Source organism: Podarcis gaigeae (assembly GCF_964106915.1).
Source record: "Podarcis gaigeae genome assembly, chromosome: 8".
Classification (NCBI taxonomy): Eukaryota; Metazoa; Chordata; class Lepidosauria; order Squamata; family Lacertidae; genus Podarcis; species Podarcis gaigeae.
Window position 1 is genome coordinate 70,242,173 of NC_139684.1, and position 285,885 is coordinate 70,528,057.

The 285,885-nt window shown below is 43.3% G+C and overlaps 11 protein-coding genes and 5 long non-coding RNA genes across 39 annotated transcripts; 8 read left to right on the forward strand and 8 right to left on the reverse strand.

Moving 5' to 3' along the window:
* The first annotated feature begins 1,391 nt into the window (after positions 1–1,391).
* Positions 1,392–11,497, forward strand: LOC310849990. Its single transcript, XR_014567172.1, has 3 exons — positions 1,392–1,893; positions 6,196–6,340; positions 11,395–11,497. It is a non-coding gene; the product is annotated as an uncharacterized lncRNA (long non-coding RNA).
* Positions 9,342–19,712, reverse strand: LOC310849997. The gene is made up of 3 exons (XR_014567182.1): positions 19,293–19,712; positions 10,730–10,816; positions 9,342–9,537 (listed from the first exon to the last, which is right to left on the reverse strand). It is a non-coding gene; the product is annotated as an uncharacterized lncRNA (long non-coding RNA).
* Positions 19,713–19,793: 81 nt separating this feature from the next.
* On the forward strand, positions 19,794–34,989 carry STX12 (syntaxin 12). The gene is made up of 9 exons (XM_083750972.1): positions 19,794–20,158; positions 24,561–24,630; positions 25,344–25,443; positions 27,196–27,333; positions 28,500–28,543; positions 29,541–29,646; positions 30,877–30,949; positions 31,968–32,050; positions 33,521–34,989. The coding sequence occupies exons 1-9, from the start codon at positions 20,050–20,052 to the stop codon at positions 33,611–33,613; spliced, it is 816 nt and encodes a 271-aa protein (XP_083607098.1). The 5' UTR covers positions 19,794–20,049; the 3' UTR covers positions 33,614–34,989.
* On the reverse strand, positions 24,646–33,558 carry LOC310850010. The gene is made up of 3 exons (XR_014567196.1): positions 33,472–33,558; positions 28,464–28,608; positions 24,646–24,756 (listed from the first exon to the last, which is right to left on the reverse strand). It is a non-coding gene; the product is annotated as an uncharacterized lncRNA (long non-coding RNA).
* An 891-nt stretch (positions 34,990–35,880) lies between the features above and the next one.
* PPP1R8 (protein phosphatase 1 regulatory subunit 8) lies at positions 35,881–49,000 on the forward strand. 3 transcript variants are annotated; one of them, XR_014567137.1, is made up of 8 exons: positions 35,881–36,019; positions 40,680–40,740; positions 41,929–42,082; positions 43,799–44,019; positions 44,513–44,657; positions 44,856–44,920; positions 46,518–47,148; positions 47,209–49,000. XR_014567137.1 is itself a non-coding variant. In XM_083750930.1 (7 exons), exons 1-7 carry the CDS (start codon positions 35,931–35,933, stop codon positions 46,869–46,871), a joined length of 1,089 nt encoding a protein of 362 aa, XP_083607056.1. In that variant the 5' UTR covers positions 35,881–35,930; the 3' UTR covers positions 46,872–49,000. The 3 variants fall into 3 exon arrangements, 2 of the variants coding, with proteins under 2 accessions (XP_083607056.1, XP_083607057.1); XM_083750930.1 differs by having other exon boundaries at positions 46,518–49,000; XM_083750931.1 differs by lacking the exon at positions 35,881–36,019 and adding an exon at positions 37,209–38,185 and having other exon boundaries at positions 40,685–40,740; positions 46,518–49,000.
* A 5,481-nt stretch (positions 49,001–54,481) lies between these two features.
* THEMIS2 (thymocyte selection associated family member 2) lies at positions 54,482–73,130 on the forward strand. The gene is made up of 6 exons (XM_083750801.1): positions 54,482–54,643; positions 61,076–61,216; positions 64,021–64,251; positions 66,811–67,841; positions 70,871–71,042; positions 72,745–73,130. Exons 1-6 carry the CDS (start codon positions 54,550–54,552, stop codon positions 72,840–72,842), a joined length of 1,767 nt encoding a protein of 588 aa, XP_083606927.1. The 5' UTR covers positions 54,482–54,549; the 3' UTR covers positions 72,843–73,130.
* Positions 73,131–75,246: 2,116 nt separating this feature from the next.
* RPA2 (replication protein A2) lies at positions 75,247–84,837 on the reverse strand. The gene is made up of 9 exons (XM_083750973.1): positions 84,587–84,837; positions 82,148–82,239; positions 81,191–81,292; positions 80,753–80,866; positions 79,717–79,791; positions 78,174–78,287; positions 77,267–77,380; positions 75,995–76,089; positions 75,247–75,894 (listed from the first exon to the last, which is right to left on the reverse strand). The coding sequence occupies exons 1-9, from the start codon at positions 84,603–84,605 to the stop codon at positions 75,810–75,812; spliced, it is 810 nt and encodes a 269-aa protein (XP_083607099.1). The 5' UTR covers positions 84,606–84,837; the 3' UTR covers positions 75,247–75,809.
* On the forward strand, positions 84,829–98,234 carry SMPDL3B (sphingomyelin phosphodiesterase acid like 3B). 5 transcript variants are annotated; one of them, XM_083750873.1, is made up of 9 exons: positions 84,829–85,198; positions 87,016–87,222; positions 88,892–89,105; positions 90,100–90,197; positions 91,709–91,852; positions 93,114–93,286; positions 94,252–94,432; positions 95,786–95,919; positions 97,278–98,234. In XM_083750873.1, exons 2-9 carry the CDS (start codon positions 87,162–87,164, stop codon positions 97,647–97,649), a joined length of 1,377 nt encoding a protein of 458 aa, XP_083606999.1. In that variant the 5' UTR covers positions 84,829–85,198; positions 87,016–87,161; the 3' UTR covers positions 97,650–98,234. The 5 variants fall into 5 exon arrangements, with proteins under 5 accessions (XP_083606999.1, XP_083606998.1, XP_083606996.1 ...); XM_083750872.1 differs by having other exon boundaries at positions 84,870–85,198; positions 86,323–87,222; XM_083750870.1 differs by having other exon boundaries at positions 84,959–85,198; positions 88,889–89,105.
* Positions 98,235–98,279: 45 nt separating this feature from the next.
* On the forward strand, positions 98,280–112,734 carry XKR8 (XK related 8). The gene is made up of 4 exons (XM_083750882.1): positions 98,280–98,394; positions 105,179–106,325; positions 107,904–108,094; positions 109,738–112,734. Exons 2-4 carry the CDS (start codon positions 106,003–106,005, stop codon positions 110,508–110,510), a joined length of 1,287 nt encoding a protein of 428 aa, XP_083607008.1. The 5' UTR covers positions 98,280–98,394; positions 105,179–106,002; the 3' UTR covers positions 110,511–112,734.
* Positions 112,735–116,496: 3,762 nt separating this feature from the next.
* On the reverse strand, positions 116,497–171,724 carry EYA3 (EYA transcriptional coactivator and phosphatase 3). Of its 10 annotated transcripts, XM_083750813.1 has the most exons (19): positions 170,215–171,724; positions 166,844–166,983; positions 150,464–150,558; positions 145,815–145,858; positions 143,835–143,914; positions 140,827–140,893; positions 139,076–139,218; positions 135,163–135,300; positions 130,918–131,003; positions 130,539–130,722; positions 128,560–128,699; positions 126,827–126,910; positions 125,649–125,738; positions 125,283–125,341; positions 124,211–124,368; positions 122,884–122,998; positions 121,062–121,183; positions 120,147–120,247; positions 116,497–119,244 (listed from the first exon to the last, which is right to left on the reverse strand). In XM_083750813.1, the coding sequence occupies exons 3-19, from the start codon at positions 150,494–150,496 to the stop codon at positions 119,164–119,166; spliced, it is 1,725 nt and encodes a 574-aa protein (XP_083606939.1). In that variant the 5' UTR covers positions 150,497–150,558; positions 166,844–166,983; positions 170,215–171,724; the 3' UTR covers positions 116,497–119,163. The 10 variants fall into 10 exon arrangements, 9 of the variants coding, with proteins under 9 accessions (XP_083606939.1, XP_083606937.1, XP_083606942.1 ...); XM_083750811.1 differs by lacking the exon at positions 166,844–166,983; XM_083750816.1 differs by lacking the exon at positions 135,163–135,300.
* Positions 171,725–174,191: 2,467 nt separating this feature from the next.
* PTAFR (platelet activating factor receptor) lies at positions 174,192–189,259 on the reverse strand. Of its 2 annotated transcripts, none has more exons than XM_083750933.1 (3): positions 188,935–189,259; positions 183,806–183,971; positions 174,192–177,340 (listed from the first exon to the last, which is right to left on the reverse strand). In XM_083750933.1, exon 3 carries the CDS (start codon positions 177,289–177,291, stop codon positions 176,230–176,232), a length of 1,062 nt encoding a protein of 353 aa, XP_083607059.1. In that variant the 5' UTR covers positions 177,292–177,340; positions 183,806–183,971; positions 188,935–189,259; the 3' UTR covers positions 174,192–176,229. The 2 variants fall into 2 exon arrangements, with proteins under 2 accessions (XP_083607059.1, XP_083607060.1); XM_083750934.1 differs by lacking the exon at positions 188,935–189,259 and adding an exon at positions 184,104–184,553.
* Positions 189,260–196,005: 6,746 nt separating this feature from the next.
* Positions 196,006–209,093, reverse strand: DNAJC8 (DnaJ heat shock protein family (Hsp40) member C8). Its single transcript, XM_083750978.1, has 9 exons — positions 208,946–209,093; positions 206,066–206,167; positions 204,796–204,852; positions 203,209–203,275; positions 202,887–202,981; positions 201,245–201,316; positions 200,120–200,211; positions 197,552–197,627; positions 196,006–196,785 (listed from the first exon to the last, which is right to left on the reverse strand). Exons 1-9 carry the CDS (start codon positions 209,012–209,014, stop codon positions 196,663–196,665), a joined length of 753 nt encoding a protein of 250 aa, XP_083607104.1. The 5' UTR covers positions 209,015–209,093; the 3' UTR covers positions 196,006–196,662.
* Positions 209,094–211,863: 2,770 nt separating this feature from the next.
* ATP5IF1 (ATP synthase inhibitory factor subunit 1) lies at positions 211,864–215,122 on the forward strand. The gene is made up of 3 exons (XM_083751011.1): positions 211,864–212,024; positions 212,162–212,274; positions 214,869–215,122. Exons 1-3 carry the CDS (start codon positions 211,932–211,934, stop codon positions 215,008–215,010), a joined length of 348 nt encoding a protein of 115 aa, XP_083607137.1. The 5' UTR covers positions 211,864–211,931; the 3' UTR covers positions 215,011–215,122.
* On the reverse strand, positions 213,377–214,862 carry LOC310850005. Its single transcript, XR_014567191.1, has 2 exons — positions 214,131–214,862; positions 213,377–213,562 (listed from the first exon to the last, which is right to left on the reverse strand). It is a non-coding gene; the product is annotated as an uncharacterized lncRNA (long non-coding RNA).
* Positions 215,123–218,729: 3,607 nt separating the features above from the next.
* Positions 218,730–241,694, forward strand: HNRNPR (heterogeneous nuclear ribonucleoprotein R). Of its 8 annotated transcripts, none has more exons than XM_083750799.1 (12): positions 218,823–218,892; positions 225,714–225,863; positions 226,447–226,612; positions 228,594–228,712; positions 229,198–229,305; positions 230,825–230,938; positions 232,157–232,333; positions 234,088–234,223; positions 235,652–235,857; positions 238,185–238,334; positions 240,133–240,254; positions 240,413–241,694. In XM_083750799.1, exons 3-12 carry the CDS (start codon positions 226,456–226,458, stop codon positions 241,020–241,022), a joined length of 1,899 nt encoding a protein of 632 aa, XP_083606925.1. In that variant the 5' UTR covers positions 218,823–218,892; positions 225,714–225,863; positions 226,447–226,455; the 3' UTR covers positions 241,023–241,694. The 8 variants fall into 8 exon arrangements, with proteins under 8 accessions (XP_083606926.1, XP_083606920.1, XP_083606919.1 ...); XM_083750795.1 differs by having other exon boundaries at positions 218,845–218,892; positions 226,444–226,612; XM_083750796.1 differs by lacking the exon at positions 218,823–218,892 and adding an exon at positions 218,900–218,931.
* A 4,007-nt stretch (positions 241,695–245,701) lies between these two features.
* On the reverse strand, positions 245,702–259,626 carry LOC310850000. The gene is made up of 2 exons (XR_014567185.1): positions 247,004–259,626; positions 245,702–246,362 (listed from the first exon to the last, which is right to left on the reverse strand). It is a non-coding gene; the product is annotated as an uncharacterized lncRNA (long non-coding RNA).
* Between the last annotated feature and the right edge of the window lie 26,259 nt (positions 259,627–285,885).

Here is a 285,885-nt window from a genome sequence, read left to right on the forward strand (position 1 = left end):
GCGGTTTTCACAGTACATTTGAGCAATGGAAGTTGTTCCGTAGGGCCAAGGGGCCATTGTCCCAAAAGCCATGGCCTGCCTTCAGTCAGCCTTTACCCACCTGCCTGCCTGAAATATACTCAGAGTCGCAAAGTGATTTCATGCTCTTTATTCAGCTCATAGTGGTGAGGAGGAATGAATGAATGTCCCCTCAAAGTATCTGCTTTATATACATTATTTACACAATGGGCTGCACATGATTGGCTAATTCTGGAATTCTACTGTAAGCCAATCAGGTTGTGGATTCACTTATATCTGAAGCATGATTGGGTGGTTCCTGCCAACCAATCATATTGCTGCATTGTTCTAGGACCAATCAGACTGCTGCATTCTGAATCCTATTGTTCTAGGACCAATCAGACTGCTGCAATTTGGATCCTATTGTTCTAGGACCAATCAGACTGCTGCAGTTTGGATCCTATTCAACTCAGTACATAACACTGCCTAAGAACCAGTCCATGGGGTTTGTCCTGGCTGCCACCTTCCCCCTCCGTAGACTCAGCCTTGCCTTTGTAGAACACAGCAGGGAGGAGGATGGGGTCGAAGTTAAAAATTGTTGCCTCTGCCTGCAATTGGCTCTGGCTCCCCCTGCGATTGGACTCTGAAATATACTCAAAGTTGAGAGTGGATTCCATGCTCTTTATTCAGCTCATAGTGGTGAGGAAGAATGAAAGTCCCCTCAAAGTATCTGCTTTATATACATTATATTTACACAATGGGCTGCACATATTTGGCTAATTCCGGAATTCTCCTGTAGGCCAATCAGGTTGTGGATTCACTTCTATCTGGAGCCGGATTGGGTGGCTCCAGCAGACCAATCATACTGCTGCATTGTTCTAGGACCAATCAGACTTCTGCATTTTGGATCCTATTGTTCTAGGACCAATCGGACTGCTGCATTTTGGATCCTATTCAACTCAGTACATAACAGACTCCTTGCTTTCTGCCCTTCCAGTTCCAATGGGCACCATCTACCACTGCAGTCGAGTAATGTGCCAGGGTAAGAATGGGGCAGCAGAGTGCAAGCAGTGTTTTTCAGAGGCAATTGGTTCAGGTGCCATATTAAAGCTCAGCTATGCTATGTTGTTGTTCAGGATGACATGAAAGGGGAGGGAAATGTCTCGAGTTAAAGGTACGCACTGCTAGGCTCCATGCCCTCAGATGCTTGTCGGTCAAACCACATCCTCTGCTGCCACTGCCAAGTGAAGAGAGACAGGGGCCTCCCAAGGAGAGAGCCTTTTTGGTAGTGGCACCCCAGCTGCAGAAAAGACTCCTCAGAGAGGTTCATCTGATGACTTTGCAGTGGTTTCAATTTGAGGCAAAGACCCAGGCTTTTAAACTTTGTAGGAAACTCTGTTGTTTGTAGGAAACTTTGTTGTTGCCCTAACCCAAGTTGTAAACTGTGTATAGCACTGTCCTTGCTGCAGCAAAGGTTTACACACTCTCATACAGTTGTATTTTATTGTTTATTGTTAATTTTAATTATTGTATCTTATATTGTCAATATTTTCTTTCCCCTCCTTCCCTTCCTTTTTATGGAAGACATCCAGGGAATATTTACTGATGGGTGACTATTTAATTAATGTATAACAAAATAAACGAACATATGTCGATACAGCTGCGTGCTGAGCGGCTTACAGAATGGAAGTGGTATGGTCGCCTACTTGAATGTCCTGCAATCTCTGTAAGGGGAACAGGCAGCATTCTTGGGTGGTTGCTTTAAAAAGTGCTGGGAGCCACCGTATTTATTCCCCACAATGCCTTAGGGCAGGGGCGGGGACCTATTTCATTCCCTTTTCATCAGATATTAAGGTTCTTCTGGAGAACCTTCTGAGAGCAGCATCCCGGTGGTGGGTGGGGCTGCAGGCAAAAATAGGAGGAACAATGCATGACTGTTATACAGTGGTACCTCGGGTTAAGTACTTAATTCGTTCCAGTGGTCCGTTCTTAACCTGAAACTGTCCTTAACCTGAAGCACCATTTTAGCTAATGGGGCCACCTGCTGCTGCCATGCCGCCGGAGCAAGATTTCTGTTCTTATCCTGAAGCAAAGTTCTTAACCTGAAGCATTATTTCTGGAGTCTGTAACCTGAAGCGTATGTAACCTGAAGCGTATGTAACCCGAGGTACCACTGTACCTTTGTTATGGTAGGCTACTTTCTCTGCCATGGGTGTAGCCAGGATTTATGTTGTGGGGGGCAGCGCACCCACCTGTCATCATCCTCTGTCTGGATCTGTCCAGCAGATTTGGAATGAAATATCTCAAAAACAGTTGTTTTAAATCACTTTCTTTTGACCCCAAATGCTGGAGGCTACAACAGGTCAGGAAAGGCTACACATAGGACATTTCCCCCATAAAGTACCTATAGAAGAGGATGGAATAGCTGTGCATAATTGGACTACTCAAACCCCACATGCTGCCTTCTTCATCCCACAAAGTTGGCTTGGTTTTGTTTTGTGGCCACTACTGCAAAACGGAGGAAGATGCGTTTCAAAACACAGAAATGTTGTGAATGGTTCTCCGTTGGGTTGCCTCACAGGCAAACCAGCAAGAAAAAACAGACAGCTCTTCATATCCTGTCTCTGTTGCAAAATCCAAGCGGAGTTGCAAGCCGTTAAATCGAGCCCAAAACAGCTTGTCGGTATCCATAAGAGCATAGGGAGAGCTTGCTGGATCAGTGTCCTGCTTTCATGGTGGCCCAGCAGATCACTATGGGAAACTTGTGATCAGGTTTCGTGCAGAAGAGCACTCTCCCCTCTTGCAGTTTCCAGCAAGTGATATTCAAAAGCACTGCTGCCTCCAACTGTGGAGGGCAGAGCGTAGCCACTGCGGCTAGCAGCCTTCGAGAGACCTCACTTCCATCTTTTTTAAAATGGCCACATTCTCTTCTGGGCAATGTTCTGAGAGCCACATGTGATTGGTGGCAGGGAAAGAGGCAATGGTGGACAGGACAATACATGTGCATTCAGGGCCGTCTTAACTGTTGACGCTAGGGGTGCATGGGACCCGGGCGCCAGGCTCTCAAGGGCACCAGGCTGAGAGTCCGGGGCCGAACTGTGGGGTGAGGCAGCGGGCAGCTGTGCCCCCCCCAGCATGGAACCCACACCCACATTCATAAGCCCCTGTGTGTGGGGAGCTGGCACCCCCATTGGCTGGCACTGTGAGTCCCTAAAGGTAAAATAACTATTCTACAGGTAAATAACTATTTACTTTTAAAAAGGTCAACAACTTTGGGCGGATCTTTGCACCCCAGCGCCGCATATGCTTAAGACGGCCCTGTGTGCATTTTACCCTTGTACAGCAGGTTAGTTTCTTCACACACTGACACACACATCTCGGTCCTCCACCCAGGCAAGGACACATTTCTAGCCAGGCAAAAGCACTAAGGAGGGTGCAAAGTAGAGTCTGGAAGTGACCCAGGAAGGAGAGGATTAGTGTAAGCAGCTTAAATCAGTAGCGCTTTTGCACTTCACTCAAGGTGCAGTAAAAAAATTAAATTTGACCTTGGCTCTGGTCCTCCCCTCAAAGGGCCAGGATGGGCTTCTTCACAGAGTTGCGCTTTGGTACTCCAGTGTTTCTTACTGTATGAATGCGGCAACTCAACTCTGAATTGAGTACCCTTTGTGTAAAAGGCATTGCTCTGTTTTCTGTTCCGAAAGATGAATGCAGCTTTGTGGATCTGCTGCATGGGTGGGTGTGTTTGTTTGACTTGACTGTTTGGCTTGGATGACAAAATCCAAAGGTCTTTTGTCATCTTCCCTGTGGTAGCACATTGCGCAGCCAGGATTTGCAATATAGTCAAGAATATCTGTTCGTTCAAGCCAGGGACCCATCTAGTCTTGCATTCTCTTTCAGGCTAACCAGGGCATGAGCAAAACAGCACTCCTGTTACTGAGCCCCAGCTTCTTGCATCTGCCTCTGTCATACTGCCCTCTGATACTAGACTCCAATAGATAACTCTCATGAGTAGTAGCCACTGATAGGCTCATCCTCCAGGAAATGCAAAGCATTCCTGCACTGCAGGGTTTTGGACTAGATGACTCTCAGGGTCCCTTCCAACTCTATGAGTCTATGAATTTCTCTAATCTTCTTTAAAAGCTGTTCAACATAGGAACATAGGGAAAATAGGAATCTGCTCTTATACTAAGCCAGACCATTGCCACATCTAATTTAGTACCAGGCAACTCCCCATTTCTGCAGGGATTGCGTTCTGGGTTAAAGCACACACTAGCAGAACATGCTTAAGCCTGCCCTGCCCCATTCCGCCCCCATTCCTCCCTCTTCCAGGTCCAAAACAACCCGTGCAATTGGAATGAGTTTATACAGAATATAGTATGTTATTGATAATCATATATGTACATTGGCTCCCAGTATGTTTCCAAGCACAATTCAAAGTGTTGGTGCTGACCTTTAAAGCCCTAAACAGCCTCGGTCCAGTATACCTGAAGGAGCGTCTCCACCCCCATCATTCTGCCCGGACACTGAGGTCCAAAGCCAAGGGCCTTCTGGTGGTTCCCTCCCTGCCCTGCGAGAAGCCAAGTTACAGGGAACCAGGCAGAGGGCCTTCTCGGTAGTGGCGCCTGCCCTTTGGAACGCCCACCAGATGTCAAAGAGAACAACAACTACCAGACTTTTAGAAGACATCTGAAGGCAGCTCTGTTTAAGGAAGCTTTTAATGTTTGATGCATTACTGTATTTAAATATTTTGTTGGAAACCACCCAGAGTAGCTAGGGAAGCCCAGCCAGATGGACGGGGTATTAATAATAATAATAATAATAATTATTATTATTATTATTATTATTATTATTATTATTATTATTATTATGTTACGGCTTGGTCTCTCCCACAAACGTGAGATGACTCTGGCTGTTAATTATTTCAGATTTATCGCTAAAACAACAAACTAAGACGGAGCTCCTCTACTCATCATCCTCCTCAGAAGATGGAGTTGCCTGGACTGAGCTCCTCCCCCTTCCACAGCACAGAAGCCCCCACCTTCTCTTCCGGTATTTTTCACGCATCTCTGCCACTTTTGAAATCGTACGAGATTTGGCAGAGCGTATTTCCTGCAGTCCAACATCTTGCCCACTATCGTAGTTCTCACACATCTGTCTGTCCCTTTGGTCAGAGCTCAGATCACAGCTGCTCTCCCCCTCCTCTCTGCTTTCTGCTGCTAACTGTTCTCTCCCTATACCTACTCCTTCTTCTCCTGTCAGCATCTGAGCTTCGCTGACAATGTATTAAGACAATAATAGTACTTTAAAAGTTCTCTTTCCTTAGTTTCCCAATTCCCGAAGCACAGAAAAAAATCACACATTTGGTAAGTTGAAATTGGTTCACTTACAAACTCTTCAAAGGTCTGGTTCATGTGTTTTTCCATACATCAGTAAAAAAAAGTTGTGTTAGCAGTAAAACTTAGATGTTACAAAGTGATCAAAGTTCCTAAATTATTGGTGGCTGGTGATAGCCATGCAGTCTGAGCAGGAGCAAACAACTCAAACCTGTTGACACAGGGAGCTTCTCAGGTAGACTGGAGGAGAACAAATGCTTGACTATCTAGTTCCTCCCAAGGTGCAGGGGGACATAGCTAAGCTTGGTAGGACAGCTTACTCTATGGTATTAACCCCTTCATGCATTACTTCATGCATTACTTCATGAATTTGCTGCCAAGGAGTGTGGTGGAGTCTCCTTCTTTGGAGGTCTTTAAGCAGAGGCTTGACAACCATATGTCAGGAGTGCTCTGATGGTGTTTCCTGCTTGGCAGGGGGTTGGACTCGATGGCCCTTATGGTCTCTTCCAACTCTATGATTCTATGATTCTATACTTAGACTTAAGCACATTAGTTATATGAAGCTGGTTATCGCACAGGGACCACAGTATGAACTGGAAACAGCTAATACAAGTGGGGAGCAGCAGTGCCTTTTCCCACCCAGATTCATGGGTGCCAATTTCAAATACTGGTTCCTGAGCCTTGGCATAGTAGCAATCATACATGCTTCTCTTTCGTTCTTCATCAAAGGAGACCACTAATGCTGAACTGGTGCAACTGTGAAAAGACCAGGACAATGAATTACATCATCATCAGACATTTCTTGTACCAGACAAGATGGATAAAGGAAGAAAAACTGACATTTATTTATTTATTATCTTTATAGGTTACTCCTGGCGATAAACTTCTAGGCGATGCGCAGTATGCAAAACAATTAAAACACTTCAAAGTACAGCAAACTACAGAAGATCTTGATTCACAAGATCCTTGTCACCTTGGTTTTTGCAGTCTGGCAAGGTGACCTCTTCAAGGTAGCAGTTTTCAAAACAGCCACACATCACTGTATTGCAGGCATGCCAGCTCCCCGGTATCTTCTCAGAGCAGACAACAGAGATAAGATGCAAATCAGATGCGCATTACAAATGCATCAAATCCACACTGGTGGTAGCTGCAGACATTCGCTCCATCAAAATGTGGAGGATAGGCAGAGAATATCCATCTGGTGTGTGTGTTGAGGGAAGAGCCCTATAATCTTGGAAAAAGAGTCAGGCAGTGAATTTTAATTAGAATTAATTTACAACCTTAGCATCTCCATTCCGGAGTTTGCAATCAATTTTGCAAAGGTGTTTGAAGAAGCCCGCAGGCACTCATCTATAAGCTCAGATGGAACACCAGACCATTTCAAGGCACGATATATTGCTGTGTATGCACTTTGCAGCCCTCCAGTGATACAGATCTTGCACCCAAGACTGTGCCAACCTTTGTAGACTTGTGGGCCAAACTAAATTGGATTTTTGAGCCGATGCCGTGGGGGCACCACACCCTCAGGTTGTGCCCAAGAGTGCTACCTTGGTGCTCACCTGTTCTGCTATATTCCTATAGTGCTAACAACTTGCTAGGCACTGTGCAGGAGAATGTGACAAAGTGCCAAAACACCTTCCCAGAAGGCCTGCAGTCAACAATGGGCATAACAGACAGGGAAAGTGGGAGAGAGATCACAGATCTGCAACGGGGGAGTGAGGTGGAAGTAAAAGCTCACTGTTGTGCCACAGTCAATAGCCTCTCTCCACCACCACCCTGACCCCCCCCCCCACCTTATTGCACATATTAGTTGCAACATCAAATGCAGCTGAAGACTAACGCCGCAGACCGTTAAACAGACGGCTTCAAATATCACAATGCAATAACAGATGGTAACCACCAACCCCTGCCTCTTCCAACCAAATTGTTGGATTCCAAGGAATGAGCTTCATTTTGAGCCTGGGCAAAACAGGGTTCAACCATAGACCCTGTTTTCAGTGCTGGGTTTAGCCTGAAAACGCAGGCATAAAGAGAGAACGCCTCCAAGTGCAGAGAACTTTCCCCTTCTCACCAAACAACTACATCACTTCCAACATTTCACAGCTAAAGATAGAAAGAAGCTTTTAACACCCTCAACACCCACACCAAGGGCTACCTGCCCAAGCCTCTCCAAGGCCATTTACACATCTGCTTTCATGACGTGATCATTTACTCTGCAACAGCAGGTCCTGTGCTATTTTAAAAGTCAATAAAGTGTGCAGTCCTTTGGTTAAATATGTGTTGGAGAGGGGAGAGGTTTGTCCAGGGGTAGGCAAACTGAGGCCCGGGGGGGGGGGGCAGATCCAGTCCAATCGCCTTCTAAATCCTGCCCGCAGATGGTCCGGGAATCAGCATGTTTTTACATGAGTAGAATGTGTCCTTGTATTTAAAATGCATCTCTGTGTTATTTGTAGGGCATAGGAATTTGTTTTTTCCCCTTAAAAATATAGTCCAGCCCCCCACAAGGTCTGAGGAACATTGGACCGGACCCCTGCTGAAAAAAATTGCTGACTCCTGGGTTTGTCCTACAGCAAGGATAGGGAACTCTGACCATTGGCAATGCTGGCTAGATCTGATGGGATTTGGAGTGCAAGAACATCTGGAGTGCAACAGGTTACACAAGCCCTGTCTGACAATCTGCTATCAACAGTTCAAAAGGCTGTCTTGGAATCGGGCAGAATGGCAAGCTGTGTGCAAGTGTGTGTAAGTCTTCACCTATGTGCATTTACATGCATGTCAGGGAGAGAGAAGATAAAGTGAAAGGGAGGGGGGAGATTAAACTGACTGAGATGCCAGGGTGAGAGCCAGACCCAGGAGAATACCATCTCTAGGAACTCACACCAACAACATTTTTACCAGCCTGCTGTCACTGGAGGTAGGCTGTCCTTCCCTGGCAGCATTTACTAAGCAGAGACTGGATAGACATCTGTCAGTGCACTAGGTTGGAGGCTAGATTAGATGACCATTGCAAAAACAGGGGCAGTAATGTCCGCAAAATAGGGACCAGCCCTACTAAATAGGGCCGAATGGAACATATGTAATTGCCAGCACTCAGGATGTGAGTCCCTTGGGAGATAGTGACTTATCGGAACTGTTCCTTGCAAAGTGCCATGTGCATAGATTATGAACAATCAAAGTAATCACAAATAGTGTAAATGGTTAAATATGAAGACAGGGGAGATACAGGTATAACTCCTCACCCAGCCAAGAAGCTGGGTGACCTTGGGCCAGTCTCTACATCTCGGTCACACGTACCTCACAGGATTGTCGTGAGGATAAAAGTACAGTGGTACCTCGGGTTACAGACGCTTCAGGTTACAGACTCTGCTAACCCAGAAATAGTACCTTGGGTTAAGAACTTTGCTTCAGGATGAGAACAGAAATCGTGCGGCCACAGCAGGAGGCCCTATTAGCTAAAGAGGTACCTCAGGTTAAGAACAGTTTCAGGTTAAGAACGGACCTCCGGAATGAATTAAGTTCTTAACCAGAGGTACCACTGTAGTGAATCTCCACAGCTGCCAACTTGAGCTCTGTGGAGGAAAGGTGGGATATAAATGTGATGAAAAAGCAAATGATCAAAGTACTCACATAGCTGGGGGTCAGAGGGTGTGGCTGCTGTGGACTCCCTGCAAGAAGAGGGATAGGGAAGCAGTGACATAATAACATAAGAAGAGCCTACTGGATCAGGCCAGTGGCTCACCTAGTCCAGCACCCTGTTCTCACAGTGGCCAGCCCATTGCAGGAAACCTGCAAGCACAACCTGAGCGAAGGTCCTCCAGATGTTGGATTTCAGCTCCCATCAGCACCAGGCAGCCAGTGCAGCCAACAGGCAGGGAACACAACATCCAATTGGTCCCAGCTTCCCCATCTCCATTTTTTTGAAATTCAGCGTTGATACGTTTCAGTACCATTTTAAGGGGGAGAATAGCTAAGAGGCAATCAGTCATCACAGCAGAGAGGAAAACACATGCACACACACAAGCCCTGCCCAAATGTTTGTGTTTTTGGAAACCATGCTGACTGCGAGGCAGAGATATTTGAAACTTAATTAGATATTCATTGGACTTTATTAAACTCCCAAACAAGGACATGAATGCCTTTGTTCTGTTGAATGCCTGCAGTAGATCATAATCAAGCTCCATTTTCTTCCACCCAGATCTGAAACATCCTTGAGTGAATAGAAAGCGGGGAGAGAAAATAACTTTGCAAGCAAGCATGCTGGCCCCTAGCATGAGCACCAGCAAGTTCTTGTATATAAATAACCAGGTTCAGGAAAAGGCACTTTCCGCTTGGCTGTCAGAAGAACACAGTGTGAATCAACAGCTTTTTGAGCTGAAAAAGGGCCGCCTTATCCTTTCGGTTTGAAAGCCTTGCATCTGGTGCACTTTGACAATGGCTGGACTTCATTCATACCCACCTGGCTTCACCCATTTCAGATGCCAGTCTGTCCTTCACACACACACACACACACACACACACACACACACACACACTGCTGAAGGGGATGCCTGGTTTCTTTCAGGGAAGCAGCAGTGCTCAAATTATGGAAGGAAAGGTAGAGGAGCCCTTACTGAATTTCACAACTTCTGACTCTCCCAATTTCTTAAGAGCATTTCTAATCCCCTTCTCAGGACAAATGGCTCCCTGAACAGCTTACACCGATCAGTTAAAGCAGAGGTGGGAAACATCTGACCCATGGGTCAAATTTGGCCCACCAGCCATCTGCATTTGTCACACCAGGCTGTTCCCTCCCAAACCACACCCTCCAGCCCCATACCTGATGTCATATATGAGATGTCAGGTAGAAATGCTAATGCAGCTGGTCTGGGCAAAAAGCTGTGTTGAATTCCCCACCTATCAGCTGATGGATGGGGAGTTCAATCCTGCTTTTTTCACTATCTTTTTCACCCTGCCTTGCAGACCAACTTTGACAGATGCGGAAGGCCAGCCACCTCTCAATCACCTGATGGCATGTGATTTGCAGGTGGGTTAAGGTTGGTCTCTGGGGACGCGGGTGGCGCTGTAGTCTAAACCACAGAGCCTAGGGCTTGCTGATCAGAAGGTCGGAGTTCGAATCCCTGCAATGGAGTGAGCTCCCATTGCTCAGTCCCAGCTCCTGCCAACCTAGCAGTTCGAAAGCATGTGCAAGTAGATAAATAGGTACCGCTGTGGCGAGAAGGTAAACGGCGTTTCCGTGCGCTGCTCAGGTTCACCAGAAGCGGCTTAGTCATGCTGGCCACATGACCCGGAAGCTGTCTGTGGACAAACGCTGGCTCCCTCGGCCTATAGAGCGAGATGAGCGTGCAACCCCAGAGTCGTCCACGACTGGACCTAATGGTCACGGGTACGTTTACCTTTACCTAAGTTTGGTCTCAGGGTGGAGAGGAGATGAAGCTCTGGTCACAGAAGTCTTTCCCACCCCCAGCCTCTGCTCAGGGGCTGACAATCTAAAAAGACAGGACACAAAAGGAAAAAGGATTGGAGATGGAAGCCGAGGGAGGCAACTTGGACACCAATTGTTAAAGATAAAGAGTAGTTCTAATAATGACCAATTGTTATAGAAATTGTTCAAAGATAGGTAGAGCTTTCTGAGAGATGGATGGGGTATAAATAATAAATTATTATTATTATTATTATTATTATTATTATTATTATTATAGTCACACCATGCCTTCCTCCCTCAAAAGCCTTCTGAAGACAGCAGCTACAGGGGCCATCACAGAAACAGACCCCCTCCCACTTTAATTCAAGTATTGAAGAGAAGCAATGATTCTTAGTTCAACCCAGAGATGCTTGAGGAATTTTACCTCTGCAAATCGTGGTGCTGACTGATCTGATCTGCACCTTCTTGATGAGTGTGCCTAAGGGAATTTTCTACTACCTTCCATGCTTCCCAAATGTTGCAAACCTGTTCTTGCTTCAAAAAGGTATCAACGTTTGTTTAGACATTTGAGAATCTAAGCTTTACTCAGAGTGGTACAGTTGGAATTAACGGACCTAACTTACTCATGTTCATTTATTTCAGTGGGTCTGATGCTGTGAGGAGGACTAGCACTGGACACAATCCTTGGAAAATACAACTATGATGCAGTCCTAAGTGTGATTATCCACCACTTTCAATGTTCAGCAGAACATTCCCTACTCCCCTGTTTGCATTTTTCTTCCATTGGTTCTGATCCCATTCTGGACTGGTTTTATAAGCTACCCTTGCAGGTAAGGCCATGAAAGTCCCAATGCTACTCCATCCTCTCCCAAGGGAAAAAAAGTATTGGCTTGTCTGATGCATGTACACCTGTCTTAGCCATTTGCAACCTAAAAGATGGAAAATAGCTTTCTTTGGGTAGCTGGTTATAAACCCAACACTGTGTCTGCAATTCTGTGATCACTTATGTGGGAGAAAACACCACTGAACTCGACAGGGCTTACATCTGAGTAGAGGCACAGGGGACTGAGATGTGCAAATCAGATGCAATCTTCCCCAGAGGTTAAATACTCACACATGTCGTGCTCTCAGCAGTTCTTCAAACATTTGTTTTGGCACTAGCACTTGTCAAAGTTCATAGTCACAGATGTGTGGATCACAACAGTTGAATATAAACCAGGTATGAGGAACAAGTGGTGCCATTTATTCAGCAATAGCAACAAATCCTGGCTTACAAATGCCAGGATGTTATCATTAGCACAGCTTCTGAATGGTCACTGATTTTTTTATTTTTCACATGTAAGCTTCAATGCAATTATCACAATCTGCATATTCTGCATTTGGTTTCTTTCTGACCTTACTGCCACCCTACGGCCAGCTGATAATAACATTCCATGCATAGGATGAAGTGGACTCTGGTGCCCAGAAACTCATATTAAGAGCCCCTCCAGCCTGGTTTTGTTGTTTTGTTTTTACAGATGCATTATCTGAAGGTCGGCGGTTCGAATCCCCGCGACAGGGTGAGCTCCCGTTTCTCAGTCCCTGCTCCTGCCAACCTAGCAGTTCGAAAGCACGTCAAAGTGCAAGTAGATAAATAGGTACCACTCCAGCGGGAAGGTAAACGGCATTTCCATGCCCTGCTCTGGTTTGCCAGAAGCAGCTTAGTCATGCTGGCCACATGACCCGGAAGCTGTATGCTGGCTCCCTCGGCCAATAAAGCGAGATGAGCGCCACAACCCCAGAGTCAGCCGTGACTGGACCTAATGGTCAGGGGTCACCTTTACCTTTATACTATACTGGACCATCATACATCATTCTTCTTTATTAGTCGTTCTGCAATGCTTCCCATTATTTATTATTATTATTATTATTATTATTATTATTATTATTATTATTACCAATGTTATGGCATCACTGTAGTCTAGAGTGGCACTCCAGACCTATAATGCAACAAAAGTGGAACAAAAACCAAACAAACCCCAGAATATTTGCAGTATGTAAAGTTACGGGGTTTCATCAGGAAACCAAAGGACAAGCACTGTTTGAAAACAAAGCAGGATTCCTGCCCCCAAAAAATGTTGCAGCCACAAGCAGCTTTGAAAGCATGTATTACCACCCCAACGCCATCAAAAGCACAAATTTGTATGAATGAAATAAAGAAACATCTGGAGGGGGCCTAAATGTGTCTTTAAGGTATCACATGATTCTTTGCTCTTGCAGCAACAGAGTAACACAGCTACTCCTCTGGAAATAATTTTTAAAATTTATTATATTTATGTCCCACTTTTCCTCAATGGTTGTCGTGTGTGCCCGCCCCGCCCCCCACCATTTACCCTGTGTTTTAGTCTCACAGCAGCCCTGTGAGGTAGGTTAGGCTGAGAGATAGTGACTGGCCCAAGGCCATCCTGTGAGCTTCAAAGCTGAGTGGGAATTTGAACACGGGTCTCCCAGGTCCTGGTCATTGTAATGACTAGGCTCCCAGAAAAGAGCAACGGGGGAGAGGGGAAGAAAGGAAGAAGTCTCAGAAGTGGGTGAGTGCTACTTCTCAATATGAAGTGTCCAATTTGTTGATCTTAAGGTATGCTTAGTTTCTGGGCTTAACACAAAATACAGGTTTTGAGCTATAAATCTTCTGCAGCTCAGGACCCCCTGTATTTTGAGGACTGCCTCTCCCACATGAACTAATCTGGACACTACATTTGTCATCTGAGGCCCTTCTTCATGTGCCCTCTCTGTGGGAAGAGTGGAAGGTGGCGCCACAAGAATGGACCTTTTTAATGACTGCCGCTTCTGGAATGCTCTCCACAAGGAAGCATGCCTGGCACTATTGTTGTTTGTCTTTAGGTGCCAGAAAAAAATGTACCTATTTACCTACTCTTTGGGTTTTTAATTGGGAGGGTAGTTAGATAGGTCAGTGGTCTTAGTTCTGCTCATCTTTGAAGTGGGGTAGATAGGACTTGCTCCTTTTAAGTATATTTTCAGATGAGTATTCTAGCTTTCGTTTACAGTTGTTTTTATATCTGATTTTAATGTCTTTGCTAATTCTATTTTTAATGTGTCACTGTGAGACACCTGAGTGTCAAAATAATGCCAACAAATAAATAGAAATATGCTACTTCTCTAACATTGCTGGTGTTACATACTAATTTTAGCACAGCAACTTTTAAAGCAAGCAATCAGAGATCTTTTTTTTTTAAGGCTTCAAAGGTATCCCTAATTTGGTGGCAATTTTTTTTAAAAAAAACATGCCTATCATTTTTAATACTCATAAAAAATGCAGGTGGCAGGCACCCTCTTGCCACACGCTGGAGATGATAACTGCTACAACACACATGTGTAGCACTTAAAAGACGAATGAAGTATTGCAGAATTTTTTTAATTTGCAAATTTAATTAGCTGAGGGTGCAATCCTATGCTCAAGTCATGCCAGCCGTAGGATATGGCAGCATATCCCCTCACACAGATGTAACTAGACTATAGGATTTCTTGATCCAGCTGATAGGATGAATTGACTAAGATGTCTTTATTCAGGTGGCAGCCCTGATCTCGTTACCTTTCTAACCACCCTGAGAGCCCAGATAAATAAGACATGGTTAAAATACTAGTGCACAACTTAAGACAGCTTGATGTTCAACCTCATCTTTCCAAAGCCAGCCCACTGAGAGAGCTCAATAGCAATTGCAGACTTTAGTAAGCATCTAGCTAGGAGAAGCAAGTTCTACAGGTGAGACAGCGCAAATCCACGGGTTAGGGGGCGCAAATTACTTGCCTTGCCCCGGGTGCTGACAACCCACGCTACGCCACTGGGCTGAAATCAACAGGTGAAGCTTTTTTCAGTCCCTTCTGGGGAAAGCTTCATGTAGCAAGTTATAACTGTATAACTGTTAAAGGCCCAGAAGATACCTTGTCTATTTATATATATATATATATATATATATATATATATATATATATATATATATTTATTTATTTTCCCACCCCCACCCCCCTTCTATTTATATATTTAGAAAGTGTCTTCCCTATATGAACTCTGCACACAGACAAGATGGATCCTAAGCAAAAGATATTTCAGGCTGAGACTGAATACCCCAATGGGGCATAAAGGAGGCAGTGGTCTCTGGCATCTGAGTTATTAAAAGCTTTGCAGGATAACAACAAGCCCTGCTTACTTTGAAGGTCTCTCTTGTGGTGGGGAGGGTAGTGGCTTTCAAGAGCAAATGTGTCACTGACACATGCCCTGAGAACCAGCTCCTGCTATTCTGAAACTTAGCCAGCAAAAGCAAATAAACAAAGAAAGGAAGCTTGCCGTTTCATCATAACCCTTAGCAGTTCTGAGCTCCGCTTATCAAGTCGTATGTGCGCCACTGAAAAGCTTTCACGGGATGCTGCTGCCCCCTGCTGCCTGTTTTCTTCCAAAATGCAATTCTCTGGCAGCATTTCCAGATCATGGGTCACCAGCATGCTCCTACAGGGAGGAGTCTTCCCTGGCACTCGCAGAATGTGCCCATCCCCCTGCTGAAATAAGGCTTGTAAGAAGCATTCCTCTGTAGCCAATAAAACAGGTTGCGGTATGTGCGTAGTCATCACTGCAGTTTCTCTGGCTTGCAAATGTGTCCACAGGCACCGAAAGAGCAGAGACCCCTTTTCCAGAGGGTTTGTGCCAACTAGACTTCCTGCGTATGATCTGAGAACAGCTCTCCCAAAACTTACTTTCTAGGTACCCATATTTTACTTATCATAAAAGCCAAGTCAGCCAAAGAATATTTCAAAGGTTTTTCCGTACACCCCACCCCAACTTTTAGTGCATTGACTATATTGTGTCCAAAGGTTAATACTTATCCTGTGTGACCTGTTTCTATTGTTGTCCTCTCTGTTATCAAGGCTAACAATTATTTTCCTTCTGGGATCTGACAGAGAGTTGAAGGGAATTGCCCTAAAGCCATTGTGCTTTGTTAACCCATGGTGATCCTCAGCAAATGCACCCATGGACCCAAACAAACACAACTGGAACCTCCCACCTTCCCAAGTTTATTTGTTAAAAAATTAAATTTAAAGCAGCTGCAGCATGCACAGGAGTGTCACCTGGTGCTCAGAGCACTCAGGCCTGCCACAAAATTTGCACAAATATTTGGGGTCAATAAAAATAAGCTGTGCACACATCATATGTTTTAAGTACATGACAAAGAATCCTTGCAACTGTACTTGCTAAGTGAGGTATAAACTACAGTTCCCAGGATTCTCTGAAGGAAGTCATGTGCTTTAATTATATGGTGTGTATAGGTAGGAGTCTGGGGTCTCAGCACTGCATTTTGCAGTGTGCTCAGTGTTTCAAAAGGGAAGGAAGGGGGCAGGATAGCTAAGCCCATAGGACCTGGGCGACCACCTAACAATACCCCTATCCAGGCAGCCTTACTGATGCATAGCAAATTGCTCAAAACAGAGTTCCTTCTGTTCAGAATTTGTTGTAGGTTGCTGCTAACCTGGGAGTCCACCTTGTTAAACTTAACAGGGACTGAATTCTGAGTAGAAACATATAGGTGCATCTGTCTCACTCATTATTAGGTATATAGGAAGCTGCCTTATACTGAGCCAGACCATTGGTTCATCTAGCTAAATATTGTCTACAGTGAACTGGCAGCAGATCTCTTCTAGCATTTCAGATTGGGGTCTCTCCCAGCCCTAAATGGAGATGCTGAGGATTGAACCTGAGAATTTTAAAATGCAAAGCACGTGCTCCCCTACCCCAAGGAAATTTCAGGATAAATTTTAAAATGTTCTAAAATGTCTACTGAGGCATTTGATGGCTAAAAGATACCTTAACATTAGTAACAGTGGGGCACGTGATCACTTTCAAATGTTTGTAATGTTCTTTAAATTGCATTATTTTAACATTTTGATGTTTGCCACCCTGGACTCCTTTGGAAGGAAGGGTAGAATAGAAATTTTAATAATAATAATAATAGGGTTGCACTTTTAGTCCTGGTTAAAAGGGATGTTACTACGGAAAGACTTATTGGCTTGAATATAATTGAAGATTATATGCAATCTGACAAGTGTGGCCCATTAATTAGAACAGCTAACAATAGCAGATAATGCTATTTTGAATTATCATATGCAGAACGTATGTGAGTTATGTTTCTGAGTGTCAAACTAGATGTTCCATGATGAGAGGAAAGAGATCTAATACTTTCTCCCATGCCGTGACCCAGATCCAAAGCACACACACATACATCAAAGCTGCTGTTATCTGTGAAGAGAAAATATATATACAGGCACCTGTACTGCACCTGTCCGCCTGGCTGGGAAGGATATGAATTCAATTCCCTCTCTCCCCTATGCTGTGGCCCTGATCTAAACTGAGCCCCTTGTATCTACTTTTAGAAGATGAAAATTGCCTCAGGAGATCCAGTCACAGCACAGCATCCCTCACTGTGAACTCACAAGGACTACAGAGGCATCCAGAGACAAGGCTCCTTCCAAGTCAGACAACAATGCAAAAAAATTATCAAGGCTGGAAAATTTGCACAATAAAGCAGGCTAGTCTCACAGGGGGCTTTCTGATTGTCACCTCTTCAAATCCCTCAGTATGCAAAGCAGAAGGCAACAAAAAGATCCTTTTTTTGTCAAGTCATTAAGCTTCAGGAAAAGGAAAGGAAGTTGAATTTCATCAATAATATACAATGCTGAAATGAAGCCCTTTCAGAAGACTGGATGTGTCCTTCAATCAAACAACTTCAATGTCATTTTCATATCTTGCTGTGATTTCTAGTAATGTGTGCAAACCCATGCTGCCTGGCCCTCAAAAACATTCAGGCTTTTAAAGCTGGACCCAGTTTATTAATTTAAGCTGTTTATATACTGCTTAGTCACCAATGTTTATAAGTGGTGCACATAAAGATTACAAAAAAAGCATAGAGTGGATAAAATCAATTAAAAGGAATCATACAAACAGTTCAAAATAAGGCTTGCACAGTTGGGATGCAATCCTACCCAACCCATTCCACACGCTGGAGAGTGACACAGCTGTGGCTGCTTCTTCACAGGGGGTGGTGGTGGTAGCAGAATGGCTAAGCCCAATTTGTACCAAATTGGTATACAGCTCAAAATGGGTGCTGATGCCACCACATGACAGCACTGAGACCAGCTCAGAATCAAGCAGATCCTCTTGGCTAATTACGCTGAGATGTGATTGTTTGAACACAACTTCATTGTGTGTTTATAAATCAGGTCTGCCAGTGCTTGAGAATCCCAGTCTGATGAAAGAAAAGTACTCAATTGAATTATTACTTTACTATGTATTAAATTTCTATACCACCCTTCATCCAAGGATCACAGAGCAGTTATAACATAAAAAACACAAAAATACATAACATAGTAACAAACATACACCCATTTAAAAGCCCAGATTGCTTAATTGGCCAAAGGCCTGGGAGAAAAAGTGTTTTTGCTTGATGCTGAAAAATATATAACGAAGGTGCCAGGTGAGTCTCCACAAAGGGGCACCCACTGCAGAAAAGGCCTGTTCTCATGTTGCCACCCTCTGGACCTCTCATGGAGGAGGCACAGATGAGGGTTGGTTCATATGCGGAGAGGCGGTCCTTGAGGTATTAGAGTCCTGAGTTATGGCTTTATAGGTCAAAACCAGCACTTTAAATTGGGCCCAGAAACTAATTGGCAGCCAGTGCTGTCGGGCCAGTGCAGTTACTGTGGCAATCCAGATGTTGCTGGAGTACAATTCTCATTTTCCCTGATGGTTGACCACGCTGGCTGTGGCTGATGGGATTTGGAATCCAGCAGGTTTCCCATCTCTATACTCTCATTTTTTTATTATATCACTTATCATAGACGTGATCCCTAAGAAGAGATTCTAGGGCTAAGTGCTGCTATAAATTAAGCCTTGCAATACAACCAGTTAACAAGGAATTTGGGGGCATTTTAAAGACTCAACAGATTTATTGTGGCATAAGCTTTCATGGACCAGAGTCCACCACATCAGATGCATTCAGTTGGCAGATATATACATAAATGATGAACAGGTGGAGCCAAATGGAAAGGAGGACTTCTACGCCTTCCAATTTGCATGAGTAATGACTGCACCTCTCACATTTTATGACATTTTTGGCTCTGTTTTACAACTCCCCATGCAAGCATATATCTGTCACTTCATGAAGATGATTTGACACTAGCTCACAAAAACTTCTGATGCCACAGTAAGTCTATTAAAGGTACTATGGACTATTGCTTCTGCAGCAACAACTAATAGTGCAATATTACACCCAAGGCAGCAATCCAATGCACACCATCCTGAATACAGTGGGATTTCCAATTAATTAAACTTATAATGAAATGTGCTGAATGGGCTGCTATCCTGCCTAAGCCTACTTCCGAGGGAGTCTTGCTGAACTCGCTGCTAACGCATGTCAGTTCTTGGAATAAACAATCTTGTTTCTCAGTAAATTTGCAGAGGATTCTTGCGCCGATGCAATCCTATGTACATTTACCTGGGAGCAAATTCCTCTGAGCACAGTGAAACTTGCCTCTCAAGGAGCATGCACAGAATTTCGTGGCAGAGATGCAATCCTGTGCACGTTGATCTGGAAGCAGGGCTCACTGCATACACCGACAGTTACCCCCAGGAAAATATACCATACGGATAATCGTGCTTTTGACCGGGAGAGGAACCTTATCACAAGATGCCTGGCAAGGCGCAGCTGTAGCCAAGGGCCGCCCGCATAATCTGTAGGAGTACCAGAAAAAATAGTGAACGACGGGGCGCAGAAGGGGCAATGTGTATTTCTGCATATTAACGGGTGCGGGACGAGCTACATCCACCCTTGGACGTACAGTACATTCACTACAAAGGCGTCGCCCGCGGTTGCGGCCTACCCCAAAGCAGCGACATCTCCGAGCCGCATCCCGTTGCCATGACACCCAGCCTCCATTTTTTCAGGCCGCGCGCGTCTCGGTGGGCGGGGCGAGGAGGGGAACGCGACGCACGCGCAGAACCCGCCTAGGAAAGGGGAAGCCGAGGGCAGGTCACGTCGCAGGCTGTCACTTGCGGGGCGGGTGCGCGCATTTCTTCCCCGCGCCTGCGCGGAGCAGGGGAAAAGAAGGCAGGGCCTTGTCCTTTGCGCGTGCGTCTTCGTGAAGGCGGCGGAAGCGGCGCTAGTCAGATTGGGCTGACCGTGACACAGATCCTGTGTTGTTTATCGTGTGTTTTCCCTTCTTTCGTTTTCTGTCCGGGTTTCAGGCTCGGCCATGTCGTACGGCCCGTTAGAGACGTACCGGCCCGGGGGGCTTCCGCCCCGGGACTTCAGCGCCATTATCCAGACCTGCAGCACCAATGTACAGCGCCTGGCACAATGCAGTGAGTGAAAACCGCTTCCTCCCCTTCCCCACACGACCCGCTGTGGCTTAAGTCTTGTCCCCTCAGGCCTCCTGAATTCTGTCCCCCGACCGCCTAAACAATCTCTGTTACCGCCCCCCTGTCATGTGTTCCACCTCCCAACGCCGCCTTATCCTCCTTAGATTCGTCTTTTTTTCTTTTAAGATCCCGCCTTTCCGTTTACAATACGTTCAGGGCGGCTCACAGCTCCCTAAGGCAATTTTTCGACCTTCTGTACACTTGATTCCTTTAGCTGCAGTGGCAGGCAGTTCCAAGGGCCCCCATTTAGCGAACTTTAATCCGCAGGGACTGCCCGCTCTCTACCCCGATGGTCTATTAAAGACAATATTTTAAACCGATAGAAAGCCATTATAATCCCTCACCCCCATGGCTTTCTCTCTTTTTTTTAAAGGCCCACTTTTCCCCCAATAGGTCCGTCCCCCCTTATCTACACCCCACACCCCACCTTTCCTCCGTGTTTCTGTCCTAAGGATTATTTTATTCATTTGGTTTGGTCTGCATCATAAAGTATTGCTTTCAAAAAATACAGTAAAATAGATCAACAAACAAGAGGAAGCAAGATCTGTATTTATAAAAAAAGAAGAAGTTAAAGCCACAGGCCGTCTCATTATTCATATTCATTATGAGTGGGAGAATTATTGCAAAGGGATGAGTCAATCTCTGCTCATTGCTACCTTGCCCATGCTTCACCTAATAGCTTCCTAACAATTATAAGTATTACTGAGGCCACTTCACGTGTTCTTTGTTGACTAAAAGGCAATCACTTAATTGTAGTCAAGAGGTGTGACCTGCATATAGAATATAATGGCCCTGTGGTTATGTATTTCATTGTGTGTCTTAATTCTGCCAAACCATTGACATCTCTTCTGGTTTCCCTATGTGTACATGTAGCAAAATACACTTGCATGTGATCACTGCGTAACAGTCTCTATATATTGTTTCCAGCTACACAAAAGTGCTTTTGAGGAAGGCAAGAACAGTCTCTGAAATTGTCTTGAGTCTAGTTAGTAAGGGCCCAATCCAACCTCATCTTAATATGGAATATGTACCCTTTAATTCCCCCTCATCTATACAATCATCACCAGAGAGAGCTGCTGTCCCAAACTTTCTCCTTCCTAAATCTGAAGTTTCCCTCTCCTTCAAAAATCCAAAAAGGACATATGCTTCCTTTTAAAAGTGTCCCTGTCAGCTTGGGGCATCTTTGGTTCTCTCTCTCTCTCTCTCTCTCTCTCTCTTTTTTTTTTTTTTTTTAAGTGTGAAGCAACTTCTTCAGAGGTGGGGTTGCTTGAAACAGCATATAGTGGAAAACAGGGAGAATGGATGCCAAAACTCTGGGTTTAAAATCACATCAGAATATAAACTGCTCAAGTATAGATTGCAAGAGGACAAAGCCCTTATGTAAAATGAGGATTTTGAGGGCAAATCGGGATGGGCCTTAAGAGACCTATTTGCCATGTCGTCTCTTTGACTTTTATTTACGCCTAGAACTCACCCAGTCTTAAGTCTGACAACAGTGCCTAGAAAATATACATAGTTACCTGTCTGATCCCGTTCTTCTGCTCCCATTTACAAATGCTACAGAAGGAAGAAAGGACAGACTTCTTGAGCTTTGACAGACTTTCCAATTTTTATGTTTAAATTAACATCTGGAGTGCAAATGTAGAGAGGAACACAGCTACAGTCATACCTCGGGTTACAGCCACTTCAGATTGCGTTTTTTTGGGTTGCGGACTGCCAAAACCTGGAAGTACCGGAACGGATTACTTCCGGGTTTCGGCAGTCGCGCATGCGCAGAAGCACTAAATCGTGCTATGCGCAGAAGCGCCGAATCGCAACATGCGCAGATGCAGGTTGCAAATGCTGCGGGTTGCAAACGTGCATCTCGCATGGATCACATTCAAAACCCGAGCGTCCACTGTACTACTTTTGTGGCTGGGGAAAAAAATCTTGCAGCTCCCACTCTACTTTCCACTAGTCCTAATCTCAGGCGCTGTGGAGCTAAATAAAAGCTGGGGGGAGTAGACAATTTGCATAAGCAGTTAGTTTCAAGAATTAGCTACCTTTAGTAACATTTGTGTCTGCTTTGATATTGGTAGGTATATATATAAAACAACCTTCAGAGGTTACGTTTTGCCTCTGTAGTTCGTGACTGGGAGCATGAGAAGCATGCTAGAAAAAAGGCAAGCGCCCTTTCCCCAGATGCATCCCATGTTTTATTTTTTAATATTGTAAACCACTCTGTGTTTTTAATCTAAATAATGGAGTATAAATATTTTAGTAAATAAATTATTTGTTACATATGTTTCTCATCTTTCTATCAAAAAATGCCCGAAGCAGCTATTACCAAGGCACACAAAAACCAAGCAATATATCACAACAAAACTATATAAGATCAGGTTAAGGTGTTCAGCGTTAGGCAGAAAAAGGTCCTCCTTTCCTTCCACTCTGCATTTTTAATCTGAAATCTTAGGCGCAGTATTGCGCCCAGAGCTCAGAAACTACCCAGGCTAATGAAATTCCCTGGTGCAAAATGTGCCTAGAACAATGGGAGTTTCGAACACTGGGTGGCTCCATTTGGCGTCAAACAGCAAGGGGGACAAACCTGAACCCTGTAGGAAACCACAGGTCAACTTCTATGGCATTGAGCAACAATTGCCTGATGCTGTTCCCAGGAAACAGTCCCGGTACTAGGAGCAGACCCACTGTAACATGGTATCGTCTACTTGGTATCAAAAGCTGCTGAGAGTAAGAGAACCAGTGGGGTTGTCGTCCTCCTGCCCTTCTGCCACCTAGGTGTCCAGTGCACTTTAGGTGTTATAGCTGGACTCGATGCTGGAATGAAATGGGCCTAGATAATCCACATCTTCTGAGCAGACTTGTAGCTGAACTGCAGCCACACTCTGAAGCTAATTGATTGATTAGGAAGCTGTGCCCCAGTTTGCACATAATGCTAAACTATGGTTTGATGAGCCTCTGTGAGCACAAAGTGTTAGGTTTGCATGCTTCTCATCCCATGTAGCCACAAGATGGGGAGCAGCAGCATGCGAGCATGACACTTTCTTGGGTTCATAGAGATTTGTCCACCTAACACTAAACCAGGATTTAGTGTTATGCTGAAACACAGTCAAATGTGCATGCTCTGCCAGACTAATATTCAAGACAATTGTTCTGTGATTCTGCACAAGTAATTCACAATTGCAAGATTTTTGATATTTTCGGGCTTTATTTAAGCATTGTTACAGACTAACTTGATCTCATCATGTTCACAACCTAGCACAAGCAAGCCGTGAGTGTTAGGACTATATATACTGTATTTGCTTATAACTCTCAGAAGGTGTTTATTATGTCTGATTTAATTATCTGTTCTGTGGTTTACTGTTCTGTGGTTTACCGACATAAGGTTTACTGACATAAGGCCATCAACCTGGGACTGAACAGTTTTGAAATGTGAATGCAGAATAGTTCTCTTCCTGTCTCTGTCTTTGGACCTGTCTCTACCTCATCTCAATTCGTCTTTCAAAAAGTTGCTAATTTGTACAAGAAAAAAGGAAGGAAGTCACTGAAATATATATTAATATTAAGTTCCAAAGAAAGACTTCCTGCCATTCCTACGGAAATTTACGAGAAGTCAGTCCCATTGAATTCAATGGGATATCATTTATTAATCTGATGCTCTCCAGTTATTTGGGTCTACAACCCCCATTGGCCATGTTGGCTGAACACGGTTGTTGGCTGTGCTGGTTGGGGCTGATATGAGTTGTACCCCAAGGTACCTAGAGAGCACTAGGTCAGTGAAGGCTACAATGGGGCCTCCCAAGTAAGTGCGTCTGTCTTCTTCTCCCCAACCTAATAATAATAATAATAATAATAATAATAATAATAATAATAATAATATCTTTATTGTCATTGCCCCCCTCTCGGGGACAACGAAATTACTCCCTCCCTTTGTATTTTAGATTTAACCTTTGCACTGTCACTTACTTGCTTTATTGCTGCTTTGCACTTTGTCACTTATTGCTGACATGTAGTAATTTCAGAAGTAGTTTTTTAATCGATTGAAGTTTTCTTCCAGTACACTCTACAGTCATAACAAGAGTCTGTTAGATTTTTTTTAATTCATTCATTGAAAGACAACTTTGTGTTGCCCCAAAGAATGTCTCCTTCTGAAAATAGTGAAATCCCCTTTAAATTCCTTTTGAAGCTTTAGGCTAAACACACCACTGAAATGGATGTAACCTATCCTCAAGTAATTATAGTTAGGATCAGGCTATGATTTCAGCAATTTTTTTTCCCCCTGGCAATACCTCCTTAGAGGAGAACTTTTATGCTCAATGATAACGCACAATCAACTTTGCTTCCACAGCTTCTCAGATAAAGAACTTGATGAGTCAGCTGGGAACTAAGCAGGACTCCAGCAAACTGCAGGAAAACCTGTACGTATGACCTGAGCAGTTCTTAAAGTGCACATTACAATGGCAAACCCAAATACCTGGATAAATTTTGAATATCCTGCATGGGCAGTAGAATGTGGTTGGTTGAAGAGATGATGCCACTTAAGTCTGCAAGGGGAGGCATAGCATTTTTTAATACTCTCTCCTGCTCATGTATCCCACAAAATAAAATAGCTATAGTATTTTAAGGAGAGGGGTTCTAGCCCAGACTGCTGCCTGTTGTGCTAGTACACTACTTTGGGTAAGTTCATATAGGGCAGGGATGGGGAATCTACAGATGCTGTTGAACTGTTAGTCCCATCAGCTTCTGCCAGCATGGCTAATGTAGCAGAACATTCATGAATGTGATTCTCCTCCTGCAGTCTAAAAAACTGCCCATTCTACATCAAGACTTCCCCATCTCATGTGGCTGCATCTGTAGGCCATTGGACACAGTAACAAACTGCTGTACAACTTGTTAATACCAAAGAGACTAGAAATGCTTATGTGGAAGGAATGTCTATTCACTTCTGGGGGAAATGAAATTTTAATATTGGGAGGCACCCAACAAGAATCATGTGGCTGTCCTAAATTGCTGCATAACCGAGTGAATGAAAAATTAGATTTGTGGGTATCATAGTTCCTGTTTATGTGCTCAAGCTTCCGTTTTGAAGAGTCTAGAAATCAAAGCTGAAGAATGCATTCTTTTTTCATAGACAGCAGTTGCAGAACACAGCAAACCGGCTTGCCAAAGAGACCAATGAATACCTGAAGGAGCTGGGCTCCCTCCCACTCCCCTTATCTGCATCGGAACAGGTATCTGAGTCTTCTGTGCTGTGATAGATTGGAAGGAAAGCTTATTTCTTGATAATGGCGATATTAGTGATGTTTTTAATGGAATACCAACATCATTGTTTTGATGGGATGTGTAGGATACTGTGAAAAGGTGAGTGAGGTCCATTTAGAGCAGGGATGGTGAACCTGTCGACCTCAGCCACCAGCATAGGCAACGGTCAGGAATGATGGAGATTGTAATGCACCAACATGGGGAGGCCCACAGGTTTCCCATCCCTAATTTAAAGGCTGAACTCTTTATATCTGCAATTTACTGGCACATGGTGGTTTTTCCATTGGAATTTAATTAGTATTCTGGGGAAGAGGGTTAATCCCTCATTTCCATCTGCTGTAGTGAGTGAGGAAACAACAGATGGTTGGAGGCAAGGGAATCTTTCAGTTTCTGCTAGTGCATGAAATAGATGTAAACACTCAATTTTAGGACTCTAAATGCTAGTCTAAAGCTGGATGTTATCTAGGCCAGTTCTTTTCCCTTCCCTGGCTGCTAATGCTCATATATCGAGCCATAAATGCAGACTGATATTTGCCTACAGCAGATATGAGATGCTCTGGGTATCTAATAACAAGCAAGATCTGCCGCTCTCCTCAACACCTGACAAGCAGATGAGGTGACTAGCTGTGGGCAAGACACAGTGCAGAGAAGTGTTTGAAATGATAATAGGAAGATTCAGCACATGGGCTAATACTAAAGTTAAGAGGCCAGCTTTTAAGACTGCCTGTGCATTGCCTGTGTACCTCTGCTTGTGTGTAACAAGGCTTTATCCACTTCTCTATTATTTTGCTTTGCAAACCACAGAGGAAGGGAGAAAGAGGTTAAATGGGGGGGGGGGAATCACTTCTCCTTAACTATGACCTATTGATGAACTTCCCCATGTCATATCAAATGGTAGCACAGCTGAAAGTGAGGGGCTTCTATTTCAGTGTGTAATGCCAATAAACAATAAGAGAGATTCTTGCCCAAGTAGCATTGCGATGATGGTCAGCTGAAACTCCTCTTTCACTTCCCTGCCCCATTCCTGCCTACAGCTTCTGTAGAACCTTCTTAAGTAGTTTGCCTTTTTGCTCACTGCTGCACCAGCAAACAAAAGACAAGTTGTCTATGGAGCGGCAAAAAAAGTTAAATAAATATGTTTCCCATTAACTTCAAAGGAAGATGGAATGGAGGCTGGGCAAAGGAATCCAAGCCCTTGATGTGCTGTGCTGGAGGGGGTTTGGATGGAGCGGAGGTCTCCTTCCGCCCAGCCCTGCTGGGCTTCACCAGCTTTGTCTAGGGGAGAAGCTCCAACATCATCAGCAAGGGAGTTCTATTGGTGAGGAGCACCTCAATGCACACATCTGCCCAAACGTTAGTCCAGAGCTATTGAGCTGGTCTGAGCAATCGGGCTGATTAAGCATAGCCAGAGGTTAGGATTGTAGCCTTAATCCACTTTGCTCAGTTGCACTTCTGTTGTCAGATACCTATAAACTACAGTATAGACCCAGAAACATGTACTGGAAACGCTGTGGTTTGTGTGTCTCCTCCCTCACAGTTTGTGAAGCTGTACTTTGATCTGTGGAACAAGGTGTTATTTCCACCTTGGGAATCCTGTTGGATTACTGTTACAAACAGAATCCATAAAAGGTAGAAATAAGGCATATACATTCTCTTTGTTATTGGATGCTCCTTTTTGCTGTTCTACACAATAAGCCATTGACATAATTTGTGTTTTCTAGCGCCAGCAGAAACTTCAGAAGGAACGTTTAATGAATGACTTTTCCGCAGCCTTAAATAACTTTCAAGCAGTGCAAAGAAGAGTGTCTGAAAAAGAAAAGGAGACTGTTGCCCGGGCAAGAGCTGGTTCTCGTCTTTCTGTAAGTTTGTCAGCCAAGCCTCTCCTAAAGAAAAAGGCTGTTACAGGCTCCGTTCAAATGTTTCTTTTTAAGCATTTAAATGTTTTGCATTGTATCCTGTAAACATGACAGTTCTTGACCCTGGTTTTAGCTAGGGTTCATAACAGATCCTATACTCTGCCTATTCTGTGAGGTTGAGATTACTCTTTCTGCAAACACAGTACCAAAATATAGTTGAAGTGTGTTCAGAATACACCATGATTCCCACTTGGAGGCAATACATATAACAACAACAACAACACCCCCTGCCACAAACAAATTTTAAAGGTCAGAGATTGTTTAATCAGCCAAGGGCATCATACATTGGTAGGTCATCCTACCAAGAACAGACTTCTGATGCATTGTATTGATCTGGGAAGCCTACCAGGGTAAGTGCTTTGCTGAGAGACAGTTACTTCCTGGGACTATGAGTCAAAGCCACCCCTTAGACCACAGTAATTAGGCGAATTCTCCTATCTGTATTTTTTTAATGTTGAGTAAGGTTCCTGCTCCTACTAAAACTCTTCCAAAACGTTGCATTAAAATGGTTTCTCCCCTGCATTGGGGAGTTTCTCCCTCCTTCATCATTGAGGTCAGCATTGGCCAAGTTGGGTGAGTAGATAGGAGTCTGACTAATTCCCATATTTAAGGACAGGAAGCAATACTCCTAGTCATGTGAGTAGTGACCCTGGATTGCATATGTTTCCCTTGCACACACTTGTGGCACACACAGGATTAAGAGGATTAATTATAGGAGTTGGGTGAGTGAGTGATCATGCCATGCAACAGAGGGCTTGACTGATGAGATCATTATCCCTTCTTACTTAGTTTTGCTCTGTTCAAGTTATTGGTGTTTTTTAGAAACAAAAAAACACCCAACTTCCTGTACTGGTTTATTAGCCACCTTGGAAGCTTAGTTTGAAAGGCAACCTTAAAATCTTTTAGTTAAAAATAAGTTATCTTCTCTTGACTATCACAAAGCCTTTTAATCTATCGTTCTTTGTCCTGCCCATTGAAATCAGCAGGACATGAAGACAATACTGATAGTGATCAGGCATTATAATGCTTCAGTGTTTCATCACATCTTCCAGCCTACTTAGTACAAACCTTACCCTGTTGACTGATGAGAACTAAATTCTTTTTTCCAGGGAGATGACAGGTCCAGGGAAGAACAGCTGGTCTCATTTGACAGGTAATGTTTCCTTCTTTAAAGTGACAAATCATTTTTATCTCTTCAAATGCAATCATATCTCTTGACTTGGGGAAAAATGGGTGGGGAACAGGAAGAAAACGCAGGCATTGGTGAATTAACAAGGTGTTCCAATACTACATAAGCTTCTTACTCTTGAATCAGAACAAAAATGGCCCATTTCAGATGTCAGGCCGGTGTGCTCCCTTGATATGCTCTCTGATTCCCTCAGTTACTTCCCAGTTTGCATCAATGACGGCCAAGACCTGAACCATGGTTTGTATCCAGACTTTGGAAATTGAGTTTGAACCATGGCTTGAATTCTGGCTTAGAAGCAAACTGGTTTGTGAGCACTTGTTCGTGGCATCTGGTTTGAGCAAGTAATTGTTAACGCAAACCAGGAGGAGAGAGAGGTAATTTGGGAGGGTTAGGAGGGAGTATGCCAGTCTTGGACACAGCTCTGATTGTCAAACTATGACTGAGCTGTAACATCTCAGTCAGACCTGTTGCACTTAAGTATAAATACTGATCCTTACTTTTACCAACATTATTTTTACATTTGACTGTTGGGGGCAGAGTTGCAAGAAAACTCTGACTCTCTATGTCATAGGACATTTCAAATTATTTACTTGGTACTTTCAGTCCCAATGAACTATTAGCATGCATACGGTTGCCAGTATATGTATTTTAATTCACTTTTGGATGATGTCTGCAAGCTTTTGAAACCTAGGTGGCAAAAATACATCAATAAAATACCTATAAAAACAGCTTCAGATTTTTCTGGAGTAGTAGACTCATGATCTGAGCATAGGAATTTTCATTGGAGAAACGAATAAAAACAGACAAATATTTTTGCAATAAATTGTGAAATAGGTAAGTGATTCATTATTTGGAGAGCACTCTCCCTCCTTTAATACAAATCAGGTATTTAGGTGAAAATCCAAGTGAGTGTTCGGTAATAATTGGAATAGCACACTGTAATGTAGCATTCTCCCTGCAGCAATGAAGAGTGGAATCAGATGCAGTCTCAAGAGGAAGACGTAGCAATAACAGAACAAGATCTTGAACTAATTAAGGAGAGAGAAACTGCCATTAGGCAGTTGGAGGTGAGTGGATTAGGACTTGAACCAGATGCAAAGTTTTAAAAATCGCTTTGTTGTATTTAAATAGGTCTGAGCGAGGACTTCAAGGTTCTTCTGAACCACACTGGTCCCATCTGTATTTTCTTTAATTGCATACTGGGATATGCTGTAACTCAGCAGTGGGGAACCTCTGACCCACAGGAATCTTGACCTGCCAGGGGGTAAAATTTGGCTCATGGGGCCATTTTTTTGGAAACCATGCCCACATGCCAATCATCGGATATGCGGCGTGGTGTTTGATTCTGCATTAACTGTATGCTCCAGTACCCCGTTGGGAATGGGTGAATACAACCAAAGCAGAAGAGTTCCATGCTGCTTTTTGAACCTCTGAAAGCTACAGGTTTAAAGATCAATTGGGTGGGGTGAGCTTTGAAAGCCCCTTTGCAAGCAGTCCCACACTGCTTTTCAAACAACCCTGTACTGCACTTTGAAGTCCTGACAGTTGGGGCAAAGTATCTGTAAAGTATCGGTTCAGCTGAGCTACCCCCTGGGAAGCTGTCAAGTCTCAAACTTTTCTTCACCGGTATACAGTATTGCCTTGTAGAAATACTTACCACAAATTTATCACACGCCCCTAGTATATGCACAATCAAAGATTGGGGCAAGTGTTCAGAAAACATAGACTGTGACTCTCTTGAAGTTGCTGAAAGGGAGGAGTGAAGGATGTGGCTATCCCAAGCTGGAAACAAATGTAGGAGCTACTAGGAAAATGAAGGAGATCTGCTTGAAGGAGGTATAAGCAGGTCAGGTGGACAAGAAGCCACACTTTGGAATATAGGAACCAGACAGATGGAGCCAATGATGTTTCTTTGGTGTTGAACGGGGGATAAGTTGTAGAAACTCATCCAAGTTTTGAAGACAGAGACCTCTTCATAAATTCTGGAAAATGTGGTTGTAAATGTTTCATTTCAAAGGGATGTGAGGACTCTGATCCAAAAATAAAAATGTAATTTTAATTTTTGGCATTTTTATACACCCTATAAACTATGTCATCTCAAAGGTTTGTAAATAATACTAAGTCAGTTTCCCAGGGTTCACTTTTCAGGGGATCAAACTACTATAGCAGAAAAGTGGGCAGGAAAGCTTCATCATGTGGGTGTTGCTATTTAGATCTAAACCATAGTAGAGTGGATGTCCATTTGTGTTACTTTTTCAAATGGGTTCTGTAAACATGCATGACCTTCTTCCCTTCAGGCAGATATCCTGGATGTGAACCAGATATTTAAAGATTTGGCTATGATGATCCATGATCAGGGAGACATGATTGGTAAGATGATACCTGTTTTTGCTATGACAGTTTCCCTCCAAATTGCTGATTGTGCAACTTTTTATGGATGCTTATGGTTATATGTTCAGGCTATGGTGTGTTACTAGCTGAGAATTCATATTGGAGATCTTTGAAACAAATTGAGTGTTCTTTGTGCCAGGCAGTGTGCTCTAAATATATCATTTTTTTATCAAATATATCTTTTTTGATATATTTTTTTGATATAAAAAACTGGGCAAAATAGAGGCATTTTTTACCACTTCAGAAGGTGGGGCCATAAGTACTTGTTCATGCTATACCTTTTGAAAATGAGCTGGTAGTAATTTGTCAATGGATTATGAGACACAGTATATCAGGGCTCACAGCACCTGTGATTTTTATGATAAAACCATTTTATATACTGACTAAGCAGGCTTTATTTCAAAAAGTGAAAACCTGGACACAAAAGTTGTGGGGTTGCCATACATCCGTATTTTCCCAAAATTTCCCCAATTTCCACGTGGACACTGCTTCTGACTGCGGTATGTCCGGGAAATTCTGGACGTATGGAAACCCTAATTATAGCAATGTTAAGGGGTGGGAAAGCTGTGTTCCTTGGTCTTATTTCATGTGGGTGGAGAGAGAATAGAAAGGTGGGGAAGATCAAAATGGTGCAAAAAAAATTGAAAACAGATGGAGCAAATGGAAGGGTCGGGTGAGGAGTTCTTTGCCAGCATTGCCTGACCTCTGGCAAAAGTGATCATTCCCTGCCCCCCCCCCCAGCCCACCAAGCAGGCAGGAAGGGTGATGGGAAGAGAAGCAAGTGGCCCCATGCAAGTTAGTTAGTTACTTAATTTTATTTCATAAGATTCAGAGTTTAGCTCTGGCCCCACCCACCACCACTCCATAGGTTACTCCTGCAGGAATGGAGCCATCGACAGAACAAGATTCCCAATCATTGATATACAGGCTGTTGTTGTTATATATACAGGCTGTTGTAAGAAAATTGTACATCTGTGTGTGCTCTTCTTCCCTATAGATAGTATAGAAGCAAATGTAGAAAATGCAGAAGTCCACGTGGAAAGTGCCAATGACCAGTTACAAAGAGCCGCTTATTATCAGGTAACAATGTGTGCACAACCACTTTAAAAGGAAGGGAGGTGGGAGCAGAATCAGTCTTGCTAAGTTTCTTCAGAAAAGAGAAAGCAAAGCCTCTTGAAGCCAACGGATTGGATTCCAGCCAAGTTCTGTTCAGAGCAGACCCTTTGAAATTAATGGATCTAAGTTAGTCTTGCCCATTAATTTCAGTGAGCTGGCTTTAATATTGGATACCACCCATGGTTCTTCTAAAACGAAAGGAAAATGGTATCTACATACTTCTCTTTTTCAATTCCTTGTGACACCTTGAAATTCAAACTGATGAAAAAATGCATAGCTTTTAATGGAGAGATTCTTCCCAGTGAATTTACCCTTTGCACAATCTAGAGGCAGTAAGCACAACTGAAGTCTATATATGATGACCTGTAACAGAGTGGTGGAAAGCTAGAATTGCCCATTGTTGAACCCAGTACCTTGTGTACATCAACATCCTACCCAATTGGCTGTGTCCTTTCTTCTCTTGAATTTCTAACACATTCTATTTCTATCTCCCGGACTGTGTGGCACCATCTTAAAATATTAATGTTAAAGCTACATGAAAAGTGCAAATGATACATGGGCCAATGACATATTTATTACAGGTAGTTATGTACCGCTTTAATAAAATTTTGCATGTGGTTTAGCATAATATTCAGTAATAAAAATGACAGAAATAACTATAAAAACAACTAAACTATAAATCTCAAGTATAATAAAACAAGGGGGGAAGCCCGCCATGGTACACTGAGTTTAAAAGACTTAAGAAAATGATATCTTTGCTTGGCACTGGAGTTATGAAAGAGTGATGTCTAGCAAGCATTTCATAACTGAAGCACCAAGACTGAAAAGGCTCTGGTAGCCATTTACATCATTTCAGAAAATTTCCCTATGTTAAAAATACAGAAGCAAAATAAGCCAATATCCCCACACCTATCAATAAAGCATTTTTTAATCTGACAGTCGTGATTATGATATTGCTAGCGATTCAGAAATGTGCACAGAGCAACCTATGCATGAACAGGCATTTTCATTGTTTTTCTGAACAGCAGGATTTTATTTATCATATGCTGAAACCTGCTGGTGTATTTAAACTGGGGAATTGGAAAGGAGCTTTCAAAGCAGTATGGAGCCTTAATGAAAAGAAGGGGGAAAGCCCCACTTCGTGCACAAATCTACCTGGTTGTTTCTCTCAGTCAACACCACTAGCAATAAATTTGTACCTTCTATTGCTGCCTTTTAAATATATGTTAAATATTCAGCCTTGATTGTTTAAGCACTCTTTTGACAATTTATGTTGTTTCCCTCTTCTTGTTGATATCTTATTCCTCTTTGGTTAAGTATTGCGTCCAAACACATCCCACCTTCCTGTTGTACAAATATTAATGAGCTGAATGTTGTTTTCTTACCATCTTCCCGGGGTAAATGGATTTTTCCCTATTTGTTTTCTTTTAACAGAAGAAATCTCGTAAGAAGATCTGTATCCTGATTCTTGGTCTGTCTGTGGCTGTTCTAATCCTGGGACTTATTATCTGGCAGGCATCAAAATGAAGCCCTTAAGTGGAACTGAATTAATTGCAGAGTTGTTGTTTTCCTCCCCAAAGGGAAAACAAGTAGACAAACCCTGTGGAATGAATTGATTGAGAGGAGATGAAACACAAACTGGTTTTCCTCTAGTAATTATAATATATAGAAACTAACATGAAGATAACTAGTTATTGGATTTAGTGAACCATGAAGACAGTATTTATCAGTTAATGTAAAATTATTTTATGTAATAAAACTTGTGGGGTTCTTTTTGTTTACTATACTATTGCTGTCCTGAATATAAAGTGTTGGAGAGTGTGATTGGTAACCTGTTAATTGACAACATACACTACAAATTTAACTTTTTAAAAATACATACTGCTTTTATAAGCAACTTGCATAGGAATAACTTCTGAGAACGCCAGAATTTCACTAACTAAGCAACTCTCCAATGAATTTGTTGCTGTGATCCAGAGATTTGCTTTAAGAGTGTGCGGTGAGCTGCAATTCTTTTTCAGTTCCTCTGCTGCCTTGTATACCACTTCTGAAACTTCCAGAAGTTGCTCATCATTGCAGCATGGTAGTCTTGTGATTAAAAGTCCAAGCTACACAGTAGCCTTTGTTTTAAACTTCTCAAGAGAACTTTAAACATCTCCCATCTTTTTTAATGGTATACCATGAAAAATGTTTTGGTCATTTGCATTTGGAACCGAGAATGTACTCCGTGATTACTTTTCTGAGCTAGAGATATCTAGTATTCAGTAAGAAGTTTTCTCCTTGATCCATTTTTGTGGTGACAGTGAATCATTTAGCAGTGTGTCCAAATGTATTGTTGCCTAATGAAGCTGTATTTGATGGTGGGCTGCTTTACTCTTGTCTTCCCAACTTGTACCTCTAAGCCCATATATTATACATTTGCAGCACGTAAAAAATACAGCACAGAGCCTGTTATGGGTAAACAATGGAGGGGGCATAGAAAAATAGTTATACATTTTGTGAGCAACTATGGCAAATCTGTCTTTCCAAGAGAAGATTTTCACCTTTGCAGGCTAGGAATGTTACTTATCTCCTTTGGCTGAGAGATCTGACCTAGACCTTTTTTCTGCTCTGAATTGCTGGGTAGAGCTCTTAGGTCTATTCCACTCCTGCAGGATAACTGATGTAAAAAAAGGCTGAAAAGTTGACTTGTTTATAGACTTGTAGCAATTTCTTGGGTAGAATTGTAAATCTTTTTACTGACACACTCACTATTTATTCTTTTTCACATTTTACTTATTGAAATTACTAAACTGTGAAAGTTGGCGCTGGAGAAGATTGATGCCCTCAGTTGCACATCTTTCTTTGCACTATTGCTCTATCATTCCATCCATTTAACTGTCAATAAACATTTTTTTAAAGTGTTTTGACATTGTGTATTTTCTTCAGCTCAGACCTAAATGCAAGGTTCAAATCACTTTCAATGCCTGGAGAAAACAACTGTCTTTGGGTAAAGTCTTTGACATTCCGATAATTTATTATGCTGCTAGTTTTTGCTATACTGGACTCCTTTGGGAGGAAGCGCATAATATAATTTAATAAATTTTATAGTTAATGCTTCTGATGTGAATTTGTGTCTGGAAGTTTGCATCACAATAAATTAGTTTTTAAAACAAATGACAGGAACTTCTGAAACGCTGTTCCTGATAAATATAGTGTATGCCTCATTCTGTGAGGGTTTTTTTTTTAAAAAAGAAAAGTGAAAGTGGATAATATGCACAGAGTCATCAGCAATTGGGAACCAATGGATTAGAGCTAATAGTTTTATCAAAATCTTGCTCAGGAGGTGCCAGTGTTACAAAAAGTTAGATAATTTAATGCAATGACTGATAACGTGCATCACGACGCTTCTTCCCCTTTTATGTGTAATGTGCTTATACCATTTGTAATACAGTAAGAAATGAATTACACATCAAAAATAGGTGAAGGGGAGGAAAATGAGAGTGAAGCCTAAAGATTGCGGTTAAGGAGCGGGCCGAGTGGGGAAATGAGACGAAGCCCAGCGCTCCGCATTGGGCCGTTTGGACTTCTGCCGTCAACATGGCCGCTGCCGCCGCGGCATCTCACGCGACTGACAGACATCGGAGCTGAAGCCTAAGCGCGCAGCCAGGTTCCCGCGCTTTTCGTACCGCCGCCTTGACGTCGCTACGCAACGCCGCGCTCGAGCCAGACCAGATGGGACCAGCGCTTCTCCCTCCTACACACCCCCGCCTCGCCGCGGTGCATCCCGGGATCGCCTCCCGCCCGCCGGGTCTTCCAGCTTCCCGGCGTGCCCCGCGCCCAGCTGAATGGGGGCAGTCACAAGATGGCGGCGAACGCGAACTCTGCCGGTGGTGGCGGCGGCGGCGGCAGTGGCGGTGGCGGGATCATCCCACTTTTTGACTGCCCGACCTGGTGAGGGCGGGTGTCTGTGGCGCTGGAGAGCGGGAAAGGGTCCCGCCGTGCAGAAGGGCCTATATTTCCCGCGGGGAGACGGGAGCGGCATCATGAAGCGGGGAGTGGGCCTGGGTGCAGCAGCCCCTGCAAGCGGGGGAAGGACCCCGAAAGTGCTACGAGCCTGGAATGTTATGCACCTATATATATTTAATATATATTAAAAAATCATTTTTTTAAAAGCCACGGAGGGTGCTTCTGAGCATGGACAGAGAACGTATTTCTTACACTGCTGTGTGGAGTTAAAAGGGCGTCTCTGAACATGAGCAGAGTGCCTGTCTCTCAGTGAAGGGAGGGTATTTCTGCGCCTGGAAGGCAAGGGGAAAACGACCCGTTTTATCACTGAGCGTGCCTGTCTACTAAAACAATTCCATTCAGTACTGCTAAACTCGGAAATAGGGGAGTGAGTGCTTCTAGTCATGTTTGATCTGCACGTTAAGCATTTGTGGCTGTGTGCCCCTGCGCAGAGGCACATTTTAATCCCGTAGCTGCGATGCTTTGGAGGAGAGACAACCTTATTGCAAAGAGGAATGACTGTTTGTTAAGGTCTGAGTAGCAGGTCATGTTTATGGCTGGGGCAATTAAGCAAAACTTGAAACCTGGGGCTCTCTGGAGTTGTGTTGAAAGATGTACACAGTGACCTGCATCTAAGGGATATATTCTCAGTATTGCCTATGTGTGCTTTTCGCTGTCAGCTACTGGCCAGCACTGTGAATTCTGTCTTTGTTGAGGTGTTTACATGCTAATTGCACCTAGGTGTCTAGGAAAATTCTTTGTTTTATTTGAGAACTAGGTCATGCAAGTATGTCTAAAATTCAGAAAACTTTTTTTTAAAAAGTGTTAGTATTGTGGGATGGAGAAGCAAAAGAAAATGTGTCTTTGGGGGATTACTCCCTGCTGGAAATGGATCATTCATTTTGCTTGTTCGGTATTCTGCTTCAATGGGTGTTGAGCCTACTAAGCGTGTGTGTCCTGCAGTTTCGTCTTCATACAAAAACAATTTTCTTCTGTGCCAATTCTAGGAGTTACGTAGGTAACTGCACTTGTGTTTTCTGGGAATTTGTTTTTGAGTAAGAATTTTTATGACAAAAGCAGTGGTCACTCTGGCCAAACTGATGACCCTTCACTTGGAGCAGTTGCTATAGATTGCCCCCAAGTCTACCCATGTGCTTGCCCCAGCTGTCTGAAACCATGCTGAAGGACTGAAGGGAAAGGATGAGTTTTTGTAGTATAACACATTGGAATGCATTTGAGTTATAGAATATGCCCTTTTCATCCTAATATATACATACATACAAAAGTGACTTAGAGGTTAAGTTTCTTCCTCCCTCCAAAACAGAAGGTGTAGTGTAATGCGGTCTGCAACCCACTTTGCCAAAACTGGTCTTGGAAGGACAGGTTTTGATGACAGGACTGGAAGTATATCATATATGTTCACAGTGAAAGGATTTTGGTAACTGCCCACAAAGGTTTATCTTTTGGTACAGATGTAATGTTTCAGTTTTTGGTTAAACAATGAATTATATAATTAATATCCTTTGAGAGTCTAATGAACACATCTTCCTTTATGATGACGGGGCTGCTAAATCATCAGAAGAGCTCTCTGGGTTGTGACTTAGCAAAGTTTTACCTTCTGTGCTAATTATAGCTGGAGCTATCCACTGTGTCACTCTTTTTTTAATGACAGAAGGAATAATTATAGTGAGTGGAAGATAGATGACATATTTTTCATATAATCAAGTTCCAATTTATCTTTTTCTGTGGAAGGATATTGTAATATTTCCCCACCCTTGTTGTTAGATGCTTTTTCTTCTGTCTTTAAAAACTATTTTTCCAAAGCAGCTCACAAAACAAGAAATATAAATAAATAAAAATTACAGTTTCACACAGCAAAAACAGCAGTATAAAAATCAGCAAAAAACCAACCAGTCCTAAAAAGCCTGACAATAAAAACAAATTCTAAAAGACCATCTAAAAATGGGAAGGGAGTGGGCTTGTAGGATTTCCCTAGGAAGAGAGCTGCACAATCATGTCACCACCACCAAGAAGGACCTTTCTCTACCCACCAACCTGAATTTTAACTAATGACAGGAGGGCCTCTGATGCTAACCTTGGGGCTCACGGTAAGTTCATATGGTTGCTTCTCTCGGCCACACAGAGGAACAGTGCCCCTGGGTATTGTTCTCCAGCAGTTAACTATTTAGCAGTGAGTTCTTGTACATATTTGGCACAGATTGGGCAAGAAATGCTTTGAATGCAGAATGTCCCAGGTGCAATCCCTGGAATCTCCAAATACACTGGGAGAACCCCCTGCCTGAAGCTGGAGAACCACTGCCAGCCAGTGTTAACAGTATTGAGCTAAATGGACCAATAGTTTGACTATAAGACAACCCCTGGTGTTCCTAAGGCATTGTGACATGCACTGGGTGAGCTTCATCTTTCTAATGGAGAAAACCTAAGTAATGGACTCTGAAAAAATTAAATTAATAAGACCTTGTATTGTTTTGAGTGTTCAAAGCACTTCATATACATTATCTTGTTATCCTTACAAATACCCTATAAAGCAAGGGGCGAAGAACCTCCAGCTCATGGAACTAATTACCGTATTTTTCGCTCTATAACACGCACCCGGCCATAACACGCGCATAGTTTTTAGAGGAGGAAAATCCGTAGGCATGCCACCCGTAGGCATTCCCTCCATAACACGTACAGACATTTCCCCTTACTTTTTAGGAGGAAAAAAGTGAGTGTTATGGTGCAAAAAATACGGTAGGCCTAACAAAGCCGTTTCCCCCAAACTACATCCACCTGCCCCACACCTGTCAATGTGTGTGATGTCACGTGTTAGACAGGTAAAGATGTGGCTATAAAGGAACAGTTGAGAACCTGATGTGAGCTCCCAGTTGTTGCTTTGCAAATGGGGCTCCTTGATCCGCAAGCCCCACTTTGTCCAAGTACAGGTGCCATTTGAATTCATACAATGCCCACAAATGGACTTCAAAAGGGCTCCACTGTAATGGTGGTCAAAGTGAGCCCCTTTGAACTTTGGCAGGTGGGCAGCTGCACCCACCTGCCAAAGTTTGCTGGCAATGTTTGGAAGAAATAAGAATTCGGCCCACTGGCCAGACCCAATTCCTCACTCCTGTTTTAAAGTGAATATTATCCCTATGTTGTAAATGGTGTGAGACACTAGGCGGAAGCACCTAGTGACTTCATAGCATATTTGAATGGGGAACTCACAATTTGTAGCTCACCCTCTTAGGCCACTACAGTGGTACCTCGGGTTGCATTTGCTTCAGGTTACAGACTCCGCTAACCCAGAAATACTATCTTAGAAATACTAAGAACTTTGCTTCAGGATAAGAACAGAAATCGTGCGGCGGCAGCAGGAGGCCCCATTAGCTAAAGTGGTTATTCAGGTTAAGAACAGACCTCCAGAACAAATTAAGTTCTTAACCTGAGGTACCACTATATTACAAACAAGCCCCTCTAAATGAAGTATAATGACTTCTGAATAACACAAAAAACCTTAAGCGTTTGCAAACACAGTTTTTGTTTTCCTCCATACTAAATTGCTTAAATGAGATACCCATTACTGTAGAGGAGTTCTTATCAAAAGGTGTGCCAGTAGGTCTTACTTCACTGAAGGTCTGTGCAAAGCCCAACTGGATCAGGCAAAAGGCCAGCTAGCATGCAATATCAAAGCAAGCTGCCTTACACTGAGACCAGTGCTCCACCCACCTCAGGGATAGAGAACCACCAGATACGGTTGGATACCCATCAGCCCCACTTACCATGGCCAGTGATCCAGAATGATGAGAATTTAGGTTCAACAATGCCTAGAGTGCACTGGTTCCCCATCCCTGGTTTACTTTCACCGGCAGTAGCTCTCCATGCTTTCAGACAGGAGTTTTTCCAGCCCTACCTGGAGATGCTGGGAATTGAGCCTGGGCCCTTTTGCATGCAATGTGTGTGCTCTGCCACTGAGCTATGGCTCTTCTCTTAATGCAGATTCTGGTCACTATTGTTGCCAATAGTCATGAGTAGGCCTGGCCCAATCTATTCCACTTTAGAGCCATGTAAGCTAGTGACCAGCATCTCATCTTATGGTGGTGCCATAGTATACATTGTCTGAAGACCCATGTACATGGCAGTGTCCTAAAGGTGCTGACTATTAATTTCACTTCAGCTCATACTTTTTGCACCAATTTCCTGTGTTAAAGTCCAGGTTTTCCATCTATCTAATTTCAATGTGTTGCAGCATTTATGGTTAACATACAGTGGTACCTAGGGTTACATACGCTTCAGGTTACATGCACTTCAGGTTACAGACTCCGCTAACCCAAAAATAGTACCTCGGGTTAAGAACTTTGCTTCAGGATGAGAACAGAAATCGTGCTCCAGCGGCACGGCGGCAGCAGGAGGCCTCATTAGCTAAAGTGATGCTTCAGGTTAAGAACAGTTTCAGGTTAAGAATGGACCTCTGGAATGAATTAAATACTTAACCCGAGGTACCACTGTATTGCTTAAGAAAGAAAGTATGAGAGTTGGATTTTGTTTGTAGGGGTTCTAAATGTGACTTTATTCCAAAACAAAACATATTTCTGTTTTTGTTTCCTAGGGCAGGAAAGCCTCCACCCGGGTTGCACCTGGATGTAGTAAAAGGAGACAAACTTATTGAGGTATGAAAATAGATGCAGAACAAATTATCCTGGACCAGGAATACACTTCTAGTACTGGGTAGCTATAGAAATAATTACAAGCATCAAACACAGCAATAAAATCTCCTGCATCCTTTTCCCTTTCACTCCCGCAATGTCTGATGAGCACTTTCAGTATCCCAAAGTAGAAGCAGGCGTTGGTACCCAGTGCTTCCTTCTGGCATCACCTTTTAACAGGTGACAGTTCAGAACTAGAAGGGCAAACCTCTATTTTTTTGCTGTACTGAGGAGGTTGTGTTAGTTTTCACAGTAACTGAATCCCAGGTATTTCCATTTTACAGACAAGTATGACAAAGTGATGTGTTGAAGGGCTCCCTGGTCCAAGTTCAATTGTAGTATGCCAAGGAGGGAATGGATTGTGTTGACACAAGAATTGCCCATATCTCTGCTTATTAACAGGAGATACTTACCTCCAAACTAAGCGCCTGTCTGTTTGAGCTGTAAGCATCCCCTAGGATGGAATACCTTTCGAGCCCCACAAAGCTGAAAGCAGCACACTGTAAATTGTCAGTTGCAACGTACACATGTTGTTCAATTCACACAGGTTTCTTAAGCACTTGATACTAACCAAGCCATCTTTACCTTTGTTCTCGTTTTGAGTTCAAAGGTATAACTAGTGATCGGCTAGGTCTAAAAAGTGCAACATCAAAACAAGCCATGAAGTAATCAAGCTCAGTGTGTGGAGGATCACACAGGGTTATAACTCAGAGGCACAAATGAGTTCTTACCCGTCTTGTGGCTTCAACAGCAGTGAAGCTGATCCTTTGTTCCCATTTCAACTTGTAAAAGCTGTACCAATAGCAATACCAAGAAACATAATTGCTGCATGGAACATCATTTTTAATTTGTAACTGAATATGGCCACTCCCCTGGCACAGACATCCCCAAACCCGGCCCCCAACTGTTTTGGGACTACAACTCCCATCATCCCTCGCTAACAGGACCAGTGGTCAGGGATTATGGGAATTGTAGTCCCAAAACAGCTGGAGGAGCGAGTTTGGGGGTGCCTGGTCTAGCAGCACTGATAAAAAATGGATAAGCCCTTCCCTCTGTTGCTGATAACTCAGTCTTCTGTAGCAACAGCAGTTATGATGGAAATGTCTTCTTCTAGTGACCTTATGTTGCTGTCTGTCTGCTGTCTTATCATAGAAACTGATCATTGATGAAAAGAAATACTATCTCTTTGGGAGAAACCCTGACCTGTGCGACTTCACCATTGATCACCAGTCATGCTCTCGGGTCCATGCTGCCTTAGTCTACCACAAACATCTGAAGAGGGTTTTTCTTATAGACCTCAACAGCAGTAAGTTGATTGATATTTAACCAAGTAATATACAGGAGTGGGCAGCGCAGAAGGAATGCTTGGGGTGTATTTTCAAGGGATTTATTTATTATTTTGAAAAGGATGAACTAATACGCAATTCACATAAGTGACACATTGTTAATATCACATTTTTATTAGAAATTGTTAATACATGTTTAATTTGGTGTTTACAATAAAAATATTGGTACCATACTTCAGTTTTCAAAACACTCTACTCTTTATTGTTAAACTCCTTAACATATTGTCTGTCCTTAATAAATACTTTGAGGCTTCAAAGCACTTACATTTCAGTAATCCTTGAGTATCAGCCAGGTGCGAAAAATGGCACCTGGGCTTTTGGAGGTGCTCGCAAATAGAGAATATTTAGGTGCAAAATGCACCTGGTGCCCTGCTAATTTCAAACCCTGATGGTGTCATTTCCAAAAAGGATGCCCTGGTGGTTTCCACTATAGTTTTAAGATTCCCATGGCAGTGGGTGGTGGAAATTGGAGAAGGTGCTGTTGAAACAGTACTTTTCTGAGCAACATTCTCAAGTCATCTTTCTTCCCCATATTATTATTACTATCATTACAGGGCCTTCACTGCAATTGCTCCAAGGCTTTAGAATGGCCTCCCTAGTGAGGTTTATCCCTGGTCTGTTCTTGTGGCTTTTTCAGATAAGTTGCTGCACTCAGCTCACACTCAGAAAGGGACGCCGTGGTCTTGTGTTGCCACTGTCAATTTGTATTGTAATTTATTGACCTGTGTTCATTGCTGTTTTAAGGGTTCACAGATTTTAGCTGGCCTTCGTCCCAAAGCCAAAATTTGAGGGTGCCAGAATTCTCCCCCAATTACAAGCTTACATGTTTGTCAAGGACATTCACTTCCCCTCCTCCCCAGCTCTTACGTTTGGAGCTGGAGCAGTTGGGGCCAACCCCATAGTTGTGGAAACCAAGAGCAACTTCAGGAACAATCTCTAGCCCCTTCCCTAACTCTGAATTTGGAGTTGGGAGGAGGAGGAGAGTATTTTGGTAACGCGATGCTGAGGCCCTTTTGAATGTCTTCAGCACCAAAACAGCCAGCCTCAACCTTTGCTTTGGGAGCACTGGGCAGGCAGGAAAGTGCTGCTGCTGCCACGACATGTGCCAACACAGCCAGCCCTAGAACTGCAGTTCCTCCTGGAAGCATAGCTCAGCTGTGGTCTGAAGGCACATGAGCCTGCCACTTTACTGAACTAAGCAGATTTAGTCTGATCAGTGTCTGGATGGGAACACCTATGTACTTTATTTCATATGTATATACCGCTTGATTGTAAGGAAAAAAACGCAAAGCCAATACACCACATTGAGTTCTGTAACAGAAGAAAGGTAGAACAGAAATGTATGAAAACAAACAAACAAAACTATCGTCTTCAAGCTGAAGAATTACTCTAACCACCCAAGTTCCTTCTGACTCATACCAGAGGCCAATCGATCGTTTGCCATAGCGAGCAAAATTGCAGAACACTGGCTGTTTAGTGCTGCTTGTCTCTTGGAAGCTGTTTCAAAAGCCTTGGAGAATTGGGTTGCAAATGTTTCATTTAATCAACTAATTCAGATTTTCCTGGAAGAACACAGTGAAATAATTTCATATACTTTCAGTGGGGCCCCACATCTAGCTTTGAATAAACTGACAGCTAATGGACAGTTTCTTCTTTTTTTATTCCAATATTCCCAGCACATGGCACGTTTTTGGGTCATATTCGTTTGGAGCCTCATAAGCCACAGCAGATTCCCATTGACTCTACGGTTTCCTTTGGTGCCTCCACAAGGGCCTATACTCTGAGGGAAAAACCTCAGACGTTGCCCTCTGCAGTAAAAGGAGACGAGAAGATGACCAGTGAGGACGATGAGCTCAAGGGTTTGCTTGGACTTCCAGAAGAGGAGACAGAATTAGATGTGAGTTCACCCACAGCATGACACCCATTTTCCCTTGTGGAGGGAGCACGGGGTTCCTTGGCTGGAAGCATGGCATAAGCAACAGCACCAGAACAAAAGTCTTCTGACCTTGCAAGTGTTAGTCTGTGCTTGTGTGTGACATACCTACTTTTGCAGCCCCCCATGGTCTGGCAAGTATGGCCAGACCTTTTCATAGAATTGTAGAGTTGGAGGGTCTGTGAATGTCATCTAGTCCAGCCCCTTGCAAGGCAGAAACATTTTGCACAAAGTGGGGCTCCAACCCACAACCGTGAGTCTTGTGCTATTTCAGACCACTAGACCAAATTCCCATTCTCCCCCGGCTAAAACAGGTGACTGTTCAGGCAGGCTACCAGCTGACTTGCAGTTAGCTTGCTTCTATAATATTGTGGGCACCTTGAAGCCTGTCCAATCCTAAATGCTCATGGGGGCAGGAGATGGGGAGTTTAATATTTATTCTTTGTTGGTTTTTTAGAACCTGACAGAATTTAACACAGCCCATAACAAGAGGATCTCCACGTTAACTATAGAAGAAGGAAATTTGGATATCCAGAGACCAAAAAGAAAACGAAAGAATTCCAGAGTAACATTCAGTGATGATGACGAAATCATCAATCCAGGTGAGCACTGTGGATGTGTTCTATGTAGGCCTCGCTGCATATTGCTGTCTGTTCCGTGAGCATAATGTATAGAGGTTTTGCTGTTAATAACCTTTCACTTTGAAAAAGCTGGCATTAAACCCCCTTCGGTGCTGAATACACTCTTCAAAATTCATTTTAAAACTAACCACGGTATTTCAATCTGATTCACCCATACAGAGGATGTGGACCCTTCTGTTGGACGCTTCAGAAACATGGTACAGACTGCAGTTGTCCCAGTGAAGGTATGCTTCTAAATCAGAAAACAGCCTGTTAACATAGCCTGTGAAAACTGCTGTCTTAGATAGGGATAGTTATAGCCAGGATGATATTAGATCCAGATGTTCGGTTCTTTTTATTGCTAGACCAGTAGAAATATGTTTATAGGTAAGACGTGTAAATAAGACTTGCAGCCGTGTCCTAATGACATTTTACACTTAAGTTAAGTACCTTTGCATTGTACTGTGGATTGCCGTTTAACCTTTTTTATTTAATTTTTATTTGGAAAGACATGATTAAGTTATAAGTAGTCATTTTTTTTAATGCAACAAAAAGGCTTATGGCAAGCTCGTACTGTGCTCCTTCCTCGATCAATGAGTTGTTTCCATTACAGTGGTACCTCGGGTTAAGTACTTAATTCGTTCCAGAGGTCCGTTCTTAACCTGAAACTGTTCTTAACCTGAAGCACCACTTTAGCTAATGGGGCCTCCTGCTGCTTCGCCACCGCTGCACAATTTCTGTTCTCATCCTGAAGCAAAGTTTTTAACCTGAGGTACTATTTCTGGGTTAGTAGAGTCTGTAACCTGACCCGTATATAACCCAAGGGACCACTGTATTTAAAAAGAAAACACAAAAGGCAGCCACCTCAAGCCAGTCACAGTTGCAAGTGACAGCCTTACTTTATTATTATTATTATTATTATTATTATTATTATTTATTATTTGTACCCCACCCATCTGGTTGGATTTCCCCAGCCACTCTGGGCGGCTTCCACAGAGACCAAAAATACACTAAAATGTCACAGATTAAAAACTTCCCTGAACAGGGCTGACTTAAGATGTCTTCTGAATGTCAGGTAGTTGTTTCTCACTTTGACATCTGATGGGAGGGTGTTCCACAGGGTGGGCTCCACTACCAAGAAGGCCCTCTGCCTGGTTCCCTGTAGCTTTGCTTCTCGCAATGAGGGAACCACCAGAAGGCCCTCGGCACTGGACCTCAGCGTCCGTGCAGAATGATGGGGTGAAGACGCTCCTTCAGGTATACCTAGGCCTGTGCCTTGGAATTCATGAACTCAGGAAAGATTTGGATTGTCAAAAAAGTAATATGTTGTTAATACCACATCCTGCTGCTCTATAATGCAGTTGTATTCTGTGCAGCTTCCTAGGTGGCTATAATATGTTTCCCACTGTTCTCTGCTTTTTGTCCATGCCAAGTGACATTATGTTTTGGTAGGAAGGAGATGTGTTAGGTTAAACCAGATAAAACAGATAACATCCTTGGAACCTCTTACTGTGTTGTGACTAAGCAACCAATTCCCTGAGGGTATTACTCCTTGCCAGTTTCATTCCAGCAAGTGCTTAATGAAAGTGATGATGGAACTGACAGGAATGGGCTTGATGCTACAAAGTAGTTGCATTAAGCAACTCATTGCATCTACCTGAGGGCCACATCGAACATGAAAACCAAGCTGGTTCAAACACTTAATTCTTCATACACCATATAAATTATGAAGATTTAATATATACCGATGAATATTTGGAAAGAGGGAAGCACAGATTCCTCTTCAGTGGTTTGTATTGGGAGGTTGTTTCAAAAAGTAAATAGTTGTCCTTTCTACTGCAGAAAAAGCGGATGGACAACTCCGGTTCCCTGAGCGCGGATGAGTCAGCCACGCGGCGCATGCAGAACTTTCCCTATAGCGGAGGATTGTACGGCGGCTTGCCTCCCACTCACAACGAGACAGGCGCCCAGGCCCATAGCATTCATGGCACTGCGCTCATTGGAGGCCTGCCAATGCCCTATCCTAATCTTGCCCCGGATGTGGACTTGACTCCGGTTGCACCCTCAACGGTCACCATGAACCCAGCTCCAAACCCTGCTGTCTTTAATCCCGAAGTTGTGAATGAGCCCAAGAAGAAGAAGTATGCAAAAGAAGCTTGGCCGGGCAAGAAGCCTACCCCTTCTCTCTTGATCTGAGGAGCAGAGCTTGATCTGTCCTGGGAGACAGGAGCACAACCAGCCAGAGTGGACAAAAAACTCTTCCAAGTGCAGCACCCACAGCTTTCAGAATCGGGTCCTAACTGTGTGTCATAGCCAGGTTACAGGGGTAAGCTCCCCTACAAAACCAACCTCTGGAAGAACTCTACAGGCATTTAGAAAAGAGAGGTGTTCTCCCCCCCCCCCCCATCTGCGGAACCACACTGCCTAACAGCCTTTTCTTCTTTTACTCAACCCTGGTTATTTTTATCCTAAGGTTATTCATGAATTTAAGGGGCACGAATTTAAGGGGCACAATGGTTATTTTTATCCTAAGGTTATTCATGAATTTAAGGGGCACTGTCAGGTAACACAGAGTCAAAATTAACAACTCTGTCTTGCAGAGTTCAGCTTAACCAGCTGGTCTCAGGTGAATATTCATCCTCAGAAGTGGACCTGATCAGTTTTCTAAAGAAGCACCTGGTTTGGGTATAAGTAGTACTCATGTAACCCATAGCTTGCTTTTAAACATGCGGATCATGAAGTGCTTTAGTCTAGGTACACCTCGTTGTGCTTGCCTTGTAAGTGAGTATCATCTTGAAGGCTGGAAGCACAGGGAAATGGTAAGAAATAAAAATCAAGCAGATTATTTGCTGCTTAGCATTCTAGATTGAATGCACCAAGAAGGAAAGGAATATCAAATGAGAGCTCTTAAGGTACTTTTAACAGTGGCCCTTCCAGAGAAAACGCAGTGTAGTTGCATAACACTCCGTGTGGGTTGGTTTCCTATACACAAGCAGAATTTGTCACACAGTTCTTTTTTTTTTTTTAACTAATCCCAAAGCCCATGAAAGGTTATCCAGTTTCTTAAGTGCATAATGACTGCAGTTCTGTCAAATGGGGATATTGCGTGAGCTAAAATAGTTTCCGGATCTCAGCTCCACCATTGTGCGGTTTGACCTATTGACTTCAGTTTTTCGTTGAACCAAAAGGAGCTCTAAGGCTCTAGTTCCAGATGTTTGGAATCAAAAGACATGATTGAGATGTGTATATTGTACACACTAAAGTAACTATGGAAGCAGAGTTGTATTGTCTTTGTTTGAGAGTCTTATTATCCAGGCTCTTGGCACTGGGCAGGCTCTTAATCACACTGCTTGATGGGTCTCTTCTTGGTTCTGTGTACTTAGATGGTTAGCATCTCCAGTGGTTTACTGTTCCCTGTAGTACAACATGGCAGAACAGTGGTCAAAGCTCAGCCAGAGTCAGGCACATCCTGTTTGGTTTGGTTTTTCCCCAGGGGGGTGGGGAGTTAACCACATTCTTAAGTCCTCCAAATGAACCAAGTGGGATTTTAAAAAGCTAGATTGTGTCTGTTATTGCAGAAACATTACAACTATCCAAGGTTCCATTTACCACCTAAAGTATTGAGCAGGACAGAGATTTGGGGCCAAATAATTCAGGATATCTGCTGCTGCTTTAAAAAATGAGACACATATTCTATCATGGGGGGAGTCTGAATGGAATGTCTTGAAGTCACTTCACTTCTACACAATCTGCTTATCTCTGTTTCATCTGACGGTGTACATAGGACCCTTTTGTGAAGATGAAGTTGTGTCTATATTGTGTAGTTATATAACATCATAATCTAGGTTGTGATGAAATGGCTTGTGAGCTGTAGGATTCCATACTCCAAACCTTCTGTAGCCTCACTTGCAACCTCTCATCTTTGGGATATTTTTAGTTAACTTTTACCCGGCTATTAAGCAGTCTTCTGGTATGGAAGGCAGCTCTTCAGGATATGTGGCCAGTTTAAAGCAGTTAAGGTTTCCCTTGCTGGATTTTAAATGATTTTTTTTAAGTTACTTGTTTTGCAAGATGTGTCCCTTGGGATTTTACTGATTGCTGGTCTTGGCCCCTCACCTCCATGGGATGGTGCAGACTTTTAATTTCAAAATTTAAATTTCTTGGAAGCCAGTTCTGGCCAACATTGAGCATGGGGGAGGATGAGTGAAAGGTGTGGGGCTCTGTACAGAAGTTTGTACATTTGTGTAATAGGCCTTTTCACACTCTGTTGAGCTTTTTACCTGTAACCTTTACTACACTGTAAATTAAATGACTGTTTTGCCAAATTGAGAGTTCAATGTGTGTCCCAAATCTTAACAGCGCAGTCGGCCAGGAAATGATCCTTTGCCATTTCTGGTCTATTTGTTTTAAATATTTCTTTTCCCAACCAGCATATAGTATTTTCTGAAGCAGCTTATCGTGTTTTTAGAAAATCAGGAACAACATCAATCCATGAACAAGCCAACAGAAAATAATAAAAACAGCAATAAGCAAGAGTCCAATAAAGAAATTTTTAAAAATATAGGAATATAAAATGGCACCTAAATGACAGAAGCTTTGGCACAAAGCATGGTGTTCTGAACATGTGCTTGCAGAAGAAGTCCTTTCTCATGTTGTCATCCATCTGACCTTGGAAGGGGAGGGGTACCCAGATCAGGTCCACCAGCCACGATCAAAATTGGAAGCAAGCAACCTGGGGCTACCCAGATGTCGGGCTCCCATCAGGTCCAGCCAGCATAACCAGTGGTCAGGGATGATGAAAGTTGGGAGTCCAGACGCATCTGGAGGACAACAGTTTCCCTTCCCCTGATCTAAGTAAGCAGGCAGGTTCATAGAATACAATATATGAATACAGTGGACCCAGGCTGTTTCAACACTTCATGGATCAAACCCAGCACTTTGAAGTGCATCCAGAAACATACTGAAAACCTGTATAGCTCTTTCCGCACAAGCAGAGCATGTTCATTCTGACAAATTCCAGTTAGAATGGTGAACTGCCATATTGCTGGGCTTGCATGACTGATGTATCAGATGGTCCGGGTTCCTGCTGGGGGTGTGTAGCTTCAATGGAAAGGAGAACCAGGAAACCCTGTTTTTTCTTTTATGAGAGTGGGCCTCTAGAAGCAGGCTGCTTTAATTCCCACTCATTCCTTAAAGAAACCTGACTCTTGGTTTGCTGCGTTTTTGGCCACCATGGTTGCATCAAGGCCACTCTACATGCCTTGGAAGACTATACTCTATGACCACCAAAGTGCAGGAAACTGCAGGATGTTGGTGCGTTAAAAACTGGGTGGCAGGGTGAAATTAAACAAGTGTGTGCAGCCTTTCCCACTATGGAGGTGCAATGGTAGGAACTCTTCATCTGTAGAATTTCAGCCTGTTACAAGACTGTTGATGATGCAGGGGGCAAATCTAGTACATTTTGTTTCCCAAGTAAAGAAGGGGTGCTCAGGTTTTGTGGCTCCATCACACCCTGCTGAAGGAGAGAGCCAGAGCTTCAGCCCCTATGGTTAAAGGTCTGGAAACCACCTATCTTTTGAATTTTTCCAGCCCCTGGTCCTCCTTGCTTGCTTCCCCTCAGAAGCGTTACTCAAATGTAGAGTTTTCCGTCTCTGAAAATAAAGGCGCATAGTCAGGTTGCATATTTCATTATAAAGCCAAATGGGGTTGCAATCTCCTTTTTACCTGGGAGTAAGCACCACTGAACTCGATGCATAGGGTGATGCTGAAAACAAATTGGGGTGGGGGTTTTTGGGAGGGGGGTTGTGATTGTGGCATAACCTGATTTAAAGGGTGGCTGGGGGCTATTTATTTTTGTACTATATTTTGTTGTGCAAGTTTTTAATAGATTTCTACTCCCTACCCCTGCAAAAGAAATGATTCCTGATCTTTTATCAGGAACTGAAAAGGTACTACCTCCTGATTGGTAAATTGAGAATCTTACAGGAAATTAAAGGAAAAAACCAACACACACTTTGTATACAAACTGTAGCATTTCAGAAAGAAACCTTAATTTTACATCCTGCACTGTATATGTATGCTCCTGTATTAATTGGGACTTCCAAGTTGTTTATTATTATTATTATTATTATTATTATTATTATTATTATTATACATTTTATACCACATCTTCTCCAAAGAGCTCAAGATGGTGAACATGGTTCTCCTCCCCATTTTATCCTCACAATAACCTTGTGAAATAGGTTAGGCTGAGAGATAGTGAGTGGCCCAAGGTCACCCAGCGAGCTTCGTGGTCGAGTTGGGGGGGGGGGTGTCCAGCACTCTAGCCACTATAGTACACTGGCTCTTGATACATAGTGAAAGAAAACTGCTAAAACATTTGTAAAGCCAAGTATGTTAAGAATTCCCTGAATTGCGGGGGATTGAACTAAGACTATCCTTGGGGTCCCTTCCAACTGCACAATTCTATTACAGTGGTACCTCGGGTTAATAATTTTATTTGTTCTGGAGGTCCATTCTTAACCTGAAACTGTTCTTAACCTGAAGCACCACTTTAGCTAATGGGGCCTCCCGCTGCCGCTGTGCCGCCAGAGCACGATTTCTGTTCTCATCCTGAGGTAAAGTTCTTAACCCGAGGTACTATTTCTGGCTTAGCAGAGTCTGTAACCTGAAACATCTGTAGCCTGAGATACCACTGTATTCTACGTTTTGCAGGGTCTTTAGAACTCTGGCCGTTGCATAAAGCACATTGGGCTGGTGTTGTGAATAAGTGCATTAAGCTGCCTAATTAACCCCTTTTGTGGTTGCAAATAAACATGTTAGGCCACTACTCTGTTCACCCTCCATGGGGGGGGCAATACTAGCCCCCACCCTGTGGACGCCAGCAACCTACCCTAAAGGGACCCCTGACCGTTAGGTCCAGTCGTGGACGACTCGGAGGTTGCGCGCTCATCTCGCTCTATAGGCCAAGGGAGCCGGTGTTTGTCTGCAGACAGCTTCCAGGTCATGTGGCCAGCATGACTAAGCCACTTCTGGCAAACCAGAGCAGCGCACAGAAATGCCGTTTACCTTCCCGCCGGAGTGGTACCTATTTATCTACTTGCACTTTGATGTGCTTTCGAACTGCTAGGTTCGCAGGAGCAGGGACCGAGCAACGGGAGCTCACCCCTTTGCGGGGATTCGAACCGCCGACCTTCTGATCGGCAAGTCCTAGGCTCTGTGGTTTAGACCACAGCAAAATGATAGCCCCAAGTACCATGGATAACCAGTCATACCACTGAACCTCTATCTTGTAACTATGGTGACCAAAACAGACTAACTTTGTTTGTTTGTTTTAAAGCCATTATTGAGTTTACAAAGGTTGGTCATGAATGTGTGTGATTCTGCCTGGTGATGCATGAAAATAGGTGTGTTGGGAGGGGAGGGGAAAACGAGTTTCAAAAAGAAGATCTGAAAGGTGTACATGTGTAAAGTGAGACTTCCAGGAAATAGATGTCAATAGTCATCAGTGACTGGACTCTGGAGAAGAACTGGCTTCCCGTATGTAATGTATTCATCTAGTTACTTAGAAATTTAGAAACTGACTCGCAGCCAGAAGCCATCAAAACTGTGTCCAGCAAGATAAAAACGAGATAAAATACCCCCGGAAAAGTTCTAGAAACAATTGAAACCATTCATACAAACTCTAAAAGCAATAAAACCATTTCTATAGATGTACAATTAATAAATTAATAAATGACTAGGCCGCACTTCAGGGAATGCCTTCTTAAACAAACATTTCCTCAGTAGGTTCCCCAAATGTTGTGTTGCTAGGATCCTGCTGAATTTTCAGCAGATAATTGATGTTGGGGGCCAAGGCATTGTCGGAATAGCATTTTCCACAAAGTTCTCTTTAAAAAATAAATGAATAAAAGAATGGAAGCAAAAGCTTCATCACTTCATAAGAGGTTCATAGAGAAATTCTAACAAACTATGCATTTGCATCAAATTTAGCTTTCATTTTCAACCAGGCTATTCTTTGAAAGAGAAACTGAAGCTGAAACTTTAAAAATTGCACATCAGTGGGGGTTTTTTAAATCCACTCATCATTTTTTTCCCATTAAAAAACCACCTCCGTTTATTGTTTCTCTATCCAACTTCAGTGGGAGAGTATCTATGAGATGCTACTTGCTTGACTGCATATTGTATCAGTATTGCTGTATAAGTGTGCATACGTTTTGATTTTAAAGTTAAATATTCCAACTGATTAATATTTCCTTCAGGTTAAGTATCTATTGTTCTGAACCTGCATATAACTTCATCCTCTAGGGAGTATTTGTTGTTTGAAAAAGTGCCTTGAGTGCATTTCTAAACATGACTTAGGCTGCATATGCACCATACATATAAAGCACATCTCCCCCCCACCCCAGTGCAAGGGGGAGAAGCATTGTGGAGGGGGGAGAAGGCTTGGGGTGAGGGGGAATGACCTGTAGAGGGGAGGGGGTTGGTCATGTGTAGAGGGAAGCAGCCCCTAGTAACTGTATATCAGCATAAAACCCTTGCTAGATGTGCAAAAGTTGGTTTGCAGCCAAAGTGAACATAGGAAACTGCTTTATATCAGGTCAAGGCATTGGGCCACCCAGATGAAGACTGTCTCCTCTATAGGGGTGAAATGATCTGTCAATTTCAGTTCTCTTAATTTCTCATTTTTATGAATGTTCTCCACATTTCTGCAGCAATTTTTTAAAAAATCATTTAAAAATTCTCCAGCACGTTAATGCAGATTTGTCCTGATCAACACATTTTTGCATTCTGCTTTGATTAATGTACACAGTTTTGTCAGCAATTTCTCCTCCTGATAGATTGCATTCTTGTGTGTTACTCTCCACCACAGTATATTCATTTGTATACATACTGTCCCCTAATAATATGCCTGTTTGTAAGCATTGGTTGGTTGGAAGAACTGCGTTGCAAAATTTGGATGGGTGTGGATTCTGAAAGGTGGCTGCCTGTGTTTCAGTTCTCTGGTTGTTTTTTGTAAGGCATGAGTTTCATAGACCTGCCTTTAAAAGTGAACTGAATCAAATTTCTCCCCTATCCCTGCTCCTCTGTGGTTTTCCAAGGTCAGGCAGAAAAAGTCTTCCCCATCAGCTGCTACCTGATTCTTTTAACTGGAGATACCAGGGACTGAATATTGAACTTTCTGCATCCAAAGCAGGCATGTGCTCTACCACTAAATCATGATCCCTCCCTGAACCTGAGAACTTCCTTGTGCGAAACTGCACGTTTCCTGCAGGCCTGCTTCAAAAAGTTGCAAAAGCACTCTTCTGCCACTTCCAACGGGGCGGTGTTGGTGGGTGACACCGCTCGCATCCATGGCATACATTTAAAGCACTCTTCTACAGTCATGGTTCTCCCCCCCCAAAAAAAATAATAATCCTGGGAACTTTGCAAAAGGTGCTAACCTCACATATCTACCATTTCCAGCATGCTTAACAAACAGTTCCCAGGATTCCTCATGACTGCTAACATGATATAAGAGTGCTTTAACTGTAGGCTGTGAACACAAAGTCACCCAGGGTCTGCATTATGATTTCCTGCCAATCTTGACTACGGTACTTTAAATGGCATTTTGGTCACCAGTAGGATAAGCTCAGGTGACACAGCCCATTTATGTGGTGCACTGTCACCACAATAAGCCACTACCTCTTGTCTGCGTTGCACTTCTTGTTAAGTGCCAAGCATTAAACCCAATCTTGGGAAGCCTACCCCTTTAAGACAACCCTTAAAAGAGGAAGTGAAAATCACGGCTGAACATCCACAGACGCAGCACAGCTGTCCTGCAGAGCAGCAGAGACTCCCACACACTTCAGCAGCACTGCCTGCAACAGGAGTTATGGATTCTGTTTCCTTCCACCAGTACATCTGCGATCTGGATCTTTGCTCCTTGCCTAGAGTGGTGAAGATCTGCTCTGGAGTCTACTTCCAAGGTGAGCATCACTGACTGCTTCTCTCTGCCGCCAGCAGATTCATCCTAAAGTTGGGAGGCGGGAGGTGAAGACAAGTAATGGAGCTTTTTGAGCATGCTGGTTGTAATTAAGACAAAGCTTCAGCTGCAATCTTAAACCAAAGCCAAGATTGGCCTGGGATGTGAGTCTTGTTCTTGGCAGGACGGCATAAGGTCAGCAAGCCCCTTCTAAACTTAGCCCTCCGAGGTCCAGTGCAAGTGTCCCTGGCTGCTTCCCCTCTGCCCAGATCTGTCCAAAGCTGTTAAGATATGCCAGGATCGATTTGCGTAGCCATTGCGGGTGAGATGGCCAGTGTTCAGGGTTTGGGGAAGCAATGACTGTATTGCTCACTGTGAAAGAGTCGTGCGTGAGGACTCCTTCCACAACTGTGTCTAAGTGGGGAAGTGGGAACAGGAGACGTCACTGATCTCCCACCCAGCTTTTGGACTTGCTTGTCCACTATGGGAAATGCAAACCTCAGTTCTGATTGACCCGAGCTCCTTGAAGAAGACATTGGCATGTTTTTCCCCCTGTTCTTATCAACAAATTGACGGTAGATGTCAATCAGTGACTGCTAGTCACTGCTAGTTCAGGGAAAGTATACCTTGAAATGTTTGTTGCTGGCAAGCGAAAATGGGAGAGGGCTGTTGCTTTCATGTAGGCCTGTTTGTAGGCTTGCCAGAGGCATTTGGTTGGCCATTGTGAAGAACAGAATGGTGGACTAGGTCAACCTTTTTTTCTGTCTTCTGAGGGCTCTTCTTACCTTCCTAAGTGACTTGAGCAAGGCTGTTCCTGGATGTGATCAGGAGCCATGGTGCAGCATTTATGCAACAAATTTACTTGGGAGGATGGAAGGTCAAGGTTAATTAATAGAGCTCCATTGCTAGCACTATAGAACAGTGGTCCCCAAGCCTTTTCCTTCCATGGACCACTTGTCATGGGGTGGCTGGATGCAGAGGAGGTGGTGGGAGGCAGCAGCTGTGGGGAACCCCCAAGGGAAGAAGGCTCAGAGCCCAGGGATTGGCGGTGGGATGACCTTGAGTGGCCAGAGGGAGAAGAGATAGCAGACTGGGAGGAGGGGTGTCGGAAGCTGAAGAGGTAACAGGGTTTAGTGAACAGGAAGAGTCTGTGACAGAGAGCAGTTCAGAATCGGTGGCGGAAGTGGAGGCTGGAGAGGAGGGTGGCCTTGGGGCAGCAATGAGTCAGGCGGGTTAAGAAGCTGGATCTTGAAGTGGCATGACTTGACTTGATTCAATTTATTTTGTTTTATTTCTATGCCGCTTTTCATTCACATAAATTGCAAAGTGGCTTACAAACAATGAATAACATAATAGAGCATCACAAATACAACACAAATCATATAAAACAATTAACAAATCATCAGTAAAACAATTACCATCTATAAAACACTATTAACAAAACAACTAAAAAAATAAGCTAAACAACACAATTACAGCATTCACAATGCACTACAGCATTCATAATACATTGGTACCTCAGGTTACATACGCTTCAGGTGACATACGCTTCAGGTTGACAGACACTTCAGGTTACATACACTTCAGGTTACAGAAATAGTACCTTGGGTTAAGAACTTTGCTTCAGGATGAGAACAGAAATCGTGCAGTGGCAGCAGGAGGCTCCATTAGCTAAAGTGGTGCTTCAGGTTAAGAACAGTTCCAGGTTAAGAACAGACCTCCGGAACGAATTAAGTACAGTGGTATCTCAGGTTACATACACTTCAGGTTACATACGCTTCAGGTTACAGACTCCGCTAACCCAGAAATAGTGCTTCAGGTTAAGAACTTTGCTTCAGGATGAGAACAGAAACCGTGCGGCGGCAGCAGGAGGCCCCATTAGCTAAAGTGGTGCTTCAGGTTAAGAACAGTTTCAGGTTAAGTACGGACCTCCGGAATGAATTAAGTACTTAACCTGAGGTACCACTGTACTTAACCTGAGGTACTACTGTATATAAAACAATATTAACATTAACAAAATAGCAAATAAAAAATAAGCTTAAGTTTTGTTGAATTCACACCCCCACACTCCCCACCCCCATGACTAATAATCTTCCACTCTATTCAGTTTGTGAAAAGACATCTGCAGATAATGCTCCTAGGGTTGGTTGATGGGGCAAGGCAGGTGGAAAAACCCATTGCCCCAATGGCCAGCACAAAGTCTTTCTCCTCCACATTTCAGGCTATATATGTATACTAGGTAGAAAAATGGTGTTAAGACACCAAAAGCACCCAATGAGCTTCTGCCTGAACATTGCATTCTGATGCCACAATTTGGGAAGAGGAGAATGAGCAACCTTTTTAAAAGACATATGTAATGATAATCATCTTAGCCTCAAAGTTTTATTAGAGTAAATTTGGAAAGTGAAATAAAACATTAAGAGATGGCTAAGATGGTGTTAAGATACTGTTTTGATGGAATACTATTTTGCTATTATGACCAATGTTGTTAAGACACCTTTATAATTGACACAATTTTGAAAAATGGAAGTTTCTGTGTCACAACAATCACGTGTGCAATTACATCAGTGTTTTGGAGAAAGTAAGAAAAATAAAAGTTTGAAGAAAGAAACCTGTTTTCAGCAAATATGTGTGAGTCCAGAGTGCGTGGGGATTCTAAGTGTATCTTAGATTTTATTTTATTTTTAAATGGTGTGCGTTTGTGGCATGCATGCTATTTGAAACTGCTGCTCAGGGTTCCTCTTTATTGTTTCCTGCTGACTTGTTTACTTTGCCCGCTTTTTTATCTGTTCCTCCAGACCTTTGCGCTGAATGTGGATAGGGCTAAAGCAGAGATTGCCCATGAGATTGCCCATGATTGCCCTCCTGATGTTGCTGGACTACAACTCCCATCATCCCAGATCACTGGCCATGCTGGTTGTGGATGATGGGAACTGCAGTCCAACAATCTCTCTGGAGGGCACTTCTTTGACTATCCCTGGTCTAAAGTGGTATTCATGTGTGGAGACATTGAGAGCAGGGCTTTGCTTTCTCACTTCATTCTCTCACACATTGATCCAGCCAGGGCTCCTGTGTTGTCTCCTGTACTGAATTCTGTTTTATTTGTATGGGTGGGTAAATCTGTCAATTTTGGTTTCCCTCAGTTCTCTCTCTCTCTCTCTCTCTCTCTCTCTCTCTCTCTCTCTCTCTTTTTAAGTTCAGTCCTTCAAAGATCCAAATTGGTTTGAGATTTCACTTATTTAAGTCCTTATGAAAATTCATCAGCATTTTAGTCTGAATTTATCCTATTATACACAATAGTATGTCACTTTGTCCAATACAGTGGTACCTCGGGTTTCACTTCAGGTTACATACACTTCAGGTTACAGACTCTGCTAACCCAGAAATAGTGCTTCAGGTTAAGAACTTTGCTTCAGGATGAGAACAGAAATTGTGCAGCAGTGGCACAGCGGCAGCGGGAGGCCCCATTAGCTAAAGTGGTACCTCAGGTTAAGAACAGTTTCAGGTTAAGAACGGATCTCCAGAAGGAGTTAAGTTCTTAACCTGAGGTACCACTGTATGCACATTTTTGCAAAGCAATTTCTCCTTAAATAATGCATTTTTGGGTGTAATCATCACTAATATGCACACTTCACCCATATGCTGCCTTGTGGGACCTCTTCTGGAAAAGAAAAGCCTAAGGAGTAAAACTACTCAAATCCAAAATGGTGTCTCTAAGATGGCTGGATGGCGTCTGTCCGCCTCCTTCCAGCAACTCCTGCAGCCAAGTTGGTGCCACATCAGCAAGGCTGAGGGGGGTGGATCATGTTGTCAAGGCAGCCCAGGACCTCCATACAGTGGTACCTCGGGTTACATACGCTTCAGGTTACACACGCTTCAGGTTACAGACTCCGCTAACCCAGAAATAGTGCTTCAGGTTAAGAACTTTGCTTCAGGATGAGAACAGAAATCATGTTCTGGCGGCACGGTGGCCCCATTAGCTAAAGTGCTTCAGGTTAAGAACAGTTTCATGTTAAGTATGGACCTGTGGAACGAATTAAGTACTTAACCTGAGGTACCACTGTATACACTGCCTATATGTGTGCCTTGCAGAGTTCACTTTGGTTCTGCTAAGGCAACAAAAACAAAGTGAGAGGCAGACATTACTGGTCTCTGCAGCTACAGCAAGCGCTGCGATTCTCCACTGATTTGACTTCGCCCCTGGAGGCAACACTCCATTGTATTTGGAGACAGATTCTGACAACAACCCATATGCATTTTTGCAAACATTACATGGCTGAAGAACTGTATTGCAATATTCTGTGAAGTATGAATTTTGAAAAAGGGCTGTTTCAGTTTGTGTATTGTTTTGGACACTGAAAATTGGTAGTATGCATTTCAGATTATTTCTCCCCCATCCCTAATTACATTGGGCTTTTTCTTTCTTTGGGCTGAGCATGGAAGATATTGAGGGAAGCTATAAAGCAGAAGGGCGAAACTACACATATTGCGTCAGAGGAGTTGAAAAGTGGGAACTGGCGATGTTACCGGGAAGACAAAATAGATTGGGTATGTGAAATCAGGAAGTTCTTGTGACAGATTGCAGAGCCTTGGGTTAAAGGAGAGCAAAGCTAAGCAAAGCTAAGCTACCCTTCCGAGTAGCTTGTATGGGCGTGGGAACAGCAGCGGGCTGGTTTATTTCAGGCCCGGTGGGCTTTCCCCTTTCTCTCCCCTACTAAACAGACAGCAGAAAGTGGCATAGAGTTGTGTGCATTGACGAATGCTCAGAACAGAGAATACCAACTTGAGGATGGCATGTATACAAATTAGGAACATGCAAATTGGAAAGGCTAAAAGCATCATGAAGAACTTGGCGGGTTGTTTTTTTAAAAAAACAAGCAGCGTACAAATTTTATGAAAGAGAGAGAGAGAAGAAGAAGATGTGAATCAAGGTTTAATATCTGCAAAGGACTCAGATTTCATTGGTCTCATGCAGGGGTCAGCAAACTTTTTCAGCAGGGGGCCGGTCCACTGTCCCTCAGACCTTGTGGGGGGCAGGACTATATGGGGGGGGGGTTGAACCAATTCCTATGCCCCACAAATAACCCAGAGATACATTTTAAATAAAAGGTCACATTCTACTTATGTAAAAATAACGCTGATTCCCGGACCGTCTGCGGGCCGGATTGAGAAGGTGACTGGGCCAGATCCGGCCCCCAGGCCTTGGTTTGCCTACCCATGGTCTCATGCTTTCAGGGATCATTTCCATAGTACTGAGCTAGGGAAGTCTGCTTCAAGATGATGGGGCCCGTGATTGGTGGCTGGGAAAAAGGATATTAAGCAAAACGGGGTGAGATGGGGCGGGCAAGGAAGAATGGGGAAAAAGAGATCTGAGAAAGAGTGGGAAGGTGTTGTGCTGGTTTTAGTCACTTGATTCTGGTCTGTTAGGGCAAGGGAGCACTGGCCTGAGTCATTGCTCATCTGTGTGGCTTTTTACTTCTATCCAGTCCTGAATCTTGAGGCTGGCTCTGAGTCAGACACACACCTGTGCCTTCCCTTCCCTCATTTGGATTCTGCATGCACTTGATGAAGCAGATGTAGGCTACCTCTTTTCCAAGGGTCATTAAAAAGAGGAACAAATAATGCTATTTGAACAGATTTGTGTCCCCCCCCCCACTCCCAAACCTGTAAGGAAAAGTTGCATTACTTTTCCCACCTAGAGTGGCTGTGTGCCCTACTTCTATCTAGGTTAATAATAATAATAATAATCTGATCTTATAATAATAATACTTAGCATTTGTAGAATGCTTTTCATTACTTTTTAAAATCTTTACATCATTCCTGAAAGGTAGGACAATACTGCTATTCCCAACATTAGAGAGAAGAGAGGGGGCTCCTAAAACTGAGAGACAGCAGCTCTTCAAAGTACCTCCCTGGATTTGAACTAGGAGCACCACAGCTCTGGTCCTACACTCTACCCACTAGACCATATTGTATTTTATAATTAATTAATTAATTAATTAATTAATTAATTAATTAATTAATAATGTTTTAAAAGTAATTTTTAAAAAATATTATTATTATTATTATTATTATTATTATTATTATAAATTACTTTAATAATGGCTGAATTTTTGTGTGCTGTCCATGTAGAAAGACTAGGCCATTTTAAAGAGATTTAGTGGTTCTTAATTGATCAGTGATGTAGTAGTGTTGTACTGTATTATTTATGCAAATTGATTTCCTCTGGAGTTACAGATCTGACTGGGACAAACCTTGTTATGCTGAGCTCGTATTTTGCACAATTTGTATACGGTGTCTGTTTGATAATGTGTGGTTTGCTATGCCTAAAAAAGGATATTTGATGATGACTAACGTTTTTACAGTATTGTCTTTTTAACCACCCCGCTAGCAGTTTGGCTTCCTGAATACTAACTAAGACCTCCACTTTCTCCAGGATCTGTTTATGAAGTCTCTGGCAATGAATGCTGCTTATCAACAGGAGATCTGATGAAAATTATTGATGTTCAGCTGCAGAACATCTCCTGCAAGAATGTGGAGAATGGGCACATATATGAGCTGCCGCTGGATTTTAAAGGTATGTGCATTGTTTGCTTGTTTGATTAAATTTGTACTCTGTCCTTCAGCTGCTCTCAAGGCAGTTTACAATACAAAAAAGTGTTCTCTGCCCTTTTTAGTAGTGCCCACAGTGGAATTTTCACAGATCATGGGTCTAGCATGTGAACCTTCCTGCATGACTGTGTGTGGATTTTTTATGTTTACTTTTACAGTGGACTTCCGCTGGAACACACGACTCGTGAGCCACTTCTGCTTCCAGTCTCTCCTTATATAACTTAACATACATGATGTCATATATAATGTCAGGTGCTTTGGGCAGGTAGGCATGGTTTGGCTGAAATTGCATTTTGTTTAGTTAGTTATAACAGCATTTATAAACCCACCCTCTTGTAGAATATTAAGGCTGTGTACAGCAATACAAAAACACCTTTCAAAAGCAGTATGAAACAATTCATGAAAATGACTGGCTACTCAAGAAAATATTAAACAAGGGCATAGTCCTGTCAGCAGGAAAAAGGAGTTTTCAAGAGACGCCTCGAAGAGTAAGGCAAGGATAGAAATTTAGTGACTCAGAAGGAAGGTACACACAGTAGTACCTCGGGTTAAGTACTAAATTCGTCCCAGAGGTCCGTTCTTAACCTGAAACTGTTCTTAACCTGAGGTGCCACTTTAGCTAAAGGGGCATCCCGCTGCCGCTGTGCCGCTGCTGCACAATTTCTGTTCTCATCCTGAAGCAAAGTTCTTAACCTGAAGCACTATTTCTGGGTTAGCAGAGTCTGTAACCTGAAGCGTATGTAACCTGAAGTGTATGTAACCCGAGGTACCACTGTATTAAGAGAACAGACATCTGGAAGTGGCTTAGCAGAAACAGTATCGAGACAGAGAAGAGAGCCATGGGCCTAGTGACACCAAATACCCGACTTCTGCTTAAGACAAGCTGCGGCTCTATAATGTGGGCAACAGCTGCCATCGCTACTCTGGATGACCTCAGTGGATTTATATCCCAGCCAGATGGGCGGGATATAAATGTTAAAAAAGTATTATTATTATTTTATTAATTTTATGGGTGGCCAGTGCAGATGTCTTAGCAGAGGTGTTGCATGCTGTCAGCCATCCGCCCCGATCTAGCTGTTGCCCTCTGCCATACATTGGGCCATAGTTCAGCGGTAAAGCATGGGCTTTGCATTCAGGCCCCAGTTTTCATCCCTGGCATCTCCAGGCCAAAGGACCAGGACTTCTGGTGACATTAACTCTCTCCTCTTCAAACTTCACAACAATATGAATCACATGAGCCCTCTCGTAGGGCAAGGAAACAGAAGAGCCTGGCGCATTTTTCTCTCGCGAGTGAATATGTAATCTGCAAGAGCAGGATTTGCCAGGGGTTTAGAAGACAAGGCAGGACCTGGCACACAATCACTTTGTTAGGGAGACCAGGCTCACACTGTGTATACACACCATACATTTAAAGCAAATAATATTGGGAGCTGTAATTTGTTGAGGGTGCTGGGACCGGGAGTAACTACAATTCCCACAATTCTCTGGAGGAAGCAATGTACTTTAAATGTACACTGGGCCCCTCCTGATGACTTGTTTATTCAGCATTCAATGTGATGTACTTGCACAGAGTTTATACTTGGACAAGGGTGCCAACACGCCCTACTTACACTGGTGAGAGGCACTATTTAGTGGGCTGTTGCTGGGGCCTGACACCCACCCACCCCTACAACTTTATTTTCTTAACCCTCTGTTTTGTGCAGGTTCGATATATCAGAAAACCTGTTCCCTATTTAAAAAATGGTCTACCTGCATGCATGGCCACAATGGACATTAGGTTCCTGGAATAGGGAGGGTGAAGGAGTACAGTACTAATTGTGGGGAGGAGACAAAAACACAGTGTGCAAATGCATCCCATCAAGTACCACCCACGTTTGTGAATGGGAAACACTGAGATTTGAGTTCAACCGAAAGTGCTTGTGTGTGGATGATGGTGCATAAAAGCCCATGTGAATTAACACTCCGGCGTGTACACAGCTCTTGCCTTGTATTTTATTGCTTTAGAAATAGCTTGTAATGAAAGTGGCGAGTATAGGGCTGTCATATGTTTTGCTTTACACGGAACAGTGCTAGGAACAGGTGGAGCAGGACTCTCCTCCTGACACTGCCATTGCTGCTGCTTACCTTCAGAAGACATCTGAAGGCAGCCCTGTTTAGGGAAGCTTTTAATGTTACCACTGTATTTTAATATTTTGTTGGAAGCTGCCCAGAGTGACTGGGGAAACCCAGCCAGATGGGCAGGGTATAAATAATAAATTATTATTATTATTACCTAATGCAGCAAGGCAATGGTGAGGTTGGGGCAGTGCAGACCACCAGCGGAAGCACCCGACTGTCTCTGCTGCTGTACCAGCCCTGCCTGCAACCTCGCCATTGTCCTGCCCCATCCAGGTAACCTGGTGTCAGGCAGGTGGCCACAACTCACCACACTGGCCATTCCTCTCTTTGAAGGGCTGTTCAGTCCAAGTCTAGTTTAAAGATCAAGAGCCCTATGAAGAGAGAGAGCAGCAGACTTGGAGTTGCCCATAGACGAACTGAGCAGTCGCCTGAGCCACCTGGTCTTTCCTGCTATGGTGAGATCGTACTGTATTCCTATCAAAGCAATAGGAATTACTTATAATTTGGCGTCTGTACATATAAATTAGCACATGAAGTTGCTATGCAAATCGGTGTCCTCTCCATCACCGCCACCCTGGCAATATGCAGATGGCCCCTTCTCAGGATATAGCTACTTAAAATAACAACTCTAATTTTGCATACCCCACCCAGGTCTTTTTCAGCCCAGTTCAGAACTGCCGCGTGGAGCAAAGAGGAAATCTTTCTCTCGGGGCTCTCCCTTCCGCAAGGACAAGTTTTTGGACTGCCAACAGCCACAGCGCTACACGATCCAGGAGGTCCTGCGGTCAGCAGTCTTGCGGCGGAAGAGGCTAACCTGCCCGGAAATTAGCAAGAGTGAGGTCCAGCTCTACCCAACGTATAAAGTGAAAGCGATAATGCATTGTAAGTATAGACTGAGCTGCGGCTTCCTCTAGGCTGGGAAGGCGTGGTGGAGGGAAGAGTGTGATTTGGTTTGCCTTTGCAAGGCAAGGTGCATGTGTACACATCTGCCAAAATGTCTGCTCGGGGAACATACCTTCCTGATAGAGCATCTTCTTTGCACACGGGAAGTTCCAGGTTCAGACCCCGATATCTCCCTGCTTAAAGAATCTGATAGCAGGCAATGGGAAAACCCAGGCCATTTAGGGGTTACAAAAATGGTAGCTGTGTGAAATTCAATTCAGTTCCACTCTGAAAGGCAAACCTAACGGACACTTTCTGAAGAAATAGGCAAACCGAAACACAACCATCCTTCAAAATTCACAAGTCTCCAAATTTTGCAGTGCAGCTCTCCAGCCAAGTAAATGTATACAAAAATGTATATACTAGGGCAAAGTCAGCATAAATATTCGTAGACGAGTGAAAAGCACATAGAAATGCATTCTGTTGGGGGAAACTGTTTAGCAAAAATGCGTATATTAGTGAATACAAATGTGTATATTAGAAAAAAATCGCACTACAATGCTGATAAATTTTCATGAGGACTCTTTAAAAAGGAATCAAAAGTTGATGCAGTGATAGGGAAAGCTGACCTTAACACTGCTGAAATTAGAGAGAGAAATTAAGAAGCAGATTTGCTGTTCTTGCCACCAGTGCTGAAGAATTTTGGTGCATGTGGCGAGTTCTACAAAGACAGATACAGAGATGGTTTCCATATTGATACCATTTGCAGATCCATCCGAGTACAGCCATAGAAGCAGGTGATGGGATTCCCCTGTAGACTCTGGAATGCCACTGATAATGAGTGTGGGCACTCATTATGAGTCTACGCTTCTATGAGTCTATGTCACAGGAAGTTTCCTTATCTTATATCAGGCCATTGATTCATCTAGCTCAGTACTGTCCACACTGACTGGTAGCAGCTCTCCAGGATTTCAGGCAAGAGATGCCAGGGACTGAAGTCGAGAGACATTCTGCATGCAAAGCAGATGCTCTTTGGTGATCTAAGGTCCTTACCCTTCTGACTGCTGTGAGGCAGGTGGGTACAAAAAGCAGGCCTCCATTTTAGTCATGGCACTGATGCTTTGGAATGCCCTCCCCAAGGAAACCACCCTGGACCCATCACCATATACAGTGGTGCCTCGCAAGACGAAATTAATTCGTTCTGCGAATTTTTCATCTTGCAAAGCACGAAATCCCATAGGAATGCATTGAAAATCAATTAATGCGTCAAAAAAAGTCCAAACAAAGCCAAATTTGGTACAACAAGAGTTTAAGTGCTCTTTAAAGTCACACATACTGTAAAGAGCATTTCAAAATTCAAACCCAGAATTTTTTTAAAAAAACAGCAGAGTGGCCCAGTGGTCACAGAAAATCATAAAAATGCAGGGGGGGGGGGGAACACAAGCTTCCAGATTCTTGCAAACCCCTCCCCAACTGTTCCCCCAGCCACCAAGCACACAGAAATTCAAATCCAGAATTTTTTTTTTTTTTAAAGCAGAGTGCCCTAATGGTCACAAAAAATCATAAAAATGCAGAAAAAAAACACACAAGCTTCCAGATTCTTGCAAACCCCTCCCCAATACCAAGTCCTTGAATTCCAAACACCCCAACCCAAAATCCAAAACCCCAAAAAAAGTTTTAAAAGCTTAACTTACCAAATGGCTGCAAAAGAAGTTTTGGAAAAGCTTCAAAAATCACCAAAGTCTTTAAAAACCTCAAAAAAGGCTACTATGTACACTGCGTTCTATGAGTTGCTCCTTGAAGTCAAGTCGCAACTGTATTAACGGTGTTAAGAAAAAGGAAACAAACTTGTAAGACATCTTCGTCTTGCGAAGCAAGACCATAGGGAAATTCGTCTTGCGAAGCAGCTCAAAAAATGGAAAACCCTTTTGTCTAGCGAGTTTTCCGTCTTGCGAGGCATTCATCTTGCGGGGCACCACTGTACATTCCACCAGCTGGTTGTAGCACAGCTCTTCTGGGAGGCTTTTGGGAACTGAGTTTGATGGCCAATATATTTCTGCCACTGGGATTGTAGTATGCATCTACTGCCTGTTTCATGGTACAGTGGTACCTTGGTTCTCAAACATAATCCGCTCCTGAAGTCCGTTCCAAAACCAAAGCATTCCAAAACCAAGGCACGCTTTCCCACAGAATGTAATGCAAAACAGATTAATCCGTTCCAGACTTTTAAAAACAACCCCTAAAACAGCAATTTAACATGAATTTTACTATCTAACAAGACCATTGATCCATAAAATGAAAGCAATAAATTATGTACTGCACAATCAATCAATCAGTAGCTGAACTGGGTTCCACACAGTCACAAAAGCAAAACGAAAAGAGCCGCAGAAACAAAAATGCAAAATAAATAGCAGAATAAATATATATATAAAGTTAAGCCCCCTCTCCCTCAAGCCTCCCACCCAACTTCCAAAGATAGCTTCCACAGGATGGTCAGGTTCCTGTTTATGGGAATCTTTGCCAGGGCTCTCAATGACCATGTGGTGCTTATTTCTCCAGTTCGAAATGACGTTGTGCAAATCAACTCTACCCTGGATGTAGAGGTGGTCGACGTCACCAAGGAGTCACGGCACATCCACTTTATTAAGCCGCTGATGCTCAGCGAGGTTCTGGCAATGGAGGAAGCCCTGCCAGCGGAGGCAGAGATCCTTGAGGCCCCAGAGAGCCTACCTGTCTTCCAGAGCAACTGGTTCTCCCACCTACAGAAGGGCTGCCAGATTCACATCCACAGCAAGTCCTCAGCATGGAGGGTCCTGGCCTCTTCTCGCAAAGGCAAGACCCGGACCTGCTACTTCCTCCTCTCCAGCAGCTACCAAGGCCGCTTTCGCCGATGCCCACGCCGATTTAGCTGCACTTCGGAGCTGGCCCTCAGTTTAGCCACAGCCAAGAAACTGCAGGTCGTTGTCACCAAGGACTGTGAGACCAGCGAAGGGGAATTTCCTTTGTTCAGTGTAGGAGACCGGCTAGAGGTGCTGCAGGTCACGAGAGCCAACAAGCCTTCAGCCATGGACATGCTTGTGTGCTGCAGGGACAATGGAGATGAGGACAAAGAGCAAATCCATGTGCCCCTGTTCCTGGAAGCTGGCTTTGTAGAGGATGTCCGTGACAGTCGGAAATATACCATCTCTGAGGCAGTGGAGCACCTGCAGCTGCCCTGTGAGGTCAAGGTGCTTAGCACTGACTGTGCCTCTGATCCTCTAGGCTGCTCCTCTGTCCTGACCCTGGAGACCAGGATCGACTTGCAATTTCTCACCATCAGCCTGGCTAAGGAGCCAGCTCTCACCTTTGACATTCCTCCACAGTGGTTGGACATGTCTCTCTTCTTCACTGGAGGGCCAGCAAAGGCCACCCCTCCCACTTCCAGTCCGGCGGTGGAAGAGTTGACAGAGGCCTTTTATTATCATTTGCTAAAGTTACTCCCCAGCAATGCATCAGCACCTCCGAGACCTCCAAAGCGAAAGGACTCCAGGTGCAACATGGACCTCAGAAAGGCCAAAGGAGGAGAGAAGAATGCAGCAGAAACATCTAAGGTAATAAGGAATACGGGAGAATTAGAGAAATACAGCAGCGGCAGGATGTGTTCGTGCAAAGCATTAAATACTAGGACTGGAACCGTTTAGTCAACTATAGTGGTACCTTGGCTTAAGAACAGCTTAGTTTATGAACAACTTGGATGAAGAACACTGCAAACCCGGAAGTGGGTGTTTTGGTTTGTGAACTTTACCTTGGAATAAGAACATGTTTTGCTTTCTGTTGAGTGTGTTCCATTTGTAAATTGAGTCCCCTGCTGCTATGGGAAAGCACACCTTGGTTTAAGAACGCTTTGGTTTAAGAACGGACTTCCGGAATGGATTAAGTTCGTAAACCAAGGTACCACTGTAATGCATTTCCAAAAAAACTGACTGATGAAAGAGGTGCCACTGATTGAATTTATTATTTCGGTCACAGTTCCAGCCCACAGTATCAAGGAAGTCATAAAACACAATAGGGATATATTTGAATTTGCAATTAGGTATAGCAGGGACAATACAGAAATAGCAAGTTAAAAATATATATAAATTAAAACTTGGCCACTAAAATATAACCTAAAATTATCATTTACTTAATCATTATGATAGCACAGCTTGTTGCCACTGCTTAATAAGCCAGCAAGTTTTTAAACAAAGAATACTTATTTGTATTTTGTGGCCTTAAAAGTTTATAGATTGCAGGTATCTCAGAAGAGGCATTCTTTCATTTGGGAATGCTTCTTCTAAAATTGTGTCTGCTACGACACAGGTACACATAATCTAAAAATGAATAAAGATAGCCCTCACTCGTTCAGGACCAGTTTCATCATATTGAAAGATTGGGAAAGCCAAATTCTGTGCTGTCCCTAGGAGCAGACAAAATAATACTGATGTAAGGGCAGAACCATCTCCAAACCTAGTTATGTCTCCCAACAAGTTGTGCCTTTTGATTCCCCTCTTCCATTTGTTCAACTTCTGAATAGTTTTTAAAAAATTATATAGATGGCCCATTTCATGACTTGGAGGCATGAGTTGAATGAATGATTAATTCCTAACACAAGGTGCTAACTTTGCATGCATGGATCTAATCACAATTGTGCTCGCCCCCTGCCACCCACTGATTTGTTAATTGGGCATGGATATCATGGACGCAGGTGGCGCTGTGGGTAAAACCTCAGTGCCTAGGACTTGCCGATTGTATGGTCGGCGGTTCGAATCCCCGCGGCGGGGTGAGCTCCCATAGTTCGGTCCCAGCTCCTGCCCACCTAGCAGTTCGAAAGCACTCTTAAGTGCAAGTAGATAAATAGGTACCGCTTTATAGCGGGAAGGTAAATGACGTTTCCGTGTGCTGCTCTGGTGCTGGTTTGCCGGAGCAGCTTCGTCACGCTGGCCACGTGACCCTGAAGTATCTGCGGACAGCGCTGGCTCCCGGCCTCTAGAGTGAGATGAGCGCACAACCCTAGAGCCTGTCAAGACTGGCCCGTACGGGCAGGGGTACCTTTACCTTTTATCATTTTTCCAGTGAATTAAAAAAGAAAGAAAACAAATGTTAGTACAACATTGGCCATGCAGGTCAGAGTTGCCAACTTGACAAAATAAGATGAAATGTTTGTGTTATTTATCTCAGCTGTTGAGGGGATAGCTGAGTAGACAGAAGGTGGCCAGCAAGAGCACCATCTGGTTAAGACTTAGAATAATGGAATCATACAATCATGGAACCATAGAGTTGGATGGGACAAAGGGGATAATCTAGTCCAACCCCCCACAATGCAGGAATCTCAACTAAAGCATTCATGACAATGTTCACCCAACCTCTGCTTAAAAACTTCCAAGGAAGTAGAGTCCACAACCTCTCAAGGGAAACCGTTCCACTGTCTAACAGTGTTTACGCTCAGAAAGTTCGTTCTGACTTTCTGACAGTACAGAGGATGGCAGGATAGATGGCTCAACACAATAAACAGGAATGGTCCAACAACAGTTATGCAAAGTAATAACTTCAACCCCTGTAAGGCCATTTGAAGTCCGGGAAGTACAGTGGTACCTCTGGTTGCGAACGGGATCCGTTCTGGAGGCCCGTTCGCAACCTGAAAAGAATGCAACCCACGTCTGAGCATGCGCAGGTCACGACTCGCCGTTTCAGCAAATGCGCGTGACATCATTTTGTGCGTCTGCGCATGCGCAAGTGGCGAAACCTGGAAGTAACCCTTTCTGGTACTTCCGGGTCACTGTGGGACGCAACCTGAAAACGCGCAACCGGAAGCAAACGTAACATGAGGTATGACTGTAATACACATTACTATCTTAAGCGTCCACCCCTGATAAGACCATTCAGTTAAGTGTAAAATTAGCTAACTACACAGGAGCCCTACCTCAACCCCACCGCCTTGCTTCCTGAGCCAGACACCCACTTCCCACTTCCCACTTTGGCACTCTAGGAGGGCACTTTCCATAAAATCCAGCTCTGCCCTCAACTATTAACACACTGCTAAAAGATTCTTCTTAGCCTGCTAGCCTTTGCTTATTTACTGTGCAGTAGCTTATCCCACAGGGGCATGGGTGGCGCTGTGGGTTAAACCACAGAGCCTAGGACTTGCCGATCAGAAGGTTGGTGATTTGAATCCCCGTGACGGGGTGAGCTCCCATTGCTTGGTCCCTGCTCCTGCCAACCTAGCAATTCGAAAGCACGTCAAAGTGCAAGTAGATAAATAGGCGGGAAGGTAAACGGCGTTTCTGTGCGCTGCTCTGGTTCGCCAGAAGCGGCTTAGTCATGCTGGCCACATGACCCGGAAGCTGTACGCCAGCTCCCTCGGCCAATAAAGCGAGATGAGCGCCGCAACCCCAGAGTCGGCCACAACTGGACCTAATGTTCAGGGGTCCCTTTACGTTTACCTAGCTTATCCCACTGGCTTCTGAAACAATCATTAAGTTTCCTTCTTAAAGACAGAAGTTAAGGGCTGGGTTTTGAGTAGGTTTGTTAAACTGGTCTTAGCATCTTAAGATATAAATTGCCTTCAGGGGGAAAAAATACTTGTTCTGTTTTCCTGTACCAGTTACCTTCTGGCAAGTCAAGCAGCACATCTAGAGAGCCTGCAAAACTTCCCTTCTCTGGACCTAAGCAAACAGGCGCAAGTGGGAGTGTCCTGAACAATCTTAATGAGTACACCATGGAATGCGAACGTCAAAGATTCCAGGAGTGTTCTAATCCCGAGAACCAAACCACAGGTATAATGACTTTTTGCTTGTGAACAACTACAACAGGGGTGGGGAACCTTGTTCAGCCCAAGGGCCAAAGGAAAAAGTGGGTGGAGCAATGAATACTTTGTTGAGTAAGCTAGCTTCTACACACATTCCTCATTGTCTTCCATCCAGGAAAGCAAGTCATTTATCAGTTCAAGGGTACACTCCAGCCAAGCAAAAGCTAGCCTAGAGAGGGCTCTGGCCTGGGTAGATTGCCCAGAGCCAGACAGTAAGGCTTAGAGGGCTGCATTTGGCCCCTGGGCCTGAGGTTCCCCAGCTCTGAATTATAGTGAAGGCACTGAACATATCAAACCAATCAAATTTTCCCTAGATCTCCCAAATCATTAGCTCAGTATTCTCTGGAAAGGGGAGCAAACAGGCTATGTGGGAAAGGGACCATATAACTCAAAAGAGCATATGCTCTTGTCAATCCCGGTTAGCTGCAGTTAAAAGATCACATAGCAGATGACGTGAAAGACCCTAGTCAGAATAGATGGATTGGGAGCACAGGGGTGCAGTTTGCCAGACTAGCACAGATGTTGAGAAAATGAGGATAAAAGTCCAAGAAGAGGCTGAATGCTAGTACTTTTAATGATAAATATCATTGCAGGACTGAATCAATTAGAAATGCAAATGGTTTAGAAATTGAACCTATGAAATCAGATTACTCCCAAGAAATTATGAAAAGGATGGACACACCTTAACAAGTAAACTGTTCCAATTGCACCTGTATTCAATAAGGGGAAACCTTGTGCATCAGAGATTAGAATGGAGTTTTAAATTATAATGTAGTTTAGCAGCAAGGAATCTTAGAAATTAATGGAATCAACAGTAGAGGTCTTCACCTGCAAGTCCCTGGATATCAACACTAGGACAACAGAATAAGTAGATAAAAATGATTTGTATTAATTGCATGACTCCCTTCAGTGTATTGATGGTAGAGTACTGGACATAGCCTGAGAGAGACCTGGCTTCACATTCTTGCTGAGGCAACATTATCCTCCTTCACCTGCCTGTGTTATAAAATAATTTACCTATTTATGCTGACCAGGACTGCTTGTGGGGAATAGTGAGTGAAGTTCCTGCTGCAGGAATCTGAAGGCCAAAGTTCATGCTGGGTGTACAGGTGTCAAACTCATTTTTTCAGGCTCAAATGGCAAGTGATCCTTATATGCCTCTTTAAACATCGCTGTCAACATTCAGATTTGAAAATAAGGGATCAGCAGCCTCACCTGTCCCGGGGAGTCTACAGGATATCTAACAATCTGGGATAGCAGCGGGAAATGGCACTGAAATAAGGGAATTTCCCGCAAAAAAGGGAAGGTTGACAGCTATGCTCTTTAAATCATGATCCAAGGTCCTGTGTTATATTTCCTGTCTGAACTGCCAACTAGCTAGACTAGGCAAGACACAGCCATTTCTACAGTGGTGCCTACTTTGTGAAAATCTCACCTGACTCATCAAACAATCCTACACAGCAGGTCAATGTGCAGTTAATGCAGAACACTTGAGGATATAGAATAAATTGCCCTGCAATGACTTTTTTTACATTTTCTTTTGATGCCTTCAGTAAATTGTTGCTTGATTTGAAGTGTGTATTATTATTATAATTATTTTATGCTACCTTTCAGAATGCGAGAGTACCATAGTGGGATATAATAAATATTTTACATGAATTATTTTTCAGGCACAGCTTTCAGTGATGATTCGGATCATGACTATGAAGAAGTTAAGGAGGTTTATGAAATGACTTCCAAACTGCAAAGAGCTGTTATTAAACACTGAGATACCTGTCTACAAAGCCAGTGCTAGGCTAGGTCTTTCGTTCCCCACTTCCATGGTCAGAGCCAGTTCAGGAATGAGGGGAATTCAGTATTTTTAAGCAAACAGATCAACTTTACACTTCCTGGACTAATACACCAATCAGAATGTCATACTGCACACTTCACTGAATTTATGGACCCTGAGCTCAAATACATATTCAGATAACCATGTTCAGAGGTTCTAGTTACAGGTAGGTAGCCGTGTTGGTCTGCCATAGTCGAAACAAAATTAAAAAAATTCCTTCCAGTAGCACCTTAGAGACCAACTAAGTTTGTTATTAGTATGAGCTTTCGTGTGCATTCGTGTTGAGGTTGATGTAGAAATGGGTTAAGAATGGACTTGCGAAAGAACACTTGTGAAATTACACCAGAAACAGATTTGTCCATCCCTAGGCCACTATAACAAGCTGCTCGTTCTTTTCCCATTATTTTTGCCCAGCAGCAGCCTTGCTTTTGAGCCCAGTGCCAGGAGAGACTGTGTGCGACTGTAATTATAACTTCCAAGCCCCAAACTGGCAGACCATGACCACTTTTTCCATTCTGAAGAAAGCACAACGTATGAAATGTGGTCTTTAGAGCCTCACATGTGTCCTTATGCTTTACCTAAAGGAAGTCTGATTCCAAAATAAGTCACCAGCACTGCAAGGAATCAACATTACCAAAGACCACCCAGGGTGAAGAAACTGCAATCTCCTTGTTTCAGGAGACTTAGCTTTGGCAACAAAGAGGGTTTTTAAGAGTACTGTCGCCTGTCCCCACCCTTACAGTAAAATGAGGACCTGAAGTTAGGCTAGAATAAGGTTACCAGATGTCCCCATTTCCTGGGGACAGCCCCCAGATTTACCAATCAGTCCCCATACAAAATCCATTAAAGTTGGAAAGAGTCCCCAGATTCATCGGGGGGGGGGGGGGATGTGGTAACCTTAGGCAAAAAGCAACCATGCCAAACACAATGCAGTACATAGAAACTATAAGGGGTCCCTCCTATCTGGGCTGCCAGACTCCCTTGGAGATGACATATTTCTGGGGCCTAAGAGCTACCATTAAAAAAAAAGTGCTAAAGCATAAAATGATATGGTTCTGCAATTCAAATGCAGCTGTTTTTACCAGTGTACTGGGAACACAAATATGTTAAGGGTTTCAACATAAGACTTTTGCCTATTTCAAAACTGCACAGTTGCATTTGCATTGTGTATTGACAACGGTCTATTTTAGCGTAGACGCAGGTGGCGCTGTGGGACGCAGGTGGCGCTGTGGGTTAAAGCCTCAGCGCCTAGGACTTGCCGATCGAAAGGTCGGCGGTTTGAATCCTTGCGGCGGGGTGCGCTGCCGCTGCTCGGTCCCAGCGCCTGCCAACCTAGCAGTTCGAAAGCACCTCCGGGTGCAAGTAGATAAATAGGGACCGCTTACCAGCGGGAAGGTAAATGGCGTTTCCGTGTGTGGCTCTGGCTCGCCAGAGCAGCGATGTCACGCTGGCCACGTGACCCGGAAGTGTCTCCGGACAGCGCTGGCCCCTGGCCTCTTAAGTGAGATGGGCGCACAACCCCAGAGTCTGTCAAGACTGGCCCGTACGGGCAGGGGTACCTTTACCTATTTTAGCGTAACTAAAATGCAAGTGCCACTGTATTCTGCTCTGGTCAGACCTCACCTGGAGTACTGTGTCCAGTTCTGGGCATCACAGTTCAAGGACACTGACAAACTGGAACGTGTCCAGAGGAGGGCAACCAAAATGGTCAAAGGCCTGGAAACGATGCCTTATGAGGAACGGCTAAGGGAGCTGGGCATGTTTAGCCTGGAGAAGAGGAGGTTAAGGGGTGATATGATAGCCATGTTCAAATATATAAAAGGATGTCACATAGAGGAGGGAGAAAGGTTGTTTTCTGCTGCTCCAGAGAAGCGGACATGGAGCAATGGATCCAAACTACAAGAAAGAAGATTCCACCTAAACATTAGGAAGAACTTCCTGAATTTGCTGCCAAGGAGTGTGGTGGAGTCTCCTTCTTTGGAGGTCTTTAAGCAGAGGCTTGACAACCATATGTCAGGAGTGCTCTGATGATGTTTCCTGCTTGGCAGGGGGTTGGACTCGATGGCCCTTGTGGTCTCTTTCCAACCCTATGATTCTATGATTCAAGTGGTGGTTAAATTTTGAGGCTTGACTGACTTTCTTTTTTAATGTCACTGAACTACTTTTTTATGCCACACTAAAAAAAGCCTAGCTTTTAGGTCTTATCAGTACTGCAGTAAAATATATATGCCATGCTAGATTCCAGAGTCCCCCAGACCAAGAAGTTCCCCACCCTTGCGTTAGCTATATATAGTAATTGCATGATCAACTATTCTCAACAAAAGACAAAGAAACACTGATGCAAAATAAAAATAGCTTTATTGAGATAGGAAATATTTCTTGAGAAAAGGCTACTTGGCATTCAAAGTGCAGTGGGGAACAGACGTGTTCAGAATTTAAAAAAATATAACTCTAAGCATTTTTCTTCTACCTATAGAGAAATCTGACATGCCATTTCCAAACCATGGCAACCAGTCAAGGGTCACAGCTTGGGTGGAGTGATCACTTCCAAAATTGCCCATAATATAACACGATCAAAGACTTATAAGTTTGTATGTTCTTCCCATCAAGCCCATTTTTCTCTTCTGAAATACATACACTTGCTTGTGTATCCTTAATACTATTATAAATTTGTGCACTACTTATGTCTATCCAGAATACTAAGTTCACCATCAACAGATAAAGATACTACCTTCTATAAATGTACAGCTTGTTGTCACTTCTGCATTATCATCTGATGGTTGATCTGGGCAGAAACCACTTATTCCATAACAGTCAAATTCAAAGGACACTTCAGCTCAGTTCAGATATGATGATCTTGGTCTAACAGTTTACTAGACCAAGGTATTATATCTAAACAAAGCATTAATCGGCATCTGTAGATTTAAAGTGTTCATCATCAATAGTGGAATAGATATGTCCCTCGCTGCTAAGAAATTCAACAGCTTTCCTGGAAAAGAGAACCAGAAATAAAAGATCCAGTTGGAAAATTGAGATAAACACTGGGTAAGTTCTCCTTTCAAAAGCCTAGGCTGCCTATATATACGTACTTCAGTGTTGGCAGATTAATACTACGCAACTGGGACTGCAGATCCTGAAGACTTATCCCCTCAGCAGATGTGGAGCTTTTAATCAAATTCAGAATCTTGAACAGAAAGAAATAAAACAGTGTTACTCAAACACAAATAGCAGTGCAGTATAGACTTCCAAGACTAATATTTGATCTGCTTTAAGAAATACGTTCAATGCACATCACAATTTTAAGAAAGAATGTTATTCCTCCTGTTGTCATGATGAACATAACTGCTAAAATTCTAAACAGAGGTGTAGCAAAAGCAAATCAACTTTCAGCAGTGGAATAATATACTAACTTTAACTGATAATAAAGAGGTTAAACTACTACTGACAAAGACTACTTGCCCATTTTTAGAGAACAATTCAAGGCCTTCCTGTTCAGGAAGGTCTTTAGCAAGCTATGATCCAAACAGGATTTTATTCTGATATTATTCTTTTTATACTATGATGGATGGTTTGGTATTTCATACTATTACTGTGTGTTTGTCACAGTCACATCAAATTATAACATTTTAGCTGATCATATTCATTTTTTATTTAGCTGCCTTGATTATTAACAAAAAGACAAAATAGAAACAATCAAAAATAAGTGTTGGAAATAATATGTATTTTTAACAATAATTTTGCAAAAGTAATTGGGGCATTTTGACAGAATTAATAATTCATATGCAGCTTTCTGTACTTGATCTCAGGGGAAGAACACAGCAAGAAGTGTTTTTACTCTACCTTAAGCAATGTTTACATGAAAAAGAAGCAGCAAGGCCCTAGCTTATGTGAATCTCCTCTGTTGCAATTCAGTTCATTTTTAGGGTTTTGTTTTTGCCAATCAGGGAAGTTCCCCACTTTCTAAACAGCCAACTGTCACTCCTAGAAGGCTGCTTTAGTGTTTTATGTTGCTTGATATCTAATGTTAGTCTTACTCATGAGTAGACCCACTGAAAGGGCTAGTCTTAGCATGACTAGAATTGGTTATCACCCACTGCATTTATGACCAGACTGTATGGCAAATTCCCAAAGTACAATAAATTGTGTGCATGACGGAAACTCAGAAGAGGCAGTCAGACTGCTGCCTCTGTAGATACAGGGGCTGAAAGCAATGAGTTCGAAGCCATGAGTTTTTATTCACTTTAGAAAAGGCAACAAAAGTGACCCAGATCCCAAGACCTCGGACAAAGCAGTCACTGGAAGACCGAGATACAAGAAATCTGACACACTGCCCAGAATTGTCCTGTCATCCTTATGCATACCTGAGTTTGGTGTGCTGTGAGCCCACTCACTGGCAAGGCGCCATTTCCTCCATAGCTTGACGTGTTGCCCATCCCCATCAAACCAACTGGTTGCGGCATCTTCATTGACATGGGCTAAGATACATGGAAAAGGAACAACCACCAACTTTGGTTATTATATAATACTACAGGTGTGAAATTAGAAGTTTTAGAACTGGGGAAAAACATTTGAAAGGCAACTACAAGATTCTAAAGCAGGGGTCTGCAACCTTTAAGACAAAAAGAGCCACTTGGACCCGTTTCCAAAGAAAAAAAAACCTGGGAGCCGCAAAACTCGCCATTATAAAAATAACTTTTTTGTCACTTTTTTTATTATTTTTTTGTTTGACCCCTCAGAATTACTCCTCCTCATAGAAATAAACGTTAAATTAACAAGATACCTTTTTGTGTGTGTGTGTTCTTCACTCCCCTTCAAAACAGTGACCAGCGTACATGCCCCCTTTCAACGCAGCGACCAGCGTACATGCCCCTTACAATGTAGCAGGCGGGTGGGAAGGTGATGTCGGGACGGTGCGTGACTAACGCACGCAGCGCCCCCATGCGACGTCACAGCCAGTACAGCGCCCGCCACAGTGGGGAGTGTCGGGGCGCACAATGCGCCTCCTCCCCTCACTAGTATCCACCACGGAGCCGCGGCAAAGCTGTAAAAGAGCCACATGCAGCTCTGGAGCCGCGGGTTGCAGACCCCTGTTCTAAAGGATAGGGTTGTTGGGAGGTTGTCTGTGCCACTGAAAAAGACCCAAGGCCCCTCTGGCTGTGCTAGTGCAAACCTCCTGCTTGCTAACACTTTCTGTGTTGCTCAATCAAATGTTTCAAAGTTGTCTGCCCTCCATGAAAAGGTTAGTGTGCGCCTCGTTTCTACATGTACCATATTGCCTTTTCTGAGGATCATATGGGCATTTACGACTTCAAGCAGGTGCGTGGTAAATTCGTTCATATCTTCAAGCGGCAGGATCTTGAATGCAACCAGGCTCTTCTTGTTCTGTGATAAAGGAAACAAATGACATCTCATTGAACAGTTATTGCCCAGGTATTACTATTATATATTTATTTATTTATATCCTGCCTTTTCCTGGCAGGGACTCAAGGCAACTTACAGATAAAATGTTAGCTTCTAAATTTTTTACATTAGTGATAGGGGGAAACAAACTTTAAAAAAAAATATGTAAATGTTCTCCCTGCTAATTTTAGTGGCATCTTAAAACAATGGTTGACTGCATTTTCCCAATTATGTTCATGATCTTAAGAAACTTTCACTCTCCCTTTTAAAGCCAAAGCTCAAATTGTCAGCGTTTGTGGAGGACTAGCCCTACATCTTAAAGAGTCTTCTGCATCCAAGAATACACTGGTAAATGAACCACTACTAATCAACATTTTCAAAGAATTATAATGAATTTGGTACACCAGAAGTTGACAAATCATATTCTCTCTCTAGAGGGAATATTGTTTTCACATATGCCAAATCCACTTGTTCTGACACTATATTTTATATAGTGGTGAATAAAATGGGGAGGGGTATACAGTGGTGCCCCGCAAGACGAACGCCTCGCAAGACGAAAAACCCGCTAGACGAAAGGGGTTTTCGTTTTGGAGGCGCTTCGCAAAATGAATTTCCCTATGGGCTTCCTTCGCAAGACGAAAACCCATAGGGAAATCTCCGGGACAGCGGGGAAGCGCAGCGCGTCTTCCCCTCTGTTCCCGTACCTGTCCGAAGGCTGGCGGTGGGGCGGAGAGACCTCCTCCCGCCGCCAGCCTTCGGAAGGCTGCTCCGAAGGCTGGCGGTGGGGCGGAGAGACCTCCTCCCGCCGCCAGCCTTCGGAAGGCTGTCCTGAAGACTTGCGGTGGGAGGAGGGTTTTCCTTCCCACCGCCAACATTCGGAAGGCTGTTCTGAATGTTGGCGGTGGGGAGGAAAAACCCTCCTCCCACCGCAAGTCCCGTACCTGTCCTGAAGGCTTGCGGTGGGGAGAAAAGCCCTTCTCCGCACCGCCAGCCTGGCAAGCGGTCTCCATAGGAACGCATTAATTGATTTTCAATGCATTCCTACAGGAAACCGTGCTTCGCAAGACGAAAAACTCGCAAGAAGAAAAAACTTGCAGAACGAATTAATTTCGTCTTGCGAGGCACCACTGTATTAGGCTTGGAAGCATGTCTTCCATCGCAACGAAGCTAGAGTGTATCTACTAATAAACTAAATATAATACAATTCCCAACCAAGGAGGAACACATTTCAAATTAAGTATCAAGGACTGATTTCACAGGAGCACAGATCCTTCCTACTTGAGTAATTAATAGTCACACAAAAAATGAACAGGACTCTGTACAGCAAGGCTTAGTCGTTTTGGTGTGTGGGAGGAAAGTGGTGTGTGGGAGGAAAGAGTAATATTAGTAATGGATAATCTTGTCTTCTTACCTGGAAAGATCGCAGATGGCCTAGAACTTTCACATATGTTCCAGGAGGCACCACAACATTCTCACTACCTGCCTCCTGTATAATAAAATTGAGAATAGGATAGTGGTTTCTTGGCCTTTACCAGCAATTTGGTAATCAAACTTGAGGAAAGTGTTTTAACAACCATCATATAGAATACATATAACAATATGGGTAAAGCCATTCAAAACACAATTTCTCACTTTTCCATAATTATGGCATAGTTAGAGAGATGACAGTAGTTTTGCATAGTCCAATCAGAAGGGCTCCTCTTGTTTTTATGACTGCTTCCCTACAAGTTTTTCTGATGCAATGGGCACAAGCAAGAATACATCATTGCCTGATCACAAACCTGTGGAACAATCATGGGCAGGGACTGGACAGACACTAGGCCAAATTTAAAAAATTCAGCACCAAATGAAGTTAAATTCTACGTAACTTGCATTAAGAATTAAATCAAGCAATTTTGAACTATTTACCTATTTTAAATTATGTACCGTATTTTTCGCCCTATAGGACGTACTTTTTCCCCTCCAAAAATGAAGGGGAAATGTGTGTGCGTCCTATGGAGCGAATGGAGGCTTCAGGAGTGCCTCACCGCCAGCCCTGCAAACTCGGGGGACAGCGGGAGAAGTGCAGCGCGCCTTTCCCACTGTCCTCCGACTTGGTTAGAAGGCTGGCGGGGGGCTTCCCCCTCCTCCAGCCCTGCAAGCTCCCAGAGCGATGCCAAAGCTGCACGCAGCTTCGGCATGGCTCTGGGTCCTGTTCTGGGGGAGGCGGAAGCTCGGGGGGGAATAATTCCCCCCCTTTATTCCCCCCCCCCAAATCTAGGTGTGGCCTATGGGCCTGTGCGTCCTACAGGGCGAAAAATACGGTATTCTACTTCTGCTGCACAGGAAAAGGAGGGAAAGGTAAGATGCCAGGCAAGTCTCCTACCACCAAGTCTCCCCAGTTCTAGTTGGGAACTCTAACTATAACATTATGCTGGCTCTCTTAGTTTAGACAAACTGATATTTACATCTGCATCGACCCACTGCCTGACATCCATCGGGGCTGCGGTCATGTCATCCACTTTGTAGAGAATGTTTGTTGGTGCTTTTTCTGCTTGCCTGATTATGCCAACAACAATGACCTGCACAGAGAAACAGATGACATTTCTTACTGACACAACCTCTAGCTTCAAGTTGTATCACAAGCTTAGAAACTATCTCAAGGGCATTTAGTTAAATAATGTAACATTCTATATATTATTAACTAATGCCCACAAATCTATCCACCCCAAATGAATAATAGTTTGCCACAACGAGCAGAGATGTCTCATGATTGAGAAGAATGCTCGATTTAAGGAAGCAGGTAGGGAAATTCTGAGGAGTACTTTAGTAAAACAATCCAAGTGGCACATGACAAATTTCCTTAATCCCAGAACAATATACAGCAGTGTGGCTGGCCAGCTTACCTGTGAAAGCTCAACATCTCGGACCCTGAAAGCATCATCTACCTGTTCAGCAGAAAGTAACTGGGACACTGTACAGGGAACAATATTTTGTGATCTTGACCTCTGCAAAGACAATATTTTAAAATTTTCATCTTCAGGAACTTGCTCTTTGAAAAGAAAAATATATATTGCAGAGTTCAATTAACAAGTTTTGTTGCAGCTTGAAAAAAATACATACACAGAACAGCAAGTATGCTTAGAGGAAGAAATGAGAAACTTTTATAAAAAATAAGCAAGAATAGTAAAAGTGTTCTAATTAATTATCATTGTACTGCTATGGATCACTGCAAACAATTAAAATGAATGCATAACAAACTACAAAGCCTGTAAAAATTTCTAAAATATGATCCACAAATAAACTGCCACCAATAGAAATCAGTTTACCTCTTTCCACATAAATTAAGACTGCCATTATCAAGTTTAAATGTTAAAATGTCAATTTCTAGCTTCAAGAGAATGGGATTTTTATGGTGCTAACTATTATAACTGTTATACACCAAGAAGCCAGCTATTAAAACCTGCACATAAAATAAACATGCTAATGAGTCATGAGGACCAGTACAGCACAACTGGCCCACACAATACATTTTGCTGCCCAAGGCAAAGAACAAGATAGTGCCCTAGCCCATTCCAAATATAAACACCAATCAGACTAGCAACTGACTCTTACTTCAACAGTGGTGATGGAACAATGTCTGTACCACTACACCCAAGGGCAATAGGTTAGCCTAGCAGCAGCAAATTCAGCTCTGTCCTCAGATGAGGGGAACAGTTGTGATCCAAACATTATTTCTGTAACAAAGTGCATTTCATTCTATGAAACCAATACGACAACTCTTTCAGAAGGGAAGCAAATAATAATAATAATAAAATTTCAGAAGTGTAACAGTCCTCACTTGTTAGAGGCAATTTACGTACCGATTTTCTTTCGCTTTGGGTTGCTGAAGGTGATGCAAACCCTCCAGGTGATTGTGTATATCCACTACCACCATAACTATTGTCATAGCCACCTGGGAATGAGATCAGAAAAAAAATAAGTCACAATGCTATTTTCACACTGTTAGGTCACTGAACTTAAAAAGAGCAAAGTCATCCAAGTGAATGGAGCAAAATCTATCAAAGAAGTTACAGAACACTTTAGGGAGAGTTGACAAACACAAGGATCCTAGAAGCCATTAGTTGCAGCTTCCAAGTAACCCAAAAAAAGCCCACCACACTGTCCTGGTTCACTGATAACAATAAGCCATGCTCAGAAATAAACCACAGCTTACTCACAAAACTTGGCTTTACATTACATGTGAACGAGCACCCAATTTTCTTTCCACAAACCTTAAGTGGAAGCTAAGGTTTGTTCTTGGCTTATTACAGTGGTGCCTCGCAAGACGAAAAGAATCCGTTCTGCGATTCTCTTCGTCTAGCGGTTTTTTCGTCTTGCGAAGCAACCCTATTAGCGGCTTAGCACTATTAGCGGCTTAGAAAAAGGGAGAAAAAGGCGAAAAAAATTGCAAGACTTGCAAGACGTTTTCGTCTTGCGAAGCAAGCCCATAGGGAAATTCGTCTTGCGAAGCGCATCGAAAAACGGAAAACCCTTTCGTCTAGCGGGTTTTTCGTCTTGCGAGGCATTCGTCTTGCGGGGCACCACTGTACTCATAAACAAAGCAGCACTGGTTCATATGCAAAGTTAAGCTAAGCTGCATGGCCAGAGGTAGGTGACAAAACACCTGAGCAGAAGGGAAAGAGTTGAAGGCACGGCCCACCAGTCATTTTAACCCACACCTCTGTCTTGGAGGATCACCCGCAACATTCTCTTCCACACCCAGTTATTTTACACCCAGAGCTGCCCTCTTCCCACTTTGATACACCTTTCACCTCCACCTCGCCAATTCATTAAAATTCAGTAAAATCATACTGGAAGGGACCCAAGGCTCATCTAGTCCAAGCCTCCGCAATGCTGGAATCTTAGCTAAAGCATCCAGGACAGATGGCCATCCAACCTCTGCTTAAAAACCTCCAAGGAAGGAGAGTCCATACAATTTCATTCAAGTGATGATGAGAATCCTACTGTGACATGGGGTGGTGACTGGGTGGTTTATTATCTTCCCCACCTCCCCCAACTTTGCCTGGCAAAGCCAAGCCATCAGGTGCAGGAACTGAAGCCTCAGAAGTGTATGGAAGAAGGCAACCGAGGAAGAGGCCTCATCCAGAGTCATGGCATTAAGCCACCTAACTCAGTACGGTCCACACTGACTGGTAGCAGCAGCTATCCCGGGTTTCAAGGCAGAGGACCTCTCCCAGCCCTACCTTGGAAGCTGAATGTGGGACTTTCTGCACAGGAAAGCCTTCCCCCAAAGCCATCTCCCTTCCTTGCAGGTGTAGCCACCCAGCTGCCGCCACCAGAAATGAAAAGGCCCCTTTGGCCCTACCATACCAGCACTAAGCATGCTGCAGCAGCAGTGTCAGCCCCCACCACTGCTCTCTGTAATGCAGGACACGCATTGGTGCTTTCTCTGGGCGTGAACCTAGCAACCCCGCCTAGTGGTTAGGGCAGCCCTGCATAGCCAAATGAACTCAGAATGGAACGAAAGCTGCTTCTGGCTGCTTTAAGCAGCCCCTCGGCAACTCGGTCGAGCCGTGTTGAATCTTTTACCCCAATGCACGTGCTCCTGTGCCAATATCTGTGTACCTTTCCACTCCACCTATCTTGTTAAATGACTTCCCCAATAAAAGAATCTTAGTTCCTCCAGCAACCTTGTGACTCAATATCACTAGTTGTCTGTGTTGCTCAACGATAAACAGCTTTTTCCTTATAGGATTAATAACGCAATTAATATTAATAATGCAATGAATGCAATGCAAAATACAAAACGGAGGCTGGCTGGTTGTATAAAGGAGGCACGAAGCTGCTGCACAAAGGGTTGTTTTTGGCTTCGTGGGGGGAGGGAAGAGGCCTTCTACAACGTGGGGACGCTGCCTAGTTTACCCATGGTAGCTAGCCTTGGCTCAGGGGCGCCGCCCCAAAACTGCCCCCCCCTATGGACGTAGCCAAGGGGGGAGGGCAGGCCCTAAATCAATTTTTAATAAAATAACTCAATGAGGTTCTGCCCCTCCCCCCACGTAAATCCTGCCTGCTCCCGTGCCCCCCTCCCTCGCCGGGGTTTTGCAGGCCTGAGACGAGGTCGAGACTGGGATTGACTCCCAAACTCTGGGCTTGGAGAAGCGGGGCCCGAGGGCGGCAGAGGGAGAAGGGGGAGCCCGAAACCCCCACCCCGGGAAAGAGGCTCCGCGGCGTTCCCTGGCCAGCCGCCTTCGCGGAACGGCGGGTCTCCACAAGCACGGGCACCGCGCGCAGCCGCTCACCGGCACCGCCGAGCCACATGCCGCGAGGAGGAGGAGGAGCAGCGCGCGCCGAGAGAGGGACCGTTGCGGGAAAGCGGCGCCACGAGCTCTTCTTCTTCCTCACCAGGCTCTTCCCCTCTCGCCCCGCCCCATCCCGAGCGCGCCAAACGAGCGCTCAGGATAGGCCAGCCCACTCGAGCGGGCCAATCGAGGAAAGGCAAAGGGGAGGTACTCGCGGGAGGGGCGGGACCTGTTGACGCGCCGCGCGCGAAGCCCCGGGAGTATAGAGGAAAGGGTCTTGCGGAGAAGCGCGACGCTCTAGGTACTCGTGCGAACGCCAAGGCTGGCTGGTCGGGCTTTCGATGGCGGCGGGCTAAAGCTGTCCAAATCGGTGGCTGCCTCTTATGCGCACGCTAAAGCAATATGCAAAGCCTACAGCGTTTCAGGAAGGCAGGTGCATCATATGGCTTCAGAGTAGACCATTGCTTATTAATTACTCACCACAAATTTCAATGTAGGGGTGGGTGGGTGGGAGTTAGAAAGTTGCATTTGCACAACTGCAATCCACCCTGCGAGTGCATTTGGACTGGTCCGGCATGATTGATTCGAGGCTTCATGACTCAAGGAATGCATGTGAGTAGAGTTCCTTGGAGCACTTCTGCTTCTCCATTCGAACAAGCCAGGATTCAGCTATTAGCTATAGGTTTCCATTGCATTGCACACCTAGATACTACGGTTAACGTCTGGCAAGCAAGTGGGGATATGAAATCATTGTATAGAGTCTTGTGGCACTTTAAAAATTAACAAAATCTATTATGGCATGGGCTTTTGTGGGCTACTACAGTCTAAAGTGGAATTGTAATCAGTAGGCTGTCTGTCTCCAGGGTTTGTCCTTTTCTGTGCAGACCCACTGAAATTAATCAACATGGCTAGCTTAAGTCCATTCATTTCAATAGATCTACTCATGAGTAGGACTTGGCAATACAACTCAGCGGGTTCAGAGGGAAATGAAATTCAGAAAAGCACAGATAGTGATCATTACATAGTTAATGGCTTACTTAGAGGTCCTCCTGAAGTTGACAAACCAAGTAACACCTATGAAGTGCTGAAACTCCTTTGTCTATGTTCAGTCCACAAGTCCATTGAGCCTCCTGATTCAGTAGCTTCACTTTGCAGCCTCCTTTAGGAATTCCTTTGTTCCAGAATCGCCACTTTAAGACCACTTACAGAGTGTCCTGGGAGAATGAAATGTCTCCCACGCTGTTTTTTTGGATATTATATATATTTTTTTATTAAATTTATATCCCACCCTGCTTCCCAAAAGAAGCCCAGGACAGCAAACAGTTCTGTAATTACACTTACACATACACATACATGAAATAAAAGCGTATTTTAAACACCTGAAAGCTATTTAAACTTCTAAAAGCTATTAAAAACATATTAAAACATCTAAATACAACACAATAAAACATCTAATACAAATTTAGGAACAGATGCATCCAACTCATCAACTCATCTGTCTGGGTCTGCCAAAAGAAAAGTTTTCAGCAGGTGTCTAGAGGAATACAGTACCGTAATGATGCCTGCCTAATATCAAGGGGCAGGGAGTTCCAATGTACAGGAGCTGCTTCAATAGACTCCTTAAAAACTTGCCAAATTCTGTTATTTTCCCTGTTTCTTTTTATTGTTGTCTTCATAACAATCATGTAAGGAATATGATACGATACAATAATCTTTATTGTCATTGTGCCATACAGAACAATGAAATTGAAAAAATCTACATCAGACATTCAAAAACTAACAAGCCTGCTATCGCAGCCTGGTTAACCCCCTAAAAACTCTGATACCCCATAATTAAATACAATATACTCCCATAGAGACTACCTTAAGGCTTACACTGTGTTTAAAACCAAAATCACATTTGGATAGAAACTGTTTCTCAGGCGGCTAGTCCTAGTCTTTATAACCCTGTACCTTCTTCCAGAAGGCAGAAGCTGAAAGAGATAATTTCCGGGGTGGGCACTATCCTGCACTATCTCTGTAGTTTTCTTATGACACCTGGAAGCATAGATTTGAACCAAGGTGGGATGAGTGCACCCAATAAAAAGGAAGCATTAAATAGGTCGGGTACAATAACAGCAACCCAGGCTCCTCCCTGCCAGTAAAGTTCACCTGAACTTGCATATTCTTGACGTAGGGAGGAAGGGCCACAAAGCTTGAACTTCCAACTCTCTGCCATGCCAAGCTGGCCCTTGTGCCAAGAAATTAGAAGCGAGCCAACTCTTCCCTGCTGGGTCAGCAATGTATTTCAGAGTAGGAGATTCTAAAGCAACGCAGTTGCCAGCTTAGCTCGCTGCCTCCTTCAGCGTCCTAGCATACACCTTTGGTAAAAGCCTGCAAGTCTCACACACCTTTTTTAAAAAAAGTATTGCAAACCCTCTGCTAAACAGGAAGATACAGTTCTGAATCAGAGCAGAGTTGCTGCAGCAGCAAAAGGAGCCTGTGAGTCAGAGATCTGATAGAGGAACCGGCTAACTTTTCCCAGAGCTGCGACTACAGGCGTGGAACTTCAGCCAGGGATCGCTGGCAGCGGAAGATGGGTCTTTTGGGAGTCCTGTTGTTCTTGATGCACTGCAGAGCTGCAACCGCTGCCTCAGGTAACTTACCCTTTTGGCTGCACAAGTTGGTAGTTTGAGAGGAAACAACTCAGTCGTGGGGGGGTTAAGGGAAGAAGGCAGGTTGGTTGTTTCACAGTTAGGCTGGACAGCCATGGCACTAACTCCTGGCTGCACAGAGCCAACCTATGAGGTTTCGCTGCTTGAGGACAAAGATAAGGTTGCGCCTCTCACACCCATGTTTTATGTAGGGATGGGGGGGTGGAATTTAGTTTTGTTTGCATTTTAATGAGAAATTGCCCAATTCCCACTACCTCAAACCCACAAGTGAACTGAGACACAATTATCTTTTGAAATTCACATGCACCTGAATTTTACAATGCAGTTCTTCAACCCGATTGTGTACACTGCATAAAAATGCATCTGTTAGGAGAATGTGTGTATTCAAATGCATACATAAAAAAGCTTACAAAAATGTATTAATTTGGGGGAAATTGCTTGCAGAAATCTGTATATGAATCAAAGCTGTGTAGATTAAGAGAAAATTGCATTAAAATGCAGATGATTTATTGTGGTCAAAGTTGATGGGAACTGGATGCCTAACAGCATCAGAAGGGTGACAGGTCCCCCACACCTGGTGTAGCAGCTAGTGTTTATTTTTTTTAATTGCTGTGTTGTTTGATTAAGGGATTGGTTTATTGCGTATTTTAATTATGGATGTTTATGAAGAGTTTGGATTTGATATCCCGCCTTTCACTCCCTTTAAGGAATCTCAAAGCGGCTAACGTTCTCCTTTTCCCTTCCTCCCCCACAACAAACACTCTGTGAGGTGAGTGGGGCTGAGCGACTTCACAGAAGTGTGACTGGCCCAAGGTCACCCAGCAGTTGCATGTGGAGGAGCGGAGACGCGAACCCAGTTCCCCAGATTACGAGACTCTTAACCACTACACCACACTGGCTCTCGTTTTTTATGTTTTAATGCTCTATGTTTTAATGCATGTGTAATGGGGCTTTTAAAACCATTTAGAAGCCTATCATGGCATGATATATGAATTGATAAATAATAATAGTTTGCCCTCTGACAGGGAGCTCAGCCTGTACTTTGGTCTTCTTTTAGCAGATCTTATTGCAGAGAAAGGAGCTACAACTGTGCGCCTTGCACAACACAAAAGCTGCTCCCCCTCCCCAGAACAGCTGGTGGGGAGGGGAAGGATCTAGTGGGCTGGATGAAATCTGGCTGTGGGCTCTATATGGCCCAGGAGTGCATACTCCTGCTCTGGATTTCACTAAGCACTTCCTAAAGCAAAAGCAGAACCATTTCATAAGACTATCAATGGCTGGATCTACACTGATTAAAAAACGCCATACGAGCTCTCAATGCAAAATCCTATTGGCAATGGATAGCTGCTCTACAGTGCCATCTGGTGCCACATGTTTATAACACGGTTATAACGATATAATTGACGAGTGAAGCTGAGTCCAATGGCTAGCTACTAATCCTGATGACAATATTCTGCCTCCACTATTGGAGGCAGTAGGCTCCTGAATACTAGTTTCTGGAAACCATGGTGCAAGGGTTCGGCTGTTGCTCTCAGGTCCCACAGGTGCTTGGTTGCCCCGTGATAACAAGATGCTGGACTAGATGGGCCCCTGGCGTGATCTTGCAGGGCTCTTAGGTTCCTTTTTAAATTTTTCCTTTTGTCCTTAGCAGGTTATTTTTGGCACATCACAGACCTTCATCTGGACCCACAGTACAAAGTGAGCCCAGACCCCTTGAAGGTGTGCCCGTCCGCTGGCGCCCAACCGGTAGCCAATCCAGGGGCTTGGGGAAATTACTTGTGTGATGCTCCATGGATTCTTGTCAACTCTTCTGTTTATGCTATGAAACAGGTCCTCCCAAACCCAGACTTCATTCTCTGGACTGGGTAAGGAAGTGCTTGTGTGTTGTTGTTTTTTGCCGTAAACAAAACAAATACAGTGGTACCTCGGGTTACATACGCTTCAGGTTACAGACGCTTCAGGTTACAGACTCCGCTAACCCAGAAACAGTACCTCGGATTAAGAACTTTGCTTCAGGATGAGAACAGAAATCGTGCAGCAGCAGGAGGCCCCATTAGTTAAAGTGGTGCTTCAGGTTCAGAACAGTTTCAGGTTAAGAACGGACCTCCGGAACAAATTAAGTACTTAACCCGAGGTACAACTGTATGACTTTCTTCTTTGCCATTTCATTGCTCACTCAAGTTTGGCCAACCTTTGTATCAGCCAGGTGTGGAGATCCTTTGCCCTTCCAGATGTTGCTGAATTGCAACTCCCACCACTTTAACTCTCCCACTTTAAACAGGCATGGCTTCCACACACAAAAATTCCTGGGAACTGTAGGTCGTTAAGGGTGCTGAGAATTGTTAGGAGGCCCATATTCCTCTCACAGAGCTACAATGGTCAGAGTTCCCTGTGAAGAGGGATTGATTGTTAAGCTGCTCTGGGAATTGTAGCTCTGTGAGGGAACTAGGGGTCTCCCAACAACTTTGTCTGCCCTTAACAAACTACAGGTCCCAGAATTCTTTGAAAGAATCCATGACTGTTTAAAGTAGTGTCATTGTGCTTTAAATGCATGGTGTGAATGTGGCCTACTAGTTATGATGACTACATATTACCTACAGGTAATACCAGTTGCTAGGGCCTAAGAGTGGAAGGGGGCTATTGCCCTCATCACCTGTTTATGGGCTTCCTGTAGGCATCTGTTTGGCAACAGAATGTACAAAATAAAATTAAAAAACAAAATAAAATAATGTTGGACCAGATGGGCCTTTTGGTTCCTCTTATGTTCTTAATTTGTTAACTCCTCTACATCTACCCAGGGACTTGACTTTTCCCAGTATCTCTGTCCTCGAACCAAATAGCCTTTGTGCTGTTTTCCAGAGACGACACTCCTCATGTAGCTGATGAGAAACTGGGTGAAGATACTGTGCTGGAGATAATTGAAAACCTAACCAACCTGATCAAACGTGTATTTCCAGGTAGGGTGTGCCAGAACAATTGGGCAGTAAGAAGGCTGTGCCAAAAAAATAGTAATCCAGAAACAGAAGCAATGGGTTTTGAATTGCAGGAAGGAAGAGTTAAGGCTGGCGAATGTCTTCAGTCTCCTACATGTTTCAACAACGGAGCCAAACTGTGGAATGTAGTTCCTTGAAGAGTGTCAAGAACAGGCAGGGCTGAACCCATAAGTGTAGGTAGGGTTGTGTATATTCTGTATTAGTAAAATTAATAAATTCAACACCAAATGATTCTATGATCCAGGTAGTTATTTTACGGGGGGGGGGCATTTTTTCTGTAAAGGTAAAGGGACCCCTGACCATTAGGTCCAGTCGTGACCGACTCTGGGGTTGCGGCACTCATCTCGCTTTATTGGCCGAGGGAGCCGGCGTACAGCTTCCGGGTCATGTGGCCAGCATGACTAAGTTGCTTCTGGCGAACCAGAGCAGCACACGGAAACGCCGTTTACCTTCCTGCCGGAGCGGTACCTATTTATCTACTTGCACTTTGACGTGCTTTCGAACTGCTAGGTTGGCAGGAGCTGGGACTGAGCAACGGGAGCTCACCCCGTCGCGGGGGTTCGAACCGCCGACCTTCTGATCGGCAAGTCCTAGGCTCTGTGGTTTAACCCACAGCACCACCTGCGTCCCACCTGCGTTTTTTCTGTAGTGGCCTGCAATTCCCTTGTAGGTAATCTGTTGCAGTTTGGCAGAGCCAAACGTGAGTCAACCACCCTCTTCTTTCTCTTTCTGACACTTCCTTCCCCTCCCATTTTTCATCTTATCACTTGCACCAGAATAAGTCAAGGATCACCTGCAGCCCCAGGGCTCCTCCTTGCCCACCCCTGTTTTACATAATGATATTTAGATCCCAGCTTGTTCCCATTAATTTCTTCCCACATCGGAGTGACAAGCAGGATTTACGTAAGCCTTTCTTGCTATACACTTTCCTCACTCCCTGTAGCATAGCCGTAGCTCAGTTGAATCGTCATGCTAAACCATGGTTTGTGCTAACCATTGTTATGAACCCATGTCGTGGTCTGAGCCTGCAGACTCAGAGCTGCTTGCCTGCTTTCTTCTTCCATCTGCTCAGCGCCCTGCTTCAGAAGTTCATAAATGCAGTCCATGGTGCTCTTAATGGCCCTTAACCATGAATTCAGACAGACCTGCAAACCATGGTTGGCCCAAACTGTGATTTGTAAGCCAGCTTCAAACCATGGCTTGATATGCTGGTTTGGCAACCCTCACACAAGCTGCCATTTGCCAGCTGAATCAAGTAGATATAGTGTTTGCCTCTCTTGCATTCTGCCTGACATTATGATTTTAGGACAATGTTGTAATGTTAATTGTTGCAAGCGACAACAAAGCAGGTTCCAGATAGTGCCAGCTTTGAGTTGTTTGTTCTGCAGTCACATCCAGCCTGTTTGGATGCAAAAGCTCTTCTCTTCCTCTGCCTCTAAATCCACTGCACTGTTGTTTTCTTGTATCCCTTCCAGAAACTCAGGTCTATCCTGCAATGGGCAACCATGACTTCCACCCCAAAAATCAATTTCCAGCTAAGGAGAACAGGATCTACAATGTAACTGCAGAGCTGTGGCGCTCCTGGCTCAGCAACAGCTCTCTGCAAACATTCAGAGCAGGTGCGTGCTAGATCCAGTTGAGGAACTGATGAGGGTTATGGGAAATTGAAGAGGGATCCAGTAGGCTGAAATGAAATGCAGGTGAGAAGAAAACTAAAAGATCACAAGCAGGGGGATGTCAGAAGCAGCTTTGTATCAGGCCAGATTATTGCCTGTCTAGCTCAGTATGGTCTACTCCAGGGCTTCCTTGGGTCTCCAGCTGTTTTTGGATTGCTGTTCCCACTATCCCTGACCACTGTTCCTGCTAGCAAGATAAGAGCTATCCAAAACAGCTGGTGACCCAAGTTTGGGAAACTCTGGTCTACTCTGATTGCAGATGGTTTGGCATGATACTTATCTTCACCTGCTACCTGATCCTTTTAACTGAAGATGTCAGAGAAGTGTTGTGGCTCCATGGTAGAGCAGACCTGCTTTGCACACAGGAGGCCCCCAAATTCAATTTCTAGCATCTCCAGGTAGGCCTCATGGGAAAAACTCCAGCTCTGAAATCCCAGATTGTCATTGCCAGTCTGTATAGAAATACTGAGCCAGATGTGCCAATAGACTGATTTCAAATAAAGAAGCCTCCTATGATTGAACCCGGCACCTTCTGCATGCAAAAGCCCGTGCTCTGGCATTGAGCTATCACAGTTTTAATTCCATCATTTTTTTGTCCTGGTGGGAACAGGCCTGTTCTGGGTTGGACTTCAACTCCCTTCATCCTTGAGCATTGACTATGTTTACTGGGGTTAATTGGACATGGAGTCCAATAGCATCCGGAGCACCACAGGTTCTCTATCCCTGAAAATCTAGAGCAATGTTTCCCAAACTTGGGTCTCCAGCTGTTTTTGGACTACAACTCCCATCATCCCTAGCTAGGTCAGGGATGATGGGAATTGTAGTCCAAAAACAATTGGAGACCCAAGTTTGGGAAACACTGATCTAGAGGGTAGCTTATCTTCGGTTCCGTATAGCTTTCATCTCTTTGTTTTGTGATTGATCCAGTTGGTTAGTATCTATTTGACAGATCAGTAAGGCAAGGTGTTAGAAATTCTGCTCACTTGTCATAAACATGTGCTAATCTGTCCATTCTTCAAAAGATAGTTTGCTGGCTTTTCAGCAAAAAGAAAAAAAAACATTAACTAAGAGAGTTCAAATCTTTTTTAAGGAAAGCCAATGCTGATTAAAGCGATCTGGTACTGCTTTAAATGTATAGTGCAAATCAGATGGCACAGGGAACACAACAAAACTAGATGGAACTGTGTTACTGGTTGTTTTGCAGGTGCTTTCTACAGTCAGATGTTATCTGGTCTTGGCCCGGCAAGGCGAATGATTGTCCTCAACACAAACTTGTACTATGACAGTAATAATCAAACCAGCAGCCTGGAAGATCCAGGAGGCCAGTTCCTTTGGCTGGAAGACATGTTGACCAAGGCAGCAGAAGCAGGAGAAAAGGTTCCTTAAACCCACGTTCTTGTTTATGGATTAATAAGCTTACCCAGTTGAAAGCTGCATGACTGCTGAAGGCCTTACTACAGATTGGTCACAAAAACAGCATCAGAGGTGTTTTATTGGGGGGGGGGGGGCAAAGTTGCATGATATCAAGTATTATGGATTGGGGTCAAGGGAAAGTATTAGGAGATGAATATGGTAGCTAGCCCAGCCAATAAGCAGAGCTTCTTGTTCTGAGGCGGCCATTTTTATAACAGAGGACCAAGGTAGGTATTAGCAGTAGGTCTTGTTTGGAGTGCCGATAGCTCCCCAAGGATGTCAGGTGTATTTTAGATAAACTGCTTTGAGATTTCTACTGTTATTGTTTAGTCATTTAGTCATGTCCAACTCTTCGTGACCCCATGGACCAGAGCACGCCAGGCCCTCCTGTCTTCCACTGCCTCCCGCAGTTTGGAAGTGAGAGCTGGACCATAAAGAAGGTTGATCACTGAAGAATTGATGCTTTTGAGTTCTGGTGCTGGAGGAGACTCTTGAGAGTCCCATGGACTCAAAGAAGATCAAACCTCTCCATTCTGAAGGAAATCAGCCCTGAGTGCTCACTGGAAGGACAGATCCTGAAGCTGAGGCTCCAATACTTTTGCCAGCTCATGAGAAGAGAAGACTCCCTGGAAAAGACCCTGATGTTGGGAAAGATGGAGGGCACAAGGAGAAGGGGATGACAGAGGACGAGATGGTTGGACAGTGTTCTCGAAGCTACCAACATGAGTTTGACCAAACTGCGGGAGGCAGTGGAAGACACGAGTGCCTAGCGTGCTCTGGTCAATGGAGTCACAAAGAGTCGGACACGACTAAATGACTAAACAACAACAACCTGATGGGCGTTTGGGCTGTACAGGAACGTATTGCCAAGCAGGTCCTACTGCTCTGTCCACTCGGACCTTAGCATGTTTTCCTCCTCCTCTTTACAGGTCTATATTATTGGGCACGTCCCTCCTGGCTTCTTTGAGAAGAAACGGGGCAAGCCTTGGTTCCGAGAACACTTTAACCAAAGATATACCGAAATAATTCAGAAGCATCATGGAGTGATTGTGGCACAGTTCTTTGGGCATCATCACACTGATAGCTTTAGGATGTTTTACAGTAAGACAGGTACATTCCCCCTGATGCCATAGCTCAGTGGTAGAACATCTGGCTTGCCTGCAGAGGGTCCCAGATTTAATCCTCAGCGCCTCCATATAGGACTTTGAGAGACTCCCATATGAAACCTTGGTGGGACACTACCAGTCGGTGTAGGCAATACTGAGCTAGATAGACCAATGGTCTGACTCAGTATACAGCAGCTTCCTATGCCTACAAGTTCAGAAATCCACTGTAGGCTGTCAGGTTGTTTTTACACTGCTTTTCAATAGAACCAGGATAGGTTGGCATCAAAGGTCCAGCATGGTTTGGTGAAAGTCTGCTGTGTCCCCTTGGATCTGCTCCTTCTTTTCACCATTTTCTTTTCATTTATTTTATTTGTATATCGCTTAACTGCAAATGAAACCTCGAAGCGGTTTACAAAAAAAATGATAACATATACACCAGAATAATCAGTAACAGCCAAAGTTTGAAGCAAGTTTTAAAAAATTCAAAATATAATTAAAACCAGCAGTTTAAAAGCACAAATGAGAATAATAATTTAATGCAATTCTGTGGACATTGCTATTGTGTTTTAAGCTGGAAGTGAAATAGCGACTCTGCTTCCAGACGTATGTAAACAAAACCAAAAAAAATCTGTAATGAACTGGGCACTCCAGCCCCAAATCATGGAGAGGGCCAATTTTCTTTGGGACTGAAAAAGGTTAAATACTTCGCCTTGCTGCAGTCTCAACCATGATTGCCCCACACAGCAGGGAGGGCAGAATGAATATAAGACAGTATTAGTTGGGAATGCAATGGTTAAGGTGATAGAGTTGTTTTGGAAAGAGGAGTTGTAGACCATAAAGAAGGAGATGCCTATAGCACTATCTAGTGGTACCTCGGGTTAAGAACTTAATTCGTTCCGGAGGTCCGTTCTTAACCTGAAACTGTTCTTAACCTAAAGTAACACTTTAGCTAATGGCGCCTCCCGCTGCTGCCGCACCACCAGAGCACGATTTCTGTTCTCATCCTGAAACAAAGTTCTTAACCCGAGGTACTATTTCTGGGTTAGCGGAGTCTGTAACTTGAAGCTTCTGTAACCCGAGGTACCAAAGTACAGGCAATTAACCCCCTGTATAGGCTGAAACAGCTGTACAATGGGGCTGTCTACACTCGGAAGAAATGGTTGCAGTTCTTCCATCGTGTAATAAAATAAAATGAAGTTGGCGCTCTGAGCAGGAAATGCATGGGAGGAGGATGCTTTGATCACTATATCCTGCCGATACCTCATTAAAAGAGTGACCAGAACATGTCTGTTCCACCCCAAATACCCAGTTGTTGGGAAGCAGTCTAATTTAAGTTTAATAATGCCTTTTCTTCCAGGTTCTCTCACCAGCGTCATGTTTTTAGCTCCAGGAGTAACACCATGGAAGACGACCTTACCAGGCGTGCACAATGGGGCCAACAACCCTGGTATCCGGGTCTTCACATATGACCGTGACACCCTGCTGGTGAAGGTAGGGGCACCGTCATTTGCTTGCATTTGTCTCTAGTAAAGCAAGCGCTCATGTCAAGGGTGACCTGACAATGAGGCCATGGAGAGAGTTATTAATCTTGCCCAGTAAAGACCAGAGAAGTGGATCAGCCTTCTGCAGAGATTGGCTGGGACTATCTTTTGCCCTGGATTGCATTACATAGTGCCAGCAAGGCAGTAGATGCCATGAAGACAGCAGCAGCTGGCACAGTCCTGCTAATGTGGGCTTTTAATTACCGTATTTTTCGCTCTATAGGACGCACTTTTTCCCTTCTAAAAAGTAAGGTAAAATGTGTGTGCGTCTTATGGAGCGAATGCAGGCTACGCGGCTAAGCCCAAAGCCAGAACAGCGAGACGCAGCGCTGCGCAGCGCTCCGTCTCGCTGTTCTAGCTTGGGGATGGCTGCGTAAAATCTCCGCAGGGCAGCGGGGTGCCCTGCTGAGGCTTCAAAGGCTGTCCCCGAAGCCAGAACAGCAAGAGGCTATCCCAGAAGCCAGATCCCTCTTGCTGTTCTGGCTTCTGGGGTTCAGAATTTTTTTCTTCTTGTTTCCTCCCCCCCAAACTAGGATGCGTCTTATCGTCCAGTATGTCCTATAGAGCGAAAAATACGGTACTTTGTTTCTTGCATTAAAATACTTAAGCCATTATTTTTAATTACTTTTTTTTTTCAAAATGCACCTGCATGTTGCAACAGACACCATCTTAGAAAAAGGTTGTTGGCGTGTATATGTTTGTTGAGTAAGATAGAGACAGGGAGATTTTTTTATTGTATTTTATTGTACAGTGGTACCTCCAGTTAAGAACTTAATTCGTTCTGGAGGTCTGTTCTTAACCTGAAACTGTTCTTAACCTGAGGTACTACTTTAGCTAATGGGGCCTCCAGCTGCCACTGCGTGATTTCTGTTCTCATCCTGAGCTAAAGTTCTTAACCCTAGGTACTATTTCTGGGTTAGCAGAGTCTGTAACCTGAAGCGTTTGTAACCTGAAGCGTTTGTAACCCGAGGTACCACTGTAAAAACTTTTAAAACAATAATGGCAGCCAGCTTCTTTTTTTCTTTTAGCACAGAGAACATACAAAGCAGCTTAGGATAAATACTGATAACATAAAGGTGCTTTTTTGTTGTGGTTGATTTATTTTTATTTTTGCAAGGCTAACCATAGCCCCTAGTCCAGTAAGCCCTTCCAAAAGTTTCCATGAGTCTGGGGCAGGGAATATCTTTTCTAAAACGATGCCTGCTGATTGTGTACGTTCTTGTGTTTTAAAGAGTTCAGCATTTAGTCGGTCAAAATAAGTTTAACCAAATACCCACCTTTGACCCAATGTCTTCTCTTCCATTTCAGGATATGGTAACTTATTATTTAAACCTTACGCATGCTAACATGGGGGCCCCTAAATGGGAGAAAGAGTACAGCCTGACAGAAGCTTTCCAGATCCCAGATGGTTCCGCCCACTCCATGCAGCTGCTGGTGGAGAAGCTTGAGAAAGACCATAGCTACCTACAGAAATACTACCAGTATAATTCAGTTCAATACGACCTTTCAGACTGTGATGACGCCTGCCAGACCGACCACATCTGTGCCATCAGGGAGGTTGATTTTGCAAAATACCACCAGTGTATTCAAGCCAGAAGTGACACAGCAGTGCCTTCAGTCCCAGAGTTGGGTCTTCTGTTCTTCTGCTGCGTGATGGGGCTTGTTACTCTAGGCCTTTGAGAGCCTTGAATGAACCATGATACAAGCATGGGCACCTGGCTTCTACAAAGAAAAAGCACAGGATGCAACCACTGCCACAGGCCTCAGCATCCTAAGGAGATCACCCTTCTTGGGGTTTGGCTTTTATTCGTTTTGGCAAACCTAGGCTTGAAAGTATGCATACAGATGGGTGACTATTGTAGCTCACCTCCTTCCATGGGCTATTGGACCGTCTGAGCACAGGATTATGACAACATCATTCCAGCATCAGGCAAGACCATTTTAGCAGAATAAGAAACAAAGCTTAGTGTGGTCTCCTCTCGCAAGGAGTTCCCAAAGGATTTCTCCAACTGGGGGAATGGGCAGTGAAATGGCAAGTGGAATTCAATGTAAATCAAGTGTAAAATGATGCACAGTGGGGCAAAAATGTCTAATTTCACATGTATGCTTTTGTGCTCTGAAATTGCACTGAATGACCAGGAACGAGTGCTTGGGTCATAGAGGATAGCTCCATGAAGACATCATTGACCCAATGTATGGCAGCTGGTGGAGGGGGGGAGTGAATTCCACACAAGCGGTCATTAGGAAATAAAATTACCAATATTATACTGTTGTCATGCAAGTCTTGTGGTGCAACTGCCGCTTGGAATGCTGCCTGGGGAAAGTTCAGAAAAGAGGAAGTGAAATGATCACGGGAATGGAACTCCTATGATGAACGGTTACAGCATTTGGGGCTTTTTCGGTTTAGAGAGAAGAGAAATAAGAGGTGTCATGATAGAAGTGTATAAAACTATGCATAGTGGTGGTGGGGAAGTGGGGAGAGAGGGTGGGGACATCCAGTGATGCTGAATGTTGGAAGATAACAGAAATAACTTCTTCACACAACACATAGTTAGTGGGATTCGCTCCCAGAAAATGTAGTGATGGCCACTAATGTGAATGACTTAAAAAAGATTGGATGAATTTGTGGGTGATAAGACTATCAGTATCTACTAGCCAGAATGGCTATGTTCTACCTCCACGGTTCGAGGCGATACACCTCTGAATGCCAGTTGCTGGAAAACACAAGTGAGAAGAGTTGTTGTTGCACTCAGGCTTCCCACAGGCATTTGGCTGGCCAAATCTGCTGGCCAGTCTGCTGGATTAGATGAGTCTTGGCCGATCTAGCAGGGTTCTTACATTCTTAAAAACTTATGTGGGACACCTGTTTACCCTGTGGGGAGTATACTATGGTTCCCAGGATTTGGAAAGCTATGTGCATTAAGCCCAAGATGATAACCAAATATATGTCCTGAAGCTCCTAAGAAAATTTGAGCTGCTGTGTCCTGTACTATCATTTGAAGTTTCTGAATACTTTTAATTCCTCTGGCCTTGAAATTCTGCTGTGCACAACTATTCATCTGTTCCCTATTTATTTGTTTTTCCTGGATAACAAGATATCCTCTCCTAGCAGGCCCATAACACCATTAAGTCCAAAGTCTAAAATAACCTAATTGCACCACTGCCTATGCAACAGGGGTGGGGAACTGCATCTGCCTGGTGGGCCGGATTCTTATCTTTCCCTGCCCAGGCCAGGTTTGGCATATGGGTGGCGCTGCCCATAAATCACCTGGCATCATGATTCTTTTTTTTTTTTTTAATAAATTTTTATTAGGGGTTTTTACAAAATAAAGTACAAAGATAAACAACCTTTCTTTTATCTCAACAGAGTTTCATAACTTCTTTGGACTTCCTCACATCTCCCGCTGCCATTTTCATCATCATAAATTTTTCCCAGCAATTTATCATCTAATTTGCAAATTTTATAACCACTTATTTAAATATAATCGTCTGTAAATTAATTTCTCTTAATCTCACTTTACATCCCATTTCGATCCGATTTTGTGGTGGCCAATTATTTATGATCAAACATCCTACTTAACTTTCCACCAAGTCACAATATTTTTGTAAATAAGTCTTAAATTTCCTCCAATCTTCTTCAACCCTCTCTTCTCCCAGGTCTCGAATTCTGCCAGTCATCTCAGCCAGTTGCATATAGTCCATCAGCTGCATCTGCCATTCTTCCAGAGTGGGTAGATCTTGAGTTTTCCACTTCTTGGCGATAAGTATCCTTGCTGCTGCTGTTGCGTACAAAAAGAATGTTCGGTCCTTCTTTGGCACCATCTGGCCGACAATGCCCAGGAGGAAGGCCTCTGGTTTCTTAAGGAAGGTATACTTAAATACCTTTTTCAGCTCATTATATATCATTTCCCAGAAGACCCTCACCCTGGGACAAGTCCACCAGAGGTGAAAGAATGTTCCTTCATTTTCCTTACATTTCCAACATTTGTTGTCTGGCACATGGCATATTTTGGCTAGTTTAACTGGGGTCATGTACCACCTATATATCATTTTCATTACATTTTCCTTCAGAGCATTACATGCCGTGAAGTTCATCCCCGTGGTCCACAACCTTTCCCAATCCTCAAACATAATATTATGCCCAATATCCTGTGCCCACTTTATCATGGCCGACTTAACCATTTCATCTTGTGTATTCCATTTCAACAGCAAGTTATACATTCTTGAGAGTACTTTAGTCTTAGGTTCTAACAATTCTGTTTCCAACTTCGATTTCTCCACCTGGAATCCTAACTTTTTATCCTTTTTAAAAATTTCTTGAATCTGAGCGTAATGTAACCAGTCTCGCACTTTGTCTTTCATTTTTTCCAAACTCTGCAATTTCCAATTGTTGCCCTCTTTCTCTATTATTTCCCAATATTTCGGCCATTTGGCCTCCATATTGGGTCTTTTTCGGGCCTTAGCCTCCAGAGGTGATAGCCATCTTGGAGTTTTATTTTCCAATAGGTCTTTGTATTTTGTCCAGACATTAAACACTGCTTTCCTAACAATATGGTTCTTAAAGGCCTTATTGATCTTAACTTTGTCATACCATAAGTATGCATGCCAGCCAAATGCATTGTTAAAACCTTCTAAATCTAACACGTCAGTGTCCTCTAGAAGTAGCCAGTCTTTTAGCCAGCAGAAAGCTGCGGCTTCGTAGTACAACCTTAAGTCTGGCAGGGCAAAGCCCCCTCTTTCTTTCGCATCAGTTAATATCTTAAACTTAATTCTGGGCTTTTTGCCCTGCCAGACAAATTTAGAAATATCTCTCTGCCACTTCCTGAAGCACTCCGTCTTATCCACAATTTGCAATGTTTGAAACAAAAACAACATCTTAGGCAATACATTCATCTTAATAGCAGCAATTCGGCCTAACAAAGAAAGCTTCAATTTTGACCAACTGTCCAAGTCTCTCTTAATTTCAGACCAACATTTTTCATAATTATCCTTAAATAGACTCAGATTTTTTGCTGTTATGTTTACCCCTAGGTACTTTACTTTTTTAACCACAGTTAGTTCTGTTTCTCTCTGAAACCGTTCTGACTCTGCATCTGTCAAGTTTTTTCCCAACACCTTAGTTTTCTGTTTGTTTAGTTTAAAGCCCGCTACCCGACCAAAGTCCTGAATCAATTGTAACACTCTTTTTGTACTAGATTCTGGCTCTTGCAATGTCAAAACAAGGTCATCTGCAAAAGCTTTAAGTTTATATTGTTTCGCTCCGATCTGAATCCCTTGCACCAACCGGTCCCCTCTAATCAAGTTCAAGAGCACCTCCAGGACAGAAATAAACAGCAAGGGGGAAATCGGGCAGCCTTGTCGTGTCCCTTTTTCAATCTTAAACTCTTCTGTAACCACATTGTTGACTATCAGTTTTGCCTTTTGTTCTGAATAAATCGCGTCAATCCCATTTTCAAAACCCCGCCCCACTCCCATTTCTTTTAAATTCCCCTTCATAAATTTCCAAGAAATATTATCGAAGGCCTTCTCCGCGTCTATAAAAATTAGAACTGCTTTAGTGTTAATATTTGTTTGCAAAAGTTCCAAAATGTCAATAATGTTCCTTGTATTAGCAAATAAATGTCTTCCTGGGAGAAAGCCTGCCTGGTCTTTATGAATTATCTCATTTAAAACTCTTTTGAGTCTTCCTGCCAAAACGTCAGCAAATATTTTGTAATCCACATTTAAAAGGGAAATGGGACGGTAGTTCTTAAGTTGTGTCTTTTCAGTTTCTGATTTTGGTATCAATGTGATGAAAGCTTCCTTCCACGATTCAGGCGCCTTCTTTCCCTCCATAATTTCATTGCTGACCTCCATCAGTGGTTGAATCAAATAGTCACTTAATGTCTTATAGTACTTGGAGGTCAAGCCATCTGGCCCTGGAGACTTGCCCAACTTCATATTCTGAATGGCCTGTTCTATCTCTAGTCGTGTTATTTTACTATTCAGGAGTGATCTATTTTCTTGTGATAGTTTTTTAAGTCCATTTTTCTCCAAAAATTTTGCAATCTCTTCCTCCTTTTGTGGCCCTTGAGTGTATAATTTCTTAAAATATTTCTGGAAACATTTTCTAATTTCCGCCGGGTTCTGAATATTCCTTCCTTCTATTTCCAAATTTGTTACTATGTTCAGCTTTTGTCTCTTCTTCAACTGCCAAGCCAGCAGTTTCCCACATTTATTAGCCGATTCAAATGTTTTTTGTTTCATTGATTTAATCTTCCATTCTATTTCCTGATTTATCAGTTTGGAATATTGTGCCTGATGAAGTTTAATTTCTCTCAAAATCGGCTGTGACTTCGGGTTTACTCTTAGTTTCTTCTCTAACTCTTTAATTTTCCCCAAAATCTTGTCCTTTTTCTCATTTTGTAGTCTTTTCTTTATGGCGTTCTGTTGTATCAAGAACCCTCTCATCACAGCTTTGCTTGCGTCCCAGATTGTTCTTTTTTCCACAGCAGTGTTCAAATTTATCTCAAAATAGTCCTTTATTGTTTTTTTGGCCTTCTTGATAATCTCCTGATCTCTAAACAAGTTGTCATTCATCTTCCATCTAAAGGAGCCGGTTGGTAATAATGTCATGTCCATTTTCAACGCGTTATGATCGGAGCAGGTCTTTGGGCAGATTTCCACTTTCTTCACCTTAGGAGCCAGACCTCTAGAAATCCATATTTGGTCAATTCTTGTCCAAGTCAGTTGGGCTTCAGAGAAAAATGTTCCTTCTTTCCCTAAGGGGTTCTTTGTCCTCCATATATCAATCCAGTCCATGTTGTCTGTCATTTCAAAAAAGGTCTTTGGTAGTCTGCCTTCTTTAGTAACCTTTTGGCTTTGTGACCTATCCATGTTTGTAGAAACGATCCCATTCATATCTCCCATCATAATGATGTTATCATAGTCCAGATAATCCAGCATAATCTCATGCAACTTCTTGTAGAATTCTGATTTCCCTTCATTTGGAGCGTAGATTCCTAATATCAAAATTTTCTCTCCTTGGTGCTGTATTTCAATTGCCAAAATTCTTCCATGTTCATCTTTAAATAGAAATTTTGGTGAGAGGCTCTCCTTTGCATATATCACCACTCCTCTCTTCTTAACTAAGTCCGAAGATATAAATTCTTGGCCTAACCTTTTATTTACCAATATTTTTCTATGGAGCCTAGTCACATGTGTTTCTTGTAAACAAGTAATGTCTAGTTGCTCCTTTTTTAATATGTGAAAGATTTTCTTCCTTTTTTCCGGACTGTTGCAGCCATTTATATTCCAACTTAAAAGTTGCAGAGACATCCTGGATAGATCTGTTTAGTTTCCTTGGGATGGTATTTTGTTCTGTGAGTCTTCAGGGTTCTGAGGTACAGGCACCTGTGGTGGTTCAGGCCCTGAGGGTAGTTCAAGTCCTTTATGAAGGTCCTCTCCGTAGGCAGTCAAAAACTTATCCCTATCTTCCAAAGTTCTAATTTTAATCTTCTTCCCTCTAAAGGTAAAAGATAGTCCTTGGGGAAAATCCCACCTAAAGATGATTGAGTTGCTTCTCAGCAGTTTTACTAAGTCCAAATATTCAGATCTAAGATCCAACAGCTGTTTAGGAATGTCCTTAAAAATCTCAATTCTTTTGTCCGAAATGTTCAAGGAGCTTCCGTAGTGCAGGCCCAAAATCTTGTCCCTTTCCTCCTTTGATCTCAACGTAATCAAACAGTCTCTGGGCCTTTCTCTCTTTGTAAGTCTTCCAAGTCTGAAGGCTGACACAATTTTAAAGTCTTCCTCCTCTAGACCCCAGAACTTGGAGAATTCTTTGGTCAGAAACTCAGCTAGATTACCTTCTTCCACTTCTGGTATCGATCTTATCCTTAAATTAATCTCCCTGTTCCGAAGTTCCAACATGGAGAGATAGGTCTGGTGTTCCCCAACCTGCTTACTGAGCGGCCTTACTTCTTTTTCCAACTCTCCCACTCTTTGGCTGGTCTCTTCGGCCAGTTTCTGATTTTCACCTGCAGCCTCCTTCAGTTGTCCGATTGCTTGTGCACCTGGCATCATGATTCCAGGTGACCTGTTTTTGTGGTGCTTTGAAGCCCTGGCAATCAGCAGAACACCAAGAGGAGAAACCTCCAGGCTTTAAGGCTGTATTTGCACCATACATTTAAAGAACATTTCATGCACACAACTTCCCCCAAAGAATTCTGGGAATTGTAGTCTGCTAAGGGTGCTGGGGATTATAGTGAACTATGGTTCTCATGATTCTTGGAAGGGATGCGCTTTGAATTGGCCACTGTTAAGACCAGTATGCTGGACTAGATGGGCCATTGGTCTGAACCAAAAACTCTTATTATGTTATGTTATTTTATTCTAATGGTGTATGTAACTAACCCGGGAGTAATTGGAACCATGAAGGAACAAGAGGGAGGTACCCAAATGCTTGGGTGAATTCTGAGGTTAATAGAAGGACAATTTTTAAAAAAGAAGCAAACTTAAGAGTAAAATGAGGATGGAGCATGCTCAGTAACCATGGAATGGTGTGTCAGAAGAGAGGGATGAAATGTAGTATGTTGGAGGACATGGCTGGCTGGCAAATAGGCCTGGAACCACATGGATGGGGTGTAAATTAAATAAAATTAGAGAGCAAGTAAGAGAACAAGCAAGAGAGTGAAGCACTCCTGCAAGGTGAGAATACACTGCAATATTTTGTTGCAGGTCCCACTTGTACATTTTAAAACCCAAACCTTGTGTTTTTTTTCTTGTCTGCATGTTTAAAGTCCAAGTCAAAGGATAGTGACATCTTACCACATAGGCTTTTGCCTTCAGCCATTTCCAAACCAGACAAGACTAAGGAAGGGCTTTTTCCTACAGAGCAGTGTAGCGATTAAACTTTTGGGATTAGGACCCCAGAGACCCAGGTTTCAAATGTGTGGTCCCGTCCAACTCCACAATTCTTGGAGTTTCCATGTACACTACCCTCCATTAAATCAAAATATACACTTAAAAAAATAAGGGGGGAAAAACCATTGACGTTTTGTTCCAAGTACAACCAACTTGATTTTTATTGCATTTTATTTTTTAGAGGTTGTAGCAATAATCTTTCTACAACCTCTACAAAATAAAATGCAATAAAAATGAAGATATGGGCATGAATGCTTCACATAACGGAATCTCAGCTAACGGAGCCATGACTTACCCTTTTTTAGCCTGGTGTGTGATTTCCCCGAGGCCAGTTGCACAAGAACCAGCAAAACAACCACGTCTGTTCCAGACTAGACGGCGAGTGGGGCCCTGGAGAGAGAAGAAGGCCTGCCCTCTTGCTGGGCGGGTGATGGGCGTGCTCCGTCCCGCTTGCTATGCCGCCTCTCCGCCCAAAGAGGCTCGGCCCGGCCCGGCCCAAGGAGGGCTTGGAAGCCGGTAGGAGGTGGAGGCAGCAGCCCGCTCCGTCTGCAAAAGTTTCTGGTAGGCCTGGAGCGCGGGAAGAGACGAAAAGAGGAGGAGGAGGAGAAAGGCGGGCTGACGGTGCCATGGCGATCGGCCGGCGACCTACCCAGAGCGAATCCCCTTCCGTCGTCGAGGAAGGAAGGATCCTGCGCGATCCAGGGCTGCGGAGGAGGAGAACTCGGCAGCATGTAGGGTCAGCTAGCCGCGGGGAAGCCGTCGGACGAGGCGGAGCAAGCCGGACATAGCGGCTCAGAGAGACGCTCTCGAAGAGTCCAGGAAGGAAGGATTGCTTGGAAGTTGTAGGGGATTTTTTTAAAAGGGGGGGGGTTGTTGTCCCTGGAAAGACCCCTTTCCTGGACCCTATACCTCCCCCAAAAGACGACTGAGAGGGAGACCACCCACGCGAAAGAAGGAGACATTAGGGCACGCCTTAGTTAAGTTGCTCTCACTTGTTTTTTGATGCAATTGAGGTGGGGGACCTTTGTCCCTTTTCTAAGTGACTAGCAGCAGCGAGGTTGCAGACCGCCCCCTTCGGAGTTGGCAGTAGGGACCACAGACCCACTTTGGACCTGTTGGCCCCCAAACCATGGCATGGTCTGGCTGTGGTCCCAGCTGCAACGCACCTTGGCCTCCTCGGTACCGTTATTGGGACCTAGCCTTTGCCTTGATGGGCACGGCTGCATTTCTGGTAGACCTGGGCGCTGACGCATGGGTGGCCGCCAGCTACTTGAAGGCCGGGAACTACCACTGGGGTGGGCTGGTGCTGGGGCTGTTGGCCTTGTCGTCGCTGGTAACGCAGTTCTTCAGCTGCGCCTGGTACTGGAGTGACCCCCCAGACTTGATGGAAGCGCTGCCCACACGGCGGACCCTCCTTGTGTTACACATCCTACAGCTGGGCTACCTGTACAGGTAAGGACAATCAGGGATGCTGTGTCCCTTGCTGTAAGATACTGGGGAGCAAGTACAGTGGTACCTCAGGTTACATACGCTTCAGGTTACAGACTCCGCTAACCCAGAAATAGTGCTTCAGGTTGAGAACTTTGCTTCAGGATGAGAACAGAAATTGGGCTTCCAGCAGCGCGGCGGCAGCAGGAGGCCCCATTAGCTAAAGTGGTGCTTCAAGTTAAGAACAGTTTCAGGTTAAGTATGGACCTCTGGAACGAATTAAGTACTTAACCTGAGGTACCATGTACAGTGAAGTTCTGTGATAGGATGTGGGAGTCCTCTTTTCCTAGGAGCCAAGCCCCCCGCCCCTCATTTACGTCTGCTTTTAGTTTATGGAACCTGGCAAAATAATCTGTGATTCTATACAAACATAAGTTTGGAGACTGGGCTACGCAAGGAGGATTGATCTTAACTTCTAGAATGTAGGGTGATTATAGTATCTGTTAATCAGATAAGTACTACAGTACAAGTAAAATATTAGCAGGTGAGGCCTGCAACAAAATGCTGCAGTGTGGCATGTCCTGTTCTGTGTTCCAGACAATCAGCTTCCCTTCCCTTTCCTGCCCAGTTTTCATTTCTCCCCAACAGTCAATCAGCATTCCATGTTCACTGAGTGTGATCATCCTTATTTAACTTATTTGGATAATAATAATAATTTATTGGGGACGCAGGTGGCGCTGTGGGTAAAACCTCAGCGCCTAGGACTTGCCGATCGTCAGGTCGGCGGTTTGAATCCCTGCGGCGGGGTGAGCTCCCGTCGTTCGGTCCCAGTGCCTGCCAACCTAGCAGTTCGAAAGCACCCCTGGGTGCAAGTAGATAAATAGGGACCGCTTACTAGCAGGAAGGTAAACGGTGTTTCCGTGTGCTGCGCTGGCTCGCCAGATGCAGCTTCGTCACGCTGGCCACGTGACCCGCAAGTGTCTCCGGACAGCGCTGGCCCCCGGCCTCTTAAGTGAGATGGGCGCGCAACCCCAGAGTCGGACACGCCTGGCCCGTACGGGCAGGGGTACCTTTACCTTTTAATAATTTATTGTTATTATTATTATAGTTTTTATATGCCACCTATCTGACTGGATTGCCTCAGATCAAAAACCCTGAGGGTTGTTTTCACCTATGCCAAAGGTTGTGGGTTTTTTGTACTTTTGGAAACCTCGGGGTTTCCTTGAGTCTGCTGACAGCTCTTTCTTTCTTGTGGGTGGTGTCATTCCAAGGAAACTGAACCGTAGGTAAGTGTCTTGAATCTCTCACCGCTCGCCTCTTGAATCTCTCATCACTCGGAGATTGGGGTGGCATGCAACAACATTTATTGCATTTTTATGACCTGCCCTTCTCACGAAGATCTTTCCTGTTTTTTAGCCTCACAACAACCTTATGAGGTAGCTGAGGTAGAGAGAAAGAGAAACTACCCCAAGGTTACTCTACTGTATGGTTTGGGGCCTTGTGAGGATTTGAGCTGGATCTCCACAGTCTACCCGCCACCCCCACATTGGCTCTCCTTCATGACCCACCCTAAGAATTTTGTGTCGCCTTCCCTTTGCGCAGGTGTTTCTATGTTCTGAAGGTGGGCTTCCGCGTGTGCCGGACGAAAGCAGACAAAGATATTGCTTATGCTGTTTTCCTGTCCCATGACATCAGCTTCTTGCGCCTCTTTGAGACCTTCCTGGAAAGCGCCCCTCAGCTCGTCTTGGGGCTCTACATTATCCTATGCACGCAGAAAGCAGAGATATTTCAGGGTGAGTGTCTGTCCAGAAGGGCGCAGGATAAAGGACTGGTTTGTTTGGTTCCAAAAGTTTCCTTGTGTGGTTTGTGTAGCTCGTTTCAGTTTAAATCCAATAAGAAGACAAGCAAAGGCTATTAAGTTCCCACTGGTCCAGTGTCCCATTCTCGCATTGGCCAACCAGCTGCCTGTCTTGAACCATGGCTAAGAACAGGACAGGCCCAAGGCATTTTGCTACCTGAGGCAAGGAAGAAGAAGAAGGGCCTCTCTCCCATTTCATGTACAGAATACAAACGGGATGAAGGGAAACAACGAACTGAGGGCAACAGACTAGTGTTTAAAGCTCTAAATGACTCAGCCCCCAAATATCTGAAAGATGGCCTTCTTCCCTCTTAGATGTTAAGACCAGCAGAGAGTGAGTGCCCTCTTGGTAGTTCCTCCACCCTCTGGAGTTTGTGGTGACTTGGTGGCAAGAGAGGGCATTTTCTGTGGTGGCCCCTGAGTTGTGGCATTCCCTCCCCGCAGAGGTGTGTTTGGCACCTTCATTATGCAGCTTTTGACACTCGAGATGTATATTTTAGGACCCACTGTAATCGTGATTCTGATTTGTTTTTACTGTTATATTTTATGTCATTATGGCCTGCCCTGAGACCCTATGGTGAAGGGCAGGTATTAAACCTAACAATTTATTTATTTAAAGATAAACAAATAAACAAAAACATTCCAATGAGGTCACCTCCTACTCCCACCCACCCTTCTTTAACACCCCAACCCACCCTGCTGGGCACAACCCAAGGCATTTTGCTGAGACAAAGGACAAGATGGCATCTCCCATTCCTTGTGGAGAAGCTGGGTGGGTGGGCAGCTGAAGCATACTTCACACCTGAGGGCAACAGACCAGTTTAAAAGGTACAGAGAAAATAGGACCACCCCAGGTGACTCGTATACATCACATTCACTAATAGCAAAGTTATTATTATTTATTAAATTTATATGCCGCCCTTCATGGGAAGATCAGAGGGTGGTTTACAGAGGAAAAAACACAAAATGCATAACATAACAACAACACCTCACTAATACACCCCCAAAGGCCATTTTAAAGGCCATAAACATACATTTGTTGGCCATTATTTTTGGCTGCTTCTGCTAATTCACACTGTCTTTCTTCTTATCAGATAAAGGCAGCATATTCTCTTCTCTTCCTGCTTAATTTTTTTTAATCCTCACAACCACCCTGCAAGATGGGTTGGACTGAGAGACAGTTACCGACCCAACATCACATAGTTTGGTTCAGGGCACTAAAAACCTGCCCCAAGACCACAGGAGGTTATGGAAGTGGCCGTCTATCATGGACGCTTTTGATGAGATTCCTGCATTGCAGGGGGGGGGCTAGATAACCCACAAGTCCCCTTCCAACTCTACAATTCTGTGGTTCTATCAGTGCCCTCTGTACACTTTGCCACCCACCCTGGCATCTCAGATTTCGACAGATATCGCCCATATAGTTTCAAATGCATCCTTTCAGTCTTAAGGACTGGATTCTTATTATTTTTACACCCAACTGGAGAATGTCAGCAGGCCGCATGTTCTTCCTAGTAGCACCAGTGCCTGTCTTTGTGTAGTGTGGATTTGATTGGTCTCTTCCTCCTCTCATTTCAGTGCTTGGGATTTGCACCTCTTTCCTGTGTATCGCCTGGGCCCTCTTGGACTATCACCAAACCCTGCGCAGCTTCCTGCGGGAGAAGCACAAGCTGGGCCGCCGGTCCTCCACCATCTACTTCCTGTGGAACTTCCTGTTGGTGTGCCCTCGCATCCTGTGCCTGGCACTCTTTGCGGTGGTCTTTCCGAGCTACGTTTCCCTCCATTTCCTGGCAGTCTGGTCCGCCATGTTTCTCTGGGTTACGTTGCAAGGTACAGACTTCATGGAACACTCCGCCTTTGAGTGGCCTTATCGGGCTGTGGTGGCCGTCATACTCTACTTCTGCTGGTTCAATGTGGCCGAGGGGAAGACATGCTACCGCTCTGCAATCTACTACATGTTCCTCTTGGTTGACAGCGCCATCCTTGCCGTCTCATGGCTCTGGAACACCTTTCCCTTGAACTACGATTCCCACCTTGCGGCGCATGCGCTCTACGCAGCCCTGCCCTGCTACGTAGCCGGGATCCTTTTGAGAAGTGTCTACTACAAATGTTTGCACCCTACTTTGCAGGCTGCAGTCCCGGTCACTGGTGATGAAATGGACAATGGAGATCTAGCTGGCAAAGGTGTGCCAGGTTTTCGGCAGCTGGTTGTACAAGGACACGGTGACCAAGAGGCTACACGAGGACATATCAACCGTCGGGCATATGGACTTGCTCAGAGCTTCTTTGCTGGTGCTTCAAAGGTTGCACAGCGTCAAGGAAATGGGACTCTTGGGGACAGCTGTTTGTGAGCCCAGCTATATGCTGCTGCATCCCATGTGGCCAAGACTTTCTAGTAATAAGGCGAGAGGAGTTCTGGGCTGTGGGTACCCATATTTTGGTCTGTACCTGTCAAGATGATCCCAGGCCTTTGAACTTTTTTTTTTTTAATGTAAGAGTTTTTTCTAGCTTCGCAGGGACATCATACAGGGCAAGCGGGTTGGGGGGAGATGGTCAATCCCACCACCATCATTTATTTTTCCCATGTGGTATCCCTCTTACGCCTGGGGTAGACAAAACATTGTGCTCCAGATATTATTAATTCCAGCAAACATGGCCAACGGAAGGAGTGATGGGAGTGGTAGCCAGCAACATCTCAAGGGCACTACGTTGGCTATCCCCGCTCTAAGGAATTCATGTCATCACATGCTGACCTTCACAGGAGTGTTGTTGGCCCCATTGCAACTCGTGCATCATCTGGGGTGGGGGCACAGATACATGGTAAAGCTGCCTCCAGGATCACCAGCATGGGCTAAGCCTAGAAGATGAAGTCAGGAAGCATGGCTTCCATGCTTCTTGGCCAGAGGCTGGTAACCTGTGGCCCACCAGATGTTTCTGGATTATAACTCTCATCATCCTTGGCCGTGCTGGCTGGGGCTGATGGGAGTTGGAGTCCACCAACAACATAACTGCTATAGGTTATCCATCCTTGCAAAGGTTCATTTCAGATAGAGGTTATGGTTGCTACAGCCCACTCTTAGAAAAAGACACCCCATCCTGTTTTGTTAATCTCCTGTGACACCCCATATTGGCTTGGAAGAGTTGTATGTGTGCAAGACATCCCTCAGCCTGCATACCTGGTGCATTCTTCATTGTAGCATTAAAGGAGAGGAAACTACAGGGGAAGACTGGCGCTGTCCTCCTCTCTGTAGCCAATAGGCTTTATTTCATCTCTTCAGGAGACAGCTCAAATAATATTGTAAGCTTCATTGCTTTAGCTGTCCCTTGATTGAGTCAGGTGCTATCTGTGCAATACCATCTTAGCCATCCCTTGTTGGACAACTGACTCAGGATCCTAGAACTTGAATCTTGTTAAGTCGTAGTTAATTAGTGTCTAATGCACTTTTGGAGTCTTCCCTTCCTTCCCTTGCTGGTTCCTCTCTTTGGTTCTGACATTCTTGTCCCATTGAGTGACTTAAGCCCTTAGCTTCAATGAAGCTTCTACTTGCTGCTGGCTTCATGTAGCCAAATGGCCCATTCTCAAAGAGCCGGTTCCATGAACAGCCCTACAAACTGAGTTTCTTGGCACACCAGTCCCAGGTTTTTCTTTATAGGAGCCACAAATATGTGCCCTACATTTCTAGGTGGAATTCTTCTCCCTCCTCACTCACCTGATGTAGTTCAAGATAAAATGCTTCGAGTGTTGTTACAGCAATGTGTTTCAGGTGTTCAAATTGTTGAGCCTGATTATTGTTATTATTTTTTTTAAAAAAAACTGATCTAGGGCTCAAGTGCAAGCAGATTTTTATTCAGCTGGCACATTAATTGTCTCCTGTATTTTCTTTTTCAGGCGAAAAGCAGCTTTGGGAGGCTGCAGGTTTGAGTGGAGGGATAGTGAAAAAGAGAGAAAGAGGCTGCTTAATCCTTTCCTCCTCAGCCATTTTTCTTCTCAAACGTTATCCCAACCTGCTTTTTCACTCGTAGGGAAAAGGATATGGGTATTGTGGCATTGAACCTCCCTCTCACATTCCTCCCCCTGACTCACAGCCTCCTGCAACTGTTTTTCATTAAAAATTGGATGTGCCTTTCCTGCATAACTTCAGCCATATTCCCCAAGTTATTTGGGTATAAAGGGCACTCACATATTGAAGCTGGAGCAGGGCTGTGTTGTGGCGCCACCCTCAACATAACATCTCCGGGGTAGCCCCCTACTCCCATGTCCTTGCAATCAACACAGTTGATGGATTGACAAAGGAACTTTTATGCATGAGCATCTGCTCATGTTTAGTGGGTTGATTTGAAGACATCCATGTGTTGGGAGTGTGTGTGTGTGTGTGGGGGGGGGTTAATCTGAAGGTGTGCCATCAGGAGCAGGGGCAAGCAGCACAGCCCCATTCCTTACCCCCTGGAATTCCCAACACATGAGTAACGCATGAGCAGAGCTGCTGAGTTTGGCCTTCAGTTTAAAGCTAGTGTTAATTTATTGACATTGTTGAAGTTGTTTAGAAGAATAAAGCGATTCAGTTCTTGTTCAAATCTTGTTTTATCAGCAGTTATGTGAGAGGAGCGCAATCCCAAAGCTTGCTAATTTGCAGGATTTTGAAGTGCTTCCACGAACCACAGTTTGAGTAGGCTTCTGTCTTCCTCTGTTCCTTAGGTAGCTGCCTGGTTTAGTGGATTTTCTTCAATTAGCCACACCAGTTGTGAAATGTTTGACATGAGATTTACTTGGGCAGAACAGCAGCAGCCCACAGAAGTGGAATCCACAGGCCTATAAATCAGAGACGGCTTCTAGAGAGGCATTCGCTTGCCTTAGCTTTGCACATGCACAGAAATGAAGCCACATAAGCAGAGTTGCAGTCAGGTATCTAGGCAACGACTTTATCAGAAGAGCAAAAGTAACTTCACAGGGACAGGCTTGAGGAAGAACAAGGCCATAGATTCCTCTATTCGTGTCAGCAAATTCCTCCACAGCTTCTTCACAGACATCACAGCTCTTTTACAACACCCAACATTGTCTTCATGCTTTGTTTTACTGCCTGTACACCTTAGGCTATCTAAGGATAAATACAGCAACACGTTTTCCACCACACAGGGATGACAGTTGTTTTTTAAGCGGAAAGCATTTTCTGCTACCCATTCATTCTCTCCGCTTTCAGTCACGTACAGCATGCATTAAATTGGCTATATTGATGAGCATGGATCCAACTTATGGTTGAATCCCTGCTTGCCTAACAACAAATCTGCTGATGCCATTTTCTTGTGGGTAGTGCTGTTTTGGCTATGTTAAGTCTCCATATTTGCAGAATGACTTCACCGTTAGTCTGCACAGAATGTGGAGGGAATGAGCAGAGAATATTTTCTTTCAGAATACTAGAGCATGGGGTTTTCCTATCATAAGAACATCAGATGAGGCCTTGCTGAGGCTGCCCTGTACTTTATCTGTCCTGAATCTTCTAACCTTTGGATGTCCATGAATTCTGGTGTCACAAGAGGGAGAAAAACTTCTTTCTGTCCACTATCTCCATGAAGGGAAGGCCACCAGCCAGACACAAGTCCAATAGCATTCTGTCTCTTCTGCTGTGAAGCTGCCACAGATCTGAAATACTAAAGAGAATGGAAACTTCCTCTGACAGGAAGTTTGCTTCACACTGCCCATTATAAAGTAGAGAGCTTTATGGACACCATGCCTTGTTTCACGTTTCCTTAACAGCCAAGTAGTCTCCAAAAAGAGGAAGAAGCCTTTTAATAGGACTTCTACCTTCCTCTCTCCAGCTTTTCAAACCAACCGCAGTGTGATATAATACGGAACGTTATCAAGTTTTTTGTGCAAATCAACAGTAGGTGATGCTGTCGGCTGCAAAGAACACACACCGAGGAAACTGTATTAAGCCTGAGAAGAATGAACTTGCCCTTTTCTCCCAGTACTCAGGCAGATGAGTTCTTGAGGTCCTTATCTGCTCTGATAGTAAAGAATCCTTAGATGAGTCATTTGAAAATAGACAAATGCCCATTTGTTTCATTGCAGCCAGCAAATGGTATCCCACAACTGGGTCATGCAAGATAAGGCTTTGTATTCTGTTTGATTGCATTGGCATTACTGTTGGAGTCCTGAACACCACTGAGTGGAACAGCAGGGGCCTATAAATAAATAGTTAACAGAAAAGCCAATCAAACAGTTGAAAGCCTAGCATGATGTCGTGAGCCTGTGGCACAACTCATATAGGTTGGCACACTTATGGGCTAATCTCCAGTTGCTATTTTCCATGTGTTTCAGCAAGCATGCTTAACCTGGCTACTTTTGTTTTGGAGCAAAAGCAGTCACGGGGCCCAAGTCTGGAACACATTCCTGAGCTGAACTGGGACCTTGAACATATCTGCTGAAACTCTCCCCTTCCCTCCCAGCTGTTTTTCCTGTCCTCCCCCCCAAATAAATTTGTTTGCTTCTGCTTTAAAATGAAACATCCAGAATAAACATGTGACCAACGTCATGAATTTGACCTGAAAGATGGGGCCGCTTTTGCAAACTTTGAAGCCCCAAATGCCAATAGCAGCAGCCACTCATATAATCTGGGAGAGGCTGAAAGTTTTTTTAAGGCCTGGGAAACTAAGAAATTCATGTGCCAAGAGGCATGTAGGCCCAGGGCAAGCCACTCTTGGCAGGCAATTCTAGAGTTGCTGGTTGCAGCACCTCAGTTCAGTGAGGGCATCTATGAAGAATCTCCAACAATCTCAGGAAATGGGCAGGCTGATGCAGACATAGACAGTACTCCCAAGCTCCTCCCTGAAAAGCGTCAATGTTGAAATAATGTACGTGGGTTAGTGGGTGCAACACATGGCATCCACATGGCTTTTCTGAGAACAGTCCTTTCCCTTTGAAGCCAGGTCACCTGTGCTCATTTCTAAGGGTGGAGCAGCTCTCCTTCAAAGGAATTTCAAACCACTGCTCTAGGTATTTTAGAGGTGGGGAGACATGTTGGCTTGGCGTGACTCATCGCTAAAAAAATGCAATACCAACTTTGCTATGAGGCTATGGACTGACACATTGGGAGTTCCTTATCTTTTGATCGTGAGCCCCACAAGTCTGGCTGTGCTTCGTATTTCGGGAAGGAAAGTGATTATCAGCCTCCTCCACATTATACTGGTGGCAGCTGTTTCTCTGGGCTCGCAGGTCTCTGCATCACAGCAGATAAGAACTCTGACCCAAAGGCTCTGGCTGTCTGCCAAGCTTTCCTTGGGCTGTCCCTTGCATTAAAACTACCCAGAGCATATGCATGTAACAGGAGCCACGTCTCACCAAGGGGATGTGGGGAACTGGTGGCCCTCCAGATGCTGTTATTGGACTCAAACTCTCATCAGTCCCAGCCAGGATGGTCAATAGTCAGGGATAATAGGAGCTGTAGTCTGGCAATATATGGAGGGCCACACGTTACTCGTCCATGGTGTACACTGTTTTGAGCAAATTGCAGGCAGTACAGGCCACAAACATTTGAGCTAAGGGCCACATTGATCCAGGGATAGGCTGGGGGGGCATGTCTAAGTGTAAACAAGGGCATGGCCAACTTAACCTTTTAAAAATAAAGGTTGTTGAGGGTTCGGTGACACAACAAGCTTATTACGGAATCGCAGCAGGGGAATGGTCAGTAAAAAAAAATATCAAATTTTGGGGACCCACAAACAATCCTTTGGCATCATAGAATTGCAGGGGACTTATCAGAGTCGATAAAAATGTTTTTAAGCCTTCAAGTGGAAAATGTTTGGTGAGCCTTGGAGGATCACGGCATCACAATGGGGGGAACCATAAAACCAGAATGGGGAAATGGGGGGGAAGCATAGGGGATTTTTTTTTTAAAAAAAGGAATGACAAAATTTTGGAAGAGCACACAAAAATCTCTTGGGTGTCTGGCTATATAAACAGTGTGGCTGTTTAATAAGGCTTAATAATTAATAAGGCTTGCAGCTTGAATGTGAGATATAAAGTCTCAATACAGTGGTACCTCGGGTTAAGTACTTAATTTGTTCCAGAGGTCCGTTCTTAACCTGAAACTGTTCTTAACCTGAAGATCACTTTAGCTAATGGGACCTCCTGCTGCCGCCGTGCCGCTGGAGCACGATTTCTGTTCTCATCCTGAAGCAAAGTTCTTAACCTGAAGCACTATTTCTGGGTTAGCGGAGTCTGTAACCTGAAGCGTATGTAACTCGAGGTACCACTGTACATACGAATCCACACACACCAACTTTCCTTGCACCGAGAGTGAGCTTGGATCAAGTTTTCAGAAAGCAGGAATAGAACAACGGTTTTTTTATACAGAAAATAAAGACTTTATTTTTCCAGTTCACAAGGACAGTTCCCATTACACAGAACATGATGCTTGAGGAAACCTACAGCCGTTAATGCCTTCTAATCATAACCATAAGCACAGCTGATGCCAATTCTGGACACCTGCAGGACTCCGAGGGTGAATCAGCATTTCTAATCTACACCAGCGCATGCAGCTGCCTCTGGTGCTTGGTGGGATTCAGACTGCAATGGAAACACAGGCAGAGTTGGAGCTGAGAACGCAAGACTCCCAAGCTCACTGCAGGGACGTAAAAGATGCAGAGAGCCCACGATTGCATTAGAAGGGAACTGGCTGGTGCTTGAATGCTAAACAGTGGGGAAGAGTAGGAAGGGGCAAGGAGCCAGTTTCCAAATACTGTATGAAGACCCAAGAGAAACGCAGCCAGTGAGTTCAATGATAACAAGAGCCTGGACAATCTTTATTAACGTTAACACAGAATATGTACCATCCCCTGAGTGGGTTAGGAAACATCAGAGAGGACACTATATAAATATTGGTATCTGATGCAAAAAAACAAAGCTTCACACACGTCAGCTAAAGGTCTTCTGAAATCTTGAAGGCGTTCGAAACAGTTTCGCCAAGTAAAACAAAACTCAGGGCAACAACGGTCAGTTTCCTGGTGGCTTAACAAATCCCTGCCCGCTACTCTTTCTGCAAACACTTAAAAAAAACAAAAACAAAACAACACTAGGTTAATTTAAATGGGGGCCGGGCAAGGTATTTCCCTACAGTTGCTGACATATCCAAGAGTTGCAATGGAAGTTAAGGCACAGAGTTGATTTCAAAGTCAAGCACAGCCCACACCGATACAGTAGGAGATGACTCAGGAATGGCTGCTCAGCTAGTGACCTTTCTGGCCTTCGCAAAGGAGTTAAAAATTCACAAAAAGCTGGAATTACAATAACAGGGTTTCTTTTAGAAGTGAGTTTCCTTTCTGAGGGAGTGGGATGCATTTTCATCCCAAAGAATACTGTTATGTTGCCTTCTGTGAGCTTGCAATAAACGTCAGGAAACAGCAGCTTTCTGGCACCCTGTACGGCTTTCTCTGTGGTGTATGTTCCTCTGCAGAATCTATTATACACTATGTTCTTGCAGGGAAAGAAAACAGAATTCTGCCTACCTAGCAAGAACTTATTCTCCACCTGCTGGTATGAATGGAACTATGAGTCCCTACAGTTCCTGCCTTACTACTTAAAGAGTATGCAGATAAAGCACTGTCGGGTGGGTGATCAGCAGTAGGTCCTGCATGGTACCAAATGCAATGGGGACTTTTCTTGGGACATGAGAGTCTTTGACTGGGACTAAAAAATAAATGCATCTGCACCTGTCAAAGCCAGATGCAAAGAACTTGGCAGGGTCCCTAGCTTCAGCAACCCATTTTGGAATTCTGAATATTAAGTGGCATATAGTTGAAATAAAAATAATGAAATAAATTGTTGGAGGTTCCTCTTTGAAACTTTCGGGGGTTTCCACCCCTATAGTCATTAGCAATTTGCATTTTCTGCTCTGCAGGTGTCCCTACTTCCCTTTCACTAAGCCAGTGCTTGACCCTGACACTATGGTAACTATCTCCTATTCTGAATTAAAGAAAAGATTCGCAGACCTGCAAGTTGCCAGACACTCCATTCTGCCTAACTCCCTCCACCACAAAAAAAAAATTGCAAAGAGGCAGCACTCTTGATGCAAAACGAGGAAGCTATAAGTTCCTGCCAAGTTGGAATATTGAATGCAAATTTTTATGCAAATTACACTAAAGTATTTGCAAAGGAGGTGTTTTCCTAGCTGGATTTTCTCTGCTAGCTGGGCAGCTCCTATCATTTCACACTGTGCTGCCTCTTAAAAAATCCTGCTTCTACTTATGCAAGTCAGCTGTCAAAAAGAAGGAAGAAATGGTGTTTCCCCCTTTTCTGTCACTCGGGTAATCTGACCTCACCTGCACCTAAATGTCATGCTGCTGCTTGGGAGTGGAGAGACAGAGAGACAGATTATTCAGAAGAACTGGCCCCAGCCACCCCTTCTTGGAGCCAGGCACTGAGGGGATGGCTGCCTATAATCAGTACCCCAGCAGACACTGGGAGAACTTCTTCTGTCCTCTCAACACACAGAATTGTTTTGTGGCCTTTCCATGAAAATCTACAGCCCTTTCTGGCTTTGCAGGAAGGGAAATGTTTCTGGACCCTTTTCTGTAAAAAAATAAACAATCAGTTCACTTCTCTTTATGTTCTGAAAGCTCGAGAGAGAGGCCTGGAGGTGACAAAGTACTCTACAAAAAAACAAAAAACAAAAACCACAACCCACTGCTTTTTTTCCTTTACTTTTTTTTTTAAGAAAATGCATAATATTATACCACCAAAGGTTGCACAGTGGGTTAGGTCTGTACTGCTGGAGATTCCTAGCCAGGATGCTCTGTTTTGGGTCTCCTCCTCAAATTCCCTTTGCCCAAACGCAGGCAGCAGTGAAAGGCTTGGGTGGCTCTCCTGGGATAAACGACGCTGTGGCGCCTCCTACTGTACACTTCCATTAGCTACATTGCTCTGTCTGGATGAAAAAGGAAGTCCCCAAGTCTGCTCTTGCCAAGATGGGGCTGTCGGGAGCTGTGCCGGACTGCCTGCTGCTCAGCTCCTCACAGAAAGTCCAGTTCGAGGGCCTGGTGGAGCGACACCAGATCGGCGTGATTCGTGATTCTCCAGAAGGGCATGTTGTGCTGCAAAACAAAAGAGGTGGAGGGGTGTTAAGAAACAAGCACATAAGCAACTTGTGTGGCGGGAATGGAAGTCAGTGCTCTGCAGGAGATGAGTGAACACAGGCCTCACAAGTGAGGAAATGAAAAAAAGAGTCAGGAAAGGTTCACAGGCAACCAGCCAATGTTGCTATTTTCAGAAGAAGAAGAAGCACGCAGTTGACAGCAGTTGCTAAAGTACAGCTAGGCCACCCTACCTAGCGAGGGTGAGGCTTTCCCTGGGAGCATGTTCAAAATCCCCTTTGACATTGAGGTCCAGCTCCGAGGGCCTTCTGGCAGTTCCCTCACTGAGAGAAGTGGGGTTGCAGGGAACCAGGCAGAGGGCCTTCTCGGTAGTGGCGCCTGCCCTGTGGAACGCGCTCTCATCAGATGTCAAAGAGATAAACAACTATCTGACTTTTAGAAGACATCTGAAGGCAAGATTTAAATGTTTTATGTTTTATCCTGTTCTTAATATTTTGTTGGGAGCTGCCCAGAGTGGCTGGGGAAATCCAGCCAGATGGGGAGGGGGTATATATATATATATATATATATATATATATATATATATATATAATTGTTATTATTATTCTTATCTGTGGAGCCATCCTTCCGCCTTCTGAAGATCTCCATTTGGATATGCTGGGTCATCCGCAGACACCCCAGGCAAGCTCCAACACACTGCGAAATGAAATATACGCAACCAAAAAGGGGGCAAAGGACACCCAAGGATGCTATGGCTGTGTTGTCTCTAAGGCAAACAGGCTCCGGCCATCTGGCAGTGCCTGCAGGAAGAAGGGAGGCAATGGATTATTACTGGAGTGCAAAAAGGGAGCCCGCTCTTCTCAGGAAGGGTGCTGCAAGACAAACGTAGTCAACAGTCTCACCTGTTTGGCTGCCATCTCTTCATCACGCCCATCTCCAATCACCACATATGTCACCTTCTTCCCAAACCGAGAGATAATCCTTTCAAAACAGCTCTCTTTACCTGTCAAGAGATTACAAACACACTGGAGCTTATGGTCAAAGGAAAGGTACAGGCCCCAGTGGGGCTGGTGTCAGTATGTGGTACCTGTGGGCAGCTGTTTGGGCCCCAGCACCATGGCAGGGCTCGCTCTTCCCTTGAACCCTGAACCTTGCCTGCAGGGCCTCTCCAACAGCTTTGTTGAAAGGCTCAGCAACCTTTGGCTCTTCTCCAAATTGTTTCCATTCCTACTGTTCACTACAAGATCTCTGTAATTTAGAATGCCTGAGCTTGCTTTTTTCCTATTCCCTCCTAGTTCGTTTTCTTTTTACATCGTGTCTCTTAGTGAACTGGGGCAGGGGCTGTCATCTCACCGATTTTTGTAAGCCATTCTGGAAGCCCTGTTTGGTGGAAGGGCAGGATAAAAATGCCAAAACTACTACTACTACTACTACTACTACTACTACTACTACTGCCAATGACCTTTTCAAATTGATCAACATTGTAAGACACTTAGAGAACCTGTTTAAGAAATAGTAATAAATAAATAAAATTATGTAGCTGATAGGAGTACTAAAGCCCAGTTTATCCACCCACTATAGAGATTGCAACAGTATCTGAGAGCACAGCTTTGCTCCAAAAGGCTTTGAGCCAACAAAGGTCTTTTAAGGAAACATGCAGAAAGTGGAACATGTGCTGTCGGGGTTGCTTTGATGCACTGAAGTCTCCCCCTCTTTCCGGGGAGGTTGTACAAACCCAGGTTGTACAAGAGGGCCGACTCCCTACTGCCACCCAAGACAACCGCCAAAGAGAGTTGGAATTTGATGTCACCACCTACCTATTTTTGTTGCGCTATAAATATTTTCAATTGGGAAGACGTCACCTAATCCATACAGCAGAACTTTGGCCAGAGCCGGCACCAGCTGAGTAGTCGTTATCAGAACATTCACACAATTCTTTCTAGAAAGTGGCAAGAGAAATGGGTCAGGGTGAGGCGCTTGCTTATACAAAGTTGAAAAAGAGGTGGGATGCTGCCAGCCTCATATTTGCAAGCACTAATGGAAGGAACAAGAAATGACATGAAACTCAAGACTGGATCCTCCCCTTTTATGCATTACAGTATTTGCTATTCTTTGTACCTCTCATCCATATTTCAAATGACCCTAGCTCTCTGGGGCTGACATTTGCAATGGTTTAGTGTTAAGGCTGGTCTTGGCTTCCAGTTATTCAAACGGTGATATTGTGATGCAGCAAATTAATTGCAAAGAGTTTGCCTGATAATGCATTACAGATCCATTCGAAACAATTAAATTAAGCACATAAAAAGGCAAGAGATAAAATCATGTTTAATATCCAGTGCTTTTTTCAGGGGGTACTTGCTATAACAACTTCCTAGGTGAGTACAGGCACCTATTTTTCATTAAAAAAGCACTGGGTATATCTATATGTGCGTCTCTCTATCTAGCTAAATCTAAATATGTGTGTGCATGCAGGCGAACTAATACCAGTGTACTGGAAGAAGTAAAGATCACAAGTATTGAAGCAATGATCCTTCAACATCAACTTCGTTGGACTGGTCATGTTGTGCGGATGCCTGATTATCATCTCCCAAAGCAACTATTCTATTCCGAACTTAAAAATGGAAAGCATAATGCTGGTGGTCAACAAAAGAGGTTTAAAGACAAGGCAAGTCTAAAAAAATGTAGTATAAATACTGACAACTGGGAAACGCTGGCCTGCGGGCACTCCAGCTGGAGAATAGCCTTTACCAAAGGTGTCATGGGCTATGAAGACACTTGAACTTAGGACCCAAGGGAGAAACATGCTAAGAGGAAGGCATGCTTGGCGAACCCTCACCGTGATCAACTCCCACCCAGAAACCAATGTCCCCACTGTGGAAGGACATGTGGATCCAGAACTGGCCTCCACAGTCACCTACGGACTCATTGTTAAAATCGTGTTTATGGAAGACAATCTTACTCGGCTACGAGTGATCGCCGAAGAAGAAGAAGACATAAACAGGGCACTGAAATTGCCCTCCTTCGCTTCTGATGATGGGGCAACTGGCAAAAGGTATCTGCAGATTACATTATTAAACACGTAATGGGAAGCAGATTGCTGGATGGGGCCAGCAGTGCATATGCACTAGCAGAGCCAATCTAGTACTCCTGCTGGTGCTTTTGCACTGCGCTAATCACCCCCCCCCCCACACACACCCCACCCCTCTCCTCCTGTGTAAGCAATAATGACCCACCCATCAGGAAGCAAGTGTAGCAATGCCGCTCTACCCAGTGAGCTCCTTCTGCATGTAATATAATATTGTGTGCATGTGGCATGTATTATGATCAATAAAAAAATAATCTAATCTGACAAATGCATATTTCCTGTACACCTTAATGAGATGCAAATTATCCCATTTCTCTTGCCCACCTCCCCTGGCCTTTAAGTCTTTGACTGGATCAAAGGCAATGCAGCCGTGTGTTTGGGTACCAAGGCACAAGGATCTCTACCGAAACACTGTAGTTGCATCACAATTCAGACCATATATTTCTACCCAATAGTGTATGAGACACATCACTGTAAAAAATGCATAGCAAGCACCACATTGCACTAGAGCTATAAAATATGGCAGCTGGCAGAGCAGACACTTCTCTCCATACCTTGACTGGATGAGCAGCAGGGACTTTAACGCTGTTCCCAACCAGGAATCTGTTAACATTTCTATGTCTTCCCTTAATCTCTGCAATGCCTCCTTCTTTTCTGGGCTGAGAAGGGCTGCAAAATGCACACAAATTACATTGGTCAGAAAGCAGAAACATAAGTATATCAAGTAACGGGTTGTATCCAAACTAAGTTCTGCTCAGAGAAGACCCACTGAAATTAATGGACCTAAGTTAGCCATTAATTTAAATAGATCTGAGTATGACTCACATTGGAAACAACCCTTTATTATCGGTGCAATCAGAGGAAGGGCCCAACTTTGTGATTTCTGGATTCATTTCATTTGGAAGTGTTTCAGTACAGAAATGACATGAAAACGTCAAGTGAAACATTTTCAACCCCAGCATTTATTCATTTTGGAATTTATAGGTTGCTTTTCTGCACTCAAGATGGTTTGCAAATGGTTACATATAAAACATTCCACATTGCACAAAAACAATCTTGCTCTCCATTAATGGGACTCATTTTTGAATTGGCCCCTCACAGATACATTTATGCTAAAATACAGTGATAAATAACCTATTGTAAAAAGGTGAAAGATCTCCGAGTAATCTGTTTTACCTCTTCAGGCATTTCACCAATGTGGAAATAGGTATTTATTTTATAAAACGGGGGATTTCACAGACATGATTAGCTATCTCTTTTGCCTTCAATATGTCTTTCAATTCCAGACAATTCAGATGTCAAACTGTTAAGGCAATCCAGTTTATCCAGTCTGGACAAAATGCTAAGCCACAGTTTAGCATTATGAGGATGAGCTGCTACAAGCCTTGGGCCCCATGTGCATGGCTACAAGAAATCTAGAATCTTTCCCTGATGTTTTAGATTAATCACAGCGAAGGGAAGTCAAGAGTATGGTGATGTTATGGTTGTATATACGGATGAGCTAAAAATTATGGTTTGAAATTTTATGATTTTTGTTTGTTTTTTGTTATTATAAAATTAATAAATTGCATTAAAAAACCATAAAAAACAGAAGCCCTGGAAGAGTGGAATGCAAGTCCCAGGCTCAGTGCAACTTTTCCTCATAACAGTAAACCCCTCTTGGCATTACATGTGAACCAACCCAGTTACTAAAATGCTGGCATGGTCTTTAACGACAGAAAAATGAAACTGCCCCACCCCAGTTTTCAAGGTTGGTTGGCTGATTGTGGCCCCACCTCTCCAACACGAAAGAGCTTAATGACGTCAGAAGAACCCTACCCCTGCAGCCTGGTGCCTATACCCTCAGGTTGCAGCAGGAGCATGGATGCTGCTCACACTCACCTACTACGTTGCTTTTGTATTTGTCATAGACCTCGCGCACCTTCCGATAGCGGAAAGCCAGCTTCCTCATCCAATCCACTCCACCCTGGACTCCTGCTGAGCCATGATTGGCATTGTTTCCTGAGCCACTGAAGCCATCCGTGGAAAAATTGTAGTTGCTGAGACACAAAATGTTGTATTTGTATTACACCTACTGGCAACTTCTACCTGGATCATTGTTAGATAGATGACTCAAGTCCTCTTGCATAACCCACAGCAGATCTCCCTGCACATGAAAATACTCAGCACCATTCCCTGCTGATCTGCCGCTCAGATACCTGAATACCAGTTCTAATTTAGACTTTGTGTAATGAGGGTCTGATCACCTTATCATTATCACCAGATCAGGACAGGTCTGCCCTGAGATCTACAGGCATAGGGCGGTATACAAATTTAATAAATAAAATGAAATAAAAATAAATACAGTGGTACCTCTGGTCCGTTCTTAACCTGAAACTGTTCTTAACCTGAAGCAGCACTTTAGCTAATGGCGCCTCCCGCTCCCACTGCGCCACCAGTGCATAATTTCTGTTCTCATCCTGAAGCAAAGTTCTTAACCCGAGGTACTATTTCTGGGTTAGCGGAGTCTGTAACCTGAAGTGTCTGTAACCCGAGGTACCACTGTATCTTGGGCTCAGTTTCCTCTTGAATCTTAAGTCCTGACAGCTGGGGGAAATATGGGGTTCTTCATGGACAAGTTACCCTGGAATCTCTGTTAGCAAGTATTGTTTCTTGAGCTGCTTTCAGAAATGCCCCTATTCGAGAGGTCTATAAAGGAGAGACAGCAGCTCAGTGGTAGAGCAGATGTTATGCATGCAGTTCCAGTTCTAATACTTGGTTCCTCCAGTTTAAAAAAAATCTCAGGTTGCAGGTGGAGGAGGAGGAGAAAGGGGGGGGCAGGAAGTCACTGTGACTGCTTCCTAGGTAGGGTGGACAAAACGTCACCTGTTTGAAAGTCCCATAAAAACACTGTAAGGGGTCCTTTCTGTTGCCACATTTTAGACCTTGGAAGCAACCAATACAAATGTATCACCTTAAATCTTGCCCATTGTCATCTGATGCAACGTCTTCCACGTGAACTTGGTCACACTCCTGCAGTGAGAGAAAATTAAGCTTAGGAAGCTCCCTTATACCAAGTTGCAGGGGGTTGGACTAGATGGCCCTTGGGGTCCCTTCCAACTCTACAATTCTGTGATTCTAAGTCAGACTATGTGTCCATCCAGCCCAGTTATTGTCTGCCCCATGAGTTGGGAACTTGCCACTCTCCTAATGCTGCTAGACTTCCAACTCCAAGCAGCCCTAGCCAGAATAGCTAGCAGCAGGGCATGATAGGAACTGTAGTCCAGTAACCTTTGGAAAGTTCATGCATTCCAACTGGAATTTGGAAGAGAACACATACCTCTAAGTCATTGAAAAATAGGTGTGTGTCGGCAACTTCAAAAATCATTTCTTCCATGGTCAAACCAGAGCTAATCACTAGAGTTGGATCCTAGAAGTTAGAATGGAAAATAGAATGGAAAAGAGGAAGAGGTCAGTATTAAACCGCATTGAAGTAAAATGGGATATTTTAGAACATGAAGCTCATTCTACAAGGTGTGACCGGAAAGTTTGGTGAATGGTCACAGAAATTGGAAAGTGAGAAATATTTGAACGTACAATTGGCATTGGAAACCCACAAAATGCTCTCAATTGTGTACAGAGATGAAGCTGTAACTCAAAAGACAGTGTATAAGTGGTTTAAGTGTTTTCATGAATGGTGGCAAGCCATTGAAGATGACCCTCAGTCTGGCAGACCATCAACTAGCAGAACAGCAGCAAATGTCAACGGAGTTCATGAGTTATTGATGCAGGATCAGCATTTGTCCATCCGAATGATGGCGGAAGAATTGCATATTCAGCATGAAATCTTTACTGAGGTTACTGAGTTGTCCCACCCTCCATACTCTCCTGAGCTGGCCCCACCGGATTTCTTTCTTTTCCCAAAACTGAAATCTGCACTGAAATGGTGCAGATTTCCCAACATTTCACACATCCAAGCTGCTTTGACGAGGGAACTGAAAGCAGTACGAAAAGAGGACTTCTCCAGAAGTTTCCAACAGTTCTACAAATGCTGTCAATGGTGCATTGTATCAGAGGGGGCCTACTTTGAAGGCCTGTAAGGTATGTATGTTCGAATATTTTTCGCTGTCTGATTTCTGTGACCATTCACGAACTTTCCAGTCACACCTTGTATGCAGAGCTGTCACTCAGTGAAAGATACACTACAGTGCACTCTTATGCATGTCAGAAGTAAATCCCAGCAAGTTCAATGGGCCTTACTCCCAGGTCTATGGGACTGCAGCCATAGGCTTACCTAGGAGTAAGGCTAGGTCTGAAGCAAACCAAAAAGGAGAGAGAATGGGAGTGTGGATCTAACGACATCCCATCTCTGTAACAGGGCCAGATAAAGTTTCTCATATTTCCTTCTGAGCACTATCCCTGATTCACTGCTACTAGATTTGCAATCAGTATTTATTAGCTCAGAGCAAAGATCAAACAATTCAGAAGTTTTGCAGTAAAAGCAAAAACACTAGTTACCTTCCCGTATTTCTGGGCATATGATCCTGTTAGAAGAGAATGAAATATTATGATGGTCTCATCCAAGTCCCATAGGAACACTCGCTGAAGAAGAAAGGAAAAATAGTAGAGGTTAGCTTGCTTTTGTTCAACTGCCTAGAAAGTCCCCCCACCTCCATTTTGGAAGCTTAAAGAGGACACCACAGATTAAGTCTGCTTTTGAAAAAATCTTAAATGTAGCCGAGGGAAGATCACCCAATGAAGCTCTACAATAGGAGATTCAGCAGAGTCAAAAGGAAGTCCTTCACACAACACATACACTATGGACTTACTTGCCACAAGGTAAAATATTTGCTACCACCTTGGACACCTTTAAAATGGGATTGGACAAATTCATGAAGAATAAGGCTACTAGTCATGATGGCTATGTATTAAATCCAGTTTCGGAGATAGCATGGCTCTGAATACCAGTAGCTGGGGAAGACTTGTTGGAGAGGGCTATTGTGCTCATGTCCTGCTTGGGGGCAAATGGTTGGCCTTTGAGAGAACTAGACAGGCCTCTGATCTGAATCAGCAGGGCTTTTCTTATGTCCCTAGTAGGGTTTTGCGTCTTCTGTGCAGGAATGATAATCGATGACACTGCATCTTGAATGTATAAATATGTTTATTAAGAGACACTGTCAAAGACTCTGGGGCTTGAAGTCTGAGGCTGAGGCCTACCATAGTAAACCACTGTGAGCTGGGATGTGACCAAGTTCTAAAGCTCTTTTCAGTTGCAGAAGGTAACGTGTGAGCAACATTAGCTCCTCTGATTGGCAGGCAGAATGCCGCTTTTCAATCGGCTAAAAAGTAGACACCTGCCCTCTGCCTTTGCCTGGTCAGCAGAGTACCTTTACTGGGAGGTTTCTTTCATCACCACAGATGACTTCCAAGTCCTTCTAGTGCTACCATTTTGAAGTGGGATGAGTCTATAAGTTACTTACTAAGCAGACAAGATAAAACCACACATTTTGTATGGGCAGTAATTTAGTTTTACATACTTCCATTTACATTTGTACAACTTTTATTTTATTTCATTTTAGCCATTTCAGTATTTGTTAGAGTAAGAATCACTTCTTTTTAAAGGGGCAAGGTGTGATTTGCCAAGGAATTTCAGCATTCTAAGTTTGTTTATGTTGTAGTTTAGTTGTGTCCAACTACTGTAAACTATCCTGCCTTACTTTTATATTGTTAAACTTTGCTTTGCAATGGTCTATGGACTAGAAACACAGAAATTTGATCTGATCTACAATACCAAGGTAAAGGTAAAGGTAAAGGTAAAGGTACCCCTGCCCGTACGGGCCAGTCTTGCCAGACTCTGGGGTTGTGCGCCCATCTCACTCAAGAGGCCAGGGGCCAGCGCTGTCCGGAGACACTTCCGGGTCACGTGGCCAGCGTGACATCGCTGCTCTGGCGAGCCAGAGCCGCACACGGAAACGCCGTTTACCTTCCCGCTGGTAAGCGGTCCCTATTTATCTACTTGCACCCGGAGGTGCTTTCGAACTGCTAGGTTGGCAGGCGCTGGGACCGAGCAGCAGGAGCGCACCCCGCCGCAGGGATTCGAACCGCCGACCTTTCGATCGGCAAGTCCTAGGCTCTGAGGCTTTAACCCACAGCGCCACCTGCGTCCAATACCAAACACAGTGTTAAAGCTTTGGAGAGAGGGGAGGGAGAGAGCGAGAGAGAGAGATGTGTGATAATAGCTGGAGACTAACTTCGAGCTCATTGTCCTGTGGTGAAGAAGCGTCTGCTTTCCTCTTCCCCCTGTTTTTCCCAGTCACGCTTTTCCTGGACTGATCCTCTACATCTTTACTAGCTGTCGCTCTCAGCAAAGATGGACTTGTAGATGGGTCTCCTGGAAAAAAGGGACAGCACAGACTTGTTATTTTATGCATCAATATACCAACCCTCAATACATTGCATTTCTACAGCAGCTGGTGTAACACAAAGAATAGAACAAAATGCAGAGTAATAAACATGGCACCCAAAACAACAAAGGAGGCAGCAGTATAACACACCTGGGAGTGAGAAACATTTGTGGGTGGTACAAAACATAAATGAGTTTTAAAAAATCACAGTAGGCACCAGATCAGTATCCCAAATGTGAATCTCTCCCCACCCGCCACATTTCAAATGGTGGAGAAACCAGCTAGAAGAGGGTCTTTGTGTTAGTATTTCATGCCTCCGATGCTGCAGAAGAGATTGGTGTAAATCACATGCCTGTCTGGGAAGAGTGTGGGAATGGAAGACAGTCTTATCTCTTCCATTGTATGTACTATGTACTGTACTTTTGCTTTTACTTCTGTGTGTTCTTCTCTTGGAGCTGGAGAGAGAAGACGCCATGAATCCTTTGCCTGTACATAGTGTGTAAATAAATATGTAGATTAGCTCTATGATGTCTCATGCTTCTTGCTGTGTTATGCTAGAAGATTACAGTGGTACCTAGGGTTAAGTACTTAATTCGTTCCGGAGGTCCGTTCTTAACCTGAAACTGTTCTTAACCTGAAGCACCACTTTAGCTAATGGGGCCTGCCACTGTGCCGCCAGAGCCCGATTTCTGTTCTTATCCTGAAGCAAAGTTCTTAACCTGAAGCACTATTTCTGGGTCAGCTGAGTCTGTAACCTGAAGAGTATGTAACCTGAAGCCTATGTAACCCGAGGTACCACTGTAGTGTGCATATATCATTTAATATATGTTGCTGAAGTGCACTGGAGTAAGAAGGGAAATGCATTTTCCAGAGCTGCGCATACTGGAGGAAGCTCAGAGTTTGGGGGCTGCAGGGGCATCCCAGGGCGTTTTCCAACACTTTGAAGGTGGCCTAAGTGTTCAGGCAGGTTGAGGTGAGATAGGTATTCCTTCAAGTATCTGGGTTTCAATTTGTGTAGGCCTTTAGCATAAGATTTAATTCACGCTTTGCGTCCCCCTTTATTAGGGAGCAATTCTGTGTGTCTCTGGCACATCTGGATGGCAATTCATTGGCTACTTGATGGAATTCACTGGTGTAAGATGTGCAGACAGCCACTCACTTGGACGGCTTTAAAAGGGGACTAGATGAATTTGTGGAGGAAGAGGTGACCAGTGCCTACAAGTCATGGTGTCTATATGCTACCCCCAGAATCAGAGGCTGCATGCTTCTGAATTACCGGTTCCTGGGTTCCGCAAGCAGAATAATGATTTGTCCTTATACTCTGCTAATAATAATAATAATAATAATAATAATAATAATAATTTTTTATTTATACCCCGCCCTCCCCAGCCAAGGCCGGGCTCCATGGGCTTTCCATGGACACTTGGCTTTCCATGGACTAGATGCACTGCAGGGGGTTGGACTAGATGACCCTTGGGGTCCTTTCCACCTCTACAATTCTATAATTGTATGAAGAACATGTATGCCACCTTGTACACCTTGGGGGAAAGGTGTGATGTGCAAATAATTAAAAAATAAAGTGGAAGTTGAGACCTTTTGGGACTGAGGGTTGGGGCAGAAGGCAATCGGTAGAATAGCAAAAAATAATTTCCCAGGGATAAAAGCAAAGTGCATTAATCAGACCAAGGTGCACTAAGACACAACTTATTGTATAGGTGAGTCCCCCACCCCTTCACCCCAATATGCACACACATAAGCATTTCCATACAAGCAGCATGAGCATATAGGGGCATTCTGAAATCAGTATCCTTTTTCCATCATATTACCAGAGGAATGTCTCTGCGCCGTCTGAGTAGGCACCATGGCATTTGGTTTTTCAGAAGGATACGTGGTTGTTGCTAAGGTGGGACTCTCTGTGCTGCTGTCTGCTGGTGCTACAACTCCAAAGCTTGAACTTGAGTAATATGGCTGGTATTGACTTTGGCCAAGAATTGTATATGTAGGATATTCCTATTCAAAAATAAGAGGGAAAGGGACAGCAAAACAAAGTAAGTCTTATTCCAAGTAAACATGGCTTACTATTGCCCTGTTAGCATTCAAGCATACAGTCTGAAAAATAATAAAAAGCTTCCTACCATTCAAAAACGAAAAGCATGGAGTAAAATAAGTTTGATGGAGGCTTATTTCTATGGGAGGAAACCATACCTGCTGAGAGATGCTGGCTACTGCTGATGCTGAAATATTGACAGCAGGTGAGGTGGTGGAAACTGAGTTGGCGTTGGTACTTGAAGCTGTAAAAATCAAACAGATGGCTATGTGTCAATCTGTTAGAAGTGCAAGCAGCAAAGCCAAATGGCATTGGAGCAGGGAAACTGCAGTGCTGGCATTCTTAGTGTCAATTGTGCTTTCCTTAATCAAAGGTGGAGTTTGCAAAGACTGAGCAACAATGCTGCCCCACAGACATCCTTTTGCTAAACAGGATGGAAGTGTCCTCAGTTCTGGAAGCAATGCTTTTAGATTCTGCCAGATAGTAGTAGTTTTTTATTTTTTAAAAAAACCTACATGAAAAAGATTGTTCCTTCCATACATAAAAGTCGGGAAACTATAACTTCAACTGCACAATATTACTAACAACAGACTAAGTTATCTGCATTTACCTTTCAGGAAAACCAGTGTGAAAAATTAACCAACATATTGGTTTCAAGTATGAATAACACTGTCTGGATCCAACCTAATCAATCATCATCTTCATCACTATAGAGAACTATGATGATTGCCAATAGGATTGGAGCCAAAATAAGGCTACTGAAGAACATGCAAGTGATATCAGTGTGCTCCAGGGAACTCAGAGGTTTACAGAAAGACAAGAGTTTATAAAAAGAAGCAAAACCAGAGACAGCCCAAGGAGGACTGAGAATACTCAATAGTCACAGAATGTTGTATCAGCTGGAAAAGAAAAAAAGGAAAGGGGCGGGGAGTGGAAAGAAGTACCATAGAGCAGCTTCCTGGCTAGAAATAATTAATAATAATAATAATAATAATAATAATAATAATAATAATAATGTGTTGATCCTCTTAAAAACTAAGGCCAACATATCATTAGGCATGGTGAAGCCGGCTGAAATCAAGGGGTTTAAGCATGCCTCACTCTATGCCGTATTCAAGCCTGGGTGCTGGGCTGAATAATTGTCCCTTTGCAGGAGAATTTCCATATTAAACAAACTGGCCATGAGCTGAATGTGAGAGGGGGCTCTGTCACATGCCACAGCTGAGCAGCAGCCCTATAGAGATGATCTTAATGGAGTTGAAGCAAACAATTTAATCCCCCAGAGTGAATGACCTACTTCACCAAAGGCAATAGAAAGTTACTTAATTCTAGGAAATCAGCTACATTAGCATCTGAAATCCTTCTGGGAGCTCCTTCCAGCTTGTGTGCCTATTGTTTTATAGTAGACTGTTTGTGTGATAAGCAGAAAGCTCTCAAAGCTAGTTTTTTTCCAGTGGTGCTGTATTGCAGCTTACAATTCTTAATGCAACTGACAAAAGGAAAAGAAAAAGAAAGCTGCACTTAGGGGCGATAGCATGCTGTTGTTTTCAGTCCAGATCTACCAGCTGCTTGGCTGTGGCTCTCCTCATCTTACTTATGTGACATTGTTCACAGCTTGTTTTTGATCAATAAGCCCGCTATGCGTCACAAGGACATAAGATCTGGATGAAAAACACCAAATCTATCCCAGCAGTCTGCATTTCCATCTTATGGGCAAGCGGTTGGGTCTGCATTTCTTCCCAGGTCTGCTCAGTGATACCAAAAGTGAGTTTTTGAAATTCATGTACCCGTAGTACACACAATGTGCCAGAGTCGAGGTTTGGTTTCTTGTTTTGGAGACAGCTGCATACTGGTAACCAGAACATTAAGATCACACTCTTCACTGCTGGGTTTTTTTAATGAACCCAACAAAAACCCTGTGAAATATGAGGATTCACACAAGGCCAGCTGGGTGAATACTATATGTTTTCGAGTAAAAAACAGAGGTTATTATACCTACTTGAATGTGCTACAAAACTAAGCGTTACTTCAAAATCAAATGTAGACAGGCAGTATGATTCTGTTCATTTATATAAAATCTGGTTAGGGTCAAACTACATTTTACATTAGTTTAAATGCAGGCTTTTTGCACACAAATGGCCAGTGTGAGGGGCCCAGTCCAAACAGGTGTGGGGGAGCCCTGTGCCTGCAATTTGCAGTGGAAAAAACTACTCCCATTTACTAGAATGGAAGCACTTTTTCTTATACAAACTGCAGGTGAGGGACCTGCTCCTCCCACCCCCACCCCTCCAAATCCAGATCAGGACTATATAAAGGCAAAGAGTTAAAAAAATAAATTCCTCTCCCACTCCATGCTAGGGTGCTGATCTGGATCAGGGCCCCCACACTGTGTGTGTGTGAGGGGGGGGGATACCCTATACTTAAAAGAACAGAGATGTAACTAACGTTAACATGTTCATTGGCTTTTACCGTATTTTTCGCACCATAGGACGCACCGGACAATAGGACGCACCTTGTTTTAGAGGGGGGAGAACAAGGAAAAAAATTCTTCCGCTCTCTGCCCAGCACCCCTTCAGCGAAGCGGCAGGAAGCGCTGCACAGAGTGTGGGAGAATTTCCCCCCTCTTGTTTTCCCGCTCTAAAACAAGGTGCCGTTTAAGGTGCGTTCAGGAGGCTACCTTGGAAGCCTGGAGAGCTAGAGGGGTCAGTGCGCACCAACCCCTCTCGCTCTCCAGGCTTCAGGTTCCTTTCGACCTGCTCTTTGGGGCTGGCGGGGGGAAGCCCACCACCAGCCCCAAAGAGCAGGTCTGGGAGCAGCGGAAAGGCGCAGCGGAGAGGCTGCTGCCATAGTCACGCGTCACTTCTCCAGCTGGGAGAGGATCGCGGGGCTATGGCTTCTTTAGCCCCGTACGCGCTCTCCCGGCTGGAGAGGTGACGCGCGGCTATGGAGGCTCCTGCAAGAGCCGCGCGTCACCTCTCCAGCCGGGAGAGGGTCGCGGGGCTATGGTGTCTTCGCTCCATAGGACGCACACACATTTCCCCTTCATTTTTAAAGGGGAAAAAGTGCGTCCTATAGAGCGAAAAATACGGTAGCTTTAGTAGCTTGAGACCAGCAGCCCTCTTCCAGCCGAAGAGGAAGGAGGTGGCCAATTTATATTCTAATTGAACTGTTTGGCATGCAACAAACCATGATTCCCAATCAGAACATAATACTAAGCCAGGGGTCATTGTTTGTTTCCCCCAAACATTTTCAGGGAGGAGCAAAGCAAACCCAAATTGATGAGTTCATGGTAATACGGAATACTGTGACATGTGAACAAGGTCAGTATTGGGGTGGAGCATAAACCATCACATGCAAATGTGGATGGAAACAGGTCACTTGCTGCATGTGTAACAGTTAAAACAGTTGCGTCTAGCAGCTCTAACAACATGGGGAGCTAATCATCTGTAAGTGAAATGAGCGTTAACCATATTCCCACCACAATCTGAGGAAGCAGCAAGTGGCTTAACTTGAGTCAGCCAGATACAGCATGAATGGGCTTTGGGCCCAGATACTCTCTCTTCTTCCTCCTCCCTCCAGAATTTGTTGTTACATCCAAACTGGATAAGCTAAATGCCAACATAAAACAGATGGCCTGCAAACCACGGTTGGAACAGAGTTTCCAATTCTAGTTGAGAGGTAAACCATGGTTTGCAGCAGTAGCTACAGTGTGTTTAATTCAGAGGCAACAAGATACTGTGGTAACTGCAAAGCAGGCCATGAAGGAGGGAACAGGAGTGTATATGCAGCCATTGGCCCAAAATAAGCAGCTTGTAGGAGATTCTTCCCTGTCAGAAAGTACTCTAACTGCCAAGTTACCAGGACTGCAGCAGTGTGGGGGAAAAGGACACATTGATCTCTGTCACTAGCTAGGAAAACAAGAGCTATTGAATAGCTATTTCCTTTCTTAATTGTTGCAATCTGCCACAGAGACCATTTGATCAACAGGTGGGGTACAAATCTCTAAAATAAAGAAAGTAATAGTTGCTAGCTCTTAACAGCTAGGCCCCTATGCATTCTGATAGCTTGAGCCCAGTGATATTGGGAAACGAACACAGACATGCTGAACAGTGGCATGCATTTGATTTCTGTAACCCATTCCTCCCTTTCTCGAACAGTCACCCTCCTGCCTCTGTGAGAGTTTCAGAAGCATGGCAAATTAAAATGACCCTGTTACAGACAGTGGATCTCGGCAAATCAGTGAAAAGGGAAGGCTAAGGCAAGGTGGGAGGGAGGGAACCATGACTCACAAAGCACAGAGAAGCATGCACAAAACAAAGACAAAAACGTGCTGGCCTCTTCGCGGTTTCTAGACCGGGTTACAGGGAAGAGGTACGTAGATAAATAACCATGCTGACCTTTACCTTGAATAGGATAAGAATAATGTGCTGGGCTGGATTGGCTTGTGGTTAACCCTGTAGTGCAGGTAAGAACACTGTGCTGACTTGGAGATGGAGTCTGAATTAAACCACTCTCAGGTTTCATACCTGGCCACAGTGCACCTGAATCAGATAAATTGCACCAGTTACAAACAAAATTGGTGGTGGTCAAGCCAGGCTTCCCAATGAGATTCTTTTTGCCTCAGAGTACAAGTGACAAAACCCATCACCTAAATATGGAAGGTGGTTAATGTGCAAATTTTGAGGCACAAGCCTAGAGAAAACAGCAAAGAGGAAGAAGATGGGGAGAAAAGCTAGCCAAAATTAAAAGAGGGAGAAGAGGTATGGTAAGGTTAATTTCCAAGCCTTTGCAGGGGGAAAATGTGCTGGCGTTTCTAATGAAACTCTTACTAGACTGATGCTAAGGAGCTGATTGTCACCCTTTCGATTCCTGCACAGCACTACAGGGAGCTGGTTGTGTGGAGGATAATGTTACCAGCATTTGTTTCCGTTCTGAACTGTTTCTGTGGCACACTATCCACAGGAATATTTCACTGACACATTCAATGATAATTACTGCATGGTGCATTTAAGATCAATTACCAAGAATATACATGAGAGATAAGCACAAGAGAACAGCACACACACTTGATGAAATCAATTTGAAAAAAAGGTATTTATTTTGCTCAAACTATCCTGTCACGTACAAGAGTAGCTAGACGCGACTCTCTGCTACTGTGCTCCTCTGTAATCTTTTATCTATTGTCAACTATGTTTAAAATGACCCAGATTCGAGGTAACTCTTCGTTTGTCAGAACTTATCAGATGTGTTGGGTAGAGAGGGAGACCACAGGTCAGTATGTGCTTTGCACAGAGAAGATCCCAGGTATAATCCCTGGCATTAAACAGATAAAGTAGAAGTTATGGAGAGATCCTGGAGAGCCACTGGCCATGATCACATGTGACAATAAGCCAGATAACAATGACCAAGAAGAGAAGAAGAGAAGAGTTTGGATTTGATATCCCGCCTTTCACTCCCCTTCAGGAGTCTCAAAGCGGCTAACATTCTCCTTTCCCTTCCTCCCCCACAACAAACACTCTGTGAGGTGAGTGGGGCTGAGAGACTTCAAAGAAGTTTAACTAGCCCAAGGTCACCCAGCAGCTGCATGTGGAGGAGCGGAGACGCGAACCCGGTTCACCAGATTACGAGACTACCACTCTTAACCACTACACCACACTGACCAACATCCCAGGGAATCTGCGAGAATTTCTGAGGCACTCCTAGCTACCAGAGACACCTGCACCTCCAGTGACAGAGCTTGATCTAAAAGTACCTGCAGACTATGTACCTGCCCTTGAGGGAGAGTGCAACCTCATCCAGGGCAAACAGGACTAACTTCCTGGACCCAGGACTAACTTCCTGGACCCAGGAACTGCTCCCTCACAGAGCTTCCACCTTGCCAGGATTCAAGCTGAGCTTATTAGTCCTGATCAAGCCCAACACAGCATCCAGACACTGGTCCATGGCTTTCATAACCACTCCTGATGTTACAGAGTAATAGAGTTGGCTACCATCAGCATACTGATGACACCTCACTCCTAATGACTGCTCCCAACATCTTAATAGATATTTAAAATAGCACCAGAGATGCCATAATGCCCCGCAGCATCCCACAGCTCAAGGGCCAGGGGCCCAAGAAACACTCATCCAATACTGACTTCTGGAAATAAGGATAGAACTGCAGAACAGTGCCCCAATACCCAAGGCTGATGGTATCAAAAGCTGATGAGAGATTGGGCAGAAAGAGCAGGGACACTTCTCATCCTTTTTCTGATAAAGGTCATCCATCCTGATTCACTCCTAAAGCCAGATCTGATCCCAGACTGGAAGGGGTTTAGATAATTCATAATATCCAAGAATGCCTGAATTCTATTGTCATATCTTTCCGTCTCAGAGTGTGCCTCTGAGGGTGAGGTCAAACTGCTGTGTTAGCACCAAAGTGACCTCCCCGGGTTGCAAGCCTGAGCAGTGTGTATGGAGGTCCTGGGCTGTCCAGACGACAAGATGCCCTCTTGGCCTCACTGAGGTGGTCCCAAGGAATCAGCTTGGCTGCAGGAGTTGCCGAAAGAAGGCATACAAGGAGACATCCAGCTGCCTTAGGGACTCTACTCTGGATTTGCACAGGGTTTACTCCTTGGCCTTTTCTTCTCTTGAATATATCCTGCAAGGCAGCAGAGGTCTAGGATCAAAGTTTTCCTTCTTCTAGATGGGCTACCTTCCTAGGTTGTTAAGCCCTATCTGCCTTACTTTCTTGAGCACTGTGCCCCAAAACAGGGTATTTAAGACTAAGCGGTAGGAGTTGTTAAATAATCGGTTGTTTTTTTCAAGAGAGGCTGCACCATTTCCTCCTTCAAGGCGGCAGTCACCACCTCTTTATGCAAAGATCAATTAACCACACCCTGGACCCATCCAGTTATGCCCTTTCACACTGGCTAGCTTTAATCAGCCATGAAGGTTTGAGGGAGAATGTGGCTGGGCATAAACTTGCATGTCATTGGCTGCAAAAACTGAAAATGATCCCGCAAAACAAGGCTTGATGGAACATTAGAAACCTGACGGAGCTGTGATAACCATGGCATCAAACTAACTATGGAGGTGGGTGACTTTGACCTCAAAGTGCTCATCACAGTGGGTCTCCCAAGGGTTCTGGGCTCTGCCTAAAGTTAGAAATATCAACAGCCAATGGACCACTCTGAAGAGCTCCACTGAATGCTTACTTGAGGATAAGATGAAGGCAGCAAAGTACACTGTTACATCTTTGCTACTTTCACCACAACCCACACTCCAGATGTCATCTGGCTTGTTTCTTAACAAGCAGCTCTCCAGTATACCAGGAGGCCAAACACATTCTGCAGCACCAGAGACTGCACTCAGGAGCAATTGTATCAATGCCATTCCACATCTTGCCATTCCACTGCAAAGTGAGAGCCTGGGAAGGATCACCAGCATCGAGAAAGGAGTATCAAGAACTCCATCAGAATCCATTAAGTATCTGGGGTTGGACCATCTTAATTGGTTCTCCACTCCTGTGGGGGGAAACTGGTAGTATTAGCCCAAACTTCATCAAAAAGTGTCACAGAACTGCCCACCCACCTTATTTCCAGGCCGCCAAACGTGCCACCAAGGGCAAAACCCAAACTGAGCGTGTACCCTTCACTATGTAACAGGTCAAAGACATCTTGAAACAGCTCTGTGGTTGACATTGAGGTCATGAAGTCTTGAGTCAGACCACCGAGAGCAGTTTCAGCATGGATGTTGAAGTCACCCAGGACAATATTCCCAGGGTTCTCCAAAACCATGCCAGAGACCTCCCACATCAGTTTGGTAAAGAAGGCTGCTGGACAGCAGGTTGGGTGGTACTATCACAACAGTAACACGATAGATAGTGCCTAGGTGAATTTCACCAAAGAATTTTTTTAAATTGCCATCAAATTACTAGAAAACTCTCTGTGAGCAGCTTAGTAAACCATTATGATAAAGTTAGTACGCTAGGGTTAACACACCCACACCCAAAATTAAGAATACCAAATAGCTTTAGAAAATGCATGATGCTTTCACATTCAATAATTCAGGCAATGAAGCAAGTGCAGTTTCTTATGTAAGACTCATGTGTCTCATTCCAGAAACATGTGTGGCTTCTTGCATTATATATATAAGAAGAGCTGCTTATGGGTTTCCCCTGGTATCTCGCTGGAAATTGTGAGAGTGAGAAGGCTGGACTAGATGAGCCTTTGACCTGATCCACAGCAGGGCTCTTCTTAGGTTCTTATGAAGGAAAATAGTAATTTACATACACAGTTTCACAAAATACCTTTTACTGTAAGAACTCTGGCTTACCAAAAGGAGGTAGTCCATAGGCTTGGGTTGTCTGAGGATAAACAGCGTATGTCTGCGACTGCTGCAGTGCTTGGTACTGAGTCTGACCAGAATAAGAGGCCATCGTTTCCGATACAGGTACAGAAAGAATATGTGCATATGGCCTGGTTAAAGAAAAGAAAAATATTGCCATTAAGGAATGTTAATAAGTAACTAGGTAAAAGGGTTGGGTAAGGGAGTGAAGAGTTTCCCACTCCCAAGCTCAACCTGTCCCTCAACATATATTCCCTATAAGTAGTATTACAGCAGAAAGAGAGAGTATGCCTTGGGTACATGGAACTGCCTCCCCTTCCTGGCTTCCTCCCAATAGCACAAGGCTGCCACAGGCTGCACACTTGCTCCTTTGGGGAGAGAGAGGAAACCGCTCCTCGCTTCAAAGCAACCTCGTCACAGCCAGGGAACTCAGGAGACAATGCTCATCTCTTATGACAGGCATGTCCAACATTGAGGAGGTTGTGATCTGTAATTCAATATCAAAAACTGGCAGTGATCTACCACCCCCCGAAGTCATTAAACAAACAAACAAACAAACAAACAAACAAACAAACAAACAAACAAACAGATCTTTATTTCACAGTCAAAGCGTGCAGGGCTTCTCTTTCTCTCTCTCTCTCTCTCTCTCTCTCTCTCTCTCTCTCTCTCACACACACACACACACACAGCATACTCACTCCACCTCCAGCTTTCCCCTACTGTTGCTTTTAAATGCAGCTGACTTCGTGTCAGCATCCCCAAGCCCTTACCCCACCTCTCTTTCCCCTAATGTTGCACATTAAAGCCTTTCCCTCACTCAAACTCATGGAGCGCTACGGGGGCTTTCCCCCGTGTGTTTTGTTCTTTGCCTCCCTCGCTGTTTGTGGAGGAGGGGGGGCTCCTTTCTTATTTATTTCTTTGCTTCTGAACTAGCAGGCAAGCAGGCAAGGAGCTTTTCGTTCCCTGCTTCCCCCTCCAGTTTGTCAAACACGCAGGCAATGCAGAGGGGCAGCAGATGGAGGAGGAGGAGCTCAGGCTTACATGAGACTGGCAGCAGCAGTGGCTGCTGCTGCTGCTGCGTCCAGCTGCAGAGAAAGGCTTTCCTTTCTCAGCCTGCGATCAACGAAAATCAGTCTACAGTCCCCGAGTCGATCGCGATCGACGTCTTGGACATGGGGGTCTTATGAGATTCATGGTCTCCTATTGCTCACATTCAGGCTTCTGGGGTGCATACACCCTCTAAAAGACAGGAGCATGTGGTCTCCAGGTTGCTACATGCACTTCTGTCGCACAGAAGGTGTACACATCAGGCAACGGAGGAAAATATATTTCTAGGTGCAATGCATTCGCCCTCACAGTTTAACAGGTATTTCTGACATGGGAAGGACTGTATGGTGTGCATTTTTTAAGGTCAACTCTTCCAAGGAGGGGGAAAGGGCAAGGCAGGCTTTCAAGAAGTCATGCCCATGGCTGATTGCTCCCCGTTCCCCATGTAAGCACACAATCCTTTTCATGTCAAAGAGGTGGTCTCTCTTGCCATTTAAAGTATTCTTTAGCTATGGGCAAAGTTGCTACCGATCTGAGAGTGAACGCTGTGTTGTCAACGTAAAGTGTCTTAAGACGAAAACTGGGCCCAAATCCCTTCACCGACTGAGGTAGTAGTATCTGTTGTGAAAGTGGAACCCTATTGAACACTATGGAGAAACAAACCATCAGTTGAGCCAAACTATTCAACTTACTTTGCAGAATACATCTGTGAGGTATATTCATTTGATGACCTTGAGATGTAATCAGTGCATGGCATAACTGGAAAATATATAGAGATTGATAAGTACATGTATATTATTTAAGAGAACAATAATTTTGAACATATCAGCACAAGAATCACAAAGTTGTAATGTTCACTGTTGTATTTAGAAGACATATGCATTCCAGTGTAAATAATACATGGAAGTGGGAGTTAGGAAGTGGGAGTTTTCACCCTCCTCTCTCATGAGGGAATACGGAGATGAGGGGAGCAGTGCTAGACCTTGAGCCTTGCTGTGACTCATTCACAATCATCCAAGGCATGGCTTAGAAGGCATCTGGGTCCACCAGATGCTGTTGGACTCAACTCTCCTCAGACCCAGTCAGCATGGCTAATGGTTAGAGATGATAGGGCTTGTAGACGAGCAACAGATACATGGCCAAAGGGTCTCCACTCCTGGTTTAAATGATTCTCTGAACTAGGCCAACATGGGAGAATTATTAAGCCAGAGAAGCATTACATAGAAAAGAAGGAATCACAGCAAGAGCTAATTCTAGCTGTGAGAATGTGTGTAGCAGCTCACTAAAATGAGCTACTTTGCCCAAGCTTTATGCCAGAGGAGGGTATTCAAGGACAGCTGTATGGTTAGTTCCACGTGTTCTGCATGCTGTGCTTACAGAAGTAACTGTATATTCCTCTGAGAATGCCCTCCTCCTATATTACACAGTGCTTATCTATAAGCAGGCAAGTCAGCAGGCAGTGGGGGTAAGTCCTAGAAATTACTTATATAATTGCTTTGTATAATTAGAAGTCTTCAATATACTATCATACACCCTTTTCCATCTTTGGGCTTAGTATACATCATACATTTAAAGCACATCTCCCCTCCAAAAATCCTGGGAACTGTGGTTTATCCAGCACAGAGCTGCAATTCTCAGCACTACAATCTACAGTTCCCAGAATTCTTGGTGTGTAATGTGTGTATTCTTAGAGTCCTATGGCTCTTTTCCTATGTTAGGGAGATAACAATCTGGCTAGTGTAATTGCATAGCATTTCAACGATAGTATCTGAAACTCAGCACCTACCGTATTTTTCGCCCTATAGGACGCACCTAGTTTTCAGGGGGGGAAATCAAGTAAAAAAAATATGATTTCCCCCCCGCAGTTCTGGGAGCAGTGGACAGGCTGCACGCAGCCTGTGCGCTACTCCAAGACCTTCTCCCTGCTTTTGTGGGAGGTGGCAGAATTCCCCCACCTCCTGCAAAAGCCCACAGGAGCCCAGCGTGACTCCTGCGGGCTTTTCAACCAGGAGGGAGAAGGGACTGACTCCGCCAGTCAGTGCCTTCTCCCTCCTTGGGGAAAAGCCCCCAAGAGTGGCGTGCTCTTTAAAGGGTGCGCGGCTCCTGCGGGCTTTTATAGGAGGTGGGGAATTCCCCCCCCTCGTAGAAAAGCCAGCAGAAGCCGCGGAGCCCCTTTAAATAGCGCACGGCTTTTGCCTGCTTTTGCGGGAGGTGGGGGAATTCCCCCATCTCCCGCAAAAGCCCACAGGAGGCTTGGAGAGTAGCGGGAAGGCGTTGCACGCCTTCCTGCTGCCCCCCATCCTCTGGGGCTGGCGATGGGGGAAGCGCTGCTTTCCCCACCGCCAGCCTCAAAGAGCAGACTCTCCTGGCTTCAGCGGAAGCAATGCGAAGCCAAGGAGCCTGCATTCGCCCCATAAGACGCACACACATTTCCCCTTCATTTTTGGAGGGGAAAAAGTGCGTCTTATAGGGCGAAAAATACAGTACTTCCCAAGCTACCAGTTTGCAACTATACTTGCTATGGGGGATGGTGTGCCCAGGACAAGATCCTTTCCTATAGATTACCTAAAGTTTGGATGGGTTTACTATAATTAGTTGTGTCCCATAGGAAGCTGCCTTGTTCTAAAGTCAGACTAAAGCCCATCAAGTTCAATATTATCACCACTGACTGACTGTAGCTCTGTAGTGTTTCAGGCAGGATTCTTTCTCAGCCCTAACCTGGAGAAACCAGGGACTGAACCTGAAAACACTGTAACTCAACTACAGCCCTTCCCACCATTGCCTTTAAGCTATGAGCAGTAGTCTCTTGGTTAGATACCCAGGTTAGGACCAAATGCCAGCTATGGCTGAACCAGCAGGAGAGAGCAAAAGGCAGCTTTGGTATGCTTCACCTGACAATGTATTGACTGTCACCAGAATGACCCAGCCAAACAATTAAAGGAGCAGAGAGATTTGAGAAAATACTGTGGTGGACACCCCTTCTTAAAAAAACAGTGTTAGTGGCTCACGGCTTTCATTTTCATTATTAGCATCCTATGTTCTCTCCTGTTGCAGCAGCCCCTTGATATCCTTGCTCAGCAGCCCCTCACAAACAATAGTTTGTAAAGAAGGTGCAGGTGCCAACATTATGCCAAACCATGGCTTTACAAACCATGATTAGTGTTATGCCTGAATTTAGCCTTTGACAGACCTAGGGGACCTTCAGCCAGGTGCTTTTACACCCCCCAAGTGCATGAGGCAATGGGGCTAATACCATCTCCATCTGGTTCCTTTGTGGTTACAGAACAGAGAAAAGGGAAGAGGCTGTAGCTCAGAGGTAGTGAATCTGCTCTGCCTGCAGAAGGTCCCAGGTTCAATCCCTGAAATCTTGGAGGAGCCTAGACAATATTCAGTATATTGTCAGCATAGACAATATTGAGCCAAATGATCTGACTCAATATAAGGCAGCACCCTATGTTTCTATGACAGAGAGAGGTAGTACATTTTCTTCCCCATTTGGTTTCACTGACAGGCAAGTTCAAAGGAATAGCTTAATGGCTCGTTGATTCAGGAAGCCTTGCATTTTTCTGGGGTGTGTGTGTGTGTGTTTGTGTAGATTCTCCTCAGAAACCTGGGAATTCTAAGCACTTGTCTGTACAATTCAGGCACACAAACCTACCCAGTTCTTCTACTCAACTATAAAGATAAAGAAGGCACTTACTTTCATTGGACATGGACAGGTTTGAACCAAGGCTTGAGGATTCAGGTTTCTGATCACTATCATCTGTGCTGTTCACTTGCCTGAAAGGATCAATACAGAAGCAGGAGCTGTTGCTTATCTCTGCAGCACAGAAGCACTGGCTCAATTTCAACATCAGGTCAAACTATAGCTTGCTCTCTAAGCACAGTTAAGAAGACAAACCAAAAGGGATGAATCATTGCAAACTGAGTGGGGTGCCTTGCACAAATGGAGCTCCACTTGTCCAATTTTGGGAACACTTCTCCTCTGATGGTCCCACATGGCCCACCCCACACCATGCAGGAGGATCTCATACCATCTAGGAAGACTTGAGGGGTGCATGTTCTGGGGGGCAGGAAAGTCCCTCTCCATGTTCTTCATTCCATTCCCAGTTTTCACAATTTAAACCGTTGTGAAGTTAAATACTGTATTCCTTATCCCAGTTCAAGACAGAGAGCCATGTTTAATGCTGCAGTTCTGTGTGTGCAATGGAACTTCTTCCTCTCCTGTCCCCACAGCCACCCTCCACCCATCCATTTTGTGTTGTGTCTTTTAGACCTTGCTTTTAATCTGTGCACAGTGCCTAGTAGACATGAGGTGCTTTAGACATCATGATGATGATGATGATGATGATAAATTTTTATTAGCACAATGTACAGCAATGGTTTTATTCCTAAACAAACATTTTCGGAATATTTGGTAGGTTGTGGACTCTCCTTCCTTGGAGGTTTTTAAGCAGAGGTTGGATGGCCATCTGTCATGGATGTTATAGCTGAGATTCCTGCATTGCAAGGGTTAGACTAGATGACCCCTGGGATCACTTCTATTTCTATGATTCTATGAAAACATGTGCTTTAACTGGGATCTAGTAACCATTTGCCCACAGCTGACAATTGTATTTGAAGCTTAATTGTAGCAAGTATGACTTTAAAAACTCCAATTTAGAGATGGGAAGGGTCATAGCAATAGAGCAACTGCTTGGCATGCATAAACTCCTGGCTTTGATGCCTGAAGTGCTGGGGTGCCATTGCCAGGCAATGTAAACAATACTAAGCTAGATGAACCAATGATCTGCCTTGGTAGAAGACAACTTTCTATGTTCTTGTGTGTTGTTAGAAGTGTTATTTGCACTCAATATAATGTGGAATTTGGGGGTTTCCCAGCTGTAAGTAAAGTAATGCTTTCAATAATTTTCTAGAATGCAACATTACACACAAAAAGCATGCAGGATGTAGCATGCAGTGGGATCCAGTAAACAGTTACGCAGAAGCAGAAGCTATCTGTAAAACATCATATTGTTATGAGAATGAGCAATTGCAAGCCTCAAGTGTTCATGGCTCCCTCTTCCCTCCCCCGTGTGGGCAGAGACAGAAAACTTCCTACAGTTTGAAACAAACCACAGTTTTCCATTTCAGAATATGGGAAACTGTGGTTTGTGCAAACTATAGTTGGGATGCAAACTAGGATCAAAGCATGGTGCAATATTCTGATTTTTACAAACCAACCTCCCATACTCAAATGAAATAGAAAACTGCACTTCCTTGCAATCTCTTCCTCTTTCATGCAAAGAGGAAAGGGGGTTGGGTGCACTAGCCTGAGGCTCAGAGATTCACATTCTCATGATAACCAACTAGGCTTTTTCTTGTACTGGGGCACTATACCCAATGGGACTTTCCCCCTCTCTGAATTTGGCTCCAATCCCTACTTCATGAAAGCCTTGAAAACAAATGGCTCTTTTTAAAGTTCCTGATCACCATCTGTGCAATGTTAATAACAGCGACCTACTTCACAGGGTTGTTGTAAAGATTAGTCAAGTAAGATTTGTAATGTCCAACAGATACTAAAATGAAGTACAAAGAAAAAAATAAACAGAGTAATAGCTCTTTCTTTTAAACAAAATATACAAAAACCCCACAGAAATATGATAAGTGCAGTTAAAAAACAAATTCAAGAATTACACACCTTAACAGCTGTTCGCCTGATTCCTGCATCTTGGCTTTTTTCATCTGCAAAGAGAAATATATTCAGTGATATCAGGTTAGCCATGTCATTAATACAACAATAATACTACAAAGAAAGGGCTGCATGCTGCTGGTATTAAATCAATATATTTATGTTTGCCTAAATATGAAAAATAGCATACGAGTCACAAAGGTTTGGCTCAGACATTACGGGGAACCACGATTAAGAAAGCCGCCAAAGTACCCTAGAGCTATTATCCAAAAGATCTAGTTTTCATAAATTGGTTTTTCCTATTCTGTAAATATGGTGAGGAATATGTTAAAAGCGGGATCTCCCATCCAAGTTTAGAGCCACTGGACCCTAACAAAGTGAGGCATATAAGGGTAGTTTTACCCTCTTTTAGTGCCCTTACTGCCATTTTCGCTTGTTGGTTTTCTTAAAATTTTTTAGATTCACACCTTCCTTGAGTGTTTTTGCCTGTCTGGAATATGTCTTGAACTGCGATCAGGCCTTTTGCTTGCCACAATGAAGGACAGAGAAAGGCGTGAGGGTGTGTTAAAACTTGCCTATTGTGTGAGGTAAAATTTACATTGCTCCACCCGCTTTTGCCTCTGGCATGTGGCCCCCAGAAGGGAATGTGGCCCTCAATCTGAAAACAGTTCCCCACCCATGCCATTAATTATAGCTTGCCAATTCAGACTTCACGTTAGGGCCCATGCTTAGGGAAATCACCTAAAGTGAGCCTGTATCGTCTGCTTCTACCTTTCTCCTCTCTCTAGGGAAGTGAAAATGAAAGACCAGCCTCACATCTGGAAAGATCTGGCGATGCTTTGCCATTAAGCCTTGAGCTCTAACAAGCGCAGATAAGAAATTTTAATTTTCCTGCAAACCTGGCATGTGGCACACGTCTACAGCACTTGTAATAAGATCACTTAGCACGTTTTAACGATAGCCATCTGTGCTGAAATAAACACTGGGAAGCGACATTAAATTATCTAGTCTGGGTTACTATGTCAATAAGAGGATACAATCTAACCTTTAATGTAGAGCACTTACATAAATGTTGCGCACAGCGCAGCCTAGAGGAGCAAGCGGAGACTTTGTTTTCTTCCACTGTTCAGCCAAAACAGAACTAGCCACTTGGAGAAGCTGATTTTAGTATTAAAAGTTCCCTCCTCAAATGAACTTCACTTGGGCAAGGGCCACAGCACAGTGGGAGAGGAGCTGCCTTGCACGCAGAAGGTCCTAGGTCCAGTCTCCAGTTAGGAGAATTCAGGCATGCCCCCTGCCTGAAACTGCTGACAATCGGTGTAGACAATATGGACCAAAGTTCTGACTTGGTGTAAGGCAGTTTCTTGTGTTGAAACCACTGAAAGCCCAACAGTTTCCATGATCTGCTAACTCCCTACTGCAAATATTCTGAAAATTGTAACTTTTTCAGTGAACGTTTATCTTGTGAATCACCCTGCAATATTTAGATGAAGGGCAGTATATTATTATTATTATTATTATTATTATTATTATTATTATTATTATTCAGGTGGTGGCGGCAGAAAAGCTAAAAAAATTTTTTTTGGGGGGGGCACATACATTTTGTGGCAAACAGGAGATTCAGTGGCGGCTGAAGAAGTTTGCCAAAAAGTGAGGAATGTCAATACATTAAATGGTGTAAGGAAACATGACAATTTGATGATCATTTGTTGTTGCTGCTGCCACCGCCGTTGCATTAGATATGCTTTTATAATAGTAAGTCACTTTGAGACATTTTTGTCGTAAGTGGCAAATAAATGCAATAAATATTATTATTAGTAGTAATAGTACTCATTGAAGGATAGAAGATTTACATGTGAAAGCTCACAGTGTTAAATTGCTTTATTACTTAGTGTTAACATTTATTACTTTATTACTAATCGTTAAATTACTTTATGACTTAAACTGCTTTGAGATTTTTTTGTTGAAAAGCAAGATATAAATACTCTAAACAAATAAATGATATTAATTTCAAGTAATTATAATTTATTGATCCCACTGTTTTTACAAAAATATTGAGGAAGTGCCATAGCAAAACACTGGACTGGCGTACAAAATGCCCCAAGTCCAATCCCAGGTAAGGTTGGGAAAGAATCTGGCCTGAAACTCTGGAGAGCTGCTGCCAGTCTGTGTTGTCAGTACTGAGCAAGTTGGACCAATGGTCTGACTTGCTATATGGCAGCTTCCTAAGATTAACTGCATCAAAACAAAAGCACAATTTTGTTTTGAGACAAAAATCTGTCAAGGGTGTGCATAATAACCATTATACAAATCTGACATTCAGCAAAACCTCCTTAAAAACCCCCACATTATTTCACAAATAAAACTGAACAGTGTACAAAACAGAGAGTTAAAGGGTAAACACGCAAGATTTTAGAGAAGCATTAAAAGTTTTCTGCCTCACAAACTACCCAAGAGAGGGCTTTCCAGAAGGTGGTACTATCACTGTCACGATCAGTTGGGTATAGAACAACCTACAACAGGAATCAGCAAACCTTTTCAGCAGGGGGCCGGTCCACTGTCCCTCAGACCTTGTGGGGGGCCGGACTATATTTTGAAAAATAAAAATAAAAAAGAACGAATTCCTATGCCCCACAAACAACCCAGAGATGCATTTTAAATAAAAGAACACATTCTACTCATGTAGAAACAGGCTAATTCCCGCACCATCCACGGGCTGGATTTAGAAGGCGACTGAGCTGGATCCAGCCCCCGGGCCTTGGTTTGCCTACCCATGACCCACAAGGTCTCCTTGAAAAATTTCATATACCAGCTTGGTCTGGGACTGGAGGTGGGAGAGGAGAGGTGGTCTGCTAGGCACCTCGATCCCAAATTGTTTAGGTTTTTACATTTCCGCAGTAAAACCTTCAACTTAGCCAGGCAACTAAAAGGTAGCTAAAAGGTATGCTTTCTTAGCTGCTGTGAGTTGTTTGTTATAATGGAAAATATGGGACACAGCTCTTTGGAAGAAAACCCATGTAGGAAATGCCTTGCTAAATCAAGTAAACTATTCACCTGGTCCAGGTTCCTGATGCAAACAGTGGTGCTGGCCAATCAGAACAGCCAGAATGAAAGTTCCCAAGCAAGACATCTAAGGAGATGCTGACTCCCAGCATCCTATGACCAGCTGGTCAATTTTAAGCAATTGTGGTTAACAGTAATAACAATGCCCCATTTTAAACAAACCAATAAAAATAAACAAATAAGACACCCCCTCTCCAAATATTAAGACAATGGGTGATATCCAATTATCATGCCAGTGGGCGCAACAAGACTTCTCCTTCTACTCCTCAAAAAAAAATTCCCTGGGCTGTGTGCCCCGCAACCACCTCAAGCAGATTTTGGAAGCACCCAGGGGCTGGGGGGATGGGAACAGATGATCTTATGCAAGCCAGATGATCGTATTTGACATTACATCCTATGTAATGCATCTCCAGGCACTCACATCTTTTGTCTCTACAGCCTTCTGCATCCCTTAGCTAGGATTCAGAATGTTTCTCTCATGCGCAAAAACCTCCCTCTCAGTTGTTATTAAATTATATGTTTCATCTGGGAAAGATCCAGAGATACATTTGGGGGGGATAGTAAAAGTAATTCATCAAAATATTTCATTTTGTTTCCTAACCCTTATTATTGAAAAAAAAATTCCAAATGCATGTCCATAAAACAGAAGAAAAGTACTTTGAAAACACCACGTTTCTGAACATCTGCCAAGAAGAAAACATGATCCCCAGTCCCTATAATAATCTTCAGGTTCCCAAGTTTAATTTACAAAGCTCTCTCTTGTTTGGAACCTCGTTGTCTTAGAGATCTGACATGATACACCTTCATAAGAATTAATATTCCTCCTATGGCTCTTGCTAATATTGCCACATTTTGACATCAGCATATGAGTGTTGGCCACAGAAATCTCATCCTTTAATATTTCTATACCTCCATTCTCTTATCTGTGTTCCAAATTAGGGACCTTCAGGAGACAGTATAAAAAAGTGATGGGATGAAGGTCAGATTGGGAAGCTATCTGAAGTTCTTGTATTTTTTGTTGTTGTTGTTGACTGCATTGAGACCACAGTTTCACAAAATGCTTTAGGTAGCTGCCTCTTGCATTTCAGTTGTGTAGAAATGCAAAAAGAGCTGTTTTTGAATGAAGAATTGCCCCAAAGTAGTATCTATGGAACAGAAGGTATACATATAACTGTGATGAATACTTCTTTAGATTTATGAGGCAAATGTTTTTTGCATGCATTTGTATGTCAGAAGTTCCCAAGTCAAATTTCAGCTTCCAATCATCAGCAAATGGTGCACTCTAGATAGATACAGTTGAATTTTAAAACTTCGTTTTCCCACAGCATCACAGAAAATTGAGATTAAAAAATAATGCTGAAATAACTGCTTCTAAAATTTCTTTTCTGGCAAAAATCAATTCATTAAAATATTATCAGTGAACTCTATGGTGTTACAAATATCCTGCCTATTAACCACTGGGTTCAGATATAAGATTCTCTACTTCTTTGTTTTCTATTCCTGCAAGCCAAATAGGACACAGAATCAATGTACCGCACTTCAGAAGACTCACTTATTCATGTCTATTGCTGTTGCAGTTTCTCTTATATACTCACAGGCTGTTCCGCTAAATCTTGTACCTCTTCCATGGATGTCTTTTCAAAATGCTCCAGTGGGCAGAATGTGTGTCTTCCTCTGCTGTCTTCAAAGTCTGGAACAAAAGATGGCCATAGCTTTATGTACTTTTGGAAGTGCTTATCATCTAGGCTATCAGTGACTACACTCATATCTAATGTGACAGTTTTAAAAACAAAACAAAACAGGTGGGCTTGCCCAAAACAAAGAGACACCACATTCACGTAGGGGAAACAGCAAAGATTTACCATTAAGCCCCAAGGTACAATAGATAGGGCAAGATAAGAGAGACTTGTGTATGTGTGCACACCGCGGCACGTGGCACATTTCCACAACATTTCCCTTGCAACATAGCCTGCACAACAAAAGACAGCATTTCCAGTACTTCAGAAGAGCCACGTGTGGGGCACTTGCAGAAATACTTCAGGATTACCAGAGTTACATTAAAATGATAAAAGTGCAGGCCATGTTGTTAGTGAACGCTACGATACAATCTAACCTGCTTTAATGTAGAGCACTTACATAACCGTCACACACACACATGCGCAAGCACATATCACCAACGCAAAACCAGGACAAAAGTTATAGTCACAGCTGCACAAACAGGTAAATGCCACTAGTATAGATGGCCTTAAAGGAGGGGGTTAGACAAATTTCTTGTTTGTTTATTTTATTTGCCACTTTTTTTTTAGTTGCTCTAATTATTTTCCAAGAATAACAACACAAATAACACAAACAATAACAGGAAAATAACACAAACAATAACAGGAAAAGACAACTATCAACTTAGAAAGCCACCAGCAGCTGAAAGTCAAAAGAGTACATTTTGCAATTTTTGTAAACAAACAAACATTCAAAACAGGGCCTTTTCAGTGGTGGTTGCATGACTAGACAATTCTGATGAAATCCATCATGCCTCCTTTCTTGCAATCTTTGGGCATGTTTTAAAACTTTTTTGTCCCGCAAAATATTTCAGGATAAAGCCTTTTTGCCTCTGCAGCGGCTCTTTGATTCTGTTTCCCGTTTATTCATTTTTATGATAATTTCTAACCTGTCTTTCTAAAATGCATGCATAATCCAGGGTGGCCTATAATATGTACTCAGAATTAATTTTTCGTTGAAAATTTCACACATTAAAATAAACGGAAAGAAGAGCACCTTGTGCCTATTTATCCAAATGTTCCTTTTAAATAGTGCCTATACAAAATGCTTCCTTGGAAAGATATTATGTTGAAAGTATTACCTAATAAAAAATCAATAAAAAAGAGATAGCTATCCTACCCAAAGCTTGGGCTGAACCCTTCCCAAAGGCATTAAAAAAATATAAAAGTAGTAACTTCATTCTGAAGGGATGTGAAAAATATAGTATGAACATAATCATATAATCCCAATATGGCCTTTACACACTGGACAGTTTTCGGAGTCCAAGAGGGTGATCCAATGCCAAGATCCACTGAGATGAGCAGTTTAGGATGTAGCAGATCTCCAGCTCAGCCATCATGAAGTCCCCGACCCTGGCTTAGCTTAAAATACCCTGGTTGCTCATGCCAGCTCAGCTGGGGTTCAGCTGGCTGAGCCAAGACCAGTCTAAATCCCCAAAGGGGCATTCCAGGAGTGGGACCAGAGAGGGAGGGCATAGGCTGGATCCTAAACCCATTCAGCTCATTTATATGACCTGGCGAGAAACACTATTTTTTAAAGGCTCGTTTTCTCTTAGGCAGAGCAGCAGCAGCAGCCCCGTTGCTGAACAGGGTTTGGATCTAGTGTAACTTTACGCCGACTTAATTTACAACGGCTGGCTTTACATCAGCTTCTTGTGCATAGGATTGCTCCCTAAGTAAATCCTTCTTCAAAGGACATACCAGGCTTTGGGGCAGCCCAATACCTGATGCCCATGTCTCCGTTCAACGTCAAACAGCACATACATATCCAAAATCAGAAGGGCTCCCCTCTCCAGATTATAACCACAGCATGCAGACTGAAATGTGTTTTACACAACATTAGGCACGGCTGTTAGCTTTATGAAAAAATAATAATAAACATGACATTTGTAGTTTTGTGGTTTTCAAATTTGTTATATTATATGAAATAAATTTAAAAATTGTCCAGTAGCACCTTAGAGACCAACTAAGTTTGTTCTGGGTATGCATGCACACGAAAGCTTATATCCAGAACAAACTTAGTTGGTCTCTAAGGTGCTACTGGACAATTTTTTATTTTTTTAATTTATTTTGACTGTGTCAGACCAACACAGCTACCTACCTGAACTTATATTATATCGTTTTCATTGTTCTATAATTATTAAAGACTCTCTTGATAGTATTTTGGCCTGAAAGGCAGCATAAAATAATACTTGTCTTAAAAAATGCACAGGTTGCATATACTTCAGTATAAAACGGACAGGAAACAGTATTCTCTCTAGCCACAAATGATAAACAGAAACAAGGTAAAGATGAATCAAAATTGCTGGACTAGTTCAATATAGTTTTATATAGTTATCTATTTATGTAAAATATTACTATACTGCTCATCATCAAAAAAGGAAAAATATGCTACATAATCTAAAAATAATGAAAATGACAATAAAGAGTCACAACATAAGCCAGCAGATCAATTTGTCATAAGCAGATCTAAAATGCATAAAATTCCTTGAAGAATAAAAAAAATTTTGCCTGGGGGGAAAATGATGATCATGCAGAAAACCTCCCTGGGGTATTCCACAGTTTATCCATAATTTTCGCCCCAGTGTGTATATTTGTTATGGTGCTGTGCCTCACACCAATTCTCTAGATGTCATACAACAAATTCATGACAACAAGATTAAAAGATCACATAAGGATACAGTCAAAAGTAAATTCCAAAGCCAGTACAAACGAATAAAACCAATACCAACCACAATCACATTATTTAACTCAGAAGGAGAGAAAAAATAATTTCCATTACTAGCAGAGGCTAATGGTGCCACCACAGAAAAGGTCCTCAGTCAAATGGCTATATGCTTGATGGGAAGGCACAGAGAGAAGGGCTCTGGCAGATGGCTAACAACAATTTCTTAAAATAAACGGCCAGAAGATAACATAAAACCCAACAGCAACTAAAAACTGCATTTGGCACTGAAGCTCTCCATGGAAAGGTTAAAATTTAACAGCAAATGATTCTGCTAAATGTTAATGTTACTACCTTTTTGCTCTCTGCTCTCTGTCTTTCTGCGGCTGCACGAGGATTTGTAAGATGGTTTATCGCCAATATGCGCCTGCACTAGGATTTGTAAGATTGTTTATCAACAACAATGTCCAGTGTGCATTAGCATTTGTAAGATAGTTTATCAACAATTGGCTTTCAAAGGTTAACTCTTCCGTGGAGAATTTCATGCATTAATTTACAAAACGCTTGCATATATATTATATGGAAAACATTTTTGCAACTTTGGCCTTTAATCTTTCTAAACTTCCTAAAGCAGACTTAGCTGTGCAATCCTGTATCTGTCTACTTACCGCTGGGGAATTGTGTATCTGATTGCAGCTTTACTTATGTGATGAAGAAACTAATTCAATCTATGAAGAAAAGATCTTGACCACACACACAAATTTACTTAGAGAATTAGGTATGTCATATATTGAAACCGTAAATTCCAAAATGTTATTTATTCATGTGTTGTTTTCTGTATTATAACAGAAATGCAATCCTTTTTGCATTTATGTTCTTTTGTTTCTCATATTACAATGGTTAATTTACCCAAAAATAAAGCTCCTAGGCGAGAAAATTTTAGGAGCCAGGAGAAAATCTGTCAGTGCCAGCCTCCAACAGTGTTGGCTATATTTTCTTAGGTTCCAGCATCACATTTTAACCTTCTCCAGCACTATTAATGAGGAACAAGTTAAATAAGCTTTAGCTTTCTAAATGTTATGCATTACCACCAAAAAGTAAATATTTCTGAAGATTTTAATTCAGAACTGCAACACAAATGGCCTAATAGCTCCAAACAAAACAATCAATTCTAGGCAAGAAGAATCTGCTTTGCAGTTTAATGCCTTTCTTCCTCACGAATTCCCCAAGAGAGACCCTTTTGCATAGAAAACTAAAAACACAGTCCAGAAAAGCAAAGAGCACATTTATTCTAAGAAATACTGAAATCCACAGTACATAATTCAATGCAAAAATTACTGCAGTGTGATTTCAAGTCACATTTCCTCCAAGCAGTATAAAGTTATGTCTGGGCTGCAAACTGCAATAATTTCCTCCCCATTTTTAAAAGGGGGCTCACATAACTAAATGCTCCTTTTTAAAAATTATATATCCTAAGGAGAAGGCTAGGCTAGGACCTTCTCCCTGCCATCCTGGTTTTCTACATGGAAAGCATTTTTTAAATTATTATCTTGCAATCTGAAGTGGCACAGTCCACATACAGACTTACAATCTCAGTGGCCAAATTTAGAAAATCCTTCTCAGGATAATAAACCACAGCTTAATAAACTCCTCTTTCCAGTACATGATAAATATTGATCCATATAGATTTATGAACTTTTTGATTTCCCCGCTCAGGAGATACCTTAGTCAGTCTATTTCACCATATATGCCACAACCCTTTTCAAAGAAACCAGTAAGGAATACTGAGAATAAATGTGGGTGTCCCCCTTCCCCCAGTTATAGGAAACATTTTACACTAAAGGTACTAACAAGCTTGATACAAATTTGATATCTTACTTTGGAATAAGGGAATCCCTTTTAATTAATATTTAATGTTAATATTAAATATTTTAATGTAGCAGTATGATAGCTTGGTAACACATTTTCTTTGAAATTTGGACTAATCATGGTGTGTATCTTATTCAAAATCCATTATTCCAAATCTTTATCAAATAAAATATATAGTAAGTCTTTCCTTCTTAAAGGTACATTGTGTTCAAATCTAACAGCAATGAATAAGTATGCCCAAGCCCCCAAACCCATGTTTAGACATTACCAGATTTTAATTTAATACCCACTTCATCCTTAGATGAAACAAAAACAGAATCATGTTGGTGCGCGGAAAACAAATCTTGATGATGCAAAACTACGGTAAGTGATTAGAAATATTGCTTTCAATATTTTTACTCTACCCAACTCTACACTTGCATCCGTAAAACACAAATCATTTCATACAAACTACAAGGTAAACTCCTGTAATCTGAGAAATATTAATATCAGCATCATTTGCACTCAAATCCTCACTGCATGTTTTAACTGCACTCCAGCCTATAAAAAGGCTAAATGTGAACGTATGTTTTATTTGTAATTTTTGAAAAAGGCTAACATAATGCACTCCTGGAACAATGCAAAAAAGGGGGGGGCTATCTTATAAAATTAAAGAAATTAGTAAGGAGATGTTGTAAGGGCAAAATGAAAACATTAAATGCTTCAAGGCAGATCAAAACACTAAAAATAATCCCAGGGAGAATAAAGAAACAACAGCATTGTCACTGGGCATTTATGTGCAAGTAGGCATTTCTGCAGAAGAGTTTTTATACCTTATAAATCCAAACAAACTATGATGAAATTATTAAGAGCAGTTCTCCACAGGTGTGTGTATTCTAGTATTGTAGAGGGATTTGGTTCCGGCTACAGAATTCATCGTAGCCCAAGAATCTCAGCTTTGCATTTACAGAAAGTGCCACATTTCTAGAATTTATGACAGCAACCTCCAGAGGGGTTAGCCACCTTATCTGACACAGCAAAAACAGCAAAACATATTGCGGCATCTAACACATTTATTATGTCATAAGCTTTCGTAGATTAGAGTGCATCAAATGAAACTTTATAGCTGAAATAATGGGCCTGAAAGTGTCCAGGCCAGCAGTCTCCAACCTGGCTCTCTCCAATGTTTTGGACCACAATTCCCACCATCTCTACCAACTGGTTATGCTGGCTGGAAGAGACAGAGGTTGTAGTCCCCAATATCTGGAGCTCACTGGGTTGGGGAAGCTGATATAGGCAATACAAAGTATGGGGGGGGGTTGATTAACAGGATTTCCGGTGGCCAGGGGGTGGAGTTCAGTCCCTTGCATAGCTTCTTAAACATCACCAGGACTATAAACAGATAAAAGCATACAAACTGCACACATTTAGTTCATTTGCATATTCCATGCAGCAGGCAGAAATCCCAGTTCCCTGATGCAGTATTTGGGTTATTTTTTGTTTTCTTGTACAGCCCCCACCCCACTAGATTTATCTGTCAAGAGAAAAGAGTTTTAAATCGAGAACCACGAATAAGAACAATAATCTCCCTTTGATCCAAATAGTAATTTTGATACCACAGCTTCCTGGATGGTCGGTTTCATCCCACAGAAACCCAGAAAAATCAAAGAATCCAAAGGCCTCGTTCTCCAGATTTGCCACTTTTCAACAACTTTCTCTCCTTAAATGGCAGCTATAATGAAGCATGTGCCACCGTTTTCCAAACCCAATAACAATGTTGTATAAATTTCCCTTGCTACAAAGTGTCGTTTCCTATTGCTTAGCAACGTTTAATGCCCATGCCAATTGTTTTCTTAGATCTTCAAATTACTTAAATGCTAAACCCTCACAGCATCTACAAGCAGATGCATGTGAAACTGTGCAGAGCAAAAAAGCAAGCTTCATTAACCAACCTCTGGTTGAACGAACCTCCCTAGAAGCTGTACAGAAAGAACGCGACAAATTACAAACGCATTATCGACTGCATTTCGCTTCATTTCATTTAACTGTCTTGAGACTCATTGAATCAAAAGGTGGTTATCAAACAAAAGATGCAATTTTTTGTGCTTCTATAGAAAGATACCATGACTCAACACTTACGCTTCTTATTATTGCCATTAATAAACATTAAAAGATGAGACCAACCTCACATTCTGTGTCAATCTGTGCTAAAATCAGTTAAGTGAAGATGATATAACTATTTGTCATAATCCATGGTCCGTTTATTAAGGTAAACAGAAGTGGGTATTTTAAATTATTTTGAAGAATGAACAGTCTATCAATTTTATTAAAAGCCTTTATGGTACAAAGTTCTTTTTTTAAAAAAGGAATGAGGTTTGCCTTTTGCTTTTGAAAATAATCAAAGACACACGTCTTCTCAATATATCACGGTCAGTGACTACTTTGGGTATCTGTCCCTTCTTCCTTTAGGCTTCAACCATTTTTTTAGAAATGACATCGAGCAGATCCCTCCATCTGTAATAGAACTGACTGTCATACGAGTGTGCTTAGCACTGTAATCTAAGACGGGATAATGTTCCTTTTAAAGAAATGAAAGAGACAAAAACATTAACAAACTAGATAATAAAATATATAACATTTATCTATGTTTTTGAATATAAATCACACTGGTTCTGTTTCCACGCTGTTTGTTTCGTTTACTTCCAAGACTCTGATAGTGTTTTTTGGTTCCAATACCTAATATATATATATATATACTACAATTCAAAGAGCATTGGGTTTTTGCCTTAGAAATCCCTTCCAAAATTTCCTATTACAGTATACATTGTTTTAAAAATTAACGTTCTGTGCCATATACGTCTTCCCCAGTCTTCTTATAATGGGAGTTGTTGTGGTTTCCCTTCCCCTAGTTTCTGACCAATAAAGATGCTTCATACTTATTTAGTGTGACCACAATTTAGTACCATTGTACACAATTTAGTACAATTTCAGGTGCAGATGTATGTGCAAATTGCTGAGTGTTTAGACTTCTTTTTCCAGACAGCCTTTCATATCCTGTAAAGCAGGAGTCTATGGCTTTTCAGATATTGCTGCACTTCAACTCCCATCATCCCTGACCATTGGCTATGCTGCCTGGGGCTGACAGAAGTTGGAACACAACAGCATCTAGAGAGGCAGAGGTTAACCAGTGGAAAGTAGAGGGGAAGAGCCACAATTCAGTTCTAGACGATCTGCCTTGCATGCCATATTAAATCCTTGGCATTGCATGTAGGGCTGAGAGAGATCTTTCCCTATTTAAAATATTGGAAAGCCACTGCCAGTCCATGCAGTAGGCAATACTAATCTAGATAGACCAATGGAAAGACTCAATATAAGGAAATTTCCTGTGTTCCTAAGTATACTAACAGCAAATTCTCCAAGCATGAATCCTTATACAGTGGTACCTCGGGGTACAGATGCTTCAGGTTACAGACTCCACTAACCCAGAAATAGTACCTCGGGTTAAGAACTTTACCTCAGGATGAGAACAGAAATTGCACGGCGGTGGTGTGGTGGCAGTGGGAGGCCCCATTAGCTAAAGTGGTACCTCAGGTTAATAACAGATTCAGGTTAAGAATGGACCTCCAGAACGAATTAAGTTCTTAACCTGAGGTACTAGTGTATTGCCAAAGTGGTGCCACCAATGCATAAGAGGGAGGTGTCAGTAGGTTTGGGGGGAACTTATTTTTTTAATGCTCTTAGCATGCAGTTATTGCAAGGTAAATTAATACAGCAATCAAGAAGGAGCCATCCACAATGAGTAATATTTAAGCAGAGTATGTACTTGGGAATAATCCTTTGTGTCAGAATTGAGGCATTATGAATAGATAAGGGCACCCCCCATTTTGCTTGGGAAATGTCAGAGGGTATGCATTCATGGCTGCAGTCTGCTCAAGCAACTGGCTGGTATGAGAAAGAGATTTCAAAAACAATCCAGCTTCTATGGTGTACTATAGTAAAGTTTAAGATGTTAAAAAACACCCCCTCACTGACTAAGAAACAAAACTGATGCCTTTTAAAGAAAAGAGTCTACTTGTAAGACTGGAAATGACAAAAGCATAACATAAAAGGGGGGGGAGGGGAAGTGAGGGCTGACCAAAACAATCACCAGTAAGAAATTCACTGTTCTATTCCATCTGCAGCAGCAAAAAAATGGTTTGCAAGGAAAACAAAGAAAAGAAAACCACCACCATTCTAATCACCCCTTTACTATTTATTGAACAGGATTTCTATACCACTTAATCATCAGAAGTGATTTACATAAAATTGGTTTTCACAAAAACCTCTTTTACATATAACCCTGAATACTTTGGCGAATTTATGTGTTTATTTATGTTTGCATTTGTTTATTATTAATAAATTTTGTGTAGTGCCCTTCATCTGAAGATCACAGGGCGGTTCACAACAAAAAATAAAAAATGAGAACACAAAACTAATTAGCAGCCAGTGCAGTTGGGCCAGGATCAGTGTAATATGCTTAAATCACCTTGCCCTGGTTAGCAACCTGGCCACCAAATTCAGCAACAGACAGTTATTCCCTATATATACCAGAGCATAGATGACAGACGTTAGGCTATCCCTGTGTGGCTGAACCACCAACTAAAGCTGATGTAAGGCACTCAAGTGACAGCAAAGAAGTACCCCCAAACTACATATCCGCTCCTTCAGAGGGAGTGCAACACCATCAAGAGCAGGCCACTTCCCATCCAACCATGCTAGGGAAGCACCCACTAACAGTGTCTGGATTGAGATTCAGTTAGTTGGCTCTCATCCAGTCCATTACCAGGGCAAAACAATGGTCCAGCACATCCACAGCCACACCTGCCGATGTAAAGGAGAAGTAGAACTGTGTGTCATCAGCAAATTGCTGACAACATACTCAAAACTCTGGATAACCCCATTCAGTAGTTTCATGTAGATGTTAAAACAGCATAGGGGATAAAATCGAACCCCAGATTGAAGGCTCCACAAGGCTAAAGAGCACTCCTCAAGCATCACCCTCCGGAAACAACCATCCAAGCACACCTGAGGGCTGGCTGAAAGGACAACCACAACTCCTCAGGTTGGAAAAAGGCTGGCACACAACACAGTTGCTAACTGTCTGCATGCCGTGCGCCCCACCTGCACACAATACCTCCCCTTGCACAGAACCACATCAATTGGGGTCATCCCTGCTCTCCCCAGCTCCTCTCTTCCCAGGCACATCTTAGGTCCTTTAATTTAAAAACAACAACACCCCCCCCCCAATTTAAAAACACACAAGTTAAAAAGCAGTTTAAACAATTAAGGCAACAGTAACAGCAACAGAATCCCCACTCTGCCTTCCTAGGCCAGGTGGAAAAGGCATGCAAGCCAGGAAGCATGTTCCCCAGGATTTGCAACCAAGGTGGTCTCTTGCACCGATGGAATGAACTGGAGCCAACCTTTGAAAAACCTTGCATTCAGAAAACTAGCCTCTTTCTCAAATGTGTAGAAAACTGACACATTGGGGCGAATAGTATAGTACCATTCTCAAATAAAGCTAAAACAGAACGGCAGTATATCTATTTTGGTTTAGGACAATGTGATAGGGACTTGTGCCTGTCTCCACTCCTTGGGATACTGGATCGCTGCAGCAGGTAAATTTACTCTCATTCCAAAAAGTAAGGATACGTCAGTACTAAAACATATCTTTGATTCCTAGTGCCCTCCTCTTACTGTCAGAGTCCAGCCAAATATACAGAGCATGTTCAGGGAATCTTCCTTTCCCTTCCCCGGGCAGGGACTCTCTTCTCCTCAACTGCAGAAAAGCAGCTTGTCTTAGCACAACCTTCACATGCCAGGTGGTCTTTGCAGACTCACTTCTGGGTCAGCTGTCCTGGATAGCCACTCCATCATGTCCATGAATTAGTCACTCAGGAATTCTGCATCAACTTCCGTTTTCTCCTCCCCAAAGAGCCATTTAAGGTCCCAGCCACCACAGCTGTAGTATATTTAGTATACGGCTTATCCTGCTTCCACTGAAACCCCACCCCAATCACTCATCCCTCGTCTTTCTGACATGTATTACTGAACAATGCCAATCTGGGAAACACCATGATGGAGAGGCAGCTGGATTCTGCAATGAAAAATGAGATTGATTAGGAGTGGGGTGCTATATGAATGCCACTGGCATTTAGGTAAGTGACTTTTTTTTTTTTAATAGCATCATTATCATCCCTGAACCCTTTGGCTGGATAGATGAGAAATAACAAAATTCAAGTAAGTATTCTCTTTATTAGCCTTCTTTGATGTTTAAACAGCCGGATTTTAACTGTTTATTCATGATTTGTATTTTAACATTTTGCATTTTATTGATTTGCATTGATTTTTATAGACCTGCATCAATTTATTGCTTTTTAACTGGGTTTTAAAAATTGATTTGCAGGTGTCTTTTTATTGGGAGCGGCCTCAAGTATACTTTGGCATAGAAAAGTGGGAGAAGAGTCATTTAAATAATAAATGAATGAAAAGCACTTCAAAAAACTGTATGAGAAGCACTGTATAAATTGGGAGATGGTGAGAATATAAAACTATTTAAAATACATCCAATGAAAATCCATGTATCTCTCAATTGCCTCCGTTATGAAGCACAGCTACCCCAGGAGACCTTCACTATTATAATGTTCTGTTTTCCCATTTTGTATTGATTTCCTTCTTTCTAATACTCCTAACTTGTCTTTCAATAAATACGTTCATGCAATAGTTAACAAACAAATTAAAAATACATGTATAAAAGAAAGCTAATCAAAATCATAGAAAAAATTAATTAGTACTCATTCTACAACTCTGAGGCAACCCAAAAAGAGGCCATGCTCCGTGTTCCTTCACATCTCTGTGAGATTTGCCCATTGTACCTTTTAAGCCAAATGAATAGAGTTGCAGATTTTTCTAGCTTGGGGGGGGGGAGTATGGTATTTGGGTTTATTTTAACGGTGCCAATACTTGAACACGCCCAGAAGTGCAACAGTACAGTAATGGGAGTGTGCAAAAAAATGTTAAAGGAGAGACAATGAAAAAAAAAAAGATGTTCCAGGTAACATCCACATACAAAACGCAGAAAAAAACAAAACAATGAGAAGAGAATATACGGTATATCACTTTGTGAAGACTGCTGAAGAGGAAGGCAGGGGGAAAGTCAAGACCGTTTTAAAAAAGAAAACCGAAACAGTACTCCAACAAAGGTTGATGAGGTGGGAATAGAACTACAAAATGAGACAAAACTCTGAAATGCTTCTCCACAGTGGCATTTCTACTGCAAAAGACAAACACGCAGGCTGACTCCAATATTATGTGGTATTCATTTTCATGTTTTATAAATTCAAAAACAAAGCACATATAGAGAGAGGTTATTTGCTTCCATTCAGTGTCTTGAAACAATGGCTTTTCATTAATTCAAACACAGACAGAATACAGCATTTGGTTCAGTCTGCAGAAAAAACGGATTAAATGAGAACAGATCACTGAAAAATTGGCTGGTGTGGACACACCTCTGGGGAAAAGCAGGGATTTCTGAAGTTGCTTTCTCACTCTTATGCAACCACCTTAGATAATAAATACAATCAATTACTAAAGTAACAAAGAGTAATATCTGTTAAACAACTTGTAGCCTGATCTTAACCATGTTTACTCAGAAATAAATCCTGTTAGCATGCTTAACAATGAAGCTTGAGATTTATTTTTTCCTGGTCTTATAATTACATCATATGACCTAATTTTCCTGGAGGCGTCACAAACAAATTTTCAACAGCACTGCCTGTTGCTTTTCCGAAAAAACCTTCATGTTTGGAACAAATCTAATACCCTTTAAAGCACAGTGTACTTTATTTTATTTTGTAACAATACTCAATATGAAATCTTTTTTAAAAAATTAAAATAATTCTGGCACTCAGGCCATAATAAGCACAACTTCAAAGTGCTATAATTTATTTAAGATGAGCTTGCATTACAGAGCTGACTGTCTATGTTGCCGTTTTTAAAAATATTGTGAAGCCAGAATGAAGGAACCACAACATTTAAAAAAAACAATTAGCAATAAATTGTTAAAATTACTATCACTAATCTAGCTATTATTCAACATATCTTACATTTCCTATCACTGGGAAAGAGCCAAAAAAAACCCACACAACTAGTTCCACGTTCCCAAGGTAGCCCTAGATTTGAGAGCCAGAATACTGTGGTGGTTAAGAGTGTTGGAGGACTTGGGAGAACAGGGTTGAAATCCCCATTTAGTCATGAAGCTCTGTATCTTGCTGTGGGCCAGTTACTGTCTCTCGGCTGAACATAATCATCCCTGCTTTCTTTTAGGCATATTTTAAAAACTTTGCTTTCAGACATGCCTTTGGAATAGCTTCTAACGCAATCAACTTTTACTGAGGTGTTATGTTTTTTAACTGCTTTAAACAGCTCAGGACTGCGATACCTCAAGGACTGCCTCTCTCCATATGAACCTATCCAGACCCCAAGATCATCTTCTGAGGCCCTTCTTCAAATGCCTCCTCCATGAGAGGTTCAAAGGGTGGCAACACAAGAATGGGCCTTTTCTGCAGTGGAAGCGATGTTCTGCACTTGCAGAATACTCTTCCCAGAGAGGTTTGACTGGTGCCTTCATTATACACTTTTAGGCACCAGGTGAAAACATTCCTCTTTAACCAGGCCTTTGGCTGATTGACAGCTAATGCCCTTTTAAAATGTGTTGTGGAAGGGGAGATTATTGGGTTGTCTCTGTTTTTGCTTTTATTATGTGTTTTGTGGGTTTTTTATGGTGTACCTTTATGTTGTGAACCACACTGAGATCTCCAGTTATAGGGCGGTATACAAATTAAATAAATAATCATGATCTGATGGAGTCAGAAAGCCAAATTCTGAAGCAGACTGCACTATTTTTCATGCATAATCTAGCAGCAGAGGGCCCAGACACAAATGGGAATTCAGATGCCATGCAAATGATTGGGCACCCCAAAACCTCAAAAAAAAAAAAAAAAAATCAAATCAGCGTTTTATTACGTTCTTATAGATAGAGCCTCTATGTCCAACCCGTCGATCCTGATCAATCCATCGATCACAGGGTTGATCTGGGTCGATCACCAGCCCAAGGCAGCCGGAACACAGCAGGCTCCTCAATAGCCATAAAGACAACGGCTTTAGGGCATGAAGGAGCCAGGTTTCCGATGAGGGAAGGCAGGATCAGGACCAGCAACAGCATCGCCTGCGCAGGAGGGAGGCAAGGGGAGAAGGCAGGATCGGCATCAGGATCACCTGAGTGGCTCTCTTTGACAGGAAGGGGTGGAGGGAGGCAGGGGGAGAAGGCAGGATCGGCATGGCCCGCCCACCCTGCACCAACCCCTGCCCCCTCTGGGGAAGCAGCCAGCAACCACCCACCCACCCTGCTCCCATTCCTGCCCCTTCGGGAGAAGCAGCCAGCAGCGTGCGCCCGCCCATCCCTGGGTGGTAGATCACTGCCAGTTTTTATATTGGATCGTTGGACATGCCTGTTATAGAGGGCTTTAAAAGAGAACTGAAAGAATTCTTGGAATAGCAGGCCATCAATGGCTCTTGGTCAAGAAATCAATATGTTATCTCCAAGTTCAGAAACTCAGTACAGGTTCCCAGGGAACAACAGAGTGAGAGTGTGTGGTAAAATTAGAATTATTGTTGCTGTTTAAAAACTGAGCATACCAACAAACCAAGAATTGCCACTGTAACATTCCAGGCTGCCAAACTGATTCACAATTTAAAAACCCCCACCAAAAACAGATGTCAAGGTTTGTACACACACAACAAAAAATGAGACCAAGACTTTGCCCTACTCCTTGTATCAAAATTACAGCTACAACATTTAATCTATTACTTAGCCAGATAAACCAATTTTAAATCTTTTACACTGACTATAAAGGAATTCCCATTTATCAGGCAGCAGATATACACAATTTCTTAGTACAAGTGCTTAAAAACTGCAGCATCTTAAATGAAGCATTCTTGTTTCCAATGAAAGATAAATGACTAAGGATGATGTTTACTATGGTATATATGTACATAATCTAAAAACACAGGAAGAATGTCCCTGGCTTCAGAAATGCTGTTTTTACCCATTGACAGATGAACTGATTGATCAACTAGTATCTATGAAAAATCTGTTAAAATCTCTTATGAACACCTGCAACTACAGTACAGGATAATCAAAAGAAAAACAATCAGCTTTAAAGAAACACATTGGCTGCAATCTGACAAGGGAGGATGCCAAACTGAACACAGCAGGACTTACTGCCATGTAGACATGCTACTGGTGATGTAATCCTAAGCATGTTTACTCAGAAGAAAGTCTTGTTCAGCAAGTGCACTGAGGACTGCAGCCTTAGCCTTTCTGTGTTGCTAGCAGTTGGCTGACAAAATCAAAGCACTAAACAAGTTGCATTTATTTAACTAAGGCTGCCATCAGTCTTAATTTAGTTAGATAATGCTTGCTTCAATTACCAGCAAGAGCAAAATGTTCCAAATGTGTGCAGGGCTTCGATATGTTGTTGGGGTTTTTTTGTAAGTAATTTTTATTCGTTTTCATAGATGATTAAGTAGACAATTAAACATGCAGTTTCACATGTTGACCACTGAAGGCCGCAAGATTCTGCACATCCTGCCTGTATAGATCTCTAGCAAGATCTTTTATATTTGTTTTCCAAAACATGTTTAGTGCTTTGCATTAGCCTATTCCTCTGACAAGAAAGCTGTTCAAAGCAAGAAGCAGCCATGCCATTTGGCAGTAAGCAACCAGGTCTAGTGCTTTATGCTTTAGCAACCATGTTGCCATAGTAACAGGCTCAAAACAATGCAGATAAAAATTATTTTGAAAAAATCAAGAAAACCAGAATTTTACTGAAATCTAATTTCCCTTTAAGTTTTCATTTAAAATCATATTTTCTCTTTTAAAAAACTGATATAAACGAAGATCTGAGTACAAGGCAAGTGTACGCTCATAATCTTATGACTGTCTATCAGTGTGTCTCACTGTTTAACGGTGAGTTAAAGCCTATTTTACTGTGGCCTGAAGAGAATCCTAGAGCCTCATTTGGCCCCATGCTCCCCCACCCCTGGCAAGCTCTTGCCCTACTCCCAAACTTGGAACTGGGGCAAAAAGCAAAGAATCCACTTAACAACTGCTCTTTAGATATTCTCTGAAGTTTGGACTGGCTTCAGAAACAAGGCCCTGCCACTCTGCCAAGTTGCTTGAGAAAAGGAACGATTCTGACTAAACATCAGGAATAACTTTCTGGCAGGAAGAGCTGTTTTGACAGTGGAATGGACCCTTGGGAGGTGGTGGATTCTCCTTCCTTGGAGGCTTTGAAGCAGAGGTTGGACAACCATCTGTTATGGATGCTTTAGCTGAGATTCCTGCATTGCAGAGGGTTGGACTAGATGAGCCTTGGGGTCCCTTCCAACTCCACAATTCTATGATGGGGTGGTTGTGTTTAACATTGTGACCATTTGTGTGAATGCTCCACTACACCATAGGCATTGTCAGGTGTACGTTACAATCTCCTAGCTAACCCAGATTTCAAAGGAATCCAGGTTTGTCTATATAGCATGCAAGATCATGTACACAAATGGCCACCACCTCCATTACTCAGTTATTTTACCTGAGTCTTCATAGTTAGCTTCTGGGTCTTTCTTTCTGCTGCTGCAGGATCTATTTTCTTTTTGCTGTTGTTTTTATTAGAACCTCAAGATCCACCAACTGAAACCAGGTGTAAAAATATAGCCGAGGGGAGAAATATTCCTAGAATTAAGAAACAGGGTACCTCTGGTTACATGCTCAGGAACTTGTTTTCAATCCCAGAACTGAGCTGTTCTTTCCCACAAAAAACTACAAGTATACCTCGCAGAATATATTGTTGGTTCAGTTCTAGACCACTACAGTAAAGCACATTTTTGCAGTAAAGTGAGTCACTACTTTTTTGGTTCCCCCATGCATATAAAAGTTACGTTTTAACTACGGGACCGCCTCTCCTGGTATGTCCCATGGAGGACCTTACGGTCTTCAAATAAAAACATCTTGGAGATCCTGGGCCACAGGGAGGTTAGGCTGGCCTCGACCAGAGCCAGGGCTTTTTTGGTCGTGGCCCCAATCAGGTGGAACGCTCTGTCACAAGAGACTAGGGCCCTGAGGGACTTGACATCTTTCCGCAGGGTCTGCAAGACGGAGCTGTTCCGCCAGGCCTTCGGCCAAGGCACAGTCCGACCCCTTCTCTCCTTCTGTAACCCTCATAGACCTCTAACTCAATGGTTGCCATTAATTTGATTCTGAATTGATTTAAGAATATATTTTAATTAATTGACTGTGTGATTTTATGTACACTGTGCTATTTTTACTTGTTTGCTGCTCTGAGCCTGGCTTTGGCCAGGGAGGGCGGGATACAAAAAAAAATAAATATCATTATTATTAACTATATTGCAGTCTATTAAACCAGACACCCTCTGGGTGCAGGAGTTGGAGGGGGGAAACCCTAGCCAGTTCCACTCCCATGGCCAAAAGAGGGGCAGCAAGGGGCTTCCTTCCCCCATGTGGCTGGGCTGCTTGCAATTGCACTCACAGTCTCATAAGGAGCAATAAACAATGTATGCTTGTACCCCCAATCTTTATCTCTTCACTCCACTTTTATTCCTCTCAACAATCTAATTTAAAAGAAAGATGCCTTTTATTTTATCTTCTGCAAATAACTTTGAAATCCAGGAATAGGCATCAAACCACATTCTCCACTCCCATTACGCTTCTATATTACAAGCACGTACTTCAGATCTCAGAACAGTCTTACAGGTTAATGTTTGAATATTACATTACCCAAGCTGAACTTACGAGAATTGCCTGTTCCTGTAACATTTTTGCAGTTGAGTGAATAAAATAAAAAATACTAGAGTGACAGTGGTATGTCACAACTATTAGAATGCCTCTGCTGGCAGAGCAAGTCCATGATGGAGCTCCAATACCTTTTGTAGCCATTAGAGTTTAAAATTAATTATTTTCCCCATTTTTCTGGTTAAGGTCTGACCTATGTACCTTTTTCTTCAAATAGCAATAGGAAGTTGGTTGTTCAGTGACATGTATCATCCCATTTTGTATCCCTTCCTAGGGATGTCTTAATAATGTTTTGATATGACAGTTATTTTTGAAGTGTTATTCCTGGTATTACTCCCATTGCAGTTCTGGATCCAGTATAGTTGATTTAAAAGATCGTCATGTGTTGAAATACCAGTACTGTACAGCATTTTGCCACAACTGTTGTACCACTGTCCATTTGTGCCCGGGTTCAGGAATCTTTTCAACAAATTGAGATTCCCAGGGTCCACACAAGGGCAATCAAAGAACACACACTTGGGAGTTGAAATTAACTTGGGGTACACAAATGGCAAAACAGATGCACAACTCCATCAACTGTGACCAACACATGCACATTTAAATGGCCACAGGTTTCCCTATCTCAAACACAGAAGCATGGACCATTCCTGTTTTGATTTCATTCGCGTTTTTCAGCTTCACTTACTACTTCCAACCACCCCTCTCCCCCCTTTCAAATCAGAACAAATAAGTGGTACCTCGGGTTACAGACGCTTCAGTTTACATACTCCGCTAACCCAGAAATAGTACCTTGGGTTAAGAACTTTGCTTCAGGATAAGAACAGAAATCACGTGGCGGCAGTGGGAGGCCCCATTAGCTAAAGTTCAGGTTAAGAACAGTTTTACGTTAAGAACGGACCTCCAGAACGAATTAAGTTCTTTCTTAACCCAAGGTACAACTGTAAAGCTACAGACCAGCAGAGAAAAGGCCCAAGAACTACAACGGAAGACCGCTGAGCTGACATTTTACTTGTTATGAGTCCTATACTATTAGACTCATATCTTCTTTTAAGGTAAAGGGACCCCTGACCATTAGGTCCAGTCGTGGCCGACTCTGGGGTTGCGGCGCTCATCTCGCTTTATTGGCCGAGGAAGCCAGCGTACAGCTTCTAGGTCATGTGGCCAGCATGACTAAGCTGCTTCTGGAGAACCAGAGCAGCGCACGGAGACACTGTTTACCTTCCCACCGGAGCGGTACCTATTTATCTACTTGCACTTTGAGGTGCTTTCGAACTGCTGGGTTGGCAGGAGCAGGGACCGAGCAACGGGAGCTCACCCCGTCGTGGGGATTCGAAACGCCAACCTTCAGATCGACAAGTCCTAGGCTCTGTGGTTTAACCCACAGCAATTTTCCTCAGGGACCCAACTACCCCTATATAAGAGGTACTTCAAGATCAGTCCAAAATTCTTATCTAGCCTAGAATTCAGACTAGCCAACCAGATATGGCCAAGGGGGCAGGCTGCACAAGCAGAACTTGAAAATAACAACCCTTCCTCCACCTGGGTGCATCGCCAAGTCACACGGTATTCAGATACACTGCCTCTGAACATGGTGGCTCGATTTAAGCCACCAAAAATCACAATGCAAAGCAATGCCGTTGCTGTGTCCTCCTCCTCCTTTCAGAGGACCACACACCTTCTTCACCTTTGCGACTCTCGTCTGATCTCCAAAAAACCCCTATCAACCTTCGAAATATGCCTTTAGCTGCACGAGTGAGAAACCTGTGGCCCTCCAGACATCATCAGCCTCCAATTCCCGCCAGCCCGCCCAACGGTCACGGCTGCTGAGGAGCTGTAGCGCGACACCATCTGCAGGGCCACAGCTTCTCTGCCCATGTTTTAAAGCCGTCACACGCATGATGTGGCAGTGAGTTCCACAGGTCCGCCACGCCGTTCCTGGGAGCGAGCAGCTCTCCCTCCACCGCTCTCCTTCCCTCCCTCCCTCCCTGCGCTGACTGACAAGGTAACCGGCGCGCGAGGGGGAGGAGCCACGCCAACAGCTGCCCGGGCCACGCCTACCGACCGCGAGCCGATCGCGCGAGAGGAAAGAGGAGCGGGTAAGGTGGGGGGAGGGCGGAGGAAAGGAGGCGGAGTAAGAGCTCTTTCCCCTCTCACCGTGACGAGTCGTTTGCGCGGCCGACCTCAGCACTGGGCGACATGGCAGCGGCGACGGACCGGACTCTCAGGGAAGAAAGGAAGAAAAAAGGAAGGGAGGGAAGGAAGGAACCGAGACCCGCTTCGGCAAACCTCGGCTAGGCTTCACACCCGGAAGCGGAAGTTCTGTGCCGGAAGTGACGAGAGGGGAAAGCGGGGATTTGGTTGGCCGAATTTTTGCTATGGACTTCTCTGAGACGAGTCCTTCTCTCTCCCCCCACCCCCACATGGCGCTTCGTTTCTGCCTTTCAAAGTGACCGCTGGTAGCCGGGGGCGGGGGAAGAGAGGAGCTTGGGCTGCGTGACTGTCAAGCAACGGCCCGCTTAGCTTCGCCCGCCTTCGCTCCCCCGCTGAAGAGGCCGGTCAATTATAGCGCATGCGCCGCTTTTTTGCTGACCCGACCTTCGCCAAAGGTTAGCAAAGGGCGGCGGTGAAGCAGCGGCCGTCCGCCTGCAGATGTGGCGGCGTTACTCCTCTCCGCCCCTAGGTGTCGCCCGCCGCAGCGGTTGCCTGCACGCCGTGCGGTACGCGGCTTCCCTCAAGGGAATCCTGGGAACTGTAGTTCAAGAGTACTGGAAGGTAGAACTCTCGAGTGTGAACTGCAATTCCCAGGATTCCTTGTGGGAAGTCGTGAGCTTTAGATAGTTGGTGTGCACGCAGCCCATTGTACTAAACATAAATGCATGCATGCAATTTTTATTACGTTGTGCACTGCCCTGGTTTACTTTAGGACATAGGGCAGTATATAAGAACTTATTTTATTATTATTAGTTAGCCTACACAAGCCATCCTGAAACTCTTGGCAGGTTGGATTTTAAACCAGAGATGAAGGACCTGTGGCAGTCCAGAACTGGCTGGATTCCAGCCGAGACAGCATAATCTTTTATCAGAGTTACAGTCCCAACAACTGCAGGGCCACAGCAACCCCTGCCTTAATTGGAGCAGCTGTTCCAAGAGTTGGGCAATGAGGTGCCCTATTCTAGCACACTCCTAAAACGAAGTATTTGCACCCATTGCCTATCTCAAGGGTTCAGCTTAGAAAGTATTGAGTTTTTGTAACTTTCTACTTGTATAATCCCTTCCTCTGTAAAGTTCAGAGCAGCCTTTTATCCTCACAAGAAGCTAGGCTCTGAAATGGTGTCTTGCCCAGAACATCTAAGTCTGCTAATCTCCCTTACCCATACTGGCTGGGCAAAGAAAAGCGTAAGTGAGGGCAATTACATCTGAGGGGTTTTGGCTTTCCCAGTTTCCAGCTTTTCTTCAACTCACAGGATCTTAGAATGATGTGTGTGGAGTTGCCAGATTGCCTCTCTTCCAGTAATTGCCAAGATTTGCCCATTGTTCCCTTACATGTGGCCTCATGTAACATATTTTCAGGATTTTTTCTAGAATCCATGCTTGTGTAAAAACAACCCATACTCAATGTTCATTTTTTTAAAAGAAGATTATTTTAATACAATAAAGCCTTTCCACAGAGTCTTATTAGTCTTTTCCAATTTCTCTTGCCCTTAACATTTTTGACATTTATAACACATCACTTTGGTGTCTCTGTAAGCCTAAGTACAACATCTGGCTGTAGAATCTAACCACTTATTTGTAGTCTTCACACTGTACGAAAACCTTCCGTTTCTTTGCTGAATGGCTGTCACCATGATTTGAACTTTATAATACTAGGAAGTTCAATTAACTTTATAATGCTATGAATGTAAGATAAAAGGGTAGTGAACTAACAGAGTGTCTTGATAATTCTTCAGTTGCCAAGCTACTTTAGAAGAAATAACGTATTTTAAAAGGCATCCTCCCATTTTTGCACAGAAAATCACACAATGATTGTTAGACACTGGAAAAGAATTTAACAGCTGTAAGGTCCTATTGATCCCATTTCTCCTCTGAATTCAGTGGAACCTAAAGGTAAAGGGACCCCTGACCGTTAGGTCCAGTTGCAGATGACTCTGGGGTTGCGGTGCTCATCTCGCTTTACTGGCCGAGGGAGCCGGTGTACGGCGTCATGTGGCCAGCATGACTAAGCCGCTTCTGGCGAACCAGAGCAGCGCACGGAAACGCCGTTTACCTTCCCGCCGGAGCAGTACCTATTTATCTACTTGCACTTTGATGTGCTTTCGAACTGCTAAGTTGGTAGGAGCTGGGACCGAACAACGGGAGCTCACCCCGTCGCGGGGATTTGAACCGCCGACCTTCTGATCGGCAAGCCCTAGGCTTCCCTGTAATTAGGATTACAGCCCAATTCAATCTACATTTACATGGCAGCAAGTCCCACTAGTTTCAGTGGAACTGACTTGCAAGTAAGCATGCTCAGAACTGTAGTTCTGTTTTAAAGGAATGAGTACATCTAACATCTAGATGGGTTTGATTTTATTACTGTGAGGCTACTGATGTACTCTGATTAAGTATTAGGATGGTAAGGCTTGTTCTGTACTAATACAGAAAGTTTATACAAAAAAAAACCCCTTTCCCAAATTAAAAGTTTGAGAGCAAAAGCCGAAACCCCTTTCTATTATGATATGGACATATTATAGATACTTTCCCCACAGCTCTTGGGATGGAGAACATTTCTATCCTGTAAATTGCTGAAACCAAGATCAGAGGTCACCTCCTGCAATGGTCTTGTTGAACAGCAAAGGGTTAGATGAGGATTTTAAGTCCTGGTTGCGTGTGGCTGAAGTAGCAACCACCGTTTCCTCAGACACTCCCGGAAAGAACTGTCTCATCTTGCACCACCTGACCTGCTATATTTGGCTCTTTGTTAAGAAAGTACTTGGCCCTTTGCCTGTGCAACAAAAATATCTGTTGCTTTTTTAGCTTCCTGGTATTTGATTTTCTCGCCTGTGCCGCCCCCTTCTGGTTCTTATATTCCTATCCTTCCATTCCCCTCTGCCTGGTTCAAATAAACCTATTGGTTGATTTAATAACACTTTACTTCTGAAAGCACTCAAAGAATCTATATATAAAAAAATGAGTAAATATGTTAAAATGTTAATGTTGCTACTCAGGTTCCACTTCCCTCCTGAGGGTTGATTTCACCCACTGAAGCTGCTGGGCTGTGTTTCGAATTGTTGACAATACATTGGAGGACAATAGTATACTGTTAACTTCAAGAATAATCACATTATTGGCTTTTAAATCCATTGGGACAAAGCTACCGCATAATAGACAGATTCAGCAAGCAGCATAGAGCACCAGTGTGTAACGTATGGGCACTGCAGTGGTAACCTTTATGTGGCGCTATGAGTATGGCAATCATGTCTGTATTACCATCTATGAGATGTTAAGACAGTATCCATTTGGCTCTCCACTTTGTCTCCTTTCATTATACAGTACATTGGTGAGCCCCACCCCAACATCATTGGACAATTTTATATTCACAGAAGGTCTCTCCTTTAAGGGATTGAATTAACCAGGTCTCCTGACCATAGAGTTCCCTAGAACAGAGGTTGACCAACCTATGCCCCTCCAAATTTTGGCTTCCTATAATCTCAGACCATTAGCCTTACTGGCTGGGATCAATTGGCATTGAAATCTTAACAACATCTCAAGGACCACAAGTTCCCCATCCCTGCCCTACAATGTCATTCAGCCTTCCTGTTCTATTGAGGAAGCTTGAGTTTGAGTTTCAGTGCTCAAATCTCCCTGGATTTGACAGCAGGAGGAAGTGTGAGGATTCATCCTCTAGTGGACCCAGAAGCTGCAGTGTAGCTCTTCCACATCCCAGACGTTCCACTTGGTGGTCTTCTGTCTCCCATCCTGTTCATGTTTTCCTGCCCCTCTCTGGTGTTCTCAGCCCATGGGTAAAAGTCCCTAGCCTAGAACCTGCTATTCTTTTCCACACATCTGTACTAGTGTGACCCTCAATATGATCCTACACCAAAAAAATCCTCAGACATGCCCACTGGGCTGAAAGTAGCAGTGCTGAATAGCTATAATGGTTAGAGCTGTCGTTTTTATTAATGAAACTACAGACAAGCAACAGGTATACAGCTTTTCAGGCTTTCCATGATAGTATGGTGTTAGCATAGTTTTTGTATATGCAGTGAATAAGCATGGTGTTTACAGTGGCTTCTCACTTTTACTTCTGAGTGCCATTTCATTGGTGCTATGTTTTGCCAAGCAGAAAAATGGATAATCTATTTGGGTAGGGACCAGCCCGCTATGATCTAGAGTAGGCATTGGCAAACTCAGCCCTCCAGATGTTTTTGGCCTACAACTCCCATGATCCCCAGCTAACAGGACCAGTGGTTAGGGGTGATGGGAATTGTAGTTTCAAAACATCTGGAGGGCCGAGTTTGCCTATGCCTGATCTAGGGCTTTCTCCTACCCTCCTCACATCACAAAAGCAGTGATGTGGAAATATTTTAAATACATGTTAAGCAGTCTTATATCCAATCTGAATATTAGCCAACACCTGCTATCTGAACTTTTCAGCTAGAGATGGCATGAATTTAACCTTGGAACTTCTGAATGAGAAGCAGCATTATTTTTTTTATTACTTATTAAATTTTTATACCATCCTTCATCCAAAAATCAGGGGGCAGTTCACAGCATAAAAATACAAAATGAGAATACAGAATAACACAATAAAACAAAAACAAACCAATAACACCCCCCTCCCCACAAAAACATTTAGAAAGCCAGAGAACATAAATCAGTCAATGACCTGATTATAGCAAAAGCATGTTCTCAACCCCTGAGCTATGGTCCATTCCTGAACCCATTCCTTTCCTCCCCTCAGTTCCTGAAATTTCTACCATGTGTGCATTGAATTCACACCTGAGACCTGCAGGTAAATTTACACAAAATCTCTGCTCTCAGATTATGATGATTTCTGGATGACAGCCTATGGTAGAGATGGAGAACGTGGCCCTCCAGTTGTTGCTGGGCTCAGCTACCAGTCAGCATGACTAGTGATCAGGGATGATACATAGCTGTCAACTTTTCCCTTTTCTTGCGAGGAATCCTATTCGGAATAAGGGGATTTCCCTTTAAACGTTGACAGCTATGAGATGATGGAAGATGTAATCTATCAAAGTCTGGAGGGCTACTGGTTCCCCTTCCCTGTTCTATGGCCACTGAGTGTTGCAATAGTCCCTGTTGCTTTTGAAGCCCAAATAGTATTAATTCAAGAGTGATTGGGGGAAGTGTGCATGTTTTAGGTTAGATGCCTTCAGTGGAGCCTCCTCCCTGACAGGCCCACCTTCTCCATGCCACTGTCACAGTTGCCAGTCAATTATCCTCTTTCTCTGGGTCAGAGTGGCTGGTGCCCACTGGGTGAAAGTCAGGGAAACCAGCAGTAGGAGCCAGAGCCATCCCATGGCCAAGTGTAAAAAAGAAAGCAGGCAGGTGGGAGTAGGCTCAAATTTGTGGGGTTGTGCCCCATTTGCCCTTATTGACCAGCTTTTCACTGCTGAAGGCCCAATCTGAATGGCTACTGAAAAGAGGAAGCTGAGCTGAGCCAACACTGATGTTCCTTTCTCTTGTTCATTTCACAGCTGAGATAGCTCAGTCACTCTGGGGGAATAAGTAGAAAGCCAGGAGGCTCTAAGGGTTGGCAGTGGGCTTTGCGATGAGAGACAGATCTCTGCAGGTGCCCAAAGATGCCCATCCCTTATGCCCAACCCTCTCCGGAAAGTTCTGAGCTAGCTTCAGGATGAAATTATGGAACTAAATGTCACTACAATCCAGATCCGAACCAGGAAACGAATGTAATGCCCATCTTTTTAAAAGACATCATAAGTGATTCCAAGCATTTCCCTTTTGTTACAACAACAAAGGACAACTTAGACAGTCCGCGTTCTTCCTGAGTCACAGTGTTCTAGCTCTCCTAAGTGCATTCCAGTTCCTGCTGTTGCATCTAGGGAAGAGCTGGAAAGCTGTGTGCATCTGCCAGGCTCTTGATGAAATGCAGAGTCTGTGCCAGTCACCAGCTTGTATTTGCTGCTGCATAAGCAGATAAGAAGACTTTTAAGGTTTGATGGAGGCATGGAAGCCCTCTTCCATTGCCACCATCCCTTCCACGGTGGTCTCAGTTGTTTGCCTGGAACACTTTCGACTGTCCTTTATGTTTTTCAAGTTCTCAGAAAGGTGTTTCCTGAACTTTTTGGTGAGGAAGCAGTAAATGACAGGATCCAGAACACAGTTGGCACCCAGGAGGAACAGGGTCACCTGGTGGATGTGATCCCACCACCTTTTGCTCCTACAGCTTATATCCCATTTGCCCAGAACCATCAAGGTCCAGGGAAGGTCCACAATGTGGTGAGGCACGAAACATACCACAAACACAATCATGACAGTGCACACTAAATAGAGCGCCCTTTGCCTGATGTGGGCACTCTTCCGAGCTTGAGGTTTTTGGGCGAGCAGTGTTCGGATAATGGAGGCATTGCATACCACGACAATCAGGAAGGTGATAAAGAAACAAATGCAAATGGCGATGTGGGAGGCAAGGACAGGGATGTTACTGCTTTCTGGGTCGTAGCGCTCAAAACAGCGTGTCACATGCCCTTCTTGGGTAGTGCCGCTGCCAAACAGGAAGTATGAAGAAGGGCCCGCGATCAGGACCCAGATAGCTATTGTGACATAGATGCCCCTTCTCCGCGTGGTAGACTGAGCTGCCGAAATGGGCTTTGTGACTGCTTGGTACCGATTGTACGTTATGACTCCCAGGAAGGCAACTGAGCAGTAGGTGTTCACAAAGAATAAGTAACCAGCCAAGTTACACAAAAAGCTGGGCATGATCCAGTCTCCTCTGTAGTGGTAATATACGATCCACATTGGCAACGTGATCAGGAAGAGCAGGTCGGCTGTCGTCAAGCTGACCATGAATATCTTTATTTCGTTTAGTTTCTTCGTAGCATAAACCCGTGTGAAAAGCCACAGGACGTAGCTGTTGGCTATAAAGCCCAGAATGAAAATGATGCTATAGTAGACAGTGAACAGGGTATATCTGAACTCGGAATCTACGTGGCAATCTTCCTTCGTGGTGGGAAGCAATGAGAAGTTGTTACTTTCACCCTTTCGGGACATGGCTGCAGCAATCACGTTAATCTTTTAATGAAGCTCTGTTTTTCTTATCCTGAAAAGAGAGAGAAGTAAATGAATAATACAAGAGGGAGGCACCATTCAGCAATGAAACACAATGCTTTGTATGCAGAAGTTCAATCCCTGACAGGGAGGTGGTTAACCCCCCTGTCCTGAGATGGGATGAATAAGCAAACTGGCATTTCAGTTCCCTTTTCCCTTTTTGATAGACTTTAACATCCCTAGTTTTAAAAAAGGTTTTTGAAAAGTGGGGGAGGGATAGGAGATCTGGGGCCCAAATGAAAGGACCTGGAGTTTGGGGGCCCTAGACTAGACCCTGCAAAACCCAGAATGGCACCACACCTGTTTCCGAACAGAAGAATCATTTGACTTTTTCAGACTACACAGCTTGATTGACACTTTGTAAAGCACTGTGACTATGTTAAACCTCTTACTGCTTTCTAAGAGGAAGTGAAAGCTCTGTAGAAAAGAGACATCTGCAGAAGAGGATCTTTCCCCGTGAGATTGAGAAGTGCCCACGGGTCACATTAACCACAGAAAGAATTGTGTAATTTGCCAATGTGGTGTGGTTAAAAAAAATAAAAATCCCCTGCTTAATTTGTTCATGTTTTCTTGGATAAAAAATAAAAAAAATAAAAAAATAGATTTGAAAACAGCTATTTTTATGAGGCCTAATGCTGCCGGCGGAAGCTGAGGCTCCAATACTTTGGTCACCTCATGAGAAGAGAAGACTCCCTGGAAAAGACCCTGATGTTGGGAAAGATGGAGGGCACAAGGCGAAGGGGACGACAGAGGACGAGATGGTTGGACAGTGTTCGTGAAGCTACAAACATGAGTCTGACCAAACTGCGGGAGGCAGTGGAAGACAGGAGTGCCTGGCGTGCTCTGGTCCATGGGGTCACGAAGAGTTGGACACGACTAAACGACCAAACAACAACAACAATGCTGCAGTCCTATGCATGCTTACTTTGGAACAATAATTTATTATTATTACAGCATAAAACTGTAGATACATAATATAATAAAAGTAAATAGTAATTGTAAAAGAGATACCACTGCCGACTCATCAATTAACTGGGTTTTCACATTTTAGGATTCTGCCTTTCACAGGGTGTAAATTGAGTCTCAGGCTGAAGAAAAACCACATTCATTTTTCAGAGGACAGAATCATAGAGTTGGAAGGGACTCCAAGGGTCAGCAAGTCCAACCCCCTGCAATGTAGGAATCTCAGCTAAAGCATCCATGACAGATAGCCATCCAACCTCTGCTTAAAAACCTCCATGGAAGGAGAGTCCACAGCCTCCTGAGGGAGTCTGTTCCACTGGCAAACAGCTCTTACTGTCAGAAAGTTTTTCCCTATGCTCAGTCGGAATCTCCTTTCTCATATTTTGAAGCCATCGGTTCGAGTCCTACTTTCCAGAACAGGAGAAAACAAGCTTTCTTCATCTTCCATGTGACAGCCCTTGAAATATTTGAAGATACATATCATATCATATCAAAGAACAGCTTTGTATTTAAGCACTAGCTTGATACCCACAGGTGAGAAGGAAATGCAAGCAGGTGAATTATTGGAATTCTACACAGGTGGGAAGGCTGGGAAAGGATGGGCAGACTGCTCTGTCTGTCCTCTGTGCTCGATGCCAAAATGAAACAGGTTGCTGGAGGGAGGACTGAACAGGGGCAGATATTGGTCTTTCAGATTTCAATGGCACCGTGTGCTCAGTTCACCAGCTCATATTTGCAACACCCTGTGGCACCCCCTGCGCTCAGCGGTTGCACTGCCCTAAATCTGCCTGTGGACTGGACTCACCCTCCCTTTTTTTGCCAGCTCCCAGCAGGGTAGTAAAAAAGGCAAAAAATGCAGGCTAGTAACTTTATTCAGAAGTCTGGGATACAGTGCCAGATTAGGATGGGTGCTACACGGGCCCAAATCCTTATTCAGCTATGACAAAGATCTCATTGGTAGACTTGGAGAAAGACTCTGTCTCTCTCTCTCATTAATCTACTTTGCAAGATTGGTGTTAGGATTTTTTTTAAAAAAAAAAAGGGGGGGGGGAGACCCAGATACACCTCACCTCCCTGTTCTCCTTGGAGGAAGGGTGGGGAATTAGAGTAATAAGTAGCTAAGTGGAAAATAGAGAAGTTTGTGCCCTTATTTGGCCCTGGCATGAAATATTTTAAAGGTGTGTTTTGGGGTTGTTGCTTTTTGTTGGTAAGCTCCTGTTTCTTCAGAAGAGGAAGTGGAACCACAAACACCTTTTCTTTCTTAGAACTCTGAGCTTCCTCCTCTCACAGTCATATTTTACCACTTTTTCCAGATAAGGTCATCTGCCCATTAACTTTGTGCCATGCTGCTTGATTAACTCTGGAAGCCTCTTTACACTTTGGGTGTCTCTTGTCCTTTAGAGCAGGGATGAGGAAGCTTAGGCCTGAGCAAGGCAGACCAAGAAATTTTGCTGTCTGAGGCAAAGAGCAAAATGGCACTGACTAGGGATGGGAGCGGGAGAGTTCAATTTGGTATGCATTTAAAGCCTAAGCTTATCAAATCTACACTTTTCAAAACAATATAACAACCAAAACACAGCTATCCTTCAAAATTCACACTTAGCAGAATTTTGCAATTCAGTTCTCCAACCAACCAGTGTTTGCAAAAATGCATCTATTAGTGGAAACGTCTTGCAAAACTGTGTACAGAAAGCAAAACTGCATATAAACTGTTTATTAGGAGAAACTCTCACAAAACTGCTGATTAATTTTCATGAGGATTTTTTTAAAAAAATCACAAATAGCTGCAAGATGTAGAGAACCGAATTGAAGATTGGAAAAATGAGAAAATGAGCAAACTGAAATTGGTAGATCCTTCCATCCTTGACATCCGCACACCCATTCCATTTCTTGTACAGCGTACTTCCTTCAACACTGCACCCAAGTGTAGCAGTTCACATTTAAAGGTGAACCTCCTTAATATGCATTTTCCGAAACAATATGAGAACCAAAACACAACCTTCTGTTGGAATTCGCACTTTGCAATGCAGTTCTCTAGTGAACTATTGTGCACAAAAATGCACATACAAATATGTGTTTATTGGGAGAAATATACCATAGAAGGCTGGTGAATTCTCATGGGAAGTTTTTTAAAAAAATAATTCACAAGGATATGTGTAGAACCAAACTTAAGAACTGGGGGTGGGGGTGCGGATAGAAACCAAAATTGATAGATTTGCACATCCCTGAATTCTGAGGCTGCTTCCTTATAAGCTAAGTCTATCCAAATCAATGGAACTTCAGAGAAAAAATGTTTAGCATAGGAGTGTGAATACAGTCACGAAGAGTCGGACACGACTAAACGACTAAACAACAACAACAGTGAATACAGTGTCATTTCTTTTTCAGAAGTCTTAAAATGTGGGACAAATCTTTCTTCCTTTCTCTGCTCTCCCTCCCCTTGTCCCATCACCACCAACATAATTGAACTTTGGCCCTTCTCTTCCCACTCTAGAATTCATTCTCCAGGTGCTGTTAACTCCAGGTTGCTTCCACCCCCATCTCTCCCTTCTTCAAGTTATTTATCTTTAAGCAAGGCTTGGACTGAACAGTCCTATGGATAAAAGTAATGTCAAGGGGGGCACATGAGCACTCCAAAGATACTTCTGAGGGTGTAATTTGGTAGAACAATGCCTGCAGTCAGGTCCTCTTATCTCTCCACACAAGTTCAAAAGGCTGGAGACTTATTTTGATTTGATTTTTTATTTAAATGAAAGTTGGATGTTTGGGACATTGCTGAGGGGACTAGTCCGTCACATGCCCACCTACCTCAGTAGGTACAGCTCTGCAATTCATTGAAAGGAAGTTTAAACACCCTATCTGCGGACACACCAAACATTTAAACAGCATAACTTCCCCTTGCCCAAGAATCCTGGCAGCTCTACTTTGTCCCTCACAGAACTACAATTCCCAACACCCTTTACAAACTACAGTTCCCAGGATTCTCGGGAAAGGGGGAGTCATGTGTTTCAAACACGTTGTGCGCATGCAGCCTCCAGCTCATAGACGTAGCATAAGTAGCCAGCATTCTCGGGCAACAGAACTCAGTTAGGGTCCACCTTGATCATGAATGCTATTGGGGGTTTTTTTTAGGCCTCTCCCTGCCCTCCTGCCAGACCAGGTCTGGTATTACTTAGCAGCAATGGTAGGTGGCTGAGAAACCGCCATTTCAAAGTGCCCACAGTACTCCAAGCAGCTGTCTTGTCAGTGCATTGTGAGTACAGTGGTACCTTGGGTTAAATACTTAATTCGTTCCGGAGGTCCGTTCTTAACCTGAAACTGTTCTTAACCTGAAGCACCACTAGCTAATGGGGCCTCCTGCTGCTGCCGCGCCACTGGAGCACAATTTCTGTTCTCATTCTGAAGCAAAGTTCTTAACCTGAAGCACTATTTCTGGGTTAGTGGAGTCTGTAACCTGAAGCGTATGTAACCCGAGATACCACTGTAGTTACAACGGTGGACAGCTCAGAGCTGCCCACCACATATAATGGCGCTGCTGCTGTACAGTGGTACCTTGGGTTACAGATGCTTCAGGTTACAGACGCTTCAGGTTACAGACTCCACTAACCCCGAAATAGTACCTCGGGTTAAGAACTTTGCTTCAGGATGAGAACAGAAATCACGCAGCAGCGGTGCGGCGGCAGCGGGAGGCCCCATTAGCTAAAGTGGTGGTTCAGGTTAAGAACAGTTTCAGGTTAAGAATGGACCTCCAGAACGAATTAAGTTCTTAACCCAAGGTACCACTGCATATTGTTGCCTGTGTGCTAGTTACCTGCAGAAGTCCATGGCTCATCATACTCACTGCTGACCCCCAACGTCTTATACTAAATCAAACTCTTGGTCCACTCGGCTCAGTATTGTCTACACTGATCGGCAGTGGCTGTCCAGGGTTTTGGGCAGGGGGCATGCGCAGCCCTACCTGGCAATGCCAGGGATTGAACCTAGGACCTTCTGCATGCAAAGCAGAGGCTCTGTCCCTGAGACATGGCCGGTCCTCTGCCCTCTCTTGGACTAAGTGAGCAGTGACAGGAACAACCTCAGCTCACCCCACCTGTTCTCTATGGACGGTGATTTACATTGGGCCTAGAGGAAGAGGGCTATCTTAGGATCGCAGGGACAGTGGCAAAGAGGAGGGGAACAATCAGGGAGGGACCCCCTGAGTGAATCATCATCATCATCACTGCTATTATTATTATTACAGTGGTACCTCGGGTTACATACGCTTCAGGTTACATACGCTTCAGGTTACAGACTCCGCTAACCCAGAAATAATACCTCGGGTTAAGAACTTTGCTTCAGGATGAGAACAGAAATTGTGCAGCGGTGGTACAGCAGCAGCGGGAGGCCCCATTAGCTAAAGTGGTGCTTAAGGTTAAGAACAGTTTCTGGTTAAGAATGGACCTCCAGAATGAAATAAGTACTTAACCTGAGGTACCACTGTATTATTGTTGTTGTTGTTGTTGTTGTTGTTGTTGTTGTTATTAAATTCAAAATCTTTTCCTTCTACCAGAAGAAGCATACCAAAAAAAAGAGAATTTTTGCATTTGTAATGGACCATATCAAAATACACAACATTATTAAGCATACACACAGACCATTTGGTGAAAATAATCTTATATTTACACCTCAAGCACTATGATATTACACTTCTAAACCTCTTTTACCCATTGTAAGAGAAAGTAGTCCGTTCAGCCTCTGGATATTCTCAGTTCCCTTTTTTATGTAACTGGTTAGTAAACGCCATTTGCCAAGTTGCTATTGATAGTTTCCTCTGTTCTTTAACATAGTTGCTAATGTAATCAAGTTTTATTGCTCACCATTTCCCCTCGTTATATCTGATTTGTATGGTTTATGGGCTTTAGCATACATCAACCTTGTAGTATTTACTATGTGTAGGATTGAATCCCCTTCATGGATCACTGCCTTGCCGTGGCGAAGGGGCTTGAATAACTCAGAGAAGCTATGAGCTATGCCATGCAGGGCCACCCAAGATGGACAGGTCATAGTGGAGGTCCATGGGGTCACAAAGAGTCGAACAAGACTAAACGACTAAATGACTAAACAACAACAACAGGATTTGAATTTTATATGTTTGTAATGGTTAATCCTTGACACAGTTTAAGAGACAAATTAAAAAGTCCAATAGAAGCCTGAACTGAAAAATAATAATAATTACTTTAACACTATTAAATATAATTATCATCACCATTATTTCTTCTGAACCAATTTTAATATTAAGCGCAGAAACAAGGTCTGAGACCTAGTGGTGAAGGGTAGGAAAGAGATCAAAATATAATCACAATCACAACAATAATTGTACTTGTTGTTCAATGGAAATGCAGTGTTGTGAGTGCAACCAAGCTCCTCTGAGCATTTTGGGAAAGGGCTGCGAAATCAGAAGACGTTCCCAGCAAATGCCCTAAGAATTGCATCTGTAGGAGCAGCCTCCACTTACCAGAGTCTAGAGGAAGGATATTCTCCACTGAATCCAAGTTGATGGAGGGAGTTCATCAATAGGTGAGTCTTGGGTGCTTGTGAACGAGCCCTCTGCCAGTCTGAAGCTTGAGGCTCTTTGCCACGCTGCCAACTTCCACAAACCAGAAGGACCCCGCAAGAGGCACCTGCGTAGTCATTGGAAGTGAAGAAACAACGGGTGTCATCACTGCCACCAAGGAAACGCAATGTTGAGTAAGGCTAAGAGGAAGACAATGAACTGCAAGAGGGCGGGAGAGCCACGGCAAGCCATTGCTAACCTAGATTTGCTTCTGAAATGCTCTTGTGACTGAGCCACGGTCTGTCTGCTACCAAAGCTCCAGGGAAAGAGCTTCTCGCTATCATTAGTCATAAATCTAATGACAACGTTTAATGACTTCCTTCCAGTAAGCACAGAAAGCCATCGCCCCAAAGCTGCACGGACGCCTTCATCTGGCCTTTGCAAGTGAAAAGTCAGTTTGCAGCAGGCGGACAACCTCTCTCCCCACCCCAGCTGCCCTTGGAGTGGCACGCTTTCGCCTGCAACCACACGCTTTTCTCACAACAATCTCAGCCACTTCAGAGGGTAGGATTCAAATGGAACTAGTAAAACATGATGCAATGCTCACAAGGCTTCCTGACAGATATTGGAGAGGGTCAAAAGCAGGGCACATATCTCCTGCACTGGATCATACCTCTCTGTACACAGGATGTCCGCAACATTTTTCAGTCTCATATTTTTTTGATCTCAAGATCAGTTCTTCACATTTCAACACCAGTTTGTGATTTTCCCCCTTTAAAGTCCTCATCAGCATTTAATTGCAAATTTCCCCAAATATACACATTTTTATATAAATGCACGTTTCTGCAGAGAAATTTTATTTAGTATAATGCTCTTTGGAATGTTACTTTCACTAATATATGTATTTATATGCACAATTTATGGTAGCGTATGCATTTTTGTACACATTACTTGACTGGATAAATTCATTGCCAAATCCGAAGAATAAGTGTGAATTTAGAAGTCTGGCTCCGTTTCGGCCTATGTCTTTTTTCAGAAAGTGTTCACCTTTAAATGCAAATGGAATCAAATTTGTCTCCCATCCCCGTTCAAGAATAGACAACGTGCGGGTTTCTTGATGTTATATTGGACCACAACTCCCATCATCCCTGTCGATTGGTCATGCTGGCTAGGGTTGGTGGGAGTTGTAGTCCAACAACAAAGGGGCCAGCCCGCCCCCAAAGTTAATGAGCATTGCCATTCAAGTGGTGTGCATGTGCTACATATGCAGGGTGGGGCTTACCTGGGCCCCCCAATATTTAATTCAAGATGGCACCCTTGCCCACTGCCCCATTGGCTGGTGATCAATACAATAGCAACAAGCCTTTTAAAGCCCTAAACAGCCTTGCTCCTGTATACCTGGAAGAGCGTCACCACCCCCATCATTCAGCCTACACTGAAGTCCAGCTCCGAGGGTGTTCTGGCAGTTCCCTCATTGCGAAAAGAGAAGTTACAGGGAACCAGGCAGAGGGGCTTCTCAGCAGTGGTGCCCACCCTGTTGAACGCCCTTGCAGCAGTTGTCAAGGAGATAAATAACTAGACAACTTTTAGAAGACATCTGAAGGCAGCCCTGTATAGGGAAATTTTTAATGTCTGGTGTTTGATTATATTTTTAATATTCTGTTGGAAGTTGCCAAGAGTGGCTGGTGAAACCTAGTCAGGTGGGTGGTGGGTATAAGTAACATATTCATATCAATATCATCATCATCATCATTCCCCCTGCCACCCAACAAACAGAATTCTGTGCTATCTTGCATGAAAGTACAATGTTATGTGTTGTGAGAGCTACTAGGCCAAAGAACTCTGGAGCTTGTAAGGATGAGAATGACCATAATTTGACTTATGACCGAGTCTAGATGTGCTTGAAACTTCAGGGCGGCCGGATATGAAAACAGATCAGAATCTTAACACCACTGCTGAATAGGGCTCTGAATCATCAGGAGACCTTGTTTCTGCAATTTCCTTCTGATCTCAACAAACCTGTTCACCCCACACAGTCTGGCATCAACTAATTGCATCATACCTTCTCTCCGCACAAGAAAAAGTTGTATGATATAAATCACAGCATTGCTAATGGGGTGTAAAACAAAGGGTTAAGCAGGCATGAAGAGACCAGGGATGATAATTGGATAATAATAATAATAATAATAATAATAATAATAATAATAATACCCTTACCATCTGGCTGGGTTTCCCCAGCCACTCTGGGTGGCTCCCAACAGAATATTAAAAACACGATCAAACATTAAAACTTCCCTAAACTGGGCTGCCTTCAGATGTCTTCTAAAAGTCAGATAGTTGTTTATTTCCTTGACATCGGATGGGAGGGCGTTCCACACGGTAGGTGCCACTACCAAGAAGGCCCTCTGCCTGATTCCCTGTAACTTTGCTTCTCACAGTGAGGGAACCACCAGAAGGCCCTCAGAGCTGGACCTCAGTGTCCGGGCTGATAGTGGTAGAGATGCTCCTTCGGGTATACTGGGCCAAGGCCATTTAGGGCTTTAAAGATCAACACCAACACTTTGAATTGTGCTCAGAAACATACTAGGAGCCAATGTAGGTCTTTCAGGACCAGTGTTATATGGTCTTGGTGGCCACTCCCAGGCACCAGTCTAGCTGCCAAATTCTGGATTGTCGTTTCGGGGTCACCTTCAAAGGTAGCCCCATGTAGAACGCATTGCAGTAGTCCAAGCTGGAGATAACTAGAGCATGCACCACTCTGGCGAGACAGTCTGCGGCTCCAAGGTACATGAAGATAGGTGGTGGTGGTAACTTTGCCTCGATTAGAGGTGCTAATGCAGGGGCAGGGAACCTGTGGCCCTCCAGATGTTGTTAGACCACAACCTCCATCAGCCTCACCCACCATGGCCAGCAGTGAGGGATGATGGGAGTTGTAGTCCAACAATATATGGAGGGCTCTAGGTTCCTCCACTCCTTCTCTAAATGTAACAGAGTCTAAAAGTAAACCAATGATTTTAAATTCCATATGAAAAAGATAAACACAAGGGAGCGGGTGTAGGGGAAGTGAGTGAAATCACCTCCCCTTTCCCCAACACGATATATAGGGACCTCCAGATTCCCAGATTATCCCTGTACCTCTAACCTCCTGAGTTAGGATAGAGCAGGAAACATTTCTATCCAAGTTATGTTCATCCTACAATGAACTACTTGGATATTTTTATTACTCTACAAACATCACTGTGCATGGCTGTGATTGCAATGAGTGAAGTCTACTCTTTAAGGTTCATTCACCAAATGTTGCTCATTCCGCATGCAAAAGGGGTTCAGCCAGTTAATCACAACAGGACCCATGGAGGATGTCTTGCCTGAGGGTCTTCCAAAACATGGTGCTGCCACTGCTACTCATGTTCTATTTGAAATGCGCAAACACAGACAATTACATGTGGAAATAAGTGTCTCTTGGAGAGTAGTAATCATAATCAAAAAACATTGGAAGCCACCTTGTATTGAGTCAGACAAATTGGTCCATTGAGCTATATATAGACTAACTTGACTGGCTATCCAAGGTTTCCAGTAAGGAGTCTTTCCCAGCCCTCGTTGGAAATGCCTGGAATTGAATCAGGAACCTTTTGCTTGCAAAGCAGATGCTCTACTATATGAGAACAAAAACACAGACCTTCTTCGAAACCTATCCCAATTTTGTGATGCGGTTCTCCAATCAACGTTTGCCAAAAATGCATATGTCCAGGAAAAGTGCACATAAAATTTAACAAATTAGTAAAAAATAATAGACAAAAATGCATTGCGTTAGGAAATGTCATTTGCAAAAGTTGTGTGTATATTAGTCAAAACAGCATACAAAAATGTGTTTCTTAGGAGAATTTCTCACTCAAATGCTGATGAATTTTCATGAGGATTTTTTTTAAAGCAAAGTGCAGCAGGAATGTAGAGAACTGAATTTAAGAATGAAAACACGAGAAACAGAGAGAACTAAAACTGACAGTTTTCCATCCCTTCTTATGAGGCAGTTCTTCATATGTGACATAAATAGTTCCTTGTTATGTTCAACAATATGCACATCCCGGCTTTTCTCTGCTCAGCACATCTTATGCAAAGGCCAGGGGTCCGTACCGGAACTTAAAAGAGTAAGCTCAATAAAAGCCTGAAATACAAAATGCCTTGTCTGTCCCAGCATCCTCCTCCCAAAACATTTGATAACTCTGAATTGGGGGTTTTAGGGTGAGGGAATAATAATAATTAGAAAAATCCTCTTTGCTCTGTTTGCATCATTAACTATCTGAATCTCTGTCATGCCAGCAACTGATAAAGAGAGTAAGAAAAGAGATGCTTGTCAGGGAAGGAGACCTCTACTACTAGCCCTCACAAATCTGAAGTTCAGGAGGAGCCGGTGGAAACCATAAATTGCCTAAAGTTACACTTAAGGAAATCAGCCCTGAGTGCTCACTGGAAGGACAGATCGTGAAGCTCAGGCTCCAATACTTGGGCCACCTCATGAGTAGAGAAGACTCCCTGGAAAAGACCCTGATGTTGGGAAAGATGGAGGGCACAAGGAGAAGGGGACGACAGAGGATGAGATGGTTGGACAGTGTTCTCGAAGCTACCAGCATGAGTTTGACCAAACTGCAGGAGGCAGTGGAAGACAGGAGTGCCTGGCGTGCTCTGGTCCATGGGGTCACGAAGAGTCAGACACAACGACTAAACAACAACAACAACACTTAACTGACCAGGAAGATGCTCCACTCAAGGGGGTTACAGATTTTAGGGCTCCGTACCACTCTGACTGAGCTCACTTCCTACCTTTGGATCCTTCAAATTCATACAAATGTATTCCATCAGGGAACATTGTTCTTCAAAAATGTGTCTATTAGGCAAAACTACATGTGAATGTGTGCATATTAGGATAAATTGACACAAAGTGCCGATTAATTTTCATGAGGACTTTAAAAAAATAAATGCGGAAATGTGGAGATTGAACTTAAGGCTTGAAAAAAGATAAACTGAGAGAAGTGGAACTGCCGGATTCACCCATCCCTATTTAGCGCCACCTCAAAACCAAGCAGAGGTCTTACCCCTTTCCACAGGATATAGATCAGCCCCGGTCCTGGACCTTCTCCTCAGGCTGCTTCTCAGATCCTGCTCCACATTCTCCCACAGCTGAGGGAACGTCTTCCTTGGTAGGGCTTGGGAGGCTTTTACTCTGCTTTCTTCCTGTCAGAGGTGCTCTGTGTGGCTTTTTACTTATTCGGGAAGGGAATAATCACTGGTTGAAAATCAAAGGGAAGCTTTCCCTGTGTAGAAAGAGTAGGGTGCCGGAAGCACCGAAACGCACACACACTCTCTCTCTGCGTGTTTATGGATTAAGCCCTGGGAAATCCCATCATGTTGAACGTGTTGCCCAACTCATTTACTAGTAGTAATAGCAGGAAGCAAAAAAAACAAACGCGCCGCAGAGGGAGTGGACTCGCTGGTGAGTGAGTCACAGCCCCACAACATGCTTCAGCAGGTCTCTGCTTCTAATTTTATTCTAGTATCACCTTGTGTCTAAGAGAGCAACCTATCTAACAAATTCTGTATCCCATTTTTTAAAAAATCACTTTCACTGTTATTTTCCAGCAACTCAGGATCTACAGTCCCATACAACACAATTTGAACAAGGACTCTTCATCAGAAAAACACCACACAGCAGCTTCAGCTTTAGGGACCCCCATGTGATGTTAGCATTTCCCTTACAGCTGTAGCATATTGCTTTATGACAGAAGGTAAAACAAACAAAGCACAGGTTATTATTTGCTACGCTATCCACAAGTCGGCATACACCTTTGAGATTGGTCTTTCACTTTCCAGAATGTTTGTGTACGTAATAAGGTTCCGACATTCTCCATCAAAAGCATCCTTGTGTTTTATTCCTTTTGCTAATTTCAGTTTCTGTGTTAATTTCCCCATGAGAGCTACTTTATCTGCCATGCTCTCTTGTACCAAGATGTTAGCATGGCTCCCTTGAAGTCCTTCCAAAACATGGCGATGATCATTATTACATCCTGCTACTAGCGAAAATCCAATTAGGACTTTGTGCTTCTGGTCCTGGTTTTACTTCAGAAACAAATTCAATAAAGCCAGCACTGGGGTTCCCCTGCCGTATTTCATTTTTAAAGGAGGGAACTCCTCACAAAGAATCATACAGAGTGCTCAAATTAAACCCCATCAAAAATACAAAAAAAAAACAAAAACTTTCTGCCCTGTCATGACACCCACATCAACTCCCTGAGGAGGCCGATGATTCATAACACTCTGCCTAATGGTAGGGCTGGCCCTGAGCCCAGTACTGATTTGCAAAGTTGTGTTCCAATTCTGTGTTACAAGCAAGCCGTCCCCTCAGAGAATGTACAAGTATATATTGAAAAGGCTCTGGAAGTGATCCACTGGACATAGCATGAAAGGGTAAGTCAACATGCAGTTGCCTAATCCTGGAATACACCCAGGACGCTTATCACAGCAAACAGCTTCTGTCTCTGCAGAAGAATAACTGTGCAATAGCAATAAAAGTGACACCACCAAAGGTATTCTGTGTGTCATCCTGACACTTAAGCCCATGGTCCTCCTGCACGCAACCATCACCACTGATGTGATGGACAGGCATAGCAATTCCAGGCATGAAAATTCAATAGAGACCAGTTAGATATTGACTCCAGTCTTCTCAAGGCTACCAGGTCTGGCTTCAGCTGGAGCAGATCTTGATCAAAGTGTCCTCTATTGGACTTGTTCCTCCTTGCAAACTTACCTTGCCTGCCTGCCTCTGCAGTGTTGGCTGGCCTGGATCTAGTGCCATCTTGGAGTTACGGACTGCACTCCCTGCTGAAATATGGGAGGTCCCCTCTGTATTGACATTCCACCAGCTTCTGAAGACATTCTTCCCTTGAGGCTGCTGGCCCACAACAGAGCATAATGTGGATTTGCATCGGCCTGTTTACCGTTAATATAGAGGCATCCCCATGATGGTCTCCCCTATCCCACCACTGTCCTGTGCCCTTTCCTCTTTAAATGTGGCATTTTTTTGATTCCTGGGAGAGTTTGTGCCAAGTAGAAGTCTACCATGGCAATCCAATGCTCTTGGCTTCCACTTCCTGTGGTGGGTATATATTGCTGTTCTAGGGACCAGCAGAGATCAGCTCTCAGTGCAATCCTCTTGAGAGAGTAAGGAGCAGTGAGTGGATCAAGGCTCAACTGCAGTTTCTTTGATGGAGTCCTTGAAATCTGAAGATGATGGTAATGTGATCTTAGGTTGGGAAAATAGTGACAGAATGACATCCAACAGTCCCTCGGGTTCAAGGGCGCTGCAGTAAATGGGGCCACCTGGGGTCTGCGCTGAGATCAAATCCCTCTTCCATTCTTCATCTTTCTTGGCGCTTATGGCCTCATTCCTCAAGTATGGAGAGTTTGCCCCAGGAGCCCATGACATCAAGTCTCCTCAGACCCGGTCTAACATTCTAGCCTTGCTCTTATACCTTATACAGTGGTACCTCAGGTTACATACGCTTCAGGTTACATACGCTTCAGGTTACAGACTCCGCTAACCCAGAAATAGTGCTTCAGGTTAAGAACTTTGCTTCAGGATGAGAATGGAAATCGTGCTCCAGCGGCGCGGCAGCAGCGGGAGGCCCCATTAGCTAAAGTGGTACCTCAGGTTAAGAACAGTTTCAGGTTAAGTACGGACCTCCGGAACGAATTAAGTACTTAACCTGAGGTACCACTGTACTCAACTGCTGTTACCACAGTTTGATGAATCAGGGGTTAACCTAAATTGAATAATGGGTTTTCATAAACACTGCTGTTGGTCCACACCATTCCGGTTAATTTGGAAAATGCTTGTAAAGTGACAACATAAACAGGAGGATTTCCACACTTTCTGGTCAAATTGTACATTTTCCAAGCAATGCTGGATCACGCGTACAAATGGTCTGCAACATTCGTTATTGATGCTAACAGTTGGTAGGTATTCTTGAAAGGTCAGTATTTGGAGAGATAAATCAGTTTAATGTGTTGGGATAGTATTCTGTTTTGATGGTTGTGTATGGAGATCTAATGCTATCCCCCCCACTTTTTGGCATTATTTTTTATTGTTTTGCAACCAAAAGAGCTGTGTACATTCTCCATGCCTCTGTTTGCAGGAACTATCCCTTGTGTTTATGCATATTAAACAGTAAACTCAATCTGACATCTTCACAATCCAGGGATTACAAGCACCATCTTTTGATTATTTGAATATAATGACTCCTAGTTTCTTTAGGGTGGAGATGGAGAACCTGCAGCCCCCCCCCCCCGATGATTCTGGACTCCAGTGTCCATCATTCCTGACCATTGACTTTGGGCTGATGGGAGTTGGCATCCAAGAACATCTGCATGACCAATGCTCAGGAATAATGGAAGTAATCATCAAAAAATATCCAGAGGGCCACAGGCTAGACCTCACCCTTGGTCCAGCAAATATCTTGCTGCAGGTCTGCAGTGCCCCAACCAGGGACTATCAGGGTAGGATGGGACAAGGGGAGGGCAGGAAGGCCATTTGGCCTGGGGCTTCAAGCTCAAAGTAAAGGTAAAGGGACCCCTGACCATTAGGTCCAGTCATGACCGACTCTGGGGTTGCGGCGATCATTTCGCTTTATTGGCCAAGGGAGCCGGTGTACATCTTCCGGGTCATGTGGCCAGCATGACTAAGCCTCTTCTGGCAAACCAGAGCAGCGCACGGAAACACTGTTTAGCTTCCCGCCGGAGCGGTACCTATTTATCTACTTGCACTTTTGACGTGCTTTTGAACTGCTAAGTTGGCAGGAGCAGGGACCGAGCAACAGGAGCTCACCCCGTCGTGGGGATTCGAACTGCCGACCTTCTGATCGGCAAGTCCTAGGCTCTGTGGTATAACCCACAGCGCCACCCGCATCCCACTTCAAGCTCAAAGGGGGCTTCAAATTTACATACACGTTAATTTTTTTTGCATTGATAACGTTCACTGCGTGTTTTTATGCACATTGGACCAAAATATCTCACACAGCTTAATTTAAGCGAATAAGATTTGTGATTTGGCTGATTGGCATCCGTCTGTCTTGGGAGACAATGGAAGAGTGTGCCTGTGAGGGTGAAGTCAAACCTTTGGAGAGTTACAGAGGCTCAGTTGTGGCTGTAGATGTCAGGCGTCAGGGAATCCAATCCACACACCTCACCCCGGTAGGCAGCCAGAAATAGAAAGACAAGGGAAGCTCTTACCAAGGTCTTTTATTCAATATTCACAGAGAGAGGCTTAGAAATGCCACCTCTTGGAGTAATAGCATTGCTCCAAGTAAACTCCACCCCACTTCTCTCCTCAACCATCAACAGCACCATCCACCTTACGGTGGCTGCTTAGGGCCATTTGACTACGAGCCCTTTGCCATCCTACTTTCAATGCTTGCCAGGTTATGGGAGAAGGGGGTGGTCTGGAATGCTTCCTGGTGATGTCACCCAGCACTGCTTCCTCCCCCTTCCTTTCGCATGACTTCCCAACTCTGCTCGTCATCTACCTCTGAGCCGTGACCTTCCTCAAGCCACTGTTGTAAATCTACAGTACCATCTTCCTCTTCTCTGGAAGGTTTAGGAGGAGTGGGAAGGTGGTATCCACTATTCCTCCTCCGTCCAGTCCAACATCGAGACTGATATGGGAGAGACATGTTTTGTTGCAGCTAGGGCAGATGATTGTGCTGGTTGTGCTGATGCAGATGTACCACAGTTTTTCTTCTTCTCCTCCTCCCAGTGATCATTCCTTCTCTGGTCACTGCTGTGCACACAAACCCGGACTGTCTTGTCTCCAGGCGCTGTGGTCATCTACAAAGGAGCCCCACATGGTGGGGTTAATATTGCCACCCTAGTAAGCAGCTAGGGAGAATGGGCAGCAGCCTTCACTTGCCTTGCCGTTCTTCTGGACAGTGATGGGGACTGAAACAGAGAAGGCCATTGGACACAGAAACATTTGACATAGACAGACGCCCAACCACTTGGGTGGAGAGCCCCCCAGATGGAAAGCCAGCAACACTCCACTATGAACTCCTTGGAACAAGAGCAGCACAGAAATAAAAGCAAAACGCAACATTGAGATGGAGATCTGCCCCCACCCCTTCCTCAATTATGATGAGGGAGATTGTACTTGTTCGAGCCTTTTTGTACCTAAGAAGTCTTCAGGCAGATTCATACCATAAACTTAAAGCACATGACTTTAAGTTCTGGAAATTGTAGCTCTGTGAGTAGGGAACTCCATTTCCCAGCATCCTTTGGAAGAAAGTCATGTGTTTTAAATGTGAGTTGAGGAACTGCCCTTCTTAGTTTCACATGGATGCTTCTTCTACAGGCATTTGTGCTAATGTGTGGATTGCAGAAGTTCAGCAGGAGAGGGAAGGGTGGCTGCTTTTGCGGTGTTGCAACAAGAGCTCTCACACATGCTCTGAAATCACCACAGTTGCTCAAGCTCTAGGGAGTTTCCCAAGACATTTGTAGCAAGCCGGCGCATAAAAGTGTGCTGCTTTTTAAAGCTGGGATTTGTCAGAATGTTGCTGCTCGTACAACTCAATGGGATGTCATTAACGCAGCAACAAAGCAGCACTGTGGATTGGGGCGGGGGGTTACAGAAGCCCCCTCCCCCATCTCACACACAACACTTCATCAAACCTAAATGGAGATAAGTCTGCTTTCGTTCCTTACTGCATTAAGGACGCTAGCAGCTAGTTAGTCTAGACAAAGCAAGGAAGCTGGATAATTATTTTTAAAGCAGAAGTTTCTGAACTACAATTCCTATCGCCCCTGATAGGATGTGGTCCAAAGGAAAGGAAAGCAAGAGTTGTAAACATGTGCTGTGTGAAGACAAACTTTCTTTTGTCTGTCCTGAATCTTCCAACATTCAGCTTCATTTGTTGTCTCCGAGTTCTACTGTAATGAGAAAGGGAGAAAATATTTTCTTTATCCACTTTCTCCGTGCCACACATAATTTTATATGGTTCCATGTCTCCTCTTCTCTGAACTAAAAAGCTCCAATTTTCTTATTTTTTCCTTATAGGGGAAGCTAAACTAGAGGAACCTAAGCTGTGTACAGATGTGTACTGTATGTGCCTCTGCTTCTTCGCATGTTTGCTTATCAGGTATGGCCAAACCTGGCCCTCCAGCTGTTTTGGGACTACAATTCCCATCATCCCTGACCACTGGTCCTGTTAGCTAGGGATGATGGGAGTTGTAGTCCTAAAACAGCCGGAGGGCCAAGTTTGGCCATGTCTGGCTGATATGGAAGATTGAATCCCAGAATCAGAATAGGTGTGTCAGCTGAAGGTGATGTTACATCTTGGAGGCTTGCTAAAGCTGCACCCTGCGGGAGACCTTCTTTGGAAATGTGCCCCATTTGTATAGTCTGACCTAAAATGCCTTAGGGTGTTTCCACTGAGGACTTCCTGTAGCAACATTCATGTTCAAAACTCATGCCTGCACTCATGCACTCAGGCATGAAGTAAGAGGAAAGATTTCTGATGAAAGTGCTTGACTATACAACCATGAAGACTGATATGCAGGGCTGACAGCATGTAAACGGCTGGCTGGGTATTACCTGATGACTAAAACCCCTCACTAACAGCCCAATAACAAGAAGTGGTTTGCATGCGACAATCTTAGAATTTATTTCTTAAGAAATCACAAAAGCTTGCTGAATGGATGCACTCGGGACAGCTGCACTCTAGTATGCTTGTGAGCAGCTGAGCCACAACCCCAAATGTGTTAGATCTACTTATGTGCTACAACTATTTATAGATGTCCTCTAGCGTGCGATTGTTGTTCTGGGGCGGAGCTGGAACTGCAGCCAACTGTCTGGTGTGTGAAACTTCCTCAGAAACCAGGGTTGAGGCCGCACTTTGCTGTGTTATATCTGAAAGGCCCTGTAAGGCACTGCTAGTGCAGCATGTTGTACTCCTAGTTAGGGGAGCAGTTTGGTAAGCCATTCGGTATGTTGGGCAGTAGAGACAACCTTCCACCAATGCTAGTTAAACAAATCAAATGCAGTTTCTTAAATGAGATTAAACGTTATTAGAGCAGGCAAATCTCACATTTCAGGAGCGACTTGAGCCATCAACACCAAAAGGTTTTGGGTAAAAATTTATTTTACATACTGAACATTGCCACTAACTGAATATTCAATGCAATACTTTTTATTTACAAAGGGTGGGGTCTGGTAGTCTAGTGGGCCAGTTAACTCATCTGCAATCCTGGAAGAAAGGAGTTGCCAAGCTGCTAGTCAGAGCTGGGGCATAAGTTCAGCTCCATGCAGCTGAGTTGGGAACTTTTGCAAAGTCCAGCTATCCATCTCCATGGCAGGCTCCAATTTTCACTACTGACAGTGGAAACTGATGCAGACAGAAACATGACAACCGGCCTAGGTGAACAAGGGAGTCACCAGGCATCAGATTCTCCAGCATCTGCCTTAGCTGGACACTCACAAGTTAGGCCTAACGACGATTTGAACAGCAACATCCTTGGAATACAGAACATTAAATTACAGGGACTATGAGGAAATGCAACAGCAGTTATGGTGGGGGTCTTCCTAAGTTAGCCAAGTGTTCTAAGTGCAGTAGGCTTGGCCCTGGACATCACATCATGAACCTCAGGGCAAATGGGCAGGAGACAGTAAATACTTTGACCAAGATTCAATCATACTGAAAACAAAGATCCTACTGGAAAAGCAAGAAAGGGTTCAATGTGACGGTAATGGGATTGTCCGCTGGAGTCTGAAAAAGCCAGGCTCATTCACGCTGCTCCATCTTCACCTTGGGGGGCCTCAAGAAGGTTCTGTTTTTCTTCTCTTTCTTCCCTTTTGTATTTGCCTGGAAATTTCTCCAGCTGTCCACACGTCCATCCCGACTTTCCTACGTATGAGGAAGATGAGAGTGTAAACAAGAAGCAAGTGCCATGACGCCAGAGTGTCCTTTCCTGTTTATATCAAAAGGGAAGCGTTTCCTGAGACGCCTTTCAAGGAGCGCAAGTCGCCAGAAGGAGGGAAAGGGCTTCAAAGCACTAAAAGGGCGAGTTGGTGGAAGAGATTTTGTAGTAGTCTGTCTTAGTAGCAACAGCTAGGGCTTGTGGGAAGAACAGAAAAGCCATATTACGAGCAGGGGGAATGTATGGGGAGGAACCACAGCTCAGTGCCAGAGCACATGCTCTTGAGTCAAAGGCTCTAGTTTTAGTACATGCTATCTCAAGTTAACAGGATTTCAGCTACCAGGGATGGGAAAGGAGCATCAGGCTAAGAGTTTGGAAGGCCACTGCCAGACATGACAGCTTCAAATGCAAAAGAAAAACTAAACTATACATTTTTGGGGGCACCCTGGTGGGTGTTCCTAAGCTTCTAGAATTAATATCTGAATCTGCAGGGAATGCTGGGAGTATCCAGAACAAAGTTGTGCACTTTGGTAAAAAGGTCAGGGTGTGCAGGTAGGTAAGCATACATACATACATACATACATACATACATATGTATAATAACCCTTTTAACACAATCCTTGCAGCACAATCCTAAGCACATTTGCTCACAAGTCTGACTGAATTCAGTAGGACTTACTAGAGAATAAGTGCGCTTTGAGATTAGACTGCTAAAATGCTGATAGGACAGCCAAAGCTGCAAATAACAATTACCTCAAAATTCTTCTGCCACTCTCGCTCACGCTTGGCTTTCTCTTGAGCCTCTATTTCTTCTTCTCTTTGCCGCTTCCTAGAATAAGAGCCAAGGAGAAAAATTAGCATTGCATTCCCTGTGAGTAAAATGGTACAGTGGTACCTCGGGTTACATAGCTTCGGGTTACACACTCCGCTAACCCAGAAATAGTGCTTCAGGTTAAGAAGTTTGCTTCAGGATAAGTACAGAAATCAGGCTCCGATGGCGCGGCGGCAGCAGGAGGCCCCATTAGCTAAAGTGGTGCTTCAGGTTAAGGACAGTTTCAGGTTAAGAACGGACCTCCGGAATGAATTAAGTACTTAACCCGAGGTACCACTGTACTGGGGAATGGGGGCCAGGACTAGATTAAGGATCAGCGTTGGTCAGCAAGGAGACAGGATGAGTTAAGGGAGATCAGCTGGATGTTTCCCTCGACAAGGATACAGGAGACAGAACAGATGGGAGGAATCTGGGAAAGGAATCCTATTTGTGTATATGACTCCCATCATCCCTGGCCATTGGCCATGCTGGCTGGGGCTGGTGGAAGTCAAGAACCCAACAACATCTGGAGAGTCAGAGATTCCTCAGTATATCCACATCTCTATGCTATGACCATCCATGTATCTCCTCACCACCACCTTTTAAATTTAAGTGTGTGTCTCTGAGAAGGAAACAGCATATTACCCATACCAAACCCGTGGCAGAGGACAGGGTACGAATTTAGAAAATATTACATTAGGCTTCTATATGGCAAGCCACCCACACTGTCTTGGATAAAGCCCTTTGGAACAGCTTGTTCCTGCTATAAGATGACACTTTTGAAAATGGGTTGAAATCTGGCGTATTTAACACTTGCTGCAATGAAAAGGGCCTTGGGTGCAGAGTGCTGGGGCCCAAAATAAAATGCAAGACTTGGATCCGCCCAGAGGAGACGCACTTAGTACAAAAATAAACCTGGCTTCAGAGCAACGAAAAGGACAGAAAGCACATTAACTGGATCTCTCAGCCTACAAGCCTTGTAAAACAAAGACTGCCACCTGGAGCTCCAATCTCGATATTACAATGCAAGAGCTCTTTTCTCATATACAGTACCTAAATTATGTATTTTCTCCTAGTTATCCTAGATTATTACTTTTTCCAGTACAGTGGTATCTCAGGTTACATACGCTTCAGGTTACACAATCCGCTAACCCAGAAACAGTGCTTCAGGTTAAGAACTTTGCTTCAGGATGAGAACAGAAATCGGGGTCCGGCGGCACGGCGACAGCAGGAGGCCCCATTAGCTAAAGTGGTGCTTCAGGTTAAGGACAGTTTCAGGTTAAGAACGGACCTCTGGAACGAATTAAGTACTTAACCTGAGGTACCACTGTACATGAGACACACTGCAACCCACCTCATCACCTTGTGAATAACTTATGTAGTGCAATGCTCTTTCTCCTACAAAACTTAAGTTTGCGGTATAAGTCGGCAGAGCACTGGTTTTGGGCACGTATTAGGTGAATTCAAATCCCTGCCTCACAATACAGCTCAGAGGGCTGCTTAAGACAAGTATTCAATCCCTTAATGTAACATACATCATGAGCTAAACAAAACATCTTGTGGCAACTTAAATAATAACAGATTTATTGTGGTATGGGCTCATGCATACAGGCATAGAATTATTTATTTTATAATAGTGGGACAAATGCCAGTAAAACACAATATTACAAGTTTGTGGTTACAAGTACAAGTAAAGGTTAAATTTATACAAGGTACCACAGTCACCATCAGCAATAGGTAGAAAAATGAATCCCAATCAAAACAATTTCCTGGTTTTGGCATATTTTATCTTGGAAGATTTCTGAACTACTCACATTATAGCATGCTATGCTATCACCTATTTACAGCTGTTCATAAATGGTCACCATGCCTGCCTTGTATACGTTTAAGCTTTCTGTAGAATTGTGTTGTATTTCTTGGCCATTTTTTCAATTTCAAACACAAAGGTAGGTGTATGTGTGTGATATATATTTATATACCCACACAAGAAAAAAGTAAACTGAGGGTAACAGTTCATGCATCTGATGAAGTAGGTTCTAGACCACACATGCTTATTACACAAACAATAAAATGTATTGGGGTTCTTTTTAAGGTGTCAAAAGCTTTTGTTATATTTCTTGCAACAGATTTAACATAGCTGTCTCTCTGGGAGTATGTGTAAAGCTGTTCATTGGGTTAAGCCAGAGGTCAGCAAACTTTTTCAGCAGGGGGCCACTCCACTGTCCCTCAGACCTTGTGGGGGACTGGGCTACACGCTGATTCCTGGACCATCCGCAAGCCGGATTTAGAAGGCGATTGGGCTGGATCTGGCCCCTGGGCCTTAGTTTCCCCACCCATGGGTTAAGCGTTATAAAAATGCTTAATAAAATAGCATTTCCCTCCTCCTAAGGCTACTTTTGGAAAACCGCAACAACTCAGATTTCAGATGCTGCCTACATGCTCCACGATTCCTAACTACATGGGCTTCAAGAAAAGCAACACCAAACACAATACCCCACTGCTTCTCCTACCTTTCATGCATTTCTTTTGCTTCTCTTTCTTTCCTTTTAATTTCGAGTTCTGCAAAGAGCTTCATTGTCTGTTTGTACACCGCTTGTTTGAACTGTAAGAAACACAGGTTTAGCACTCATACCAAGGGCCCAGTTGAAATGTAACCTTTCATTTAATAACCCCTGGGCCTGGAAAAATGAAAAGCTTTATACAAAACTCCTTCCCCCACCCCCTCCGCAGGACTGCATGCACACAAAAATGACACTGCAGCACACACTAGGTGGACACTTCAGAGGCTGGGGCTTAAAATACTACATCTTCTACCAACCCATCACGCTGCTAGCACATTCCAGTGTAATCTTTCAAATGTTTATACAAGACACCACCCTGTAGTAAAGTTCTTAAGAATGGAATTGTTTTTGATGTTTGGGAAAGGTAACAGAGGCTGCAATCTCTGAGTAGACATGGTTAAGGCTATCCCATAAAACTGCAGCGAAAAGCAGTAAATCTCAGCACATGACAGTAAAATGAGGACGAAATAATGAAAAGGAAGGGACAGCGAGCAGGGACTTGGCAAATATATATATCTGTTGGGAATACTTCCATATTACCTGCTAGCCAAGGTTTCCCAAGCAGGTCACAGTATATTTAAAACACGGTGAAACAGACCGGGCCCAGCATCAGCCGTCTGAGACAGCTGTGGTACCCAAGCCACCTGACAGTGTCCCCACCTTCAAACCCTCCCCAGCACACCAAGTGGCTGGGTCTGAGTGAGCAAGTGGTAAGCATATTGACATTAAGGGAATAATGGCAACTAGGCCATACATATCAGGCACCAGGTCTGGGAGTGCTGTCATTTAGATGTCCCTCAGGTAGCACTGTGGGGAAATTTAAATAGCAACAGCCTGGCTGTCCATCACTCATAAAGTGATGTTGCATCCCACCAAGCCTACTGCAGGCCCACAAATGTAAGAGAGGACCCAAAAGGCACTCAAGAGACACTGAGGAGGTTTACAAGCCTCCAGCCTCAAAGCCTCAGATGTTCCAAGATGTGTATTGCTCCCAAATCATAAACCAACAAAGTACACCCCAGGCCTGGGAGAACCCAGCCCTGCCAACGAAGTATATCCTGCTAGTCAACTTACTACTTCTTGATCATCTTCTTCTATGTTGGTTGGCCTGCCTTCTTTCTTTAACTGTTTCTTTTTCTCTTTTGCCTAAAAAGGTATCACAGGTAAGGAGCACAGAAATCTTACAGAACTCTGAACTGCACTAGGCTTGTTAGCACTTCTGCGGCTCATTCTGACAGCCGTAAGATCAATCAGCACAGGCACTGATGTCATGGGCCCTGAGTGAAAACAGATTTCCAAACTTGTTTACTTTTTACTGTCTGGATATCCAAGTTAAAAATATAAAAATGCAAGTACAAGGAGACATGATCAGCGATAATGCTACAGGATTATTTTTTTAAAGAATAGTTTATAGTTATCCTGGCTAAAAGGAGGCTAGCAAGTTGAACAGAAGTTGGACACTCTATAACTTTCTCCTACTTCCCACATATATGTCATTATGGTCAGACCCTCTTAGTCCCAGGCCACTTCCAGCTTTTGGGACCCCTAGCCATAATAATAATAATTAAAAAATGATGACATATGTGGGGAGGGAGGTATAGAAAAGAGCCGTGGTTGGTTGGCTTGATAGTCACCTGAACTTAAGAGAACATGCTGATCTGTCTAATCTTGTGCCATCAGAACTGATATATTTTTATTCATATCTCCAAGTTACAGTTCTTTAATGTGGCAAAATCTTTATCAGTTAACAAACAAACCATGTCTTTTACTACATCTCATCTCTTATTTGCTTAAAGATACATCTCTAACCTGAGAGTGTGTCACATCTGGGTGTGATGCACATTTTTAAAAATTCCAAACGCCAAAGAAATGAAAAGCATCTAAAATTCAGGCACAGGCCAAATGCATCCCCACCCCACCCCACCCCTGGATTCACCCTGATTATGATACAGGATTCCAGTTCAGTCCCAAACGGTTTCCCATTTGCTTTTAACAGAGCTCATTTTCTAGCTCTGCAATATTCTGCTTTTGGGGTTGGTTGGAGACAAAGAGAAGGAGTGAGGAATTTAGAGAAGGATGGAAAATTAGGCGGCATTCTAATCCCTCTCTAAGCTCCTCACCCATCACATACTCAAAGGTAAAGTGACACAGCAAGAATTCCATCTAATTCAACAGCAAGAATGTGAGCAATGTGGGAGCAGAGAGCTCTGAAGGGATATGGCCTAGCCAAACTAAAGCACTGAACGCATGAAAACGTTTAAACAATTTAACATAATCCACTCAAGCTCGTGTCTAGGATGGTATATGGCAGAAAGTATCATAATAAATCAATCTTATCTCCCATCAGCAAAAATGTTTCAGTTACATTTTTTCCCTAGCAGAATTTTAATAAGACAGCTTCAAAATAAGTTTAAATAATCTATTAGATTTCATCTGCATAATAATTAACATTTATCAAATTCCAAGCACCAATAGTTACATTTGGTATGCCTCCCTGTTCCCATTTCTAATATTTCAGTTCTAGTTATATTTGCAGAAAATCAAAATCATGATTGAATAAAATACAGAAAAGCTCTGTTCTAACCTGAACTATGACGAGGAAACACTTTAGCTCTCGGCAAACATAAAATTGCACCCCCTCCCTAGGCATCAAGCTCAGTCGCTTAATCCCCTCCCTCAAATCAGAGGCTAGCTGTCACACACCCATGGTACTTACAATGTGCTCTACATATTCCTTTCCAGCCTGTATCACGTCCAAGGCCCTCTTCTTTTGTTCCTGGTCCAGCAACAACTTGTATGCTTTGTCGACAGCTGACAAACCAAACATTTCTATCAGCACACTCAACATAACTTGAATGGTCTACACCGCTTATGCGATCAGAGCTTGAGAAAACACTAAGCTGTGTTTATTTCCAGAGATCCAACAGAGCAGCAGTAGGCAGATCTCTTTCCAAGCTCCAGCATCAAACCCAACCGCATTCATTTGGTGCAATACTAGCATCTGGAGCTTTGGAAACACAGGAAAACCAGCGAGGTACCTTCAAATGCCTTCTGTGCCCTTTCAGGATCATCTTGGTTTTTGTCGGGATGCACCAATATGGATAACTGTAAAAGACAGAGTAAAAATGTACTTTTATCAAAAGGTGTGCTGTTAACACAGGGCTACCCATAACAGAATGGTCTGGATTGGCTTCTCTGCCTTGTTTATTAATAAAATGGCATCAAACATTCGCCACTCATTCTCCTCTTTTTGGAATAAGCCCTTCATCTGGATTCCCAGGCCTCCCTAATCTCAGCAAAGCAGCTGAGTAGATCAAATGAAGAAACCCACCCTGAATAACTACGGATTTGTGGACCTTAATACTGTGAATCTTTGTACAGATATTCAGTTAGGACAAACTAATTTCCTAGAGGGCCCTCAAATCTTGCTCCCCTGCAATTTATTCAAACTGTGAATAAAAAAACAACACCAAAGTGTTCACATCTGGGATTTCACAGTGCAAGACCAGGACTTGTTACCTGGTACAAAATTTGGCATTTTGAGAGTCTCAGCTTCAATTTCAAATAAAACAAAACAACAACACACAGCTTGCATACTATTTAGCTGGAAGAGAAAGCTTGCAAAAATGAGTGGTCTCTGATGCGACCTAAGTCAGAACTGAACTTCCAGTGCTCAAGGAATTAGAATGGCGGTGGGGATGGGGCTTCAGGGTTACTTGCACAGTCCCAATACATGACACATGGCACATCCCAAACCAATACAGTGGTACCTTGGTTCTCAAATGCCTTGGTACTCAAGCAACTTGGAACCCAAACACTGCAAACCTGGAAGTAAGTGTTCTGGTTTGCAAACGTTTTTCAGAAGCTGAACATGCTCCATTTTGAGCGTCACGCTTCTGATTTGAGTGCCACATTTCCTTTTTGAGTGTTACTCTGAGGTCTGTCTGTTTTTGCTATTTATTTTGCATTTTTTGTTTTTGCGGCTCTTTTTTTCTTTTTGCGACTGTGTGGAACCCAGTTCAGCGACTGATTAATTGTGTGACTTCAGTACACAGTTTATTGCTTTCATTTTATGGATCAATGGTCTCGTTAGATAGTAAAATTCATGTTAAACTGCTGTTTTAGGGGTTGTTTTTAAAAGTCTGGAACAGATTAATCCATTTTGCATTACTTTCTATGGGAAAGCATGCCTTGGTTTTGAAACGCTTTGGTTTTGGAACAGACTAAATTTGAGAACCAAGGTACCACTGTAGTAGTAAAAATAAATAAACTGTTAAATAACTAGTTCTCTAACAAATACTCTGGCTAGGCATGTGTATATGGACATATAGGATGCCTAGTCAGTAGGACATGCCTAATTAGTAGGACATGAAACCAAATTTGGGTATAATTATGCCACCAAGAATACATTCTGGGAAAACAAACCCCAGGTTTTTCTAGAGGAAGCTCATATCCAACTTCAAAGCCATTGTTGTTTCTCTGCAAATACTAGGGGAGAACACTTTTCCTCCTACTTCTGCCATATCCCTGCTAAATTGTCTTTGAAGGAGAAGTACTTTCCCCTCTCTTCACATGATTTGCTCCAAGGCTCTTTGTATTACAAAAATAACAACAGAGGCATGTACCTGACGGAATCTCTTCTTTATCTCCTCATCTGTAACTTCAGGGTCCAGCTGCAACACCTGGAAGAGACCAAAGTAACATCATCATAAGCAGCTACATTCTGAGCCTTTCTGCAATCTGGAAACTACATAAAACTTTCTTCAGCAGAAGGGTTACACTCCAGCAGACGAGGCTGTGATAGCATGTCATGCCAAAACTCATGCTCTTTCCCAAGCTTACATCTTTGGTTATGCAACTGGATCTAGGCCTGTGTGTGCCTAAATGAGCATTTTTTTCTTTGGTACACAGACTGAGAAACTGACAGAAGTGGCTTCCTTGAAAGAGGACTGGCTCAGAAAATCCTATATACAAATAAACTCATTTTCCAGGTGATGACAGATATGTAGCCCACATCACCCATGTTTAAGAGGCAGACACCAGCAGGCTCAGAAAACAATGTTTGCAAAAATATAAAACCTTGGGTCAGGGGGCTTAGGTGAAAAAGTCCCCAAACAGCCCAGTGACCATTGAATGTTCACTGGCTATGGATGTGTGTGTGTGTGTGTGTGTGTGTGTGTGTGTAAAACCAGGGCAGAGCGGAGAATGGAATGGAGCATCCTAGAAAACAGCATGGCTGGCAGGCGCAAAGAATAAGAAGTAATAAAAAAAATTAAAGGTATAAGAGTGGGACAGAGACAATATTAAATTAAAAGCATTTGCAGATGACGTGGTGATATCTGTAGAACCAATGGAGTCAATCCCAAAAGTATTACAAGAGATTTTAAAAACTGGAGATGTAGCAAGTCTTAAGATTAATAAAGACAAAACCAAACTCATGGTAAAAAATATGAATGATGAGAGTTAAAATAAATTACAAGATGTGTCAGGTCTAAAGACTGAAAGGAAGGTTACGTATCTAGGTGTATGGTTAACAGCAAATAATATAAATCTGCATAAAGATAATTATGTAAAAAGATATTAAAAGAAATTTGCAAATTTAGGACAGAAAGAGGAGTAAGTCGAGTTATGAAATGTTAAAATGATTGTAAAACTATTGAAATGTGTATATCTGAAAATCATAAATAAAACATCTGAACAAGAGCACTCTACACTGCAACACTTTGTGGCAGGTACTCTTTGCAGGTGCAAACTCAAGAGACAAGTATGACATTGCAGCTTCCATCTGCCTTAAAGAAAGTGCTAGCTATGAACTGAGCATGACTGTCAATCACACAATAAACAAATCAACAGCTGTAAAAAAAATCGTTTGAATGAAAATGTGCTTGGACTTACCTCAAATGGATTCAGATTGAAATAGGATGATCCAGGTCTAGTAAGCCTCTCAATCTGGTTTTTTGACGTTAGAACAGAGTCCCGCTTTTCTATTTGTTTCACCTGCAGAAATTAAACAGCCATCAATTATTAGAACTGTACATTATTAAAACATATGTTGAAAGGAACATCTGTAAATAAAGGTTATCTACAGAGCCCAAGAGCAAAGCATCATTATGGGTTGGATTCAGAGATGCACTCAGAGAAGTGCTGCTCATGCTGGAAGGAGTGGAAAGCAATTTTGACTGATCCCTCCTCCTCCAGCAAGCCCCTGCCACCTGAACAGCTGCCCCGGAGGGTCAGGAGACCTTTGCAGCAACATGAGAGGCAGTATGGGGTACTTCAGGGAAAACTGGTACTGTCTTCCCTGTCCCTTCTTCAAAACAAATTACATTGCTGGGAAAAAATATATTTTCCAGATGTGTGAATAATATATGGTGCATGCTAGAACCATATTTGTAGTGCAACAGGTTTCAAAATAAAGGAGATGGATACTGGTTTGTGAATTCAGTGATATAGTATAGGCTTTCTTTTGAGTATATATATTATTATCATTATTTCATCCTGCTCTTACATGAGGTTCCAAGAAGTCTCCCATTAAAGGAGTTAACCAGGTGTACCATACCTGCTTGGCTTCTGCAATGTTACAGCATCAGGTGCTGCCAAATGACTAACTGAACCATGGTATAGACATTTATTATAATGAAGGCTGATATTCTCTGAATGACGATTTCTGTGCCCGATACCAGTTTCTGCATTTGCACATTGAAATCATATGGTACAATCCTGTACCAAGTAAGTGCCAGTACTCAAACATGTGGATCGGACTGTGAGGTATCAAATTCCAGAGGGCACACAACTGCAGCTGCATTAATTATTCCAGGTGTGCACCAACAACTGTTAGTCACTTAGAAGACTTTACACAGGATGGATACATTAAACCAGGCATCCCCAACCTTTGGCCCTCCATATGTTTTGGACTACAATTTCCATCATCCCTGATCACTGGTCCTGTTAGCTAGGGATGATGGGAGTTGTAATCCCCAAAACACCTGGAGGGCCGAGTATGCCTATGCCTGGGTTACAGGGAACATGTTACTCCCCTGTTAAAATAAATTCACTGGCTACTGGTCCATTTCTGGACACAACTCAAAATAATAGTTCTAACCTAAGCCCTATTGGGCTTGGGCTCCAGGCTGCCGTACAGACTGTGCTGACTGCTGCCGTACAGACCGTACAGACTGCTGCCAGGACAAATAATATTTTAACTGCTGCATTTACATACACAGAGATGTTATTTTAATTATCAGTTTTGTGCAACTTATGGTTATTATACTGTAATTTAATAAACAATGCTTTTAAATGTTGCAAACTGCCTCGGATCCCCCACTTGGGGAGAAAGGCAGGATGCAAGTAAATAACACCCAACAAGCCCTGCAGTGTGAGTCAATGTGTCTTATCCACAGGGCGGTGGGTTAGTGGTCCCAGATAAGCAGAAATAGGACTACAGCCACTTTTAAGAAAGCCCTGTAGTTAACAAAGTATGTGATGGCCACAGTATGCGCTTTTTAAATGTGTTGAGGGGTGTTATACTGGGTTGTGGTTGCTGCTGTTATTTTGATAATGCACTTTGCAGTTTTATATTCTGATTTTATCCTGCGAACCGCCCTGAGACCTGAGGGTATAGGGCGGTATATAAATTCAATTAATACTGTAACAACAACTCCATGCACACAGCGCCGGATTTACATATAAGCTAAACAAGCTATACAGCTTAGGGCCCCACTCTCTTGGCGACCCCCAAAAATGTAAAGAAAAAAAACCTGGATGTACATTTCCAAAATACAAGTTAAGAAACAAATAAGACCTACATACAGCAGCAGCAACAGTCTTTTGTGTTGTGTAGCTCTTGTGATGCAAGTAATGGGCCCCGCCTGCTCCCTAAAATATCACTGGGTGCTCATTTCTATATATAGGGTGACTACATTCTGCATCATGGACTGTTTTCATGGCAACATGTGCAAATGGCTTTAGATATTTATTAGGTCCATAAATTACCATATAGCATATACAGTGGTACCTCTGGTTGTGAACGGGATCCATTCCAGAGGCCCGTTCGCAACCTGAAGCTCCATATCTGTGCAGGTGCGTGGCATGATTTAGTGCTTGTGCGCATGCGCGAAGTGCGATTTAGCACTACTGTGCATGCGCAAGCAGCAAAACCCGGAAGTAACCCTTTCCGGTAGCACGGGATGCAACCTGAAAAAACGTAACGTGAAGCAAACATAACATGATGTATGATTGTATTCAATACAAAAATCTGCGACTATTTGTTGTTGACAAAGGACAGCTGGACATATAAAAGGCCCCATTACCTTCACTAGCTTAGGGTCTCATCAAACCTAAATCCGGCCCCGCATGCACACCAGATGAGGAATGGGTCCCTCTGCCCTTTCCTTCACCATTAAAGACCCTCCCCGGGGTCCCCGCAAAAACACCAGATTGGCAACCCCAGGCAGCCATAGCCAGGACAGTCAAGAGAGGCCCTGGGGAACCGCGGATGCTCTAGTCATGCACCCCGCAGTAACACCCATAAATGGGCCCCTCCGCCCCAGGGAGCGGGGGGGGGGGTGAGGTGGGAACGGCAGAGGGAAAGGCGCGTCCCTGCCGCCCTCGCGGGACAGGAGTCGCAGGGAGCCCCAAAGGAAGAGGCCAGGAAGGGAGGGAGCGCCTTGTGGATCTCCCCCCGCGGCCTAGCCAGCGCCAAGGCCCGAGGAGGGCGAGGGAAAGCGGGGGGCTCGAAGCGCAAGGGGGGGGGGAAGGGGCCCAGGGACTCCGCACCTCTGTGTAGAAAGTGAGAAACGCCTCCTCGGCGCCACGGCCCGCCTCTCGCTCCGCCGGGGTCGCCATCTCTCGCGCCACGTGACCCTCCGCTCGACCTTCCCACGTGACACGGACCCCCTTTCCCCTCCTCCTCGGCTGAAGCCGCCGACACGTGACTGGCAGCTACTCGCCTTGCCTCGGAGGGGAGGGGAGGGGCTCTTAAAGGGCCAGCGCGCGGCTGCAGCAGCTGTCAGAGAGTCTTATGTCGCAGGTTTCTTGCCACCGGCAGCAGGTGTGCTGTAGCAACCAACGGGGCTAAGCGACATGGCAGCTTTCCCCCTCCCCCTCCACAAGGGATGTTGTTAGCCTGAGCTTATGGTCAGTTCTCCCTCTCTCCTTCCGCCTCCCTCACAACAACCCTGCATACACACACACATATTCCAAGTTTGGGGTAAGTACTCCTGGGTGAGAATCCCAGCAGAGAAAGTCACAAAATAGGCAGTGAAGTAGGGTATGGAAATATAGGCTGTTAGCCCTTCCAAGTGAGTTCTAAAATGTCCCTCTTCCCACACGCAGGAAAAGGCCACACGTTTGGCAAGTTACAAATTGGTTTACTTACCACCAAACCCTTCAAAGGTCTGGTTATGTGCTTTTCTATACATCAGTCAGAAGCAGTAAAACCTTTTTATCGTTACAAAGTAGTAAAAGTTTCTAAATTATTGGTGTAGGAGCACAAGAAAGGCTGGTGAGAGCAATGTGGCTGAGATGGAGCAAACCAGCTCAAAGTTTTTCACACACTGAGTTCTCTGGTAGACCAAGAGGGGAGACAACACAAATGCTTTACTGTATTTGCCCATCTGCTCCCACCAAGCTAAGGGGAAGTGACATAGATAAGCCTGGCAAGACAACTTACTCTATGGTACTACTGTGGTTCAGTTTAAGTAAGCATAAAGTATTGTGCAGGCATTCTAACTTCACATACACATGAGCTGGTAAAATATGAGCTGGATAGCTCAAATGAAAATGTCAATGCAGTATGCAGCTGCTGTGAAAAAGTGGATTTCTTGCTAGGAAAAACCAAAGGGTTATACACACACACACACACACACACACACACACACACACAAAAACCCTTTGCATCCAGGCAAGCAAGAGGCATTATTGTAGTTCAATGATACATTCAGCCAGGCAAAAGTACCTGAGAAGGGTGCAGAGCAGTGGCAGTATGGAATATGGCTTGGGTCGAGTGTGCATTAGAGAAACTAGGAAAGGTGGGTGCTTTTGGCCACTTTTGTGAAGCCTTATAAATAAAATGATATATTATGCATGGTTCTGGTCACTGTATCACCAAAAGGATATTGCACTGTTGGAAAAGGTGAAGAAAAAGGCAACAGATTGGTAGGACAGAGCCACTCCCTTATGAGAAAAAAGTTACATTTGGGATTTTTTAGTTGGGAAAAAGACAAGTAAGGGGGATATATGAGAGAGGTTTATAAAATTATGTATGGTATGGAGAAAGTAGATAGAAGTTTTTCTCACTCTTTCATAACCTAGACGCTGGGGCTATCCAATGAAGTTGAATGGTGGAAGATTCAGGACAGACAAAATGATGTACTTCTTCACACAGTACGTTTTTAAATGACGGAGTTTGCTGCCATGAGAAGTGGTGATGGTTTCCAATTTGAACAGCTTGAAAAGAGGTGTAAACCAGTTAATGTCATCAGTGCCTTCTAGTCATGTAGGATGTACTACCTACAGATTGAATTGGCTTTTATGTTTCTGTTTTTACTCTGGTCTATGGACTAATGCAATCTAGCTCTTTTTATGAATTGGCTTGCAACCTGCATTTTATATGTCTACAGTGGTACCTCAGGTTACAGACTCTGCTAACCCAGAAATAGTACCTTGGGTTAAAAATTTTGCTTCAGGATGAGAACAGAAATCGTGTGGCAGCAGCGAGGGGCCCCATTAGCTAAAGTGGTACCTCAGGCTAAGAACAGTTTCAGGTTAAGAACGGACCTCTGGAATGAATTAAGTTCTTAATCCAAGGTACCACTGTACTCATAAATAAATTCCATTGAGGCCTACTCTATTCCCAGCTCAGGAATGGAAGGCAAAATACTGGTGGACAACAAGAGGTTTAAAGCCACTCTCAAGGCAAAAGAAAAGCAGTATAAGCACCGAAAATTGTGGAACACTGGCCTGTGAGTGCTCCAATTGCAGAATAGCTTCTACCCAAGGCATCATGGATTTTGAAGAAGCACGAATATTGGACGAAAAGGAGAAATGAGCAAAGAGGAAGGCACGTCTGGAAAATCCTTAGTGTGATCAATTCCCACCTGGAAACCTATGTCCCCACTGTGGAAGGACGTGTGGATTCAGAATTGGCCTCCACAGTCATGTAGGAACACACTGCTAAAGCTGCATTCATGAAAGGCAATTTTACTTGGCCACTAGTGATCGCCAAATATGCCCAACACAGTACTACTGAGCTCAAGGCACGTGTGCTGGGGATGGCATTAGGTCTATGTAACCCCAGTGTTTTTTTCTGGGGGTACGCATACCCCCTAAACGTTTTGTGAATCTAAGTTTGGCCTCTTTGAGGGGCAGCATTTCAATATGAGTAGGAAAATGAGTGTGTCCCTAAACATTTTTTAATTATTACTACATTCCTCCTTCGGCGAACTGGCCCGGAATAACTTACACCACCATGACAAAAAAACACACACACGAGCCTTGCAATCTGATGCCGGAAGTTCAGAATGCGAGCGTCCGTCGCCTTTCTTCCCCTCTACTTTTCGTATCTCTATGATTTCGCCTTCCTCCCTTTCCACTTCCGCATGACCTTCAGGGCGAAACGTCGATTGGTCCGCTTTGTCTCGCTCCTCGCCCTAATTGGCCCTTGCTTTACTTTCTCCCCTCATTTCCGGTTCCCAGGCAGGAAGGCGCATCATCAGATTTTGCTGGGGCTGGTTCCACGCCCCTCGACAAGGGCAGACTTGAGATGGCTGCGGTGGGTTCCGTACTGAGGTGCGGTTTTCGAGGAGCCCTGGCGTTGCCCCAGCAACAGCGGGCCTGGAGCTCTGGCGCCGACCAGGTACTGGGCTGGGGTGAGGTGGGCAGCGGAGGGCTTCGGGGCCGCGAAAGGCCTCGGCAGGCGCGGTTGGAAGAGCAAAGCGAATCTGGAGCTTGATCCTCCTTTTCTCCCCTTGTTTCCCCTCTTCCCTCCCTCAGCTGGGCGAGCTGGGCAAAGGTGCTGGGAAGGGCGGCGGCGGAGGCGGCGCCGTCCGTGAAGCTGGAGGAGCCTTTGGGAAGCGGGAAGCCGCCATGGAGGAGCGCTACTTCAGGTACATTGCCCCTTGCATGTCGACGTCTTCTTTCCTCCCTCCACCCCCGCCATCCTATCTGCTGCCTAAATGTACTGGTGGAAGCGTCACGCCTAGTTCTGGGTCGTGCCCACGTAGTGTCTACTAAAAGCCAGATCTGCAACTTGTACTTTTGTATTTTTGGATATAGTTTTTGGGAGAGGAAGCGTTCGTAGGATTTGTTCAGCTCCTCTCTCTCTTTTGGCCTTGTGTGCCAAAATAAACTGGCGAATTCTTTTAGGTTGGTGGATTATTATTTTAGTGGATTGTGTTATTTACCTGAGTGTTTTGTGTTGATGTTTTTTTTGTAAATGCTTTGTTGTAATGTTTTAAATATTGTTTAAAACTTAACATGTTTTTGCCAGTTAAAATGCAGGACATACATTTATTAAAGGAAATGCCTGTCCCTTTCTTTCTCCCCTGCTTTTGGCGACTCGGTGGTGGAAGCAAATGGGCTTTTTTTTTTTACACAAAACAGTGACTTTGCTTTATGTACATTTTGAACTCTGCACAGAAATGCCATAGACTCCAGTCCCTGAATTGTACGGATGTTTAGCCCCATCGATCACATTTTTGCTCTGTTTGTGTAAATGAGCTACCTGCTCCTCTATTAAGAATAGCACTTCACTCATCCGATGTTGGATATAGATTATAAAAGCTTATACCACAATAAACAAATTTAGTTATTGTACTATTTTTTTCTTTTAGTTTTTGCTTGTTCTTTTCTTCTTAGAGTTAAATTGAAACATAAATCATGATGGTTCATCTTGCTCTTCTTCCCCTGCCCCAGCCTTTAAGGAGATGGGCTGAGGTGGAAATGTGATTTGATGCAGAAAAACAGCAGAAGGAGGAAGATTGAGCCATTTTAATTTTTTTGTCTTCTCAAAAAATTAATCATCATCAGTTCAGGGCTTTTATAACAGACAATTTATTGTAATATGTAGCTTGGCATGTGGCTGTAGTAGTTGCAAGCATCCTCAGAGGCCTACTTAACTCAGTGGAACTTGTGTAGAAGTAAATGTGGAAGGAATGCTTAGTCTGTATAGTCCATTGAAGATACTTAATGACAGGTACTATCTTAGAAAGTTAACCAAAAGCCAGTGCAGTATACTGGTTACACTAGAGAATTGGACTAGGAAGACCCAACACTATTATTTCTCAGCCTAAGGTGCAAGATTGTGATGGGAAAGAACCATACATAGTGGCTTGAGCTCTTTGAAGGAAAGGCAGAATATTAATGTAGTAATAGTAAATATTACTATTACTATTACTAAAGGGAAGTAATAGTGCCACTGTATTCTGCTCTGGTCAGACCTCACCTGGAGTACTGTGTCCAGTTCTGGGCACCACAGTTCAAGAAGGACACTGACAAACTGGAACGTGTCCAGAGGAGGGCAACCAAAATGGTCAAAGGCCTGGAAACGATGCCTTATGAGGAATGGCTAAGGGAGCTGGGCATGTTTAGCCTGGAGAAGAGGAGGTTAAGGGGTGATATGATAGCCATATTCAAATATGTAAAAGGATGTCACATAGAGGAGGGAGAAAGGTTGTTTTCTGCTGCTCCAGAGAAGCGGACACGGAGCAATGGATCCAAACTACAAGAAAGAAGATTCCACCTAAACATTAGGAAGAACTTCCTGACAGTAAGAGCTGTTCGACAGTGGAATTTGCTGCCAAGGAGTGTGGTGGAGTCTCCTTCTTTGGAGGTCTTTAAGCAGAGGCTTGACAACCATATGTCAGGAGTGCTCTGACGGCGTTTCCTGCTTGGCAGGGGGTTGGACTCGATGGCCCTTGTGGTCTGTTCCAACTCTATGATTCTATGATTACAGGAATCAAACTCCGTGGCAAACCTTGGAAAACAGCAGTTGCTTAACTGCCTACCTTATGGTTTGTTTTGTGCCCTCTGAATGAGCTGGACTATTTTTATTATATTGCTGTATCGGCTGACTGGAGTGTATGGGGTGTTAGAGGAGGGGTAGTAACTCTAGTGGTTGACACACACCGTGCTCCTTCTGGGGTAGGTTGTCCATCTTTGGTCCTCACCATGCACTCAATTATCTGTGGCTCCTATAAACTGTCAGCATGCAACAACAGCCACAGCCCTGGAAACAGCTTCAACTGGTCAGCTAAACCAGGTGAGGGTAGCCAATGAGTCTCAAACCCTCAGTGGGTTATGGACTTCCCCTGCATGCGAAGACAGGCTCTGGCAGATAGGGCATACAAGACGTTTAGAGTACATCAGCAAGACCAAGAGTTTTTGTTGTCTGGGCAGCCCAGGTTCTCCATACACACAGCCCAGGCTTCCGCCCCGGAGAAATCACATTGGTGTTGCTAATGCAGTGCAATCCATTGTCTCTCAAGATAGACAGATATCAACAAGTATCTGCTGAATATGGGTGAAGGTGTGAAATGGTGAGGCTGCACCTACAATTGTACACATGTAATAGGCTTGCTAAAGTTGCATATGTAGATGGGGGTACACTGTATTGCCCTATCTTTTGTGCATTGTCTTTAGCTGAAACTTGAATGATTAGCTGTGGTAATCTTCATTATTAATTCATACCATACTATTGCAGGGAGAAAGGGAGAGAACAATTGGCAGAATTGAAAAAACATCATGAAGATGAAATACAACATCAGAAGAAAGAAATAGAGCGCCTGCAGAAGGAAATTGAACGTCATAAGTACAAGCTCAAGAAGCTTACTGATGATGATTAAGTAAATTCCGTCCTTATTGGTGTGAGATGTATCTGGCATTGCTTTAAAAATGGTGTCTGCTGACATCCAAGGTCTTGCTCTTATCACAGTGTGAAATAAACAACTCACTCTCTTCCTGGTCAGTTTTTTCTTACTTAGCAGCATATCTAGCTATAATTATGTCTACTGACTCTTCCCCGTGCCCCAGGGTGAGATGGCAGGGGGTTACATTGAAGATTGCTAGCAAAGTCTCACATTGAGGAACAATTTGGGATGTAATGATTGCATTACCAAACCATTTTTCTTACTGTTTTGTGCACCTTTTTCTTGTAACTGTTGGCAAATATAAGACTCCCTTGGCATTAGTCGGGGAGTAGTAATAACTGGTCACTTGCTACTACATCAGGAGTGGGAAACGTGCCTCTCCAGATGCTGTTGGACTTGAAACTCTCTTTACTTCCAGCCTGTGTGGCCAGAATGGTGTGAGCTGACATCCAGCAACACAATTGGTGCCATAGAATGAATGTGGGTTGTGAACACTAGTGAAATTAAAGCTAAGAGAAACCACTTTTATATCAGAATCCAGTATTTCTCATGAAGCCCAAATTATTATTCCCAACAGAAGCATTTTGCCCAGTAAAGCAGGGCCAGCATCAGGACCTGGTATCCTTGGACCAGTGGTACCTCTGGTTGTGAACGGGATCCATTCCAGAGGCCCGTTCGCAACCTGAAGCGCCATATCTGTGCAGGTGTGTGGCGTAATTCGGTGCTTTTGCGCATGCGCGAAGCGCGATTTAGCACTACTGTGCATGCGCAAGCAGCAAAACCCGGAAGTAACCCTCTCCGGTACCACGGGATGCAATCTGAAAAAACGTAACATGAAGCAAACATAACATGATGTATGACTGTATTCAACACAAAAAACTGCGACTATTTGTTGTTGACAAAGGACAGCTGGACATATAAAAGGCCCCATTACCTCATCAAACCTAAATCCGGCCCCGCATGCACACCAGATGAGGAATGGGTCCCTCTGCCCCTTCCTTCACCATTAAAGACCCTCCCCGGGGTCCCTGCAAAAACACCAGATTGGCAACCCCAGGCAGCCATAGCCAGGACAGTCGGGGGGGGGGTCAAGAGAGGCCCTGGGGAACCGCCGATGCTCTAGTCATGCAGCCTGCAGTAACACCCATAAATGGGCCCCTCCGCCCCATGGAGCGGGGGGGGGGGGGGTGAGGTGGGAGCGGCAGAATCCTGCTAGATGTCTGATAAAGGTAAAGGTACCCCTGCCCGTACGGGCCAGTCTTGACAGACTCTGGGGTTGTGCGCCCATCTCATTCAAGAGGCCAGGGGCCAGCGCTGTCCGGAGACACTTCCGGGTCACGTGGCCAGCGTGACATCGCTGCTCTGGCGAGCCAGAGCTGCACACGGAAACGCCGTTTACCTTCCCGCTGGTAAGCGGTCCCTATTTATCTACTTGCACCCGGAGGTGCTTTCGAACTGCTAGGTTGGCAGGCGCTGGGACCGAGCAGCGGGAGCGCACCCCGCCGCAGGGATTCGAACCGCCGACCTTTCGATCGGCAAGTCCTAGGCGCTGAGGCTTTAACCCATAGCGCCACCTGCGTCCCTAAAGATGTCTGATACAGGCTTCCTTAAAAAAGAATAGGTTTTGTCTCAGAACCTCTAGTTTTTGGAGGATCAAAAGCAGCATGGAGGTGTTTGAAAAGGGCTTTCAAAAAACCCATGCTGCTCATTCTAGTCCTAATAGTTGGGGCTTCAAAGTGCAGTGTCAGCTACTTGATATGTTGGTGACTGCTCACGGGTGGTCAGTAGCCAAGATGGGCATGGAACAAGCACAGGCAACACCAAATTGCTAAATTGAGTGTGAATAAACAACTGGGATAAATTCAATGAAATCACAGAGAATGAAAGATCGGGACACTTCCGCTACGGTTTCTGATTTGTCAGTAACATCCAAGTCTGAACAGATGTAAACAAACCCTACAGAATTATATCAGCATGGCAAGTATGCCTACCAACCACATTGGAGACTGAATGTAATATAGCCTTATACAGTGCAAAGAAGGGAAGGAAGAAGGGTTTGTTGAAAGAGGGCATGCTTTGCATTCAAAGTTTCCAGGTTCAAACCATGGCAATTCCAGATGGAGCTGGGGAAAATACTTTCTGAAAGTCTAGTCAATGCACCGCAGATGATGCTGAGCTAAATGAATCAATGGTCTGGCTTTGAAATGACAACGAAGCACCTTCAATTGGGTTCAATGTGGGTCATTTCCCATTTTGTTTCTTTCTTACTGAAATGATAAACACTCAGGCTGCATGTATACCATACATTTAAAGGACATTCAAAGTGTGGTCCAGTCCGTGAATCCTGGGAACTGTAGTTTGTTAAGGGTACTGGGAATTGTAGCTCTGTGAACTACAGGTAAACTACAGTCCTCAGAATTCGTTTTTGTGGGAGATCATACTTTAAATGTATTATGTGTACACAGCTGAAGTTGTATCCGTTGTGACCTGTAGTTCAGGTGTGGTTTCACTAATTAACTGAAACATTTATATTCCTTTCTTTCAAAACAGCACTGGAGGAAGATGACAACCACAAAATGTAATGGGATATGTTACATCACAAACTATAAATAGCCTAAGGTCATTACAATTCAAAATTAAATAAAAATGGATTATCAAAAAATATACAGTCAACAGGTTAAACACTAATAAAGCACATGCCTCTAGTCTTTACAAGAGTTTTAAAATGTCTAAAACTCAAAATAACTTTTAATACATTAAAATTAAATAAGCAGTATAAGGACCAAGCAGCCCACAATTGTTTATAATTTATGTTACACATAATATATAATATAGTGTAACATCATATAGTATAGAAAGTTGAAAATCCACAAATATACAAGTCAACATATTGTGCAGCCCTATCCATATCTACACAGAAATAAATTCCACTGAGTTAAATAGGGGGTTGAAACCTAAATCCAGTCCAACACAAAATCAACAAAATAACGCACTGCAATATATATATTTAAAGTGAAAGAAAAAAAGCCACCGTAATATAAAATGCTAATGCCCTATCTTCTTCTTTTCTTTCGAATAGAAAGGTTTCAATCCATTTATTAAAGGGAATTAAGAAAGGGTCCTAGTACACAGACGTCTTTGGGAAGAAAGGACGTGATTTAGAGGCTACAACCGAAAAGGTCCGACCACTGCCTCAGCTGCAGAAATACACCTGCGCCCCCCGTAAAATAATAAGGATAAATCCCTAAATCTAGAAGAGGAGCGTGTCAGGAAGAGAGAATCTGTACTAAACTTCTTGCGAAACTAGGCTTTGTTTTTGGTTTTTACTTGTGAAGGGATTTATTTTGTGTGTTTTTCAAGAGGGAGCCTTCAAAGACGTCCAGGCTGAAGTACCGCCAGATACCTCAACAGAGAGGCCTTCGCAAGGCTGAAAGCCAGGCGACCAGCGAGCCTCCTTTGTCTGCAAAAGAGCTACAAAAAGCGGGAATCGTCCGCTCTTTTTTTTAAGCGCTGGATTCCTTCCCTCTCTCCCCCCCCCCTCACCTCCTCCCCCGCCTAACCCTACCGGCGCGCCATGGCTTTCCCAGCCGCGCGGATTGGCCGGGGCTCTCCTCGGGCTCTGATTGGCCGCCGGGGCCCTCCGCCTGCTCCCGCCTCCTGGCGCCGATAGAGTCTCCGGCCTGCCTCTCCGAAACGCCTCCCCCGGATTGGACGCCGGGGACCAGTCCCTGGAAACAGTTCCGGGAAACCCCTCGCGTTGCCGGGGTCGCTCCCGCCGTCCATGAGGGGAGGGAAGAGGAGGAGCGCGCGCCATTTGCAGCCGCTGCCTCCAAGCCGCGCCGCGCAGGTCCCGCTCCGGTGAGTCTGTCCGCCAAGGCCCGCCTGGCCGAGGAACCGGTAACCGGGGGGAGAGAAGGGATGTTGGCAGGGTGGGAGAGAGGAGTGCGCGCTCTCCTAGTTGGCGACGGGGGGTGGGGGGAGAGAGATGCCCAGGCCCGCGCTCTCCGAGGCGCCTTTTGTGGCCGCGGCGCGCCTGGCGGGATGCATCTGGGCGGTGCAGGCCCCGCGCCGTCGACGTGGGGGCGGGGAAGGTAGGCCCGGCTGCGTGCGACCCCCTCCAGAAGCGCCTCCTCAGCCGAATGCGGAGGGCCCTGATCCGCCGCATTCCGGGAGAGGGAGAATGGGAAAAGGAAGGAGGCCTAACCCCGTTATCATGACCTGGGATGGGGAGGAAGGAAGAAGGTGTGTGGGCGTTTAAAACCAATGCGGCGATTCCTTTTTGAGCGCCTGGCGTGTTTGCAGGGGGTTTCCATTCCCTTAGAAATGGAAATTATTATTATTATTATTCCTGCCTTTTCCCCTCCTCCGGTTTGCGAATTGCCGCCTTGAATGTCGTGGTCCCTAAGGGGTGTTTGCTTGGAGAGTTGAGGCTGGCGGGCATAATATTTCTCTCGGATAAGCCTTAGGCACCTTTTGAAATCCGGGAATGAGTCCCATTGGAAGCCGGCAGGGCTTTTTAAAGTTGCGGGCGAAGCTGTAACTCGGGGATCGAGCTGCAGGGCTGCATTCCTGTGCATCGCCGGCCTGCGGAAACACAGCACGGTTTTTAGCTTCCGAGCATATGTGCCTTGAGTTACTGTCCTTAAAAACAAAACAAAAAAACCACCCATCCGCCAAATGTTCCTTTTCCTAAGGGGAGCCTGGATTCATCCCCATTTTTTTATTTTTGCAAATGGAGCATATCCCTGCCTCGCCTACAAGTACCATTTGATTTGAAACTTATCACAGTGCTTTTTCGTGGCGCTGTCAGAATCAGATTTGGTTGTGGTAAGGGTTCTTTGTTCTTTGTGAAAGACAGTGATTAATTGGGAATTCTGGTTGGTGAGAATACCATAGGAGCTGTTGACAGCTGCTGATACTTGTTTAACTTTGATGGTAGAGGAAATGGGGTGGAATGTTTTAACTGTAACAGTACTACACTTGTGAAGTTACTGTATTTGTAGCACCATCCATGCGACCTGTAGGCTAGCTAAATTCTTTCTGCAGCATGTGCTATTTTCAGGAATTACTTCAATGTCCTGTTTAGGTATATTAGGTATATGGTCCATCCTGAGTGTGTGTGATAATACTTGGTTTACTCTGCCGGGGACTTGTAATTGTAGGAATATATACCTATTTTACATATGCAGAGACAGTGTAGAGTTTATTGTGAGTTTGTGGTGACATGTAGAATCATTGGAGAGCTATGGCTTTCATTTTTGAGTTCAGAAAATAATTGGGTTATTTCTGAAACTCATTGAAATCTTGATGTGAGTTAGAAGGGATTTAAAAACTCCACATACAAAGATTGCAGCTGTGCTGTGTTGTTAGCTTGTAAAAACATAGTAACTTGCTATGGAGTGGGGAAACTTGCTGAATAACTTTTCAGTTACAAAAAAATATACACAAATAATTTTGATGTAGTTTGCTAAACAGTAGTCTGTAACATTTTTGTCATAGCATTTTGTCATACCTATATCTTCTTTCAGAAGTTGTATTAGGATGTCAGTAGTACTGCGGTGGTTTAAGTTATAATTTAGCTTCTATTATAGATCAGTATCTGTGGCTACAATCCTGCAACTCTGTACTGACTCACTTTCCTGGGAATAAGCCCCATTAAACTCAGTGGGACTTGCTTCTTTATAGGATTGCACTATACATGTCTCTCATTTCTCAAATTTCAGTAGACTCTAGTGGGCTACTCTGGTAACAATAAATCTATTTTGCTTATTTGCCTTCTCTTGAAGTAGGATATAAAATTCCAGTGTAAGAACAATGTTGTCCGTTGGTTGTGTGCCTATTTTAATTGATTTTAACTATTGATCAAACTTTAGGATAACTTACTGTATTAAGATTTTTGCTTGGTATAAAAATAGAAACACTAAAATAGAATAAACCTCACATTACTCTAGTGTAAAATGTTATTCTATAATCTTAGAATAAGTTTATTTCTTGAGTGATAGTCATGTCAGGAAGCAACTGAGCTGATTAGGGTCACAATTAAGGAACCAACCCATGGTGAATACAGTGGGACTTGAGTGCAAACAAGCTTAGGATTGTTTTGGATGTGCCCTGCATTACTGTGTCTGTAAGCCCTGTTCCTACACCAGTGCAATGAACTTGGGCAGCCCAGTTCAACACATAGAACTATAAAGCTTTGCAGCAGTTCCAAGTGGATAACAGTGTGTATAGGAGGCATAAAGTTAGTTGGCCCTCCTGCATAGGATGCTGGAATTGGGACCCTAACTGGCACTAGTGCAAGGCTACACTTTTGAAATGTGAATGAGAACTAAATGCATAAGACTAATATCCAAGTGCAGGGGCCCATAGGATAAGCAGCACATATACTCTATTCTGCACATAAGAATTTACAACATTGATGGTCAAAAGAAGATTCTTCAGTATGTCTCATACATCTGCCCTGTCCTGCTGTCATTCCACAAATCTTTGGTCTAACACATTGGAGGAGGTTGCTAGAACATAGAATAGGGTAGCAAATATATCTCACAGGGGCATTACAAAAGCCACAGGTGCATTGACAGAATATCAGCCAAGTACTAGTGCAAAGGAATATTGCATGGTAAAAGGGTAAAGTACCCCTGGATGGTTGTCCAGTCAAATTTGACTATGAGGTGTGGCACTCACCTCTGCTTTCAGGCCGAGGGAGCTGGTGTTTGTCCGCAGACAGCTTTTCCAGGTCATCTGGCCAGAATGACAAAACTGCTTCTGGTGCACCGTGCACAGAACACTATGACAAGTGCAAGAGTGCATGGAAACACCGTTTGCCTTTCTGCCGCAGCAGTACCTACTCACACTGATATGCTTTTGAACTGCCGGGTTGGCAGGAGCTGGGATAAAGCAGCAGGACCTCACCCCACTTTACACCCCAGCCTGGACTCTGTGGTTTAGACCACAGTGCTACCCCCTGTCCCTGCTCTTGCATGGAGTGATGGCTGGAGCATAAGATGCAGGTTATTTTGCCTAGGTGAAAGCAAAAAAGTAGTGTTTGGGAAGAGCCCGCAAATGTGGGGCTTTGTTAGCCAGCCATTATTTATGGTCACCTCCAACCCTGGCCCCACCCCTACCCCTCTGCACAGAGTGTCTATATGTGTGTGCTCCATCTCTGACACTACACAGTGTCACGCAGTGTAAGAGACTGAGCTTGGAATAAGGTTAATAGGTGGGAGGGTCTCACCCTTGATTTCACACTGTGCCTTAGAGGCATTCTGAGTGCCTTTAGCCTGAGTTCCAGACTTGGGGCAGCAGGAGGTAGGGTAAGTCTCTTTATCTTGCTTTGGAAGTTTAGTGACTCGAAAGCGCAATGTGAAGTCAGAGTCTAGGGAAGATGGGTGGTTGCCATGGTAACTGTGATGAGTGAATCTGTGGACCTCTGAGCATAGCATCAAGCTTTTAGTTATATGCATTGCTGTATTTGCAGCAACCTGTCCTTGGTGGTGGTAGTAGTAATATTAGAGCAGAAGGCTGAGAAGAATAGCCTGGTAAATACCCAGTTTCTGTAATTATTTGTGTAACGAGTTAGTTTAGTTTTTAAGTTTGCCATAGTTTGGTATATTCAGAAGAAATTTTATGCCTTTTATGGAAAAGCAGAACAGAAGCTTGATAAATGTGTGAGGAAAATTCTTAACTAATTGTATTGGATCATAAACTGTGTTATTGAATGTTTTTTTTATCTGCATTTGTAAATTCAGTGCGAATGAGTCCATTATAGCGAGTGTGAAGGTAAAACTCAAAAATAGTAGTAGTACTGGATCATGTGAATTTGTTGATGGGTTTCGATTGCACAGTGACTGTTAGTTTATTTTTTGTTCTTCCCATCTTTCTACAGAAGGTCAGGGTGTCTTAACAGCAACTATAAAAAACAAACACGATAAAGCAATTTAAATCATCAGCTGTCTATATGAAGAACTATAATGCCATGTAGTGAAAAATAAACAGTACTTTACAGTAAAGATTTAGGCTCCATACCAACTGTGTTCCAAAAGCCTAGACATAAATGTTTTCAGTTTGGTGCCTGAATGTTATCAGCATGAGCCGGGGGGGGGGGGTAAAATCACCTTTTCTCCAGAAAGGATTTCCCTGGTCCCAAAAGCTTACTTCATGTCAAAGCTTGTATGCAGTTCTTCCACAGCTGCATGCAGAATAGAACGGTAAAATATGGAGACAAATCTTGTGTTTTGCTTGTTCTGGCATTCTGCTTATACTGTATATAATTTTCGTACATGAATATTTGTTAAGTAATTTGTGTAACAAACTGAACTGTGGTGAAGGTGTCATTTCCTTGGGATTGATATATTGTTGTTTTTTAATAGGTTATTTAGTACACTTACCTTCCTTCTCTTGTGACACTTAAAAGTCAGCATACATAGGATTCCCATGGAGTCTCTCATCCATCCACTGATCCAACCCAGACTTGTTTAGCTTCCGCAAGGTTACTGCTTTGCTAATAAAGCTGTATTAGCATATTTCTAATAATGCTAATAGCTAAGTAGTTCTATAAAATATGAACCAACCAGCCCCTCCCCATAAACACTCTAGACTCTGATTCCTTGTGGAATCCACACCTGTCTGCAGAAAAGTGAAGCTCTGCCCAGGAGGGCCAAGTTTCTTTTTCATTGTGCTACCACCTCTGAAGACAAATTAGAATGGCCTTGAAGTATTTTCTAGGAATTCTATGTACGTAGGGTAACTAAACTTATCTGTAAATATCTTAATCAACCAATCATCTTTTTATCACTAAAACATCGATAGACATGTTTGTGTCTTCTGTATTCTTTTTCAAGCCCTTGAGAGATGTACTGAAGTGCATTGAGAATCTTTATAAATGTCAGCTATATGAACATTCTCTTGGAGGAGAATGCTTTGAAACGACAGTATTTAGAATAAGAAGTAAAGGTGGTGTTATTTTTTGTTCGGGTGCTACATATCCCCATATCCCTCAAGTTGTCTTTGCTTTGGTAGTGTTGGCATTTCATTGTTGGAGATAATCAAGCCCAAGTTCCTGTGATCAGGCGAAGGGTCCCGTCTGCACTTTCTATTTAAAGCAGTATTATATGACTTTAAACAGTCATGGCTTCCTACAAAGAATCCTGGGAAATGTACGTTGATAAGGATGCTGAGAGTTGTTAGTAGACTTCTATTCCCTTTAGAGAGCCACAATTCACAGAGTCCTATGGGAAAAGAGGATGACTGGAGGTTGGAACTCTGTGATGGTACCGGGGGGGGGGGGTCTCCTAAGTACTCTCAGCACCCTTAATAAACTAGGAGTCTTAGGGTGAAGATGCTGTTTTTAGTGGTCTGATGCTGTTTTAAATATACAGTGGACCCTCTGGATACGGATTTAATTTGTTCCGGTTGTCTGTGCACACCCCGAAAAATCCGTAACCAGAGGCACCGCTTCTGCGCATGTGCATGGCGTGATAGAGCGCTTCCGCGTATGCGCGAGTGGCGAATCCCGGAAAAATACTTCCAGGTTTGCCGCTTTCGCAACCCGAAGATTACATGTCCAGAGAGGTATGTAATCTAAGGGTTCACTGTATAGTGCAGATGAGGTATCTAGAAACAATGAATCTCCCAAAATGGGTTACATTTGTCCCACTAGCCTTTGCTTGGATACAATTTTCATTAGAAAAAATGGCTTTGTGTGTGACCGACCTACTTTTTTGGGTGTTGTGTTCCCCTCAAAGGAAGTAACACGTGACAAAGCAGAACTGGAACCCATAAAGTGCTGCGTGTAGTGTGGATGTAACACTTCTAAACATGCTTTCACTTGAGGGGGGGAAAATGAGATTTAATATAACCAGACTAGCCACTGAGAAATTCTTTGGGGAAAACTTGTAGCATCATAATCCCGTGTTCAGGGTGCAGTATTTGCTAAGAAGCAACTGGTCTTAATTCTTTGTGGGGTTTTGTCTCTTCATGCACCACTGCTGCTTTTCATGTAAGTGCAGAGGTATTAAGGAGCAACCTCAATAAACTAGAAGGCCTCGGTTTTGTGGATCACCAAAACAGTTTTATTCAGCTTGAAAGCTTTTTGTGCTTTTGGTCTTAAAGTAGGACATGTGCTCAAAAACATGCAGTAGCAAAAATTTCAGGGATTTTATACAGTCTGTAGTAGAAAGGAGTGTGGTGGCATCTGCTACAAAAATGGAATAGTGTATCAGTTATTCTGCACAAGCTACAGTATGGTCATAGCCCATTAAAGTACTCATTGACCTTGAACTAAAATGTTTTGATGGCAAAACTTTTCTGGAGTGGGACATCTTCTTTTGTCTTGCTTTTGATACATTAATTGTATTGCATGCTTTTAATTGGATGATTATCTTAAAGTTGTATCTAGTATTTGAAGGACTAGTTTTAGTGTTCTGCGCTTAAAACGTTTTTAAAAAATCTTTGTTTCATATGTCTTACTGAGTTTTCTGGTGAAATCAAGATTGCTTTGCCTCTGCTAATATGGCACTGTCAACCAGCCCTCTTCCTTAAGTAGTTGTTTATATCACCTGTGCTGTCATGCCTGAATATTAAGCACCAGTTTGTAATCAGACACATAAAATAAGTTGGCAAAATACCTCAGTATTTGTTTGAGAAGATAGTGCTACTTTTTTTTATTCATATCTCTGCAGTCTTCTTATTGACTTTCGCATCAAGTCTTTCTCACTGATATGGAAAATTGAAGGTGCTGCCTTTCGTTTAAACCTTTCATTTAAACTCTAATATCTGGAATAACATGCTGTGCTATGATATGCAGAATTTAATACAAGTTCATCTTGCTGGTATGTGACATGCAATTCGTTTATCGATTGTTCCACTTGTGCAAAACCTAATGTGGCATGTTGTTTTTTATTTTATTTTTAAAAGTGTTCTGGCAACTAGTGTACATTAAAGCAGCATGGCTTCTCTTATGTAACAGGATTTGAAGGAAGGTATGGAAATAAGCCAGAAAACTATGGGAAAGATGGAAAGCAAGTATTGACATTTGCATATTAAGCTGCCCTGTAGGCCTCTGTATTAAGCACATTGACTTAAAATCTTTTTGAGACCAGGGTAATAATGGCAGATGTTCATGCATTTCAGTATACTCCCCACCACTAAGATCACAGAAATTAATGCCAAAATCAAAATTAGATCTGATGTACATGAAGTGCTTAAAATTGTGCGCTTTTCCATGTACATGTTCCACAGTATTTAGAACTGTACTTATTTAATGTAGGTGAGCTGCATTCTAAAGGCTTTAAATAATAGGTTTAATTCAAGTCACTTGCAGCATGTTTACAAATTAGTTTAGATAAATGCATTGTCCTACAAATTAGTTATTTCTGGCTTTATGTAATATAGCTCCTGAATTTTTTCCAGCAGCATAATAAAATGGCTAATCAGGTGAATGGTAATGCGGTACAGTTAAAAGAAGAGGAAGAACCAATGGATACTTCCAGTGTAACTCACACAGAACACTACAAGACACTGATAGAGGCAGGCCTCCCACAGAAGGTGGCAGAGAGACTTGATGAAATATTTCAGACAGGTATAATATGCATTTCTTGTTTCTGATTGGTTATGAAAGTGAAGGCAAACGATTTTCAAATTTTTAGGTTTTAAAGTTGAAAAAATTTACTTGTGTTTTGTACTGTGTAGCTTTGAATGTACAGCTGCTTTCACTTCTTTGAGGTCAAATTGGGTTTGACATGTTGACAGTATCTTAGGTCATCAGGGCACTTAACTGTTTCATAGACACAAGTAAAAGTGGACATTCCAGCTTACTGAATTATAAGTTTCCTCTATAAAATAATCATTTGTTTCTACCATCACCAATTTATAGTTACTGTGTTAAACACTTAATATTTCAATAGGTGCTTGGCTTATTGAGGGAAATAGCTTGCTTGCTTGACTTAGGGCTACGTTTGAATTCCAGTCTGTAAGTGAATTTCATGTTTGTCCAGCTCCTAGTGAATATTTCAGTCCATATCAGTAATTACACTGATGTGTTCAGATTAATAATTATTATTTGAATTACGTTTATCTTGCATGGAGCAAGTGGCTTATTGTGTATTCTAAAGAGAGAGAGAGAACACATGTTCTGCTTAGGAAACACATATTTTTTGGGGTGTGAAATAGAAACTTCCTCTTCCTCTTTAGTATGCGTGTTGTGAATATATTTAGAAATATAAATGGAACTGCTTCATGCCCTTATCTCAAATATTTCAGTGGCAAGATCTGCTTTATCTTTCCCCCCCTAAAATACTCCAAAAGTTATGTAAGTTTAAGGCAGTTCAAAACAATACCATATCTGTCTTCTTTATGTTGATATTTTGACTCATGTGGCTGATCTGTCTTGAATGACAGTCCCAATGAGTGCCTGCCAGATAGTTTTTATTTCCTTAGAGAGACACTTCTCTAAGGCGGTGCTATATGATGATGTACACTTAGTGGCTTGAGTGTAGGTGTCTGAGAAATGCATGTACAGGATTTTAGAATGTGTTGCAACTGAGGTTGTGTCATGAGGAGTTTGACATTTATCTAAACTTGTTAAAACATTTTACTACCTAGTATTCAACAATATTTGTACAACTATCTTCATGGTTAAACTTGCCCCACTGGTGTCCGTTAGTAGTGTTCGCTACAACTAATTTTATAATTAAGCTTGGGGCTGAACTTCATTACTTTTAAAACCTCTGCTGAGTTTTGTCCCAGCACAAAATATGCCCTCCAAAATGCAGGATCAATTCTGAAATGCAGTCTTTGTGCACTGCTATTCTGTGTGATAGAGAAGAAAGATGTTTTCAGTGCTCTTTAAAATCCTGAAGTATTCAAAACACTCTGGATAGTTATTGGAAGTTGGTACAAATATCTCAGCACCTTACCATTTAATACTGATGGAATTAGAAATTTTCTACATTTTCCATAAACTTCTATTAACTTTAATGTAAAAGAAAGTACTTTATGCTTCAGAACTGGTCCTACTGTATGTGGGTCTGCACCTGTAAGCTTAATATTAGTGTACTTGATGTACATAACAGGGCTTGAAATAATGTCACTGGCTGGAAAGTTGTGGCAAAATGGTATTTATCTGTAGTAAAAAAACATTCATTGTAATCTCCTTTTTATAGAAATGGGGATAAATTTTCACTTTAGTTTTTTTTGAAGGGGAGAAGTTGGTTTTATAGGTTGCTCGAATAGCTGCTGTAGCACAACTGTTGTTAGATTATGTAGTGTTTATGCATCGTTTGTAATGGCTCCATCTTAAAGAAATATCCTAAAAGGGAATGTGAGCCAGAGTTCATTGTTTCAAACCCTGATATGTAGTGTTGCTTTGCGCAGCAGAATATCCACACAGTTCCTCAAACAATTTTGTTTCTGGATATAACTTTTTAGTTTGCCGTAGTTACCTTGATGTACTGAGCTCAAATTACTTCAAATTTAGCAAAATAAAATAGTATTTTTGAATGAAATTGCCTCTGTATAATTAAATGGGAATCTGTAACTTTTTTCTATTTTTAATTTTTTAGGATTGGTAGCTTATGTTGATCTTGATGAGAGAGCAATAGATGCTCTTAGAGAATTTAACGAAGAAGGAGCCCTCTCTGTATTACAGCAGTTTAAGGAAAGTGACCTGTCGCATGTACAGGTAAGGTAAGAGCTCCTGTGGTGTGAAGAAATAGGTTCACAAATGTAGCATTCTTTCTAACATGACTATAACAAGCACCAAGAAAGGTTGTCATACTTTTTTCTGAACTCTTCTGCACTGTGTCTTTTTGACAACCTTACCCCTCAAACACTGCATTTAGGCTGGAATCCTATGTTTCCTTAGTTGGAAGGAAATCCCATTCAACTCTGGGGCTTACTGCTGAGTAGACATGTATAGGGCTGCACTGTTAAAGTCTAGAGTTGCATGCGTGTAAAAAGACTCTCATATTCAGAGTCCTTGGCCTGATGTGGTGTTCAATGGAGTGGTTGTTTGTGTTAAATAAATTGTACAAAGTGATTTTTTTTTTAAAGCACTCTACTTAGTTCTGTCAAAAGTTGCAGCAGTTGAGTGTTATGCAAGGTTCAATGGCTTCATGTTTCTTTTCATGCCTTCCTCTTGAATGGTGTCATAAATTGTATCTGCAGAACAAAAGTGCATTTTTATGTGGAGTTATGAAGACTTACAGACAGAGAGAGAAACAAGGAAGCAAAGTACAAGAATCAACAAAGGGGCCAGATGAAGCAAAGATTAAGGTAATGTATACATATGCTGAGTGTACAGAGCAACAGATAAAGGTTCTTCTGAACTTCTATGTGCATATTTCTGTATTTAAGTAATTAATTGCATTGTTCTGATGTTGCTTTAAGGACTTGTACTGGAGGAAAGGATCGTATTGAGGGGGGAAGGCTTGTATGACATTAAATAGTTAAAATCACGAGTGTTGCAAATGTGTAATAGCAAAAGAGCCCTATCTATATATAGGAGAGAAACGTGCCTCCATTATTATAATTATTATATATTTATTAATTTATACCCCACCCTTTTCCCTGACAGGGACTCGATGGCCGCTTCTTTCCTCAATCACTTTAGCATGTGCAAGCTACCTCTTTCTCCTGGGAGAAAGAGGCAGCCCTCCCCCACCCGTCCATGCAAAGGCGGCAGCGGCTGATGCAGGCGCACGGACGGAGCATTTGTGAGCCTTCCTCAGTTGCCTTAGAATGGGTGGGAGCTGGAGGAGGAGGCGACTTCGCCCTGTTCCTTGCATGGTTGGGTTCCTTCCTCAATGCGCCGTGCACTGGAAGAGGTGGCTGCGGTTTTGGAAGAGGCAGAAGCTGTGCACAGTGACACTAATTGTCTCTGTGGCCAGCAACTGCCTGCCTCCTCCCCTTCTTCTTTCCAACATCGTAATATACCACCATATCACAGTGTTTAGCTGTCGGTGTATTACGACGATGGCAAGCAGGTATTACCCAGCCCTAGTCATTAATTTCAGTAAGCTTACTCTGAGTAGTACTTAGTTGGATACAACGCCTAGTCTATGGTCCCAATAAGCAGCAAGAGGAAGAGCACTTCATTTAGCTGGGTGCAGCACCGAGTTGTTCGCGTGGCGACACAAGAATGGTCCTTCTCTGCAGTGGTTCCCCGTCTATGGAATGCTCTCCCCAGGGAAGATTGCCTGGCACCTTCATTATGCACCTTTAGGTGTCAGGCAAAAATGTTCCTTTTTAACCAGGCCTGAGAGCCAGCATGGTGTAGTGGTTAAGAGCAGTAGACTTGTAATCTGGTGAACCGGGTTCGCTTCCCTGCTCCTCCACATGCAGTTGTTGGGTGACCTTGGGCTAGTCACACTTCTCTGAAGTCTCTCAGCCTCACTCACCTCACAGAGTGTTTGTTGTGGGAGAGGAAGGGAAAGGAGAATGTTAGCCACTTTGAGACTCCTTCAGGTAGTGATAAAGCAAGGATATCAAATCCAGACTCTTCTTTGGTTGATCTATTGACATCCAACACCCTTTTAGAATGTGGCCTTTTTGTGGGGGGTTATTGGGTCACTGCTTTTGGTTTGATTTTATATGTTGTGGTCTTGTTGTGAACTGCCCTGAGACCTTGGGGTATAGGGTGGTGTATAGGATAGATACATACATAGATAGATAGAATATGCAAGAGGTTCTGTGGATGGGGCTCTTTCTGGTTTGTTTTTCTGTCTTGGTAAAGAATGTGTTGTTGAATGCCACTTGTGCGATGAAAACATCTAATTCTTCATCCTTTATTCAGGCTTTGCTAGAGAGGACTGGTTATACTTTGGACGTGACTACAGGCCAGCGGAAGTATGGTGGCCCCCCTCCAGATACGGTCTACTCAGGATCCCAGCCTGGCATCGGCACAGAGGTTTGTATGTACATACTGCTGCACCTAAATTGCAGATACATAAAGATTGTCCTTACCTAACAATGGTTGCCTATTTCATCTAATAAGACTTAAAAACTAATTATTTAGTTTTAGCTATAATGAAAATAATTGTTAAGCTGAGTTTTCCAACCAAATTTTGACAGGAAACACTTTGAAAGCCTGTCTTTTAACTGCAGTAATATTCAGAGCTGTTGTTCATTTGGCTAACTTGTGGCCCTCCAGGTGTAATAGAAAACAGTGGTTTACTCACTGCAGTTTTGAGCTACGGTAAGCGATGAGCTCACATACTCTTCATCGCACCCCCCTGCAAATAGGAGATTGAAACTTCTGCTTTCATTTTTAAACTAGCCTTGGTGCCCCGTGACAGCCCAACTTGGAACTGTGGTCTGTTTAAACTAGGGTTAGTGACAGCAAGTCAGGATCAAATTAGGTTTCAAATCCTGATTTGTTCACAAAGCAGGTGGGGAACAAATGCGGTCATTTGCCTCTCTTTTTCCAGCCCATAGGACTCTCCCCAGGCCACACCTCTCCCTGACCGTGTTCCATGCCCTCCCAAGTGTTTTTGCCTAGCTGGAATGAGTCCTTGAACTATGATAATTCCTCTTGTTTCCCTGGATGGGAATGGAGAAATGTGTGTGTAGAAACCTCTGACTTTTACCTGACTGGAATGTAGTCTATTGTGAAGGTAAGAGTCCCATCAGTTGGACTGCCCCTATTGGCTCCTGGCCTCACCCACTTGAAAAGGTTGCTCAGAAAGGAATGTGACCCTCTGACTGAAAATGGTTCCCACCGCTGGGTTAAATGACCAGAGTTCCACAAATTCGCCATCACAGGGAACTGCGGCTAGTTTAAAATTGAAAACAGAAGCTTTTGCTGTCCTTTTGGGTGGGAAGGAGGGGAAGTGCATAAGCCCAAGTTTGTGTAGTGGGAAACCATTGTTCCCTGTTACATCTGAACTGAGCCAGTATTTGTGTTGTGTGCAGTGATTAAAGAAAGGGTATTCCTAAAGTAGCTCCAGGTAGTGGCCCATGTGCTTAGAGTGGGAGCTTCTCTGTTCTGAGTGTTTGAAAAGGAAGATCAACCATTTTGAAATATCACCTCATACAAATCTATTACGTTTTTCTTAATTGAATTAAAATTATTTTTTTAAATGTCATTTACTAACGAACAAAATATTTTTTTTCTTTTCCTCACCAGGTTTTTGTTGGTAAAATTCCTAGGGATTTGTATGAAGATGAATTGGTACCACTATTCGAGAAGGCAGGCCCAATTTGGGACCTGCGGCTCATGATGGATCCCCTCTCTGGCCAGAACAGAGGCTACGCTTTCATCACTTTCTGTAGTAAAGATGCAGCACAAGAAGCAGTCAAATTGGTAATTATTATGCTATGCTATATATCTTGGAGGATGGAATGACTTCGCTGTGGTCACAAACTGTAACTCATAGATACTTTCTTTGCTGGTGGGCTCCCATAGTATTCTAGATCACTCAGTCATGAGCTATAAATTAGCAGTTAGCTAGTTATAAACAACTAGTCATTAATTGCTGCTACTTAAGGCACTTCTCAAATTAACCATGCCATCTGATGTTAATAAGGAAAATTGCAGGATGAATCTGACTTGAGTTCTCCTTTTGGACCTTGGACGCAGAGTTATTATTGAGACCTCCTTGATAGCTGTTTTTCAGCCCAGGTAAATTTTAGTTGAAAACATGAAATAGCAAGGCATCTGCAAAGGCTTGGTTAACATTTTTTGAATTATTTGTAGTTGTAGGTAAGGATGCTTGGTTCCTCACTGAAGCTCCTAAAGTTTGATAGAAAAGGGACAAAATGATGGATAAAACTGGCTAAAAAGGGGCAAGGGAAAATTAACTGATAGTATCTGAAGAAGTGTGCATGCACACGAAAGCTCATACCAAGAACTAACTTAGTTGGTCTTTAAGGTGCTACTGGAAGGAATTTTTTTGTTTTAATTTTCTGAGTACAGAGAAGTTTTCCAAGTACAGAGAAGGGTCCCCAAGGATCTGTAATTGATCTGTAATTGATGGTATTTATCTTTCATAAATTAACTGGAGGCACAGTTAATTGGTGAGTTAGCTAAGTGTGCAGATAATAGCAAATTAGGATTTTACCAATCAGGCACTAACACAATCCTAAACTAGTCTACTCAGAAGTAAGTTCCTTTGAGTTCAGTAGGACTTACTCTCAGTAGGACCTACTCTCAAGTAAGTACCAATTGGATTGTTCCATAAAAAGCTCTCTTTAAACAGAGCAGAAGCTGAAATGCTATGTAAGAGCATCTTGAGTGATGTACTGAGTGGGTAAATGGGAATACTAACTTTGCTGATACACTAATGGATTGTAAATTGTTGGTAACAGCCTAAAAAAACCCTTCTTAAGGAGAAAGCTTACTGAAAATGTTAGTGTGTACCAGCAGCGATAAAGGAAAATTCACACTTGGGAAATGGATTGAAAATAAAATGGAAGTATAATAGTGATGACTTTATATAAGTTCTGAGGTGTTCACTGTCATAAAAATCTCCTGAGTCCAAGCTGCTTGATCTGAAAAAGGATGTTTTATCGATAGTGAAGTAACAGTAGATGATGTGCTTAGGAATGGAGCATCTTTCTTTTGAAGATAGCCTTCAGAGCTACATTACAGTGAATTGTACTAACGTACACAGTTCTTTAATAGAGACATTTATGAATAGCAATGACCATGATAGCTAAGAATCTAACCTCCATGTTCAGAATCAGTGTACCCCTGAGTACCAGGTACTGGGATGAAACAGGAGATTTGTGCATGTGAGCTTCTCAGACATCTAGCCTGAAGTTTGTGATCTTCTCAGACATCTAGCCTGAAGACATCTAGCTGGATTTAGCATTCTAAACCTGAGAAGTCTCCTTAGACAGTGTATTTTGAGCTGGCAAACGCCTATTATTGGGAAATGAGCTAGATTACTGGAAACCTTAAATCTTTCCCAAATGGGATGCAGGTGTGAAGCCTTTTTTTAGTAGATAGCATTTTATTTTGAGATCTTCCCCACTGGAGCAGGTGGCGAGTTTGTTGATCTGTGTACCATTAAATTGGAACTTTAAGATGAGTGTTCAGCTTAACGTTCATTTCAGTGTGACAACTATGAAATCCGTCCTGGTAAACACCTTGGCGTATGCATCTCTGTGGCAAACAACAGGCTGTTCGTTGGATCAATTCCAAAAAACAAGACCAAGGAAAACATACTAGAAGAGTTCAGCAAAGTTACAGGTAAGGAGTTGAGCATATGACGTGTTGTAAGGCATTAACATTTCACTCATGAAACAAGCAGACTAGTGTTGACTCTGAATTTATTTAGTACAGTTGTATCCTCTATCTTTCAGAATATAAACCCTTCTAAGGCACCACTTAAAATGCACACACCAAACAATATTAACCTGAATGGTATCCAGCTTGAAGTGGCTGTGCAGTTAAATTGCATTTTACTTGAACTTCCAGCAGACATTTTGTAGGAGTCGCAGGCACTCATTTGGACTTGGGAATTTCAGGGTGTTTGAAGTCTAATGAAAATTGAGGTCTTTGAGAGGGTTGCAGGCTGGTCTTGCTTCTTTCTCTTAACCCTAGGACCACTGGTACTTATTTAAAACAAGTTTGATTCCCCCCTCCTTTCCGCTTCCATTGGCTTAAAATAACTGGGAAGGGAGAAGGTGGCAAGGGGAGAATCTATACATTTGGGTGCCAGTGCTTTCCCACTTTTAGAGGAAGTGATGTGCTGTATCAGGTGCTTCTTTGCCTTCCTGTAATGGCCAGAAGTGGTTTTGATAAGGTGGGGAAGCTTCCAAGTAGCAAAGGAGGGGTGAGAGTGTGCAAGGAGTGGGGTGTACAATATTGAACATCCAAGTTCAAATCCAGTCAGGACTGGTGATCCCTTGAATGCATGTTGAGGTCATCTATGGTAAAAATGAGTCTCCCAGTGGCAGCAAAATGAGAATGTCAGTACCATTTGCAGGGCTGTCTTAAGCATATGCGATGCCGGGATGCAAAGATCTGCCTGGCACTCCCACCCGCCAGGTTGTCCAGTCCCAGGTGTGCAGGAGGGCGGAGCCAGCCGGCCACCTCAGCGTCTCACTGGCTTGGTCGCCCCCCGAACTTGCTTTGCAGAGCCACCTGCAGCAGAAGAGCCAGCTGTGCCACTCTGACCGACGGGCGGGCTCTTCCCCGGACTCAACTCTTGGGCCCCAGACTCTCGGCCTGGCGCGCCTGAGAGCCTGGGTGCCCCACACCCCTAGCGCCTATGGGTAAGACGGCCCTGACTATTTGGAGCGCTGCCATTTCATTGGAACGCCCAGATGGCGTTAGATTTGGTAGATGGTGTCATCTTTATGGTCATTGGTGCAGACCTTGCAACCTGGGAGGCCATATAAAAGAAGAGGAATGGCAGCCCTGGATCAGATTTTGAGTGCTGGGCAAAGAAACATTACTTCTACCATCTCCTCATGCTAGAAGTAAGTTTATGTTCAAAAGTCGATGGAGCCAGTGCCTAGAGAAGGGAGAACTTAATTGTGTGTGTATTTTGGCACTGCATCATTTGAGTGTGCTGAAGACTTGATCTGCTTATGCTGAAGCTTCTGCATTCCAGTTCGCATTTCAAGCCAGAAATAGGCTTCTGTGTTACATCCAGGTGTCTTGTTCTTACAGAGGGTTTAGTGGATGTAATCTTGTATCACCAACCTGATGATAAAAAGAAGAATCGGGGATTCTGCTTCCTGGAATACGAGGATCACAAATCAGCTGCTCAAGCTCGGCGTCGGCTGATGAGTGGGAAAGTAAAAGTCTGGGGAAACGTCGTTACTGTGGAATGGGCTGACCCTGTAGAGGAACCAGATCCAGAAGTCATGGCAAAGGTAATAGAGCAAAGGCTGTACTGCTGAAGTGACTAACTCCAGATTGTGACACACATCCCATCCCCCAAGATCTCACAAATTTTGGGGGGCAAGAAAAAGGAAATAAAAAAGACACTATGCTTGGGTGGGTGGACCCCAGCACCTTGATGGGGATACGAATTGCCTTCTCCCCAGTCATCGGATCAATCATTTGATGAGCCTGGAGGGGCCAATAACATGAGCCAAAAGTAGTTTGCCATTACAATAGGGTGGCCATGTCTGCGATGATACTTTGCCTTTCCCCCTACCTGGGGTGTAAGAATTACTGAAGTACACAATTCCAGGTACATCCATGCTTTTCCTCCACCTGGCAGTAGGGTTAATGTACTGATGCTGGTCAGTGCCATCCGTTTCCTGGGAACCTTACAAAAAATAAGCAACATGGAATTGTGCCTGTATCTCTTAAATGAAATCTTGAAAGTAAAAGTTGATGGGGGCCTAATTCAGAAGCCAACACTGAAACATGCTTCCAGTTACAGATAGGTAGCCGTGTTGGTCTGCCATAGTCAAAACAAAAAAAATTCCTTCCAGTAGCACCTTAAAGACCAACTAAGTTAGTTCTTGGTATGAGCTTTCGTGTGCATGCACACTTCTTCAGATACACTGAAACAGAAGTTTCCAGACCCTTCTATATAGTGAGAAGGTGGGGAGGGGTATTACTCAGAAGGGTGGTGGGAATGGGTGATTGGCAGATAGCTGTGATGAGCCTGTTGACGACTCTTAACGACTGCAATAGGTCTTACAGGAAAAAGCAAGGGATGAGAAGGTGAAAAATGGCTTTGTCATGTATGATGAGATAAGAATCCAAGGTCTTTGTTCAGACCAGGTCTCTCCATGGTTTTAAGTTTGGTGATAAGTTGCAATTCAGCAGCTTCTCTTTCCAGTCTATTTCTGAAATTCCTTTGTAGTAAAACAGCTACTTTGAGATCTTGTATAGAATGTCCTGGGAGATTGAAGTGTTCTCCTACTGGTTTCTCTGTCTTGTGATTCCTGATGTCCGATTTATGTCCGTTTATTCTTTGGCGTAAGGTCTGGCCTGTTTGTCCAATATAGAGAGCTGAAGGACACTGTTGGCAATTGATGGCAAACACAATGTTAGACGATGAGCAATTAAATAGTCCCGAGATGGTATGTGTGATGTTGTTGGGGCCAGTAATGGTGTTGTCCGGGTGTATATGGCAGCAAAGTTGGCATCTGGGTTTATTGCAGGCTCTGGTGCCAGTGTCCGTGTTAGGTCTGGTTGTAGTATTATTGTGGGTTAGGAGTTGTTTCAGATTGGGTGGCTGTCTGTAGGCAATGAAAGGTCTTCCTCCCAGAGCTTGAGAAAGAGAACTGTCATTGTTCAGGAGAGGTTGTAGATCTCTGATGATGCGTTGTACTGTTTTAACTTGGGAGCTGTATGTGATGACTAGAGGTGTTCTGTTATTTTCTTTTTTGGGTCTGTCTTGCAGCAAGATCCAAGGACCCCCAGGCACGCACCTCCAGATGGTGGAGACATCAGGCACCATTCTGGCACCCTGGCCTCTTCACTTGGTCGCAATTGACTGAAAACCAGGTGCAAAATGGGGTTGGTGCTTGGTGAATTTTGAATGCTGCTCATTGGAGCACTATGTGTGCTGCTGATTGCACAAGCATCGGAGGGGGTCCACCAGCAGAGACTTTGCAAAGGACACCCTCATACTGTGAGTTGATACTCACAGGATGGGGATGCAACTCAGTTCTTTAAATATATTTAGATGCAGAAATTTAAAATAATTGTCTTCCTTTGAGAAGGATGCCAGGTGTGTCTTTGTCCTTGGTTTGCCACCCTCCAATGAAGAGGCATGATCAGATCAGCAACTTACACAGAAACATACAAGGTTCTACACTTAGGCAGGAATAACCAACTGGGGAGTGTTTGGCTTGCCAGCAGTACATGTTAAAAGAATCTAGGGGTTTTAGTAGACCACATGAGTTTGATGCAGCAGCAGAAAAAAGAAGAAGAAAAAAGAATGCTAGGCAAGACTGCATCAACACGAGTCTAGTCTTTTATTAAGGGAAGGTACAGTCCCACTCTATTCTGCCTTGGTCTCTGGTGTCAGTGTCTCTGGTCTCTGGTGTCAGTGGTCCATGTTGTTAGTTGCTGTTTCTGTTTTAGTGATAAAATTAACGCTTCTTGTGATACAGAGAGAAAGCCATCTTTTCCTGGATGGTTATTTAGTGCACTCTTGCATCTGAGCAAGCATGTATTGTAAGAGTTACTGGATTTCTGAAGCTGATATCAAAATCCCACCCCCCTTTTTTAACAGGTGAAAGTTTTATTTGTGAGAAACTTGGCCACTACAGTGACGGAAGAAATACTGGAGAAATCCTTTTCAGAATTTGGAAAGCTGGAAAGAGTGAAGAAATTAAAAGACTATGCTTTTGTTCATTTTGAAGATAGGGGGGCAGCGGTCAAGGTAGGTATGCACAATTTCATTATCTAGGCCAGTGGGTGGGGAACAGTCCCTGATTATGCCTGGCAAGGATCCTCTTTCAGCCTGTGAGGTCGTTTCCCCCAAGCCACGCCCACCCGCCCAGCACATGAAGTCATATATAATATTAAGTCCACTGTAGATGAAAACAAAGCTCCCAGCCAAAACTGGAGTTTGCTGTTCCCTTCCCTGTTTCAGACTGCATGGGCAAAGGAAAATTCTTCATTTGATGTCGAGGTGATGCATACAGACCTACATTATGCAGCAAAATGGTAGTTGCAGTCAGCTTTTGTAGTCAGCTTCTGCCTGACTTCTCCCTCCCGCTACAGCCTGTATCTCACATCTCATGCCTTTCTTGAGCCTCTTTCCTAACCTCAGGAGATGTTTTTCAGGGCATACTGGCAGGAGGAGTACAAGCATGGTATTGGATGCAATCCAACGTATATGCTTTGAACCCCCTATAAATGCTCTATAAATGCTGAATATTGTAATTGGTTCATCTAGTCTGATACTTTCCATTTAAATCTTCTTGCTCTCCCTAACCCCCCCCCCCCTACGTTGGAAAGGTTTTACCAGTGCATTGTTCACATTGCATATTTAAACAGCATATGCTGCCCTGTATTAAAAAAGTTCTCTCCCCTCCCACTAAAGACCCCCAATCTTTTCGTCCCGCTTCATCTTCGGTGGTACCTTGGTTCTCAAACTTAATCCGTTCTGGAAGTCTGTTCCAAAACCAAGGCATGCTTTCCCATAGAAAGTAATGCAAAATGGATTAATCTGTTCCAGACTTTTAAAAACAACCCCTAAACCATCAATTTAACATGAGTTTTACTATATAATGAGACCATTGATCCATAAAATGAAACCAATAAACAATGTATTGCAGTCACACAATCAATCAGTAGCTGAACTGGGTTCCACACAGTCACAAAAACAAAGAGCCACAAAAACAAAAATGTAAAATAAAGAGCAAAAACAGACAGACCTCAGCGTAATGCTCAAAACGGAAGCGTGGCACTCAAAATGGAGCATGTTCGGCTTCTGAAATAAGTTCGCAAACCAGAACACTTACCGTATTTTTTGTTCTATAAGACTCACTTTTTCCCTCCTAAAAAGTAAGAGGAAATGTGTGTGCGTCTTATGGAGCGAATGCAGGCTGCACAGCTATCCCAGAAGCCAGAACAACAAGAGGGATCGCTGCTTTCGCTGCACAGCAATCCCTATTGTTGTTCTGGATTCTGAGATTCAGAATAATTTTTTTCTTGTTTTCCTCTTCCAAAAACTAGGTGCGTCTCATGGTCTGGTGCGTCTTATAGAGCGAAAAATACGGTACTTCCGGGTTTGCAGTATTTGGGTTCCAAGGCGTTTGAGAACCAAGGTACCACTGTATTTGCTTTCCAGACTTCTCCTTTAAAAGCAGCTCAAGCAAGAAAAAGTGTTTCTCACTGTGAAACACAAATGGAGACTGTCTTATCTTCCTTCCAGAAAGGGTATTCAGCCTTCAGTCCAATGCCCTGTTTTAAAACAAAGAGCTAGTAGTAGCTCTTCATTGTTACAGAAGTCTCTCTTACACCAGAGTAGACACACAGGTGTTCTTTTCTTGTCCCAGGCAAATTTAAAGCGATTCACTTCATAAAACATTCAGTATGTAAATATGCATTGTGTTGAAATGGAATTACTATGGACATGAGAATATCAGAACTTAGAAGAGTGGAAAGGTGGGAAATCCTGAAGGATTCTTCTCTGTAGAATGGAATTTAAACTTCTTTCCCCTTCCAAACAGGCCATGAACGAAATGAATGGAAAAGAGATAGAGGGGGAAGAAATTGAAATAGTATTAGCTAAGCCTCCAGATAAGAAAAGGAAAGAACGCCAGGCTGCCAGACAAGCCTCCAGAAGTACTGCGTGAGTGTTAACTTCATTAACTGTACTGTAGTTGGGAGTTTCTGTCTGATAGCAACACAGTAAAAATCTACTTTAATCTGGCATGCTGAAATCCGCTTGAACTTTTAAATTGAGAAAGCAGCATGAACTAATGCTAATGCTTTTTTCCTGCTCACTAGGTACGAAGATTATTATTACTATCCTCCACCTCGTATGCCACCTCCAATTAGAGGCCGAGGGCGTGGAGGGAGAGGCGGCTATGGCTATCCCCCAGATTACTATGGCTATGAAGATTATTATGATGATTACTATGGCTATGACTATCATGACTACCGTGGTGGCTATGAAGATCCTTACTACGGCTATGATGATGGCTATGCTATAAGAGGAAGAGGAGGAGGAAGGGGTGGGCGAGGCGCACCTCCACCACCTAGGGGGCGGGGAGCACCACCACCAAGAGGTAGAGCTGGCTATTCCCAGAGGGGGGCACCAATGGGACCACCAAGAGGAGCCAGGGGTGGGAGAGGGGGTCCTGCCCAGCAGCAGAGAGGACGTGGTGCTCGTGGAGCCAGGGGCAACCGTGGGGGCAACGTGGGAGGCAAGAGAAAGGCTGATGGGTACAACCAACCGGATTCCAAGCGCCGCCAGACCAACAACCAGCAGAACTGGGGCTCCCAACCCATCGCTCAGCAGCCGCTTCAGCAAGGTGGTGACTATGCCGGTAACTATGGTTACAATAATGACAACCAGGAATTTTATCAGGATACGTATGGGCAACAGTGGAAGTAAGACAAATAAGGAGGGCGTGGGAATATTGGAAAGATAGAATTTGGCTATAGCTCTACATCCTTCCAAAAATTAATGTTTCATCCTTCAGTAGTGATTGGCTGCCATTTGTATTGGGCTGAAGAATCACTCTATTGTGTATATACTCAAGTCTTTTATTATTTTTTTCTTTTCTCATAAATGCACTTGGACATTACTGAGCTTGCAGAATTCCCAAACACAGTTTTGGGAGACAGTGCTTTTTATCGTTTTAGGCTTCATTTTAGCAGTTTATCAGCAGGATGGGCGACACTGTTAAATCATGATTTTGCAGACCTTCTGTTTTTGGACAGTTTCATTTTTTCCTTTTTCTTTTTTGGATTTGGAATAGACTACATAGGCATATGCTGTACATAAAGTAAAGCTAGTACTTTGTCTCCGTAGTTTTAAGAAATTAAAACAAAATTAAGTTTTCTTGTATTGAAAATAACATGACTGTATGTTTTGCATTCCTAGAAGTAGGTTAACTGTGTTTTTAAATTGTTATAACTTCACACCTTTTTGAAAATCTGCCCTACAAAATTTGTTTGGCCTAAACGTCAAATCCGTGGCAATTTGTTCCTTGATGTGATTGTATTTCCAATTTCTTCTTGTTCATGTAAGATTTCAATAAAACTCAAAAATCTATTCAAAACATTACCTATTTCAAATTCAATTGTGTCCTAAAATATTTTATTGGTAATTCTTGCAAGAAACATCTTTTTTAGATATAAAAAAAACTGCCTATGTGAGTGATCAAATTCATGCAAATTTCTTGCAATTTCCAACATCTGGCACTTGTGGCATATGAGTCAGAGCTAGGTCTAATCATAGCATCAAATTGAAATTTCATAATTGTTAATCTAATCTAGTTGCATCTAACTTTCAATTGGTTGCTTTCTTAACAGCTTCAGGTACATTTGTAAACTTGTGTAAATTGTTTTTAGTCATATGATTTTAAGTCCCACTGTCTGGATATATGAGACGTTTCATGTAGGAAGGCAGTCAGTAAACCCTGTTTTTATGTTACTAATATGGATAACATCTAATGACTTCAACTCAATTTGATAGTGTGCAAACATAAAAACAGACAATTATGTGCTCCAAATTTTAATGTTGTTTTTGTTTGCTTTGAACAAAGATATGAGAATGGTTGTAAATTCTTACAAAGTACAGTGAAAATGTAAATAAATATTTTATGCTCTAGATAACAGAATTGCTAATTTGATTATAATATTAGATTTTACACCCTTCTGAATGAATGATTTAAAGCTCAAATTTCCATTGATTTGAGGTATCTTCAGAGTCTAAAGAACTTTTTGTACAAACTATTTTTGCCATATTTTTAATATTCATTTGACTCTCAATTTATGATGTTTTACCTGTTTGCATCTTTTGCACTGTGCTAAACTGCAGTGAAGTACATTTGCATTCTAGGAAATAAATTCAAAGGTCTTAAATTTACAGATCAGATTGGCCAACTTGAACATCCGTAATAAATAATTAGCCCCTAATTTATGAGTTTGCCTTTGATTAGAACATAGTGAAAAATAACAAGTCATTGGGAGAGAACAAGCTGCTTGTCTGAACCTCCAATAGTATCATCTGTTTGACAGAATTACATTGTTGTGCGAACAGTGTTTGTTCTTCCTACAAGTTTGTATGCTGTGAGTCAGGAAGGTAATTTTCGTGGGTTTGTAGTTCTTGACTCATTGAGGAAGGAAAACCTTGTAAAAACGGCTTTTCAGTCCAGCCAGATATTTGGGGTACTATGGTAACAGTAATTGACCATGGTTCTGATAAAAGAAAAAATCCTGTAGCTCTTGGTCATATAATATGTCTTTGTTTTGTCTGAGTAAAGCTGCAGGATTTGTCTTGTGAAGCTTATCTGGCTTTTAGGTCTAGTAGAAGTGGCTGGCTTTCTAATACCTAAATCACAAACACACACACTCATCCAAGTGCTTGACAATCAACTCCACAGCTTAACACTATTTGGTGAAACCAAATTTGAGCCAATTTAAAATACTTGCCCATGTCCTAAAGGGCTTTAAAGTTATCCTTTATGATGGAGCATACACAAGGACTGCCAAGAGAGGTAAAAAGCAATTTTGTATTGATGTGAAAATGTCTATATCAGAATCTAGAAAGATTTGGAAATGTAACACACACACATGTGCTTGTGCATAATGAGGAATCTTGTGATGTGTTTGTTAATCTTGCCCAAACGCCAAGTCTGTAAAATTCTTATACCCAAAATGCAACTAAATTCTGGAAGTTCTTTCAAGTAGCAAATTCTGCATACAAAATTAGCCATCCTACCTGTCCGCAAACATCTGTTATAAATTCCATCTTTAAAGACAGCACTATTGTCCAGATATCTTAGTGGTATGTATACGCTATGAAGAGGACAATTGTGTTTCAAATTAAATACAGAACACAATCTAATTAGACATTCATGGCTTTAAGAAACTTTGCTTCACAAAAAAAATTAAATATAAAAAACGCACTCCAAAATATATTTTGCTTCATCTGTGCCTTGACCTTTTATTCAGCAAAGCAATTCAGAGGGACAAAAACCCTGTCACAGAAGAATATCAATCCTTTGTTCTTCAAGGTGGGGACGGAATCATGAAATGGAATTCAATATTTGATCACTCATTTATAGCAGTTGCTTCAATGTCTCTATTGATACAAAGGTGACTTTGAAAAAAATAATGATGCCAGAGTTTTGGTACTTCGGAAACCTATATCAAAAGATTTCTACAAATTCCTAATTACATAGATCTAGCATTGCATTGCAAGCCAGATTATACTTCAGAGTTACCCACTTAACAAAACCATTCCCATTTATGAAGGAAAATGTCTAAAACTTCTAGAGGTATAGTAATTGTTCTAGGCTTACAGTTCCTTCAGTAAGGTTTGTTTTTTCTAGCTGAAGATATCAATCTTCAATTGTTTAACTGTTTTAAAGCATTTTTTTCTGTTAAAATCCAAACGTATTGGAGGTATTAAGCTTAATAATCGGCTATATGAATGACCATCATTTATCAAAGCCTGATTATATTTTCACCTTGTCTGCATTTGTATGCCATTATTTGAACCTCATTTGCATTTTGAACATTAAATAACATGCTTGTAATAAGGCTATTATGAGCAAAGCAAAGAAATGTATGAAAATATTTTGATAAAAGGAGTCCAAGGGGATTCTTGGAGTCCTTATGCAAGCAAATCTTGGAACTTCAGTAGGGCTTTTTTTGCCTGGCCAAAGCATGAATTGGGTTCTTGCAACTCCTCATATATGAGCCAGATTTTTCAAACCTTGCACATAATCCTTTGGTTTAGATTGAATTATTTGTGTGAACGAGCATTTCGTGAAATACTGAAAGTGGGCACAAATAGATTTTCTGTGGTTAAAAATGAAAGCTTGAAGCCACTAAAGTGCTGTGGGCTTTATAAGATGAGAACTCTGGGCTGTATTTCCCATTTCTCTGAAAATGGGAGCTTCTGTTAACTTAGGGCTAAAATAAAAAACTGCTTTGCTTGATGAATTTGATAACAAAATCCTACAAAGTACAAACTTGCTCACCAAGGTGCACATGTTTAACTTTTGCAGCTGTTGGAATAGGGGGGGAAACCCTCAGTAGAAATGGGCTATTAATGCCTCTGATCTTCATTACACAATGAAGTTATATCATGATAAGTATATCTGGGTATTGGTTAGAAACTGCCAAAAACTATTTTTGTTTCTGTTTAATTTTCTTCTGGAGAAATATATTTTTAACACCTTGTAAGGCGGTTACCAGAAGCTCTGAATGACAGTTCGGAATGTATTGCATTACATTTTCTGATGTTATCCAGAAATCTGCAAACGTAACTTCTATTTTAACTCCTTCCTTTTATTACCTGACTATCAGGGAAGCGTGGTTGAGGCTGCCCTGACCTGACATGTCACGATGTCGACTTGCTAGGTGGGGTTCGCAGGGGACAGTAACCATTGGAGTTATCGGTAAGAGAACTTCCTTTCTCATTTTTCTCGAAATAACATGAAACGGCTGGCTTTCTTCTGGGTGGCGGGAGGATTGTGCTATTTGCCTTCTCTCTCTCTCTTACTAAACTATTAATTGTTTTGGGTTTCTTGTTCAAAAAAGCCCTATTCTAGTAGAGGAGTTGACTGACTGTGGGAGGTGAGTATGAACGAGACCCTGTAGGTTTTCTGGAGTTCATAGGTTTGAATTATATGGGAAGAATATTGTTGAAGGTGTAAAAAAACATGGTTAGAAAAGCAGTTCATAAGAGTCATAGACCCAAAAGTGCTTTCTGCTTGTGGCAGGACAGTTCCGCATCTCACACTAGAACAGTTTAGTGAGGAAAGTGAAACAATTTCCAGATACATTAGGATGTATCCAGTGCAAGTCTTGCTCAGAGTAGGTTCATTGAAATTAATGAACATCACTAAGTTAGGGCCATTAATTTCAGAACTGCTATTGGACCTACCTGCTGTAACACTGCATGAACTCCTGCAAGCACTATTGGGTATTTTCATTCTGCTCACAGTTCTTTGGAGCCAAAGCATAGTTACTTGAACAAAAGAGGTTTGGAGCTTTGTTTCTTGAATTCTGGTCCATCGTGCTACATGGCAAATGCCCCCCCTCCCAAAAAAGGGCACTTGTATAGTTACATTAAAAATTAAATAAGAAAATTAACTTCCAGAACCCAGACGTATCAGTCCAATAAAAACACTTTCAACAAACCCAGCAGTCTTATATTTGTTTCTTACGAAACGAGTTCTCCCCATTTAAGTGACTCAAGAGATTTTCAAACCACATGACTGTACTAGAATTTGATGGGCCTTTCTGGGTGGCTGTTCCTTCTGCTGCTAAAGAGTGCAAAATAAAGTCTCTGCACATGATACCTTGCTTATCTGATGGAAACATGTTCAAGGTTTTTGACACATTTCATTTTAACATTTTATTAATGTTGAGTAGGCAGTACCTCCCATAATTTCCTGTTTGGGAATGAAACTGGCAAACCATCTTTCTTTTCGTTTTTTGAAAAATGGGAAAAATTCAAAAGCAGTTTGTGATATGGCATTGTAGTGTGCTCTTAAAAATAAATAAATAACATCTGGGTACACACAAGTCCCTGGACACTCTCAACTAGCTCTTTCGATTGGTTTGATGAAAATATAATCTGATTTCAAGGTAACAAGAATGACAAACTTTCTCAGTGCCTGCAGACCTATTGGAGCCAAGTTTTTGGTTAGGAAGAAGGATCTCTCGCTTCCCTAAGAAGAATTGTGGTTTCATCACCAGACTTTAGTGGAAACTTGACCCTTTACAGCAGGGGTGTCAAACTCAAATTCATCGGGGGCCGCATCAGCAGTTTGGTCACCCTCAAAGGGCCAGTTGTATCTGTAGGACTATGTGTCCACTCTTTATTATCATAAATTATTGTCACTGCATTCAATTATTACTGTGACATTTTTGGGTTATTTGATTGTAGTTTATGGTCCCTATACCACTGTAAAGTGACACAGAAGTGGTCAGTATATCCAAAGTTTACCGCTCAGACTTTTAAGCAGAATAATAAGCAGACCCCCCCCCCTAATAAGCAGACCCCCCTCCCCCGCCCACATACATCATATGTACTTACAGTACAGGAGAGAAGGGTTCAGGCAGCCATTGGATCTGTCACATCACAGGATGGCATGAGCTCAATATAAAAACAAGTGGAGGTTTCCTGAATGCATGTAAAGTGGAGGTTTCCTGTGTAGAACGGCCGGTGCCGCTAGAGGGCAGACGTTCTCTGGCTTGTAGGCTGCCGCACATGCGCTGAAGTGGCGGCTTTCTTGTGTCAAAAAAAAAAAAGCGAGAATAAAGGGTGAAGGCCGGCGGCCGGCGGCAGCTACACGGGCCACATGACGAGGTCTGGCGGGCCGGATTCGGCCCGCGGGCCTTGTATTTGACACCCGTGCTTTACAGCATTGCCGTAGTTCATTCTTCCCCAGTCTGGTACCCTCCAGTTGTTTTGTACTATAGCTGCCATCAGCTGTGATCTGTACGGTTGTGCTTTGTGGGGATGATGGGAGTTGTAGTCCCAAAACATATGGAGGATGCTAGATGAGGGAAGGCTGCCACAGTTAAATCTAGAATGCTAATTCAGTTTGGGGCGGAAATGGCCAGATTTCTAGCAGCCAGAAATGGGGAACAGGATGTTTCCCAGAGGGTTGGATGCAAAGAGAGAAGTTTTATACCGGAGTTCATATCAATGCTCTTATCTCAATCACCACCTTCTCTTTTGGCAACTCATGCTTTCAAGGAGCTGTGTTTTGAACATGACACAGGTCGGCTTAAAAAGAGAAGCAACCTCCACATTAACAAGCTGTTTTTGAATTCAGATAAACTGAAGTTTTGCTGTAGAGTGTTTAACAATCACATATTCTCTTGACTACTTCATTTTAGCTTACTTCATAAAACCTTAAATGAATTATCTAAACATGCCAATAAATTTTCTTTGCCTTCCTTTGTTTTGGCACAGTTAACCATTTTCCCCCCTACCAGCTTGAACCTATTTCATCCTTGCCTTCCTAGGTTCCCCAATTTCTACTATATGTTTGCGATTTCTCAGTGTAAAGGGGATTTTACCTAGATTTCTGCTTAATCCTGGAGTTCCTGGGTTCTTCTAGCTGTACTAAATTTTAGAGGAGTGTGTATAAACGAAATACCTTCTTTCTAGTCATTGGCAAAGAACTTCTAAATTGGACAGAAAGGATCTAGTTTTTCTGCTAAGAAAATTGCTTAGGATATAGCCAAACCAAGTTTTTCTCTCCTTAAATGTCTTGTACCACACTCTTCCTGGGAATCTTCAAGGGCCCTTCAGAACTACTACAAATTCTCATTCAATAGTGGCATATATTCCAGTGAGAGGTGGTGGACTCTCCTTCCTTGGAGGTTTTTAAGCAGAGGTTGGATGGCCACCTGCGTATATTATTTAGTTGAGATTTCTGCACTGCAGGGGGTTAGACTAGATGATCCTCGGGATCCCTTCCAGCTCTACAATTCTATGATTCCAAGAGTTCCCACATACTTTAGACCAAGGCAGGATTTACCAAAGTGGCACTCTCCATTTATTCTTGGACTACAATTCCCATCACCTGTGGCTGTTTGCCATGCTGGCTTAGGTTGGTGGGAATTTGAACCCAGCTGACTGAAGGGGATCTCATTGGAGAGGTCTGGACTAAGACTAGCTCTCACCCTGAACAAAAGTTGTTGTTTTTAATGGAAACAAATATGCAAGTACAGGTGACTTACACGGGGGTTATGTTCCAGGCCCCCTGCGTGCATAAGTGAAATCACGTAAAGTGGGGAGTGCCCTCTAAACTCCCTGTCTTCAATCCATTCCAAAATACTGTATCCAAAAATATCTACAACTAGATATAGTTGCCGGGGCCGGCAGGAGGCTGGAGGGCGTGCGGTAAAAGGGCTGCTGTGCTACCTCGTGTGTCAGCTGCACCTCCTGCTGCACCTCCGGTCTCTTTGGGTCTTCCTCCGCCTTCACTGACATCTTCTTTGGGCTTCGGAGTGGGTCTCCTTGCAAACCATGAGGACTCTTCTCACTCCCGCCATTTCCAGGTATGAATTGAATTAATGAATTATTTCCTGGTGTTGTGCATATACATGGTTGTGCGTGAGAAAATCACTTGTAAGTGGGGGGATGCCTATCAGTGAAATCCAAAAGTTCTATACAAGTAATATCCAAATTTCACATAAAATTGCAGGGTGACTTTGCTCTTTGGAATGCTTCAATCTTCTTGTCCCCCCCCTCACTTTCTCTCAAATGTAACTACTTATCTTTGCCACTTCTGTAGTTTTACAATATCGTAGCTAACCAGTGCTTCAGAGCAGGTGGGTTCCGTACATTGTTGGCTTGACACCAGTATTTTTGCAGTAATTAAAGCATTCTGTTTTAATGATGATATTCCAGTACTAATCTTATAACCAAGCATAACAAACAGTAGATCAGGAGGAGCTGCCAGAAAGATCACCACCACATACCACAATTCCTCTCTCTCTTTCTCTCTATATATAATCCATTTAATCAGGTGGGGTAAGAAACCGTTGAATGGTATTTTGTAACATTTTTCCTTAAGCTTTAACAAGAAAAAAAAGGTTTTAACTGAAATCATAAACTCTTTCAGTGGAGATAAGTGGCTGAAAATGTGTGTGCTGATAAGTGTTGTGTGTATTTATGTATAAATTGCACATAGATAGCTCCTCATTTCTAAACAGTTAATAAAACAGCCAAATATTAATGAAATAAAAGGGGCGGGGGAGGGGAGTAAGATTTTCATAAAGACTCTGATGTGGGTAACTGCATTTAAAGGGGCGTGTTTGTGAGCTACACAGTCCTGAATACAGGAGCAGAGTGGAAGTTTGGTTAGCTGAGAAGAGGAACATCTTTGCAGTGGACTGCGGCAGATCTTTTTGGAAATGGCCCTGCTTCCATAAAAATATGCAAAAGCTCTGGTTGGCTTGTATTCCTAATTGCACAGTATGTCAACTTTTAGTAGAATTATTTGAACCAATTTTCTTGACAAAACCTTGCTAAATTTATAGGGTTGTTTAGAGCATTGCCTTCACATTTTATTTTTTAGTATCCAGTGACAAGTCTTTTCCTCCTTGTTAAATACAACTTTGCTGGAGCTGATCCATCCATCAAATGTTGAATTCCACTGGTATAGCTACATTACATGGAACGCTTTCTAGTAACAACTAGTTTTTGTCAATTGAGATATGTTTGTAGAACAAGTTTCAGCTGCTGAAGAACTTGCAGAGAACATCGTAACTCCTGGTGTCCAGCTGGTCAAAGGTGCTGTCAGTTTTCAAGAGGAAGAGATCACAGAGCAAAGGCATGTGTGTACTGGAAATCGAAAGGTAAAAATTAAATAAAAAGCCACCATAAAGGCTTCGTACTGAATTGGAACGTGGGTTTAAATGGGGAGAATTGCTGTACATATAAAAGGTACCATTTTCCTTGGACTGAATCTTTTAGACTGAGGGTTTATCCACACTTTTGCATGCTCCCCGTGCCTAGAAACCACGAGTCCAAGTGGTTTTCTGTTTGTCCCACCACTTTCCCAAGGGAAGCCTGCTCTCTAGTGCTAAATCGGAGCAAACATCAAATCAGTTCTAAAGAATGAGTATTCCTGGAGGGAAGTGGTGAGACAAGTGGATGAGCTCTGGGGACAAATATTCTGTCAACAGAACCCGGGCAGATTTAACTTTGGCTGGACTTTGTTTGAAGGAATCCTTTTGGGAATGTTAGCCTAGTTCTGGCTAGATGCCAAACTTCTCTTCCTTGCAGTCTTTTCATAACTCAAGGCTGGTATTCAAAGTAAGAGAGTATGAAGTTATTTTGCACAGTCAGTCCTTTGGTCCATTTAGCCCAGTACTGTCTATTCCCCGGTTGATGTTCAGAAAGCCTCCTGGAACAACAAGGGGTTATACTCCCACTGCCCAGGGTCATGTGTTCTAGATAGAGATAGCCTTTTTTCCAGGATGCAAAAGCATTTAATGAATGCATATCATACACTTTGCCCAGCTGTCAAGAACTACACTGAGGCCTTTTGGATTCTAATGTTTTGAAATACCAATGGAATACTTTTTGTTTGTATAATAGTTTTTATTAATTTTCAATACAATAAATCCACATTACCAAATTACAATCCAATTAAAAAGAAGAAAAGCGCCAGTTATTCAGACACCAAATGAATCAATACTTTTTGCTAAATATATGCTAGATTGACAAGTATTCTCAATGACTTGCCTCTGTTGAACCTACTGCTAAGTGAAATCCAATTTCTTGTCGTTCAGTAGCTAGCAGTACTAATCTTAAGTCATGATGCTGGCTGGAAAAAATTTCCCAATTTGTGCCACAAAGTCCCGGTATCTTTGCGGTAGAGCACTTGTTTTCCACGAAGAAGTTCTCTAATCCCTTTTATCTGGAGGTCACAGGAGTAGCTGGAAACCGCAGGAAGGGAGAGTGTTCTTGTGCTCAGGTCCTCCTTGTGGGCTTCCCACAGACATCTGGTTGGCCACTATGAGAACAGGACACTGGACTAGGTGTGCCAGTGGCTCTTCTCGTGTTCTTGTCCCTAGCCAAAAGGATCTGTGAGACTGAAAAGTGCACTCACACATGCACACACCTGTGACTCAGTCAGTTTAGACTAGTAGTGGGAAAGATTTGCCCTCCCTGCCCACACACTCTTGGGATTACATCTCCCATCAGCCCAGCAAACATAGCCAGGAGTCAGGGATGATGGGAGTTTTAGTCCACCAACAGCTGAGAGCCAAAGGTTCCCTGTGAACTACTGAGCGTGCTAGCTCAGTGGTCGTAACATTGTAGAAGGTGACTTCATGTGCTCTTCGTATGTTCAAGCATCAGCCTGGAATTTATGAGCATTTTATGGTTAATGGTTGAAGTAAATAATCATTATTGCTTCCTGTTTCTCCATTAGGTATATTTCCCCCAAATATTTGACATCTGGAAGAGCTACATTTTACAGCAGGGCTGTTCTGTTAGTACCGTTAAAACTCTGACTGCAATTTAAAGAGTTTGGCTCATGCAGTGTGCTTGCAGTATTCTGGTGGAATTTTTTTATTTCTTCAGTAAGTTTCAAAAGCAGTTTGCCACAAGGCATGGAAAGCTGCTGTTTGAGGAAAATTGGAACCTTTTCAGCTTAGGCCACTGGCTTTACTGCTTATTGGAGTCTGGCCAAAGTAATCCACTCTTAGCTCAGTTACATTGTTGTGGAAAATAAAAAATGAGCTAGTAATATTTTTTGCATGTGAGGTGCCCTGTGTTCAGGACTTAGATTATTAAAAAAAGAAATTAAGGACAAAGACCTCAACATACTAGCAAATGCTGGTGCATCTGCATTTAATTCCAGGTCCTGTCATTGATTTGAAGGTGCACCTAAGGTTTCTCCCCCCCCCCAATGCAAAAGTAAGTAATTTAATCTAAACCAGCGTCCTAGAACGTCTGTCCTCCTGAGCCTCTAAGGTAAGAGCTGTTCTCCCTCCCTTAATAATAATATACTTATCCTGCCATCTGTATTACTGGAAGGGGGGAGAGAAGGGGTGAATGCAAAATCCCTATTTTTGTACTCTCCACAAAGAGCTCAAGCCCACATATGAAGATGGTACAGGCAGCTTACATTATTAATGAAATTTATATATTCATTGTTAAGAACATAAAATTCAGCAAGCAGCTTAAGCTCTAAATAAAAAATTGCAATGAGCATCTCAATCCTGGAAGAATAAGCACATGAGAATAGCACCAGGATAAGGAGAAATAAACAATCAGAATATAACAGGTACCCATTGTAGGGTCATGAACTAGTACAGTGGACACTGGTTCAAACGTATTTCAGATTCCCACATTCAGTAGCAAGCTTTCACTTAGCATGAATGAATCGTTCCTTTAAAGAGGCTCATGCCCTTCTCCCTGGAAGTATTTCAGTTCAAGCAACCTGTAAAGCAGGGGTAAGGAACATGTGGCCCTCCAGATATTGCTGAAATTCCCATCAGCCCCAGCCAGTGTAGCCCAATGGTCAAGGATGATGGGAGTTGTAGTCCAACAACAGCTGGAAGGCCACAGGTTTCCCATACATGCTGTAAATAGCTTTCTTCCAGTGGTTGAATGGGCAACAAAACCGCAGGTAAGTGCAAAGTGTTGCATATTCGGTTTTTAAAATCCTGAGTAGCTCTGAATATAAATGAAAGTGGCTGTGACTATCAAGAAGGGAGATCTTGAGGTTGCGATGGAGAACTCGCTCAAAACCATCCTCATGTTTGGAAGGGGATTGGAAATAACATGACAAGTATAATGCTGCTGTATAAATATATGGTGAGGCTATACTTGGAATAGAAAGCCCAGGCGTACCCATTTAATGTTGCAAAACGGGCAGAGGTAACTTTATGCGACTTGGGAGTAAGTCACGCTAGTTCAACGGGGATTGCTCACAGATAAATTGGTACAGAATTGCAGCCTAAGGGTTCAGATCACTTTCGCTATGAGAAAAGGCAAACTTCATTTACAGCTTTTTTTGGTTGGGGGGCGGAATGACGGGTACAATAAGAAGCTATACAATTATGAGATAAGTTTTCAATATAAGAACTCAAGGCTCATTCAATGAAGTTGATTGGCAGTAGCCTCTGGACTGACAAAAGAAGGTATTCTTTCACATACTGCATAATTTCGTAACTTGCTACCATGAGATGTTAGTTGCTTATAAAGGAAGGAAGAACTTGGAGACTTTGCCAGAGGCTGCTCTATTGGAGCCAACAGACTTCTCTCACTTGCTCAAGGGCTGGATCTGACTCCCTAAGGCAGAAAATCAGGAGTCAGCTAACCAGCTTTCAATGTGGCAGAAAGGTATGTAAAACCAAAGAACAAAAGGCAACCAGAGGTATGCTTGCAGGAGTGTCAACCTGGCCGTGGGTGCCATGCAGTGTGCATGGCCCTGGCACCAAAATTTGAGGGTACCCGGCCCCTTCGTGGGGAATTTTGTGGGTGCTTGGGCACCCAGGGCCCCAGGACTTGGCACATATGAATGGGTTCTGAAATGGATGGATTTGGTTGCATCACAACCCATGTGCTTTAGAGCCAATCAGAAGAGCTGCTTTTGCTTATTTAAAAAGATACTTATGCCTTGATAATTCAGAAGATTCTCAAGGCAGCTTACAACATGACTAGTGAGCCTATTCCATGCTTATTATAGACTGTTCTTGTACTGAGCAAATAAACCAACAAACAACTGGTAGCAGGTCATATAAATAACTATTATTGAGCATTCTGCTGTATGCTGGCTGGCTGTCCACTTAAACTGGAGCAAGATGAAACTACAAAGCACCCAATATTTAGGGAGGGGAATAGTTGTACCAGAAGAAAGATGAATATCCTGAAGTCTGTTTTATAGTCCATGTAAATTATAAACATTTGCTGCAGATTTAAAAACAATAATAGGCACAGCTTGGTCAAAACAGTTCTACTTTAAATGGTTGCATTTTCTTTTTGCCTATGGACATTGTCCCAGATGTGCCAGGTGCCTTTCGTATAACTGCTTTGTGCAATTGGGATTTAAGTGCTTCCTTAACTTTTAGTGATTGACCCAGTTTCTTAATCCACAGCTTGGCTTACTGTGTCTTGTTTCATTTACCTTTATGGTCCAGTGCTGAACAATGGCTAAAGAGTTCATCAGTAAAGTAAGAGCAAACCTAACATGGAAGCTTAACTAGTTGAAGGTTGTGATTTATTTATCTTTAAAGAAGCCAGAAGCTGCATTGTCTGCTATTGGTTCCTTTCCCCCTACATGGTGTACCCACTTACCTCTTCCAACTAACTTTTTTAAACCTCAGCTGACAGACTTGCCTGTGATATCCGTAGCAACTAATCTCTAATCAACTGACTCCATTACAGTGGTACCTCGAGTTACAAATGCCTCAGTTTACAAACGCTTCAGGTTACAAACTCCACTAACCTGGAAGAGTTACCTCGAGTTGAGAACTTTGCCCAGGATGAGAATGGAAATCATGTGCTGGAACAGTTTCAGGTTAAGAACAGACCTCTGGAATGAATTAAGTTCGTAACTAGAGGTACCCCTGTATAGGGGAAAGCAAGACCATCACATTTCTAAAATTAGTATCTATGTTCTTTTGTAATCAGATAGGCATGATAGATACTAGAGAACAAGCATTTATAGCTTTATATGTTGTCTGATCAAATATGCGCGAAACACGGGCAGCGTGTATGGCTTGAAGAGAGGCTCCCCCCTCTAAAAAAAGCCCCAGTAATTGTGTAATATAGCACTTCATACTTATTTTAAGTAGAGGCTATATGGAAAACAAACCTTGTTAGACATTTCAGGTTTTCCTGAGCATCTGAAGGATCTTTGGAAATAAGTTCACTAACACCGTACTAATGTGAAAAGAAAGTGCAACATTCCATTGTTGTTTAAAATACTACTAATATTTTTTTAATGGCGAAGCATTAAAGATATTACTTGGAAAATCCCATATTTTATACACTGAAGTTGGCCCACTATGAAGCTGGTTTAAATATTCTTTTCTTTTGGGATTCCCCCACCATTGCCACCATTTCTTATGTGGACTCAAATTATGAATGTTCTGTTTTCAACTTTGCTAGCCTGTCTGGAAAACGGCTAGAATTCAATCAGTAAATAACTAGGAGAATTAAAGTAACAAATTAAAAGTAGTTAACTCTCTTGTTTCCTTAAAATGACATGTATAGTTGAATAAAGACCACAGATCAGGTTTGTTTGTATAATTGCAGCTATAATGAAAATGTCTTGCTTATGCTGTGAAACCCTGAAATTTCAGAAGTGTCAAATGAGGAAGACAGAAAGGTCCCTTTGGGGACTCTATGCTGCTATGATTCCTGTGATTCTGGAATGATGACACCACCCAGACCTGGGAAGACAAAAGGGGTGAGTTAGCTACTGGGTTGACTTCTCGGTGGGTGGAAGACCACCCATCCCAAATAGGCAAAGTAAGTGTTGGCAGGACCCCAAAGAACCAACGCAAAATGCATACCTGGGACAACCCTGATTCTTGGCTTTTGAGTATGCATCTAGTGTCAAGGTTAGACATTATAGGGTATTGGCCAAGGCTTGGCAGGCGCCCACTGCCAGCTCCCCCAAGTGAGTAATGACAAGAGCAAGGAGGAGAGCAGTTGCCTCTGCTCACATGCACACTTTGTACAAATACAATTTGCGCATCACATCATTTACCCACAACTGAATGGTGCCTAGCATCATGGATGTGAATATTGGGGGCCCCTGCGTAGCTTAGGCTAGGATTCTCTCCCTGACGTGCTCATGTTTCATAGGCAGCATTGTAATAATGAATTTCTACCCACCCTCAATCTCCCAAAAGACAAATTCTATGCTATTTTTCTGAAGGCACACATCAGAAAAATGAGGTGTGCATCCTAGAACAGTTGGAGAAGGTTTTACACCATTAGCCAGTTCAGGTGCTCTTAGTCTCCCAGCTACCATCACATGGACCAGGTAGGTGAGTTGGTGCTCCCGGTTTCTGACAGTGCATTCCCTGCTCCCCCTTTCCCCCAGTCCTGTGCTGTGGAGGGTGGTGTTACACCTAAGAGGTAGGTGGCTGGGTGAATGAAGGCCTGCTGTTCCTACTGCAATGGTAATATGTTGGTAGCAATGCCTGAATAAGGCTTCTGTGAAAATAAGAATTGGTTGCAATAAAAGTATCCATTTCTGAATCACTTCAAAATTGGGCATTGCTGAGTATTAACCACCCTTTTAAACATAGGCCGTTAGGCTCACTTGTTTAAGAAGTGAAAGCAGAGATCTTGAAGAATACAGGGTATTTTAATACAAGGATGGGTGGTGCAAAAAAAAAAAAATTACATAGGACAGATTGCCTTGAAAGATACGACATCTTCCAATTGGGTTGTGGAGTTACCGCAAAGTGCAAGATGGGTATAGTACCTCCAGCAAAGAAGTAAGAATTAACTGCGGGAAAGAAATTTATATTTTGTGTTTCATTTGCCTGCCTAACTCTGTGTAATTGGCTTGTTTTCCTTAAATAAACACTTTTCCGAAGTGAGTGTGTTGTGGTCTTTTCCGAGAGTCTGCTTGTTCCTCCTCAGAGAACTTTACAAGGATACACGATGCAGTTCTGTTGCTGGGGATCAATAAGTTTGGTGTGGGAGACTGGGAAAAGGTGCACATAAAACACTCAGCCCTTGGAGGAAGAACAGGATAGAAGTGAAAAATACATGTCACGCTTTCTGTTGTTGGCATTCCCTTATTAACCAATGGGAGGATAGAAAATTCTGCTTGCATTTTTGGGGCTGGCTGGTGGATGCAGGGACAGCTGCTCAGAGATATGCTCTGATGTGTAGGAGAGGGGGCAGGGGGTGCTCTGTTGTTAGTGCCATGGGAAGCCCCCCTACAAAGGAAAATAAAAATCCTTCAGGCAGATGCTTGTATGCTCAGGATGTGGGTCTTAACATTTTGGGTTTCATTTCATCATTGGCCCAACTTGGCATCTCAGAAGTGGACAAAGGCTACTTAAGGCTCTGTATAAAAGCTGAGGCTCAAAAGTGATGCAAAGCAGCTGTGTGTGCTTAAAGTGTCTATTTAAACAGCTTTTTTTAACAAGTTGATGCACATTGGTTTAATTAACACATCAATTGCTTTGCATATGTTTTATCATAACCGCTTGTCCACACAATGCTGCATTAGTTGTGCAGCAAGTTTGATTCCGCCCCCCTTTTTCGTTTTCATAGAGACTACTTCAAGAGCGTTGAATGAATAAACATAATAAATAACACTTACATCACAAGAAACTTGAGTGGGACAGCTTTCTGTCTCTTTCCACATACAGGGAGAGGTATATGGAAATGGTGCCTCATTCAGTTTAACGTCTACTTGAGTGGCAGCCCTTATCCAAACAGTTTAATTTCCAATAAGGTAAATGAAAACGGTACCATTTTGCTCAAGGTAGATTGGAATTAAATTTGCTTTTCCTCCAAGGAATATTTGTCGGCACTGCACTGCAGAGAAACAGGATGATTATTTCCAGTCTTCTGTTAAAGATATTTCTTTCTTTTTTGCAATGCTGATGATTCTTTTTTAAAATTGGAGTCCCATTTAAAGAAAGGTTATTGAAATACAGTACTGTTTCTTACATGGCTGGCGTTTTTATAAAGCTATAACCAAACACCTAAAAACCTCAGAGGGGAATGAATTGATTTGTTTTCATTTAAAGTGGAAGTGCAAAATGGGAATGGATTTGGTTATTGTAAGAGTAGGGCAACAGAGTGTGTTTAAACAGTGTTTAAAGGCTGGTTAATGGTATAAAATACTGGAGAGGAAGAGGTTTGTTTGTTTTTTAAAGGAGAGCTTGTTTGGAAGAAATGCCTTCAACAACACTTTTGGTAGAGGATTGAATACTAACTTGTTCACAAGGCTATGGGTAAGTGAAACAAATTTTCAGTTAACACAATTTACACCAAGCACAGGGCACAATTACCTGTTGGTCTCCTTTTAAGTTCCAAACCTAGATTTGCCTGAGATGTGGAGCAACAAAAAGTGCAGTAGAGAATAAGTTCTTAAAATTTATTGCAGGTTGTCCTGGAACTCAGCTGCAGGTTGTTTTTGTTTTAAATTTTTGATTATTCATAAATAAAGGATAAAAAGTGTGGAATAAATAAACACAACAAACTACAGTTGAACATTGCAGCTGCAGTCTTCTTGTACGCTTTGTGCAGGTTGCCAAAAGTGGCAACTGCTGTAGTTTTTAGTCAACAGGGGTGAATAATAGGAAGTCACAATGAGTGGAAAATTCAAACTGTCCCTATTTCTCCTCCATACTTGGAGCGGAGTAGTTCCACATACAGGCCAGGGAAGGTTATGTTGACGCTGCTTCATCAGTAAGGCCTGCATGTACACACTTAGAGTGCATATGAAGGATGTTGTAATAAGTTTATCATTGGTCTCTGGTTGTACAGCACATTTTTGTTACAAGTGTATATTGCTGGGGAAGTGTATATTTCCTCGGTACAATTTATAGCAGACTGGACTTCTTGCTTTACTCTGCTGTAACCAGCTACCCAACTTTACACACAAACAGATAACAAGGTGTATGTGGGAGTGCATCAAACGTAGTAACAGAAAAGAGAAAACTGAAGCTGGTTTAAAGTGCAAAGGGAATCGCTGGGCCAGCTGAATTAGTTAAAAGGGGGTGGGAATTTGCTTAGTAATTCAGCTGCATAATCCCTTTGGCCCACTAGATGGCACCACAGTTCTAGTTAAATGCCGCTTAGTCTCCTGAAGGTAAGTTTGGCTTTTCATAACATCGATTCACGTCGTTGATTTGCTACCTTTTCAGCCATTCAGCTGCATTCCTGCAGTTCATGGATTGGAGCGTTTGTTGAGGAAAAGCGAAAAGCCATTGGCTGTTTAAAGATGAGCATTCTACCATTGTTGATAAAGTTGTCCTTTGTACTTAAAAGACGGCAGCTAACACGGCTGTTAAGCTTCTATGCACTACTTGCCAAACTGTTCCCCAAATAATAGCTGCTCAGAAAGGGAATGGGGTACAGGCAAAGGTGTACTTCATCATAGAATCTCCATCATGGAATTGTAGAGTTGGAAGGGACCCTGAGGATCATCTAGTCCAACCCCCTGCAATGCAGGAATATGCAACTGTCCCATAGGGGGATCAAACCTGCAACCTTGGCATTATCAGCACCATGCTCAGTCTGACCGACTGAGCTATTTAGGTTTATCCTCATTTCCTACCCATCAGACTCTTATAAGAGAGTTAACCTACATGACTTGAGACTGCTGTACCCCAGATAGCAAATTGACTCTGCACATCTTTCAGTGTGTGGTGAAAACTGGCCTAGTGACATCTGCTTTCCAGAGGAGAAGGGCTGTTCTCCAAAGATTTCTACTTCACACAAACTAACCTTACTTTGCCTGCTTAGACAAGGAAGTTCAAAGCCTTACGCTGCAAAAAAAAAAGCAAAAAAAAAAAAAGCCATTGACTTCCAAATCATTTCTTTTTCCGCTTTGGTTCCCTTAAATCGTCTTGCACAAAACAGGCCTTGGAACACATCATGCCGGCTGAAATGTTGGTGTAACTGCAAACAGGAAAAATCTTATGCCCTCTAATGCAGCAGTGGGGAAAACCTTCAGCTTCACAGTTTCTGGAATAGACCCACCATCTTTCCCGATTGTGGCCATGGTAGCAGACGGGAGCTGTGGACTGCTGACCTCATCCCAAGAGCCACAGCTTCCCTATCCCTTAACCTTTCACAGATAAAAATGGAGACGTGATTATAACACCCTTGCAGCCAGCAAGGATTGTGGCTGAAGGTGACTCCTCCATTACTCATCAGAAATTTGCCATGTAGAAAGCAGAGAAGATTCCCCCTGTTGCTCCAGGGGGGAGGACTAGAACAGGTGAAAATTGCATGGAGGCAGATTTTGGCTACAGGTTGGGAGATGCTTCCTATACAGTGAGAGCTGCTTGACAGTGGAATGGAGACTGTCTTGAGATGGTAAGATCTCCTTTGCTGGAGATGCTTCAGCAGAAGTTGGGTGGCTGCAGGATTCCTATGTTGTCCAAGGGCTGAACTATATAATATTATAATAATAATTTATTATTTGTAACCCGCCCATCTGGCTGGATTTCCCCAGCCACTTTGGGTGGCTTCCCCAATTCCAAAAATACACTAAGATGTCACACATTAAAAACTTCCCTGAACAGGGCTGCCTTCAGATGTCTTCTAAATGTCAGGAATTGTTTATCTCTTTAACATCTGATGGGAGGGTGTTCCAGAGGGCGGGCGCCACTACCAAGAAGGCCCTCTGCCTGGTTCCCTGTAGCTTTGCTTCTTGTAATGAGGGAACTGCCAGAAGGCCCTCAGCGCTGGACCTCAGCGTCCGGGCAGAACGATGGGGGTGGAGACGCTCCTTCAGGTATACTGGACCAAGGCTGTTTAGGGCTTTAAAGGTCAGCACCAACACTTTGAATTGTGCTTGGAAACTTACTAAGTGACCGTCAAGAGTCTCTTCATTCTGTAGGGTTCTGTATTTCTTTTAGAATAACCTGCCCACCACTGTTTCAAAGGGTTGCATTTTTATGTTTCAAGATTTGGAAAAAGAATGGCCCCACGTAATTTTTTATTGTCTACTGTTCAGAATCAGCCTTGCTGCCCTCTCAAATGGTAGACTGTAATATAGGCACCTTAATGTGCAGGTATATGGTTTTTCATCAATGATGAGGAACCTCAGGCCTGGGGGTGGGGGCTACATGAAGTCCTCTAGATCTCTTTCTGACCCCCTGCACTCTTCCCCAGGCCACACACACCTCGTTGACCCTGCTTTCTGCCCTTCTCAAATAGTTTTGCCAGGTTAGAATGTTTCCTTGTCCATGAAGGGTGACGATGCAAGCCTGGTTGGAGTGTGTGTGTTTAAAAATCTAACTCTTCATGGCTGGAATACAGCCTACTGGACAAAGGTAAGGGTCAAATTAATTGCTCTGCCCGCCACTAGTGTGCAGCCCCCTGGAAATTTGCTATAAGGAAATACAGTCCTTGGATTGAAAAAGACTTGATCCTGGTCTACACAGATGTACATTAGCTGCAACACACATCCCTCTTCCTCTTTCTAGAGACCTAGAGGAAGGAGCTAGACTCAAGAAGAAGCACCTCAAGCAATCTGTATTGGTGAAAGTTGTACTGAGGCATTCCTTAAAAGGCAGAAATAGGGACTTGAAATGTACGGAGAAACAGAAAGTAAAAACTCCCTGATAAATGGAGGCAGTTTGAACATGTGGACACAACGGGGCCAGTGAAAGAAAAATACGACTATACTATGGCATCCTTTCAAGAAGGATGCTATCTTCTTTCCCTTATCTCCCCCCGCCCATCCCTTCTGCTCTACAAAAATAGACCAAAGTTCTGTAGCATCCATTAAGAAGGGAGCGAATGCAGAATTGGTAGAAAGCCAGCCTATTTAACAGGGTTTGCTTAACAGCATTCGCTGGTTTTTATGTGGGCACTGGATCTCTGGAGGTTCTGCGGCAGCGGACTTTGCAAAATTAGGAATATATATATATATATATATATATATATATATATATATATATATATGCCCTGTATAAGAGGGTAAGAGATTTGGCATGGTGCCAAACTTGCCTGATCCTGTCTTCTGCAGCATGTCTTGTGGGTCAAGTGATTTGCTGAGGCTGATGCCTGGTAGGCTTTCATTCAGACTGCATTTAAAGATTCTACAGCAGTTTGGGTGACACCTTCCTTATTTTTAGCCCACTATGTTCATCTTAAAAGAAGAGCCCGTTCCAGCATAACGCTGTACGTGTGATTTCTTCCTTCTTTAGTATATTAATCTTCGTGCCCACAATGTACATGCTTTGCTCAATGTGAGCACAAGCCATGCAGATGAATCCCCAAATTAAGCTGGTGATGTGTTCACAGGAACAAAGGCAAATTACAGAGAGTTCTCCTTTAAAAGGTTATTTGGAATGAAGTCTTCTTAAAGAAAGCCTTATTACTATCCTTTTTTTAAAAAAAAAAGTATTAATGTATTTGATTAATAATCCAACACAGGCAGACACCTTTTGAAACCTTTGTGTGTGTTTCTCCTTAAAATGCAACTGTTGAGCAGAACGTTTTATTCTGAAGTTCAGAGAACACTAACCACCAAAAACTTGTCAATCGGATCTATTGGTTTTTCAAAAGTGTCTGTGTGCATTCAGACTTTTCCGTTGCAGCAATGCGAACTATAATCTTGAAGGATTTTAAGGATTTGATCTGGTTTTTGCTGCTATTTGAAAGATCAGGGATGAGACGCAGTTGGACTAAAACTCACATCGTTCCTGACTTTGTTTTGGGCTGATGGGAGTTGCAGTCCAACAACATCTGAAATGCCACAGGTCCCTACTCTTGGAACAGTCAAGATTATTGTGTTGGTACTACCTGGATATTTCTCTTAATTTCAGGCACTGCTCGTTTATAGCCCACTGTTTTCAAGTGGGAATCAAAATTCCATATTACGGTGGATATTGTATGCAGAATTTGGCAGGGCTGAGTATGTTGGCTTATCTCTATACATACAATGTCTAGATCTTTTGGTTACTTATAGGAAATGTTCGTATAGTTGGAAAGTTGTATGAGTCTGTAACATGGAACTCAATATCTGAACAGCAGAATGCTGGTTGCCCTTTTAGGTACCAATACTGTAGTCTGGAATTTGCTTGAATTGCATTTCCTCTTTCAGCTTTGCGTAAGCAACCCCAAATGAAACATAAATAAATGAATATATAAATAGAGTAGGTTTTCAGTACACTAGATAGCGAATTGTCCTATGGTGATAGGTGCTGCACTTAAAGAGCGCTGCAGGATCAGACCAGAAGTCTTCCTGTTCCAGCATCCTGTTTCACACTCTAGCTAGTCGGATGCTTTTAGGATGGCAAGTGGGAGATAACCTCTGCCACTGATAGCCAGAGCCCCTGAAAGCTGGTACATTTGGGCAAATGGGGCAGTGCTCCACCAAACTCAAGCCTACCTCCAGTCTTAAAAATGTTTATTTATAAAAAGTATTTGTATACTGCTATTCACACACACACACACACACACACACTAACAAAAGCGGTTTACAAGAAACATCCAGTGATACAATAAAAACCATGTAAAACTAAAGTCAGAGAACAACCACCTAGTATAGAAGGATATTTTCTTTTTTTTCTCCCATTATAAGACTTTTTATTACAATTTCCTCATAATACAGTCAAATTACAACTACAACAGAAAAAAACAAAAGAAACAGAAAAAAGGACAATAGAAATAAAGGAAAAAGAGAAAGAGGGCAGAATAAAATAAAGAAAAAGAAACAGCAAAAAAATTAAAAAGAACTTCTGATCTTTCATCTGCTGGTAACATTAAAAAAAAAAGATTGTTTAAAACCTTTGATCCATGCGAACATCCATCTTCTCCAGTTTCTGTTAAACAATATTTCTTTTAAGTCTAGGTGTCTCAGAATCATTCATTTGTTTTTCCCAGGATTAGGATATTTCCTAAAGTTATAAAATGAAGGAAGTTCAGACAAATTGAGGGAAGTCAAAAGAATGGAATTAAGAGGTAATTAAGAAGTTCGAATGTACAACTTTGTTTTCTTTTTTGTATTTGTAAACCAATAAAATATAATTTTTTTAAAAAAAGGATTAGGATATTTCCTAGAAGGATATTTTCTTAACTGCTGGCTTATACCTGGTGGCATGAAGCATGAAACAGAAGGTGCTGGCTGAATATCTACAGGCAGAGCATTCCCCAGGACTGGCCTGATGATACGAAAGGCTCATTTTCTTGTTGCTGTCAGATGAGCCTTGCCAACTTAGAGAATGACTACTGGTGGTTCTGCAGACGGTATTGGTGACTTGAGATGGGATATAAGGATTTAAGTGGTCCCACAAAGTACCCTGGACATACAACCACTCAGAGCAGGTGTTGGGAGTCTAGGTGGTGCTGGACTCCAGTCCCCATCAACCCCAGACCAGTAGGGCCAGTTAGGGACAATGGGGGTTGTGGTCTGGCAACGTCTGAAGGAAGAAGAAGAAGAAGAGTTTGGATTTGATATCCCGCTTTATCACTACCCAAAGGAGTCTCAAAGCGGCTAACATTCTACTTTCCCTTCCTTCCCCACAACAAACACTCTGTGAGGTGAGTGGGGCTGAGAGACTTCAGAGAAGTGTGACTAGCCCAAGGTCACCCAGCAGCTGCATGTGGAGGAGCGGAGACGCGAACCCAGTTCACCAGATTACAAGTCTACTGCTCTTAACCACTACACCACACTGGCTCTCTGGTTCCCTACATCTGAGTCATGGGTGGGGGGGGGGCTCTCTCCCTGTAATTGGCTCTGGCTCCACCTATTGTTGATCTTTCCAACTTCCAGCCCACCAGCACCATGGCCCACTAGCCACTACTATTCAGAGCCGTGCTGCCTGATGAATAGTTTCCGAGCGAGACTTTTGACGGCCTGCTCAAGGGTGAAGAGGCCATCTGGTGGTACCTAATCATCACGGTGATTAGAGGTTCCCTTCTTGGTATGCAAATAAATGTTTAGACAAGAGTACAAATGACTCTTGAAATCACTGTCGGGGTATTCTAATGAGCCCATAGGAGCAGAAAGCTTTGAAAGCTCATTTGCACACTCAGTTCTAAACGCTCATCCTTGACATTCACCTCTGCATGACTGTTCTCCGCACCGGAGCATGTTGAAACAGGGCTGAATATTAATGTCGGCGTTTCAGGCAAATCCCAGCTCCTGTCCTATTTTCAATGCTGTAACCTGCAAGCTAAACCTGAAAGGGGCCGAGCAACCTAAATTTTGGTTTCATGCGGTGCGCTGATGGCGTACAATGTGAAGGTGCTTTCATGCATGGTAAATATAAGGAGCCCCTAGGTAATCCAATTAAGGCTCCAACTAGTTGGCATCTTGTTTGCAGCTCTGGTTAGGCAGCTGAAGTCCTCTGTTTGACATCAGTATGGAGTATTCAGATATACTGCCTTTGAATGGGGAGGTACCATATAGCATTTTTGATTAATCCTCAGCATCGCCGAGTAGGATTGGGAGAACACCTTTTCTAAAACCTTGGAGAGCTGCACCCAAGAGCCAGCGTGGTGTAGTGGTTAAGAGCGGTAGGCTCATAATCTGGGGAACCGGGTTCGCGTCTCCGCTCCTCCACATGCAGCTGCTGGGTGACCTTGGGCTAGTCACACTTCTCTGAAGTCTCTCAGCCTCACTCACCTCACAGAGTGTTTGTTGTGGGAGAGGAAGGGAAAGGAGAATGTTAGCTGCTTTGAGACTCCTTCGGGTAGTGGTAAAAGCAGGATATCAAATCCAAATCCAAACCCAAGTCAGTGGCGGCAGTACAGAGCTATATGAAACAAAGGCCTGCATAAAGCATAAACTTAGAATTCGTCCCTTCCTGTTAGTTTCCTCCTTTTTCTTCCTAGCTTTCAGAAGTGGGCTTTTCCCTTCCTTTCTGTATCGTTTCAGAATGACTAAAAGAGGCAATTCTTTATTTCATAAAAGTAGATTTACTCCCTGCCGCCCCCTACACCAGTTGTATGACTTGGGGAATAAATTCCTTTCATTTGTTTTCCAGACTAGTGGCTGGCTATATTGCTCTGTTCAACTGTTTTTTATTTTAGCACATCTCTGCATACTTATTTGATAGCAGCCCCATTAAGACCAGCAAGGCTTACTTCTGAGCAGACCTACAAAGGATTGGGAATTATAATCTGTGGCAGCCACAGCAAAAATTTGATTCAGGATGGCCTTTATGCGGGATTAGTTAATCCAGAATACATTCGTCTCTGGCTCCGCCTACCATTGACTTGCTCCACCCCTGGTAGATTAATTCCAGGGAAATTCAGCCCTCAACAGGGAAAAGGGGGGGGGGGTCTTCGTACCTTTTATATTATTATTGCACATTCCTGATGATTTTCACTCATGGATTTTATTGCAGCAGTTATACATGATCTAATTTTCAGTACTGTTTGCATCTACAAGCACATGTCTGATGTGCCACATCATTTCCAATCAGTGCATTTCTTGTAACTTCCTGATGAAAGCCTGCCAAGTTTTACACCACCAGTATTCCAGTTCATTTCATTTTTACATTTATTTGGTCTTGTTTTTGAGAGAAGCACTGCAGATCAACTGATAAAGTGGAGTCATATGTGAATGGCCCAGTATAACGCCACCACTTTTGTGCTATTATTGTGTCAAGGACATGTTGCAAGATATACCTGCCCCGTCTCTAAAAATTAAACGGTCCAAGGTTGCCCATTAATTGTCCTTTCCTTTCCTTTCTTTTTAGCAAGCATGCAACTCAACCAAAAAGATAACCACCTCTTAACTGGTCTCATTTTAGATAGCACTTTCATATTATGCTATACTTTGCCCTACAACCCTGCCAGATTGAGTGACGACTTGTGCGTCCTCTGTGTCCTTCAGAGCAGGTTGCGACTGCTGCACATGGCTGGATGTGTCTTTAATGTGAAATGTATGTGCCCCCCAACTCTGCTTTTCTCTGCCCTGAATTTGTCTCCGCTCGTCTCAGGGACTTGCAACAACATTTCCTTCCCAAAAGGAGCCACCTCTGGACGGGCAATCTGTTGCCATAGGAATGTGACAGTCCACAGCTCTGCAAAAATGAATCAATAAAGCCTTTGACTGACAGCCCAAGAGATGCAGCTGACAGGCGGGAGTTGTGAATGAGCTCGCTGTTGTGCCCTTGAGAGAAAGTTTGAAGAGTTGGAGGGAGACCAAGCTTGGGACTCTTGAAAGAGGTGGCTGCAGCAAAATGTCCGGGGAAGGGCCATGGGTCAGTAGTACAGAGCATGCATTACGTGCAGGAAGGCCCCAGGTGTCATGGAGGATAAAGATCTCAGTGGCCACTAGTCACGATCAGGAATGGGTGAATATGTCAATTTCAGTTTCTCATTTTCCCAGCCTTACGTGTGGTTCTCCGCAATTCCACATAATGAAAATGCATGAAAATTCTCTTAATGTATACATTTTTTGCAAGGAATTCCCCTTAATAAAATGCATTTTCACTCAAGTGTGCACTTATATACACACTTTAACTTGGCATATGTATTTTTGTACACATTTCTTGGCTGGAGAACCACGTTGCAAAATTCTGAGGCATGCGAATTCTTCAGGACGGCTGTCTTTCAGTTCACATATTTTGGAAAGTGCTAATTACATAAGTTCACCCATAAATGCAAACAGGATTTCTCTCCCATCCCTGGCTGTGATGGCTTATGTGGCCTCCAAGATCAGAGGCTATAGACACCTGAAGGTGGAGAATAAAATCCTTATGGGTACAGTGCAGGGAGCAGGGGTGGTTATAATTAATCTAGGGCTCACCAATGTTCTAGGCGCACATGTACCAGTAGAACAAAAACCTTCATACAAGTAGTCTAATATGTTAGTTAGTTAGTTAATTTTTACTGATTCATTCGAACTAGGTAAAGGTAAAGGGACCCATGACCATTAGGTCCAGTCATGGCCGACTCTGGGGTTGCGGTGTGCATCTCACTTTATTGGCCGAGGGAGCCAGCGTACAGCTTCCGGGTCATGTGGCCAGCATGACTAAGCCACTTCTGGCGAACCAGAACAGCGCATGGAAATGCCATTTACCTTCCCGACGGAGTGGTACCTATTTATCTACTTGGACGTGCTTTCGAACTGCTAGGTTGGCAGGAGCAGGGACCGAGCAACGGGAGCTCACCCCGTCTAACTAACTAACAAATACAGTGGTATCTCGGGTTACAAACACTTTGGGTTACAGACTCCGCTAACCCAAAAGTAGTACCTCGGGTTAAGAACTTTACCTCAGGATGAGAACAGAAATCGCACACCGGCGGCAGCAGGAGGCCCCATTAGCTAAAGTGGTACCTCAGGTTAAGAACGGTTTCAGGTTAAGAACGGACCTCTAGAACAAATTAAGTCTGTAACCAGAGGTACCACTGTAAACAAATGGGTTGCCAGGTCCAGACTGGGGGAATTTTGTTCAGCTCATGAGCCCTTCTAGGCAATCTCCCAAGGGCTGCATATCTGTGATAGGTGGGGCCAGAGGCAAAAGTGGTCAGAACAATGTGAATTTTACCTTTGTACAGTAGGCTACATTCTATACACACTCACGCATCCCTATTTATCTTCTTTCTGTACAAGCAAAAGGCATGATCTATGTTCAAGGACACATTCCAGCCAGGCATAAACACTCGGTCTGGGTGTGAAGCAGGGCCGGTGAGGGGTGTGGCCTATGGAGAAGGGGTGTGGCCTGTGGAAAGTTCCAAGAGCCAGAAAGGGAAGGCTGGAAGGCTGTATTCAGCTCCTGGCCCTGACATGCGAAAACCCACTGACTGCAATCATCATTTGCCACGGCAGATCTCTGGAGGGAGGAAAACCACATTGGTTTGGCACCCACAATGATAACAGGACCTCTCTTTCGCTTGGTCATTTTCAAGTCCTTCTGAAGCAGAACCATAAATACTCATAACACAGCATTTCTTGGGCTCTTTCATTCTGGTTTTGTTTTCTCCTTTCTCAAAAGAAAAAGAAGAAGAAAAAGGATTCAAGTGCCCTTAATCTGTCCTTCCTTCTGAGTTGTAAGGACAGGATCCATATCATTAAAGGCTTTGCTTTCCTACTGAAGGAACATGGTTAGTTTATTGTCTGTTCCAGGCACTTCATTACTTGAAATGTCTCACCCCACAAATGCAATCTACCACTCCTTGAAAAAGCTGGTTCCACTGCATTAAATTCGACAACGAGGACAACGCTGCAGTCATAAATTTATCCCGGAGCCACTCGGTTCAAGAAAGTTATTCAAATACCCATTTTCTCCCAATTGTACAAGAACAATGAGGTGTGGAATAGGCAGGGCACTTAGCTGCAAGGGTGTTTCGAGAAGGACACGGCTCGGTTGGTAGCGCATCTGCTTTGCATGCAGAAAGACCCAGGTTCAACTCCTGACACGTCAAGTGGGGCTGGGGAAGTCTCCGCCTGAAACCCTGCAGAAACGCTGACAGTCTGAGTGGACAATACTAAGCTAGACAGACTGGTGGCCTCATTTAATAATACATCACCTTACCAACAAAGGTCCGTATAGTTAAAGCTATGGTTTTCCCAGTAGTGATGTATGGAAGTGAGAGCTGGACCATAAAGAAGGCTGATCGCCAAAGAATTGATGCTTTTGAATTATGGTGCTGGAGGAGACTCTTGAGAGTCCCATGGACTGCAAGAAGATCAAAGCTCTCCATTCTGAAGGAAATCAGCCCTGAGTGCTCACTGGAAGGACAGATCCTGAAGCTGAGGCTCCAATACTTTGGCCACCTCATGAGAAGAGAAGACTCTCTGGAAAAGACCCTGATGTTGGGAAAGATGGAGGGCACAAGGAGAAGGGGACGACGGAGGACGAGATGGTTGGACAGTGTTCTCGAAGCTACCAGCATGAGTCTGACCAAACTGCGGGAAGCAGTGGAAGACAGGAGTGCCTGGCGTGCTCTGGTCCAGGGGGTCATGAAGAGTCGGACACAACTAAACGACTAAACAACAACAACAACAACAATAATAATTTTTATTTATACCCCGCCCTCCCCAGCCAAGGCCGGGCTCAGGGCGGCTAACAAGCAATAATAAAAACAAATTGAATGAATACAGCTTAAAAACAAAATTAAAATACAACATTAAAATATTAAAACCTCATCGCAGGAGGAGAAAGGAAAAGAAAAAAAAAGAAAGAGAGGGAGGGAGGGAATCAAATTGGCTCGAACCCAAAGGCCAGGCGGAACAACTCTGTCTTACAGGCCCTGCGGAAAGAAATCAGATCCTGCAGGGCCCTGGTCTCATGAGGCAGAGCGTTCCACCAGGCCGGAGCCAGAGTTGAAAAGGCCCTGGCTCTGGTCGAAGCCAATCTAACTTCCTTAGGGCCCGGGACCACTAGGGTGTTGCTATCTATGGACCTTGAGGCTCTCCGTGGGGCATATCGGGAGAGGAGGTCCCGTAGGTACGAGGGTCCTAGGCCGTGAAGGGCTTTAAAGGTCAAAAGCAGCACCTTAAATCTGACCCTGTACTCCACCAGGAGCCAGTGCAGCTTAGTACAAGGCAGCCCAGGTAAAGAGATCATACCTAGAAAAAGAAAAATTAGGGGAAGGCGTACCATACTCTGTGGTCAAATATCAGCTTTGCATGGGTAGAAGCAGCAATGATTCTGAATACCAGCTGTTGGAAGCTGCAGGAGGGGCTATTGCTCTTCTGCTCAAATCCTGCGTACAGGTTTCCCACAGGCATCTTGCTTGGTCACTGTGGGATTCGGGTGCTGGACTTGATCCAGCAGCCAGCCACTCCTTTTGTTCTTATGGAGACACACTGACAGTAGGCAATACAGAGTCAGGTAGATCAGTGGTCTGACTTGCTATAAGGCAGCTTCCTATGTTCCTTCTATGCCAGCTAGGGATTTGGGAGTAGTTTTTAAGCAGGTTACCAACTCTCTGCTTCAGTTCTCCAGCTAGTTCAGTATTGTTTGCAATGAGTGGCAGTGGCTTTCCAGGGTGCCAGTGGGAGGACAGTCTCACCTGAAGACGTCATGAATTGAACCCAGGACCTTCTGCATGCAAACCAGATGCTCTGCCACCTTTCCCTGTCTCTCTGGGTTTGAAGAAAAATAGATTTGGTTTTCTGTCTCAATTCTGAGCCTAACCCAGGGAGGTGACGCCATTGCTTTGAATGGTCAAACAGTGAATCTCTCCCTCTCTCCTCCTCTCTCTCTCACACACCCCACTTAATTATCTTAAATTGAAATAAATAATATTGTTATACACCACCCCAATCTCTGAGCAGTGAAAGATTCCAAGGATTCCAGCACTTACCCAGGGTTCAGTATCCTCAGAATGAGGAACAGCAGAGACTTGTGGTGTTTTTATGATAAATGGCTTATTTACACACATATACAACCTGAACCTATGATGGAGGGGCTCACAGCATTAACACCCCAGAAAGTCTTGCTTCTCTCATAGCCACAGCCTTGGATTCAAGCAGAAAACAAGCATATCTCTCCCTCTCAGGCTTTTGCCTACCTCTTCCTTCCGGCCCAATTCACATGCACACCCCTCTGGCCCTTGTCCTCCTCACCAACAGCCCTCTGGCACAGAGCCACTTCCTTTGTTACTCTAAGACCCATACTTAGGGGGGCATTAACACACCAAGAAGCTGGCCTGGCCATTCCATCAATTGGATCTTTGCTGATTCCAGGAATTAGAAGGGACTCAGGCATACAGCCTAGCCCCCGCTCCCCACCCCAAAAACCCTCACAACAATATGATCAATCAAACGGTAACCGGCTGGCTACCATGCCTGTTGGCTTGGGCTATTCCTTATCGACAGTCATAACCAAGGCAGTGACGTTTCTAACTTATGAGAAACTGGAATAATCTTTGCTGTGGTTTGTGCCCCTTGTTCCCACACAGATCTGCCCACATCCTCCATAAAGCTGTTAGGATGTTTTTTCTTGATGCTGACGGATGATAGCCAGAAGTGTATTAATGCAGCTCTCTGACACCCTCCACTAAAGGCAGTTTAAGCTTTCTGCAATTGGCATCTTAAAGAGAACTCAAAATAGGTTTCTTCAAATAATATAATTGTCTGAGTTACACAAGTGCTTCTGCGAGAACATTTCTTTTCCATGCTGAAAATTTCGACACCTTAATTGGCTGCCACTCACCAGGACAGTCATTTGTGCCCAATGAACTGTGGATCGGCATGCAGCGGAAAGGATGGGCTCTGAGGGATCCCACAGCTGTAGGCGCAGACTAATCACACCTGCTGCTTTAGGGACCCCACTGAGATGACATTCCTTGTTTATTACAGCAGCTAAACAAAGCAGATACTGCCACCTGCTGGCAGATAAAGAAGGAGGAACAAAAACACTGCAATTCACTTTGGTGCCACCCATTTTAATCTTACCTTGGTTGTTTAAGGGTGTCTCTAGACCATATTTGCAAACCTGGTGCCCTCCAGCTCTTTTGGATCACAATTCCCATAAGACCTAGCCAGCATACTATGTAGGAGGAATTCAAACATGGATCTTTAGGTTTGTAACTGAAGTGCACTGCTGCCCTAGCACAACAAATCCACTATATAAAAAAAAACACCTGACTTTTTGCTGTTAGGAAAGTGATGAGGAAATGCACAAAAAAGTGTGAAATGAACAAATGATTAACAGGAAGATGTGCAAATGATCTACAGTCAAATCATGATGACTCCAAAAGGAATGTTCACTGTCATACAATGACCTCGTAAATAAATCACAACAATACGTCTAACAAAGACCATACATAGTCTAACCTCTACATAAGCTTTGTGTAAACGAATCAGGATGAATGCTGAATAAACAGGTCATCTTGAGGAACCCTAAAACAGGCATGGGAAGCCTGTGACCCTCTAGGTGTTTTTGAATTCAAATCTTATCAGCCCTGGCCATTGTATAGCCAGTGCTCAAGGATGATGGGAGTTGTAGTCCAGCAGTATCTGGAGGGCCACAGGTTCCTCTAGTGTTGTATAAGTAATATATATCCTGCCTTTTTCCCTGACAAGGACTCTCACACACAAATATGAGATCTATTAAAACATACATATATAATTACAATAAAAACAAGATCACCATATCTCACCCACACTGTTACACTGGGATTATATAAGGAGCCTTCTCATACAGCACTAAGTAACACAGTATGTCTTTCTTGCTCATTACTGTCTACATCAGGAATGAAAAACCTCTGGCCGGCCACCTCCATGGCAGGCTGGCTGTTCAGCTTTTCTGTTCTGTAGAGACAATCATAAGGAGGGATCACTGTGGCTGCTTATGCATTGCCAAAAAAACAGGATGAAAGGGCATATTTGCATATGCTAAAGCACACACACACACACGGTTTAGGACCAATGACTACCACTTAAATAGAAATACAGTACATCTTACCACGGTGGGCTAGCTTTGTGTCTGTCACCAGGGCTGTGGAACTGGTGTCCTATCAGATATTACTGGACTACAACTCACATCAACCCTGACTGTTGGCTATGCTGGCTGGTAGGAGAGCTGGAGTCCATCAACGCGTGGAAGGTGACTGGTCTCCAGCCCTGCCACAAATGATGGCCTATTGTGATGCTCCAGTGCATATGTTCATAAATCTTAGGCATCTTTTGATGGCTCGTGTCACCTGAAACCACTCAAATGCTGTTCATGCGTGTGGATTTCTCTGCCTGCATACCAATGCTCTACTATGTGGATTAACTATATTCCAAAAGTTTGTTTTCCAAAAAACTCACAATTTGGGGCTTACAAAATTGCCACTACAGCCTGATTTAAATAAATCTGCAACCCAGAGTACCTTCTTCTGAGCCACCTCTAAACCCAGATGTCCCTACCTCCAAGCCCTTCTCACAAGCCATTTCCCCATATAACACCACCTGTCTCTCTGCTACACAATTAGTTAAGGTTCAATAAGAAGCAGGGCTGATTCAGTGCATGAAAACAGTCGGATAGGATAATTTGAGGTGCTCTTCTTGACTGTCTTCCTTCTGAGCAATTAATGTTTCAATGAATAACATGACAGCTGTGACACCTGAATGCAACACATCCCACCCTGACTGTGCATTTAAATACCTGGGAAGACTTTTTAAGCAGGGCAACCATATGCATCTTCACGCTGGTGTAAATCTAAGCTCAGCGGCACTTCCTCCCTAGTAACTTGAGAGTAAACCCTACTGATCTCAGTGCAGTCTCAGCAGTGGCGGTTGGTGCCCACTGTGACTTGTGGGGTGGGAGGCAGGAAGCCCAAACAGCAGGTGGACCCAATGATGCACCATACAAGGAGAAGATAGCAACCCTTACATGTGGCCTCCAACGATTATCAGAGTGCAAAATGGAGAAAACGTTCTCCAGGGTCCTGGTGCTCAGTGACTGGTTTTCGCTCTCTTTCCTCAGAGCTCATATCACCTTGGTGACTGCCTCATTTTGCTCCTTTTTGCCAGGACACAGGAGCTCAGATCCCAAGCTGGAAGCAGAAGTGTTGTGGGGTGATTTTAGACTTCACTGGTCTTTTGGGGCTTCATCTTTAGAGTGTATAATCACCATCACTTCCATCAAGAGGTGCTCTGTCAGCCCTTCTGTGCTGACTTTTTGGGGGGGCCTCCTGCTCATTTTTCTGAGTGGGTCTTTGGGCTTTCCCCCTAAAATCCTGCTGTGATGGCACCAGTGCTTAGAAGGAACCTCAGCCTGGCTTTTCATCATACTTTCCTAAGACTCTGTTTCATCTTTTTCATTTCCTTCTGAAGAAAGAGGAAGATGCACTCATCTCCACAGAGAGATTAGATATGACTTTATTAGATGCTGCCAGAGCATGACTTCTAAATGAAGGGTGAACAATGCCCAGCTATTGGGGCCAAGACCACTGCTTCGATCACAGGGTTGCCAACTAGCCCCTGTGGCTATTCCTTTTAACTGTGGCCATGGTGGCAAGATGCATTGTGAATAATAATAATAATAATAATAATAATAATAATAATAATTTTTATATGCCTGTTGTCTTTCTCCATGGAGTTTTCTTGGCAGGGATACTGGAGTGGCTTGCCAGTTCCTGCTCCAGGTAGATCACGTTTGGTCAAAACTCTCCACTATGACCTGTCCATCTTGGGTGGCCCTGCACGGCATAGCTCATAGCTTCTCTGAGTTATTCAAGCCCCTTCGCCATGGCAAGGCAGTGATCCATGAAGGGTTTTTTTTTCTTCCCAGTAGTGATGTACGGAAGTGAGAGCTGGACCATAAAGAAGGCTGATCGCCAAAGAATTGATGCTTAAGAATTATGGTGCTGGAGGAGACTCTTGATAGTCCCATGGACTGCAAGAAGATCAAACATGTCCATTCTTAAGGAAATCAGCCCTGAGTGCTCACTGGAAGGACAGATCCTGAAGCTGAGGCTCCAATACTTGGCCACCTCATGAGACGAGAAGACTCCCTGGAAAAGACCCTGATGTTGGGAAAGATGGAGGGCACAAGGAGAAGGGGACGGCAGAGGACGAGATGGCTGGACAGTGTTCTCGAAGCTACCAGCATGGGTTTGACCAAACTGCGGGACGCAGTGGAAGACAGGAGTGCCTGGCGTGCTCGGGTCCATGGGGTCATGAAGAGTCGGACACGAATGAATGACTAAACAACAACAACAACAATAGTAATTTTTTATTTGTACCCCGCCCATCTGGCTGGGTTTCCCCAGCCACTCTGGGTGGCTTCCAACAAAGATTAAAAATAAATTAAAACATCAGTCATTTAAAACTTCCCTAACAGTGCAGGAATTATCTGGTAATCTTGCTTACTTATTTCCATGCAGTAAAAAAAAATCCCACCTGTTCACACTTGAAGATAAAACCTCCCCATCTTGTTCCGTTAATGGCGCAGCTTTCAGGGCCAATTAAAAAGTTGACAACCTACTTTATTTCACCCCAGCCCCACCAAAAAAGGAATTTTATTGTATACAATCACTACATCAAGCTACAAAGAACAAGATCAGTGCAGAAGATTAAAGCTCAGGGACCCACAACCCTCTTGAAATATCACAGCTCCGAAGCTTTAAGATAGAATCTCCTGAAGATAGGCAAGGAGTCTTCTATCTGGTGGCATAGGAAGTGGGGTGCGGTGGGTGCAGAAATTGGCATTATCTGGAAATCAGCTTTTCAAGGCCCACGCTTCCAGGCTCTGTTCTGCAGCTTCAGCAGCACTGTGAGCAGGGTTTTTTATCAGCCAGAACTTACCGAAACTCAGTTTCAGCCCCTCTCAGGTGGGTGCCATTGCCATTAGAAGAGAACAAGGGAGGCGTTCATGATGAGTTCTGGCACCTCTTCTAGAAAAATAGCCCTGACTGTGAGACATTTACTTGGCCCTCTATCTCATCTTTCTCCTTTTGTGCTTCAGCCTGCGTATTCGCTTCTTTCGCCACTTAGCTCTCATGCTGTGGTTGGTCGCCCGGCTGGTCTCAGTCCCTGAGAACAGACTGCAAGGCTGTGGTCAGATGGCGACGGATAGACTTGCCAGCCACCATACAGCAGCTGTGGCCCAAGATGGTGGTGGTTGCACTTGGGTATGTTTAGCTTGGAGAAGAGAAAACTGAGAAGTGATATGATAGCCACCTTCAAATATCTGAAGGGCTGTCAAACGGATGATGGAGCAAGCTTGTTTTCTGCTGCTCTAGTAGGCAAGGACCCAAAATAGTGGATTTGGATGACAAGAAAGGAGATCCTGAGTAAATAATTGGGAAGAACTTCCTGGTGGTAAGAGCTGTTTGACCATGGAAGGGACTACCTCATAAGGTGACGGATTCTCCTTCAATGGAAGGTTTTAAACAGAGGTTGGAGGACCATCTGCCAGGGATTATTTAGCTGTGATTCCTGCATTGCAGGTGGTTGGACGAGATGATCCTTAGGGGTATCTTCAAACCCAACACTGCCATCATTCTGTCCAATCCTATTTTATGGATCCCCAGCTGTCTCGACTGGATTGTAGCAACGCAAGGGGCAAATCTGTCTCTTGCTTGGAGAAGCAGGAAAGAGACTCGCAGGTTGTGTCTACTCCATCTCCCCCATCCAAATCTTCTCTGATATCCCACAGGGTACCCATTTGCTTCTCAGCTGCCTCCTCTGCAAAAGAAACTTATCCACAAAGCAGATTCCCCGCTGCTGTTCCTTCCTTGAGAACAAACTATTCCCCTTTTGACTGACAAAAGCGCTTTGATTGTCTTCGCTGTCAGCCGTCTCCTCTTTGAGCTCGCACAGTGCCTCGTATGTAGGATGGAAGTGTTCCCTTCATCTTGTGCCGAATAGGGCCAAGGTTACCAGTTTTAATCATCTCTTCCTCTTCATCCACATGGCATAAAAGAGATCCCATTGAGTGAACCACGGGGCTTGGCAGATAGCTCCACTTCATCTTGGATGACTCTAGCTAGGTAGGTGGGGGAAAGCCACAAACAGGAACAGCTGGGACAAAAAAAGGCAAGGAGGAAATCAAGGCATGCAGGATCACACCGCTCTCCAGGAAGAGTTTTGTGTCTGTTATGTACTGAGTTGAATAGGATCCAAAATGCAGCATTCTGAGTGGTCCTAGAACAATAGGATCCAAAATGCAGCAGTCTGATTGGTCCTAGAACAATAGAATTCAGAATGCAGCAGTCTGATTGGTCCTAGAACAATGCAGCAGTATGACTGGTCTGCAGGAGCCACCCAATCCGGCTCCAGATGGAAGTGAATCCACAACCTGATTGGCCTACAGGAGAATTCCGGAATTAGCCAATCACGTGCAGCCCATTGTGTAAATAACGTATATAAAGCAGATACTTTGGGGGAACTTTCATTCCTCCTCACCACTATGAGCTGAATAAAGAGCATGAAATCCACTCTCAACTATTTCAGTGTCACTTGAAAGTGGTTCTGCATCACTTGAGGGCTGGGCCTACTGATAGGCAGAGTGAGGTAGCAGATGTTGTAGGAGCAGGGAAGTGTGGCGAGATGAAGATAATAGAATCGTAATATCATAACCATAGAGTGACCCAATCTAGTTCAGCCCCCTGCAATGAAGGAATCTCAACACCCGGTCCTCCATCCAATTTGAAACCATACTGGGCCCTGCTTAGCTTTGCAAATGTGCTAGCAATGAAGGCCCGAGCTGCGTAGGCCATTTAGCTTGCCCTGCACTGCCTTAGCTAGCCTGTTAGGTGTGGTGGGGAATGCTACCCTGAAACAAGTGTTGAACTAACAGTCACCTGCTGGTCTGATCAGTTTCTGTCTGTGCAATGGAAGGGATGCCATTTTGTCCTTCATGGGAACCAGCAAAATACCTCGAGCTGACCTTGGCAACCAGCAAAATTGGCAAAGCCTTGGAGTAAAAGTTTCTGCCGCTTGGCATGTGGAACGTCTGGCCACCTTGTTAACAGTAATGGGAATATATCCATCCCAAAATGCCCAGCACAGAAACTGAGTTGCTGGGTCAGACCAAAGGGTCATATACTGTCTCCTACAGTGACCTGTCAGAGACCACATGAGAATGCCACAAGCAGGCATGGTAGTGATATAACCATCTTTAGTTACCTGTTTGCAGAATCATGTATATTGTCTTTGAATATGGAAGCTGCATCAATAATGGTCTCAATTTTTTAAGGGCCAGTTCTTCTAGAGCCAAACTGGCACTGACCATATACAAGAGGAAGGTGTTAGCATGATCAGGGAAACTCTGAAGTTTGCTGAAGTATGAAATATATTTAGGGGAACCCCCTAAATAAGTAGAAAAGGCAAAGCAAATTAATAAAATAATTCTGCACTATTTGTGGGCAGCGAAATAGGGGTGGGGCTGTTTTGCCAAATATTTTTGCAGGGAGGTAGGAAATTTTCCCAACTGTTTTTCTCTGAAAACTCTCTTCTGATAAATTTCGTCTCACTCTGTGTTGAATGAATCTCTATTATTAGATCGTATTGGTGCTTGAATGAAGCAAAGAACTAATAAGAGGGGACTGGAAGTGGCCAAGCAGCAATATTAAAATAATATTGAACAACAATATTAAAATTGGATCCTGATGGGGACCAAGCCCAATAGTTCCTGCAACAATATTAAAATAAATGATAGTAAATGATATTGCAATTGGACCTTCAGTTACTCCCAAAACTGATGGATGGTGAAATTGGGGAGACCATTTATCTGAGTGTCCTCCGGGAAGAATTGAAATTCTTCAGCAGTTCAAGATGTAATCTCTTGAATATTCTTAAAAAAAAAAGAGTCAAATTTTGAAGATTTTTATTTTATTTTAGGGGAGGACATTTGAAAAAAGGGCATATTCAAAAATTGTTAGAAAGTTTTTTTGTTGTTAATTTTTTCCTCAGTCCTGGGTGGAGGTGAAGGAAGAGGAATCAAAATGGCCTGAGGACTACTGGACATATTCAGTGGGCATAGAATGAGGACTGAGTGTTGGGAGAAATAAATGGAAAACTGGGAGGAAGGGAGCGAATGAAGTATCCTGTGCTGGCTGGGAAGCTGGCAGCAGTAGCCCAATACATCTAGAGGGCATTGGGTTGGCAAAAGCCGGTTGAATCCTTCATCTAAGAGAGTGGGCCATCGCCAAATCTTGAGGCAATGGAAATCCATCAATTATGCATTGCAGGAAGAAACACTTCTGTCCCAGACCTGCTGCCAACCTATCAATTTCGCAGAGTGACCCCAGGTTCTGGTGTGCTTGAGAGAGAATTATTGCCCTCTCCATACTGTACACAATGTTTTTAATGCCAATCAAAGCCAAAGTACAACAGAACTGTGAAACTGGAGGAGACCGGGGAGGCCTTCAGGTTTTCCCTATCTTCTTATGCCAGGAAGTAAAATTTAATAATTCCCATAACTGCTACCCACAGATACACGGAATAATTTGTTTGATTTTTTTTTTTTAAACCCCTCCTTTCCTCTCAGAAATTGCTTATTGTGTCACCCACGCCTGCTAGCATCACCTTGCATCCTTCCCTCCCGTGTATTCTTTTGTCGAGATATCTGCTTTTAACTCTGAAAGCTTTGATGGCTTTGTTTTTGAGAAGCCAAATAATGCACAATGGTGGGGAGGGGGAAGAGTAGGCACAAACAACTGAGGGCCGGCCCTACTGTTAGGGAGGAAGGAGGCTTGAAGCCCTGACAATCGCCAGCTGACATTGTTGCGACGCCAAGGGGGATGTGTGGTGGCAGGGAAGGACTGCACTGTAAGGAGATATAGGGAGTTCAGCCTATATAGGGCACAGGAGGGTCAGAGCAATCCACCCACTCCCCACATACTGGGATGTGGAGTGTGTGAATTGAGTGGATGTGCCCCTCTACTCAGTGTGATACAAGAGGTCTGGTAGAAAGCTATTCTGGGGTGAAGGCTGAGCCTGCCCAGGATTCTCTAGATCAGGGGTAGGCAACCTAAGGCCCCGGGGCCGGATCCAGCCCAATCGCCTTCTCAATCCGGCCCGTGGATGGTCTGGGAATCACTGTTTTTACATGAGTAGAATGTGTCCTCTTATTTAAAATGAATCTCTGGGTTATTTGTGGGGCATAGGAATTTGTTCATTTCACCCCCTCCAAAATATAGTCCGGCCCACCACATGGTCTGAGGGATGGTGGACCAGCCCACGGCTGAAAAAGGTTGCTGATCCCTGCTCTAGATCCCAAGCCAGTCTCACAAATATTGCTGGCTGGCATCAGGCCTATTCTGGACCATGCTGGAGCAGGTGCAGGGATCAGGCTACACCATCCTCCACACACACACAGGCCTTCTGTGGCAGCCACCATGAGTGGCCAGGCTGTGGATGTGACAATGGCTCTGAAAATCCTCATGGCAGGTATGTGGCAGGTTAGGATTGCTGCATAATCCTGGAACTCAGTGGAACTGGGGACCCAGGGGAGTTGTGAACCGCCTTGAGAGCTCTGTGGATAGGGCGGTGTATAAGTGGAATAAATAATAAAATAAAAATAATAACTAACTTTTGAGTAGAGGATCGCACTGTTAATGGATCCCTCACCACCACCTAATGTGTTTTCTTTTCTTTTTGTAAACCAGGTTGCATAATAGACCGATAGGCAGAGAGGCAGGCAGACAGATGTTTACCGTAATTTTACTGTATGGTCACTTTGGCTTCTAGAAACAATTTATACCATAGAAGTGTTTCCGTTGCTGTTTTGTTTCATTGCTGTCCGCTGTGGGATGGGGTTTGGGGGTTTTGTTTTGTTTTTGTGTGTTTTTTGGTGGTGATGTTGATGGTTTTAATGAAACTTTATTAAGCTCTCTTGAATGCTGTGTATTGTGGCAGAAAGGTGGGTGGCATACGAAGCTTTCAAGCAACTGAAATACATGTGTGCGCATTAGACGAGATGCACCCACCCACATAACACTTGCAGCTTCAACTTCTTGGGACCCAAGGGAGGGGGGGGAGAGAGAGACAAGGATGGTTATAGGTCAGCCTTACTAGGCACCCAAAGAAGACCATGCTCCAGCTGGGAAGGGGACACTGCCAGCCCTCTGGCCTGGTTCATTTTTATTTATCTTTACAGAGGTACCTCGGGTTAAGAACTTAATTCGTTCTGGAGGTCCATTCTTAACCTGAAACCGTTCTTAACCTGAGGTACCACTTTAGCTAATGGGGCCTCCCGCTGCCGTGCGATTTCTGTTCTCATCCTGAAGCAAAGTTCTTAACCCGAGGTACTATTTCTGGGTTAGTGGAGTCTGTAACCTGAAGCGTCTGTAACCTGAAGCGTCTGTAACCCGAGGTACCACTGTATTTCTTTATCAGAACATTTCAAGGCAAGTGCTCTTGCAAGGTTGTGGCCCAAGACCATATAATAAAGCATTTATAAAACCAACAATTTCAAACCTAGATTCACCCCTTTAAACAGGGGCGAGCGACTTCCGGAGGCGGCGCGAAACAGCAATGGCGGTCCTCTTCGCGCTCTGAAGAGGGGCTCCGCAGGAAAGGGTCGTTCGCTGCGGCATAGCGGCGACCCATTCAGAAAAACCACGGGCAGAGTGAGCTCGTGGCCATGGGACTCGGCGGGTGCCAGAAGCCCCCCCAGAAACGAAGAAGGAACCCCGTAAGGGGCTCCAGAACGTGAAAGGGGGAGCGGCGCTGTGAGTTCATTGCTCTTTCTGCGGGAAGCAAAGCCGCGCGGCTGCTGCTGATGAGCGCCGACCTTTCTTCTTGGAACATCAGATTTGCAACTATAACCCGTGAGTAAGGGGATTTAAAAATTATCGGGACTAAAATATCTTAATTTGGCTGAAAATGGGAGACGTAACCAGGAAGTCCATCTCCCGACCGTGCTAAAGAGATCAAAGTAAAGTTTTAACAAGCGGGAAGCGTTGTGAAAGAACTGCAAAGATTGGATTACCGTGCAGATAATTGAACTATTGGCTGGGACTAAAAGAGCTAACTGTGGAGTTTCTATGCTGATTTTCTGATCGGATTTTCCTTCTTCCTTTGGGATTTATAAATAATAGAAGAAACCAATCTGTGGGATGCCAGGGTAAAGAAGAACTGTCAAACTGCCAAACTGCTGATACTGTCTTTAATGTGGAAAGTGTTGCATGCAAACGTTACAACATAGAAGAAATAGGGAAACTGTTTCTTGCACCATATCTGAGACTTTGTTTTAAGTTGGGAAAAGCTCAATGCTAAAAAGAAACTAAAAGTCTGTTTGGAACTTCAGTTGTTTCTCTTTTGGATTGTTGCTTCTTTTTTGGATTGTTGGGACTGCAAAGAAGGGAAAAACTTCTTTCCTTTGGTTGAACTTTATTACTCCCCCTAGAGGACTTTGGATTTATAATTCTCTGGGAACTACATTTTGTTTTGATTCTCTGTTGCCTGGTTGTTTATACTTTAGAACTGTCTCTCTCATGGGAACACATACAGTCTGACCTTGATACATAGACGGGATTGGAATGAGCGACGCAGGGAAAACAAGGTTGGCTAAAACAAAGGCAAAACAATTGGTACAAACAACTTTGACTTCCCAACCACGCAGATCATCGGTCCCAACTGTTCTAGAAACACAAAAAGAGGTGGATGAGCAGACACCCACAGGGGATATGGCTTCAGGAGGATCTGAAAAAGTTTTGAATCAGATTTTAGAACAACTGGCAATTTTAAATAAAAAGGCGGATGAACATTCGACTAAAATTGATCAAGCTACATCCTCAATAAATAAATTGACTGACCAGGTGGCTCAACATACACAAGCAATTGGGAATCTTCAAGAAGTAACAGCAGAGAACCACAAACTGGCTGAGGAAGCCAAACAAAAAGCAGAGGAAGCCAACTTGAAAGTTGAGGCATTAAAGGTGGAGGTGAAGCCGCTGCATAAACAGATAAATGAACAGCAGGCCTATTGGTCGATGACTGAACTGAGAAATCGGGAAAGCAATCTTAGACTTAGAGCTATTCCAGAACTTGAACAGGAGGATTTGATCGGCTATTTGACATCAGAATTTTCAAAGTTCTGGGGTATTGAAGAGGATAAAGATTTTAAAATTGTGACTGCTTTCAGATTGGGAAGAGTGACGAGGAAGGATAAACCCAGAGACTGTTTGATTATTTTAAGATCTAAGCAAGAGAGAGATAAAATATTAGGCCTTCATTTTGGAAAATCGCTTGTCATCCTGGGCAACAGAGCTGAAATTTACAGAGACATACCCAAACAGCTTTTGGATCTTAGAGCGACGTATACGGAACTTGCAAAATTACTGAGAGGCAACTCAATTCCTTATAGGTGGGAGTTTCCTCAAGGAATATCTTTTAATTTTAAAGGAAAGAAAGTTAAAATTAGAACAGCAGAAGACCAACAAAAGTTTTTGAACGACTACGAAGAGGATCTACAGAAAGGGACAACAGGAGCCTGGCCACCACCACTACCTACATCTATACCAGCACCTACACCCTCGGGACCAGAGGACCAAAAGAAAGGGACGCCACCACAGGACCAATAGTTTGATCCAGGATGTCTCTGCAGTTGCTTAGTTGGAATATAAATGGCGGAAATTCCCCAGAGAAAAGAAGAAGAATCTTTCATATATTGAAAAAAGAACAATTGGACATCATTTGCTTGCAGGAAACACATGTGACCAGGCTCCATAGAAAAGTCTTGATTAACAAAAGATTAGGCCAAGAATTTATTTCATCGGACAAAGTAAAGAAAAGAGGAGTGGTGATATATGCAAAGGAGAGCCTGTCACCAAAATTTTTATTCAAAGATGAGCAAGGAAGAATCTTGGCTATTGAAATACAGACCCAAGGAGAAAAATTTTTGTTATTAGGAATTTATGCACCGAATGAGGGGAAATCAGAATTTTATAGGAAACTGCATGAGACAATCCTGGACTATTTAGATTACACTAACATCATCCTGATGGGAGATATGAACGGAGTGGTCTCTACAAATATGGATAAGTCACAAGATCAAAGTCTAATGAAAGATGGCAGACTACCCAAAACCTTTTTTGAACTAACTGACAATTTGGATTTAATTGATATCTGGAGGACAAAGAACCCCTTAGGTAGAGAAGGAACCTTCTTTTCCGAGGCCCATCTGTCATGGACAAGAATAAACCAAATATGGACAACTAGAAGGCTGGCACCTGTGACTAGAAAAGTGGAAATCTGCCCCAAAACTTGCTCCGACCATAACGCTATGAAAATGGAATTAAGACTTACTCCAACCGGTTCCTTTAGATGGAAAATGAATGACACTCTACTAAGAGATCAGGAGATTGTGAAGAAGGCCCAAAAAACTTTGAAAGACTATTTTGAAATAAATTTGAATACCACAGTGGAAAAAAGAACAATCTGGGACGCAAGCAAAGCAGTCATGAGAGGGTTTCTGATACAACAGAACACGATAAAGAAAAGGCTCTGGAATGGGAAAAAAGATAAGATTTTAGAGAAGATAAGAGATGGAGAGAAAAAGTTGAGATCTAAACCAAAATCGAAGGAGATCTTGAGAGAAATTAAATTTTATCAAGCACAGTATGCGAAACTGATAAATCAAGAAGTTGAGTGGAAAATTAAACAAATGAAACAAAGATCATTCGAATCAGCTAATAAATGTGGAAAACTTTTAGCATGGCAATTGAAAAAGAGACAAAAACTGAACATAGTCACCAATCTAGAGATTGAAGGGAGAAATATCCAGAAACCCGAAGAAATTAGGAAGTGCTTCCAGAGATACTTTAAAAAGCTTTATACTCAAGGGCCACAAGAGGAGAAGGAGATAGACCAATTTTTGAAAACAAATGGTCTACCAAAACTTGCTCAGGAAAAGAGAACAATCCTGAATCATAAAATAACACAACAAGAAATAGAGAGTGCCATTCAGAATATGCAACTAGGCAAATCTCCAGGTCCGGATGGGCTTACCTCCAAGTATTATAAGACATTGAAAGATTATTTGATACAACCATTAATGGAGGTATGCAACCAGATTTTGGAGGGGAAGAAGGCACCGGAATCGTGGAAAGAAGCTTTCATCACATTGATCCCTAAAGTGGAAACTGAAAAGACTCAACTAAAGAACTACCGTCCCATCTCACTCCTAAATGTGGATTACAAAATCTTTGCAGACATTTTGGCGAGTAGACTTAAAAAAGTATTAAATGAAGTAATCCATAAAGACCAGGCAGGCTTTCTCCCAGGAAGACATTTGTCTGATAATACTAGGAATATTATTGACATTTTGGAACTTTTGCAAACCAACATTAATACAAAATCAGTGTTAATTTTTGTTGATGCGGAGAAGGCCTTTGACAACATCTCTTGAAGATTTATGAAGAAAAATTTGGAAGGGATGGGAGTGGGAAGGGGGTTTGAAAATGGAATAGAAGCAAACTATTCAGAGCAGAAAGCGAAACTGATAGTAAATAATGTGGTGACAGAAGAATTTAAAATTGAAAAAGGAACACGACAAGGGTGCCCTCTATCCCCTCTGTTATTTATCTCTGTTCTGGAGGTGCTTTTGAACATGATTAGGGAAGACCGGTTGGTACAAGGAATACAGGTCGGAGTGAAACAATTTAAACTGAAAGCTTTTGCAGATGATTTGGTTTTAACATTACAGAAGCCAGAATCTAGTACGAAGAGAGTGTTAGAACTAATTTA

Coding starts and splice junctions, on each gene's coding strand:
- STX12 (XM_083750972.1), top strand. CDS start 20,050: ATGTCGTACGGCCCGTTAGAGACGTACCGGCCCGGGGGGCTTCCGCCC. Junction 27,334..28,499: donor GAGCTGGTTCTCGTCTTTCT/GTAAGTTTGTCA, acceptor TCTTTTTTCCAG/GGAGATGACAGGTCCAGGGA. Junction 30,950..31,967: donor TGATCAGGGAGACATGATTG/GTAAGATGATAC, acceptor TCTTCCCTATAG/ATAGTATAGAAGCAAATGTA.
- PPP1R8 (XM_083750930.1), top strand. CDS start 35,931: ATGGCGGCGAACGCGAACTCTGCCGGTGGTGGCGGCGGCGGCGGCAGT. Junction 36,020..40,679: donor CTTTTTGACTGCCCGACCTG/GTGAGGGCGGGT, acceptor TTTGTTTCCTAG/GGCAGGAAAGCCTCCACCCG. Junction 44,020..44,512: donor AAGAGGAGACAGAATTAGAT/GTGAGTTCACCC, acceptor TTGGTTTTTTAG/AACCTGACAGAATTTAACAC.
- THEMIS2 (XM_083750801.1), top strand. CDS start 54,550: ATGGATTCTGTTTCCTTCCACCAGTACATCTGCGATCTGGATCTTTGC. Junction 64,252..66,810: donor AGTGAAAGCGATAATGCATT/GTAAGTATAGAC, acceptor TTATTTCTCCAG/TTCGAAATGACGTTGTGCAA. Junction 71,043..72,744: donor TCCCGAGAACCAAACCACAG/GTATAATGACTT, acceptor ATTATTTTTCAG/GCACAGCTTTCAGTGATGAT.
- RPA2 (XM_083750973.1), bottom strand. Junction 79,792..80,752: donor GGCAGTGGGTCGATGCAGAT/GTAAATATCAGT, acceptor TTTATTATACAG/GAGGCAGGTAGTGAGAATGT. Junction 77,381..78,173: donor TCCTCAGAAAAGGCAATATG/GTACATGTAGAA, acceptor CATGTATCTTAG/CCCATGTCAATGAAGATGCC.
- SMPDL3B (XM_083750870.1), top strand. CDS start 87,162: ATGGGTCTTTTGGGAGTCCTGTTGTTCTTGATGCACTGCAGAGCTGCA. Junction 89,106..90,099: donor GACTTCATTCTCTGGACTGG/GTAAGGAAGTGC, acceptor GCTGTTTTCCAG/AGACGACACTCCTCATGTAG. Junction 91,853..93,113: donor TCTGCAAACATTCAGAGCAG/GTGCGTGCTAGA, acceptor GTTGTTTTGCAG/GTGCTTTCTACAGTCAGATG.
- XKR8 (XM_083750882.1), top strand. CDS start 106,003: ATGGCATGGTCTGGCTGTGGTCCCAGCTGCAACGCACCTTGGCCTCCT. Junction 106,326..107,903: donor CAGCTGGGCTACCTGTACAG/GTAAGGACAATC, acceptor CCCTTTGCGCAG/GTGTTTCTATGTTCTGAAGG. Junction 108,095..109,737: donor GAAAGCAGAGATATTTCAGG/GTGAGTGTCTGT, acceptor CTCTCATTTCAG/TGCTTGGGATTTGCACCTCT.
- EYA3 (XM_083750811.1), bottom strand. CDS start 150,496: ATGGAAGAGGTACAAGATTTAGCGGAACAGCCT. Junction 130,723..130,917: donor TAGCCAGCATCTCTCAGCAG/GTATGGTTTCCT, acceptor ATTTTTGAATAG/GAATATCCTACATATACAAT. Junction 121,184..122,883: donor CTGCTGCTCATCCAGTCAAG/GTATGGAGAGAA, acceptor GCCACTTTCTAG/AAAGAATTGTGTGAATGTTC.
- PTAFR (XM_083750933.1), bottom strand. CDS start 177,291: ATGTCCCGAAAGGGTGAAAGTAACAACTTCTCATTGCTTCCCACCACG.
- DNAJC8 (XM_083750978.1), bottom strand. CDS start 209,014: ATGGCGACCCCGGCGGAGCGAGAGGCGGGCCGTGGCGCCGAGGAGGCG. Junction 203,276..204,795: donor TAAAGAAGAGATTCCGTCAG/GTACATGCCTCT, acceptor TGTCTTTTACAG/TTATCCATATTGGTGCATCC. Junction 197,628..200,119: donor GCAAAAGAAATGCATGAAAG/GTAGGAGAAGCA, acceptor CTCTTATTCTAG/GAAGCGGCAAAGAGAAGAAG.
- ATP5IF1 (XM_083751011.1), top strand. CDS start 211,932: ATGGCTGCGGTGGGTTCCGTACTGAGGTGCGGTTTTCGAGGAGCCCTG. Junction 212,025..212,161: donor GGAGCTCTGGCGCCGACCAG/GTACTGGGCTGG, acceptor TCCCTCCCTCAG/CTGGGCGAGCTGGGCAAAGG. Junction 212,275..214,868: donor ATGGAGGAGCGCTACTTCAG/GTACATTGCCCC, acceptor ATACTATTGCAG/GGAGAAAGGGAGAGAACAAT.
- HNRNPR (XM_083750794.1), top strand. CDS start 226,456: ATGGCTAATCAGGTGAATGGTAATGCGGTACAGTTAAAAGAAGAGGAA. Junction 228,713..229,197: donor GTGACCTGTCGCATGTACAG/GTAAGGTAAGAG, acceptor TTGTATCTGCAG/AACAAAAGTGCATTTTTATG. Junction 229,306..230,824: donor CAGATGAAGCAAAGATTAAG/GTAATGTATACA, acceptor TCCTTTATTCAG/GCTTTGCTAGAGAGGACTGG.